Source organism: Manis javanica, chromosome 12 (genome assembly GCF_040802235.1).
Source record: "Manis javanica isolate MJ-LG chromosome 12, MJ_LKY, whole genome shotgun sequence".
NCBI classification, from domain to species: Eukaryota; Metazoa; Chordata; class Mammalia; order Pholidota; family Manidae; genus Manis; species Manis javanica.
Genome location: NC_133167.1, coordinates 92,736,027 through 93,024,384, shown reverse-complemented (window position 1 = coordinate 93,024,384; position 288,358 = coordinate 92,736,027). Strand labels below are relative to the sequence as shown.

The 288,358-nt window shown below is 39.7% G+C and overlaps 2 protein-coding genes and 1 long non-coding RNA gene across 6 annotated transcripts; 2 read left to right on the top strand and 1 right to left on the bottom strand.

Moving 5' to 3' along the window:
- The first annotated feature begins 69,078 nt into the window (after window positions 1–69,078).
- On the top strand, window positions 69,079–237,477 carry TNKS (tankyrase). 3 transcript variants are annotated; one of them, XM_036997568.2, is made up of 27 exons: window positions 69,089–69,856; window positions 85,626–85,850; window positions 110,251–110,346; window positions 158,352–158,388; window positions 159,147–159,222; window positions 179,689–179,783; window positions 181,250–181,316; window positions 181,622–181,808; window positions 185,585–185,706; window positions 187,105–187,196; window positions 187,287–187,365; window positions 193,675–193,846; window positions 198,893–198,972; window positions 201,948–202,093; window positions 203,696–203,861; window positions 205,290–205,509; window positions 205,796–205,905; window positions 212,366–212,554; window positions 214,375–214,612; window positions 215,186–215,268; window positions 222,234–222,354; window positions 223,522–223,619; window positions 225,753–225,827; window positions 226,742–226,847; window positions 227,422–227,608; window positions 230,157–230,313; window positions 235,125–237,477. In XM_036997568.2, the coding sequence occupies exons 1-27, from the start codon at window positions 69,190–69,192 to the stop codon at window positions 235,209–235,211; spliced, it is 3,978 nt and encodes a 1,325-aa protein (XP_036853463.1). In that variant the 5' UTR covers window positions 69,089–69,189; the 3' UTR covers window positions 235,212–237,477. The 3 variants fall into 3 exon arrangements, with proteins under 3 accessions (XP_036853471.1, XP_036853463.1, XP_073075174.1); XM_036997576.2 differs by lacking the exon at window positions 230,157–230,313 and having other exon boundaries at window positions 69,079–69,856; XM_073219073.1 differs by lacking the exons at window positions 69,089–69,856; window positions 85,626–85,850 and adding an exon at window positions 88,073–89,291.
- Window positions 237,478–254,547: 17,070 nt separating this feature from the next.
- Window positions 254,548–271,443, bottom strand: DUSP4 (dual specificity phosphatase 4). The gene is made up of 4 exons (XM_017669100.3): window positions 269,005–271,443; window positions 260,039–260,181; window positions 258,866–259,082; window positions 254,548–258,409 (listed from the first exon to the last, which is right to left on the bottom strand). Exons 1-4 carry the CDS (start codon window positions 269,435–269,437, stop codon window positions 258,024–258,026), a joined length of 1,179 nt encoding a protein of 392 aa, XP_017524589.2. The 5' UTR covers window positions 269,438–271,443; the 3' UTR covers window positions 254,548–258,023.
- Window positions 271,444–276,834: 5,391 nt separating this feature from the next.
- On the top strand, window positions 276,835–287,938 carry LOC118968170 (uncharacterized). Of its 2 annotated transcripts, none has more exons than XR_012123990.1 (4): window positions 276,835–277,054; window positions 277,232–277,275; window positions 277,377–277,495; window positions 287,255–287,938. It is a non-coding gene; the product is annotated as an uncharacterized lncRNA (long non-coding RNA). The 2 variants fall into 2 exon arrangements; XR_012123989.1 differs by lacking the exon at window positions 287,255–287,938 and adding an exon at window positions 279,613–280,822.
- Window positions 287,939–288,358: the final 420 nt, after the last annotated feature.

Genomic DNA, 288,358 nt, shown 5'->3' with positions numbered 1-288,358 from the left:
GGTTTCCTGGCCCTCAGCAGCAGGCGGCTGGCTCCCATCACCATCCACTAGACCCTTGGGGTCACCTTCTTCCAGAAGTTCCCCATGCTTGCAAAGATGCTGCTGAGCTACTCACTCTGGAGGCGGTGAGAGCGGGCTGACTGGAGAGCCTGCATTCTGAAGTCGGTTCTGCCGCTTCGGTGTGTCCCTCAGCAACTGACACATTATTTTTCTCCTCGATTTCCTCATATATAAAGGGAAGATTAAAAGGCACTAACCTCATCAAGTCATTGCAGGATTAAATGTGATAAAGTACGTAATGATTTAGAAAAGTACTTGGCACATAGGAAGCACGCAGTGAATATTAGCTATTTTTTGTTAATATTACACACAACCCCTGGAAAATCCCTTATAGTCTGTAAAAATAAGATTAAATTTATAGTTCCCTGTTTGCTTCATATACTCCTAAGAAAGGTCCGCAGCTTGTTGTATCTGCTGCTTTCAGCCTAATGAGGAACCTCCATGTCCTGGGAGTTAAAGCCTCCCACTGTTACCTTTATTATATGTGACACTTGGTAAAAACAACGTAATACCCTTTTTTTCACCTCAAATAATACCACCATCTTGAGTGTCTGCTTTTGTTGTGTCTACAGATTCTCCACAAGCTTCCTTGCATTTGTGGCTTCCCCAGCAAATAAGTGATTCTCAGTCCACTGGTCTTTGAGAAAGGCATACTCATCCTATTCCGATACTAAAATTCTGAGTTCAATCCCATAGGTTGAAGCAATCAGCTCCCGACATTATATTTGTGTGTTATGTCCACTTAACTCCAGAGCTCTGTGTGTTGGCACGGAGACGTCAGATGCTCCCGGCACTGCCTCTGCCCCTTGCCTCTCCTCCTTGGGTGTTTTCCCACGTAGATTTCCTGACCGTGCCTGCTACTCCTCTGCAATTGGAAACTTTATCTCACCCTCCTTTATATTCTGTTTAAAGTCTTCTTAAAGTAACCGGCTGTTTCCAGGCAAATAAACTCTTCCCTTTCTTTATGCTCTACAACCTGGTGCCTACCCAAAGGATGCTTAATGCATCTTAAGCCAAAATATGAATTTTCACAAGCTTTGCATAGCCAGTCTTCTTCTTGCCTTTGAAGTCCCAATACAAAATTCACCTACAATTCCAAGCCCTTTGCTGTCATCTGATTATAGCAATAATACTGGTAACAGGTAAGGCTGACCAGCCCCCGCTATGTATCAACAACTGAAACGCTTCACAAACACCAGGTCATGTAATATTAACTGGAGTCCTGTGCCATTGGTACTATTATTGTTCTCATTTTACAGATGAAGGACATGGGGCTTGGGGGTCAAGTAATTTTCCTGAGATCACACTGGTAGGAAGTGTCAGAAAAAGGGTTCAAGTCCAAAACTTCCTTAATTCAAGATCTGTGCTATTAATCGTTAAATTCTACTATCTTGCCTAAAGGTGCTTCAGAATGCAAAGTTCTCTGAATCTTAACGTGTGGTAGATTAAATAATCATCCCCACTTTCCCACCTCTCACTTTGTCCCACACCCTTGCCGAGGCCTCCCAGTGGTCCAATTTGATCTTTCTGCCCCTGGAGTCTGTGGTTGGCCAGATGACCTGCTTTGACCAATGAAATTAGGGCAGAAGGAGCAGCCCCGGGCCTCGTGTTAGTTTCCCGGGGCTGCCGTGACAAATTAGTACAAACGTGGTGGCTTAAAGCAATGGCAATGTATTCTTCCACAGTTCTGCAGGCCCGAAGTCCAAAACCCGAGCAGAAACGGTGGGTTCCTTCTTGCCGTGCCAACAGGAGAAAGTGTTCCCGCCTTTCTCCTGGCTTTTGGTGGCTGCCAGCCATCCCTGGAGTTCCCTGGTTGTGTCACCATAACTCTACACTGTCTCCATCATCCCATGGCCGAACTTCTCTGACTTGTAAGGATACCAGTCATTGGAGTAGGGCCCACTGCAGCCCCATATGACCTCATCGGAACTCGAGTATTATCTGCAAGGACGCTATTTTCAGATAAGGTCACATTCTTGGCAGGAGGGGCATTAGAGCTTCAATATAACTAAGCCCACAACAGGCCTTAAGAGGCGCTTGGCTTTTCTGCTTGCCTCCTAGGACTTCCGCCACCTGGGCAAGAGCTCCCAGAGGGCACTGCTGTCCTTCGCCCGGGGTCCAAGACCAACACATGGGGCAGGAGCTGCACAGCCAGATGCGCCCAGAGCTCAAAAGAGCCACTGGGCTGAGCCCAGCCTCTGAGAGCCACTCCCTTCTGAACCACAGCCCATGAGAGAACATGATTGTTGCAGCCCCGTGTGTTTTGAGGTGGTTCGCTATGCAACATTTTAGTGCTAAGGCCTAACTAATGCAGTAAGTTTCCACCCACTAGAAATAACTAATTAAAAGGTACAATGTGAGGAGGGGAAACCCCATTGCCAACAGCAGCAAACGCCATGAAATACTGTGTATATTATCCTGTAGCATATCTTGGGCCTGTGGACTTAAATTTCGTATTATTTATGGAAGACAGACGATTTCCTAATTAAAAACTATTTGGGATGTCCCTGGAGGCTTATTCAGGAAACGATGTGAACCTGTCTGTAGGTCGTAAGGAGGAATGAGGAGAAAAGAGGAGCTAGAGATACAAAATGAAATAGCCCTGCCCTCGTGTTGCTCCTGATCTCCTGAGTGAGTGTAAGAACTTATGTGGGTGAGAGGATGATGCTGCTACAGAACAGTACTGCTACAGTTCCATCTAGGCATTTGTTTCTTGTCCCTCAAAGCCATTTCTGAAAAAGCAGAGCAGCTGCAGAGGAGCCTGGCCATTTCAGGAGGAAGAAAAGCCGGCAAATGTGCCCCTAATTGCCAGACCTAAGAGTCCAGGCTTTCCTTACCCTGGTCTAGGGGAATTCAAGCAGGTTACTATCCCTTCCAAAGTGACTCTCTGACTTTCTCATCTGATTCAGCGCTTTCCTGTCATTCTATGTTTCCCAGTCCTGACTACACTCAAACATCCCAGGGAAGATTTTTCGTACTGATGGAGTTGACATACTTATAGGGGCCTCCATTTTCCTGGCAGATCATCCCATCCAAGGCCAACATTCTTTTGGAAGTCTAAAGAATCTGAAGCTTGGAGTTGCTGAACAGCTCCCAGAGAGCCGAGCCTCAGGGGGTAAAATTTCAGAGTGATCTTAAGGTCATTTAGTGCTCTTGTTCCTCCATATGCACAAAGTATCCCTTTGGAAAACGCTTTGGTGGCAAAAGTCATTCATGCTCACATACAAAACCCCAAATAAACAAAGTCTGAATCCAGTTCTTCAGGAGCTATTTCCCTCTCCATTAGATTTGTGGTTTGCAGAAACTGGGGCTACCCTACCCCATAACAAAAGGTGTCACACTCTACCATGTTGATGTCTAAGCCACCTAAGCTACCTTCTCATTGCATCAGGTTCCTGGGTGACCTTACATGGGTCATCGTTCAACACACAGCATTTCTGAATCAGTCGACATCAAGCAATTAAACATTCATCTTTCATATTCATCGTTTGCTACTAATCACTCAATTTGAAAATGACATACCCACAGTATTCAGTTGACCCATAGCTGGACAAAACCCACCTTAGAACAAGCTGTTCTCTTTTATGAGTAGCTGGAAAAGTTACATTATGACATTATGCCAAGCACAGTCACAGACAGATGCCTAGGAAATGCATTCTGTACTGTTGTTTGTACTTGAGAACTTACCACTGTTAAGAGGACAGGTGCATTTACACTACCACTAGGAATGGATAGAAACAAAGAAGGCATAGAGTGAGTGTGATGATTTTAAGTCATTTATTAAGGCTCTCTAACCTTTGGTTTCTTCATCTTTAAGATAAAGATATTGTTGCCTGCTCATCTTACAAGGTGATTCTGAACATCAGTTCATGTTAATAAATACATGAGCAGTACCTACTATGTCTAACCCTGTAATAGCTACTTTTCTGGAAACATAATGGGAAACAAGTACCACTTCTTGACTCAACGGTCTTTTGATGGAAAAATAAAATAATTTATGTAGATTGTTAAAAATCCCTACAAATACAAAGAGGCAGTAGGGGTCATGGTAATAAGTTCAGAGAGTCAAAATTGAAAGGGAATTTAGAGATTCCATAGTCCAGTTGTCTCATTTTAACCTGAGTTCCAGAGAGATGAATGGCTTATCTGAGGATGTATATCTAGTAGAACCAAATGCCTGTTGTTAAAATACTCCCATTTTTAAGCAGATTCCTGGAAATTCATGCAATAAAATCTAGTATGGTCGGCTAAGTGCAAACAATTCTGTAGGGGGAGTTGAAGATTTTAGAGAGAGCTTTTACATTGCGGGTAAAATAAGGAAGGCTCACAAATCAGACTGACAGGTTTGGATTCCGGAGCTGCCAATTTTATTATTTAGTGACCTTGGGCAAGTTCCTTAACTCCTCTCTCAGTCTCATTTCCTCATCTGTAATATGAAGATAAACTTCACAGGATTGTTGTGAAGGGTAAATGAATTACTAGCAAAAGGGCTTAGAACAGAGTCTGGCACGTGACAAGCTCTCTAACTCTTCTCTATGTATGGGTTAAGTAAAGCGAAGGCTCACAGGAGTCATTCTGTTTGGGAGAGAGGTCCCCAAGGAAGGGATGATGGGGGAAGATAGGCATTCTAGGTCAAAGGGCAGCTCTCAATGCCAAAAATCTCTCCTTACCCACAAGCTAAACCAGAGCTGTCACCTTTAGGCTATTTCTTTCCTTTTCACCAAGGCGTCAGCTAACAGCCTGAGCATTTCAAATAGCGTGTGTGCGTGCTGACACAGAGAATGAGTCTGTAATTCTAGGAGGGCAGTAGGGAGGGATCTCGTCAGCTCTGCTCCTACCAGCAGCTTCCTGTGGGTTCAATCAAGGTAGCAAATGCTTTGCAGAGAAGTTACAGGCATTGATCACTTACCATTAACAATTCATTAGCCTCCTGGCTGGTGGGATCTGGCCTGAGGGCTGACAGGCAAAGCCTAGAAGGGTTGCTGGGTCTAGACACCGGTCAAGGGTGATTATATGTGGCTTCCTAACCTCAGGAGAACAAGACAGACACTGCAGACTGTGGGTGAGGGTTACTCAAGGATGACTGTCCTTTTCTGAGCCTCACTTGGTAGGCAAGGGTGACAGGAAAGTCAAAGATGAGGAAAAACAGGCCTGTCACCTAATCCATGAAATTGACACAGCCGGAGAAAGGACATGTCAGCACAGCGGGTGGTTGGCATGGAGCAAAGCCAAGTGCAAGACAAGGGGGAACTGTGAATGCCTACGTCTGTGTGCCTGGAGTGGGAGACCTGTCCTGAGAATTCTGCCCATCTGATCTCCTCTAAGTACATCCCTTTGGTGCAGAGGGGAGCATCATTTAATATTCCAGACAGCCGGCTCCTCTTCTCGCTCTGATTCCAGGCTCGCCTGGCTGTCTTCTGATGATAGTTTGACTTCCCACATAGATTTCACCACAGGGAGAGAATGTGCTGGAAACAAAATGTATGTCTGATCTCCCAGCCGATTTTAGTTGTCATTGCAAATTAGTAAAATGGCATTTGGATTTACACGTCTGTCTCCTGTGAACTTGGTTAATATGACTGAGGGCCCAATCAACTGATCTTCCCTTGGTGTGCTGACAAATCCAAGTTTTTTCAGTTTTTGAACCTAAGAAACTAAAGGCCAGCCCCTGGACTGCGGTTAAATCACTGAGGTAAATTCCCCTTTGAAGTATCTGGCAGAGGGACAGCCAGCCTTCTCTCTGCAGCCTACCAAACACATTTCTCTCCTGGATTTTAATCTTTCAAGGTGAACGCTCCGTGGTCAATGCCCACTCAAGTGATTGATTCCTGGTCATAAGCACAGGAAATGGGAAGCTTGCTTCACCTAGAGCTACCCACTCAATGTTTTGACATATCTACAAAAATACCTGATCACATCATAATTCTAATGAGCATGTGATTTTTCACATTTTACACATGTCCCCTATTCAAAACTATGAAGTTATTATTCATTTATAACTTGAGCTTTCCTAAGCTCATGAGGCAGTAACCACATAAGTTATGTTCGCCTCAAACCTATGGCGCTGACTGGGTGGCCTCAGCTGCAGAGAGGCAGGCCCTCAGCCCCTGACCCAAAGTCCCCCTGTCTGTCCTGGAGACCTCTGAGGGATCTCACCCATGCTCACAGTCCTCTCCTCTGGCCTCTTCCTTAATGGTAGCTGCCCACAGGTCGCTCTCAGGAGGGCCTGGCCTTTGCCACCACCCCTGTTTTGGTATTATAGCAATCCATGAGATTTCTTTTTCTAAGGGTATTGTCTCTGGTGTCTACAAAGCTGCTCTTTGGCACCGCATAGGGCAAATGGCATGAAGTTCCCTCAAGTCATTTCTGCACCCCCTAGAGCCACTCATTGGTAGCATTAGAAATGGGTGACATGTTCTTCCCGGTCTGTGCTGCCCACTGCTTTCTGGATCCCAACGTGGCACTGCCTGTGTCCAGAATCTTCCAAAGTTCTCAAGGAAACAACTTTTTCATTTTCATCCTGCAGCTCTTCTCCAAAAAGGGGCCAAGCTTCAGACTAGGAGAACAGAACCCTTACTGTCCTCCCTGTCACCTGTGTCTATGTCTGGTCCAGAGCTTGCTCAGAGATCTTCCTCTAAGATTATACCATTTCATTCATGCAAATAGATGCCCAGGGGTAGTCACAGGGTCAAAAATCTCCATTCAGGCTCAGAAAGGAAATTGTCCTTAAAAAGAGATTGTGTGCCTTTTTACTTACTTGCTAAGATACACATGTGATAGCTGGAGCATAAGTAGCTATTTTGTACCATGAGGTAGTAACTTCATGTTAAGGATGGCAGAACAATAAAATAATAGAGTTCGGGAGCCCCACAATGCTTGTACTGCTTAGTCCTTGGTGTGTATATATGTATGTAATGTGTGTGAGAAAGAAAGTGAGAGACACAGAGAGGGAACACTTCATTGTTATTTTCAGTTTTCAGTCATTTGAAACCACACCTTATCCTAACTGATAGACTATTTATTGTGACAAATTTAGTCATTACATATTTTTATAAAATTGTAATATTAAGACCTTCTAAGTAGTATGTGCTTTTATATAGTATAGCTTTTATTTTAATATCTCTGCATCTGAAAAAAATCTGCATCTGGTATAATATTATATTTATCTTCTTTTGTTCCTTAAGTTTTTCTGAGGTTTATCCATTATATAATTTTTTCAATGACCTAGCATTTCAATGAAAAGTAGTGTTTAATGTATGTTTGTATGAATGCAATATATTAGAGCACATTTCAATGGATGGAATATAGTGGAAATAGGGCAATGTTTTAGAGTTAAACAGACTTGAACTCAAATTCCTTTCACAACTTAAAGACCTATAAAGCCCTAGACAAATTTCTTCAACTTCTGTGATAATTAGTATCCTCATCTAAAATTGAACTAAATAATACCCAACATGTAATCTTACAGAGACTAAAGAATGTATATAAAAGAATGACACATAGTAGCTACTCAATATAAGGCAGATCCTCTTATTTTTCCCCTTAACTTGGTTATTTCCTTCCATATTTTTTCCCCCCAAAAAATGTTAACTTTCTTTTTTAATTAAGCAATTAAGGCTTATGAATTTATTTCTAAATCCTTCTTGGCCTCATTTCATGCTTTGGTCTGTATTCATTATTTCCATTATCTTCTAAATGACATGTTATTATCGATTTCTTCTTCGGTCCAGTGGCTATTAGAAGACTTTTTTTTTTTCAATTCCAAATGGTTATTGGTTTTTTTTGTCATTATAATTTAAATAGATAACTTTAATTTTGTTGCATTGTTATTAGGGAATGTGGCCTACCCAATTTCTACTCTTTTGAATTTATTAAGATTTTCTTTATTTCTGACCATACGGTTAACATTTGACAAACATTCTATGGTCTCTCAAAAATAGGTTTATTTTTTGTAAAAGAGAGTACTATTGAGGTCCAGCTAGGTTAACATTCAGGTTCACCTACGCCAGAGCATGAAGTTGGGCAACATGAATCATATGCTATGTGTGGAAGGAAGCCCTGTGGGCAACTACTTAAATTAAATCCAAACTGGGCTTTGGTTTATGTGCAGGTATATTTGATGGCATGCAGTGCTAGGGTGGAATTAGTCAGTTAAATAAAAGTACCACAAGAAAGGATAGAGTCAGGTATGTGGGCTGGGCTCAGCATCAGCCTCTCTGATCAGGGGACATATTTAGAGAAGGCTGTGCTACCAGGAGCAGGCACCAAAAAGCCCTGGAGTTTAAATAACATTCCTGGGAGCTCCCTCTATATCTCCTATGAAATGCTGCTGTTTTCTTTTCCTCTTTTCTCCACTGAAAGACATCTAAAGGGTGGATCGGTATGATGCAGGCAGACACAGAACTATCAGTGATGTTACAGAACACTGGCCTGAACTGCACACGGAGCAACTCCTCTCCTCTGTCGGAATGGAGGCTGGAGCTCTGGGCATCAGGAGAGGAAGGCGATGCAAGGCTAATAATATTGCAGGTGGTCAGAGCAGATGTGCATTGAGCATCTACACTGGAGCAGATACTGTGCTTAGCACTCTTTGCACTCTGTATGCTTATCACAGTCAGCTATCACCACCATCCCATTTCACAGATGAGGAAACTGAGGCTCAGATAAAGGAAGTATTCCTCCTCTTAAGTGAACTGCAGAACTAAGAATTGAAACCTCTGTTTGATTCCAGAACCTTACCCTTTATGCTAACTGCTTTCTTCCCAAAGACCCAGGGACCAGCTTTTACACTCCCTTACTCATGGGCCACTCAGAGCTGCCAAGGAGACTGGAAAGTATGGTCTGTATTCTCATTGGCCGTATGCCAGACTGAAAGTCAGAAAATCGGCTACCAAGGAGGAAGAGGACCTACATGGGGACCTAGCCACCAGTTTCTGCCATAGACAAACTAAACAGACAACCAACCAAGAGGAGGAGAAGTACTATTCCAGGGCTAGATGCGAAGTGTTATCTCAAGCCACGGTGCTCTTACTATTAAATGCTTTCAGACAGTTAAACCACAAACAAACAAGTCCCTCTGTTATAAAAGAACTCTTCCAAATTATTTATTGCTGATGACATAGCAAATTGGAATCATCCTTTCAGTAAAACAGTTTCTAATATATACTAAGAGCCACGCAGTTTCTGTCCTTTGACTCAGTAATCCCACTTGCAAAAGTGTATCTTGAGGAAACATCTAAAATATTGAGGAATAAAACTGTGCAAAATACTGGGCATTGCAGAAATATCACTAACAGGATAACTTTAAAATCACTAAATATTCATTAATAAATCAGCGAATAAGTAACTCATGTTCCATCTTCTCAATGAAATTATCACAGTCATTAAGAATAATAATTATGAAGACTATTTTGTGGATTAAAAAATACAATACAAAAATGTAAAGGAATGGAAGTAGAATTCAAAAAAATTAAAAGAAAAGAATGAATAGGAATTCAACAGTGACAAAAGTGATCACTTCGGCTAATGGGATTTTTAGATTATTTTCCTTCTGTTTTCCAAATTTTCTCTAATTGTGTAATTAATGAATTAAAAAATGATAAACAATTGTTTTGAATAAAAAATTTGAATAATAATAACAGCTTTGTATATATCCATTGGGCTTCACTATCAGAATACTGAGCACTGTGCGTGAGACCTAACATACGTTGTCTAATTTAACCTTCAAAATAGTCCTATGTAGCCGCTGCCAAGATTATCCTCACTATGCAGTCCAGAAAGTAGAGGCACGAGGAGCATTCAGTGTCCCCTCCCCTCCTGGCATAGCCAGCACATGGCAGCGACGGGATGTAAGTCTGAGCACGTCCGACTGTAGAGCCCAACAATTAAGTCACTGGGCTGAAAGAGCAGAGAATAAGGGAAAGAAATGGAGATAGCAGGTAAAGTTTCAGGAGAGAAATGAGTGGATAAGGCAGCTGCTCAGAAGCCACCTTTGAGGGTGGCAATCAGTACAGCTCCCGAATTCAAAGCCAAGAGTCCACAGCCCTCCGGAGGGTGCAGGCTCTTAGAACCTTTGTTTTAATGCCTTGACATCCAGCATTTCAAGAGCTCACTCGTTTGTGACCAAGCCCCATATCCCTGGGAACAATGAGTTTTACTCATGGGAGCCCTTTGTACCTATGAGCTGTACTGGGAGAAATGACTGGCCTGTGACCTCTGTCTCCTGGTAACAGAAAGGCTCACACGGTCTCCCTCGCTGTCCCAGTGGTTATGTGATAATCCATCACGTCCCACACGCACAACAGTGAGGCACTACTGAGTGACAATTTCAAATCAAAACTGAAGAAATAAGAGCTTTAGAAATCCCTCGGATGAGTCAGACCACAACAGCAAAGACAAAGCAAAGAGGTGCTTCTCTGAGACAACTGAGGTTTCATTTGTGATGATAACTTACTTAGAGTTGCGGACCCCTACATGCAGAAATTTATACAGCTTGTTTGTCTTTTTTTAAAATAATTTTTAACTGCATTACTCACTGCCAACTGGTAAATATGTGGGGAGTGATGGAGTTGAAAACCTCTCTTTTGACCAGATTAGAGTAAAAGATTTTTTTTCAGGCAAAAATCATTAGCAGATGCTAAATCTGAGTGTGAGTGATGGATGAGAAGCAGGATATTTACTTGGTGTTAATGTGTCTCCCCACAGAATAGGGTAAAATAGTAAATACGTAGTGGAAAAACTGGATGACTTCTGGACTGGGTGCTCAAAGTTAGCATGGGTAGTGAGGGGAGTGGCTAAGTCACCTCCAGACACAAAGCCCTGAGGACACAATGTCGGTTCTGCATTTGACAGTGGTGTTCTGGTCTTCAAAGCGTAACCTGAATCCAATTGTGATGAACCATCAGACAAACCCCTATTGAGAGACATTCTATAAAATAACTGTCCTGTTTTCTTAAAAATGCCAATGTCCTGAAAAATAAAGGTTTGAGAAATAATTCCAGATTAAAGGAGAATAAACAGATATGAGAATTTAATATGATACCCGATCCTACACTGTATCCTAAACTGGAGGGAAAAAAAAAAATGGTATAAAGTTCCTTGTTGGAAAAATGGACAAAACTAGAATACGCACTTGATATTAGCCAATGTTAAATTTCTGAATTTTATAATTCTGTGTGGTTACACGAAAAAATAACTTTGTTCTCAGGAAATACACATTGAAATATCAAACACAGTGATACAGTCAACCTGTCAACCTACTTTAAATAATATGTGTGCAGCATGTGGGTGGAGAGAGAGAGAGGACAGGTGTGGCAAAAGGTCACAAAACTGGTGAATTTGGTTATGGGATATATGAGAATTCTCTCATTGATTTGTGAATGTTCTAGTAGGTTTGAAATTATTTCAAAATAGTAAGTTGAATTATACATATATAATACATGTATAAATAGAAAAGATGTAAATTATGTAATATATATATAGCCTTAGTATATAATAATATAGGTGACATATAAACATGTATTAATATAATATGATTAATATAACAGTTATTATATATTATATAATGTTAATATATAATTATATATTGTATAAATAATACATATTTCTGAAAAGATTAAGGGCTTTCGCCTCTTCTCATTCCCATTCATTTTGGGCAATTCTTATAAATGAAAGATGATATTTTACCTTCTTATTCTCATCTTCATCTTTGACTAGATGAATTTCTTCCCTCACAGATACCTTTATGTGTTGCTTTGTCTCACAGCTTTCTTTTGAGACAGATAAGAAATGAGCATTTGGAAGGGCTGGGAGCACAGCCTTGCCAGGAGGTGGGAAGGGGACAGGGCAGGCCCAATCTGGAGTTTGCACTGGGACTTTGTGGCTTCCTGGAGGCTGCAGGGACTTGAGTGGTGGCTTGGCTTGGGGTGTGAGCCCAAGGATGGAGACTCGGGGTCTTTAGGAGCAGAGCAGCCTTGCTGCTGTCCCGGGCTTCCCAGCACCTGGGCAGGCCCCAGGGGACCAGACCTAGGGTCCCACTGAAGAGGCAGGGCCCGGCCCTCAGCCTTTCTGCTATTACTCTGACCCAGAGAACATCCTCCCTCCACTCCCTAACAAGGCCACCCAATGATAATTATAATGATTTTTTTCCCACTCTTCTTAGCCTCATTTCCATTTACTTAAAAATGCAGTTCCCTAATGATTCATTTATCAGCCTGCTCCTGTATTTAATCACGCCTTCCCCATCCCAAACTATTTGAAATTAATTGTCATCCAACAGGGCCCAAATGTGTCCTAGTCCCCATATTAGTGCATGCCACTCCATTTCCTGAAGTTATAGCAATAATTAAAGTATGCTTTAATTAAGTCAGCCCTACCCTCCTCTTCTAACAGTCCCATCCAGGCAGTTTCCTGCACGTACGTACTTTCCTTCATTTCAATATTATTACTCTTACCCCCTGGGATAGAGGGTAGAGGTACAGGCGCAAGATGTGATTTTAGGCTGTCTTTGGTTGTTGATTAACTACCTTGGCAACATTTGTAATTTCTACAACTCTGTAAAGTCTAGATCCTTGTTTTCTCCTTCCCAAATCTCTTCGTCTGAGTAAATCTGAAAGCGAGGCCTTCTGCCGCTTTTCAACGGAAATGCAATCAGCATATAAATCTCCAGACCCAGGGAAGAATTGATATTTATAGCTCTTGCTTTTATCCACAACAAAAAACATGACAGACTGGAGGATACACGTTCTGAGAGCCTCACACAAAGCACCATATTGTGGAATTCCTTGGATCCCTATCAAGTTACAGGAAATAGGAGGCATTCAGTATAATTCTGCTCCATGTCAGCCCTGCAAATAGAAAGTGCTAGTGTTTTCCAGCCCTAAACCAACACAACTGGGGGCTCTTTGGTTTGACCCCCATACCTCTGAAGGTTAGTATGGCTGAGCCCAGGCTCTAGTTAAGCCCCCACCTCACAACTGAAAGTCTAGCTGGACATTTCTACCCAGTCTCCTAGAGACCAAACCCAGTAACTATGGGGCACAGGGGGACCAAACATCCTGGGTTATCCAGGACTGAGGGGTTTCCTGAGATCCAGGACTTTTAGTACTAGAACCAGGACAGTCCAGGGAAAACTGGGACAGTTGGTCACCCCAAGGGCATGCCCCTCAAGGAAATGGCTGTTTTCTAATGTACTGTGTCCAAATGAGCCTAGTAACTCCAGCAAGAATTAAACCATTATCAACACTGAGTTACACTGAATGCCTGGGGACTTCCAGTTCTATAGCTGGGCTTCAGTTGCAAAAAATCCTTTACCCCCATTTAGAGAGTGACCCCTCCTCAAGCCAAGAGCAGCATGCCTGTTCTGTGGCCAGCCCATTCTGACTGAAGGACAGGCAGTAACTACGTGCCCCCGAGAAGGATTAGAAAGGTTTACAAGAGTCCAGAGGGTTTATGTCTGAGGAAAACAGGTTGAGGGGACAATACAGAGCAACCAGCCCACGGCTTAGTAGGGCTGAGCAAGAAGCAGGTATAGAATCCAAGAAGAACATATAGGACCTGTCAACCTCAAACTTGATTTTAAAGAATTACCAAGTGTGCATGTTAATAGTAGTCACTAGCATGGATTAAGCCTGGTCCTGTTCTAGGCACTTGAACTTGATTTACTCATTTAATCGCCTTTATGAGGGGTAATTAAGGTTATTACCGCTACTGGGCTGGAGACCAGTTCTGAGCCCAAGCTGGGCTGCTCATTGCTCAAAAGGCCAAGACTCAAGAGACAGCATTGGTGAAAAGGAAAGGTTACTTTATTCAGGAAACCAGCAACCCAAGAAGATGGTGGATTAATGTCCCAAGGCCAGAGAGAAGAGCCTTCAGAGGGAGGGGGCTTTAAAGAGGAACTTCAGGGAGACAGGAGGGGTCTCTGTGCAGAGTCGGAAGTTAATTGTTCTGCTGGTGGTGGGTGGCCAGAAGATTTGCTGGCCTCAGGGAGGCTGTCTCCCTTATTTTCCGAAATTTCAGTTCCAGGAAGAAATGCCTTATCTCTACTTTCAAGAGGGCCCCAGGCAAAACTCCTGAAACTCAGAAAGGTCTGGTTAATATTTTGCAAGACATCAGAGAGCTATCAATAAGGGGAAGTGGAAGTAGGGGGTTAGAATTAGCTTGTTCCAGAGTGTAATGAGTTAGGCCACATTAGGGTCTCTAACATTATCAGCATCTGACAGATGTGGCAGAGGGGAGGTTAAGCCATTTCCCCCAAGATCACACAAATATTAAGGGAAGGAGCAGGAAATCACCAGAGCTTGTCTTCTTAACCATCAAATTATCCTCCTTCTCATGGGCTATTCTCTTTCTGTTCAAATAAACATTTCCAGACCCATCTTTATATAATAAATTTGGGGTGAGATCCAGGGATCTGCCTTCTAAACAATAGTCTCAATGATTCTGATGCAGGGAGAGGCAATATCTCAAGGCTCAGGGGACATCTTCAACCTGGGGGGCACGCAGGGCCGGGGGATTACACCTGAGATTTGGAGATTCAAGATGGTGAGTGGGTTTTATGGCAGCAGTTCCAATTCCGGGTCCCACCAACTGATCTTCCTACTCTGGCATATGCTCCCTTCTACCCCTGTCAAGACTGACCTGTGGATGGGGCCAGACCGAGAATGAATGGCCCTTACTCAGGCTGGCAGAGGCAGAGGCTAACAGCATCTTCCTTCAGCAAGCCAGGGGATTTGCTTGGTGAGAAGAAACTGTTAGAGGGGAGCGCTGAGGTGCTTTGCTAAGCATGAGCTACTACCCTGAGGTGAGCCGGGACCATGACTTTTATCCCTTGGAGACGGGGTGGTTGTCTGAGCTGCATGGGGGTGGGAGATGCTGTGAATTCTCTGAACACAATAAAGAAATGCTGGTGTGCTTAGCATGATTTTCAGCCAACCACAGAACCAGCCCCAAAGCCAGCTGGTTAGGCCAGACATGTGCTCTGAGCAGTCCCATCCAGAAAGAACAGAAAAATATGGACTGCTCTCTCTAGCTTCCTGGGGAGATGTAGGTTCTCAGAAAAACGGACTCTTCCCCCTGGGTCTTCTCCAGGGTTGGTATTTGCATTGCACCAGGGGCAATAGCTTGTGCCAAGGCTTCCTTTGCTACCGATACTGATGTAAGCATAGCTCGAAACCTGTTTTCTCCCCCACAAGTAATCACAGTCCATGTTTCAGCTTCTTTTTGAAGGGCTTGTGCTGTAGCTCGCTGTCTCCAGATGAGGAGAGCAGAGCCATTATCTTTCCCCAAACTACTGACCAGGTATCGCCTTGAAGAATTGAGGGAAATAATATAGGCTTTTCTGTCTTTCTGCTGCTCTTGTTCATGGAGATTTTTAGGTACTGTGGCCACACCAGACAGACTGCTGTTCGTCATCAAAGCTTCCTGGTTTCTCCGGGCAGATTGTTCACCTGCCCACTAGCCGTTTGTAGAGGGTGAGATAATGAGGCAAAATTAATACCATATCCACCCTCTTTCTTCTTCTAACAGGCTCAGCAGCTGGCTTTTCCTGCTGGGCTTTTTTTCCCCATTTTTCTTTGTGATATGTGAGGGGAAAAAAGTAAAGGGAGAAAAATTAGGAACATCATTTTAAGGTGTGTGCACCTGGTGGGGCCCTTTTAAGTGACATTCAGAAGCATTTGGGTCCCCAGAATTCCTGGTGCCCCAGGCTGGTCTGGCCCAGATTTCCTGTTTCAATGACAGCCATTCTTCTGCTTGGTTGTCCTGTTCTGGTCTCTTCTCGAGTGACAATACCCAGGGGATAAAACATTTCCCTTCTTTTTTCTTTTTTTGTCTTTATTTTAAGGGCAAGTCCCCTAGTGCTTTTATGCAAGTGACGGAAGGAATTCTTGTTCTTATCAATGGCTCGGCTTGCCTAAGACTAACCACGGGTCTATGTATGGACAGATCTTAAAGCTGGTGGCTTTAAACATATTACCCAAAGAAGGTGAGCCCCTGGCTAAAAATACCACTCCGCGGAAACCAGAACTTTCAAACAGACTACAGTAGCATTTAAAGAGATTTCCTTACAAAAAGAATTCTCCAAGATTGATGCCTATAGGTAAATGCTTACAGAGCATTCACTACAATTAAAGATCAGTGGAAAATATATTGGAGAAGAAAAATTAATTTGGAGAGAAGTTTAAAGTCAACCTGTCAGAACAATCAAAAATTAAAATCTCTGAGGAATGGAAATAGGCCCTTGGATTATACTGAAATCCTGTGCTAATAGAGCATTTCAGAATCAAAAATTTATTTTTGGTTTTTCAAAGCTAGATTCTGATGAAATTTGATTAATCAAATGATTAAATCACAGGCTCATCTGTAAATACAAAAAAACTAATGTGACCATCTTATCATTGCTTTCAAATGAAAATGTAAATGCAAATTAGCTCATTATCATAAGGGGAAAAGAATGCTCCTTTCTGATTGGAAAAAGGCAGCCACAGAAAGAACCATGCAAAATTTCCACTTTTTTTTTTACAAATAGGATTCAGAAATGTTGGCTAAGGTTCATTGTTTTTTTCCAGTATGTTTTAAAACCCAGTGATAAAAATGTAAATGATTATCATTGGGAAACACCATTATAACCCTCTTTAGTCACTTGAATAAGATGACATATAAACAACTAACAAGTGTACTCCCATATGTTCAATTCAATTCAATCCAGCAAACGTGTGTTTTCTTCTCCCAGTTGTAACATTTTCTTATGGAAGTGATACCTTGGAGATGTCCAGTCTTGACCTTTTTACATTTCTATCACATGACACTTCACTTGCCTTCTTGAACCTTATCTGAGGCAATGACAGTGCCTACTTAATTCAGATATGCTTCATGCACCCAAATCTCCACTTGCTGGAGAAGGAAAGAATATTTAACATACAATAGCTGTAAACCATTCATGTTAATTTCACTACACCATACAGTGCCAGCAATATTCTCATGCCAGAATTTCCAAGCCCTCTAGAGTCATATCTTCAATTTCACACAAAATGTGATATATTAGTCAGGTTTGTATTTGACTGTAAGTAACAGAAAATTTTACTACAGTGACTTAAGCAAGTAGATGTTGATTTTTTTCACATTCCATGAAGTCCTGAGTTTCCAAGCAGGTCTAGACAGATGCTGAAAGATTCCATCAAGGAACCAGGCTATTTAGATTATTCTGCTCCACCTCCTAGCACAAGATGGCTGCTGCATCTCCAGGCATCATGTCCACACTCTAGGAAAAAAAGGCAAAACATTATCTGTCCTCTTCTTTTGTTTGTTTGTTTGTTTGTTTCAGATAAAGAGAAGCTTTCCTAGAAATCTCTACAAAAGACTTCTCTCTAGGTCTCAAGATCTCATCAGCCAGAACTAGTTTTTGGTTGGGAAGTTGTGGAGCAGGCTCATCATGAGTGATCGTGATCAGTCGCAATCCATCACCTGAGGCTGGACTTCAAACAAAATCTAGGTTTGGTTGTGGTAACAGAGCTGGCCAAGCATGGATCAAACATTATGTGGTAATGCTAATGGATACTCAAGTCCAGCAAAAATGAGGAAATGAGGCCAGGTAGCCTTTAAAAGTAGGGGGAGAAGAAACCCTCGCCTGCTCTCTTAGTCCCACTCCCAGATATGGGGTAAGCAGGTTGCTTTACCTGTTCTTGAACTGAGTGAAATAGAGGAAAGATGTCAAAATTTTGATTTGGTCAGTAACAACATTTTTGTGTATGGCTGTTTTTTAAAAATAGATTTTATTGCCTGTAATAAAAAAAACATTATAATTGCACAAGGCACAGAGGGGCTGGGCCTTTCCAAAGGGGATGCGTTCTGAACAGCAATAGTGATGTCCTGGAATGGCACCACCAGCCAGCATCAGGCTGCTAACAGGCTTATGATGATTCAAATTACTGAAATGTCTGGCAGTCATTTGCATTATCCTTATTGACAGTTAACTCTCATGGCAAAATGAAATAATTAGGCAACAGTAAGTCTGGAGCATATTGCTCTTTTTGTTACAAAAGAAATTAATTTGTATAAAAGCAAGTTCCCCAAGGCTAGGGCCTTCTCATATGAACCACAGTGGTCCAGAACTAAGATTACAGGGAGAAATTAGGGAAAATACAGTCACTGAATTCATTAGCGGCATTAACGTTCCATGTGGCATTCAAGCTATTGCTTTACAAATTATCTGAGATAATAGAAAAGTGCTACAAGGATGAATGGCATTTTAGTCACTTCTTTGCCAGCATGCATTGCAGAGAGCACTAGGATTTAAAACTCCCAATTTTTTGTTTCTGCTTCTTGGAAGGCATTTTGCGAGCGTCTTGCCTGTATTTAAGCCTCCCTTGTTGACATTGTCAGAGTTAACAGAACTGTAATTTGCCTCTCAGTCACTGTCTTAGAATTGGAGAATGCTAAAACGGGAGGGTTTCAAGCTGTGCTTCTCAAGGGGAAACAGTATTGGTTTTTGTGGTCGGGGACTGACCCCTCCCCCCCACCCACTAGATCACATTTATCATCCCTGGTCTCTGAGCACTAAATACAACTAGACCCCCTCAATCATTTTGGTGACCCCCATATACTCCCACACATCCCAAATATCCCCCAAGGACAACCAGGCCACAGACTGAAATCCAGTGAATGTCTTAAATATACTGATGCTCAAGGCAAGATGCTCACTAGCCTGGCTGGATCAAAAGTGATTGGTGGTAGAGGCAGTACTGGAACCCAGGGTTAGAACTCTTGAGTCTGCAGAACTTCATACCACAGAGATTTTCCCTGCTAACGAACAGAAACTTGATAATGTCTGTGTTTTAAAGTCTGACCGGAATTCAAATCCCAACCTTTCTATCGACTAGCAGCAGAACCTTACGATGGTTGTCAAAATCTCTGTATTTCCTCATTTCCAAAGTACATTTCTCACAAGGTTAGTGTGACGATGAAATGAAACACTGTCTGTGGAACTTGTAACATAATTAAGTACCCAGTAAAGATTTGTTCCCATTTCCAAGAGCAGGTTTGCCTCTTGGGTAAGAATGACCATTTCTTCCTTCCTAGTCTGGCTAATTCTTACACATCGTCCAAGACTTTGGCCCCAGGGTACCTTCTCTGGGCACCTCCGACCCCTACGAACCCTCTCACTCATGCCCAGATGGGCTCCACATCTTTTCTGGTTCTGTGTTTACCTATCTCCAACCACCAGCCATCCATCCACATTAGCTGCTACACGTTACCTGTTCACCTCTGCCACTAGACTAGAGGAGCTCAGAAAGGCCCAGGGACCTTTGCTCTACTTCCTTACATGTCATACATGTCAGACATACACTTCACATCTAAAAGGTGAGAGAAATAGACAGCTGCTGAGTTCTATGAACCCACACCCCTGAAAGTGTGCAAATAGTTCTCCTTCCCCGTCTCCTCATTTGCCATGAGAGCTGCAGTCTTATCAGCTAAACACAGAACTTTGAAGTTATTTGATAGTGGTGTCAGCAGTGCCAGAAAGCAAATCAAAAGACTCTCTAAGGGGTTGCTTTTCTCTTGAATTTGAAAGCCAGCATGCATACTCTGAGATCTTGTGGCAAGAGATGATAGTCCCTTTGGGACAAGCAAGAGATCGTGTCCCCCTTTCTGTAGCTCTGTGAGGCCATTCTTCCCCCAAAATAAATGTGGGAGATAAAAGCAATGGTATGATATTTTTATGATCAATATTCATGTGAGAGCCTCGTGGATGGACGTGAGCTACAGAGCATGTCACTTAAACCCGTCTTTGCGCGGTTACCTATCTCCATACTCCTTCTTGGTTTTCTTTCTGCTCAGGGCAGCCGGAGGGGCCTCTGGGGGCAGTCTGTTGTCTTTGTGGAATAGGCGATGAGGGAAAAGGGAAGAGAAAGGGTCTATCACTAACTTATTCTGCCAGCCTTTATGTATTTTGCATACATTATTTTATTTAATCCTCTCAATAGCCCCGTGGAGTAGTCAAGTGGTTCATTATCTCAGTTTTACAGACGTAAACCCAAAGACTCAGACATACCAGGTAACCTGCCCAAGGTCACATGGACTGTAAGAAGTGCCATACAGACCTCCCACACAAGGACATTTCTCTTCAAGAAATCACCAAGCACCTGATTAAAAAATGGGCAGAGGATATGAACAAACAATTCTCCAAAGATGAAATTCAGATGGCCATGAAAAGATGCTCCACATCACTAATTATCAGGGAAAGGCAAATAAAAACCACAATGAGATATCACCTCACACCAGTAAGGATTGCCAGTATCAAAAAGACTACGAACAACAAATGCTGGCAAGGATGCAGAGAAAGGGGAACCCTCCTACACTGCTGGTGGGAATGTAAGCTAGTTCAACCATTGTGGAAAGCAATATGGAGGTTCCTCAAAAAACTAAAAATAGAAATACCATTTGACCTGGGAATCCCACTCCTTGGAATTTACCCAAAGAATGTAATTTCTTAGATTCAAAAAGATATACGCACTCCTATGTTTATTGCAGCACTGTTTACAATAGCCAAGATATGGAAGCAACCTGTGTCCATCATTCGATGAATGGATAAAGAAGATGTGGTACATATACACAATGGAATATTATTCAGCCATAAGAAAGAAACAAATCCTACCATTCGCAATAACATGGATGGAGCTGGAGAATATTATGCTCAGTGAAATAAGCCAGGTGGAAAAAGACACCAAATGATTTCCCTCATTTGTGGAGTATAACAACAAAGCAAAACTGAAGAACAAAACGGCAACAGACTCACAGACTCCAAGAAGGGATTAGTGGCTACCAAAGGGGAAGGAAGGGTGGGGGAGGGCTGGTGGGGAGGGAGGGAGAAGGGGATTGAGGGGTATTATGATTGGCACACATGGTATGGGGGAATCATGGGGAAGACAGTGTAGCACAGAGAAGGCAAATAGTGACTCTGTAGCATCTTACTACACTAATGGACAGTGACTGCAATGGGGTATAGGGGGGACATGATAATACAGGTGAATGTAGTAACCAGATTTTTTTCATGTGAAACCTTCATAAGAGTGTATATCAATAATACCTTAATGAAAAAAAAAAGAAGTAACCAAGCAGCACACGCTTCTCTTTGGACTCACGCAGTGGGACTGAGGCCCCAGCACAGAATACACTGAGTGATGGGCCATCTGTGGGCAAGTTAGTTGCTTGATCTTTTTTTTTTTTGATATCATTAATGTACAGTTACTTGAAGAACATTATGGTTACTAGACTCCCCCTATTTTCAAGTCCCCCCACATACCCCATTACAGTCACTCTCCATCAGCATAGTAAGAAGCTATAGAATCATTACTTGTCTTCTCTGTATATACTGCTTTCCCCGTGACCTCCCCCTACATTATGTGTGCTAATCATAATGCCCCATTTTCCCCCTTATCCCTCCCTTACCACCCATTCTCCCCAGTCCCTTTCCCTTTGGTAACTGTTAGTCCATTCTTGGGTTCTGTGAGTCTGCTGCTGTTTTGTTCCTTCAGTTTTTTCTTTGTTGTTATACTCCACAGATGAGTGAAATCATTTAGTTGCTCGATCTTTGTAAGGCTCCATTTTCTTGTCTGAAAATGAAGATAACAGAAATGCATGCATTACAGGATTCTTTGGAAGATACAGTGAGATAATGTATGTGCTTGCCACAGTGCACCTGTGCCGGCAGAACATGTTTACTATGTTTCCACCAATGAAAGCAGTCCCTACCAGCCAGAGAGCCAGCGTCCTAATCAGCACTCCTAAGCAAGAGTGAGCACTGTTTGCATAGTGATGGAAACTAAGTTCCTAGGAAAACTCATGCGTAAGTGATGGATTCTGCCTAAGAGAGTAGAGAAGACTCCCCAGAGGTGGTGACCTTTGAGCTAAGCCCCCAGGATCTGTCACATTCCCCTGGGCGAGGGTTGAGGAGATGGGAGGTGTTGTATGGCAGGCATGGGGAGCTGTCAACAAGACTTGGGATGTGACGGTACATAGCCAGTCAGGGATCACTTGTGGGGTTCGTGGTGGAGGATGGCGGGAGATCCAGCTGGAACAGCAGGTTAGAGTCAGAGTATGAAGAATCCGCCCTGCCAGGCTCCAGGGTTTGGGCTTCATTTTGTGGGGAGTGGGGGTCACAGGAATTTCCCAAGCAGGGGGGCCACATGTTCTCATTTGCATATTACAAAGAGAATTGGGGAGACCCTCTGGGCCACAGATTAGAAGGGAGGGAGCTGGAGGCAGGAGGATCACAATGACTCCAGGCCTAAGGGATGAATCAAAGCGTGGGAAGGGAATGGCAGGTAGGGCTTCCATGTGGCAGGATGATTCCCAGCTCCAGTAATGCAGGCCTGTTATTCATTTGTCAGGGCCGAGGTGCTTAGAGCTCCATCCTTCTCAGAATCAAACCTTACAAGCTCAAGGCAGTACTTAAGAATGGAAGAAGTGAGAGGTCTTTATCAGAAACAAACAAAAAAGAAAGGGGGTTAGTGGAGTTTGCAACAAGGTAGTGTTACTTGATCTGGAAGGCCCTCTGCTTTACTCTAAAAAAGCCTCCAGTGAGACTGAAATAAAAACAGGAATGGGAGCTGCCCCTCTGTGAATGGACTGGGAATATCCTATCCCCTTTTCCCATGGCTCTGCATTCTAACATCCTTCTGGAGAAAGTGTGTTGGTCAAAATCAAATTATTAGGGAAGAGAATGCTGGCTGAGAGGGTTTTTTTTTTTCTTTAGGGGTTATTTTATGAACTTTGCCCCCAAAACACAAATGGCAGAATTAGCATGAACATCCAGTCCCTGGTCCAAACAAACTCTCCAAGATGCTTAATATTCAAGGGTGCATCTGGATCCTAAAGGTAGAAGACATTTGTTTCCATATTTTTATTACAAGCCAAGCAACAGAAGGCTAAGAGCGCAGAAACTTTAAAAGGCTGTGAACTGAAAATTTTAGTCCAAGGCTTGGTTAGGAGCCAAGAGCGGATGATGGGAATACATAATAATAGGCCATTCAAAGGGCAGCTGAGGGTATTTCACAACTGAAAAGCAATGGACTCTTTGATAAATGGTGTTGGGGCATTAAGCTGACCATGTAGAAAAAATGAAACTCCCGATTCTGACGTACTCATTCATCCAACATAGATTCCCAGGAGAAAATAAAAGCACCAAGACAAAACGTTCGTAAAATTTTCCTAAATAAAGTAGCTATGATTTCAGAATATGAATGACATTCCTAAACATAGAATATGATTTCAAAACATTGGTAAATTACACAATATAAAAACTTCTGTAAATATATATTGACATGTTTATATGTATATTAATAAAATAAAAACCAACCATCTGTGTGAAAAGATATATATTTGACAACATATATGATCAGCCCTCACCTGGCTCCATACCTCTGTCAGTAGGAATTAAAAGCTGCCTTAAAATTCCACATGCTCATGACAAAGTTCCCTTTTCTCTCGATTTCCGTCCCCCCGTCACCTTGCTCCCACCCTCACAGCCCCAACCCCATTAACTGTCTCAGATCATCAGCTCTAATCCCCATCTTGACGGTTGTCTCTGTGCCTGTCAGTCACCTCAAGGAGCCCAGATTTCCTCATTATCTGAACTCCTCCTCTTTCTGGCCATGTATCGCATTTCTCGCCCACTGCCCAGGCATCCCCAATTCCTAAATCCATTCCACTGTGCTGCCATTCAAAAGCAGATCTCCTGTATGCTTCATTTCTTCTCTGAGCATTCCATCAGCTTCCTACTCTCACTGCAACCTGGCTGTCCTGGAGCACAGGGCTTCCTTGCGGCCTTGACCAGGGGCATCTGGAAATCAGGTAGATGTCCTCATGCTTCTCATCACCATGACCAGGGCATTGGTTCTCTCAACCCAACTTCAGATGTCACATCCTAGGACTGGCACTCTTTGTCATAGTCATGCATTGATTGGCCCGACCACCTCTCTCCGTTTCTTGAAGATTTCTGAGGTCCTGGTTTGCGTCCATTCTCTTAAACACTACTCTCGTCATAATTCTTTGTGATTTCAGGATATGCGGAGGTGATCTTTGCAACATCCTGACATCTCAGTTCTTTGACCTCTTTCTCTCCATTAATCTTGTCCCTTTCCTTATCTCAACCACTGACTCTTCCCCCATCAATCATATCATTACCAAGAACTGCAAAAGGTATTCATTATGACCAACATCCAAACAATGAACAGAACAGTCCACAGGATGTTTGTAGTGTATGTGTGTGCATCCACTAAACATCTCTGGAAGGCTATGTAAGAAGCCATAAACAATTATTCTTTTCTGGAAAGTAGTTTCAGTGGGTTAAGGAAAGGGAATTCTTTTGTTGTTTTGTCCTTTTTAAATATTTTTTTCTTTTCATGACATGTATTACTATTTTATTTTTTTTCAAAAAAGAGAGAAGCACCTTAAAAAGCAATGGTCAAGTTCTTTTCCCTTTTATAATTTCAGTATTGTGTATACATGAATATATTCTCTCTCTTTCACTCACACATACACACACACATCACGTTTCATGCAGTGCATGGGGTTAAAGCAATTTCCTATCAGCTAATGGATCCAGTTTTTTTAAATTTAAAAGCTCTGCTTTCAAAAGGCAAAACCAACCTGTCAGAATAGTTGATTGTTTTCCCCTCCCCCCACAAACACATACATAAATTCAATAATGGAAAAAAATCATTCAGACCAGTTGTTTGGCATTTGGAAGACAAAGCAACCAATCAATAAACCACTTCCCCATGATTTTGTGTCATTCTTTAGACAAGTCCTGTTTTAGGATTTAGATAGACAAATCTATTTAATCTACCAGGTACCAGCTAATTGTCCAGCACAGGATTAGATCCTTTAAGTAAACAAACTAAGTCTCCCTCTAGATGCTCACACTCTTTCAAAGGTTGGGGAGAACCATAGAAACACAAAGGAAATTGTCAGGAAAGACTTAATGGAAGAATGGAAACTAGAGAGGCTGCAAACAGAAATCCTGCCGCATAACCAACAATCAATGTCTTTCATCTAAGAGCTGGCCTCTGAAATCATGGTTCGTGTAATCCAGTAAATTATGGCAAATCAGAAATACTGCTATTAAAATGGATCCCTGGAAAAATCTCCTTTGAATTCAGATTGACAGCAGAATACACAAAGAGAGGAAAATAGCTGGTACCATTTCCAACAACGCCTTATTAAGCGAATTACCTTTTATTTATTTGTATATAAGAAGATACTGCTGCGTGGAAAACAGTGACTATTTGGGGATGTCTCCAAAGACGCAAGCCTTCCAAGAGATTCCTTACTCTCAATCCACCCTTCCTGAGTGATTATGCCCATTACCAACACCATGTCTAAATCAGAAAATTACTGAAATGCAAAGTGAACAATTTATCAGTGACTCAAAATATCTCAGAGTTAATAGAGCACCACTGATGAGATCTAAACAAGACCAGGAAATAATGGTACCTAATTTACAATTATGCTGCTATTTAGCAACATAAATTTAACCACAAGCAATGTAGGTTGTGAAAGTCATAGACACCAGAGGAAAATGGAGGAAAAGTGGGCAGTTACACAGAATGTGCTTTGTTAAAGGAGAAAGGGGTCACAGGATCATTGCATTAGTGTTTGATACACAGTCAAATTTCAAATCGGTGAAAATAATTAAGCTAGCTAATTAAAAATCACATTTCCCTTTCTTTCCTTTTTCATTTCCACGTTTCCCCACTCCAGATGTACAAATAAGGAAATTGATCTTTTTTGTGATTTAAGGTCTCTTGAAAGATTTCCACAGAAAAAATATTTCTCCATCAACCTACCATGATACCTGAAATTATCATACTAAAAATACATGGATTTAAAAATCTTTCAGTTGCCAAGACTTCCCTATTAAATCTCAAAGAAAAATGCCTCTTCAGCGGTTAACAGACTAGTAAGAAAGCAGTGTCCTAAAACTACTGAAGTGTGTAGACACCCGAGATCTTAGTAGTGTACCTCCTTTTGCTTCAAATTTATAGGTAGCCAAAGATGTTATCCAGCATCACAAAGCTAACCGTGGGCTGAACTGGAACTAAAATCAGTGTTTTAAATTCCCCGTCTAGGGCCCTTTTTCTACACTGTGCCTTGGGTTCTTTCCAAGGCTCTGTGAGAATGAGACATGGGAGAGAAACCGGGGTGGGGGTGGGGAGAAATAGGAAATGTAAAGTGTGTACTCAGAAAGAAAAAGAGAAGATACCATTGAGTCATTTCACTAACTTCACAATTTTGCCTACCTAGACTCTGTTCAGAACCACTGAGTTAGTTTCCATCAAATTGACAACTGACCCAAGTGGTCTAGAATTGAAACTGGGCTTTGGAGGAGTTATTTAAGACACTGTGTGCAACTTTTAATATTGTTATCAGTTGTAGTTGATGGTCCCTATGGGGTAAATCCAAAATTTAACACTCTTTGTTGTCCTCCAGGCCAAAGTCCCTATTACTCAAATTTCTCATCTCATCACTTGCAAGACTAGATTATCATACAAGGTCTGCATGTGCTTACCTGCTGTGGTGGGGAGGTGTTGGGTTACCTACTGGGCACATATCTAAGCAGTTAGGGAACTGGCGGAGCAGTGGGAGCAAAGAAAATGACAAGAATTTGAAAGTTGATATTTCAAAAAAAAATGAAAGTAGTCTTCATTTAAGAAAATCAGAATGTTGTTAGTGGCTCTATACCTATTTGATAGCTTAGTAGTATTTGCATTTTAAATTCATATGGTTAAGGGGTTCCATCATCTTTAGCACTCAGTGTCACTAACGTTTTTGAACCAATACTTCTGGTCACTGTTTTCAGGCTTTGCTTTATTCCCCACCCAGTGCTCTCAACCCTTGATCAAAACCAACAGTGGTGATAGCTAACCAAATGGGCATAGTCAATATAAAAAACAAAATGAGTATTTCTGTGGACCAGAAGCCAAACAGGACTTCAGAACAGTGAGACAGAAGTCACAGCTCAGCTGGGAGCTGGGTCAGGAAGCCAAGGGTGTTGCCTGAGGGGGTCACCATTTCCAAATGACAGGAATAGCGTTTCCCCGGATGCACCTGGAGCCAGGTGATGGAGAGCCCAGGGACTAGGTTAGGCTGCTCTGTTCTTTTATTTATTTATTTATTTATTTTATTTTGGTATCATTAATCTACAATTACATGAAGATCATTATGTTTACTAGGCTCCCCCCTTCACCAAGTCACCAAGTGCCCTCCACATACCCCTTCACAGTCACTGTCCATCTGCATAGTAAGATGCTATAAAATCACTGCTTGTCTTCTCTGTGTTGCACAGCCCTCCCCATGTGCCCCATGCACTATACATGCTAATCGTAATGCCCTCTTTCTTTTTCCCCGCCCTTATCCCTCCCTTCCCACCCATCCTCCCCAGTCCCTTTCCCTTTGGTAACTGTTAGTCCATTCTTGGGTTCTGTGATTCTGCTGCTGTTTTGTTCCTTCAGTTTTCCTTTGTTCTTATACTCCACATATGAGTGAAATCATTTGGTTAGGCTGCTCTGTTCTTGAAATGATGCCAAACAAAATTGCTGCCCCACCCTCTGCCTGGAGCCCTAGCTCTATGGAAACTCAGAGCCCTGGCAGAAGGGAGAATAAACTAGTCCCTGACTGGGGACTGAATTCACTTTTCCCCTTGGCTCCAAGCACAGAGCTGCAGGTTCCCCCAGGTCTCCACGTACCAGTGTTCCCCGAACTCCATTATGATAAGGTCTGGTTTGCGAGACAGAGAATAGTACACACTTTTTTGTCCAATCAACCAAGCTTCACAAGGAACAAACCAAGCCTGGTTTGTCGGCTGGCTGCTAGGAGTGTGGTGATACTCCCAGAAGAACTGCAGTGTCTCACCAAACAGAGATAAAATTGAATTACTGTAGGTTGGGGGAAGAGTGGAGTTTAGGTGAAATCTAAATGTAGAACGTTTTTTTAAATGATCTTAACCATTTTGAAGTGCACAACTCAGTGGCATTAAGTCTGTTCCCATGCTTTGCTACCATCACTGTCCTCCATCCATAGGACCCTCATTTTGCACCACTGAAAGTCTTCACCTAATAAGCATTAACTCCTCACCCACCCTCCTCCCCCCAATCCCCAGCAACCACTCTTCTATTTTGTCTCTCCATGCAATTGACTTGGGGCCTCATATAAGCAGAAGTATACAGTACCTCTCCTTTTGTGACTGGCTTATTTCACCTACCATAATGTCATTAAGGTTTGTCCACATCATAGCATGAGTAGGGACCGAGGGCAGGCCACCCCAAGATGTGCCATCTTCCATGCAGATTATTTTGAGCTGAATATCATCAAGGCCCAAAAGACTCAGAAGAAACTGACCTCCCAATCCCCAACTGCATAAAAAAGATTTTGATAGAGGCTGTCACCTTAGATAACAATACTATAATGTCAACTAGGAGGGATGTGTAATTCTGTTAAAATTTGTCTCTGTACTCCCTATCTCCCTTTGTTTCTGTGTGGCCCAGCAAACATTTGTTTATCAGACATTTACTTTTCATATTCCTGTGAATTGCTTCCCTTCTCCTTTGGACTCTCACACCCCTACCTGCTTCTCCTTGGGTCAGGATGACATATATACATATACTTCATTCTTTCTCCCTGACTGTCTTTGGAACCCGTGTCTAAGGCTTCCCTGGATGTACATGATTAAGCTTTGTTTTCTTTCTCCTGTTAATCTGCCTTATGTCAATTTGATCTTAGACCAGCTAAAAGAACCTCAAGGGGTAGAGGAAATTTCTTCCTCTCCAACACATATGTCAGAATTTCCTCCCTTTTTTAGACTGAAAAATATTGCACTGTATGTATGTACCACATTTTGTTTTTCCATTTATCAGGAATAGTGTTGCCACGAGCATTAATGTGCATAAATCTATTGGAGTCTCTGCTTTCAATGCTCGTGGGCATATATCCAGAAGTGGAATTGCTGGGCCATGTGGTGATTCTATGTCTCACTTTTTGAGGAACTGCCAAACTGTTTTCCATGGGAGCTGCACCATTTTCCATTCCTAGCAATGTATGAAGGTTATAATTTCACCACATCCATACCAACCTTGTCATTTTCCACTTTTCTGATTATAGCCATCCTAACAGGTATGAAGTGGTGTCTCATCATGGAATGAAGCACTATTTTGATAGACTCAATGCTAAGCAAGACTGTGTATATAAGGGTCAATATCAGATCAGGACTAGGAAGGCAGTCAGGGTCTTATTTCCTTGGGCACTAAAAAGTTAAGTTAATGTGAAAAGTGTTCCAAAACCCCTATCTGAACCTCTGGACATGGATTAGAAATTGGGGCTGCTTCCTTGTTGTGAAGTGACTTACATCTTCTGGGCAAAAGTGGAATGCTCATTCTTGCTTATATGATTTCAAACCACAAAATTGTACGCCATCTATGATTTTAGAAAGCAAAAAGCATTGTCAGTGAGTAAGTAAAGGAAGGACCCCTTAAAAAACCCAGGGGTGGTTGCGACACTACAAGGGCAGAGTGTCCTTGAGAGAAATATCTGTGGCTCTTAACTTTGCATCTGACTTTTTCTGTTTTTCCAGAATAATAAGTAGCATAGCAGATATTTTTCTTTCTTAACCTGAGCTCATTTTTACTTTCTCAGAATCAAGTATACAATAGAAAGAGGGAAAGGAAGGAAGGAGGGAGGGAAGAAGGGAGAGGGAAAGAAAGAAAGTCATAAATAAAAACCTTCTTACTCAAAATGAGCCTTAAAACCGAAATTCCAAATCACTTAAATATAATGCTAAGAAAGACAGCCTCCCGGTCGTGGTCGCTGGCAGGCCAGTGTGATGTTAGAGTCTGCCCACTTTTCCATGAACTGGCAGGGTGGCCTCGCTGAATCACAAGCTTGCCTTGTGTTTTTAATACCATAATGTAAAAAATGGAATTAACATTTATGACTCTCTCAATAATCTTGTCATTAGACCATTCAAGGAGGGAGTATGTGAGAAAGGCTTAAAATTGCATCCTGCCTTTCAAATACATGGTATTACTATTACTGCCATTTATTCTTCTCTGAACAGGAAGAACATTTGGAGACCAGTGGTGTCGCTCCTCTTGCAAGCCGGAGCATCCCTTCCTCCTCCTATGTTAATTGAGACTCAGACACTTCCCTCTGCTACCAAATTAGGGCAGAGTCTGGGTGGGATCCGCCTTGCGTCCTCTCCTCCCCAAAACATCTTCTGCTCTTCCAAAGGGTTATTTCAGGCATTTAGACTTATCCTCATGGACAAAGATGTCGTTGGTAATCTCTTAGTATTTCAGCCTTCCTCCTTTAAGTAGACAGCTTGCTGGTGAGCCCACAGGACCATCTGGGTAATTTACATCCATCACTACAGTAATAGGCAATTAGCTGAGCACAACAAAGGGAGATCCCACCATGAACACCTCTCCACACAATCCAGACACCAAGATCCTGTTTATTCCTTCCTCTGGACGTGCAAATTGGGAGCTATCCAAGTATTTAGCAAGAATAAAGTACAACATTTAAATGAACTGCTTGGAAATGATGATGGGGAGGCTCTATGCAATTTACTCAGGGCTTCTTTGTGGATCTCATCTTCATTGCGATCTAGCTTCCTGAGCCCAGGTCGACTCTCTGAGGAAGGACTGAAGAGATTTTTTAAAATGAAGATGGAGCATTATTTTGGTTAATGACTTCAGACCCTAGGCTGTAGTTAGCAATGGGCGCCAGACTTTCAAGCTGTAAGATAACACCTAAGAGGGGAACCGATTAGCGCTTTTGTACTTTGCTTTTTCAGTACTGAAAGTCGAGTAGAGCAGAAAAGGCCAAGTAGACCAGGACGACCGATGCATCCTTCAGCTTTGCGCCTAAAGCAATAATCACGCCGCTCTCTAATTTTCTTGCCACTGCAGGAACTATAAATAGCATCCTGTGAGGCCACAAATTGCTATGGAACACTTTGTGAAAGAGGCAGATTCTCTCGTTGTGTAAATGGATCTGTTCCCACCCTAAAATTACTGGCCTCTCTCTAACAGAATGATGTGGGAGCCTTGTTATATTGCCTGCTGGGTTGTGTAAAATCCAACTACTTTTACAGGAGAAAGCTTTTTTATCATAAGATCCCTTAAAATGGGGGTTGCCAATTTTTGGTCAGATTAGTGGGCTAGAGGAGTGCTCATTTTCTTCCTTTTACTTTTAGGAGTTGTCGTCATCTCCAGACCTATCATGGTCCAAAAAAGACGCTACGTTCTCCTTGGAGTAATCAGCTGAGAGTACATTTTTGTACTCTCTATTCCACCCCCATCGTGATTCCAGACCTAAACACTCTAAAACGCGCCCAACACCTGCCCCTTACCTACTGTCCTCCAACTCCACCCCATTACCCCCCAAATACACACAGATTCACTGCTAGGAGTCGGCCTCCATCCCCACACCCTCTCTAGGTGGTCTTGGCAGTATTCAGGAGGGGCAAACATGGCCTTCTTCACTCCCACACTGCCTGCCCCTGCTTCCAAAGTAGCTCAGCTCACTTCTCTCTGGCTACTTAAGTCTCCCCACTAAACTGTAACACCCCAGAGGCCAGGAACTGTTTTCCATTCTGCTTTGCATCTCCAGTACAGACCACAGCGCCTGGCACAGAGTCGGTTCTTAATACACGTTTGCAGTTAGATGTATCTTCTAAATGGTAATTTACCTGTTTTTTTTATGAGACAATTTAAGCATAGTTTTAAGGCAACAAATTAACAAAACAAAATTGGGGGGATTGGCTTCATAAGCCTATCTTGCAAGGGCTGGGTGAGTTGGAGCAAAGAGAATGGAGCCTGTGTCCTGAGGAGCTCATGGCCCACTGAGAAGCAGATGGGAAGACGCGTCCTTAAAATGCTGAAGGAGAACTCAGCTGAGCACCATAGAACGTTTATGGGAGCGACCAGCTCTGCCAGGGACAATACAAGAAGGCTCCACAGTGGGGATGACTTTTTCAAGTGCTGTTGAAATATGGTAAAATTTGACAGGTATAGGGGGATAAAAGGCATTCCAGGGGAAAGGAAAACTTTTGAATGAAAAAGTCCCATTCTAAAAGGGCCAAGGCGAATGCACAGTTAGGGCCCTGCCCTCTCTGCTGGCAGCGCTCGCCCTCCTCCCTTCCTCTCGCACAGTGGATACGCTTTCTTTTGCAAGGAATCTCTTCTGTGGGGTGTGGGCAAAATGGGCAAAGGGGGCCAAAAGGTACAATCTTCCAGTGATAAAATAAATAAGTCCTAGGGATGTATTGTACAACATGACAACTATAGTTAATAATACTATATGGCATATGCGAAAGTTGCTGAGAGAGTAGATCTTAAAAGTGCTCCTCAGGGGCAAAGCCAAGATGGCGGCGTGAGTAGAGCAGCAGAAATCTCCTCCCAATACCACATTTATCTATGAAAATATAACAAAGACAACTCTTCTTAAAATAGAGACCAGAGGACACAGGACAACATCCAGACCACATCCACACCTGCGAGATCCCAGCGCCTCTCAAAGGGGGTAAGATACAAGCCCCGGCCCAGCGGGACATGAGCGCCCCTCCCCCCAGATCCCGGGGAGTCAGCAGGGAGGGAGAAGGAGCGAGGGACTGCTGAACACCCAGCCCCAGCCATCCAGACGAGAGCGCAGACACAGTGCATGTGTGGGGTCCTGGATACTAAGGAAACAGGGCGGCAGGACCAGTGAGCAGGTGCCTGAGGCCAACGCCAGAGAACAAAGAAACGGGAGCGGCATTTTTTTTTTTTTTTTTTTTGGTGAGTGCTTTTGGAAGTCTTAAAGGGACAGGGACCCTAATACTAGGGAAACAGGGCAGCAAGACTGGTGAGCAGGTGCCTGAGACTGGCGCCTGAGGACAAAGAAAATCGTGCGTTTTTCTATTTTTTTTTTTAGCTATTTATTTAATTTTTTTTTCTTTTGTTGTTGCCGTTGTTGTTTTGGTTTGGAGAGTGCTTTTTGGAAGTCTTAAAGGGGCAGGGCAGGACACTTAGTCCAGAGGCAGGGAATCTGGGGATCTCTGGGCACTCTAACCCCCTGGGCAGCAGGGAACACAGAGGCCCCTTACGGAGATAAATAGCCTCCCACCAGCTCCCCCTCCAATGGGGCTCCACAATTTTGGAGCAGCAGCCTGAGCCAGGCCACGCCCACAGCAACAGCGGAGATAAACTCCATAGCACCCGGGCAGGAAGCAGAAGCCCTGTCTGCGCACAGCTGCCCAGCACAAGCCGCTAGAGGTCGCTATTCTCTCAGGAGAGGAAGACCACAAACCAACAAGAAGGAAAGCTCTTCCAGCGGTCACCTGTACCAGCTCTGCAAACTATCTCTACCACCATGAAAAGGCAAAACTACAGGCAGACAAAGATCACAGAGACAACACCTAAGAAGGAGAGAGACCTAACCAGTGTTCCTGAAAAAGAATTCAAAATAAAAATCATGAACATGCTGATGGTGATGCAGAGAAAAATGCAATAGCAATGGGATGAAGTCCAGAGGGAGATCACAGATGTCAGGAAGGAGATCACAGAAGTGAAACAAACCCTGGAAGGATTTATAAGCAGAATGGATAAGATGCAAGAGGCCATTGAAGGAATAGAAATCAGAGAACAGGAACATATAGAAGCTGACATAGAGAGAGATAAAAGGATCTTCAGGAACGAAACAATACTAAGAGAACTATGTGACCAATCCAAAAGGAACAATATACATATTATAGGGGTACCAGAAGAAGAAGAGAGAGGAAAAGGGATAGAAAGTCTCTTTGAAGAAATAATTGCTGAAAACTTCCCCAAACTGGGGGAGGAAATAATCGAACAGACAATGGAAATACACAGAACTCCCAACAGAAAGGATCCAAGGAGGACAACACCAAGACACATAATAATTAAAATGGCAAAGATCAAGGAAAAGGACACAGTTTTAAAGGCAGCTAGAGAGAAAAAGGTCACCTATAAAGGAAAACCCATCAGGCTAACATCAGACTTCTCGACAGAAACCCTACAGGCCAGAAGAGAATGGGATGATACATTTAATGCAATTAAACAGAAGGGCCTTGAACCAAGGATACTGTATCCAGCATGACTATCATTTAAATATGATGGCAGGATTAAACAATTCCCAGACAAGCAAAAGCTGAGGGAATTTGCTTCCCACAAACCACCTCTACAGGGCATCTTACAGGGACTGCTGTAGATGGGAGCACTCCTAAAAAGAGCACAGAGCAAAACACACAACATATGAAGAATGGAGGAGGAGGAAAAGGAGGGAGAGAAGAAAAGAATCTCCAGACAGTGTATATAACAGCTCAATAAGTGAGCTAAGTTAGGCAGTAAGATACTAAAGAGGCTAACCTTGAACCTTTGGTAACCACAAATCTAAAGCCTGCAATGGCAATAAGTACATATCTCTCAATAGTCACCCTAAATGTAAATGGACTTAATGCACCAATCAAAAGACACAGAGTAATAGAATGGATAAAAAAGCAAGACCCATCTATATGCTGCTTATAAGAAACTCACCTCAAATCCAAAGACGTGCACAGACTAAAAGTCCAGGGATGGAAAAACATATTTAAGGCAAACAACAGTGAGAAGAAAGCCGGGGTTGCAGTACTATTATCAGACAAAATAGACTTCAAAACAAAGAAAGTAACAAGAGATAAAGAAGGACACTACATAATAATAAAGGGCTCAATCCAACAAGAGGATATAACCATTCTAAATATATATATGCACCCAACACAGGAGCATCAGCATATGTGAAACAAATACTAACAGAACTAAAGAGGGAAATAGACTGCAATGCATTCATTTTAGGAGACTTCAACACACCACTCACCCCAAAGGATAGATCCACTGGGCAGAAAATAAGTAAGGACACACAGGCACTGAGCAACACACTAGAACAGATGGACCCAATAGACATCTATAGAACTCAACATCCAAAAGCAACAGGATATACATTCTTCTCAAGTGCACATGGAACATTCTCCAGAATAGACCACATACTAGCTCACAAAAAGAGCCTCAGTAAATTCCAAAATATTGAAAATCTACCAACCAATTTTTCAGACCACAAAGGTATAAAACTAGAAATAAATTCTACAAAGAAAACAAAAAGGCTCACAAACACATGGAGGCTTAGCAACATGCTTCTAAATAATCAATGGATCAATGAACAAATCAAAATAGAGATCAAGGAATATATAGAAACAAATGACAACAACAACACGAAGCCCCAACTTCTGTGGGACACAGTGAAAGCAGTCTTAAGAGAAAAGTATATAGCGATTCAGGCACACTTGAAGGAAGAACAATCCCAAATGAATAGTCTAACATCACAATTATCAAAACTGGAAAAAGAAGAACAAATGAGGCCTAAAGTCAGCAGTAGGGACATAATAAAGATCAGAGAAGAAATAAACAAAATTGAGAAGAATAAAACAATAGCAAAAATAAACAAAACCAAGAGCTGCTTCTTTGAGAAAATAAAATAGATAAGCCTCTAGCAAAACTTATTAAAAGAAAAAGAGAATCAACACAAATCAACAGAATCAGAAATGAGAATGGAAAAATCATGACAGTCTCCACAGAAATACAAAGAATTATTAAAGACTACTATGAAAATCTATATGCCAACAAGCTGAAAAACCTAGAAGAAATGGACAACTTCCTACAAAAATACAACCTCCCAAGACTGACCAAGGAAGAAACACAAAAGTTACAGAAACCAATTACGAGCAAAGAAATTGAAACGGTAATCAAAAAACTACCCAAGAACAAAACCCCGGGGCCAGACGGATTTACCTCGGAATTTTATCAGACACACAGAGAAGACATAATACCCATTCTCCTTAACGTGTTCCAAAAAATAGAAGAGGAGGGAATACTCCCAAACTCATTCTATGAAGCCAACATCACCCTAATACCAAAACCAGGCAAAGACCTCACCAAAAAAGAAAATTACAGACCAATATCCCTGATGAATGTAGATGCAAAAATACTCAAGAAAATATTAGCAAACAGAATTCAACAGTATATCAAAAGGATCATACACCATGACCAAGTGGGATCCATCCCAGGGATGCAAGGATGGTACAACATTCGAAAATCCATCAACATCATCCACCACATCAACAAAAAGAAAGACAAAAACCACATGATCATCTCCATAGATGCTGAAAAAGCATTTGACAAAATCCAACATCCATTCATGATAAAAACTCTCAGCAAAATGGACATAGATGGCAAGTACCTCAACATAATAAAGGCCATATATGATAAACCCACAGCCAACATTATACTGAACAGCGAGAAGCTGAAAGCATTTCCTCTGAGATCGGGAACTAGACAGGGATGCCCACTCTCCCCACTGTTATTTAACATAGTACTAGAGGTCCTAGTCACGGCAATCAGACAAAAGAAAGAAATACAAGGAATCCAGATTGGTAAAGAAGAAGTTAAACTGTCACTATTTGCCGATGATATGATATTGTACATAAAAATCCCTAAAGACTCCACTCCAAAACTCCTAGAACTGATATTGGAATACAGCAAAGTTGCAGGATACAAAATTAACACACAGAAATCTGTAGCTTTCCTATGCACTAACAATGAACCAATAGAAAGAGAAATCAGGAAAACAATTCCATTCACAATTGCATCAAAAAGAATAAAATACCTAGGAATAAACCTAACCAAGGAAGTGAAAGACCTATACCCTGAAAACTACAAGTCACTCTTAAGAGAAATTAAAGGGGACACTAACAAATGGAAACTCATCCCATGCTCACGGCTAGGAAGAATCAATATTGTCAAAATGGCCATCCTGCCCAAAGCAATATACAGATTTGATGCAATCCCTCTCAAATTACCAGCAACATTCTTCAATGAACTGGAGCAAATAATTCAAAAATTCATATGGAAACACCAAAGACCCCAAATAGCCAAAGCAATCCTGAAAAAGAAGAATAAAAGTAGGGGGGATCTCACTCCCCAACTTCAAGCTCTACTACAAAGCCATAGTAATCAAGACAATTTGGTACTGGCACAAGAACAGAGCCACAGACCAGTGGAACAGATTAGAGACTCCAGAAATTAACCCAAACATATATGGTCAATTAATATTTGATAAAGGAGCCATGGACATACAATGAGGAAATGACAGTCTCTTCAACAGACGGTGCTGGCAAAACTGGACAGCTACATGTAGGAGAATGAAACTGGAACATTGTCTAACCCCATACACAAGAGTAAATTCAAAATGGATCAAAGATCTGAAGGTAAGTCATGAAACCATAAAACTCTTAGAAAAAAACATAGGCAAAAACCTTTTAGACATAAATATGAGTGGCCTCTTCTTGAACATATCTCCCCAGGCAAGGAAAACAATAGCAAAAATGAAAAAGTGGGACTATATTAAGCTGAAAAGCTTCTGTACAGCAAAAGACACCATCAATAGAACAAAAGGAACCCTACAGTATGGAAGAATATATTTGTAAATGACAGATCCGATAAAGGCTTGACATCCAAAATATATAAAGAGCTCACATGCCTCAACAAACAAAAAACAAATAATCCAATTAAAAAACGGGCAGAGGAACTGAACAGACAGTTCTCCAAAAAAGAAATACACATGGCCAACAGACACATGAAAAGATGCTCCACATCGCTAATTATCAGAGAAATGCAAACTAAAACTACAATGAGGTATCCCCTCACACCAGTAAGGATGGCTGCCATCCAAAAGACAAACAACAACAAATGTTGGCGAGGCTGTGGAGAAAGGGGAACCCTCCTACACTGCTGGTGGGAATGTAAATTAGTTCAACCATTGTGGAAAGCAGTATGGAGGTTCATCAAAATGCTCAAAACAGACCTACCATTTGACCCAGGAATTCCACTCCTAGGAATTTACCCTAAGAACGCAGCAATCAAGTTTGAGAAAGACAGATGCACCCCTATGTTTATCGCAGCACTATTTACAATAGCCAAGAATTGGAAGCAACCTAAATGTCCATCGGTAGATGAATGGATAAAGAAGATGTGGTACATATACACAATGGAATACTACTCAGCCATAAGAAGAGGGCAAATCCTACCATTTGCAGCAACATGGATGGACCTGGAGGGTATTATGCTCAGTGAAATAAGCCAAGCGGAGAAAGAGAAATACCAAATGATTTCACTCATCTGAGGAGTATAAGAACAAAGGAAAAACTGAAGGAACAAAACAGCAGCGGAACTACAGAACCCAAAAATGGACTAACAGGTACCAAAGGGAAAGGGACTGGGGAGGATGGGTGGGCAGGGAGACATAAGGAGGGGGAAGAAGAAAGGAGGTATTAAGATTAGCATGCATAGAGGGGGTGGGAGAAAGGGGAGGGCTGTACAACACAGAGAAGACAAGTAGTGATTCTACAACATTTTGCTATGCTGATGGACAGTGACTGTAAAGTGGTTTATAGGGGGGATTTGGTATAGGGGAGAGCCTAGTAAACATAATATTCTTCATGTAAGTGTAGATTAAAGAATAAAATTTAAAAAAATGAAAGAAAGAAAGAAAAGGGGGATTACTCCTTCATAGGATAAAACTAATGCTAAATCAACGATTAACGCATGCTTTAAATATCCTTAATTTTGATCATGTAAAGATGATCGGCTATGGAGGTACACTTTTCTGATAATATTCCTTTCTCAAAAAAAAAAAAAGCAGTTCCTGTGTGGTGACCTCCAATGAGTTCTACACAATGGTATAAAGGGCATATCAAAGTGTGGGCAAGGGGTCTGTTTATGTTTATACAGAAGATCAAAGCCTAATTTGGCTACCCAGAAAATGAACTAAGATACAATATCAAGAAGAACTTCCAACATCAGCAGCACTCTCTAGAAGACTCATACCAGAAAATGATCATCAAAAAACCTCCACAAAGATCCAGGCGATGCTGCAGTTGTAGCTGCATCCATCCCACCATTTCCTGGACTTGCCATTGGAATGAAGAAGGAGATATCTAAGCTGGCCTGTGCATACAGTAAAACAACAAATTTGACTGGATCTATACTGTTGGAACTCAACCAAGAATGAGGAGAAGTGCAAGTTGTAGCACTCCAAAATCTTACGACTACAGACTATCTACGGTTAAAAGAACATATGGGATGTGAACAGTTCCCAGGAATGGGTTGTTTTAATTTGTCTGATTTCTCTCAGACTGTTAAGTACAGTTGGACAATATCCATCATATCATAGACAAATGTTCTCAAATACCTATGGTGCCTAACTGGTTTTCTTGGCTTCACTGGAGATGGCTGGTAATTATAGATCTGCTTTGGTTATGTAACTGTGTTCCTATTATGTTAATGTGTGTGTGCAATTTAGTTAGTAGTTTAAAACCTATACATGCTTAAGTTACTCTACAAGAAGATATGTCAAAGAAATAATCAATCCTCCCATGTTTTCTTCCATCTGCTACCTGTATAGCTTTTCTTCTTCCTTCCTAATTACAATCCTTAAATAGAATTCGTGCCTCATATCGAATTTACCGAGTACCATAATTCCTCCAAGTGGTAAAGATACCTCAAGACAAATGCTGGGCATAGAAGCCACAGGGCATACATCTGCAAAGAAGTAAAAAGCTAACCTTTTCAAACAATATGGCTTCTCTCTCACTTACCAACTTTACATCTCCCTGTATGGCCCCAGAAGATGACTGGTTAGCCAGAGACGGGTAAGATTCCTCAAGGGAGGAACAACCTAAGACAGGCACAGTCACAGGGGGGCCATCAGGTGAGAAATTGGGGATCAACAGTGGTGAAGCTTAGGACCTCACCACCCGTTTTGAGAGAAATCTTCTGCATCTGCAGGTGTTTTAATGCCCTTGTTTAGCTTGGATTAACACATAGTCTACAGGCACACACCTGATCATCTACAATTGCTCTCTTACAACACTACACTATGTTTACTACCTTTATCTTGCATCTGCCTACCACTTCAGCATTTTATTAAAAATAAAAATAATGATAATAATAAAGGTAGAAATGTGGGATCCACATATAAATCAAGTATAAACATCAAACGAATATTCATATTTGACCTGTTTATAGTTCATAATGCGTGATCAAAACCAAAAGTTTCTGTGATGATTGCCCTTGTACTGTTCACCATGTAAGAACTTATTCACTATGTAAGAATTTGTTCATCATGTAAGAACTTGTTCGTTATGCTTCAGAAGATTGGAGACTGACGAGAATTAGGCTTGAGATGGATTAATGATTGTGCATTGAGCATTGACTCCCCTATACAGAATTTTATTGTTGTTAACAACCATTTGATCAATAAATATGAGAGATGCCCTCTCAAAAAAAAAATAATAATTTTAAAAAAAGTGCTCATCACACAAAAGAATGTAGTAACTGTGTGCTGATGGATATGTTAACTAGATTATTGTGGTGATCATTTTTGCAATATACACAAATATTGAACTATTATGTTGCAATCCTGAAACTAACATATGTCAATTATACTTCCCCCTGCCAAAAAAAAGTGGAATCCCTCCACAGCTATTTCAGGGTGTCATTTGTCTTTCCTGTCCTGTATTTGGGAACATCCAGCCCCAGGAGGCAGGGGCAGGGACTCTTCTAGAGAGTCAGCTCACATAAGGCACTGTTCTCAAAAGGAAAGGAAAAGCCTCTCCCCTCAGCTTTAAGTGAGATCCCTGAGTGACTCATTCTTGTTGCTGTTTGTAGAATCAGAGATTCTTCTGACCAAAGAAGCCTTGAGAGGTCACCACCTCACCCCCATCAGGAACGTCCTAACGCAGCCTGTCCACACTCCTCTCCTTTGTGTGCAGCTGAGCACTGGAGGTCCTGGAAAAAAGTCCAGAGCATCACTAGGGAATGTGCTAGAACCTCGCATGAGAATGAGAATGTAGCCTAAATTCCTAGCAATGGGAACCAAGGCTTATCTTTTGTCCTATTTTTCTTCCTTGCTGCCATTTTATCATTCCCTCCAGTATTTGAAATGACCTCCTGCAAGGCCCCAGGCTGGGACCACGTACAGGACCACTGTGTGGTGGCATCCCACATTTGAGAAGTCTGGCTAGGTTATGCTTTTCAACCAGGGCCAACTTCAAATTTGTCTCTGAATTGCACCTTTTAACTGTAGTCACCTGGTTTATGTGATCTGGAGGGAATATATTAAGCTGACTTCCATAGTCAACAGAGATAGAAGGGTTAGTATACATCAACTTTGAGAGATTTGGCCTATGAAAGTCCTCAGTCAACTCTTGTATTTTGTGTCTCTTACGCCTTGGGGTTCCCTCTTGTCATTTTTTCAGGGCTCTCACCCATACCCTTTACTCTCTCCAAGGTCTCTACAGGGGCACCTCACCTGGAACTGACCTCCTTGCCCTCTATACCAGTGATTTTCCAACCTGAATGTCCAGTAGAATCACCTGGGAAGTTTGTTTTTATTTGTCTGTTTTTAGTTCATTCCAGGGCAGAATGCTGGTATGTTTTTTAGAAGGTCCCAGAGAATTCTATTGTGCAGTTAGGGCTGAGAATCACCCCTGTAGATGGTGATTTGTGTGGTTCTCACTTTTAAAAGCCATAGAACTCTATTCAAATGACCACTTATGCAGAAACGCAACATGCAAAAAAAAAATAATAATAATGAAAGAGTATTTCTTTGGTTGGTAAAATGTGAATGTGGAAATAAAACATACATGTGCAGAGAACTCCATGGGACTGTCTATACAGAGCCAGAGCTCTACTTCACAGTCACCTCCCTACTCCATCAAAATGCACCTTCCCTGAGAGCCACTCCATGAAGTCCAGAGCTCCACAAACTTGTTCTGTAAAGGGCCAGGGAATAAATATTTTAGGCTTTGCAAACCGTATGGTCCCTCTTGCAGCTCCTCAACACTGTTTTTGAGCATGAAAGCAACCAGAGACAAAACCTAAACTGGTGAGCATGACTGTGTTCCATTAAAACTTTATTTACAAATGCAGGCTGTGGACCAGATTTGATATGCCAACCATAGTTTGCTGACCCCTATTTTAAAGCATTGCTCCCTTCTGCATGATTGATTGCTTATCATACAAACTAAATATATTTATGTTTTACTTCCAATTTACATCTGTGCTCATTAAGTTACATGGGTATTAACTGGAGCCCTCTGACAATAGCTCGTAATATCAAGAATTGGTTTTCCTACACTTGTTTGATTTTGTTATACTTGACTTAATTTTATTACAATGTGAATTAATTGCACTGCTAAGTAGGAAGATGTGTCACTTTTATTTGTAGCTATTTATATTTGAGTTTTTTTCTATATGGGCAATATTGCATTGGCACCTCTTACAAATCTTTTTCTTTTTTTACATTCTCTTTCATGGTTTCTTTTATTTTTATTTGTTTTTAATTTTTTCTATCATTAATCTACAGTTACATGAAGAATGCTATGTTTACCAGGCTCCACCCCTCACCAAGTCCCCCGCCACACACCCCACTACAGTCACTGTCCATCAGTGTAGCAAGGTGCTGTATAATCACCACCTGTCTTCTCTGTGTTGTACAGCCCTCCCCATGCCCCCCCCACAACACTATACATGCTAATCATAATGCCCCCTTTCTTTTTCCCCACCCTTATCCCTCCCTTCCCACCCATCATCCCCAGTCCCTTTCCCTTTGGTAACTGTTAGTCCATTCTTGGGTTCTGTGATTCTGCTGCTGTTTTGTTCCTTCAGTTTTTCTTTGTTCTTATACTCCACATATGAGTGAAATCATTTGGTACTTGTCTTTCTTCACCTGGCTTATTTCACTGAGCATAATACCCTCTGGCTCCATCCATGTTGTTGCAAATGGTAGGATTTGTTTTCTTCTTATGGCTGAATAATATTCCATTGTGTATGTGTACCACATCTTCTTTATCCATTCATCTACTGATGGACACTTAGGTTGCTTCCATTTCTTGGCTATTGTAAATAGTGCTACGATAAACATAGGGGTGCATCTGTCTTTTCCAAACTGGGCTCCTGCATTCTTAGAGTAAATTCCTAGAAGTGGAATTCCTGAGTCAAATGGTATTTCTATTTTGAGCATTTTGATGAACTTCCATACTGCTTTCCACAATGGTTGAACTAGTTTACATTCCCACCAGCAGTGTAGGAGGGTTCCCCTTTCTCCACAACCTCGCCAATATTTGTTGTTGTTTGTCTTTTGGATGTTAGCCATTGTTACTGGTGTGAGGTGATATCTCATTGTGGTTTTAATTTGCATTTTTCTGATAACTAGCAATGTGGAGCATCTTTTCATGTGTCTGTTGGCCATCTGAATTTCTTCTTTAGAGAACTGTCTATTCAGCTCCTCTACCCATTTTTTAACTGGATTATTTGCTTTTTGTTTGTTGAGGTACAAATCTTAATGTAGCTTTTTCCATAAAAATAAAATGGTTTTCCTAAAAAAAAAAAAAAAAAGTTGGTTTCCCTAGATGGCTCTTGATAAAACCAATCTGGGGAGTAGTTATTTAGAGAGAGATAGAGGGTCAATGTAATGTGCTAAACTGGGACGACAGTAACTCTGTCAATAGTTTCTTGTTCTGAATTGGAGTTTCATGAGTATGGAAGTGTCCTCCAGGCAACTAGAAGTCCTTGGCAGGACTGCTCTGGGAGAGTAGCTGTAATAACCTTGTCCCCTTGGTCAGATAGTCATGATGTAGTGTTGGGCTAAAACATGCCTTGCCAAAGTTTGTTGACATGTAAGAGTCTGTGTGGTGGAGATGCTCCAACCTAAAGGATCATAATCAGTTCAGCTCTGGACAGAAGCTGAGCCTCAGTCTCTAGGAAGGAAGTGAGCACCCCTATGTCCAACCCGCAGAAACAGACATGGGGCCTGTCCAAAATTTGGGGATATGATTTTGCCCCCCAACAGTTCCCTAGATGCATTTATTTTGACCCTGCTTGTCTCTGGATTGTGTTTCTCTTGGGCCATGTTAGGATCGACTTGTTCTCCCTGCTGAGGGAATGGTACTCTGTTCCCTGGTTATGCTACCCCTGAGATACTGGGGCTCACTTATTTAAGAGCATTTTTGAAAAACCACATTCTTTTTATTGCTTTCTGTTTCAGATCTACTTGAGACTCACTTTTCTTCCTCACTCAAGAAATGCCTTGATTTTTTTTCATCAGTAGCCCCCTGTAAATTGGAAATGAAAATAAATGTTGGAATGAAAGATATGAATGCTGAAGTAGTTGCAGAGATGTGTACTGATATCTTCAATTTATTTTGAAGTACAACAAAAAACTGAGGTAGATAGATAAAATGATGATGTGTGATAAAATAAGTAAAGTAAAATATTAATGTTAGACTGTCAGTGGTGAGTATATGAATGTTCATTGTAAAATTCTTTCCACGTTGCCGGTATGTTTGACAATTTCATAATAAAATGTTGAAAAAATAAGTGTCGGAATATTCAGAAAAAATGTAATGTTTTCCTAAGAACTATGTCAGTGCTCGATTGAAGGCTCTATAACTTGGCCCAGCCTATGAGAGCCACTCCGTTTGCAGTGCTAATGGTAACTAACGTTATTGCCAAGGAGCCTGATTAGATTCAAGTATTTTATTCCATCTTCATGGCTATGAAATCCTGTTAAACACTAAGTACTTAATGAAGTGCTCTGGATCAGCATGATTTATTCTTTTCTTTCTTTCCCCCCCTTCCTCTTTGGCCCTCCGGTGGCCAGGATTAGATTCATCATAATAAAACTTGGTCACACTCTCATCATTGGCCATGCTTGGCCCACTTCTATTTATTATTTAGTCATGTGTAATAAGCACCTACAAACCCACCAACCCACATCCAACCATGTGGTCTCCCCAGCCCATCCCAAACCATCCTGAATTCTATGGTCATCTTTCCCATGCTTTCGTGTGTGCATGTGTGTGTGTTCTTTGTATATCTATGTAGTCCCTCAAAAGTACATACAGTTGACCCTTGGACAATGTGGAGATTAGGAGTGCTGACTCCCCTCAGTCGAAAATTTGTATAAAACTTTTGACTCCCCCCGGAATGTAACTCCTAATAGCCTTCTGTTGACCAGAAGCCTTACTGGTAATATAGATAGTCGATTAACACATCTTTTGTATGTTATAGGTATTATATGCTGTATTCTTACAAAAAAAGTAAGCTAGAGAAAAGAAAATGTTTTTTCAAATTATCCCAAATCTCTAAAGAATTTTCTAATATGTTTATTGAGAAAAATCTGCCTAAGAGTGGACCTGCACAGGTAAAATCTGTGTTGTCCAAGGGCCAACTGTACTTTTGTTTTTAACTTTCTAGCAAGGGTATATTCATTTCGACTGGTCCTTTGTGCACTTGAGTATTATATTGCTGAAACTGACCCATACATTGCAATATCACTGCGGTTCATTTGTTTGATTCCTGTATAATTTTCCACTATGTGAATAACATTTATTTGTTCTCTTCAGCTATAGATATTTGTTCCCAGGTTTTAGTATTAGGAACATCCTTATGTATATCCTGTACTGTATATGTGCAAGAATGCACCTTGGCTATGAGGCTGGGGGTGGAATTTCTAGGTATTAGGACATATTAAGGTTCTGCTTTAAGAGATAATGCCAAACTGTTTTCCAAAGTGGTTGCGCCAATTTGTATTCCTCAGTAACATGATCTCTATCCTTAGATAATATTCAATCCAGTGGAATATAAGAAAAACTAGTGAAATTATTTAATATTACACATATGTAAATCAGGTGAATAATGGCACAGAATGCCTCTTAGCAATGAGGAGGAAGTGGTAAATGGATTTGTTTCCCCCTCTCAATTGTTATTTACTGGAGTTAGGTCTAAATAAGATGTTTATGTTTCTCTCCTTGCATTCCTGTTTTCTTAGTTTTGAGATTGTTTTATGTGACTCTCTTGAGTTCCTCTCCATCTTGGAGGAGGTGGCAATGTCTTAGCCTTTCCTTCCTTGGCAAAACTGGAAGCTCCCTACAGTTCTGTTCTTCTGCACAAAAATGCCTTAGCCCCCTACACACCTTTTCCAACAGTTGTTTGCTCTTCCCTCTCTGTCCCTTTTCTTCTGTCCTATGAGCAGCTTTTGGTGGTCAGAGGTGTCCAATCAATTTGTCATTCAGCATCTGGAAATCTTACTTGGGCCTCTGGGCCTGTTCAAAACACTCCCTTTCAGAAACAAATTGGTGTGATTCATTTTACAGCTAATCCAAGTACAGCCAGGCCGTTGGCATCCTATTTGTGTCCGGGGCGTCTAAGATCTGGATGGCCAACCCTGAGAATGGATGGCCTCAAGCAGCACAACCTATAGGCCGTGACCCCCACCCCCGCACTCCTCAACACATTTATTCTTCATACCAGACAGGAGAGAGATGGGCCACCTCTGCTGCAGGTGTGAGGGGCCCCTCGGTTCCCCACAGCCCAGTGGGTGTTCAGAATGCTGCTCCTGACTGCCATGCATCTCCTATGCCAAGGAGGCCTGATCAGATACCGAGTTTCATTATGTGCTGCCCTCTGGGGACTCTACTAAAAGCAATAAATTCATTTCACTGAGCTAGTCTCTCGGCTATTAAAGCATTTTAGTCCCATTTCTCCTTTAACCTCCCATGAGCCAAACATTCACTCTGACAAAATGCTATTCATTACAAAGTTAAGATGACTTTGACGCTGTTTCTTTCCCACATACTACAGTGAAGATACTTTGTCCTGGATTCATCTACAGGCTGACAGTATTATGGAGAAAACATGCCAAGACAGGCAGTCTTTTCTCCAAAATGGATTGGAATTACTTCCAGCTAGCTATGCCTTGTTTAGATAAAGAGTAGCTGGAGAAAAAATGGTTTTCTGCTCATTTTTAATATCCTGACCAATAAATTGCTTAAGGGAGGATGATCAGGAAAAAAAAAGGAATTAAGTAAAAAAATGAAACATCCCTGGTATGTGGAAAAAATCAAATCTCTGTCACTCCACTATTAACCATGGATGTGTTCCCTTGCCCTTCTGCCACATGCTGAGGGTTAGTAAATAGATGGGGAGCCTGGTGGTGTTATGGGACACTGGCTCTGGCACAAGGTAGATCTTAGAAAGATTCTGCTGATTGATTGACTTAAGCAGAAATTCTAGCTATATTTGATTTATCATCTAAGCCATCTTCAGGTCAAAACCCTGCCTCTGACACATATCAGCATTGGGTACATTTATTAACCTCTGGGAGTCTCTTTCTTCATCTATAAAATGGAGAAGATAGTACCATTCTTGTAGGTTTATTGTGAGGACTAAATGAAACAATATTTGCAAAATGCCAAGCCCAACACCTCACAGGCAGTTAGAAAAAAATGAATATTTGTTTCCTTTTCTTTGCCCTCTTTCTTGCTCAGAGCTACAGAGAGAAGCAGGTAAGAAGAGCAGGGAGACAGAGCTGATCATTGTGAGTCTGAGAGAGAGAGAACACTGTCACACCTATTCGGGGAACGTGATCTCTCCTCTGCCCCTGTTGAAGGAATCAAACCAAATAACCACAGAAAATCTGATCACTGTGTTTGATGTAGGGATGAGGTTGCAGATACTCCAGATAAAAAGTGCAGGAGGAATGTCTTTGTGGCCCAAAGGTGGAGGACAGCAGTCTTCCTGTGAGACCAGGCTGTTCTGATCTGAAGTGGAACTGGTCATCCTGCCCTCTTCGTGCGTCCTGGGACTTATCCCTGATTTTGGTGCCAGATTCACCCCAGTTTCATTTGAATCCTTCTCGTTGCTTCCTTTCCCCCCTCACCTATCACCCTTCTAGATCTCCTTCCTTATTTTCCATATTGTTGTACGCCTTGTGCCTTTGAGAGCCACTTTCTAATTATTTTGTGGATTAATTAAAGCTTAGCTCTCCTGCTCTTCTGCCCAGGGCTCTGCCCAAGGCTTTTCCTTGTCATGCCTGATGGGAATGCTGGAGGCTTGTCGGCTCTCCCAGCTGGAGTCCTGCCTCAGGAACCAAGGGAGGCTCTGGTGCTTCCATGACTGTGGCCAGCCCAACCCAGAACAAAGAGCGATCTGTGCGGAACTTTCCAGAACACTGGCAAAAACTCCTTATCTTCTGAGATTATAGATTATAGATGGCAGGTCATTCATTCTTTCACTTGTAGTCTAATTAGACAGACTAATAATTTTTCTATCTGTTTAATTATATCTGTCTAATTATTTTTATAAAAATGTTGCCATCCCCTTTGTTGTAAGTAGATTATCTTTAAAATGCCTGGTATCATCGACCCTGAGGAGCTCTTTGGCAAGTGTGTGGTATCCATTAAAGACATAAAAATGATCTTTTAACGTCATCTTAGAATTACTTCTGGAATTACTTTTGAAGGATACCATTGGGATAATTGTGGAGGAATGGGGGTGCATAAGGACAAATAAGAGTATTTCCACTTAAAGTTGTATATTTGTGCCTCAATATGTTCAAATAGCCCATCAATTACTAACTGACTGGGAAAATTTCCAAGTACTGCATCAAAACACACAACACCAGAAGGCATTCACCAAAACAGGTTCTATTTATTGAATGTTGTTTACTATCTCTTGGCAGCTTTGTAGTTTGAGATGCTGTCTGGAGGCCTCCCTAATGTATATATACACTGTCAAGTGGGGTGATCTCTGCTTAGATTTCTCAAATAAAAGACTGGTAGAAACTAACTTCAGACTCTTAGAGAGATCAAAGAAATCAGTTCATTAGCAAATCCAGCTGTGTTGAGTCCCTTCAATGTGTTGAACTAGCTCAGGACTATGATTTGGTGTTAAGGATTAGACCTGTAATACTGTGGTATATGATATGATGAAATTCGGAGTTTAAAATACTGTGAATACAAATAGAAGAATGGTGGAGAAGAAAATTCATGGTATTTAAGATGTGAGTTGGTGTTGTCTATTCTTGGCTGCCCTGTAAACTCCTTTTTATCCTCAAATCCTTTGTTTTGTTATTCTAAAAGGCAGGAGGGGTTGAGAAAGAATGGGAAAGATAGGAGATTTTATTCTGCATGCTTGATTTTTTTTATCATGTGCAAATATAAAGATCTGGCTTTCCAAAGCACACACAATTGATTAGCTTTTAGGGTATAAAATTGTGAACTTCTTAGGTGTGTTCATTGATTACTTTTTGAGGTTAGCATTTTGTTGAAGCCTCACTTTCAAAGGAATCAAGAATGAAACTACAGAATGAAGGAAGGAGGTTAGGAAAATAGATCTATCAAGACCTCATGAGTGACTAGCCTTTGCCCTGAATTTGCAACACAGCCTCACACATGGCCACAAAGCTCGCTGTGTTAAAGACAGAGCAACAGAGCCATTCCAGTGAATGTCATGGACACCTGCACAGGGCGTAACAACTTAGTGCATGCCCAGGTCTACAGGGCGCTGCTTCAGTAGCGATTGCTGCCAATGTAACTGAGAACCCCAGATGTCTCCTCCTGTGGCAGGCTAGAGGCATGTGGGGAGGTATGGGGTACCCTCTGTGCAGGTACAAAGCAAGATGGGCAGATTCTTGGGGGGGTATCCACCAGCATCTTTTGCATTCCCTCATCACCACCACCTCACAACCCAAGAGGAGGCCCGTGTATAACTTCCAGGGCCCTGGATACCACATTGCACAGATAACAGTGCTTGCCAAGCAACTGGATGGCTTTTTCTGCATTAATTCTCATTTCTAAAGAGACAGAGAAAGCCCAGGGAGATGAAAGTACTTGCTAAATCCGCCTGAAGAAAAGAGTGGCTGGGAGTTTACTAAAACCTATGAATTACAGATTCTAGGCCCTGGCTAAGCATTCAAAAGGTCTGTCCTTCTCCCCAGAGGAGTACTTCGGAGTGAATCATCCCATAACATAGGATCAATAAACTCCAAACACTTTTTATTCGAACATAGAGAGACATACACATAAAATATTTCAGGTTTTCTTAGAAGGAGACAAAACACACAAAAACATCTTAAACTATTTAAAATAGAAGTATTTCACAAATCCACAGTACAATTATTGTTTTACTACAATATTTCATTACTTACATATCCACAGAATATCTTACTACTTGACCTCAAGGGTGTTTGAAAGGAGCACAAAGTTCTGGCTCTCTCTACAACAGTTGGGGAATTAGGGTTTTATCTTCCTTTGGTGACAATTCAAAAGGAGCTCACCCTATCCTTGCTATGTCATCTGAAGATGTATATTCCAAAAATAACCATTGCAATGACCTTGATTAATAGCAAAGGTGTTCTACCGCGACACTCAGATGCACCTGCCCTATGCTGTCCTTAGCACAGAATGACAACATGGAGATAAATACCTGTGATACAAGCATTATGTTCTCCTACCTTATTCCTCATCATAGGAAAGCCATGCCATTTTTCTCCATGTTGCAGACCTAAGATTTTTCTTTTGCAGACATTTTTCTTTTACATTTCCCCTGAGGAGCAAATTTCAAAAGAAACAGTCATATCAACCAAAAGCAATTTGTGTACCTGAAGTGCTCAGAAATGCCCAGCCCGCAGAACCATAATTAGCATCTCATTGCACACATTGGCCCTAACAAGCACTCCTCGGCCCCACAAAGGTAATAATTGTAATTCTTCTTCACTCCCTTTAAATTAATTTGTCCTTGGGGGGGTCACAGGACTGCCCGGTTAGCAGCCCTGGCATCTAACCTCATAATTGCACTAAACTATAGCCAAGCAAGCCTCCCTTAGCAATCACTTTTTTAAAAAATATGTTTTTATTCAAATCCTGGTGTTTAGAAAATAGGCAGTGAGGGACACAGCTGACCTAGACCTTGAGGTGATTTCCACACTGTACGAGTAATGCATCAGAGCATTCTACTCTGCTGGGGATTAACAGGTATTTATTTATAAAGCACTATTTGGTGACATTGTTCTAAGTGATATGAATTGGAGAAAATACACAGCCATACCTTTCCCTTGAATTTGCTAATCTTGGTTGATTTTAACCCAGTCTCTTCCTTCATTTAGTTCATAAACATATTTAATAATGATAAAACAAGGTTCAACTGAAGTAAACAAAGTACAAAACTTATGGAGATTTGGGAAATCAAGTTGATGCCATAGATTTAAAGTGGCAACTCTAAACATTACAAATAAACAAACATTTTTTGAGTTCCTACTGTTGGACAGGCTTTGTGCTGGTATTTTACACTTACTATCTTATTTCATATTCACAACAACCTGCTGAAATAGATTTCATCTGTCTTAATTACAGAGTAGAATATCAAGTTCATTGATAGTGTCGATTGCCCAAGATCATGTAACTAACTCATAGATGGAGAAGCCAGATTCCAAACTGATATCCCAGATCATTTCCACTATTTCGTGCAACTCATAAACAAGCAATCATTGCATTCTTTCCCTCTGCTAAAACCATGCTCTCCTGGGAACAGGAGGATGCATCTGCTGGGAAAGCAGGTGAGGAGTCCAGGCAGTCAGATCTGGCAGCACCCAGTGGGTGCTGGGATCCACATGCTAGACAAAGCTCCTAAAACTCTGACCCAACAGGTCAAATGGAAATTGCATAGTAAAGTACTTTCCTCTGGGGCCTTGGGAAAGCCAAACCCAGAACTATTCGTGGTTACAGTCAAAACCTATTACAGAGTCCAGGAATAATTACAGGAATTACAGGATGTGTTGAGCAGAAAGAACAGCCATTCCTTGGGTCAGACTGTGCTCATAGGAGACGATCGCTGAGTCAAGCTGGGAGGAAGCTCAGAGTCGGGTGGAGAACAGAGAGATCCCAGCTGGCTGGAGTCAGTGGTCAGCTACTCTGGTAACTGCCCAGGAGGCAGTCACGTTTTGAAGTGACAGCTTCAAACCCTGGCCCTACCTGACCTTATTTTTAAACGAGTTTCACTCATGTAGGTTGAGAAGCTGTGTGGGTCCCCCCTAGGGACCCAGCCAGTGTTTGGTGATTTTAGAGAAAGCTGGATAGGGAAGTCTGACTGTTAGTTTAAACCTTTGTGTCCCCAGGATCAAGCACTGTGCTGAGATCAAAGAAGGGGCCCCAAACTATTGTGGGAAGCAGGAAGGAAAGGAAGAAATGAATAGGCCAGATTCAAGTACCATTAACACACCATTTAAAACAAGTCTGGGGGCCAGGGTTGTGTGTTAGGAAGGGACAGAAAACACTGGAACCAAACTCCCAGCTGTGGAATGGCAACTGTCAGGAAAGGGTTATGGCTGAGGACCCCCATCCTTGGAAAGGGCACAAGGAACACATCCTGTCTCCAAGTAACTGGGAAGGTCATTGTGGGGCTGTAATCACCAAGACACATGAAGGAGGTGAACCTCAGGTACAGGACACGGAGGCATCCACGACAGTGGACCGTTAGTCAAACCTGTGACTAGGTTAGTCCCCTTCCTAGGCCTGTCATCGGGCCTAGGAAGAGGTGCTCCACACTCTTCATGGAGAATGTTCAAGGTCCAGGAGGCATGGAACCTTTCTGGTGGCTGGGGACCAGTTCCCTCCTTCTGCACCCTGGATGGCTGAGGGTAAGTTATGTCCTCCTTGGTTGGGTAAAAGATCTGCCTCTCCTGTTCAGTTTTTTAAAGAGAGGAAGGACAAAGGACATGGATGAATTGAACCACTACAGAGAGAAATGAGGCAGTGGGACAGATTATCCACAAGCAGAGGCCTTTCGGGAACATATGAGAGAAGGGAGCAGGGTGACCCGGAAGGGAGAGGCATGAACTTCCAGCTTAGCAAACCCTGTCATCGCAGTCCCTGGCCGTACACCCATGCTCCTGGGGGGAGGTAGCGGGGGTCATTGGCCCCTTCCTAGTATCTTCCACTACTGCCCTCTCAGTATACTTTGTACATTGTTTACAATTGCTGGACTATTCTATTCTTATCTCTAGAAACTATAAACTCCAAGAGAATAGGTAGCATGTCTATTTTTTCCTCTTTGCATCTCCAGACCCCAAGTCTGCACCCATGATGTTCAATAATTAACAGTCGGATGAACGAATATCAAGAATTTATCTCCAGCTTCAACTACAGGAAAGAAAGAGAGCATTTTAAAGGCAAAAGATAATAGAGACAGCGTCGTCCTAAGTTTCTGCTTAAAAGGCTCCTGGGGACAGCTGCATAGCAACATATAATCTCTCTCAACCCAGAGTCTGGGGCTGGAAGTCATAAAATTACAAGTAGAGAATGGATTATGAGATCATGTTGTGACTTAACAGTAATTTCTAGGTCACTTGCCTTTGATCACTGTTAATGATTATGAGCTTTTATGGAGCCCTTTCTATTTTCAGAGTTTTTTACAATCATTAATTTGTTATTTCTCACAATGTCACTACAAAGTAGATCATCATTATTACAGCATTACAGAGGCACTAGGGTGTCACGTTGGATTTCATTGACCTAGGAACGTAGCTATACTTAGTAGCTCATGTGCGCCTCTGGTTTCTGGTCTTAACACTCTATTGATGCTGCCTAGAGAGTGATACGGCTAAAGAGCAATTTTGAGAGAAACATTATAGACAGTCACAGAGAATCTCAGGAGCAGCATAGGCACTAAATTTCCAAAAGGTAAGAGATACCAGAGGGACACCTCGATGTATTCCAGAAGTGCTTGCATTAGCTTTCTGTCCATTTTCTAAAAAAAAATGACATCTCTCCTAAGGCAATGTCACCTTGAAAATATGGATTTGTTTAATATGCATAAGTCTGAAAGCAATGTGTGTAATGTGGCTTCACAATGCTGAGCCAGGTGTTTCACTAGTGATATATCTGAATCCACAACCAAATTACATTGTTCATATGGGAGTTAACCTATGGTTAGATATTCACTTCAAGGACTGAAACAAAGGTGATCACATGCTGGAAACAGTATTGCTCCAGAAGACTGGTGAATTTGTGGAGCAGCACTTCAATCATTGGGGCAGTATGTCTCCATATGCAAGGGGAGTGTTTCCACTGCCTGTCTACAGGGTGTTTTTGTCCCCTTCTCCATCATCTGACTTTCCATTTGTCCACCTGTGGAGCCTTCTCAACCAGCACTGAGATTGTCCTTGTTATGGGTTGAAATGTGTCCCTCACAAAAGATAAATTGGACTCCTAACCCCCAGTATATCAGAATATAACCTTGGTTGGAAACAGGGTCTTTGCAGAGGTCATCAAGTTAATATGAGGTCATCAGGATGGGCTCTACTCCAGTATGACTGGCGTCCTTACAAAAAGGGGAAACTTGAATACATAGACAAGCACAGAGAGGAGATGGTCATGCGAAGACAGAAGATGTGAGCGATGCCATCTACCAGCCAAGGAGCCACCGGAAGCTGGGAAGAGGTGAGCAAGAATCCTTCCCCTGCAGGTTTCAGAGGGAGCATGGCCCTGCCGACCCCTTGATGTCAGACTTCTAGCCTCCAGAAACACGAGACCAGAAATTTCTGTTTCTCTAAGCCACCCAGTTTGTGGTACGTGGTCCCTGCAGGCCCAGGAAACTAACACAGTGCTATTAATAGGTTAATCTCAAAAGGAGATGAGAAATGACATACTGTCCAAGGCCACTGCCCACTATTCAATTCTTCCCAGGGTGAAGTCACTTCCTACTCTATAATAATGTGGGTGTGGAAAGAAGAGCCCCATCATCCAGGGCGCTGGGCAATGTTTTGCATTGTTACATTAACAATCACAAGTATGGCCACAGCTCTACACTATGGAAGCAACCCTCTAAAAACAAAACAAAAAAACAAGCTTTTCATATAAAGAAACTATGTTTCTAGTTAGGGAACCCTCACTTGAAAACACATGCTTTTGGTCACATGAAGGAAAAAAGGTGTATAGAATGATCAACCTATCACCAGTATAGAGAAAGTATTTTAAATGCGTATCTTACTAGCATCCATCCACAAGCAATTTTTTAAGACATAGTAAATTAAATCAAATAATGTAGAAGAAAGGAAATAACAAAGAGGGGAGATTAATGGAATAGAAAACATGAAACAAAACCAACAAACCAAAATCAAAAGTTACTTCTTTGAAAAGACAATTAAAGGTGATAGATATTTAGCAAAACTGACAAGAACAACAGCAATAAGACACAAATTGTGAATATCAGAAATAAAAAAGGGACATCACTATAGATTATCCGGACGTTAAAAAGCTGGTAATATTTTATGAACATTATGCCCACAGATTGACAATTTAATACAATTTAATAAATATAATTAATACAATTTAATAAACTCCCAGAAAAATTAATTTAAAATTTCAAGCATACATCTATTAAAGAAACTGAATCTGCAATTTAAAACTTTCGAAGAGAAACCTCAGGGTTAGAAGGCCTTGAGTAATTCATCCAAGCATACTTAAGAATGGAGTAACACCAGTGTCAACAAATTCTTCCACAGAATACAAGAACAGAAACACTTCCCAACTCATTTTATTAGGTCAGCATAACCTAACAATGACATTACAAGAAAGGAGAATTACAGCCTGATATCTCTCATGAGCACAGATGCTAGAATCCTACACAATGTTAGTTAGCCAAGACCTCTTCACAGAAAACTAGAAGCATTTTTCAAAAACTAAAACATTCTTAAATACATGAATAAACTATAGGCAGCAACATGAAACTTTGACTTAGAAAAATGTAAATTCTCCAGCAAAGAGACATATAGACACAAAGAAATACCAGTCAAAATCTCAGAAGGTTTGTTTTTGTGAAAACTGACAAAATGACTCTAAAGTTTACATAAAAATTCAAATAATATGGTATAGGCGAGACAACCTTGAAGAACAGAGCTGGATGACTTAACACTGAAAAATACCAATGAAGACCATGTGGCTGGGCACAAGGAGAGATGAACAGACTGATGGCACTGAATGGAGAATCCAGAAATAGACTACCAAGAAATACAGATACTTGATTTGTGATAAAGGTGACATTCCAGTGCAATGGGGGGAAGTGGTGGGTTTTTCAATAAATTGGGTCAACTGGATATTCATATGGAAAAAACCATACTATGAAGTCTACAGCATTTCAGATTTAAATGTAAAAGGGAAAACAATAATGCTTCTAGACGGGAGAATATCTTCATAAACTTGGAGCAAACAGATGTCTCAACAGGACAAAAAACATTGACTGTAAAGAAAAAAATGAACATACTGGATTTCATTAAAATTAAAAATTTGTATCCATCAAAAAATAACATTGAGAGTGAAAAGGCAAGACACAGAATGGGATAAATATACATGTGTATGTGTATAAAATCTCTTGTATCTAGGATATGTAAATAATTTCTAAAATCAATAGAAAAAAAATGAGCAAAGGACTTGAATAAACATTTCAAAATAGAAAAAAAGCCAAAATAGCCATGTGAGAAGATTCTCAACATCCATAGTCACCAGGGAACACAAATTAAAAACCACAATGAGATATCGCTACCCATCATTTAAATGTTTAATGTGAAAAAGAACTACAATACCCAGTGTTGGTGAAGATGTGGAGAAATACTCATTCTTTGCTGTTGGGAATGTAAATTGGCACAACCTCTTTAGTATACTGTTTGGCAGTATCTACTAAAGCAAAGGAGATACACACCCGATGGTCCAGTAATTTCACTCCTAGGTATATATTCAACAGTAATACAATACATGCAATTACCCAAATGCATATAAGAACATTTGTAGCAGCACTATTTCTAATCACCAAAATATGAAAACCACCGAATGCTCATCAAATAAAATGGATATACCAGAACACAATACAGTAATGAGAATAAACCAACTACTGTTACACACATACAAACTGTTACACCTTACAAACATATTGAGCAAAGAAAGCAAGACACAAAAGAGGTCACACTATGATTCCATTTATAGAGGGTTGAAATAGGAAAAAACAGTGAAGATGGGGTGCCAGAAGTGAGTGGGAGAGGGTCCGAAGAAACATATAGGGGTGCTGGCAGTGGTCCTTTTTTTTTTTATTTAAGTATCACTGATACAATCTTATGTTGGCTTCAAATGTACAACACAGTGGTTCAACAGTTACCCACATTATCAAATCCTCACCCCCTCTAGTGTGGTCACTACCTGTCAATGGAGAAAGATGTTACAGAATCACACACTATATTCTCCGTGCTGTACTACTATCCCTGTGGGCAATGGTCTAGTTCTTGATTTGGGTGATGGTTACACCAGTCTGTTTGTTAGGGAAATCAACAAGCTATACACTTAAGGTTTGTATACATATTTGTTTATATATTTCAACACAGAGCTTAATTGAAAAAAATGCATATCCTACTGAGAGTGGGTCTGACAAAACCAGGGATTTGGGGGTCAAAGTGGAATGACCGATTCATCTTTGATAGGGAGGTGACTAGAAATATAGATGGGAGGATAAATTGAGGCCACACTGTGACATTCTCTCAACACAATACCAAAGACTTGAGCATTTATTCAGTAGACCACAGAGAGTTGATGAGGGTTGAGTGAGGCAATACCACCAGATTTATGTTTATAGAAAAATTTTTAGAGAAGTATATAGAAAAAAATTGAAAATGAGAAGAGAAGACACAAGGAGACTACTTTAAAAATCATCGAAATAATGAGAAAACAATGACAGTGTGAGATGGCAAAAAATTAAAATGTGTTTTCCATGTGCCCACCCATGCCTCCGCCTTTATCTGGACCTGTTGAGTAAAGAAGTATGGATTCCCAAAACACTGGTATGCCTGGGAAGTTGCCATGTCTTCATTCAGGAGCATCTTCTCTGTTGATGACTTGAGGGAGAGCAGTGAGCCCCTGGAGAAACTGCTGTCAAACCATTTTTATTCTGACAAGTACTGGGGTGCAAGTTATTTGTCATGCTTCATATTTCAGGGCACGTTCAAGCATGGAATTCCCTATGAAGTTAAAAGAAAAGTTATGTTTTCCGTTGAAACAGCAAAACAGCACAGGACAAACTGCAGGCAGCACAGATCTGAGGACTATAAAGGTGGGCCAACATTTTTTGACACTGACTTCTACACTTGGATAAGGGAGTCTGATGTTAAGATGGGTTGGAAATACTAAACAGTAACAAGGAAAAAATGTACAGGGAACGCCTTAGCTGGTTTGTGGCTTTACATGTAACAAAAATGCTTCTCCAGCCCTGTGGACACAAGAAACCCCCCTGGTTGGTGAACAAGTGGTACATGCCCAAGATGTACATCTGGCAAAGAGGCAAGAAAACCCCCCTGCCTCTTTTTCCTTTTGTCTCTTTCTATATATAGGCTATGAGATGGGCAGATATGTGGAAAAGAGTCAGCCCTGCAGGCCAGAACTGCTATCCTTGGAAAGGCCTGCTGCTAGGCTGGCCCTGGGCTGGCATCTTGGAATTTAGATTCCCAGAGTGTTCCCCCCATTAACTGACTAGAGTGGCTTACTGTGCCTCAACTGTACAAGCAAGCAATACAGTTTATGCTTGTATTAGAGTAACAGAAGTAATAAGATACAGCTATGGATTCTTTTACACACTTTATACTCTATATCTACCTACCTACCTATCTATTGAGAGAATGATAGAGAAAAGAAAAAGATTTATTTTAAGGAATTGGCTCACACTGTTATGAAAGGTGGCAAGTCCAAAATTTGCAGGGTAGGCCAGCAGGCTTGAGATACAGGAAGAGTCAATGTTGCATTTCAAGTTCAAAGGCTATCTTCTGGCAGATTTTTCTTGCTTGGGAGAGGTCGGTCTTTTGTTCTAGTAGGGCCTTCAACTGATTGGACAAGGCCCACCCACAGTCCAGAGCATAATTTGCTTCATTCAAAGTCTACCAATTTAAATGTAAATCTCATCCAAAAATATCCTTACAGAATCATGAGAATAATGTTTGGTTAAATATCCGGGCACTGTGGCCCAGTCAAGTTGACACATAAAATTAACGACCACAGTGCTAACCACCTGCTTTCCTTCTAGAAGTCTGGATGAATGGTACATGCCAGGCAGAGGTTGCCTCTGTGATTGGCTCCCAGCAAAAACCTTGCACACTGAGTCTCTAAGGAGCTTCCAGGGTAGACAACATTTCCTAAGCGTTGTTACAACTTGTTGTTGGGGGAATTGAGTGCATCCTGTGGTGCTCCACTGGGAGACAGCCCTGGGAAGCGTCCATCTGGTTTCCCCCAGATGTGGACCGTGTGCCTTTTCCCTCTGCTGACTGTGATTTGCAGCCTTTTGCTGTAATAAATCATAGTTGTGAGCATGACTGGATACAGAGTCCTGCGAGGCTTCCCCATGAGCTATCAGACCTGGGGGGGATCTTAGGGGCTCCCAACACATGGCATTACAAGAGCTCATCTTATTCACTTGTTCCCTTGAAATATATTGAAAGACGTAACACAAGTCATCACATACTTTATCAGAAGGACATATGAATAACATAAAAACAGCTCAAGAGGAACTATGATTATATAGCACTTTGAGACAGGAAGGCTACACACATACTAAGTAACCAATAATAAGACAAATTATACTATTCTATTAATTCCAAAGGACATTTCCACAGATTTTTCACAGAAAACAAACCTAATTATGCACATCCAGAAAAAATGTTATAAACCTTTTAAGTAGACCTAGAATATTTTTAGTGGGAAGGGTAAGTACAGAGATCCATTAACTGAAGGGAAAAATATTTGGGGACTACTGAGTGAAATTTCACTGGAAATCAGTTTACTGGAATTATAAGGAAATATTTCATGTATAATGATGTCTGGATTTTGCTTAATAGTCTTACGAATTAACTTCTCAAATTCAATAAAAGTGTAGGAAATTTGCCTATGTTCACAGTACTTGAAAAATGGTAATTACATCTTCACATGGCCAGTGATAATTCTACTGTGGTCTATGTGCAAGAGTTTTTTAAGATAATTATTCTTTTTTTAAAAAAGCCACATGTATAAGAAGACTTACTGGTCTGGAATTTTGAGGATCCATGATGATGTGTAAACAAGAGTTTCCTAAATCTTCAGGTCAGTCTTAAGATCCTTTATGGTCCAGCTTTAGTAAGATGTGTATTCCCAGGGCATTAAAACATTCCCAGGTACAATCTCTGGTTTGAAGGTGTTGTGTGACATAGTTCTGGGGTCATCCAATATCAGGGCTGCCTTGACTTTCTCTGTTGCTGCATGGGGAACAGAGTAATATGTAAAACTCCAGAAAAGTCACAGAAGATGAGTAACCAAAAGCCTGATACCTGCAGAGTGATTAAAACCATATGCCTAGCAAATTTTATCCAATTTGTGTATCACGAATGAGGCTGACATTAGATCACTTGACACATATAATCTAAAGCAGTGGTTCTCAAATTGTGATTCTCAAATCATCATCACCTGGGAATTTGCTAAGAATGCAAATTATTCAACCACAATAAAAAAACAACCCAATTCAAAAATGGCCAAAGGACTTGAATAGACATTTCTAAAAAAAAATACATATATATATATATACACACACACATACATACATATATACACAAATGTGCAATAAGCCCATGAAAAGATATTTGACATCACCAGCTGTAGTTTAAGGGCCTGACACTAAGCTTTTTGACTGTAATGTAAGCACCTGACATTAAGGTTTTGATTGCTGAGGCACCCATTTCAAAGAAATCCATTTCAAATAAACATATTGCCAGGAGTACAAGATAGCTCCTAGCAAACCAACCAGATACGAAACCAGGACACCCTCAACCATGAAGGTCCCCTTTTAGAAAGCCCTGGGTGACCTAGACAGCTGACTTCTTGAGTGACCCTGCTTCTCCCTTCCAGCACCCTAATTCCCACTCTTAGGCTTTACATTCACCAATAGAGTGAGCCCAAAAAACCCTTGCACCCCACCCTCACCCCTGATAAAGGCAGAGCTCCATGTCCGATCTTGCTCTCTCTCATTCTATTGAACCTTGTGGTGGCCCCCGGATATGCCGTGTACCCTCCCAGGACATATGAGCAGTAAACACTGTTCCTCAAAGTCCCCTGATGGTTTTTGCTGAAGTGTGTCCTGTGATCATAATAAGAACCAGGAGAGCCCACCCAGCTTTATATAAGGGTCCCCGTGGGGGGAATGTGTGTGTAGTGATTGTGTTGTGTGCCTGGTGAGAGCCGCAGGCATTCCTAACCTGAGGGCACTACCATCAATAGACTTTAGACCCAGGAACACTAGCCATTAGGGAAATGCAAATCAAAACCACAAAGACGTACCACCTCACACATATTAGAATGAAATTTTTTTTAAATAAAAAATTGCAAGTATTGGTGAGGATGTGGAGAAATTGGAATGTAATGTGGGGCAGCACTTGGGAAAATGATATGGCAGTTCCTCAAAAAGTTACACAGAATTACCATAAAACCCAGCAATTCCACTTCCAGGTACATATCCAAAAGAACTGAATTCAGGAAATCAAATAGATACTTGTACACCTGTGTTCACTTGTACACAATAGCCAAAAGGTGGAAATGACCCGAAAGGTTCATCACTTATTTACAAATAAATAAAATGTTAATTTTTTCCAAGGAAAGTAAAATAGGAAGAACACAGACTCTGAGTTGCACAAAGTGTGGATAGTGGGTTCTAACAGGGTTCCATGGCAGCTCCACAGGGTAAGTTTGTTAGGGACACTTTGAGAAACACTGTGGTATGTACTTGATAAACAGATGCTATTGATATCATTCCTATTATATTCCTGCAGTGTACCTCTGAAAGAAATTCTTTTAGTGAACTCTTACTTTCTGATTGTTTATATCTGCTTTGATTCCGCATGATCAGTAAGCACCCTGACTGCTCTCAATAGCTACCAAGAGCCAGTGGGTTCCCTATTTTAATCCACGTCTTTGTCTCTCTGGAATGTCCTTCTTCTGGAACGATGGCCACCCTTGGTAGCTGGCCTCTTTGGGTCTCCTCCACCTCTTCACGTCTGAAGAGGGATTATTATAAATTTCCAATGCTAATGAAGACTTAAGATACTAAGTCAGGCAAACCGATAAAAGCTCAGTATAACTAAAGCCAAGCACCTTTTTTTGTGCTTGAGAAAAGCCAGAATGTTGCTCTGGTTCTTTAGAAAGGTTGGCTGAAGTCTAAAGATTTTCATTAAGTTCAGATTTGTTCCTCAAAGGGTCAAGAGAAATGATAAAAAGAATTTGAGAGTACTGTACTGGCGAGAATTGTAAACATAATTACCCACATTAGTCACATTCTATCCATTTTCTTTCTCTGAAAAACTGGAAAGGGAATCCAATAAAAATCTCTGTGATAATGGAACAGATCCCTGTATGAAGTGTAAGTACACTTGAGATGTGAGCCCAAATGACAACTGCACCTGGTGTTCGAATACTCTTTCCAGGTTAGGTGCTGAGATGACACTCTATCTAGAGATACGGATCACTGGTGTTCCTAAGAATTTCTCCTTGGGTGCCTTTGGATTGGCAGGAGCTCTCTCAAGGGAGATTGTGGCATGATTCTGGCCACTGCTTACAGAGTGCAACCAATTCCATCTGCCTGTAGAAGCACATGGTCCCTGGGCACCCAGGGGGCAGATCCACAGTCATTTCAGATTGACTATAAGGCCATTGATACCACTTGTCATTTGTAATGAGACAGTGGTGGTCAATGAGGGTACTTCTTGAATAACACTGCACCTAACTGGCTGATTAGTATTTATTGGACATCTGTGGTGTTCTCAGTGTTGTTCAAAATAACACAATTATTATTATTGAAGGTGTGATTCCATGAAGCTTTCAGCATAGGAGAGTGTATATATTTGCAACCTCTGCATGTGAGTTCTCATATGCAGGGGTGGCATTCAAAATATTTAACAACCTGTATGGCCCAGCCACCAGCCAGTCAGATAGATGTCAGCCAATAACAATCAATGCAGCCCTACTTCTGCTTTTAACAGCTGAACATCAGCCCTGCTTATGTTGGACTGTTTCAGATCTACCATAAACTGATTGCCAACCCCAGCACACAAATGAGAAGACCAAATCATCGTGAGGTCCTAAGTCCCTTGAAAGAATGAGTGGACTACTCATCCATTGTGGAATGCCATCCAGCACAAAGGCTTACCTAGACAAATCGGAAAAGCCTAGAATGAGCAGTGTATCAGAGGTGGTGCTAAGAGGTCCAACTGGATAAGACTTAGGTCCCACCTTCTCAAAAATGCAAGGATAGATCAGATTAAATAGCCCCTCCTCGCCACAGATTATAGGGGTACAAATGTGTAACAGGGATAATATGCAAGGACCTTTCCTCTTTTTATTTCTTAAAATGATGCTATTAATAAACTGATGTCTTTTTAGAGTATTATTAAAATAAGAATAGTTTCCTTTTCATAGTGCACATGAACAGAACAGTAAAATAATTGATTGAACTTGTTGGAAAGTTAAAACTGCCCCCTCCCCAGCTTGAGACTGCTTTCGAAGACTTTCAGCTGATGGGATGTAACCTGCATTATAGAAGAAAATCTCCTCCTTTACTTAAAGTCAGCTGAGGGTAGATGTTAAAAACGTTTACAAAGTATCTTCATAGCCACACTAGAAGACTGTTTGACCAAATAACTGGGTAGCCTAGCCAAGTTGACACATAAAACTAACCATCATGGTCTACCTCATCGACTTGGCACCTATACATCTCCTCAAACCATACTTAATCTCCAAATACAGACTAAGAAGTCATTTGTCAGCCTACACTGTGTACAGCTGAACATGTGCTAACGCTTTCCTCGGAAGAGGATGCAAAGTCCTTAGATAAAAGCAGAGTGTACTGAATTATCTTAGATAATTTATCCTTCTCCTTAATAACTTCAAGTGTAACTTAAATACTGTAATATAATTTACTATTATTAATAAATCCTGTTATATGATAAGAGCATAAAAGAGGGAAGAAAAAATATTTATCTAAGACAAATATATATATATATATATATACACATGTATGACAAAATATGGAAGAATATTCTTAACATTTACAGTTCTAGTTTCTACAACTGGCCAAGTGGTTATAGTTGGTATATTTACCTTCTTCTGTCATCTACTCTATAGTTCCATTACTTACAGCAAGCACCTGAGCTGGTCATGGTTCTTTGCCTGGTAGGGTGACCCAAATTTTATTCATAAAAGGTCTGGGCCATTTGTAGTCTTGCATACATTGGGTTGTTGTATTTTTTCCACTGACTTTAACCACAGGTAGTACTAAGAGATTCTCTAATGGATCTTTTGTACTCAAGGCAAGCTCTTCCTTATCTCCATTTTGTAGAAGCAGCCCAATTTCCTTTCGGTAATCAGGATCCACCACTCCAATACAGCAACCCCCTTCTTTGCCACTGGAGCCCAAAGTGGCAGATGGCAGTCTTAACTTCCAGTTCAGTGAAGTCACTAATGCGGCATCTTCCCGTGGAAGCATGCCTTGCCTTGGAACTAAGACTTGTAGACTAGCAGAGCATGGAGTTCTCCTGGCAGCAGGAATTATTTTAGAAACAGGCATGTGCCCCCGCTTGGGAATGAGAGGCAGGGAGAAACAGTCTTTTTCCACTTTCTATTTCACTGAGAAAGCAGAGGCAATCAAGTCTTTCTTACATCTCCCACCACCACACACAGCCATTTATCGTATCAGTGCCCATACCACTGTGCCTTCTCCCTTGGCAGAAACATCGCCCAGGAATTATCCAATCTTCTGCATCACAAATTTTCCCGTCTACCAGATTCTCCTCAGCAGCATAGAATTGTTTTCTTTCCCCCATCTTAAAACCCCTTCTCTTAAGTGACTGCTAATGGTTATGAGATTTTTTTTTTTTTGGAGTGCTGGTGAGGTCTTCGCGCCAACATTCACCAGAGGTAACCGCAATCACCTCCCACCTCTGAGTAGGGGGGCTGAGCACGCCTGGTGTGCCTCACCACCTATTGTTCAGCCAGTGCATCAGCTCCATTCTGATTGGCTACACACACAGTTATGTAAGTCATTACATCATTACATATGATTGTTGGCTAGTTGAGCTGCTCCTTAGCGATACATTCCAGAACTTCTGTAAACTTTTCTAAACTTGTTTATGACTTTAGGGGATAGCAGATGTTCATTTGTTTTGCGTTAGGAAGCCATGTGCTAATATTAACGGAATATATCTGTATGATTTAAATTCTTTCTGGAGAAAGTGCTTAGAAGGAAAAAAAACGTTTTTGGTAGGAAAGCCTGCTTGCCATTTTTTATGCACAGAAAATAGATTTTTATCTCTGTCAAAAGGTAGGATATGTTATCCTTTAATCACACACTACTGGTTAGTGACAAAGCTAATATTCATATCCAAGTGGTCTAAATGCAGAATCTACATTCTTAACGACTGTATTATATCGCCTCTCTGACTAGAGCTAATGCTTCAGGTGGGACTACCCTGAAGGGTACAGGCCCTACCAGAAGAAGATTCGAGTCAGCAGAGGGCGGACTAACATGTCTTGGGAGTGCACCCGGAGGACCTTGCTATGTAAGAGCGACCTTATAAACAACTGAAAATGTCAATGGGGGGATGATGATAAAACTAATATATAGGGGATTATTTCTGTGATTTTCCTGTTTTGGAATAAGTTACTTTGCTTTTTCTTTTAATAAAACTTCCTCCGGTACAATGCGATCAGCATTCCAACGATTGGAATTGTTGCCCACCTATGACTTATAAGAAAAGTTTCTCCTGCGTTTCAATATTTCTCGTAGTTTAGTAATACCTTCATAGAGAAATCTGGATCCTTGGAACCATGGGCATTTCTGACATAAGAATCACTTATTATCTCCTGTGGCCAAAGTGAGGAAATGGCACTGCCTCAGCCAAGACCGAGCTCTGCCTTGTGATCTTGTGCTTATGAATTTTCAGAGGAGGCACTGCAGGAGTGTTGAAGACTAAGGGGACTTAATTGATAAGAGGTACTACCCATGGACTTGGATCTGAGGCAGGATAATGATAAGTATAGCAATGGTATATTGAAGTATGTTGAAATATGAAGGCTGTGTGATTTGATGATTGTGTAACTTACACAGCATGTCCATGTGACCCCCCTGGGGGGAAAAACAAACATCACAACAGAGGCTGGAAGGTGAGTGCCCTTTGAATTGGTGGCTCACTCTTTGTGTCAACTAAGAGAGTGGCCTATGAGAATGTTCTGTGCTCTAACATTTTTGTTTTGTTTTGATTTGTTAAGGCATCATTGATATACACTCTTAGGAAGGTTTTCCATGAAAAACACTGTGGTTACTACATTCACCCATATTATCAAGTCCCCCCCGTACCCCACTGCAGTCACTGTCCATCAGTGCAGTAAGATGCCACAGAGTCATTACTTGTCTTTTCTGTACTACACTATCTTCCTTGTGACCCCCACACACACCATGTGTACTAATCATAATGCCCCTCAATCCCCTTCTCCCTCCCTCCCCCACCCCTCCTCTTTGGTAACTGCTAGTCCCTTCCTGGAGTCTGTGAGTCTGCTGCTGTTCCTACAGTTTTGCTTGGTTGTTACACTCCACAAATGAGGGAAATCATTTGGTACTTGTTTCTCCGCCTGGCTTATTTCACTGTGTGCTCACATTTTTATACCACTTGACCATGATTTTTTTGAAAACACCTTTGAAAATGATAAGATCCTACAAAACAATGATCTTTAACGATTCTTGGAGATAGTATAGAATCTTGAATTTTCAGATGAGGAAACAAACCTGATCTTTCTTTGCTTAATATTCTTGTTATATGTAGAATGTTGGTACTTATTTCCAGTCACTATCTTTGTCATAAAGGACATTGTGAGGAGATAGCATCAATAATCGCTATGAGTTCTTATGCCACAAAAGAGAACGAACCTAACACTCAAAGAGTGCTTAAGAAGACACCTAGATCTTTTAATCCTCATGACAATGCAACACTGAAATGAGAATTGTAGTATGACAGAGCTGAGGCACATCTACAAAAATAAGCCAACTGCTAAGCCTCAGAAGTAATTCAAGCCCAGATTTAACTCCTTTCACCAGGGCATAGTGCATCCCTCATGGAATTGTGTTTAACTGTAAAAGATTAGGTCATGACATCTGCCCTTTCATGTTTAGAGCCAACATTAGTCCATATTAACCTAAACCTTATAAATATTTAATGTTAAGTACTTTTACTACTTTGTACTGCAGGAGAGAAAAGCAATTTCCAATAGTGTAGTTTCAGGCAATTTAGCCTTGTTGTTGCTATCCAGAAAAAATTTTCTCACTTTTTTTGTACGGATAAGCAGACACACTTGCATTTTGAATTAGGGTGAACATTACTACTACTCACGATCTATGAATAATTGATCATCAGGGGATCAGATGAGATACTCTCTACGCCTCCTATTCAGGGAGAAGGCCATAATCATGGGGGTGCAAAGTGAGTTATGGAAATCTAATGTATTCTGCTGATTTACCTCTGCTCCTTAATGCTGCCCTGTGCTCTGCATTAATTTAAGATTCAAAACCAAGAGAATGTGTGTTGCAGGAAGACCTCAGTTGTGCTGATGGGGTTTTCCTATCTAGCCACTCACTTGTCAATTTGTGAACAATGGCATGCATTTATAAAACTGTGGATACTGTTAAGAGTTATGGTCTGTAACCCCAAAGTAGATGGTAATAAATGTCACTCATAATATAAATTATGTTCCTGACCTTGTTTTAGATTGTGGTCCTAAGTAAATATACCTCTTTATTTAGGTGGGAATATTAACATTACACTAATCATATTTAATAATGAACATGTGAAACATCACTTTATCACCTGGTTTAGTATTCTGTAATGCTAAATTTCTATTTAACCAATCTAAATCTTGTTTTTTCCTAAGATACAATCTCTATCTATGTCCACTCTATTGGGATAATGCTCTTTGTGTAAACTTCCACAATGCCTAGTTTACTATTGAACAGAGGTCAGGAAGTGGAGACTTCACTGAGATTATCTCATGCACTATGTTTCTTTTGACGGCAGACATAAAAAGTAGGTATAGGCAGAGGAAAGAGAGAAAAAGTAGTTACTGAAGAATGGCATCTGATGGGTGAGTGATGGAAACAAGTTAGGTTATCTTGGTTTGGGAGGAGAAGTGAGGGGTAATAAGAATGGAGGAGAAGGGAGGTTCAGCTAAAAAGAATTTAAAAGAAAGGAACGCCATCATAATTATCTGAATCAGCCTTAAGGTAAGAAATAAAAGGACAGGGATAATAGAATAGAGAAAATAATTTTAATAGTTAACAATTATTGAACTATTTACTCGATTTTGCCGAAGGGAAGCTGAGACATAAAAATGGTTAAATAATTTGCCCAAATTTACACAGCTAGCAAATGGCACAGAGCTTGAACTCCAGTCCTGGCAATCTGAACCACTATTTTAAAATAGATTAACAAAGTACATAGAGTGAGAAAACTTATAAGGGGACATAAAGACCAAGAGAATAACTGGGGTAGAGGGGAGGCGAGGACTGCATTTAAAAAATTATCAATAGGCTAAATATAGCTATGTTTTATTAACAGTCAGAAAGTGCTTTATATATATATCAGCTCATTTAATTCCGCTAACAGTTCTGTAGGGTAAGTACTATTAGTTGCATTTTGAGGAGGCCATCTGATAGATGATAAATGACACATACTCGTCTTGCCCTGAGTTACGCCTCAGTAGCAAGCTGTGGAGCCAGATAAGGAAAACTGAAAGAGACTTAGCAAGAGAACGGAGCAGGGAAAGGTAAGCAAACTGAAAGCCAGAAACGCAGGAAAAGTTTCCCATTTAGGCAGAGGCTGGCTCTTAGTTTCAAACCTCCGCAGCCGGCCCGCCACGCGTCACAAAGCCCGCCCCTCAGCCACAAGGCCACGCCCCCTCCAGCGACCGTCTCGGAGCTCCCAATACCTCCCTCCTTCTCTTGGACTCCTCCCACTCCTCCCAGCATCATTTCCTGTGCGCTGGATGCTAAGTGGCCCAGAAGTCGGAAGTGAGGGCGGGCGGTGGGGCCGTTGCCGCAGTGACAGAGCTGGGGGAGTCCGAAGATGGCGGCGTCGCGTCGCTCTCAGCATCATCACCACCATCATCAACAACAGCTCCAGCCCGCCCCAGGGGCTTCGGCGCCGCCGCCACCTCCTCCCCCTCCACTCAGCCCCGGCCTGGCCCCGGGGACCACCCCAGCTTCCCCCACGGCGGCCGGCCTGGCCCCCTTCGCCTCGCCGCGGCACGGCCTAGCGCTGCCGGAGGGGGATGGCAGTAGGGAGCCGCCCGACAGGCCCCGATCCCCGGACCCGGCTGACAGTCCCAGCTGTGGCAACACCACCAGCACAGTCTGCGCCGTCCCCACCGCCCCCGTGGTTCCGGCGGTTTCCGCTGCTTCTGCCGTCGGGGTCGCTCCCAGCACAGCCGGCGGCGGCAGTAACAACTCACCGTCGTCCTCTTCTTCCCCGACGTCGTCGTCGTCTTCTCCATCCTCCCCGGGATCGAGCTTGGCGGAGAGCCCCGAGGCGCCCGGAGTTGGCACCGCGGCATTAGGGCCCGGGGCAGCGGGACCCGGGCCGGGGGTCCCGGCCGTGAGCGGCGCCCTACGGGAGCTGCTGGAGGCCTGTCGCAATGGGGACGTGTCCCGGGTGAAGAGGTTGGTGGACGCGGCCAATGTGAACGCTAAGGACATGGCCGGCCGGAAGTCGTCTCCCCTACACTTCGCTGCAGGTCAGAGGCTCTTGTTTATTAAGGGTTTTGGTCTTGGGGACAGGGGTCCGGGGTGGGAAAGAAAACAAGTTATTGTGATGGAACAAAATGGGGCGTGGCTATGGTTCTTCAACACCTCACCGGAACGCCGGAGGTTCGTCTGTTAGGTAGCACCTGGGTGACGGGGGCGTGGTAGGGAAGGTGCGAATCCATTCTTTCTCTTGTTTGCACAGTGATACTTGGACTCATTCCTAAGCTCTCTAGTGGTGGTCGCTGGATAAGGGTATATTTAAACTTCTTCAGTTCCAAGTGTGTATAAATATAATTTGTTCGATTTGGGTAATCTTAGAGTAGTTTTGTTGTTTGCTAGTTAATTTCGGTTTTACAACAGGTATGTCCCGTGAGGACAGCTTCAACCAAAAGAATTTTAATGTAGCTCGGCAAGTGTTTAAAGATAAGATCGAAAAGTCTTAGTAAGCCATGAAAGACGTAAGTGAAGTTTATGAAACTTGTCCCCCTTTTTCAAGGAGTTTACAGTCGTAATTTGGATAGATCAAAATACGGCTGTATGAAAAAACTGGAGAAGATTGGTTGTATAATGTGATGGTAGAAGGAATATGGACTTTAAAGTTGTGAACGTTGCTAGTTGTCTAACGGTTTATCTTACTTATGTCTGTTGCCTCAGATTTTCCACGGGCAGAGATATACTAAGGTTGTCTGAGGATTTAGTGGGAAGCATCTGGTACATAAGTTCTCCAAAAAATGTTCTAATTCCTGAACTCTTGTCCACACACTTTGTTTTTCTTTTTCTTTTCGAGCAAGTACTGGACTATTTTATTTTAGAAACACCTAATCTATTTTTATAAAATACAGAGAAATTTAAAACAAAAACAGGACCATTATGTCAGTGCCCATGTACCCGATGTTTTTAAAAACAAAGGTGATATTGTTATATACATCAGAAACGTGTAATATATATATCATAAAATTCATATAGGACGGAAATATACAAAATGGAAAAGCACCCTCCCCCTAAGACACAAACATCAAAGGTAACATGCTGAAGATATGCCGTTAAGTTTCTTGCTAAATTTCCAATATGTAATCACTCTTTAAATTTGTTCTCTTAATGATAAAGCATATGGTAAGAACTTATATATGTATTAGTTCATTTTGCCACAACTTGGAGGATATTATTATACCCATTTTACAGTTGACGAAAGTGAAGCACATGCTGTTTAAGTCAGTCCGAATTCACACAGGTGGTAATGGAACCTGGATTTGAGTAAGTTTGATTTTAGAGCTTGTGAAACAAAGCTTAAACTATTACAACCTATACATGGGCTAAGGTCACTTTTAATGTTTATAAGTAATTATGATGGAGAGTTTCTATTTTGCAGTATTGGGAGGAAGAAGTAATCGGCATATACACCAACAGTAGCATTCACACATTTTTTTTATTGCAGCCCATACTTAGAAATATATTTTGCACTGTCACACACACAAACTGAATCAAAAGTTTCAGGATACAGTACTTTTCCTTACTACATGTGCTGTACTCTGATAGTGTATATCCTATTCCATTTAATTTTTTTACAAATGCTGTTTGTGATCTATGAGAATCACAGATAATCATTATAGATCTCTGGATCCATTCTTGATATATAGGCCCTACTATTAGGAGTCTAGTGGTTTGAATCATAAACAGGCTTCCATCTAACTAGATATTTGCTCATGAGTGTTGCTTATCTTAGGTGAAATAGTGTTTCTTTTTCCTTAGGCTAAATGAAATAATGAGTATAATGAATATTCTGATACAGTGAATCAACTGAGGTTGTTTACTTCTGCATACCTCATTCCAAATTTGTCTGTTTTAACATACTGCTTCACAGATCTTGTTCTTCACCTTAGTACATTATAAGTAGTCACTAACAGATGATAGTTATATTTATTTGTGTAATAAATGTACTTACTTAGGGTTGATCACCCATAAAATAGTGTTTGTCTCATAAATCAACCTCTTCTGTTTGCCAGAACAGTTACTTTTTATTCTGTTTTAGAGTTTTATGTGTACCCAGATAAGCTGGAAAACAAATAGCGAAACAGTACAATGACTATATTACAGTTATGAGGTGCTAACCTGGAACTGGCTTTTTAGGAAAAAAAAATTTTTTTAGTTCCTTTGTGGAAAACAGACAAACCTAAGAAAGAAAAAAAAAACCAGCAAAACCCTTAGGTATAAAATCATAACAGCCTGTAGTCAATTTGTCATATTTTCATATTTGTGTGCACAGCATTAAGAGTTTGTTAAATCTAGTAGTTAAAAGTAATTCTCAGTTGACTATTGGTTGAGATGCTAGTGATTGAATTGTTACGGAATAACTTTTAAAGTAGGTAATTGGTACAGTCCCTTGATGGGAAAGTTTAAAAACTGTAGTTCATTTGTCCCACAGATGTTTTATTACTTATCATAAGTCAGGTGTTAAATAGCTATGCAGCTTTGCAGTGGCAAATAGTCCTTACCCCTATGGAGCTCACAGTCTAGTGGAGAACACTAAACAAAACAACAGCAATAACAAAACCCTAGGAAGTGTGTAACCTGGAGTGACAAGAAGGTTTATTGGAAAAGGCACTGGGAACTCTTGTACTGGTTTTAGAGCTTTTAAGGAGGTCTTTCTAGGATAAAGAGATTTTTTAGGTGGGACTTTAAAGGATCAGTCCAGGCTAGCCAAGCAAAGATGGGGAGCGAGAATATTAATTCATGCCTTTATTTCCATTTAGGGATGAGTTTATAGGATGGAATGAAACCATTTTTGAAGATCTCAAGAATGGTATTAAGTCATATTTAAATCCTTTTGACTTTTTGAATATTACCATATTCAAATTGGTAATTTGAATTCCATAATTCCAGCAGCAGAATTAAGAAATGCTTTCTATCCCATTTTTGGACTGTGATCATTTATTTGTTTAAAATATGGCTTAGAGACAATATTAATAATGGAATCATTCTATCCACAATTAGAAACATAATCTCCAGTTACCATTGTTGATACAGGTTCTCAAAATACTATTTCTAAGTCCTTAAGATGGCCATATCAAAATGATCCAGTCTTTTTTTGTTGACTAGAGTTTATATAAGACTCTCACAGAGATAAGATCCATGACCCTGGTTTTCTATTGTTCAAAGGACAACAGTCAAAGCTCTATAAATAGTATCAATTTAGAGTGATATTATCTCCTAGTTCAGTTCTTAGTGCTAACATTTTTGTTAAAGGACCAGAATATTCTCATGACGTCTCTTTTTTAAAGAAAAGGTCAGATGAGGTCTTTTTAAAAAAGCTTTAAGAAAGGATTGAATTCTGAGATTTCACAGTATTTACTTCCAATTACAGAAATTTTGGAATAAGCTTTCTGGTAGTTAATTGACATATGACTTGAATTAGGATATGTAATGTAAGGTACTTAAGTATCAAAGCCAGCAAACTTTTATGCTTTCTTTTGATCTAGATAGTGTCTACAACACACATATAACGATATAGAGGCTGCCTGACTCCTTCCTGACTAATCCTATTTTTCCGCATGACCATGCTTGCCTTCTTTTCCCTCACCACTGTACAGATGTAGTTCCTAGTACAAAAACACTGTATCCTCTATAAAGCGTTGCCACAGCAGGTAAGAAAATGAGTAAGAATGCTTCAGTCCCCGTGTGGGACTGTATTTGTACTTTTCATTGTCTGGCATGCTCCTAGATTATACTTTCAAGCAATTGTCCTGCCTCAGGGTTTAAAAAGGATATAATTTGGTAATAGAAGAAAATGAATTAGTTTTATAAGTATCTTCCTAGACTTAAATTTGTTGGCTACAAGCTGGATTATCTGTTACTTACAGTTTTCTTAAAACCATGTGCTTTGCCTGAGGCACCATTTAAAAAATAAAAGTTCACAGAGAACTTTTATTTATTTTTATTAGTATTATGGTATCATTAATATACAGTCACATGAGCAACATTGTGGTTACTAGATTCCCCCCATTATCAAGTCCCCACCACATACCCTATTACAGTCACTGTCCATCAACATAGTAAGATGCTATAGAATCAATACTTGTCTTCTTTGTGTTGTACTGCCTTCCCCGTGCCCCCTCTACATGTTATGTGTGCTAATCGTAATGCCCCTTTTTCCCCCTTATCCCTCCCTTCGCCCCCACCCTCCCCAGTCCCTTTCCCTTTGGTAACTGTTAGTCCATTCTTAGGTTTTGTGAGTCTGCTGCAGTTTTGTTTAGTTGTTAAACCCTGCAAATGAAGGAAATCATTTGGTACTTGTTTTTCTCCACCTGGCTTATTTCACTGAGCATAATACCCTCTAGCTCCATCCATGTTGTTGCAAATGGTAGGATCTGTTTTCTTTTTATGGCTGAATAATATTTCATTGTGTATATGTACCACATCTTCTTTATCCGTTCATCTATTGATGGACACTTAGGTTGCTTCCATATCTTGGCTACTGTTAATAGTGCTGCAATAAACATAGAGGTGCATATGTCTTTTTGAATCTGGGATCTTGTTTTCTTTGCGTAAATTCCTAAGAGTGGAATTCCTGTGTCAAATGGTATTTCTATTTTTAGTTTTTTGAGGAACCTCCATACTGCTTTCCACAATAGTTGAACTAATTTACATTCCCACCAGCAGTGTAGTAGGGTTCCCCTTTCTTCACATCTCTGCAGCATTTGTTGTTTCTTGTCGTTTGGATGTTAGCCATCCTAATTGGTGTGAGGTGATATCTCATTGTGGTTTTAATATGCATTCCCCAGATGATTAGTGATGTGGAGCATCTTTTCATGTGCCTGTTGGCCATCTGAATTTCTTCTTTGGAGAATTGTCTGTTCAAATCCTCTGCCCATTTTTTAATTGGTTTGTTTTTTGGGTGTTGAAGCATGTGAGTTCTTCATATATTTTGGATGGTCACCCCTTGTTGGATAAGTCATTTATGAATATATTCTCCTATACTGTAGGATGCCTTTTTGTTCTGCTGATGGTGTCTTTTGCTGTATGGTAGTGATTTTTTTTTTAACTGTAGAAAAAGGGGAAATAAAGTGATGTCAAGTTTTCTCTTCCTTTTTCCTTTTTAGTATAATACAACCTAAATTAATGGTTGGTGGCAGCTGTTTTTTTGTTTGGACTTGTTTGGATTTTTCTTCTGAGGTAGATTAAAGAAAAAAAGGTGAAGAAGCATTTGATAGCAGATGATTTTTATTAATTACAAACTGAAAAAAAGTCATTCTGAATTTTCTGATTGACCAAAAATCCTTGAAGTACCTGGATTATCAATGGTAGTTTAAAAGTAACCTAAACCTCCTCATGCCCAGTTAATGCCCAATTACAATTTTGAAAAGCTAGGGTATATATCTGTATAACTAGACACTGAAAAGATAACATGCCTCATTCTGATACATTCAACTGTCATGGAAACCATTTGGCATTCTTATCCATCTTCTTACTAAGATGTGTAGTTCTGTATTTCCCAAAGCTCAGGTTGTTCTCACGTTGGCTACGGAAATGTGAACTTTCAGAGAGAAATGACATGGGATTACAGTTAATGAATACATTTTTGCTAATTTTTTGTCTTAAGGACAGAAGCCAAGCTATGCTTTTCTGCTTTGCAGAAAAAGGTTCTCAACTGGGAAAAAAAAACTTTTAGACTAATATAAAAACTGAGCATAATACCCTCTAGCTCCATCCATGTTGTTGCAAATGGTAGGATCTGTTTTCTTTTTATGGCTGAATAATATTTCATTGTGTATATGTACCACATCTTCTTTATCCGTTCATCTATTGATAGACACTTAGGTTGCTTCCATATCTTGGCTACTGTTAATAGTGCTGCAATAAACATAGAGGTGCATATGTCTTTTTGAATCTGGGATCTTGTTTTCTTTGCATAAATTCCTAAGAGTGGAATTCCTGTGTCAAATGGTATTTCTATTTTTAGTTTTTTGAGGAACCTCCATACTGCTTTCCACAATAGTTGAACTAATTTACATTCCCACCAGCAGTGTAGTAGGGTTGTGAGCTATTGAAAACTTGATTGCCCTTTCCCTCACCCCCCAGATAATCCACAGTGATTTTACAGCAGGTAAGTAACCATTGCCCTATTGGAATTTAGTAAAAGCAGATAAATTTGGATATTTAGTAAGAGAAATTCAGTATCAAATTCAGTGAATAGCTCATAGTATATGCTCTATAAATATTTGGGCAAGTGAACTTTGTAAGCTAGCACTTGTGATTTTTTATTTTCTGATCTTCTTAAATGTATAAATAACCATTCTTACATATTAATCCAGTCCTTTGTCATCAGAATACTCTCAGTGCTCTGTTGGCATATATAGAGTGAACAATAACACAGCAATATAGTGTTGATATTGTTACTAAGTAATAGTATAAAAACTAATAAAAATAGCAATAACTACCTTAGAGTGGTTTTTGTGCTTTTCCAGTGTAACTTTATTAATCCTTACAGCAACCATATGAGGTAGGTTTTAACTCTATTTTACAAATGAAGAAACAGATTCAGAGAATAATGTCTCATCCAAGATATCACATACTTGTTAAGTGATGAAGCCAGATTTAAACCCACATCTGGCTGCCCTAAAATCATTTGGCCCATGTTGCTGAAATAGAAAGTTGGTAGCAATAAGAAATAAATCTTTTGAGTCATTTTATAATTTGACAGTTGTTACTACTTTCTTAAATTTGTTTTCTGAAAAGAAAAGTAACTGTACAAATTTTGGAAAGTACAGTAAAAAGTCGTCAACCATGTCACTACCCTAAGGCAGCTAATACGGGCATTTTGGTATGTTTTCATAGGCATTTAAAATAAAGCAAAAACTGCATATAGATGCTTTTGTGAAACATTGTGACTAGGATTTGATTGAGACCATCTTTCAATTTGGTAGGGTATTGGAACATTTGTAATTATTAGAGTGTTGGACTTTCTGATCTTTTGACAGTTGCTTTATGAACATAAAAAGTGGATTGGGTAATCTTTGAGGAAGGATATTTGAGCAGCTCCTTTCTTTAAAAGACTACTTAAAATTGTTGGAAAATCTTGAAAATAAACTGCTGTATGTTTTGATTCATGGAAGCAGTCAAGAAAAACAACATTTTGAACAGTAAATAAAACATTTGAGAGTCACAATCTGAAAGTTCTTAATGCCCCTGAACTGTGGGAAAGATGGTAAGTCTTATGTTGTAGGTATTTTATCTCAATTTAAAAATTTTTAATGGTATGTCCACCATAGTGGGCATTTTGATTTCTCTGTTGTCACAGAGAGAACTCGTTTCCCAATGTTACCAACATGAAATCTGGGAAATAGCATATTCAGTAGTGTGAATCTTGAGAGAGATGCTGAGGACAGACACCCTCTTTATCTCTTCTGTTAATTCACATTTCTGAGAGTGACTGTAGTCCTTCTCTGAGAGAGTGAACTCGGTATTAATGAAGTGTTTATGGAAATTTAAAAGATCTTCATGCAACTTGTTTAATTAGCAGTCCCTGGGACAATTTCATAGTGTGTTTTTGCCCTTGGGTCTGTTTCTCAGGAATCTGATGCGAGCTCTCAGTCTGTATAGTAAGTAGTTCAGTAACAACTCCATAAATATAAGTGCTATAAGGAGCAAGAGGATTTAGATTTATCATTATTAGGAACTAAAACTGGGAAATTAATAACAATAAACTCTATTACATGTTAGTAAGTATCACTTTTAATGAAATGTAACTTTTCCAAAACAAAGATTTGTTTTGGAATCAATGAGAAGAGAAGTACTATTCTGCACTTTGCAACTCATTTTAATGTCTGACTTAATAGAAGACAGGTGGATTTTCATCTGCTTCTGCATGCCATTTGTTGTGTTATATTATTTGGATTGAAGTATATGAAGAAAGATATGTGATTTTTAAAGAAAGGACTATTTTAATAGCCTCTTCAGATAATCATAGATTTTTTTTCTTCAAAACTACACGCAAATGTAATAAATAATAGTTTCCTAAAGGTTAGTTGCAATGTGGAATCTGAAACTCTTATCAGTGAGTTTTTCATACTCTTGTTATGTTAAATTCCATTGGTTTACCTTGCATGAATCTTACATCTTATACGTTTGGTCATTTAGAAAATACTAGTTCACTGAGATATGCAGATCTCCCAAATATTGACACATTTCACTGTAAAAATAAACACATTTGTTATTACTACCACCAATCTCATCAGAAAGGTATTTAAATCTTAGGAAGTTGTTAAGTTCATGGTGGCAGATGCAAGTTTTACAAAATTCTCATTATTGCTTGAAAGCTCAGATTTTATTATTGGATCAAATACTGTTGGTTGTGTCTGTGAAATGAACTAAAAGTGTAATTGCTGAGAGTTTCTAAGATGGTGCAGTACATTTATTCCTAGAAAGTTTTGTATGTTAGATATATGTGTTACTAAACTTGCTTTGTTAGAAGGTTCTACTAAATTACCTTACCACGTCCTCGGCAGCACCAGCTATTACCATACTTTCTTGTTTGAAATACAACATACAGCCGAAGCATGCACAAATCGCAAGTGTATAATAGCAAGGTGAATGTTCATGAAGTGAATACATCTAACGAGTGCCCAGATTGAGTCAGACCATTATCAGTGAACCAGAAACCCATCTTGTGTCATTTGAGTCACTACGCCTCTATATCCATAGATTATAGTTGTGTCTGTTCTTGAACTTGTTATAAATCATATTATGTATAGTGTGTTCTATTTTGGGTGTGATTCATTTTATCTTGTATAGCTGTAGTCAGTTCCTTTTCATTACTATATGTAATTACATTGTGTGACTATACCACTACTTACCCATTCCACTGTTAATGAATGTTTGGATAGTATCCCTATGTTGGCTATTACAAATAGTGCTTGTGTGAGCACAGTTATACATGTCTCCAAACGTCATCATTTAAAACATATTTTTTAACTTTTTCATTAAAAAACATTCAGTATTCATGTTTTAATACGCATTTCTTTGGTCATATCTGGAAAAACTGATTTCACTCTTTAAAATAATTGGTATTAACTTTTTTGTGAATTTTTTTTCAATATACATTTTTTCTTTTGCCTTCTGATGTTTTTCTTGTTCATCATTGGAAATGTTTTCCCTGGTTTGATTTTTTAATTTCATCTATAAACTTTTCAAATCTGTTGCCTTTAAAGTTTTTCTCCTTATTTTCTTCTATTTATGTTTAGAAAGTTTTGTCTACCCTGAGGTCATGCAAATACCCACCTACAATTTTTTTATGGTTTCATTTTGACATTTTGTATCTTAATCTATTTTGGATTAATTTTGCTATATACTGAGAACTAAGGATTTAAAAATTGTTTTTTTCCTAAACAGGCATCCAGTTTCCTCAAACAATTTATTGAATAATAAATACAAACATTAAAAATGAAGATGGAATATTTTTTAAAATTATTATAGCTGAAAACAACAGTATTTATTAGGGAACATTTTGTTTCTTTTTCTTTTGACTTCTAGTTGTGTATTATGATTAATTCATTACACTGTTTAACCTTCTCTCTATGTCTGAAGTAAAAGTAACTTCTAAAAGAAATTATCTATTGAACTGTAAAGGGAGGTGGACTGAAAACTGTCAGTAGAATTTTGAGGGTCTTTTTAGCTTTTTTTCCGGCTTCTAATATTGGTATCTATACAATGTTTTATCTGTATAGATATCTGTGTTTTGCAGTCTTCTCTACTGATAACTGAGTTCACTTGAATTATGCCACTTTGGTAAGAAACAGTTGTAGTCTTCCCACTGCATAGTAATTTAAAGGAGTTTTAGTTCTGATATATTGGTTTTGAAGCATGATCTTGCTTCTCTTCATGATTTGACAGATCAGCCAAGTTTGCATTGCTCTATAAACCTTATAACCTGCACAGCGTAATTGTTTGTTAGAATGTTTTTTGTTCAATGTTTCTCGAGATGGCAACAGACTTTATGAGTTAATTCTTGATAGAGAGATACACATGCAGCAGCAAACCACCCAGCCCAGTTTTCATCATGCTGAAGTCTTCTTACCAGAAAGAGTACTTAAAACTGGGATCTTTCTGTGTTCAGCTTTGAGATTTTACATATTTAGGATTATTTTATTTTTTTCTCCTACATGTACATTAAAAGGTAGTAGACATGAAATTAAGCACCAAAATGCTTTTCCTTAAAATTGAGAAGGTTGGCTTTAGTCTGAAGTCAAATGATTGCTGGGTTTTTTTTGGTGATCTGTGTTTTCTTTCTGAAGGACTTAGAAATTTCATAACCTTATTATTGTTAGGCTTCTCTAATGCATCTGTCCATTCTGTTTGATGCTTCATGAACTCTTAATAATCTGAAACTTTATATTGTCCTTTAACTATAGAAGTTCTGTCATAATTTCTACATATATTTCCTGTCTTCCCATCCGCTGTTTCTCCTCTCTCTGTCGTTCTTTCCTTCTGTTTACCCCTTCTGGTACTTCCCTCAGGTACACTTCTTCAACTTGGTTTTTTCAGGAGTTTATTCTTTGTTTCCATTACTACTCAATCAATTCATTGTATTTTCTATTTCCCTTACTGTATTTTTCATGACAATATTTCCAGTTGCTTTTACTTGATAGATTTTTGCTCTCATGTCATGTTTTCAGTATTCTCTTATTTCTTCGCTGCCAACTTTTAATTTGCCAATTTTGAATGTCTTTTTTTATGGTCTGTTAATTCTGCTTTCATTTTACTCTCCATTCATGGTGCTTGCACTCCTTTGACATCTTGTTATTTCTGTTGTGAGCTTATATTCGTTGAAACTAACAGCTATTTGGGCTTCTATTGTGTGTGTGGGGGTGGATGGGTGTTGATAAGGGTCTGGTGTAGGGGTGGTAAAAGCTTGTGTTCTAGATTTTGCGTCCTGCAGGTGGTTCGAGGCACATAGAGACATTACTCAAGGTAGAGAGGTTCTGGATGGTGATTTTTGCTCACTTTTACTCTGGTCGCTCAGAATTTCTCTGACCATTCTCTTCTCTAAGTGCTGTCGCCTTCGTTGTAGTGCCTAATTTGGAGTCTCCCTGTACATGACTTCGCAGCCCAGCCAAATTCCGATGTTTTCCCTGATGTTACACCTCTTCTTTTTGGCTGGAGCTGGGCTGGATATACTGCTTTCTTATTCCACAGTTGCATTAGGGGACAATGTGACAGTGTTGAGTGAAAAGCACACAGTTAGAACACACTTTCCTTGGGCCTCTCCTCTGTCCAGGATACCTGACTGCCAGCTCATAAACTGATGTTTCTTCTCACAATGGAACCCAGTCTTTTTTTTCCTTCCCTTTTGCAGGAACAATTTCTTACAGTGTGTTGTTGTGGTTGTTTTTGTAGTGTGGTTTTGTCTTGTTTTGTATTTTTAAGCTGGAATCTGGGATTCGTTTCTTATGCTTTTGCTTCTGGTGATTTCTTGATTGGGTTTGGAAAGGGCGCTCATTCTTGATTATACTTGTTAATTAAATATTTTATCTAAGCATAAATGTTCTCCTCTCTAAATAAGATTCTATAAAATTGACAAATTAATTGGTCAAAGTCTGCCTCTGACAAATGAAAAAGATACAGCTTCATTGACATAGAAGTCACTTTTGTAGTTTGTTTCTTAAATTTTTATTTTGGAAACAACAGGGAATATACTCCCTGTTGCTTAGCAGTGACATCTAATCTAATGAAATGTAAAATAGTTCTTTATTTAAAGACTGATATCATTAGAGTTTAAATTAGAAGAAGCAGCAATAGTGACTTGAAAATTAAATATAAAATGTGTGTCTTTGTCATAGAATTTATTATAAAATAAGCAGGAATCTATTACTAGGTATCTATGGTCCTGTGTATAAACTTAACAAAGGATATAGAAAACCCTTGACTTTCTTTTTTTTAATTTTGGTATCATTAATCTACAATTACATGAAGAACATTATGTTTACTAGGCTCTCCCCTTCACCAAGTCCCCCCCACAAACCCCATTACAACATTATACATGCTAATCATAATGCTCCATTTCTTTTTCCCCACCCTAATTCCTCCCTTCCCACCCATCCTCCCTAGTGTCTTTCCCTCTGGTAACTGTTAGTCCATTCTTGGGTTCTGTGATTCTGCTGCTGTTTTGTTCCTTCAATTTTTCTTTGTTCTTATACTCCACATATGAGTGAAATCATTTGGTACTTGTCTTTCTCTGCCTGGCTTATTTCACTGAGCATAATACCCTCTAGCTCCATCCATGTTGTTGCCAATGGTAGGATTTGTTTTCTTCTTATGGCTGAATAATATTCCATTGTGTATATGTACCACATCTTCTTTATCCATTCATCTATTGATGGACACTTAGGTTGCTTCCATTTCTTGGCTATTGTAAATAGTGCTGCAATAAACATAGGGGTGCATCTGTCTTTTTCAAACTGGAGTGCTGCATTCTTAGGGTAAATTCCTAGAAGTGGAATTCCTGGGTCAAATGGTATTTCTATTTGGAGCATTTTGAAGAATCTCCATACTGCTTTCCACAATGGTTGAACTAATTTACATTCCCACCAGCAGTGTAGGAGGGTTCCCCTTTCTCCACAACCTCGCCAATATTTGTTGTTGTTTGTCTTTTGAATGGTGGTGATCCTTACTGGTGTGAGGTGATATCTCATTGTGGTTTTAATTTGCATTTCTCTGATGACTAGTGATGTGGAGCATCTTTTCATGTGTTTGTTGGCCATCTGAATTTCTTCTTTAGGGAACTGTCTATTCAGCTCCTCTGCCCATTTTTTAATTGGATTATTTGCTTTTTGTTTGTTGAGGTGTGTAAGCTCTTTATATATTTTGGATGTCAATCCTTTATCGGATCTGTCATTTATGAATATATTCTCCCATACTGTAGGGTACCTTTTTGTTCTATTGATGGTGTCCTTTGCTGTACAGAAGCTTTTCAGCTTGATATAGTCCCACTTGTTCATTTTTGCTGTTGTTTTCCTTGCCCAGGGAGATATGTTCAAGAAGAGGTCACTCATGTTTATGTCTAAAAGGTTTTTGCCTATGTTTTTTTCTAAGAGTTTTATGGTTTCATGACTTACATTCAGGTGTTTGATCCATTTTGAGTTTACTTTTGTGTACGGGGTACGGGGGAGGGCTGTTCAACACAGAGAAGACAAGTAGTGATTTTACAGCATCTTACTATGCAGATGGACAGCGACTGTGAAGGGGTATGTGGGGGGGACTTGGTGAAGGGGGGAACCTAGTAAACATAATGTTCTTTCTGTTATTGTAGATTAATGATACCAAAATTAAAGAAAAAGAAAACAGAGTGAACAAGAAAAGAAAATTCTGTAATCCTATTGGTTTAATTTTTTTTCTATCCACCTGTATTTTAAACATATATATTCTCCTGTATTTTGTTTTCTGTATTTTTTATCTATAGGTCAACTATCTATAACACCTTTCCATGTTGAATTTTTAAATTATAGCCTGTTTTTCTTGTATATATGGTTTATGCTTTCTTTGGTAATGTCTTATGTGTGGTAAAATATACAAATTTAACATTTTTTAAATTTATTTAAGTTGTTGAAAAATTATTTAAAATTGTGTAAAATTTTAAAATGTGTTTAAAAGTAAGCAAAATTTACTATTTTAGCCTTTTTTTAGTGTATAATTCAGTAGTGTAAAGTACATTCATAATATTCTATAACATCCTTTTAATGCAGGGTGGTGTTATATTAAAAACCATCATATATTTAACAGAATCTTTATTGTTGGACATCTAAATTGCATCTATGATTTTCTATAAATAATGCTATGATAAACATGCTTGATGGAAAAATCTCTGTTTAAATAATACTACCTTTGTTTCTAAAATGTGGTGCCAGTTTATACTCAGATTATCAATGTGTGAGCATGATTCTATTTCACCACATTCTCCCTGATAGCAAGCATTCTTTTTTATGTTATATTTTAGATCTAAAAGTGTTAGTAAAGAGTGAACACGCACTTTGCTATTTTGCTTCAAAGTTAAAATGAGTATTTTTTAGAAATTCCAAGTATGTTAAAAAGTATTTTATTTTAACTGTTTATTAGTGAAGAAAGGAAATTAGTTCTCAAATATTGTTAATGCGTTGATTAGGGAAATGTGAGTTTGCATTCAGACTTTAGTCAAATCTAGAGAGCAGGAAAACCATTAAATCTTCATGGGTAAGGAAAGCCCTATGGCCCAGTTGAAGGAAAAATAGGGCTGTGATAGGAGGAAGAAGAAGGACACTGAAGTTTAGAGAATTAAATGGACCCTAACATCTATAACGTTCTGCAAATACTAAACAAACAACAAGGTAGTGATAATAACCTTTGTAAATAACCTGTACTTTTGGTGTTCCATTTAGTAACACAGAATTGACCTCTATTCACCCCAGATTTTCAGCTTTATGTAAAGGATATTTTCTGTTGGAACCAAATCTGACTTTGTGACACATATCTGGAAAAATGTCTTTTACTTGGGAGAGTTCTTCTTAGACCCTCCTTACCTTGAATTAGTGGATTTCTACAAATATTGTGGAGGACATATCTTGAAGTCTTTTTTCTATTTTCTATATACTCCTCATGTATTTAGTTTATATATGCGTGATTGGGGGAAGATATGACTCTTTCAGTTGCCTTTTAGTTTTATTTAAGATACCATTTTTTAACATTACATAGTAAGTACTAAGGAGGTAGAGATACCTAGCCAAGAAGACCTGATACAGTTTAAGGTAGGAAAGGAAAAACCGTGAATAAAGGTATTGGCTTGTAAAGATAAAAATGGTAATATTTGCAGGTTCCTTTTTCTGTTGTTGTTACTCCATTGCAATGTAGCTTGTAATTTCATCACTGCTGTAATTACTTTAAAATTACCAGTGGCTTTTTTCCCTTCTCCATTGATCTTGGTAAGTCCTTTCTGTGCCAGACTTTGCCTACTATGACTGCCCTTTGACTCCCAAGATGTTCTTTTTGGTAATTCTTACCTTTCTTGGTGTTTGCCTAGTCCTTAGACTGCTTTAGATCCTTTCTCCACCCCTCCCCCATCTGAAAATTGTGAAACTTCTCACCGGTCTCTGGTTCTCTATATAGTCCCACTTGTTTGCAATATCATTTCCTCAGACTCAATAAATCCCAACTTGAATGGTTTCACTTCAATACCCATTTCATTTACTTTGGCCGCCAGTCTCAAGAGTAGGTATTTTGGCATTACTTTTAGTTCTTTTAGTTGTTTTAGTTTTAGTTCTTCCCTTTCAAACTCTTGTTACCAAACTGTCACCACATATTTCTGGTATCCAGATATTCCTCTTCAATTTCCCTAGTGTAAAGTTGAGGGCTGTGACTTTTCTTAGGTTTGGTTGTTAGTGTATTTAAATATTCTTTATTAAAATTTGTATATATTTTGTCTTCTGAAGCATGAGGGGAAAGTGAATGCCTTGGACAGGCATCTTCTCTCGTTCATTTTTCGAGCAGTTACCTAGCACAAAATGGGTGTTGAAGAAACGTTTTTTGAATGACTTGCCCAAAGAACAAAAGAAGAACTTTCTTGGTTCTGAGTCTCGTGAGAAGAGAGAATCCATTTAATGGCAGCCAACTTTTTATCCTTTTTGCTATAAGACACAGTAGTGCAGTTGTTCGTATTTGTTGATAATGTTAAAGGAATTCTAATGGTTTGTGTTACAGAATTGTTTGATTGTATAAAATCTTTTCCCTGCTTTGTTTTAGGTTTTGGAAGGAAGGATGTCGTAGAGCACTTACTGCAGATGGGTGCTAATGTCCATGCTCGCGATGACGGAGGTCTCATCCCGCTTCATAACGCCTGTTCTTTCGGCCATGCGGAGGTTGTGAGCCTCTTACTGTGCCAGGGAGCTGACCCAAATGCTCGGGATAACTGGAACTACACCCCTCTGCATGAAGCTGCTATTAAAGGGAAAATCGATGTGTGCATTGGTGAGTATTATTTGATGATCTTTAAATTGTAACATCAACCTGACAGTTATACAACTGTAAGGAAAAGTTTACTATTCTCTCTTGTTTTTTATTGTGGTGGAAATTGTGTTCCCTTAGAGTAAGAAAACAAGGCTTTATTACTTATCTCTGACTCAGTTCTTTTCCTTCAAAAGGCAAGTGGAGTGATGGTATTAAAGTTGGTGAAGAACAAGATTCACGACATTAACTCTCAAAATGCAAGTCAAATGCCAACTGATGTGGAACTAAATTTTGATGGATTACCATTATCAAATATAGTTAATTTACAGTCTCTTTAAAAGACTGCAAACTTTCCATCTTAGCATCTAATGAGAGCTGTTGTAAAGTACAGATTCTTACTGAGTTGGATGACATATTTGGATGCTCTGGGTTGATTCAAGGAAGGTCACCTAGTACTAAAGCAAAGCCTTTTTTCTTTATGTTACTAAAATTGAACCCCAGCCATTTTATTAGGCCTGGGAAGTTTTGAGTGAGTGGTTTGAGTACAGTAAAGTTTTAATATTTTCAACATGTGCCATAGTCTGGAGAAAAAAGCCATTTCTAACAAAATAGAACTTTTCAACCATTTTAAATATTGAGATTATATGAAATTGAATTCAATCAGCATTTCTTTCTCTTTTATATATATATATATATACACACACACACACACAAACACATACACATTTTAGATTTTGTTTTATTATGTGAAAAAACATTTCGTCTTGAAATCTAAAACAAGCTTCTGGAGGATATAGTTTCTCTTAAGCATAGTTTCTTGATACTCAATATGGTGGATGTTTGTTTAGCCCGTGGCAGGTTGGTTTGCTTAACTGCTACCTTCCTGGATGACATCCATTTCAGTTTTATGATAAACTGATTATCTTTATGATAAAACTCAAATATATATGTCATTTTAAAAGATAGAATGGCAGTGCCATTATTAAGATTTTCTCCCTCTTTGTAGCCATCTACTTAGGCCTCCAACATGTTTTTCAGTTTTCCTCAAATCATTGCAATCCCTGATATCACTTCTTCAGCACATTCTCTGTCATTATCCTTTGTTACTTCAACATCCATTGCCATGACCTTTTGAGTACCCTTTTTTTCATCTATTTTCCGTTGATTCCCCCATTTTCTCCTAAGTAAGCATTACCTCCCAAGTCTCTCACTAAAACAGCCACATTCTGGACCAAGTCGGTATGTAAAACAACCCTCAAAAGCTTGAATTTATAACATTATCTCTGACCACAGAACCAGTTAAGTTACTTGTGATTGGCTACTGTGTGACAACTATTATTGAACTTGGTATATATAATATACTCTGACTTTCAGTTTCCCTAACTTGATCCCCCTTTGCTTCACCTTCTTTTCATATTCATTGGACTTGTCTGTCATTAGTCATAGAATTTTATATAGTTGTCACCTTCTTGAAATACTATCCTTTTTAGGCGTCAGTGTTCTGTTTTCCTACCTGTACCTCTGAATTTTTCATTCTATCAGTGCTTTTAATATCTTATTGAAATTAAAATTCTTTTCCTCCTCCTCTGAATCCCTATCCGGAAAGTACTTAATGAGCATGCTTCTTTTCTCTAGGTTCTTTTGAAATAAAGGACTTGATATAGGACTTTATCATTATCAGTGATATTTTTTATCTAACCTCATTTTAAAGACTATGAAGAATTATATAAAAACAATCATTACTTTTTAAATGAGTGACGTATATTAGGTAGGTCATTTAGAATATCTCTGATTTTTTCACTATTGTTTTATAAACAGTATTATAGAGAATATCCTCATTAAATATATATGTAAACTTTAATTACATTAGGATAAATTGCTGGAAACTCACAGCTTCTTAATAAGAACCAAAGAAACTGTAGCTGCTAGAGAACTCCACTAGGACTCTTGATGTAGTCTCTCACATTATCTTAACTGTAAGTCCTCCATAAATGAGCGAGGTTAAGAAAAGTCATTTCTCACACCTTCCTTACTCTCTGTAAAAATTCACTGAAAATTCAGTGAGAATTTGATTTCAGTTGGTTTTGTTTCATTATTGTCTCTTTTGCTTTCAGTATCTTCCTTTGGCATTTTTAACATCAGTTTTCCATATAAAAACTGAATTGGGATTTTTCTAAACAAGTCCCTATGTAGCATTTTCATAAAAAGTTAAAGTTAGCAAAATTCCATTCTTGTATCCTTAAAAAGGAGAAGAACTAAGAATGATAGTAGTTTTTCCTTCTAAAATAATCCCTACTGACAAAGAGCACCGCTCTCTTGATGACTTGCCTGCTTACATTCAACTGCTTTCAAGAGGGTTAGAGTATTTATACATTTACCTGATAAATTTGGGACTACTTTAGTAGGCATTCTGGCTAATGGTGGTAAATACATATATTTATATATTTGTTCATTGCTTTCTATTAGAATTCTCAGAATAAATGCCTTCATTCTGTTAAGGACTCAAAAAATATATCAAAGATATTTAAATTAGAAGAAAAAAGTTAAAAACACAAGGACAACAAAAACCCTCCTACTTTTAAAAAATGATACAAGCCTTTGCTTATTACTCTGTTAAATGAGTTAATGATACATCTGCATTTACTTTTAGATGAACCATGATGGTCCAAAACAATCTGTGGATTTCAGTGAGATGCATGGCTTAAGTATGGGGTTGTACGAAAATGGAATTTGAGGCAAATGGCTCCTGTCATCAGTCAGCCTCTTGCCTTACATAGTTATCGTGTCATCTGACACATGCAGATTAGAACTGTGTCCTTGTGTGGCGCAGTTGTGCAGTAACTGAGATTTCAGAGGCAAGTCCATGTGGGAGAAAAAGATTTATGCAGTCCTTCGCACTCCTCATTTTCAACTGACCAAACTAGAAAGTTGTTAAATATGATAATTGCAGTTTCAGGCTTCAAAAAATGTTATGTACTCTGATTGTTTTAGTTCTTGAATCATTGGAATCTGTTAATTCTCTTTGTAAAATGGAGTGGGTGTTAAATCTTTCATCTTTAAACAGAATCCAGGGTTAAAAATGCAAATCTTAGTTGTTTCATATTCTGCTCTCACATGTGACAGTAAAAATCAGACATTAAAAAAATCCAGCAATGTGTCCAAATACATGTTATTTTATATCAAGCCTGAAAATTTCTAGATTTGCTGCGCTACAAATAATCATGGTTAGAAATAGAGGGCATATATTTTATTTAGCCTTTTGGGGCACAGTATTGAGTGTTGATCTTTTGAAAGAATATGCTTGACCAATGAGGACTGAGAGAACAAGAGCAGGAAATATTCTAGTGGTTCTCTTAGAATGGAACCCTATCTGTCATACATATTATTTCAGAGTTATGGTTTCATGCTTTCTCATAGGGAAATTGTTTGATGGGATTCAGAAGAGGACATTGCCTGTGGGAGGTAAGGTATTTAGGACAAATGTGTAGATGTGCCTTTCAGATTCACCTAAGGGAAAGCAAGCCTGAGTTAAGATATATTAAAAAAGCTCTGGGGTGATCTTGGTTTCTACTTGTACAAGTAGAATGATAAGGTAAAAATGAATGCCTGGCTTTAGAATTAGGGAAGGATTCCACTTTCCCACTGAAAAACTGATCTTGTACAAATAATTTAGTTGCTTTGAGCGTCAATTTCTCATTTATAAAATGGGCATCATTCCTACTGCAGCAGGTTGTTATGGGAAGTTAAATGAAATAATAATGCAGGTCCAGCCTCATAAAATGCTTTTCTTTCCATTTTCTTTTCCCTGGAGTGGCAATGGTAAGGTGTTCTCATAGGTCATTTTTATTCTGACACTCAGTAAAAGCTTAATGGTGGACTGGGTGGTAATTACCATATGCTACTCTTTATAGTCATCAATATGAATTAGTTTATGTCCTTTGTTTCATATCATTTGTCATTTTGTATACTTGAATTATGATTTGATAAGACATGAAATCAGTTTTATTTTTCCATTGCACTTTAGGTTTTTTAACCTAGTCAGTTGGAGACATTGCACATAGGATAATGGAAAATTATTAATGTAACTTAAACATTTTTCCTACAAATGTTTCAGTAGCAAGAGTATAAAGTTTTAGTGATGCTCTGACTAAATATAAAGTATATGAAAGCTTAACAAGTGAAGAGGTGTGAACAATGATAGTATTTCTTAAGGCAAATTAATTATGAGTAAATACTTCCTCAAGCTGCCAGAGGGCATCGTAGTTGCTGTTTCTGAAAATTGCAACCCACTAGGAATTGAGAAGGGAAAGGGCAAGGAAGAATTATGTTGAAAGAAAAGGCACTTTTCCTCCTCAACATGGGGGAAGGGAGCTTAGTTGGGATGTGAAAATATGATCGAATACCATCAGTAAGAATATTGTCAATAGGATATTTATTGAAACCAAGAGAAAAACAAAAACTTAGTTTTAAAAAATTATTTGATATATTTTCCAAAGAATTCAAACTTGAGTTGTATTCTTTGTCTCCTTCAGATTGAAAGTACAACAATATATTGAGGTTTTAGTCTGTGGAATCAATTCTCAGAGGTACAGGAAAATAATAGTAGTGATAAAATTTCTAAAGAAACTGAAGTTCAAAACAGAGCCGGAATATAGAGGTCCAATCCTGTGTTCCTTGTGGAAAATGACTATAAATAAGTAACTTCAAACCTTTTATCTAATAACACTAAAACAGATTTCATTGGGTCTTCATGTTTTATCCTAATGAGGAGTTCACCTGGAATTCTTGTAAGTCCTTGAGGCCTTGAGAGAAGGAATGTGGGGTGCACAATTTAGGGAAGGGTTCAGAAAGACAGGCAAAGGGTCTGCTCTTCTCTTCCAGAGGCAGATTGGGAAGCACCTTTTGCGTGTGGTCATTGTCCTTTAGAACTGTAAAAATTCTCTGATCCTGTTATAAACTTACATAGTTAGACTGTAAAGTCATCTTCTTTATTCCTTATTAGTGTTTCTTTTAGCTGAGTCTAGTCAAGTTTTGGAAAAAGTAATCTTCCCCAAATAAAAGGAAGGCTAAAACAATAATTGATTTGGCACAAATGAATTCATTGCTCCTAGGGCTGTTACTAGCTTGCCTCTATTTAGTCCAATGTACAGGTTTTAGCACTTTCTGTGTACATAATTCTGTTTTTGAAAGGCAAGACATAAGATGCTGATTGAAGGGACAGGGCATTATTAAGTCCTGCTATGTGCTGAGAACCAAGCTAGGTTTTATACATACTGTCTTACTCATTTTTAACTGCAATCCTCTTAGGAAGGTAGTGTTTTATGAAAGAGGAAATTGAGATTGACAAAGGTGAAGGGACTTGACGAAGGTCAGAGCAGTATTCTAAAACTCACTGTACAGAGCAGTATTCTAAAACCCAGATTGGTCTGACTCCTGGACAGAGCTTTTTCTTAGACTTGATTTTCTGGAATTTCTAGGTAGAAAGAGATATGCTTTGCTGTAATCATTCTTATATTTACTCCTATGCCTGCCATATCGTATAATAAGGTTGTGGTTTGTGGAAGCAGATAGTGCTGATTTCCCAAATGTGTTGTGGCCTGGCTTAACTCTTTATTGCAAAAAGGATGTAATTGATGTAGATATAAAAATCTGCTTACATATATATACAGAACAATCCATTTCTAAGTTATTCCAGATGTAATGGGCATTTAAAACATTCTTGATTTTCTGTATTTATAGGAGAACTTCATAATAGAAGCAAAACCTAATTGAAGGATTCTTTTATTATTATAAAATTTCGTGCCCAAAGTTGAATCACAAAGAACTGCTCTCCTATGTAAATTAGTAAAAATTATTTACTTTGGTTAATTTTTTGAATGAGCAATTAAATATTTTCTAAGTTCTTCTTTTAAAAAATTGAAGTATAAGTGAAATAAAGTGTCTTGTTAATTTCAGGTATACATCATAGTGATTTGATATTTTTATACATTTTGAAATGAACCCCATGATAAGTCTGGTTACCATATGTCACATATAAACCTATTACACTATTATCTATATTCCCTATGCTGTACATCCCCATGACTTAATTATTTTCTAATTTGAGGTTTATACCTCTAAATCCCCTTTACTTTTTTATGCACATGCTTACTATATGCTGGGCACTCTTCTAAGAGCTCCTCAGATACTTGTTTTGTCCTCCTAATAACCCCATGAGGTAGGTACTGTTATTATCTCCTGACTTACAGATGAGGAAGCGGAAGGGCAGAGGTGAAGTAGCTTCCTAGGGTCCCAGAACTAGGAGGTGGTGGAACTGGATTCTAACCGATGCAGTCTGTTTCGACAGGACCAGCTCTTGACCAGAGCTGTGTTCTTAACCTTGCCTGTGATATTTTGCCACAAGGAAGTGAAGCAGACTTAGAAGAGAATTCGGGTTTTTTTGAACTTTAAAAAAAGAAATGCATTCTGATTTTTTCCAGTGAAGTACATGGAAAAAAGTTATAAATTGGTATCTATCTAATGAGGCACATGAAGGCAGGTAGTTCACTGAGGTGAAACTAAGTAACATGTCACAAGTATGACAGTCCCTCATGTTGACAGAATTCTGAATTTTTGGCGACTTTTGTATGAAAGGCGAAGATTAAAGAAAGTATGATTAAATGTGGACTTATACATGATAGAAAATGACTTCTTGACTTTTACTTAGAACTTACTTCTATAGTCTCAGCATTAGCACAGATTCTAAATTAATGTATTTATTTTATATTGCCCTTATTTATGAAATGCTTTCACCGTATTTAATGTCCACCTGACAAGAATAAGCATCTACATTACAAAAAAAGTAATTACAAATTAATTACTTTAAACAGCTCTAAGAGAAGTATTATTTTGGCAAACATAAGCATGCATAAAGATAACTTTTGTCTGAGAAATATCTCACATTATTAAATCATACATATTTATAATAAACAATAAAGCAATATAGAAATGTGTAAAATAGAAGGTGGAAGTCTCTATTATTTCATTCTCTTAGAGATATATTTTTTGTAAGCTTAGTCATTTGCCTTGTATAAATATATCTACATAATCTTTTAAATTTTAGATCTGTTACTGTGATAGGTGCCCTTGAGGTATCTGCCTAAGTACTCTTCTCTCGAAACTAATACCTTTTCCTCATCACCATTGTTTATTGCTGCTTCCTGCTTCTCTGTCCAAACTTAGGAAGCCCCGAACCAAATATTGAGATGAGTTGGACTAACTCTCTTTAGTGAGAATTTGGAATTAAGATTCAGACAGTACAGGTGTATGTATTGTCTGTATCTGAGGATAATAGTGGTAGTGCTGGAAGATAGTAATAGGTGGCAGCAAGATAAATTTTTAGACATGTTACTGCCTTTGCTTTTAATGAAATACCTCTGTTCTTTAATAATTTTTCCTGTTTAAGCTAGTAAAGTAGTTTTTTTCCCCTTATTTTTAAAAAACCTACTCATGGATTAAGTCAGTACTTAAAGATATATTCATAGATAGATCATAGAGCATCTTAAACTTAAATCCTTAGAGGTCATTTTTATTTTTTACTCTTTACTACTATTTATGATTACATTTGTTTTAATTGCTAGTTACTATTTTACTGATTTACAATTTACTTATTTCCTATTATGTTTTTAAGCCATAGAAATCTTTCTTCAAATGAAATCATCTGCAGCAACTCAGTATGTGAACGTGTTGAGAGAGAGGGAAGCAGCAGGAACCTTTGTGTGTCCCATCTTCCATAAATATATATGGTTGGGGGGAGTGGTTGTGAGTCCCTGTGAACCTAAGGAGCACTGATTTCAACCAGGAGCAATTTCACCCATTGAGGAGATACTTAGCAATGTCTAGAGACATTTTTGGTTGTCACCAAGGGGGAGTGCTATTAGTGCTATTGACATCTAGTGGGTGGAGGTCAGGGGAGCTGTTAAACATCTCAGCAGTGCACAAGGCGGCTCCCCACTGGTTGAGTACACAGTACATGCCAAGCTAAGGCCAAATGCGGGGCCTGACCTACTTGACTAGTCAAGATGCAGCAAGGTACTATTAGATCTAGGGTAGTTTATTACTTAAACTGAGTGAAAAGAAGGGTAAACCAAGGGTGCCAGCTCCTTGAGGTCCTTATTCTATACACCGAAAAGGATGTCATGGAAAGAAAAAGGACCAAGTGAACGCAACACGAGTTTTAGTAGTACTTGTTCCTGTTTTATAAGTGTAATACTTTTTTTTCTGCATTACTGAGTTTATCCTGTTTGGGCTTCTTAAATCTGTAGATTGGTGTCTTTTATTAGTTCTGGGTAAATCTTAGGCATTATCTTTTCAAATATATATGTATTTTTTTTTCTTTTAAGACTGATTACAGTATGTTAGACCTTCTTACTCTGTCCTGTGTTCATGATTATCTCTCCATGCAGCATTCTTTGAAACATCTATTGAGTATATTGTAGTTCAATAGTTTTCTCTTTGGGTGTTTGTAATCTGCAGTTAAACACCTCAGTTGAGCTTTTAAAAAATCAACTTTATTGAATTGTAATATAAAATGTGTTTGAAATAATGAAATAAAGTGCATACACTTTAAGCGTACTTACTGGTGAGTTCTGACAAATGTAATTGCTACAGCAATCAATTTAATAGAACATTCCAATCACTCTAATGTTCTCTGGTGCCCATTTTTTAAAAAATTTTTTTGGTATCATTAATCTACAATTACATGAAGGACATTATGTTTACTAGGCTCCCCCTTCACCAAGTCCCCCCCACATACCCCTTCACAGTCACTGTCCATCAGCGTAGGAAGATGCTGTAAAATCACTACTTGTCTTCTCTGTGTTGCACGGCCCTCCCCGTGCCCCCACACACACTATACATGCTAATCGTATTGCCCCCTTTCTTTTTCCCCGCCTTTATCCCTCCCTTCCCACCCATCCTCCCCAGTCCCTTTCCCTTTGGTAACTGTTAATCCATTCTTGGGTTCTGTGATTCTGCTGCTGTTTTGTTCCTTCAGTTTTCGTTGGTTCTTATACTCCACATATGAGTGAAATCATTTGGTACTTGTCTTTCTCGGCCTGGCTTATTTCACTGAGCATAATACCCTCTGGCTCCATCCATGTTGTTGCAAATGGTAGGATCTGTTTTTTTCTTATGGCTGAGTAATATTCCATTGTGTATATGTACCACATCTTCTTTATCCATTCATCTACTGATGAACATTTAGGTTGCTTCCATCTCTTGGCTATTGTAAATAGTGCAGTGATAAACATAGGGGTGCATCTGTGTTTTTCAAACTGGAGTGCTGCATGCTTATGGTAAATTCCTAGAAGTGGAATTCCTGGGACAATTGGTTTTTCTATTTTGAGCATTCTGAGGAACCTCCATACTGCTTTCCACAATGGCTGAACTAATTTACATTCCCACCAGCAGTGTAGGAGGGTTCCCCGTTCTCCACAACCTCGCCAACATTTGTTGTTGTTTGTCTTTTTGATGATGGCGATCCTTACTGGTGTGAGGTGATATCTCATTGTGGTTTTAATTTGCATTTCTCTGATGACAAGTGATATGGAGCATCTTTTCATGTGTCTGTTGGCCATCTGAATTTCTCCTTTAGGGAACTGTCTATTCAGCTCCTCTGCCCATTTTTTAATTGGATTATTTGCTTTTTGTTTGTTGAGGTGTGTGAGCTCTTTATATATTTTGGATGTCGACCCTTTATCGGATCTGTCATTTATGAATATATTCTCCCATACTGTAGGATACCTGTTTGTTCTATTGATGGTGTCTTTTGCTGTACAGAAGCTTTTTAGCTTGATATAGTCCCACTTGTTCATTTTTGCTTTTGTTTCCCTTGCCCGGGGAGATATGTTCATGAAGAAGTCACTCATATTTATGTCCATGAGATTTTTGCCTATGTTTTTTTCTAAGAGTTTTATGGTTTCATGATTTACAGTGAGGTCTTTGATCCATTTGGAGTTTACTTTTGTGTATGGGGTTAGACAGTGATCCAGTTTCATTCTCTTACATGTAGCTGTCCAGTTTTGCCAGCACCATCTGTTGAAGAGACTGTCATTTCCCCATTGTATGTCCATGGCTCCTTTATCATATATTAATTGGCCATATATGTTTGGGTTAATGTTTGGAGTCTCTATTCTGTCCCACTGGTCTGTGGTTCTGTTCTTGTGCCAGTACCAAATTGTCTTGATTACTGTGGCTTTGTAGTAGAGCTTGAAGTCGGGGAGCAAGAATCCCCCCCCCACTTTATTCTTCCTTTTCAGGATTGCTTTGGCCATTTGGGGTCTTTGGTGGTTCCATATGAATTTTTGAACTATTTGTTCCAATTCATTGAAGAATGCTGTTGGAAATTTGATAGGGATTGCATCGAATCTGTATATTGCTTTGGGCAGGATGGTCATTTTGACGATATTGATTCTTCCCAGCCAGGAGCATGGGATGAGTTTCCATTTGTTAGTGACCTCTTTAATTTCTCTTAAGAGTGTCTTGTAGTTTTCAGGGTATAGGTCTTTCACGGTCTTAGTTAGGTTTATTCCTAGGTATTTTATTCTTTTTGATGCTATTGTGAATGGAATTGTTTTCCTGATTTCTCTTTCTATTAGTTCATTGTTAGTGTATAAGAAAGCCACAGATTTCTGTGTGTTAATTTTGTATCCTGCAACTTTGCTGAATTCCGATATTAATTCTAGTAGTTTTGGAGTGGAGTCTTTAGGGTTTTTTATGTGCAATATCATGTCATCTGCAAATAGTGACAGTTTGACTTCTTCTTTACCAATCTGGATTCCTTGTATTTCTTTGCTTTCTCTAATTGCCATGGCTAGGACCTCCAGTACTATGTTGAATTACAGTGGGGAGAGTGGGCATTCCTGTCTTGTTCCCTATCTCAGAGGAAAAGCTTTCAGCTTCTCGCTGTTCAGTATAATGATAGTGTGGGTTTACCATATATGGCCTTTATTATGTTGAGGTACTTGCCCTCTATGCCCATTTTGTTGAGAGTCTTTATCATGTACGGATGTTGAATTTTGTCGAATGCTTTTTGAGCATCTATGGAGATGATCATGTGGTTTTTGTCCTTTTTGTTGATGTGGTGGATGATGTTGATGGATTTTCAAATGTTGTACCATCCTTGCATCCCTGGGATGAGTCCCACTTGGTCATGGTTTATGATCCTCGATGTATTTTTGAATTCAGTTTGCTAATATTTTGTTGAGTATTTTTGCATCTCCGTTCATCAGGGATATTGGTCTATAGTTTTCTTTTTTGGTGGAGTCTTTGCCTGGTTTTGGTATTAGGGTGATGTTGGCTTCATAGAATGAGTTTGGGAGTATTCCCTCCTCTTCTATTTTTTGGGAAACTTTAAGGAGAATGGGTATTATATCTTCTCTGTATGTCTGATAAAATTCCAAGATAAATCCATCTGGCCCGGGGGTTTTGTTCTTGGGTAGTTTTTTGATTACCCCTTCAATTTCTTTGCTGGTAATTGGTTTGTTTAGATTTTGTGTTTCTTCCTTAGTCAGTCTTGGAAGGTTGTATTTTTCTAGGAAGTTGTCCATTTCTCCTAGCTTTTCCAGCTTGTTAGCATATAGGTTTTCATAGTATTCTCTAATAATTCTTTGTATTTCTGTGGAGTCTGTTGTGATTTTTCCTTTCTTGTTTCTGATTCTGTTGATGTGTGTTGACTCTCTTTTTCTCTTAATAAGTCTGGCTAGAGGCTTATCTTTTTGTTTATTTTCTCAAAGAACCAGCTCTTGGTTTCATTGATTTTTTCTATTGTTTTATTCTTCTCTATTTTATTTATTTCTTCTCTGATCTTTATTATGTCCCTCCTTCTGCTGACTTTAGGCCTCATTTGTTCTTCTTTTTTCCAATTTTGATAATTGTGACATTAGACTATTCATTTGGGTTTGTTCTTCCTTCTTTAAATATGCCTGGAGTGCTATATACTTTCCTCTTAAGACTGCTTTTGCTGCGTCCCACAGAAGTTGGGGCTTTGTGGTGTTGTTGTCATTTATTTCAATATATTGCTGGATCTCCATTTTAATTTGGTCATTGATCCATTGATTATTTAGGAGTGTGTTGTTAAGCCTCCATGTGTTTGTGAGCCTTTTTGTTTTCTTTGTACAATTTATTTCTAGTTTTATACCTTTGTGGTCTGAAAAGTTGGTTGGTAGGATTTCAATCTTTTGGAATTTACTGAGGCTCTTTTTGTGGCCTAATATGTGGTCTATTCTGGAGAATGTTCCATGTGCACTTGAGAAGAATGTGTATCCTGTTGCTTTTGGGTGTAGAGTTCTATAGATGTCTATTAGGTCCATATGTTCTAGTGTGTTGTTCAGTGCCTCTGTGTCCTTATTTATTTTCTGTCTGGTGGATCTGTCCTTTGGAGTGAATGGTGTGTTGAAGTCTCCTAAAATGAATGCATTACATTCTGTTTCCTCCTTTAGTTCTGTTATTATTTGTTTCACATATGCTGGTGCTCCTGTGTTGGGTGCATATATATTTAGAATGGCTATATCCTCTTGTTGGACTGAGCCCTTTATCATTATGTAATGTCCTTCTTTATCTCCTGTTACTTTCTTTGTTTTGAAGTCTATTTTGTCTCATACTAGTACTACTACACCTGCTTTTTTCTCCCTGTTGTTTGCATGGATATCTTTTTCCGTCCCTTGACTTTTAGTCTGTGCATGTCTTTGGGTTTGAGGTGAGTCTCTTGTAAGCAGCATATAGATGGGTCTTGTTTTTTTATCCATTCAGTGACTTTATGTCTTTTGATTGGTGCATTCAGTCCATTTACATTTAGGGTGATTATCGATAGGTATGTACTTATTGCCATTTCATGCTTTAGATTCGTGGTTACCAAAGGTTCCAGGTTACTTTCCTTACTATCTAAGAGTCCAACTTAACTTACTTAGTATGCTGTTACAAACACAATCTAAAGGTTCTTTTCTATTTCTCCTCCTTTTTCTTCCTCCTCCATTCTTTATATATTAGGTATCAAATTCTGTACTTTTTGTCTATCCCTTGATTGACTTTGGGGATAGTCAATTTAATTTTGCATTTGCCTCACAATCAGCTGCTCCACCCTACCTACCGTGGTTTTACTACCTCTGGTGACAGACAGCTATCCAACCCTAGGAACACTCCGAAATAGACTGCAGAGATGGTTTGTGGGAGGTAAACTCTCTCAGCTTTTGCTTATCTGGAAATTGTTTAATCCCTCCTTCAAATTTAAATGATAATCTTGCCGGATAAAGTAATCTTGGTTCCAGGCCCTGCTTCATGGCATTAAATACATCATGCCACTCCCTTCTGGCCTGTAAGGTTTCTGCTGAGAAGTCTGATGTTAGCCTGATGGGCTTTCCTTTGTATGTGATCTTATTTCTGTCTCTGGCTGCTTTTAACAGTCTGTCCTTATCCTTGACCTTTCCCATTTTAATTACTATGTGTCTTGATGCTGTCTTCCTTGGGTCCCTTGTGTTGGGAGATCTGTGGATCTCCATAGCCTGAGAGACTATGTCCTTCCCCATATTGGGGAAGTTTTCAGCAACTACCTCCTCAAAGACACTTTCTATCCCTTTCTCTCTCTCTTCTTCATATATAAAATGCAAATATTGTTCCGCTTGGATTGGTCACACAGTTCTCTCAATATTCTTTAATTTTTAGAGATCCTTTTTTCTCTCTGTGCCTCAGCTTCTTTGTATTCCTCTTCTCTAGTTTCTATTTCATTTATTGTCTCCTCCACTGTATCCAACCTGCTTTTAATACCCTCCATCGTGTTCTTCAACAATTGGATCTCCGACCTGAATTCATTCCTGTGTTCTTGGATGTCTTTCCGTACCTCCATTAGAATGTTGATTATTTTTATTTTGAACTCCCTTTCAAGAAGAGTCACGAGATCCATATCATTTAAATCTTTCTCAGGAGTTGTATTTACAATTTTTCTCTGGACAAGGTTCCTTTGGCGTTTCATGTTTGTATATGGCGCCCTCTAGTGTCCAGAAGCTCTATTCTGGAGCTGCTCAGCCCCTGAAGAAATGTTGGGGGTCACAGGGGAGCAGTACTGGTGCCTGGGGGGAGGAAAGAGGTGTTCCCCGCCTACCGGCTGCTGTGCCTGTCTCCACTGTTTGAGCCAGTGGGCTGGTCACACATGTATAAGTTTTTGTCCCAGAGTAGCCGGATATGGATCCCTGCTTTCCACAAGTGGCTGGAATCCCAGTCTCCCCAGGAACTCTGCCTGTATTAACTTTCCAACCCGGTAGTCATGCGAGTCTCATCAAAGTACAATGAAATGTAAGTTTGTGCTCCCAGAGCAGATCTCCGGAGCTAGGTATTCAGTAGTCCCAAGCCTTCCACTCCCTCCCTGCTCCGTTTCTCTTCCTCCTGCCAGTGAGCTGGGGTGGGGGAAGGACTCGGGTCCCGCGGAGCCACAGCTCTGGTACGTTACCCCGTTCGGTGAGGTCTGCTCTTTTCTCCAGGTGTATGCAGTCTGGCACTGCCCTCTTTCCTGTTGCTCTCTCAGGATTAGTTGCACCAATTAAATTTTCTAATTGTAACCAGTTTTAGGAGGAAGCCTCTGTCTCTCCTCTCACTCTGCCATCTTTAATGCAACCTGCATTATTTTTTTTGACAGTGCTTTTGGAAAATAGTCCACATAGTGGAGAGTAGGCTGAGGTCCCGGGTCCAGGAAGGAGGGGGTGGGGCCACCCACCGATGGCCAGTCGGGGCCCCGCACTCACACTCCTTCCGGGAATTTTGGCACCAAATGTAAGATAAATTTTAGCTGAAATAAGCAGGCGAAGAGAGGCAACAAAGGGCCAGGCAGTTTATTTGAATGCCCCTGGGCGAGGTTCCCTAGTCTACGGAAATAGAGGCTGGGCAAGTCGCCTTCTGGTGCCCATTTATAGTCAGTTTTCTCTTCCCCTCTATCCTCAGGCAATAATTAATCAGTTTCTGTCACTTCCAGAAATGTTCTTTGCTGACTGGTTTCTTTTGCTCACCATAATGTTTTAGGTATTTCATCTGTCTTCTCTAAGTCAGTAGTTCATTTTTTTTTAATGTTGAGTAGTTTTCTGTTGTATGGATATACCACAATTTGCTTATTCTTTTGCCTGTTTATGGATATTGAGATCATTCTTAATTTTTATTCTTATAAGAAAAATATGAATATCCATGTACAAGTCTTTTGTGTGAATGCATTTCTTTTCCTCTTGGATTATTACCTAAAAATAGAATAGGACATATCATAGTGTATATTTATTTTTATAAAAGCCTGCCAAACTGATTTCCAAAATGGTAACACCATTTTCTGTGCCCCCAGCAATACGTAAAAGTTCCAGTTGAGTATATCCTCATTAACACTTTATATTTCCTGTCTTTTAAATGCCAATTTATATGTTGACTAATGATATTGAGCATCTTTTCATGTATTAGTAACTTGTATATCTTTTGTGAAGTGTCTTAGTTTTTTTGCCCATTTTCCAAATTGGGTTGTTGATTTGTAGGAGTTCATTATACATATAATCTGGATCTCAAGACCTTACCACACATATTTGTTGCTAACATTTTGTTCTGGTCTGTGGTTTGCCTTTTCATGTTCTTAAATGGTGTCTTTTGAAGAGCAGAAAGTCTTAATGTTGATGAAGTACAGTTTGTCAATCATTTCTCTTATGGCTTAAGCTCCTTTTATTCTAAGAAATCTTTTCTATATCAAATTCATGAAGATGTTCTTCCATGTTTGTTCCACAGATTTTATTGCTTTAACTTTTACATTTATGTCTCATTTGCCACTAATTTGTTTGTACAGTGTGAGGTAATAGTCAAGTTTTGTGGTTTTGTGTTCTAGTATGATTTGTCAAAAAGGCTGCTGTATTTTCCTCATTGAATTACTTTGTCTTCTTTGTAGAAAAATCCATTCATGTGCTGGTCTGTTCTCTGTTCCATTGATCTAAATATCTATTCTTACTCTAATAGTACACTGTCTTAATTACTATAGCTCTTTAAAATAGATCTTGAAATTAGGTGGTGTGATTCCTTCAACTTTTCAGGTCTAGAATTTTCTGCTGGTTCTTAAAGAATCTCTGTTTACTTCTTCAAGCCATATTTTCCTTTAATTCTTCAAATTTATTTGTAATAGTTGCTTCAAAGTCTTTATCTACTAATTCCAACATCTGCGCCATCTCAGAAGTGATTTTTTTTAAAGCTTTTTGTTGTGGTTCGTGGCTGTGGATCACATTTTCCTTTTTTAAAATATGTCTAATAATCTTTGATTCAATAGCAAACATTCTAAGGACTCTGCAGTGTTGTTATCACTTATCTTTCTCTGAAAATGTTTAATTCTTGTTTTAGCAGAGAACTCAGTTGCTGGTAGATCACCCTGAACTACTAGAAAACTTTGGTTTTATGGTTTGTAGTGCATTTCTGTGGAAAGCCCAAAGTGTTTTCCAAATTTCTTTATTGTGGTAGGACTCAATTTCCAGAATGTCCCCTCTGCAGATCTTGTTTGGTTTTAGAGTTTATTTGGGTGTATCTAGACTAGGGCTTATCCTAGGACACAAGTTTTCAAATATTTTGGTCTCTGCATTCTTCAGTATCATTGAGCATTTTGCAGAGCTTTGTTTATGTGGGTTGCATATAACATTAGAAATCAAAACTATAAACTTAAAAAGTTACTAATTTATTTAGTAAATTCTATGTTAATAGAAATAACATTTTTATGAAAAGTAACTATACTTTCCAAAACAGAGAAGTTAGAGAGAATATTGTCCTTCTTTACACTAATGCAAGTATCTTCACTATCTGTTTTAATCAAAGCCAGCTGGATCCTCATCTGCTTCTGTGTGTGGTCTGATAAGATCTAAATTTAAAGTTGGAAGAGGGAAGTATATTTACTAACATTTTCAAGTAATTATGGATATTCTCTTTTGATATCCCATCCACACTTGACAAGTGGGAGTTTCTTAATGGTTAATTGCAATGTGGAAACTGAAACCCTATTAGAAAACTTTGTACTCCTGAGCAACACAATCCATTGGTCTGCCTTTTACTTTAAAAGGATCATGTATGTACCCAAACATGATGTTGTAATGGTTTCCTTTGGTCATTTTGAAAATACTGGTTCACTGAGATAGTCAGATATTTCAAAATATTGACACTATTTTTATATTATATCAAAAAATTACATGTTATGATTTGTTATAATTACACTGATAACAGTAGAAAAGTCTAGTCAGAAGTTCAAGCTCATGAAGGCAGATAAAAAATTTTCCAAAATTCTATTTTCTGCCTGAAAGCTTAAATATTATCATTAACAGTTTGAAATCACATCTCCTTCCAACATCTGAATAACCATGGTATTTCTGTCAGTTTTTCTTTTAATTAAAAATGATGCTTTATGACAAAAAGTAGCTAGTTCAGCTTGCAACTCTAATAATCACACATCTTTTCCCAGTGGAGACAACCATTGTTATTTGATCTGTAGCAGAAGCTCTTTATGCATTCTTTCTAATTCTTCACAGATAATAAAAAGATGTTTGCAAGGGTCATGATTTAATAAAATTAATAATTGCACTGTGTCATCAAGGACATTCTAAGATGAAGCTGCCTTTTTATTTGTCTTCTGCTACAGATGCACAGTGGTGAAGAATGTCGTGATAGTGAGGATGGTGTGGTGCCACTGCCTTGACTTGCGCTAAATCACTAGCGGTTTTATTTTCATTGCTGTTGCACCACCAGTGCAAACAAATGTTAATACAGTGAAACAAATTATGTTGTCATGTTACTGTGAAAATAGTTTTACATTGTAGACCCCAACTCTTTGCTCCAGGGCATGGTGCTTATTCATAACTAGATGCTTTTCTGTTTTCTCAGCTCTACACCAAGTGTGTTAATGAGGTGGTTTTTTTTAGGATTTCTTTACTCGCTTAAGGCCAGAATTCCAGTTTTCTCTCAGCTCTACTCCCTCCCCTAGCAATTCTTGAACTCTCCTGTGTTAATGCTCTCAACCCATAGCAGCTACTACGTGTTAATAAGCCTCAGGTGGTCTCGCCTCACACATACATAGGGCAGCCCACAGCGTGTTATCACAGACAACTCCGATGCAGACATCTGAGGCCTGCTTTCTGCACAGGTTCCTCCTTTCCAGTTTCCCACCCTGCAGAATCCAGCCAGCTCATCTACTCTGAATTCACATGTCTTCTTGGCTCACCATGACCACTTTGTTCGGCTCCGATTCCAGTAGTGTGCACAAGGTTGGCACATTGTCTCAGGCAGAGTTGAGTGATTATGGTATCTATCTTTTGAATCTCCTTTCTTTAAAAGATCTCAGTTTTGCCCTACTATTGACTACTGCCTTCAATTGATTGCTTTATGTGTTTTGTCCACTTTTATAATTGTTTATATCAAAGAGGAAGGGCTAGCTTAATACTAGTTACTCCATCAAGTTGGAAACTGAAGCCCTCATTTTTTATTTCAGTTATTGTATTTTTGTTTCCAGAGGTTCTTTTTAGCTCTTTACAAATTTGCCTTACCACTTTTTATAGTTTCCTCAAACTTAGATCTTTCAGCTTGCCTTTTATTTCATGAAACACAAGAACATGGTTCTCTTTATTATCTGTGTCTGCTAATTCTGGTAGCTGATTTTCTTCAGTCTGTTTTTGTGCCTCTTGATGCCAGTTGTTGCTTCTGCATTTTATATTACCTGTGTGCCTGGTGATCTTGGCTCTCTGCTGGACATTCTACTATATATTTATTTATAGGAATAATTTTTTGGCCTTTGGTAAGGGTACCTTCCCCTGAGAAGATGCGCATAGGAGTCTGCCAGTTACGCTGGTGTTACTGCCTGATGGGACCACCTTAAATCAAGTTCAAGGCTTCAGATAGCCCGGACACCCACAGGTTTCCAACTGGAGTTAACCGGTCTGTACTAGGGCTGGTTCACATCCACTTTTTCCTTCCCTGAAGGTACAGCCCTTTTTGTTTGGGGAGAGTTTTTGTTAAAATCCTTACTTTTAAGGGGCTCTGAGCATTGATTACTATTCCTTTGACCCATGAAGCACTGAGAGGGCAGTTTATATTTTTCTCAATCAGTAATTGCTTTCGGAACAAAGGCAGCTTCCATACATGGTTACCCTCTGGATTGCATTTGCTCCAAATTTTGGGCTGGTAATTCTTTAGTTATCTTGTTGGCTCTTGGATGATTTTAAGATGTTATGTTTTTGTTTTAAATCTAGTTCTGTTCATTATTTACAGCCTTAGGGGTAGTACAAATAAGCTAGTCTGTCAATACTGAAAACATGAAATTGTGTCATTTAAATTCTAAATCAAATTCAGTAAGCCATAATGCTATGTAGGGTAGAACTGGTAACTTGAATTTCCATGTTTACTGTTTGGTACATCAACTCTTTATGATTTAAAAAAATAAAATAACGTCAGTTAGTTTACTTCTATGCCATAGTAAGTAAAGCGTATCTTATGTGAAAAGATAAATGGCTTCTCAAAAAATACATACAGTATATAAATATGTACAGTGTTATAGGGGTATACTATTATGTCATTAAATAGTATTATACTATCTATTATCATGCTGTACATATTTCTATGGAAGAAGTGGTCTATGTATTAACCACAGAATATATCATGTACATCACTTAAAAAATAACCTGTCCCTTAAAATCTCTGTGTGTTGGTGAGAGTCCTATACATTGAAGATTGTAGCTAGTTAAAGTTTGGTCCCTTGCTATTTTGCTCTAAAATTAAAATATTTATTTGCTAATAAATCTAATGAATTTAGTCCTTTGTGTGATTCATTTTTGGAAACTCAGTCAAATAAATGTCTCTGCTCTTAAAAAGTAAGATGATTATGAAATAATTTGGAAAACATTTTCACACATACATAACTTCTTTTAAAATTGAGTGTCAGTTCATTGTGAGAAACAGTTTTAGGCTCTTACTGTAGCTCCAAAATTTACATAGCAAATAAATTACAATATTTTTAATAGGGGAGTTTCTACCATTTATACTAAGATACTTTTTGATAATTTACCTTAAAGTTTTGCTACATTTTTAGGTTGGAAAATTCACATTGCTTCTGTTCCTGTCTTCTCAAGTCAGTTAATAATGCCTGTCCTTAAGTATAATTTATCAAAGGAGCACTTTGTATTTTTCTAGGAAAATGCTCTAGGATTTGCATACATGTACAGCTATTTTCTTTTGGAAGAATTAAAATGATATGAATGCTTAAATTGAGTGGTTTTGAGAAATTAATTGAAATAGTTTCCATCTCTGCTGCATTGGTTACAGGCTGAAGGCATGCTGTCTGCCCCTGGCTCACTGTAGCTGAATGCCTGCACCAAAAATGAGAAAATCACATGTCCTTGCCATAAGCTCTTTTCAAAGTGGTGGCTTGAATATTGTGATCCTACCTTAGTTTTAACTGTCTGTCGTTATGCCAGCTGCTATATTCTCTCCCTCCTTCTAACTTCAAAAGGAAATAGATGAATTTGAGATGCATCAGTTGAATGGTTGGATACAGCCAAGAAGTCATTTGGGCTTTGAGGTTTGCTAATGCCTTAATTGGTTAAAGATAGTACAAGGAGAGTGAATGGCCGTAATAGCTCTTGGATTATGTATTGAATGTTTCATGTTTTGTTTTCTTGTTTTTCTTTTAAACCTTACTTTGCTTCAGACATTGTGCTAATTTTAAAAAAGGATCTGTTTTATGTCAGTGTGCTGTCAGTGAATGTTGATGTTACAAGATGAATTTCTAATTGTATTACATATTAGTAGTCACATTTTATTATTTCCTTTGGTAGCTCAGAACTTTGAAGGCAAATTTTAAAGCATCAGGAAAGGCCTACATGTCACCACTTCACATACAGACTGACATTGCTAAAAGCTGTTGTTACCTTTGCCTCATGTATTTGCTTTTTTTCTGGTATTAGAAAATAGTTCCACACAGCTCTCCATGGAGAATAGTGGGAAACAAGTTCAACTTGAGGAAGGTTTGGGGAGATTTGTGATGTTACAGTATGTACCCTACAACTCATTGATTATTGTCTCAACCTCTAGTTTTGTTTTTCTTATATAAAATATTGGGATAGATGAAAAATTTTTTTTCTTTTCCCATTTTGGTTTGGAGGGTGGGGAAAGAAAAGGTTCTACTTGAAACAACTCTTTTTTTAAAAGATGTTAATGCTTCAGGTCTTTGATTTTAAAAGCATTATCAGAGATTTGAGGACTACCCTAAATATATCGAAATCGTCTGTCTAGTCCCACTCCCCATGTTACAGACCTGGGAACTGAGGCCCAGACAATTTTATTTGGGCCTTGGCCCAGTGCTTCTCAAACTATGGTAGAAGACCAGTTTTTTCCTCCCCAGTGCATGCCAGGCCAATAATTTTATAAACTGTAATAAAAATGAAGTACTGGGAAAAATAATCTTAAAATGACATACACAGTTTTAAGTGTTTCCTCATTATTTCTGTGCTTATCAATGCTAGATGGATTACAAAGAGTTCTTGGGCTAGAAGAGTCCATGGACAATACTTTGTGTATCACTGCCCAATGTTGGGGTTGGCAAAATATGACTCACGGGCCAAATCCAGCCCCGCCCCCCTTGTTTTTTGTAAGTCCTGTAAGCTAAGAATTGTTTCTACATTTTTAAATGATTAAAAATAAATCACAGGAATAATAATTTGTGACACATGAATTCAAATTTCAAGGTCCTTAAATAAAATTTTATTGGAATGCAGCCACACACATTCTTTTAAGTATTATTTGTGGCTGTTCTTCCTCTGTAATGGTGGGGTTGAGGCAGGGATGCGTAGTTGAGACAGAAACCATATGGACTATAAGGCCTAATATATTTGCTATCTGGTTCTTTCCAGAAAAAGATGTGAAGATTTGGCTCTAAGACAAAGCATTAAAGTAGTAGTTAGTTGTAGAGCTGAGAGTACAAACGATCTACATTGTAAGATATGCTTTATCATGTTAGCTGATGTGTATTACCAGGCTCTGTGCTTAGTACTTTTGTATGCCACTTTTTGTTCTCATTTAATCCTCCCAGCACTGCCCTTTTGTAAAAGTTAGACAAGTTTGGATCCCTTTTGGTCTAGTTATAAATACCTTTATTGCTCTTAAAACTCTTAACTCTACTGAGTTTTTTTTTTAAACTCATATCTGGTAAATTAAAAATGGTTGAATATTTTCTAATGTGGATTTTGTTACCAGCATCTGGTTCAGAAAATGCAGCTGCTGCTTCCCTATTGCTATCGTACTCCTACAGTGATGTTTCTGTGTGTTCTGGTTCAGTGAAAGAGGTACATATGACTCAGAAGTATTCAGAGAACAGATATTCCTAGTAAAAAGATTACTCCTTTAAAAGTAATCTAAACTGAAGCAAAACTGAAGCTGAACTGTAATGGCAGATTTCTATCGCAAAGTTGCAAAGACATGATAGATAAAATACTGGCTACAACAAAAAGGCTTGAAATTTCAGGTGACTTTTGGAGGAACAATAAGGCTTTCAGTTGTTTTGCATCTATTACTCAGTAAGCTGGAGCATAAAAGCTCCTGTGATATTGTCAAGGCTTGTTAAATTAATATATTGCCTTTTAAGGCAGGTTCTGAAGTTCTTGAAGTATGCAATAAAAAAATCTGCATTTCATGGTAGCTGTTATTTCTTTGTTTTTCTATCCTTTGTATGTGATCAGTCACCAACTAAATATAGTGATAGCTGTCAGCTTCACATTTGATACATGATAACATTTTATTACATTTGGCTTCATGATAAAAACCCTTCACAAGCCGATCTTCATATTGGGATTTCTTCCTAGAATAAAAAAAAATATTGCTGTGAAAAGCTTATTCATTATGATGAAAGAGTAGGTATAGTTATGTATTATACTGGCTCTTTTATTCTACTTACTCTTGAGTCAGTTTATGAATATCTGGAAAAAAATAATTATGTTCATTGCTTACATTTAAGAATGAAACAATTTAGAAAGTCTTGGCAAAGTCTCACTTTATCTTCTCAAGCCATCGCTAGTTTTTATTATCCAAAGTCTGAAAGTACCAAAGATTTAATGTAAGGGATGCCAGTGCATATTGTCCCAGCAGCTGTGTCCTAGTTCTTAGATAAGCCTTTTGCCTTGTACATCATAGCAGAGCCACTGGCTAGATGGCTTATGCCATCTATGCTTAAAGGAAGAGCTTTATAAACAGCAGGACTTACTACCTAGTAATATCTGAGGATTGCCTTCCAAATATTCCCAAAGAACATTATGTACTTCAGCGTGAAACTGTTAGTGAATGGAAATTTTGGACTCATCAACAGTAGTGGCTCAGGTGTTTTTGGACATTATATAACATATCTTTGAACACTTATTTGAATCTACTACTTATGTTACGGTATCGTGGTAAACGGTAATAACTCCCGTTCTCTCTAGGAGTACACAAAATCTTAACTCTCTGAACTGTTAGAATAACTTTCAATCAGAGTAATTGAATCTTGCTTATTTGGACTAGTTATTAATGTATTAATTAGTTTTACCATTGGCTGAGTAGTATTTCATCAGTAGTCACCCTCCCCTCCCCGCCCCTACCCCCACATACACACTCATTTAGTTGAGAAATGTTTTGGATTAATAAATGATTACATATGGATTTTCCTTAACAAGTTCTTCTCTCTTTGGGAAGTCTCTATGTCTGAGATTGTCTGTAACTACTTTCTACCCAATGTAGCATGTGCAACATCCATTCCTCAGCATATATTATAGTGATTGAATTTCTGTTTCTAAGAATTTTTTATGGAAAGACGTTATTCTGTTTTGCAGCTTGAGTGCAGGGGACCAGAGCTGCATGCATCTCTCTGTTAAAGTTCTTGGAAGCAGGCCAGTATGTATGGCGAGTATCAGATGTAGCAGTGAGCCCCTAAAAGGCTTGCACAGTATTACAGCTATTCTGAGAGGAAGCGTTAGGAAATTGGGCTGTAAGGGAGCACCAGCAACAAGCAGCCACAGTGGTAGTAAAGACAGGGAGGAGGGTCACAGCGCGCTTCACAGGAAGGCAGTGGGCACGCAGCCTCCCATCCTGCTGCTCGAAGGAGGCAAACCAAAACTGCCATTGCAAGATTTTTCTCGTTTTGTGTTTGCGATGTTAAGTCATGTGATAAGACTGTACCCTAAGTTGCCAACTTTGCTTTACTCTAGAGAGGCTCCTTTGCTGCAGTGCCTTTTCCCCCTTTCTTTTTGTTTCTTTTTCTTTGTTTTTTCTTGAAAGAGAAAAAACTGTGCAATGTATGTTTATGCCTACACCATGCCGAGGCGACACTTAGCAGTAAATAATCTTTGTATCCCTGAGGTAAGATACTGTCTCTGCTTTCCCTGCACAGTGCTGCTGCAGCACGGAGCCGATCCAAACATTCGGAACACGGACGGCAAGTCAGCCCTGGACCTGGCCGATTCTTCAGCAAAAGCCGTCCTTACAGGTAAGGAAACAGACAGCCCATGGAACCACTAGCTTAATTTGATAAAATCTTTATGCACTAATTTTATCTTTTTTTCTACTGATTAATCTCAGCAAATATATATGCCATTATCTCTGTTTTATTATTAAGTTGATGTATTAACTCGTTAATTGCTGTGTAGTCATAAGCAGAAGCAAAAAGAGAGTTTCTGAGAATTGCAGCACTGAATGATAACCTACATAGTTCACTCGTATTTTAGTCATGTTTTATGGGTTAGACCGTGAGTCTCCTGCACCTCATCCTCTCAGTTGATTCTTTCGGAGACCTTCACTGTAGAGCAAGCAAGGGCGTTTGTGTTACTTTATAGGAGTCATGCTGATAAGGAAGGCAACCTGCTGCCTTATTACTTAGATCAACAGTTACATAAAAAATATGATGCTGCTCCTTCCTGCCACCAGGTTTTTATTTTTACCATATCTTCTCACTTCTATCAAGATGGTGATACTTTTATCTTACTGATACTTTTAACTGAGGCAATGTATTAATCTTTTTACTTTAGATAATGGCAATTTTTGGCTTGACTGTTGGTTTTTATTAAGGCGAATGTTGAGAACCGGCCAAGAGGAAAGGCCAGAATAGAAGGATAGCTCATAACAATATAGAAAATCATACTGTAAGTGGTATGATACTGAGCAACTGTTTTCATTGATCTTCATTCTCAAAATGCTGCATTGGATCTATTTTGGTTTTTCTTCTCAGCATCTGAGTTCTGCAGCCTTTGCCTTCTTTTACTAAACTGACCTTTGTAATTTGCAGCCTCCTGTCACTGCAGTGCTAATAGTATTGTTTTAGGTGTGTGAAAGTAAATGACTTTTACTTTCCTTTTAAATCTTTCGTTCACTTTTAAGTGTAGAGTACATGCTGTGCATTTTAAAGAAAGATTCTGAGGTGAATGGAAGATGTTTACATCAGAAAGCTTTGAAAATATATGAAATTTTGCTGAATTTCTCTGCTTAGATAACTTCCCACCATGTTAAAATTAATACAGTCTCTGCTAAATCAGAGTGATATGATTTTTCTCAATTAGTACAAGGGTAAGTGATTTGGTTGCTGAATCCAGATAACACACACTAGAGGAATGAACTATTTTGAACTAGTGTAGATAAGGAGAAATTGGAATGTAATTATGAAATTAAAAATTTTGAAATTAAAATCTGTAGTCTCAGGTCTCTGCAGCCGTTCAGTCTCCTCTTTTACAAAGTGCTGGCAGCACCGGCCTTGCAGTGGCTTCTGGGCAGAAGAGAAACAGCATTCCTAGGACTACAGGGAGAGTGTAAGTGCTGACCGAAACTGTCTCTGTAGCCAAGTGTCCTCACTCCGACCTTTCCTTCTCTTCAGCCCTCCAACACTCCTTGTCCATTTGCTAGGTTCATTTAATGCAACACTGCCTTTACATCCACTTTGAGTTTTTTAAAAGACAAACTTTAAATATAAGTAGCAACAAGAAGCTTTCTCCTAATATGAAATGAATATCAGGGGACATTGTGTTGACTGTTGTTTTTTGGGAAAAAGCTTTGGCATAATAGCTCATGGAGACTAGATTCCTGGAGGACAGATATCGTACCTGTCAAAACTTGATTTGAAAAGCATCTAGCGTTGTACTTTGCTTAGATAGGAAGATACTAATTTTTTTGGTTAGAATACTTAATTAATTAATAGTTCTTTTCAAGCGTATTTACTTTTTTGGAAATGACATACAACTTTTCAGAGACGATTTAAAAGAGAAACATCCTAGTAATAGTAGTATATTCTGTGAAAAATATAAGCTAGTAATATTGACACATTCATGTTATATAATGCAGTGAATTAACACTTAAATGAAATGTATTCCAAGGTGTTCTCTTTTAAGCAATTCTTCCCAGTGGGATTATAGCTGAAGTATTATTTCCAAAGCTAAATTAAAAGGATTATGCATAGATAAAAAGAGAATCTTTTGAAAGGAATGCCTTAATTTAGAACTATTAAGAGATTATTCTGGGTGATAGACATTCTTTATTTTTATGCCAGATGCATTTGGAGTACCATTACTTACTTAAGACTGAAGTTTCTGTTCTTAATTTTTTTTACCTTCTTTGGGAATTTAGTAGCTAAAGATGACTTTCTTATCTCTTTTACATTACTAATGTGGTGTAATAGCCAAAACTGTATACAGGTATATATATATTTATATTCCTTAAAGGAAATTAACAAAATGAAAATCTCTCTTTACAGAATATTTTTGAATATGTAAATGACTAATACCCTCTTCTGCATAAAGAGTACATGGATTTTTACAAAGCTATATAAAATAACAACATACTCTTAGTTTTAGAGTTAAGGGACCCTAGCATATAGCTATTTGCTTTTAATAGTTTATTTAGGGTATTTTTAAGAGAATAATTAATTGTAGGGACTCATCAAACTCTGCTGAATTGTTGTGTAGGTCAATGATATGCTAAGAAGCAATCTTGAGCATTTTTTTGTTTTGTTATTTGTTAACAACTCTAAAGTTCTGGGTGGTCATTTGAGGATAACTTGGAGGTGATTTTGTTTGTTTTTTTGGGAATAAGTAAAGTCTAAAATAGGTTATATAAATTTTATTGAGCAGTTTGGGTATGTTATGATTATGGATTTTTAAAAATATATTTATTTTGGCCTTTTTTCTTACTCATAAAAAATGTATTCACTGTGGAAATAAAGCAAAGTTGGAAAAGTATGAAAAAAAATCATAATTTTCCCACCTGGAGAGAACATTTTGGTATACTTCATTATAACCATTTTTTCTAAGCACATACATCCCACATTCTTCTTTCTCTTTAATCAGATCAGCCCTCTGTGTTTACATATTACTGTATAATTTTTTTTTTTTTAGTTACATGACTATTCCCAGAGGGCATTAAGTTTTCTTCTGCAACATGAATTTATAATGACTTCATAGTATCCTTCTTTTTGGGGGGCGAATCCTCCAGTGTTTATCATTTGGGCAGGTGTGTTTTCATTCTTTCTTCTTCCTTGTGAATTTAGAATCATTTTATCAGTTCCACTGAAATTGTACTTATATTCAGTGTTAAGCATCCACAAACTTGTTATATTTCTCCATTCCTGATTGAAGTATGTGAGCATTTAGAGAATGAGGAGCTCCCCCTCTGAAGGACTGCACTGCATGGGCTGTTATTTTGGGAGTGCTGCAGGTAAGTTACAGGCAGCTGACACAGGGATTGTTCATTGAAGAGAGTGAGGATGTAGGGGTGTGATCATGAAAAGGGGATTCTGTGAGGCACCGCAGGAAGTTGGGTAAGGAGAAGAGGTAACAGCAGGTTGAGGCTGAGAATTTGGGAAAGGGCAGATGATCAAAGGAGTGTTTATCATTGGCAGAACAAGAATGATGGGGTGGAAAGAGGGTGAGTTTAGATGGTCACAGGGTTGCCAAGACAACTGGCCCCAGCAGTTTCTTTGTAGATTTAGATGTAGGGGAGTAGGGAAGAAAGATAAATTTACACAAAGGTGTCTCAGCAATCAGCTGTAATCTGGATTCACTGCACTTTGGAGGAATCCTAGTCTGTGATTGATGGGCAGGCTCCCAGACTTTCCAGAAGGAATCAGCTGTGGCTCCAGCTAGAGGCACTGGTGAAGGGTCTGGAGTGTGCTTGCTGAGCCTGGCATGTTAAATCAAAATATGTCTGGAATCCTCCTTCCTTTTTCTACTCCACTGCTGCCTGCTGCTTTTCAGATAAAAGCAAAACCTTCACCACGGTGAGTGAGGACTTCAGTGAGCTAGCCGCTGCCTGTATCAGTTTGCTAGGTTTTGCTCAGGCCAAAATTTAGGATTCCTGTGTTCTTCTCAGACTTTGCATCCACCCTGTCAGTAATTCAGGTCTACCGTGCTTTCAAAGCCCCATCCCACCCTTTCTCCCCAGCTTCACGGGTTCAGCACTAGCACATCTTCATCATCTCTCTTTCATGACAGCAATAGCTTCGTAATGAGTCTCTCATACTCATAATACCTCCACTTACACTTCACTCAGTTCTCACTGTACTACAGTGGTCTTTCTAAAGCATAAATTAGCCCTATGATTAGAAAATTCTTTAATATATTCTCACTATCCCTGAATAAAATCCAGACTCTTGAATCATAACATATCAGGATCTGGCCCCTGCCTCGCATATCTCTGATCTTGTCTTCTACTGTATTTTCTCTTCATCTTTTCACTTCAGATACAGCTAGGTGCTTGCTGTTTCTCCAACAGATGAAGCCCTTTTCTGTGTCTGGACTAGCACAGACTAAAACACTCTGTTTGTTTGCCTCAATAGAATGCTATTTACCAAAACTGGATCACTGCCTCAGAACTTCACATGGTTCGTGAGTCAAATCTCTGCTCAAATGTTTACTCCTCAAAGAAGCCTTCTTGTCCTCCATTCCATTAGCTTACTTAATTTTCTTCATGGATTTATTGATATCTGAGATTGCATTATTTTGTGTTCTTGTTTGTTTGACTCAACAGAATGAAAGCTTCACAGGGATTTGGATTTTTGTCTGTCTTGCTCACTTCATTGTGCCCAGAACTTAGATAAGTACATTAAAAAATTAAACAAATACGTCTAGGATCTGATTACTGGTAATTAAGGGTAGCTTATTTTCCAGGTCCTACAAATATTCATTGACCAATATAATTATGTGCTATCTCAAGCCATATTGTAATAGTCTTATTATATTTTCTACTTCCTAAAAACTGTTTTGAATTGCTATAGTCATGTACATCTTATGAAACACAGTGCATTTAAAAAATTTGAATATGATGGGTGAGGTATATGCTGAGCCTTCTATCAACAGATTTCTTGGATAGTTACTTGGAGAACATTCCAGTTCTGGAGATACCAAACTCCCCCTGCAGCTGTCACATAAGGTTTTAAGATGTCAAAGCAGGACCTAAATTTTACTCTTTTCTTTTGGTCACTGCTCTATTAATGTGCATTTTTGCACATTAACTATACTACAGTGTGGTATATTGCATATCATGTGCAGTACATTTTTACTATCGGCCTACATGATTCAAGACTGATTTCTCATGCCTTTAACTTGAGGAATTATTTTTATCAGTTTGTGGGTTACTTTAACAAGTTCACACAGTCATTAAGGGAAATTATTGGGATTTGAACTCAAGCAGTTTGGCTCCAGAATCAGGGCTCTTATGTATGCAGAATCAGATTTTTTTTTGCCTACTCATTCATTAAGGATGTAGTTTAAAACATGTTTGAAAAATTGAACTGACCCAAAAATTCAGGACTCAAATTCAATGTTTCTCAGCTTTCTCAGCTGAAAGATTGCTCCTGTCAAAAAAAGAAAATTTGCCTGATTAATATTATCTGCAAGATTCATCATCATACTATTATAATAAAATGAATTAATTGGGCAATACATTGATTTATCTAACTTGATAAACTGTTAATTCTTAAGTTTTTGCTCTCTAGTCAGTACACTTCAATAACATTTGGTATATTAAACAAACAATATTTAGAATATAAGGAAAGATACAATATTTAAAATGTTTAAGCTATTCATAGATAAGAGGCAGCCCAGATAATTTAAGCAAGCCTTACCTGAGTTACAGGCAGTTATCTGTATGGAGTGGGAGGGGATTAAAGTATCTTTCTGTTTAGATGACCCAGTATTCTAATACCTCAAGCTCCTCCCATCAACCTTTCTGGGTTATTAAAGCCAGCAGGCTTACATCATTAAAACCAGCATGATCTTTCAACTCATCAAAAATGATGTATTTGTGAAGCATACTCCCTTGTTCGTGTATACCCTGAGAACAGCTGTCACTTTTCCTCAGTACACTGTATCAATTGTATAGCATAGTCCTTGAGATTTGAATCAGAGCTTCAGCTACAACCAAACTGCTGATATTTTAAATGGATTTTTAAAATTTTCTTATAATAAAATAATTCCTGGTAACATTTACTTTCTTAAAATAGCTCATGACATTAGAATTCACAAATGCTTTAGTATTATAAGGATTAATAACTGTTTGAAACTTTCATTAAACTTTTGACATAATTGTGGATTTACATGAGGTTATAAGAAATAACAGAGAGGTATACCCTGTACCTTCTGTATTATTTTCCCCTAGTAATAGGTTATAAAACTAGTATGGTATCACAACTGGATTATTGACGGTGATACAGTCAAGATACAGAGCATTTCCATCACAGGAGATACTGTTCTGTAGTTTCCCTGAATTGTAATGTCTATTTTGGTATTAGAGCAATGTTGGCTTCTTAGAGTGAGTTAGAAGTGTTCTTTAGGAAGTCTTGAATGTTTTTATTTTCTGGAAATGATTTGTTTCTGAAAGAAATAATTTCTTAAATGTTTAGTAGAATTCACTGGTGAACTTTAGTGCTATTAATTTTCCTCTGATTACCACTTTAGCTATATCCCACAAATTGTGATGTGTTCTATTTTCATTTTCATTCAGTTCAGTGTATTCTTTTTTTAATTCTCTTGAAAATTCCTCTTAACCCATGGATTTTTTAGTACAAGTGAGTTAGGTTCTAAATGTTTGAAGATTTTTCTTTTACCTTTCTGATATTGCTTCCTAGTTTGATTCCATTGTGATTGAACTGTTTGTTTTCAATTCTTTTCATTTTTAGAATTTTGTTTGTATGTCCCAAAATGTGCTCTATTTTGGTATATGTTTCACGGGCCTGTGAAAAGAATGTGTTTTTGTTTGTCATTGGATGGAATGTTCTATAAACGTCTGTTAGTGTGGGACCACAGTTTTTTTGTTTTCGTTTTCATTTTCATTTTTGTTTCTGTTGGTTTGTTACAGAATTTAGCTGAAATAGTCTGGTTATTGTCTAAAGCTTTTCTTGCTTGGCTAACCGTTTACTGTTCCCTTGAACAGAGAGAATAGGCTTTTTTTGTATGCACATACTGGCATTTCTGGATTGCCAGCTTCTTCAGCTCTTGAGTCTGTATATATGGTGCAAAAAGAAATTGGGAGCTCCCCACTATGTCGTTCCTACATCCCTCAGTGGTCTGCCTTCATCTTTCTACCTTTGAGAGTGTTTTTATGTTTATTTTATATATAAGGCCCAGGGTTTTTAAATTTACTTAGTGGAAAGAATAGGGAAAAATACATCTACTCCATTTTATTGGAAATAGAGTCTTAAAATTATTTTTAATCAGTCATTATATTGAGTGAGTCATCACTCATATGGATACTCTGAGGATTTAAGCACTGAGTAAAATTGCATGAACAGTAGGACTTCTTGAGGCCCATCTGTTTTTCTAAACCTACTTGCTGATCAGAAACATAGATTTTAAATAACTGAATTACAAGGAAAGTATTGGACCCTCAAAACTAGTCACAAAGTACAGCACAGAACACATTGTTTGATGTGTTAGTTTCTTTTTTAACAGAGTAACAAACAAAATTAGGATTTTAGTATTTACAGTTGATTTAATTGTGACTAAAACTAAAAGTTATCAGTAGCCTTTGCTTTATCAGTCAGTAACTGGTGGAGAAAACCAGAGTCCCATCTTTTGTGATCTCCTCTCTAGGCTGTTCATTAATCCCATTTACTCTTTGGCTCAGTCCTAGAGTTGCACTAGCCGAAAAGCTAGTAATTTCCTAGTTTGTCTGATTTAGAAGAATTGTTTTTCTGAAACTTTAAAAAGTCACTGAACATATGGCATGCGGTTTTTATTATTTAAAAAAATAAGGTGGCAATGAGTGGTGAAATAAAGTCATAGAGACTCCATGATTAAAATAACTAGCTTAGTGTTAGAAAATTTACTGTAATTTTTATAGAATACCATCTTTTTCTGGTGTACACCAGCTTTAATGTACACAGTGTAAGTGTCCCTGTCTTACATCACTAGGAAGAAGTATGAATTGATTCAAAAAGGAGAAAGCCATACATGGTCAAGCCATAAATAACAGTATACAGCTGGGTAAGGAGGGCCATTTAAGCCTTCTCACATCTTAGGAATTTCCTTTAGCAGTAGGTTTTTGAGACCACATGAGCATCGATCTGCATCAGTATGATTGATTAGAAAGTTGGAGTAGAATTCTTTTCCTCTAAAATTTGTTGATCCCTCCACCTCCCACTCCCTAAGATCTTCACATGCCTAATTTAAATTGATGAAGAAAAGAGGGAAGAGTTATTCTGTTTGGTGGAACAGAAGATGCTTGATAACAGGGACAGGCATGGTGCCATATGAGGAGTCATGGAGTCCTAAGTTTGGATAAGGAAGGTAAGACCAATGAAGTTCTCGTATTTGTTTCCTGTGGAGCTATTTTTGGTTTCCAAATGGGAGACTTGCTTATAGAGTGTTTTATTTCAGGAGTATGAATTAGGCATACATGCATTAAGTATAATAATATAAGGAAAGATGGGAAGTAAGGAAACTGCTTTGGAGAAGATTGTAATTCAGGCTTGAGGTGATAAGGATATGGAACTGAGTAATTAGACTGCAGAATGAAGAGGAACGGATGAGTCCAAAACACAGGAAAATCACTGATTTAGCACAGCAGCAGTACATGTGTATTTATTTAACTCTTAACATTATTTAGGAATTAATGGACTAGCTTGTTATTCAGAGATTTGTGAGCCAAAGTGGTATGTTTAAAAAGAGCTTTACATTTGGCAAGAGGAGATGCCAGCTGCAATTTTGTTTGCCTCTTTCTAGTTTTGTGGCCTTTATAAGTCATTTAGCCTCTATTTCTTTTTCTATAAAGTAAGAATGGAAGTGATGATCTCTTTAAATTATTTGACTTCTGATGTTATAAGTTGTATGATGACCCATTAATCACAGTGGCATAAAACATTACTTACTGTAGTACTATATTTCTGGCAAATCTACATTTTTGTTTACATAATTGGATAATAAATTGATCTGAGGTCGTTTTATGTATTTAGAGTATCTTGGTGAGTTCCTTTCATGCTGTTCTACAGCAGATTCAACTGAAAAGCAGGGGGTCTGGAGGGAACTGAGATATTATGCCCTTATAATAGGTTGCATCCCAAGATTCCTTGGAAACCTCCTAAAAACAGAGAGTAGATTATGTGCAATGATATGATATGGTAATTCAGAAACTATTTTATGTATATTGTTAGTTTGAGTAAATATGTTGGAAGCCAAGTCTCTTACTACGGAATGAGAAATATATAAATGTGGACTGTAGGAAGACAAAGGAGAACCTTGTGGAGTTGGATTGAAGTTGTAGTTATCAGAATCATGGAGGGGAGGGAATCTTCTAGGTGCTGCAAAAAAGACCTAGAAGCAGTCTGTCACCACCAGTGGCAACGGAACACACCTACTTACCATATCTTGGTTTCTATGTGCCATTCCCTATGTGCTTTTAAAAGAGCTCTTTGGAGAAAAAGACCCATTCAGAATTAGGACTAGGAAGGTATAAGATGAGCCTGAAATATCTTACAGTGCTAGAAAGTAAGGTAGTACTCAAAAAAATTATGGGGGCATTTCAGAGGGACACAAGACCCACCTTGAAGGGACTTCCAATAACCAAATCTGGGACAATTTGACCATCAAAATAAGTGTTGATAGTGATGGATTATAACCAGTTAAATAACATAGGAATAGATATGTTCATACAGTGATGATAAGTGAGCGAATGAATGAATGGTGGAGAGAAGTTCTTCCTTACTATTAGAATGCCCATTCATAAATGTGGAGGGACTGTTGGAGTTTGAAAATCACCATTTGTGATTTTCAGTAAAGACTGGTTAGGACAGGACTCATTGGAGTGGTTACTGAAATTAGTATATGCTAAATTAGTAGATTTGATGAGGAGCAGTGTATTTGCATGGTTCCAGCGTATCTGTCCATATAGATTGATGATTCCTTGGCAAAAACTGTAACTGTACAAAGGAGAAATCTGACAGTACCTCTAATGTTGGTGAGCGTGGGCAAACCTTGTGGGCTTGCAGAGTGAATACCTGGAAGTGACACATCTCTTATGTTGTATTCTAGCCAGAGGTGTATAACTAAATCTCATGGGGAGACATAGACAAACACAAACTGAGGCACATTTTATAAAACTATTGGCCTGTAATTTTTAAAAATGTTAATGTTTTGAAAGACAAAAGTTGAGGAATTATTCCAAATTAAGATAAGTTAGACATGACACCTTGATGCAAAATACTTGATACTGGGCTGGAGGGATAAATTCTATAAAGGATATTATTGGAACAATAACAAAATTGGAGTATTTATTCTTTATTAGATAAAAATACTGTACCAATGTTAAATTTCCTAAATTTAATTACAACAGAGTGCTTACATAAGAAAACATCTTTGTTTTAGGAGAACAGACACTGAAGTAATAAAAGGCAGAGACATGATGTATTGCAACTTTCTGATATGGTTTAAAAAGGTTATTTATTACTTATACATAAATACATAGAGATAGGAGAATGAGGATATAAAGCACATGGGCAAAATATTAGAAATTGGTCTAGGCAAAGGATATACAGGAGTCCTCTGTACTAATTTTGTGGTTTTTCTATATTTTTGAAATTATTTCAAATGAATAGATGTTAAAAGTTATCACTCAGTAAAAAGAAAACAGTGTCAGAGTTTGGTCAGTAAATGACATTGTCACTCTTCATTTTCTACTTTTCAGCCTCAGATGGTCATTTTTTAAAAAAATTATTGGTGTTTAGGAAAAACTCAGTTTTTTTCTTTTTCTTTACTTTTTTGAACTGCATTTGTGTTCTTTTCTATTTATTATTGCCTCAAAATTAAATACTTGCTTCTTTTTTTTATGACTAAAGGTCCACGTTCCCTTGCTTTGTTTCAGATCAGAGCACCATCTTATGGGCATTGTTATAATTGTAAACTCTCTTTGTTTTCTATCTTGCTCTTCATGAAGATAACTCTTGGGCATTAAATTTATTGAGATTCTTTTGAAACAAATAATATCTGTACCTTTTTATCTTCCTTGAGAACACAACAAACTTAGTGTTCCTGTTTGGGTGAAAATATATTCAGTTCTTGAGGATATATTACCTTAGAGGGCACTAACTAGGCGAGTGCTAACTAGTTACTGGGAAGCTTTTTAACCAAATAAGCCTTCTTAGCTTTGTGCATCTGACTGATGGGTAGGTCAGCAGTATTTTCTCTTCTCATGGGAAGGATCAGGGTGACTTGGATTGTCAGTCATTTAGAGTATCTTAAAATTTTATATTTGATCATCAGCCTCTGACTGTCTTAGAAACGCTAGGCTTTTTTTGGTGTGGACATTGAAAGTCATCTGAATTGACAGCCGGACTGGGCATGAAGAGGAATACAGTGTGTCATATGCTTAAGTCTTTTTGAATGAAAGTGGAAAATGTGTAAATATCTGAAATGACCGAGTATTGTTGTATATATTGAAATTTCTTTTAAAAGAAGTAGATTTTAGGAGATTAGACAGGAAATCAGTGCTAGATCAGGAATGCTGTACAAATAGGCTGTCTGTTGATTTGTAGATCATCAGAACTTCGTCATCTCCAGTTTGTATCGTATTTCTTTTTTTTCTGAGGAGTAGTAACATGCTGTGTATCAGTTATTTATGTCCTTTACCTCCAGTTTTTTCTTTGTGGAGAAAAATTCATTGCTCTTATAATTCTAGTTATATGTATTTGGCTTCAGTGTTTGAAAATAGGCCCCAGGAGAGTAAAAGAGAATCTTTTTTCTCTATTGATGTTCTAATCTTTCCATATGTTGTTTTTCTATTATTCTATTACCCTCCATGGCGCTGAAAGTCAGTGATATATTGCTTATGACAGGACATAAAAATGACTCTTGTTTTTAAGAAGTTATTAGAATGCCAGTGGCAATAACAGACAAGACCATGGGAAAGTAACCTTTTTTCCAGAAGAACAAATTTTGTGAACTTGCTTGCAAAATAAGTCTTCTTTCATTTTTAAAACCTAGTAAGGGAAAATAACTCCTTGCTTATACTCTTTGTAAAACAAAAACAAAAACATGCCAAGTAGAAATATTAATGATGATTTATAGAGAAGACTAGCCAAGAATACAGAAGGGAAAGAAACTCAATTGAGAATGGAAGCAGTATTTAAGAGCTTTATCCTTACTCACCATACCAAAAATTTGAGATTTTACTCATTTCTTTAATGATACATTTTTATACATACCCTTCTCGATACTTTAATTCTCACAGAAAACATTTGATAGTTGAAAAGACTAGGGCTTCATAGAAGGTCCTTGGATCCTTTTACCTTTCCTTGTATTTACCTTAATCATGGCTCTCGTGTCAGTGTTACCTACTGTCTCTGTAATTAAAGTATACTTTTGGGCCAGATGTCATTCTTAACTGTTATGGATGATTCTTTGAATTATAGCAAGTTTTAAACTTAAAGATCTTCTAATCTGGAGAAGAATGTTGGTACAGTCATATAGCCACATTTGTGTATACACACATACACATTTTACATGATTTCTTTCTTCAGAACAAAGGAGATAATGTTATTGAATGATAGTTTATATATTTTGTTTCTGAAGGAAAAGAGAATGGAACTGATTACTCCAAATATTTTTCACTTTAGATTCTTACATGAAACTTTGTAGAGAAAAATGGTTAGACCAGAGTTAAGGTGATATTTTTAAACATGAATAACCAAAGAATGAAGGTAAAGATAATCACCCTAAGAAGTATTAGATAATGTGAAGTCAAAAAAATTTTTAAATGTGTTAAAAGCTGTAAGAGCAGAAAGGTGAATGGCATATTTTTGGGGATAGAAAAAAGTAAGATGATGATGTACAAGCCCTACCAGAGAAACGAATATACATACATTGTAAAATTTTTACCCAGATCACAGCCGAAGAGCACTTAAAGGAACAGATGACTGCAAAACTTCCTATAAACTTAAATGATGTGGAAATAGGGTGGGAATATCCTGAAAATTTTACTCAATAGGTAACAAAGTAAGCGAAGTCCTTAGGAAGCTACATTTGATTACAAAAAGACATATTTACAAAATAGCTGCCTTCCAACAGGGTTTTCCCTCAAAACAAATGGTTGTCTTACTCCTATTATTAACTTATTTTTTTTCCCTATGTACCTAACTTGTAAAGTATTGTTAGACTTAGATCATCACCCTTTGCCAGTAGGTCTGCCATTGTCCAGTAGTGGGATATGGTCGAGGGTGAGTGTTCTCAATGTTGTTCAAAACAAATCTTTCTAAAGCGAATAGATTTTTTTAAGGTTAAAATTAAGGAACACTAATTAATTTTTTTAAATAGACCTATCTTTAATTGGTCAGAAAGCCAACCAAGCTTTCAAGTTACCTATATTTACAAACTATAAGCTGTTTAAACAGAAGGAGAGCAGCTTTCTTTGGATTTTGACCAATCATTTTTCTGTGGACTAAAACAAGTGAAATTTATTTTTAACTTGAAGTGATAGAAATATATAATCATGTTACATGTTAGTTGATTTTTTTCTTTCTACTCTATAATATTGTTCATCTAATTAATCCTTATTTCTTTGACTATCTGGATTTTCTTAAGTATTTTTCAATGAAAGACCTTTTCATCGTATAGAATAATATAACGTGTATTTACTATGTTTTATGTTCTTTAATGCAGTTCAGTAACTTCCGTGTTAATTTCTGATTTAATTAAATTGGCTTAATCAACTATTGGAGGTGTTCCTCAGAAACCACGATACATTCTCAGTGTCACAGTTAGGGGGTTTTGGTTTGCGTTGTGAGTATTGCCATGAGGAGGTGAATTGAAGAGTGTGGAGGATCAAAAGGACTTCTCTGAGCACTTGTATTTAGTCATTTGTATTTAGTCTAAATACAATGACTCTGAGTCATTGTATTTAGAATCTTCCCTTTCCCCTTAAGACACTCATTTATACATGTGTCATCCAGTAATTGTATATGGCTCGATGTCCCAACACTACTTAGGAAAGTTCAAAAGCAATGGGAGATGTGCTTTTATTTCCTTAACAAAGGATCATTGCAGAAAAGCATCATGGACTTCTGTAAATCTTTCTCACTTTATCTGAACTCTTTAGCTGAAAAGTACTTATACAGGGAATATATCAAAAGGCCTCAGGTTATTTTGATATTCTTACATCTTGGTGATGCCAAAGTTAGGTTTATAAATACCAGACTGAGGCCAGGGGACCCTCAAGGTGGGGGAGTAGGAAGGCAAGGCAGGAACCTCCTCCCACACACACACAAAGGAAGCAACTACAGCAAATACAACTAAACCTGAAAATGAACTGAAGACTGCAGAACAGACATCTGGGGAAGAAGAGAAACCCACACAGAGAAGGGTGAAGTGGCAGAGCCATGACCAAGTGAGACCCCAGCCCTTATCCCATTCTAGCCCACACGTGGGAAGGTGAGGAGTGGGGAGGGCATATAGGTACCCAGGAACTCTGCACACCCGGCCCTGGAGATCTGTGCCAGGAACCCGAGTCCACGTTGCATTGGGTCCTGATGACTAGTGGGACTGGACACCAGGGACAGTTGGAACACTCTGGAAATCTGATACACCAGCCACCTGTGGAGGACAGGTATGCTCTGCTGGTCCCACTGAGTCCCAACTGGTCCCACTGGTCCCAACACACAGGCAGCAGTTTGAAAGACTTGCCAGCAGTGATAGAGGAGCCGAGGGGCTATCTCTGCAAGACAGAGGGCAAGTAGACAATACCTCTCCAGCCTTCCCTCTGCCCAGCAGGTCGGGCACTCTAAGGAGCCCTAGACGCTCTTCCCCCTCGCTGGTGGCTCAGCCCTGAGGTGCCTCCCTACGTGCTACCAATGCGCCAGCCCTTCAGCTCAGCAGTGTCTGACTTTGCTGCCTGGCAGGCACAGGGAGACCCACCCAGCTTTCATGGTTGTATTTCATCCCAGCTGGGGAGACACCTGCATGCCACTGGGAACCTGCAGACGCTTCTCAGTGCCTAACTGTGCCTGTGCCCTCCCCACATGTGATTTGCTACCACTGCTGCGTGCCCACATGCCCTCCCACCATGCAGCTCACCACCACTACCAAGCACCCAAGGGCTCTGCACCTGGGTGACTTGCCACCACCACAAGCCCATGTTCCCTGCCATTGTGCAACTCACCCTGCAACCACCCCACCCACTGTTAACCCATCAGCCCCACCATCACTGCAGTGCAGGCAGAGTGTGGCCTGTCCACAATCTCAGCAGAAACCACTGCTCTGATCATAAAGGCCCAGCTGGGGCAAACCACCAGGCTTAGCAGACAGATAAACCACTGCCAGCAGACAGGCAGAAAGACAACCCTGCACATTGCCCACCAACAGCAACTGGGGTTCCAGAGCAAAGGAGAAGCAGGCACTGGAGAGGAAAGAGTCCTGAGTTTCTGGGCACCTGTAGGACACCTTTTTTATAAAGCCGTTACACTCTAGATCAGGAAGTACAGCAGATCCACCTAATACAAAGGAAGAAACAGACACCCTGGCAAAATGAGGAGGCAGAGAGGAGGCAGAGGAAATGTTACAAACAAAACTACAGGGTAAGATACCAGAAAGAGGACTAAATGAAATGTAGATCACCAATCTTCTTGATAAAGATTTCAAAGTAGAAGTCATAAATACTGCTCACTGATCTGCAGAAATATATTAGAGATCTCAGGGAGGAATCAACAAAGAGATACAAGAGCTGAAGAATATAGTAACTGAAAATGAAACAAAAAATGGAGAGAATGAATAATTGCTGCTAGTAAAGGAGATAGTAAATGAGATAGAAATTAGAGAACAGAAACACAGAGAAGCTGAGGAGCAAAGAGAAAAAAGGATCTCTAGGAATGAAAGAATGATAAGAGAGCTGTATGACCAATCCAAACAAAACAATATTCACATAATAGGAGTACCAGAAGAAGAAGAAAGAGAAAAAGGGATAAAAAGTCTCTCTGAGGAACTAATTGTTGAAAAGTTCCCCATTCTGGGGAAGGAAATAGACACAAATCATGGAAGCTCAGGAAACTCCTAGCAAAAGGAGGCCCAGGAATACAACACCAAGACATATAATAATTAAAATGGCAGAGATTAAGGATAAGGAGAGAGTATTGAAAGCAACCAGAAGAGAACAAAGATTACTTATAAGGGAAAGCCCATCAGGCTATCAGCAGACTTCTCAGCAGAAATTTTACAGGCCAGAAGGCAGTGGCATGAAATATTTAATGTCTTGAAACAGAACAACCTTAAACCAAGAATCCTCTACCCAGCAAGATTATCATTTAAATTTGAAGCAGGGATTAAACAATTTCCAGAAGGCTCAAAGAATTTATAACAACAAAACCAGCCTTACAAGATATATTAAAGAGATGCTGTAGATGGAAATGTTCCTAAGGCTAAATAGTTTTGAGTATGACATCTGATACATAAACTGTGAAGGAGGAAGAAGAAGAAAAAAAAAGAACTTTAATACTATGTTTGAAAAAGCAATCAGCAACATAATATAGACTGTTAAATAGTCAGGAAGCTATCCATGAACCTTTGGTAACCACAAACCTAAGGTCTATACTAGATACACAGAAAGTCAGAACAGAAATCCAATCACAACGTTAAGGAAAACCATCAAATAACAAGAGAAGAGTGGAAGACAGGAAAAAAGGAATAGAAAGGAGCTATAAAAACAAATAGAAAACAATAAAATGACAATACATAAATACCTATCAATAATTACCTTAAATGTAAATGGACTGAATGCACCATTCAAAAGACATAGAGTGGCAGATTGGATAAAGGAACAAGACCCATTTATACACTGCCTACAGGAGACTCATTTCAGACCCAAAGACATATACAGGCTAAAAGTGAAAGGATGGAAGAAGGTATTTCATGCACTCAATAGGGGAAAAAAAGCAGGAGTTGGCAGTACTTATATCAGACAAAATAGATTTCAAAACAAAGTAATGAGACGAGAAAGGACATTACATAATTATAAACAAGGGATCAGTCCAACAAGAGGATATAACCATTATAAATATCTAAACCCAACATAGGAACACTTAAATATGTAAAACAAATACTAATAGAATTAGAGGGGAAGTAGATTAACAGCACTCCCTTTTTAGGAGACTTTTAACAAAGCACACCACTCACATCAATAGCCATATCAACCAGACAGAAAATAAACAGAGGCACTGAACAATACTTTAGACCAGATGGACTTAACAGACATCTACAGAGCATTCCACAAAAGCAACAGGATACACATTTTTCTCAAATGTGCATGGAACATTTTCCAGAGTAGATTCCATACTAGGCCATAAAAAGAGCCTCAATAAATTCTAAAAGATTGAAATTGTATCCAGCAGCTTCTCAGACCACAGTGGTATGAAATTAGAAATAAATTACACAAAACAAAAAAAGCCTACAAACATGTGGAGGCTAAACAACATGTTTCTAGCTAATCAATGGATCAATGAACAAATGAAAACAAAAATACATCAGTCCAGTATTTATGAGATGCTGCAAAGGCTGTTCTAAGAGGGAAATACATAGCAATACAAGAACAAAACAAGAACAATCACAAATAGTCTAAACTCACAATTAAAGAAACTAGAAAAAAAAGAACAAATAAAACCAAAAGTTAGTAGAAAGAGGGACATAGTAAAGATCAGAGCAGAAATAAATAATATAGAGAAGAATAAAACAATAGAAAAAAATCAGTGAAACTAAGAGCTGGTTCTTTGAGAAAATAAATAAAATAGATAAACCCCTAGCCAGACTTGCCAAGAAAAAGAGAGAGAGTACACAAATAAAATCAGAAATGAAGGAGTAGGCACAATGGATACAACAGTAATACAAAGAATTATTAGAGAATACTATGAAAAATTATGCCAATAAATTGGACAACCTAGAAGGAATAAACAACCTCTAGAAAAGTACAGCCTTCCAAGAAAGAAACAGAAAATATGAACAAACCAGTTACCAGCAATGAAATTAAATTGGTCATCAAAAAAATACCTAAAAACAAAAGGTCAGGTTCCAGATGGCTTCACAGTGAATTCTACCAAACATTTAAACAAGAGCTAATAACCCATCCTTCTTAAGGTGTTCCAGAAAGTGGAAGAGGAGGGAATACTTCCAAACTCATTCTATGAGGCCAGCGTCACTCTAATACCAACGCCAGGCAAAGACCCTAAAAAAAAAAATTTGTAGACCAATGTCCTTGATGAACATAAATGCAAAAATCCTCAACAAAATATTTGCAGACTGAATTCAAAAATACATTGAAGGGACCATTCATCACGTCCGAGTGGGATTTGTTCCAGGGATGCGATGATGGTATAATATTTGTGAATCAATCAGTATCATACACCACATTAACAAAAAGAAGGATAAAAAACACGTGATCATCTTAATAGATGCTGATCTGAAAAGATATATGCAGTAGACTCATTGACACTGAGAATTGACTAGTGGTTACCAAGGGTGTGGTTGGGGCAGTTGAAGGGTGAGGGTGAGGGGGATAGAGGGGCACAGTAATTTGCAATCACAATAGAAGTTAGTCATGGGGACAGGAGTACAGCATGGAGAATATAGTCAGTGAGTCTGAAACATCTTTCTATGTTGATAGGTAGTAAGTAATCACACTAGAGGGGGGTGAGGATTTAGTAATATGGGTAACTGTTGAGCCATTTTGTTGTACATATGAAACCAATATAAGATTGTGTATCAAGAATACTTCAATAAAAGAAATAAAATACACACAAACACACACACATACATACATATCAGGCTATACTATTTGAGTTATTTATTGGAGAATTGTTCACCCCTAAACATTTTTAGTTAGACTATAATATTGGAAAATAAATCATTTTATTCAAAAATCTGTGTTTGGTTATATGGATGACAATGCTTGAAAATTTAATTTGGCATAATAAGAGTGCTGCAAAGATAAGTTCATTTTTAATTTGTAAATCTGTTCACAGCCGAATACAGTTAAAGTATTCTTTTGAGAAAGAAAATCACACTTTATAAATGGGAACTGTTGTACAAAAGACACATCGACCACAGACACAAACAAGGTTATTGTGTACCCACAGCATACAAACATCCTCCTCACCTGACCAATAGAATGACAGCTGCTTTTCCCAGCCATAGAATTGCTCCCATTTTCTAATAACTTCCAATCTAGAACAAACCTTGGCTTCCTTAGATTCTCTCCACAAATCTCCCAGCAAAGCTCAAATGCTATAATAGATTCTTTCTGGCACCCTCTTACTGAGATGCCCACTGTTCCCATGGTATGTGTTCATTACATGAGATCAGGTAATAAACCCAGGTTGTTCAAGTATAGCTGCCTGCCTGGTGGTCTTTGGCTGCAGGCCACTGACTCTTTCCTTAAAGGTACTTCTAATAATACAAATTATTTCCCCAACATCTAGGAGTTGGCTACTTTGTTAGTTTTTTTGTATATATGTGTTCATTTCACATGTTAACACATAGCAGACATTTTGCTAGTTGTTAACTAATAAAATGTACTATTATTATTATTATTATATTAATGATAAATAAGGCACTGCTTTTGCCCTCTGGGAAATTTCAGACTGATCAGTTTATTTATTTTCATGTAATCACCGAGTCTGATTTCTTTATAAATCTCTTCCCTTTATAATTTGTACTCATTTTTACCATATTTCAAATGACAGCAAAAAAAAAAATGCTTGTAAGTTCATTAATTTTGTATAGGGTATGGAATTCTGGTTACCTTTGCGTAAAACCTTGGTAAGGCAGTAGGAATAATTTTGGCTAAATTTTTGAAATTTATTCACAAAAACTCAACATTACATGAGAGAGGGAGGGAGGGAGAAAGGGACGGGGAGAAACTGAGACATTTACTTTGTACCTCAGTCGTAATAATATGCACAGAACCACCTGATGGCCAGTTGTGATGATATATTATGTGCCTTTCCTAAAAGAACTTCTGGAATTACTGTTAGTTCTAGCATAAGCCCCAGGATATATCTATTTCCACAAGTCATATTCTGTAAGATGTGGAAGTTACTCAATTCAGTCTGTGTCATGAAAACTACAGGTCTTCATTTCACACAAAGCAGAGAATGAATCTTAAAAAAAATGTCTCTTCGTTTTGCTGTTCTTTCATATCCTCAGCAAATCTTATATTACAAGACAAATCAGTGGACCCTTAGGACTTAAAACTTTTACACTTCCAAATAGCTGTAGGTAATTCTTTACAAGCTTCATGCAAAAGTGTCTGCCTTACATTGTTCAAGGGTATCAAGATGAGAAAACCTTAGGCTGTCAAGAATCTGAAGATAGCTTGCTGAAATGTTATACTTATTCACTCTTAGGTACTCTTTGTCACCAGCCCTAGGTAATTATTTGCAGAAGCCATTGTACAACTTGCTGGTTCTGACAATTAAGCCACATGTTCTCAAAATGAATGTATAGTATTTTTTGTTAGCACAGAATGAGAGATTATGTATAAAGAATCATTTTCAGGATTTGAATAGTGCCAGTCGTTCTTAACTGCAGCTTTCTCTAAAATGTATTACTGTTATTACATAATCAAAAATTAGAAATGTGAGTATATTTGAAACAGTTACCTACTTTTGTCAGACAAAGATTTTCACAAACATAATTTAAATTTTGTTTGTGTCTATATACTATTTGGGCTGGGGATAAATAATTTGAGATGGTAACACATGGCCCAGAATAATACCATCCTTCATAAACATGACCAGCCGGGAACTTTCTAGATGTAATTTGTCAGACTGTTCTTTTTATGTGTAAAAGCAATCTTTTAATGTTATCTTGAAATAAGACTTAGTTTACTTTAGAACATTAAACACTGTTCCTTTTTTTAAGCTCTAATTTCACAAGTCTTTTTTAGAGATTTTAATTCTCTAAAATGAATAATAGTAGCTTTAGTAAAAATGTGTTAACAATTTCTTAGCATATAAACCTTGACTTATACCTACAAAGAAAATATTACTTAATAAAGATACATAATTTAATGTCATAAAAATTCATGTAAACTCAAATTGAAACAAAATTCATAATTTTACCTCTTTTCAAAGACTACTGTCATGACAGCCTGACTCAAAATATATAAGTACTATGCTTCTTTATAGCCCATTGCCATATAGTAGCTGATTATACTATAGTCTCATAATTATAAGCAGATGAATATTTTGTCTTAATTTATTTATATAAATTGTAAGTCAGTGAAAGAAAAACAGATCAAGTAATAACCAAAATATGCTTCATTAAACATATATAATATTCTTAAATTATAAAAATATAAATTAAAATATCTGATATTATTCAGATAGGTTTGCTTTTTACCCATATTTTGAAGTCATTTATAGAATCTTGGAAAATCAGTCTTCATTAAAAATTTATTCACTAAACATAGTCTTGACAAGAAACATAAAAGAAATTAGAGGTGATAACACTTCACACCAAATAGGATGGCCACTATTTAAAAAAGAAAAGAACAAATATTGGTGAGGATGAAGAGAAACTGAAATGCTTGTGTACTAGGGTGGGATTGTATAATGATGCAGCCGCTGTGGAAGAAGTGTGGAGGGTCCTCACAAATAAAAATAGATTACTGAATAGGTATTCAAACAAATTGAAAGCAGAGACTTAAAGAGATACTTGTATGCTCATGTTCATTGTATCGTCACTCACAAGAGCCAAAAGATGGAAGCAGCTCAAGTGTCCATTGAGAGGTGACAGGATAAGCAAAATGGAATTTCATTAAGCCTTATAAAGATGCATCACTTAAAGAACAGAGCCACAGACCAGTGGAACAGATTAGAGACTCCAGACATTAACCCAAATATATATGGTCAATTAATATATGATAAAGGAGCCATGGACATACAATGGGGAAATGACAGTCTCTTCAACAGATGGCACTGGCAAAACTGGACAGCTTCATGTAAGAGAATGAAACTGGATCACTGTCTAACCCCATACATAAAAGTAAATTCAAAATGGATCAAAGACCTGAATGTAAGTCATGAAACCATAAAACTCATAGAGAAAAACATAGGAAAAGTCTCTTGGACATAAACATTAGTGACTTCTTCATGAATATATCTCCCTGGGCAAGGAAAAAAAAGCCAAAAAATGAAGAAGTAGGACTACATCAAGCTGAAAAGCTTCTGTACAGCAAACGACACCATCAGTAGAACAAAAAGGTACCCTATAGTGTGGGAGAATATATTCATAAATGACAGATCCAATAAAGACTTGACATCCAAAATATATGAAGAGCTCACTCACCTCAACAAACAAAAATCAAATAATCCAATTAAAAAATGGGCAGAGGAGCTGAACAGAAATTCAGATGGCCAACAGACACATGAAAAGATGCTTCACATTGCTAGTTATCAGAGAAATGCAAATTAAAACCACAATGAGATATCACCTCACACCAGTAAGGATGGCTACCATCCAAAAGACAAACAACAAATGTTGGAGAGGTTGTGGAGAAAGGAGAACCCTCCTACACTGCTGGTGGGAATGTAAATTAGTTCAACCATTGTGGAAAGCAGTATGGAGGTTCCTCAAAATGCTCAAAATAGACATACCATTTGACCCAGGAATTCCACTTCTAGGAATTTACCTTAAGAATGCAGCAGCCCAGTTTGAAAAAGACAAATGCACCCCTATGTTTATTGCAGCACTATTTACAATAGCCAAGAGACGGAAGCAACCTAAATGTCCATCAGTTGATGAATGGATAAAGAAGATGTGGTACATATACACAATGGAATATTATTCAGCCATAAGAAGAAAAAAAAATCCTACAATTTGCAACAACATGGGTGGAGCTAGAGGGTATTATGCTCAGTGAAATAGGCCAAGTGGAGAAAGACAAATACCAGATGATTTCACTCATATGTGGAGTATAAGAACAAAAAAAAACTGAAGGAACAAAACAGCAGCAGAATCACAGAACCCAAGAATGGACTAACAGTTACCAAAGGAAAAGGGACTGGGGAGAATGGGAGGGTAGGGAGGGATAAGGGCGGGGAAGAAGAAAGGGGGTATTATGATTAGCATGTGTAATTGGGGTATTGGGGAAATGGGAGGGCTGTGCAACACAGAGAAGACAAGTCGTGATTCTACAACATCTTACTATGCTGATGGACAGTGATTATAATGGGGTTTGTGGGGGGGACTTGGTGAAGGGGAGAGCCTAGTAAACATAATGTTCTTCATGTAATTGTAGATTAATGATAACAAAATAAAAATAATTTTTTAGTTAAAAAAAATATGCAGCACTTATAATTAGCCCAGTATTCTCCTCGAGAAAGAGGAAAATAACAAGTACTTTGCATAACATAAATGGCTATATGTATGTATGATAGTTCATTGATTGCTGTTAAACTTTAATTCCTCCCACAGTAATTCAAACAGCTCTCTCAAAACTATTTGCCTTGTGTCAGGGGTCAGAGATGTGTTCTAAAAAGCCAACAAGTTACAGCAATCTGAACTGGAAAGTACATTTATAGATATATATAGTCACACTTTTTTTTTATTGAATTAAAAGCATAACTTATTCAGCAGTTTCAAATTGCCACATTAGATTTTATGTTTATCCCCATTTATTTATAATGCAGTATTCTAAATCTGAATCCTAAGTCTATCCTGTTAGTTTTTTCAGAAGTTCCCTCAGCAACCTTGTGATACTTGGATTCTTAATTCTGAGCCTAGATACAGTAGATTCCGCTTTTGTGTCAGTGGAGCTTCCTGTAGATAAGACACTCAAAAAGAAACATAGGCAATTCCAGGGATGGAAAAAGTTTTTTCTCTTCTTTTTAGTAAAAGCATTGAGCATTTCTGAAGATATAAGAATAAATATAGACTATGGTCCCTGACTTCAAGGAGCTCAAGGTAAGCAAGGAAGAAAGACCCACAAATGATTTTTTCATTTTTTAGTATAGATACTGATTTTATAGTATAGGGTGTTACAAAGCACAGAGAGAGGAGCAGTTGGTGCTCTACAGAAATTATTAAAGCCAATAATTCAGCATTTACTGCACAATCCTGGGGTGTTCTCTATCCATTTTGAGGCTTAATATTTTCTGTCTAACATTTTTGTGTCTTTTTCCATTTAGAATATTTTGTTTTTCCATACTTTTTCTCAGCAGTGTCAAAGTAATATGGTCTAGACTAAACAAATGATCTTATTCAGTTTCACTCTCCAGTTACTTCTGGGTCATCTAAAAGCTTGGCACAAAATAAATGCTGTAAACAAACTAAGCAAAAGGAAAAACAATACAATTATTTTCTAGCTGGTTCTCAGCAACAGCAGTATCATTCTTCCAAACAGACAGCACTTTCTTCTTTATCTGTCAGGAGGCATCAAATAAAATCAGTCATTATGTAGCTTGCAGACATAGGAAATTACTGTTTAGAATATGGGTAAAAGTGTATTTGTCTGTGTGAGGGTGCTGGTTTGCTTTTTTTTTTTTTTAACGAAATAGAGTTGACATATAGTATTATATTGGTTTCAAAAGTATAGCATAATAATTTGACAGTTACATACATTACAAAATGTATATTACAAAATGCTCACTGTGGTAAACTCATTTCCCACCTTTCGCCACACAAAATTATTACAGTTATTGACCGTGTTCTATATGCCGTACTTTTCATCTCTGTGACTTATTTATCTTATAATGCTTGTTGTTTCCAAAGTTAAAGCTTGGATAATCTTGGAATGTTTTCCTGAAGATGATGTAGGTAATAACTTACTTAACTTGAGCTCTGAAGGTGCCTGTTATTTAATTTTCCTACGATATTAACACCTTGCTAAGAAAGGAAAAGGAACTAGATATCTCCAATCTGCACGTCATTGATTTCTCTGCTTTCTTTAGTGTTCCCTCTGGCTGGTAGACTACAGGCACGTACACCTGCACATCCACATGTCCCACACAGAGGCCTGGGTTATCAGGGACTAGCGGAACCTATCCTGCAGCCTGACTAGTGATGTCTATTAGGAAGCAACAGTAACTTGCAATAAAAGGTGGTAGGTATGGCCTTGTAGAGCAACATTGTTTTATGTGGCCTTGTCCATGTCCTTTTGTAAGCTGTCATTATCAGCAGGGCCAACTTGTAATGCTTCAGTATTTAATATAGTACTAATCCTAGATTAATTTTATTTTTAATTTATCTCAAACCTCATGCTTTAAAATACTATTTCTGTGCATATTCACCTTTAGTCAAATTTCATAAGGATTACTGCATTGTAGGGTTGGTATATTTCTTTGGTAGATGGATAAAAATATGCCACAATCAACATTCATTTCATGAAAAGATTATATGTAGTTTAAAGGAAATGTTAAGTTCAGAGTTAACAAAAAATAAAACATGTATGAAGTGTTGTGTAACAAATGCGTATTTTTCATTATGGCTTATGATCCACACATGGATATACTTAAGGCTGCTAGAATTCAGTAGGTCACCAACTAACATACTAAGAAATGTCAAATATCTGTATAATAGGAACTTAATAATCAATACATACATTTTTCTTTTGGAATGAGTTTTTCTCTCTAATGAGAAAATAAGAGACTTACTCCTTGTAAGGTTCATTAATCTCAATAAGGGTCTATATTTTCTGCTATGAAGGAGAAAGGAAGGTTCATCTGCATGGTTTTTCTAATTATCTTCCTTTGAATAGCTTTCACTTTTTCTTGGAAATTATTTAAAACCCTGTATTTGTCTACTATTTTATTAATGTGGTGTATCAGTTTCTATAGCTTTCTTCTCATAGTGTGATTACAACTTTCTGGGGACCCAGCAGAATTACTAGGACAGTAAAGTAAAATGTTTTTCATTATATAAAAGCCATTTTTATAGAGGAAGTTAGTCGTGATGGAGAAAGCTGTTTTCTCAGATTCCTTAAATGTTACTCTTTTTAATCAAAATTCTTTCACTGATGTTAATGAAAAAGAGGTCCTATCTCACTGGTGGTATACAGGGAGAAATAGTAAACAGTTGTTAGTAAATCAAATGCTTTAAAATTTGAAAAACATCATCATGATCTTTTGTTGGATGTTTATTATGAATCAACCATTGCTGGGTGTTTGTTTATATTATCCCTGGCCCTCAGAGCAACCCATAAGGTGAGCATTATCTTTCTTGTTTTACAGTGAGAAACATGAAGCCCAGAGGAAGGGTAAATGAATTGTTCAAACTCACATGGCTGAATAGTAGTAGACCTAGGATTCACTGAAAATGTCTGACACGAAAGGTGTTGCGCCTTGTTATTGACTTACTAGATTCCCAAGCCCAACCCAGGCCGTGCTCCAGAACGACAAGTGTATGTCCCATACCCATCTTTAAGATGGAAGTCATGAAGTTAGAGGAGGAAGAAAGATTAAAGACAGCAGTAATACGGCGTCCTGACTCCAGTTAGAGCTTTTTAGCTTCTGCTCTTATGTCTGTTTATTAACATTACTGTTATCAATAGCAGAATCACTATTAAACCCTCATCTAATATCAAAGATGACTTTAAAAATCTCAGACACAAATGTGTTGCCAGAAAGACTTTGTTCTTGGGACAGAGAAAAAATAAATGCACACACACACACACACACACACACACACACACACAGCCCCTTTCTAGAAAATTATTTCTGAGATACTTAAAGGACCTTGTGAATTACATAAAATAAATATGAACTTCATTTTTAAAAAATGATATGAAGCACATAAACTTCAATTAAATCATATTAGTGTTAAATTATTTGGATTTCCTAAGACTATGTTTTTTTAAAAGTAGGTTGTAGACATCAACTGTAAAAGATTGAATTTGACAGGTTTTTTTTTAAGTGAAATGGGAGGAAGTTCGGAGAAGAGAATATAGCACATTGGAAAACTCATGGATCAAATTACTATTATTTAACTGACAAAGTTTGTTGGTTAAGAATACCAACCACATGAAGGCAAAGATATATTTGACATCAGGTTCTGCTTGATCCAGGGTCTCGAGCTGTATTGTGTATTTGACTGTGAGGGATTCTCTTACCCACCCACCTTCTTTCTGCCCCACACTGTGCTCTCCTCTCCTTGCTCTGTACCCTGTCCCTCCTGCCCCCTTCCCCCTTCTCTGTTCTTTTTGTCCCCTCCCTCAGTGCCCAGTGACTCCAGCCCCTCTATCCCCTTTTCTGTATGTGTGTTGTTTCTTAGGCTCTTTTTGTGTTGAGGAACATGGCCATTGGCAGCTGTGGGGCTACAACCCTGTAGCTCTTACTATTTTTCTAATATAAAAGAGGGCTGTTTCCCAGTTGTGTAGTGAGAAGTCTCAAGGAAGAGCTTTTGAGTCAAAAACTATCTGGATCAATTACTGTTCTGTGGCTGGAGTGTGGTGATTGACAGGGGTAGAGTGGGGCTCTGTGACTGGGAATGCATCCAGAATCACATAATCATAGGAAAAGGAGGGACAGAGCACTTACCAGAAGAATGTAACAGTCCTTTGGGCAGACAGAAGTTACATGTGTACTGTGCTTTTCTGTTTGGATTTATATTTTCACTAGTGTATTCCTAACCAGTATTAATAGCAAAAAATGAAATATCCCTTATATAAAAAAAATGCTTCTACAAAAAAATTAAATTTTAATTCCTTTGCAGTTAAAAGGAGGTATGAATGTGGTTACTCAGAATTTCACTGGACTCTTTTTTTCAGAATACACAAGCATGTTTTTATTGATAATGTTTTTTATAATTTGCAAACTTAACCAAAAATTAGAGTAGTCATTTTCTTTAGATGTTCACTTTATATATTTTTTAAAAGCTTATTCTCCAAGAAAAGGTCATGCCAACTAGAATTCAATTTGTCACCTTATAGTTTGTAATCCTAGGTGTTAAATTTTACATACCTTATTGAAGAAAATTCTTCAATCCTAACAGCTTATAGGGAATACCTAGAAAGTATAGTCTGCTTTCCATTTATAGAAGACTGGTTTTTGAGAGGCAGCATTTGTGTGGTTAAATATTGTCCATCTGCTATATACTGTTACAGACACAATAGTGGTCCCCAGAGATGTCTACCAGACATGTGAAGTTTCCCTTACCAGGTAAAAGGGACTTTGCGATGTGATTAAATTAAGGATCTTGAGTACAGAGATGATTTTCAGTTTTATCTGGGCTCCCTCAATATAATCACAAGGATCCTTATAGCCAGGAGAAAAGAGAGTCAGTTAGAAAAAGGTGTGACCTGGGAGGATTAAAGATGGTGGCATGAGAGGTGAGACAGAGGTTTCCTCTGAAAATATAATTAATACAACTAATCCTCAAAGAGCACCAGGAAAGAGGACTGCGCCAGACTGCATACACCTGGAGAAAAGAGCAGACCTCATGGAACAGGGTAACATACCAAACCTGTGGCCCAGCGGGACCCAAGCTGTTCCCCCACCCCAGCTCAGCGGCTAGAGGAAGAGAAACAGAGCGGGGAGGGAGTGGAGGCCTGGGACTGCTAAATACCTAACTCCGGAGATCTGCTCTGGGAGCACAAACCTACATTTCATGGTGCTTTCATGAGATTCTCGTGATTAGGGGATTGGAAAGCTAAGACAGGCAGAATTCCTGGAGAGACTGAGATTCCAGCCACTTGTGGAAAGCAGGGATCCATATCCAGCTGCTCTGGGACAAAAGAAAGGCAGGCAGTCTGAGAGACTTCCTAACAAGGAAGCCCTTAGCAAGAGGGCTACTAAAGGGGTAAGGATTGCACAGAGCTTACTGCACAGGAGAGGACAGGTAGACAAAATTGTCTGGGTGCACTCTACCCAGCAGGTTGGGAGCTTTCACGATTTCCAGATGCTCCAGCTCCCTGGCTGGCTACACAGCTCCAAGGATCCCCTCCATGATAGGCAGCCTACTGCGCCTTTCTCCCAGCCAGCCCCACCTGGCTTGCAAACTGGCAAACCCTACCCTGGCGTTAGGCCAGCCAGAGGGAAGATCTGTCTACAGCAACTGCAAATGCAAAACATAGAGGCTTATACCTGTGTGCTTGGCCCACTGGTTCAGGCAGTGGAGACAGGCATAGTGGCCGGGAAGCAGGAAACAGCTATTTCCTTCCCCCAGGCACCAATACCACTCCCCTGCAACCCCCAACATTGCTTCAGGGGCTGAGCAGCTCCAGAGAGTAGAGATTCTGGACACTAGAGGGTGCCATTTACAAATATGAAATGCCAAAGGAACCTGGTTCAGAGTAAAATTAATATAACTCCTGAAAAAGATTTAAGTGACATGGACCTCATGACTCTTCCTGAAAGGAAGTTCAAAATAAAAATCATTAACATGGTCATGGACGTACGGAAAGATATTCAAGAACTCAGGAATGAATTCCGATCAGAGATCCAATCATTGAAGAGTACAATGGAGGGTATTAAAAGCAGTTTGGATACGGTGGAGGAGACGATAAATGAAACGGAAACCAGAGAAAAGGAATACAAAGAAGCTGAGGCACAGAGAGAAAAAAGGATCTCTAAGAATGAAAGAATATTGGGAGAACTGTGTGACCAATCCAAATGGAACAATATTCGCATTATGGGGATACCAGAAGAAGAAGAGAGAGAGAAAGGGATAGAAAGTGTCTTTGAGGAGCTACTTGCTGAAAATTTCCCCAATCTGGGGAAGGAGATAGTCTCTCAGGCTATGGAGATCCACAGATCTCCCAACACAACGGATCCAAGGAAGACAACACCAAGACATACAGTAATTAAAATGGCAAAGATCAAGGATAGTGACAGACTATTAAAAGCACCAGAGAGAGAAATAACATCACATACAAAGGAAAGCCCATCAGGCTAACATCAGACTTCTCAGCAGAAATCTTACAGGCGAAAAGGGAGTGGCATGATGTATTTAATGCATTGAAGCAGAAGGGCCTGGAAACCAAGATCACTTTATCCAGCAAGATTATCATTTAAATTTGAAGGAGGGATTAAACAATTTCCAAATAAGCAAAAGCTGAGAGAATTTACCTCCCACAAACCATCTCTACAGTCTATTTTGGAGGGACTGCTATAGATGGGACCTTATAAATCTATAAGGTTTAATAGCTGTCACAAGAGGTAATAAAACCACAGTAAAGAAAGTAGAACAGCTAATTACTAAGCAAATGCAAAATTAAATTAACTATCCCCAAAGTCAATCAAGGGACAGACAAAGAGTACAGAATATGATACCAAGATTTAAAGAATGGGGGAATAAGAAAAAGGAGGAGAAAAAGAAAAGAACCTATAGATTGTATTTGTAATAGCATATTAAGTGAGTTAAGTTAGAATCTTAGATAGTAAGGAAGTTAACCTTGAACCTTTGGTAACCCCGAATCTAAAGTCTGCAATGGCAATAAGTACATACCTATCAATAATCACCCTAAATGTAAAAAAGACATAGAATCACTAAATGGATAAAAAAAACAAGACCCATCTATATGCTGCCTACAAGAGACTCACTTTAAACCCAAAGAAATACACAGACTAAAAGTGAATGGACGGAAAAAGATACTTCATGCAAATAATAGAGAGAAAAAAGCAGGATTTGCAGTACTTGTATCAGACAAAATAGACATCAAAGGAAGTTACAAGAGACAAAGAAGGACATTACATAATGATAAAATAGTCAATCCTACAAGAAGATATAACCATTATAAATATCTGTGCACCCAACACAGGAGCACCTACATATGTGAAACAAATGCTAACTGAATTAAAAGGGGAAGTAGAATGCAATGCATTCATTCTAGGAGACTTCAACACTCCACTCACTCTGAAGGACAGACAAACCATACAGAAAATAAGTAAGGGCAGAGAGGCACTGAATAACACATTAGAACAGATACACCTAACAGACATCTACAGAACTCTACACCCAAAAGCAGCAGAATACACCCAAAAGCAGCAGAATACACATTTTTCTCAAGTGCACATGGAACATTTTCAAGAATAGATCATATACTAGGCCACAAAAAGAGCCTCAGTAAATTCAAAAACATTGAAATTATACTAACCAGTTTCTCAGACCACAAAGGTATGAAACTAGAAATACATTACTCAAAGAACATGAAAAATCCCACAAACACATGGAGGCTTCACAACAAGCTCCTAAAGAACCAATGGATCAATGACCAAATAAAAACAGAGATCAAGCAATATATGGAGACAAATGACAACAATAATTCAATACCACAAAATCTGTGGGATGCAGCGAAGGCCGTGCTAAGATGGAAGTATATTACAATACGGGCCTACCTCAGGAAAGAAGAACAATCCCATATAAGCAGTCTAAACTCACAATTAATGAAACTAGAAAAATAACAACAAATGAGGCCCAAAGTCAGTAGAAGGAGGGACATAATAAAGATTAGAGCAGAAATAAAATCAAGAAGAATAAAACAATAGAAACAATCAATGAAGGCAAGAGCTGGTTCTTCGAGAAAATAAACAAAAAGATAAGCCTCTAGCCAGACTTATTAAGAGAAAAAGAGAGTCAACACACATCAACAGAATCAGAAGCAAGAAAGGAAAAATCACAATGGACCCCACAGAAATACAAAGAATTATTAGAGAATACTATGAAAAATTATATGCTAACAAACTGGATAACCTAGAAGCAATGGACAACTTTCTAGAAAAATACAACCTTCCAAGGCTGACCCAGGAAGAAACAGAAAATCTGATCAGACCAATTACCAGCAACGAAATTGAACTGGTAATCAAAAAACTACCTAAGAACAAAATCCCTGGACCAGATGGCTTCACCGCTGAATTTTATCAAACATTTAGTGAAGACTTAATACCCATTCTCCTTAAAGGTTTCCAAAAAATAGAAGAGAAGGGAATACTTCCAAACTCATTCTATGAGGCCAGCATCACTCTAATACCAAAACCAGACAATACACCATAAAAAAAGAAAATTACAGACCAATATCCCTGATGAACATAAATGCAAAAATACTCAACAAAATATTAGCAAACCGAATTCAAAAATACATCAAAAAGATCATACATCATGCAATCTCTATCAAAATACCAAGAGCATTCTTCAATGAACTAGAGCAAATAGATCTAAAATTCATATGGAATCAGAAAAGACCCCAAATAGCCAAAGCAATCCTGAGAAGGAAGAATAAAGCAGGGAAGATTATGCTCTCCGACTTCTAACTCTACTAAAAAGCCACAGTAATCAAGACAATTTGATACTGGCACAAGAATAGAACCATAGACCAATGGAACAGACTAGAGAGCCCTGATAAAACCCAACCATATATGGTCAATTAATATATGATGAAGGAGCCATGGACATACAGTGGGGAAATGACAGCCTCTTCAACAGCTGGTATTGGCAAAACTGGACAGCTACATGCAAGAGAATGAAACTGGATTATTGTTTAACCCCATACACAAAAGTAAACTCAAAATGGATTAAAGACTTGAATGTAAGTCATGAAACCATAAAACTCTTAGAAGACAACATAGGCAAACATCTCCTGAATATAAGCATGAGCAACTTCTTCCTAAACGCATCTCCTCGAGCAAGGGAAACAAAAGCAAAAATGAACTCATGGGACTACATAAAACTAAAAAGTTTCTGTACGGCACAGGGCACTATCAAACAGAACAAAAAGGCATCCTACAGTATGGGAGAATATATTTCTAAATGACATATTCAACAAGGGGTTAATATCCAAAATATATGAAGAACTCACATGCCTCAACACCCAAAAAGCAAATAACCCGATTAACAAATAGGCAGAGGATATGAAGAGACAGTTCTCCAAAGAAGACATTCAAATGGCCAACAGACACATGAAAAGATGCTCTGCATCACTAATCATCAGGGAAATGCAAATTAAAACCACAATGAGATATCACCTCACACCAGTAAGGATGGCTAGCATCGAAAAGACTAAGAACAATAAATGCTGGCGAGAATGCAGAGAAAGGGGAACCCTCCTACACTGCTGGTGGGAATGTAAGCTAGTTCAACCATTCTGGAAAGCAATATGGAGGTTCTTCAAAAAACTAAAAATAGAAATACCATTTGACCTGGGAATCCCACTCCTTGGAATTTACCCAAAGAATACAACTTCTCATATTCAAGAAGACCTGCACCCCTATGTTTATCGCAGCACTTTTTACAATAGCCAAGGTATGGAAGCAACCTCAGAGAAATCAATAGATGAATGGGTAAAGAAGAGGTGGTACATATACACAATGGAATACTATTCAGCCATAAGAAAGAAAGAAATCCTACCATTTGCAACAACATGGATGGAGTTGGAGGACATTATGCTCAGTGAAATAAGCCAGGCAGAGAAAGACAAATGCCAAATGATTTCCCTCATTTGTGGGAAATCAAAACAGTGAAGCAAAACTGAAGGAACAAAACGGCAGCAGACTCAGAGACTCCAAGAATGAACTAGTGGTTACCAAAGGGGAGGGGTGTTGGGAGTGTGGGGGGTGGAGGGAGAAGGGGATTGAGGGGTATTATATTTAGTTCACATGGTGTGGGGGATCACGGGGAAAACAGTGTAGCACAGAGAAGACACATAGTGAATCTGACATCTTGCTGCACAGATGGACAGTGACTGCATTTGGGTATGGGTGGGGACTTGATAATATTGGTAAATGGAGTAACCACATTGTTTTTTCATGTGAAACCTTCATAAAAGTGTATATCAGTCATACCTTAATGAGAAAATGAAAAAAAAAAAGGGTGTGACCTGAAAGTGGGGGTGGTGTGGGGCTGGGCCACAAGACAAGGAAGGTAGACACCCTTTAGAAACTAAAAAAGTGAAGAAATGGATTCTATCCTAGAGCCTCCAGAAGGAACACAGCCCTGCTGATCCACTTAGGCTTCTGACCTCCGTAATAGTAAGAGAATAAATGGGTATTTTAAACCATTACTTTTCTAGTAATTTGTTACAACAACAAAAGGAAGTTAATACATAAGCTCTGTTGTCTTTTATTGCTCAGTTTTCTCATCTGTAACATGGAAGTAATAATAGAACCAAAGCATTATTTCAAGATTAAATGAATTCATTGAAGTAAAGTATCTATCAAATAAAATTTTATATATGGACTTGTAACTCCAGGGAGAAGAAATTCCAGGGCAAAATACCTCTAAAACCAAAATCAGTTAAAGGGAGAAATAAAGTTTAAAACCCGTTTATTGCTTACAAACTGCAGTCCAGGGCCATCTCTTTCCTGCTCAGGCAGAAGCAAGCAAGCCCTCCCCATAACTTCTCAGGTTCAGATAAGCCCTCTGTTACCCAGGTAATTACCCATTGATATGAAGATGAACCACTCTCCACCCCTGAGGAATGCCTGTTCATATGCAGATGCACTAAAGCCAGGCGAGATATTCTGGAAATATTACAATTTTACCCACAGAACTGAATTTAGAGACTCATAGATGGATCTAGTGAAGAGCAGACCGTAAAGAATGCATGCATGTGTAATTTAAATCCTAATTTGTTATAATTAACAAATATGCAACTGTAAGTATTTGTGGATCTGAAAGAGACCTTAGATTAGAGGTTAGCTAATCTAATCCATTATCTCATCAGGATTCTACACTGTGTTCCTCTGTGGCATTTCTATACTATATCCCTATGAGCTCTCTGTCATAATTAATCCATTGTTGAATAATTTAAATGGCCAGAAATATTTCTCCCATTTATTAGGCCAAATACAATATTTTCTTTTTGGAACTACATTGTATATGAGTCAGCACTTTTCTTTTTGAGAGCCTCCTCTGAAATACCATCAGTGGTATTCAGGAGCCTTCCTATAACAACACCTTTACCACCTCAGTCTTTTATACTATAGGCTAAATATTTCCTACTTTTTTATTTTCAGTTCTACTGGTAGAACGTAACGTTTTCATTTGCTTTTTTGTAAATTGGTTACATTGATTCATTGAGCTTGCTGTCAAAGAAGCTGCAGAACAGTTTAGGCTAGTCTTAAGTCAACTTTTAGTCTTTCCTGATTTAAATATTTGAACAGTTGACTTTTTTTTTTTTTACCTTAATAACAGAACATTTATCCTCATTCTTCGTGTTCTTGTAATACTTGCCTGCTTGCCATCAGTTGCCTCCATTCTGTTTACTAAGCTCAGGTTCCTCAAGACTATATTAGTTCTTTCATGTTATCTAGAAAGTCAGCTGTTCCTCCCCCTACCCCACAATTTCCATTTCTTTTAAGGAAAGAAAGACATGATGTATTTACCAAGTCCTTTGGTCCCTTGTCCAGAACTTCAGAGTCACTAAAATGGTCTGTGTTTCTTTTGGTAAAATTGTTCATCTCTACAGAATTCAGTAAGTGTGGTTAGTGGTATGTTTGACACATTATCTAAGCATACTCTCAGCCACTTCCCAGCATGAGCATTTGAGTGAGGTAGACTTACAACGAGTTTGTACTGCCTCTGAGAGTCATCATTAACCCATCACTGGCATCTTTCTCTGGATGCTGTAGCATGTACAAGAAGTCCTTCAGTCCTGAATAGCTGTGACTTCTCATCATTTTTGCATGCATCTTTAAAAGCCCTAGATAACTGACCTACCAAGGAAAGTCCCATTTTTATATTATTTTAGTCATTATTGCTCATTTTGTTTTATGTTTTCTTCACTTCTTATGTTTTAGTCACCTCTGAGTCTCTAGCCTTCTCAGAGACTACCTCACAAACTTTGTTAGTGGATTCTTTTCCCCTCCTTAACCTCATTCCTGCCTCCACTTTACTACTCTTCTTCTCTCCAGTTTCTCCCATTTTTCACTTCCCCTTCCACTTTCTCCTTTCTTCCATCCATCCTTCCATCTTTATCAACTAATGCCCGGAAGTCATGCTGTGAATCAGAAATTTCTTACACCTTGGAGAACCCTCCTTGCCTTCCTCAGAGAGAATTTGCTCCCACATTAGTAAGAGTATTTACTAAGTTTATAATCTTCCAGCTCGTGATAGTATCAGGTGTGCACTGTCCGTACAGTGTGAAATAGGCCTCATGCCACATATTGAAATGGTAATATTTTTGATATATTGGGTGAAATAAATGTATTATTAAAACTATTGTCTTCTGTTTACTTTTTTTAAACAAGGCTACTACAAAATGTAAAATTATAAATGTGCCTTGACATATTTCTATGACAGTATTTTTAGACACACTAAAATAAAAGGAATTGCATAAAGAGATTAACACAAAGGAAAAGAGAAAAATTATACATTAAAAATAATGATAAAATGCACGACATTCTGGAACCATTTTGAGCAGATCCAGTTCTCTCTGCACATCCCAGTAGGCCCAGAGCGCATTGCTGTATTTTTGGACAAACTGGTTGAGGTTCATAATAATTGACCTTGATTTATCAAGAAAGGCTGAATTATGTTTGGAATGATCCGTTTTTGAATGCATTAGAAGTGTGTGATATATTTAGAAATAAATTCCATCAAGAGCAAAAGAATTAAAACTCTAAATTAGCAGTATTGTTGAAAACTTGGCTATGTCTAGTGATTTAGCCCATAAGAGTTCCAAAAGAATTAATTTTTATGGCAGAAGCTTTTTATTAAGACTAAGTAATAATTTTTATATGAACATAGTTGATAAACTCATGGGAAGAAAATAAGCCCATCAAAGAGTAGAAATACCGAATACTGAAAAAAACTTTTTCCCTTCAGAAATGTTTCGTATTATTTTATTTGAAATATCGCATTTTTATTAAAATCATTATTTTAAAAAGAATTGTTGTTTTTGAACCAGTATACAAATTTTATCTCTTCATTCAAGAAACTTTTGTTTGTAGTATAGGCTGTCTCTTGTGTTCAGTCATCTGTGTTTAGAAATGGTGGTAAACATTCCTTACAGGCAAATAGTACAAAAAAGTTATGGATAGTGCAAAATTAAAACATGACCCTGGAAAGCAAACTAACGTTACCTTCAGGGTCTGAACATCAAGGCAGGGTTAGTGTGCATGACATGATGTATATCACATGTTAAATCTAAACGGCTTTCTAAAAAATAACAGGAAGTTCTGAATAATCATCTACCAAAAAGATAATATCAAGCCCTGAAAATGACATGTCTAATTCCTGCCATCAAAGAAATAATGACTAGGCAGACAAATTTGTATCAGCACACACAAAAAACAGGAAGTATTGAATCAAATCTCATTATTAATATAAGATTGTTTTCCACATGTTTCTGGTAGAATGTTGTTGGCCTATTTTGCTAGGTATTTAAAAAAAGGAACTAGACAGTAAAACAGATATTAAGGGATGGGGCTAAGTATATTCCATATAAGAAAATTAAAATGCTAGTTGACGTGTGGCTTTGTGCCCTCTCTACATAGGAGAATGTATCCCAATAAGACAACCTTATCAGAAATTGAACATCTCCTACTTCCATTTCTCCCGCTTCCTACTCAAATAAAAATGTTTTCCTGAATTATATTTGAACAGGCTTAAAACAATTTCCCAAAGCAAAATACTAAAAAATAATTTTTTTGAATGCAAATGTCTTCATTTCCTCAACTTTAAATCTTTCCTTCATATTTGTCTGAAATAATAAACTTCCTTATATATCTCCTCAACCAAACAAAATAATGTAGATAAAAGTATAAGAAAAAAGTTAAGACCAAAAATAGTTGTGACAGTACAGTAGCCCTTTGTATTAACCTATTAAGAAAATGGTTAAGTAAATTAACTAAGTGGATGTTCGAACAGCTGTGTTGGGTTTTTTTTTTGCTTGGGAGATACTGTCCTCAGGAAAGGAGCAGATTGGTTTTCCAAGCATTATTTATACCTCAGAAGCTTTCTTTATAGTCTTTTAGATATAGTATTTTCTAAAACTACTCTTGAAAAGCATTTTCTTTAATTTGTCTGACATGCCTGCTAGCTGAACTGTGAACTCTCAGTACCTGTTTTGAAATTGGCTGTACAAGAATCAAAGCCTATTCAATTTTAACAGTGAAATGAATAAATTAACTAGCTATATTATTTAAACAGATTATTCTAACTTAATGGGCCTTTTTCCTGATATATGTATCTGTGGTAATGTATATATCCATTAAGTACAAACTGAATCAGCAGAGTATTGCCACCGTGATTATGTTTAGAAAGATTATTGGGCCAAGTGTTATTCAAAGGGTGACATATCAAAATTTTCAATGTTACCATTAATTTATGACTATGTAACATGATATCTCTAGTCACACATGAAGCTTTCGCATCAAATTACAAGCTTGGCAGTTGTGATCCATTCAGTGCCTTCTCTCTACTTGACATCCTTTCCATTCTTACTGCCACTGTTTATGTCCTTCTGCTCACCATCTTCCTACAGTAGCCCTGAAACTAAGCCCCAGTATCCCCAGGTCTTAATTCATTTAGTTACCATTGTAAGTGCAGCTGTAATTAGTTTACCCCCCTGCTCAAATAAAAGAATGAATCCCTGTTCCTGTGCCTTCAAAATAATGTTCAGCTCTACAACCTAACATTCAAGATCCCTTAAAATAAAGACCAAATTTTTTTTAAGAATTATTATTCCCCCATTCCACTTCACTGTCCCAACATATTATGTTATCAGTCACTTTACCCCAAATGCACCTTGTGTCTTCTTAAACTTCTTTGCTCATGTTGATAATTACCCAACCTCCAAACCATCTCCACATGTTAAACTCTATATATAAAGCTTATATGAAATCACCCCATATTCCAACTAAAAGTACTGTCAAAGGGCATAGATTCCACTCCTAGCTTTGACACTACATCGTTTTTAAATTCTGGGTCTTAACTGAATCATGTGTAAATAAAGGATTATATTTAGAATCAATGAGTTGGAGGTTCTTTTTTTTTTTTAGCAGAGGTTCTTAATCTGTGGTAACTTAATAGAATGCAACAAGTCTGTAAAAATTCTAAAACTGTAGACAAAAACTTGAGTTTAAATTCAAATGTGCCAAGTATTTTGTCCATAGGGAGAGGGTGTAAACTGCTTTCATTAGCTCCCCCTTAAAGTGATCCATGATCCAAAAAAGGGTTAGAGTGTAATTTCCCTGATCTGTCTTTTATTTACACAGACACACATAAATACACACAGTGTTTCTCTGTCTCAGTGGTAATAGAAAGCTTTAAGAATATAGTGTTTAGCTCTGTTACCTCCTAAAAGTGGCTCTTAACCACTCCCTCAACCCACCTAACAGTTTTGTTCATATGAGTGATAGATTTCCATCAGCTACAGCTGTGCACCACAGCCTACCAACTGAATAAGGTAATCTGTGGGTTTTGTGCCATTCCTGGTGTGTTAGCTCTGTATTGCATCACTTTCTCCTACTGATTCAAAATTCAGTACATGGTGCAGTAGCAGCTGTATTATGCTTGGCCTTGTAGGTAGTGAATATATATTAAGTGAATAAATGATATTCAAAGGAGAACTAAGAAATCAATTTTTTAAGAAAAAGTACAAGAGCATGAATGAGAAAGATTATGCCTGGGATATACCATTATTAGACTTCACTAAAGTTAATTAGCCTCAAACCCTGAATAAGAGATTTAGTGATACGTTGGGGAAAATGTAAGAAAAAATAAGCATTTGCTGGTGAAGAAGTAAATCACAATTAGTGCTTCTTGATCAGACCAAAACTGCAGTTACTACAGCTTTTAGAGACTTGGTAATCCAATGACAAAATATATAGATAGACTGTAAATGCACTTGTGCACAATAGTCACAATGAAGATAAGACACGTGTGCTTCTCCATTAGCCTTTCTTTCTTTAGTTCCTTATACTTGTTACATGAATCAGAGGTCTGACAGCCTCAGGTAGGTGTCTCACAAAACTCCAGGCTCTGCATGGAGACTGATACAGTGAGGGGCCAAGTATCCCAATAAGGGCAAGGACTGCAGGAAAATAATTTTCTTTGCACAGATAACAGTATGGTTCCTATAAATCAAAACATGCTTTGTTCATATAGTCTCATAGCTCCGAGTTTGCATGGAATTACATACAAAATTGTTCCTCGAATGAAGAGATCAAATTTGTATATTCTCCATGTTTAAAAATAAAATAGAAAAGATGGGACAAGTAGGAAATGAAGAACTTTAAAGATATGCACATCAGTCCAGTTTAGGTGAATTGCCCCTGGAGAAGGCAAGGTTGGGATTTCTAGCTGTGAGGCTGTGGCGGTACTGTTAGATTCTCATTAGTCAGTTTTTTCTCTTGTTCTCATTCCTTCAGTAGGCAACATGTCCATATTCCAGAAATAAGAATTTTTCAAACTTTTAAGAAGACGTGATTTGGCAGTTTAAACTTACTGTGCTCCAGCTCAGCACTCGTGCTGAGGCGAGGGATCTACCCAGGGGAAATGAAGCCATACATGCGGACCCAGTTCTGTCTGCATTGTAGGCGCTTTAGGCATGACCCCCAAAAGCTGGCAGCAGCCCAATGGTCTGTCAGCTAGTGAATGGATAGGCAACTTCAGGTGCTTTCACATGGTGGAATACTACTTAATCAAAAGGAACAAAAACGGATATGTCCAACAAAATGAATCTCAAAAGCATTTATACTGAATTAAAAAAAGTCGTACTCAAAAGTTTACATTTTCTGTGATTCCATTTATATGACATTCTATACAAAGTAACATATAGGGACAGAAATCAGACAAGTCATTGTGTGGAATGGGTTTGGGATAGGAGGTTGATTAGAGAGGGGCCTAATGAAACTTAGGGTCCTGGACATGTTCTGTACCTTGAGGTAGTGGCCATACAGCTGTATACATCATTTGTCAGAATTCACAGAACTGTAAATTTGAAAATGGTGAATTTTACCACATGTGAATTATACTTCAGTAAGTAAATAAGAAAAAGTAAAGTACATCTACTGTATCTTATAAAATATCCCAGTGGAGTCTGGCTGTAAACCCTGTAATCAAACATTAATATTTGGCAATGAAATACTTGACAGCTGTATATATTAAGTGGGTCCAGTTTTGCTGCCAAATGGGATTTTAAAGTTTTCCAGCTCTTGGATTTGCAAATAAGAAATTGTGGATTCGTGACTATTCAAAAAGGACCACTGGTGTAGAACAAAGAATATGAAACTACTGGCCTGTTTTGGATCAAATACAGATTTTGCTTTTCCAAAACACTTTTTTTGGAACAAACATTGTGATAGTAAAAAACCGATGTCTCACTTCTCCCAGCCTTGGCCAGCCATTGGCACAGATAGTTGATGGCTTGAGTAGTGGTGGGCGTGCCAAGCCCCATGGCAAAAATACATGGCATCACAACCTGCCTTACTTAGAACTAATTCATCCTTCCCTCCCTCCCTTTTGTCTTCTTTTTGGTGTATTAAAATGTCTTTTATTCTACAGCATACTCTAAAAGGCCTTTTTCTTTTAAAGTACAGGCAAACTTTACACAGTGTTTCATTGGTCAACAGTGTCCTATCAGAACACCTCTCCTTGGGTTTTAATATCCAACTTTGGAGAATGTATAAATCTGTGATATAACATTTTTTTGGCCAGTGTGTGTATGTCTCAAATTTTTATAATTTTTTCACAACGAAAGAATGTCACTGAAAAGCCTTGAGTTACATTCCAAGTAAAACTGACAGAATTTCAGAAGTGGGTATAAATTATTTGAAACCCTGCAGTGTCCATAAATGGGCTGTGTATCTTAGATGTTGCTGGGGCTAAATGAGGTCATATTACTGCACAAAAAGAAACTGGTTAAGAATAGTATTATTCGTTGATTGCATTCTGTTTTTTGAGAAGATTTTGTTATATTTGAATGTTACATTGTGTTTCTGAAATGTTTTAGGGCATTTTGGTTAGGTTTTTGTGTTGATGTAATACATTTTTTATTGTTTTAATATTGTGATATAGGATAATACAGTTGTACTTGGAGTTTTTCTGTCTTTGAAAATTGACCTCCAGCTGTCCATTTTCCTAAAGAATTGGAAAGTTCTTCTCAAATGATGATCCTCTTTGTTTATGTCTGGTTCCATACTCAGTCAACTTTTTTCTTTAAAAAAAGATCTTACCATCAAAATAGAAATATCTATAATCAAAGATCAGAATTATACAAATTGCCACTTTCTTCTGAAAGAGGTGTTTTCATTTAGCTTCTAGTTAGAATGTTGCCAAAAAATTAGAATTGCTAAATAAGTAAATAGTACAGTTTGGGTAAAATTGCTTTACTGCTTACTCTATAATTCATAGGTACTACTTTTTATAATAATTTACTAGAGATTTTTTTCCCTTGGATTTTATGTTTTTCCTTCAAGTCTGAGGAAGCAACATTAAAATTGTCTTAGCAAAAGATCTGAGCAGTATTGAGAATCAAATACAGGATGAGAACTTTAGAACTGAAATTTCAATGCTCGTTTAACTCTTCATCCTCATTTTCCAGATGACAAAAATGTGGAGGCTTCCTGGAAGATAAGTGATCACACAACTAAATCGATGGCAGAACTAGAACTCATTCCAGATCTTTTATCAGATAGTCCAGTGTTTTCATCTGTATTTCATGATGTTGAAGAAGCTATTTTGTACTTAATAGGGGGGAAAAAGTTCATAGAGTTTTGGCAGTGACCATTTTAAGAGTAAGAATAATATGGAAAGTAGTTTATTAAAATAAAAGATGCCTTCTTAGGTAGTCATTGAAAATGCTCTAGCATGGTCCAAAAAGAGTTTCAACTACTCCATCTAACATTCTGTCTGTACTGTCAACTGTAGTTAAAATACAGCTAGTGCAACTGAGGGACATAATTTTAATTTATTTTTTATCTTTTTAATTCACTTAAAAGTATGTAGCCACATGGGAGCGGTGGATATTGCATTAGCACAGCTTAGAGACTATGTGGTATTATATAACACAGCTGATGTTTAACGTTAGCCAATGTTGATAAATAAAAAGGACAACATTGTAAGAGGCAAAAGAAGGAAAGATCTCCACCAGGAGAATTCTCTGTCCAAGCCTGGAATTTGAAGCCCCGAGTTACTTTGTGTTTAGAATGGATGTGGAGCATTTAGTTCGACTGTGACTTTAGACTTAACTAGTGGTATGGACTTTGAAGCTAGTATCAGAATGAGTGGGAAGATGGACAGGATTCAAAAGTAGAAAGAAGGCATTGAGAGCTCTGGTCACTTTGCAGTTTTCCCCCAAATGTCCTGAAAATATTCATGAAAGATTTCAGAAACAAAAAATAACTTGAGAATTCCTGGGGCTACTTTTTATATATAGTGAATGTTAGTCTGTCTGAAAATTATTTTTGGTAGAAGACATAGTTTAACTTCCTGAGATTAGTTTATTTCCTGGTGCTTAGTGAAATTTCTTCCACAAATATGTAGCTGGTTCTAAATTTTCAGATCTGTTAGTGAAAACACATATGTCACCTACATTAATATTTTATTCCTCATATAGGCCTTCAGTTTAGTAACAATCAGTTCATGTCTTGTATTTGCTGGTACCTTGACGAAAAAATATATACATGAGAATTGTCGATCCATGTACTACTCAGCACTGAGCAACATAAGGGTTTGTAAACCTGATAACTGAGATTCTTGATTGAGTCTTTACATAGCTCTTCCTTGAGATACCTAAGAGAGTTAAAGGGGAATGCAGAATGCATTGATCATTTGAATAGACCCAGAATGAATTTTCCTATTTCCTTGGTCCAGAATGTTAAAACAAACTAAAAGGTAAACCCCTGTATATGGTTTTTTTTTTTTTTGGCCCATGTTTACAGGCTCATATGAAAGTTCAAATGCTTTAAAATAGTCTTGATGGAAATACTTGGTTTGTGTTATATAAATATGTTTAACCTGTTTAAAGCTAGTGATTTTCATTGTTTTAAAAATTGTGGGTTTTGGGGTTTTTTTTTTGCTGTTAGTCTTTTGTTACTCTTTTCCTTTTGTTTACATGCTTCCTCCAAAGATCAGATTTGGTTAGTTTATGCTCACATGTTAGCCTTGTTCTGGGCCTGCCGGATAGTGCATAATACTCAGTAAAATCTTAAGCAATTCATTTAAACTTCCTAGGTGTCAGTTTCATTAACTGTAAATGGATAAGTTGCAGATGGTCCCTTAGGAGAGTGGTTCTGAAATTGGGGGTGAGGTGACAGCAGAAAGGTGACTTTGACATTACATCTCTCTAACTGCATGTAACAAGAGATGTTACCAACAGGCATGTTTATGCATGGTTTCAAAGTAGAGAAAAGAAAGATCATATTTCTTTTTTAGTCCCTTACTGCTTTCTTTAAGATTTGTGATTCTGTGTTCATGAACTTTCCATGCTATGTATGCCATCTCAACAAAACCAAATGACTCATTTTTACAAAATTAAGTCTACTTTGATCCTGTCAGCTGTTAAAGAAAGGGTCAAAGCCCCTTAAAATGTTGAAATTGAGATAGGTCAGTAATTGTGCCTTCTATTTTATTGGTGTAGGTTTTCTTTATTTTTATCCAAAAAGTCAGTTTGCCTTTACAGTGAGTAAAAGAGAAATTATTTCTAACTATCTCAGAGAACTAGAAAGGAGAATTTTATAGTTTTATTTTTAACCTTTTTTAATTAACCATTATCTTTATCATTCTTTCTGATCACATACCTCCTTAATACATTAACTCCTCCCCTTAATACATTAACTCCTCCCCTCTGTGTGTCTACAGTATGTGTACCTGTGTGTCTATGAGTATTTTATATGTATCTAATTATTCTCTAATAAGAAAAATTCAGACTTTGGAAAGTAAACTTTGTGGCTTGCTTATTATTTTTTTATCCCACTTATTTTATCTAATCAAGAAAAACATTTTCAGCCATCTATTTTCCCCATTCCTGCTATTATCTTGACTATAATTACCTAGTTTCCTTTCTGGCTGATCTATTGCTAGCCTTTATCTGGATTTCATTAAAGAATATAAATGCTCCATAGAGCGCCATAGGCTCAGCCAGAATATTTTCAGATTCTCAGATAAAATGAAATAGAACTGGTGGTTTGGCTGTTAAGTAAGAAGCTCAGATTTGTTGTCAAGAGTGTGCAAGGGATTCTTAATTCATTATGTTACTGTTCCTGCGATGTAGCATTTGAAAAATAGCTTCAACTGTTTATGGATTGTGGTCCTTGGGCACCAGATAGTGGCTGTTGGAATGTACTGCACAAAAGCTGATAAAAATACTAGGGTCTCTGATAGTAAAAGTAGAAAGTCATTTGTAATACTTGTGTCTGTCTCTGCCAGGTGCAGTTACATGTTTCCTTTTGAGATCTGCTTTATTATTATCCACAAAGGAATAACATTTTTGCAAAAATGTGCCTTTTGGAGAAAACATCAATCAGGTTTACTTGATGCCAAGTTTATATAGGTAGACTGATTGGAACTTTGAAGATTGCAGATACTTTACAGTTTTATTACCTAGCTTATTAGAGTCATGCTTCACTGTGACTTAGACCTCAATAGTAGCTTCTTTCAGTTCCCAATTTTAATGTGTTTTTATTGCACATCAGGGAATTTATACTTAATCCAAAATATAAACTATGTTAGAATTCATTGTCTCTAAACCCCCGGCCCCCAACTTAGGTCATTTTCTCCCCAACAAAAGGTCACTGGAGTAGAGTATGGGAACATTTTTATATAATCACAAAACTTACAGCTCTTTAAATATACTTTGCATTCCCCTTGTTAAAATATTTAAATATTTCCTCATTGTTTTCAAAATAAAGTTGAAACTTTGTAGGCATTCGTGATCAGTTTCTTCTCTGCCTCATCTTCACCCATTTTCCCTCAAGTGTCCTTTGTTTCAAGTCTTCAGAGGGACCATTTCCTTTCTCATTTCTTTTACTTTGGTTACTTCCTTCTCCCACACCCTTCTTCACCCGAGGATCACCTGTTTTACCTTTGAAATTCTGTGCAAGTTTGTCCGTCTTCCAGGAAACCTACCTTGAACCACAGTTACCCCTGCTTCTTATTAATCCCATTTTGACTAGCCTTTAAACTCTTAATAGCATTTCATAAAATTCTTTTCATACTCTGCTGTAGTCATCTCTTTACTTGTCTGTCTCATTTAATAGACTAATACTCCTTGAATTCAGAGATGACTGTACCAACTCTTTTGGTTTTAAATCTGGCATATAGGCCTCTTAAATAAAAGTTTGTTGACTTAACTGAATGAATGACTTTTGTAGATAATTCCATAACTGTACTTCCTTTGCTCTTGATTGTTAAGGCACTTGAGGGTATGTATTATGCCATTTTGCCTCACAAGGAGCTTTTAAAATTGACTCAGTAACTTCCATACAGCCACCTAAAATGTTGAATAAAAGTAGGTCTTTAGCTTTGGGAAGGAAAGAACCTTATTGGCTAGGGGATATTAATATATAAATCTTAAACGGCCGATCATTTAAAGAATCTGGAATATAATATATGGGAAATTGTAAAGACCAATGCATATGATCATGTGTTCTAGTTTCTCCATGTATGTTGTTGAACCTGCGACTTCATTAGTATATAAAATTCCCTTAGAAGAGAACAGACATTCAATGATTTTTCCTTTGTTGAAAATAACATTTACAGTTTCTAGATTTTAATGTTACCTTAATCCAAGAAGCAAGACAAAGTTTAAACTAAAAGAATACTTGTTAATGATGAGTAATAGAATGTAAACATGTGCTTGGTGGTCCAGAGGTGTCTTTATAGTTTTTTGCATCAATATTCTGCATTCTGTAGCAAAACAGAAACAAAATGCAAAGAAATATCCACATTTACAAATGCTAAGATTTTAAAAAATGAGCTTATTTCTTAATAGAATTGTAACATTTTTTTATTTGATCTTAAATTTTATTGCTTCATGTGTGTGAATCTGTGTATATGTGTGTTATATATACATACACACACATACTAACACGCACTTAATATTTGCTTTCACTGAATTATTTGCTTAGGCATTTTGTATAATTATTTTTTTAATGATTAGCAAATTGAGTCAGCATATTATAGCTGAATCAGTCCCAGCTGTTCTTTATATTTACTGAATGAACACACACTATATTATTCAAAGTCCTTGTTCTTCAAATGAGCTTGCAAAAGAAACTGTTAGATATTAAATGCCCTAAGAATTTTGTATTGAAGGTTTTAAATTATTTGTCTCTTCTGTCCCTGATGTATTACAAGATAGAATGGCGAAAAATTATCCACATCTCAATAGTTGGATATCTGCACATTTTCAGAGCTCCCAGCCTCTGTTTAAAAAAATATTTTAAAGATTCATCGTTGGTTAAAATTTGGTATTGGTTTTGTATAAAGTGTAGCGATGTGCAGCACATTCGAATATCATTGTCGTATAAGAATGTATTCACTGTTTTGATTTTTGGAGCGCTGCCTCCAGGAGGTTTATAACATTTGGTACAGAGTTCACGTATTTCTAGTCTACAAACCCACCCTGTCGCGGCAAAGGCTTCGTGATTCTGATTTTTTTTTCCCTACTGCTATAAAGCACAGCAATGGCGATTATTGTATTTTTTTTTAACTTTCCACTTCATTACAAATAAAACCGAGTTTTTTCTTTAATACCCATCATTTGTACCTTTTAAAGAGCCACATTATTTTGCTTTTGTCTCAGAATGTATTCTGCTTCACAAGTATACTGTGTGACAGCCTGAACAGAAGAGGGGGGAAGGGGGCATTGTCTTCAGCTGGCATGCTGTTATCAGAGGGAATGTGTTTCTGGACATAAGATTTAGCATTCATTGGTTGTCTGAAGAAAGCTGTTTCATCTGAGGATTGGCCCAGAAGCTGCGTCCCTTTGCTGCCCGTCTCCAAGGCTCTGGTGATGCTGCGCTCACAAGCTGGCTAACGTCACGGCTCCATCACCCAGCGGGGTGTGGACTCTTTCTGTTCTTCTCTAGTTAATTCTCTATTTGCTGCCGGCTGCCTTTCTTCATCTGTCTTCTGCCAAATGCTAACAGCATGATATTTTGCAATCATCTAGGTGAATACAAGAAAGACGAACTCCTGGAAGCTGCTAGGTAAGTGACTCCATTCATTTTAAGTAAGTATAATGCCTTTAAGAGAGAAAAGGGGGAGGGCCGGTAGAGGACTAAAAATTATAGCATGTTATTGTCTTGCCTGGATTTTAGGTGATAATATGGGGAAAATCTTCTCCTAAATCTTTTTATAGTTTATTTTGCATGGTTAGTGTGTTAAGTAATAGTCTTTCAATATGGTGATGATTATAAGGTTAATTTTATTTGTAACATTTCTTAAGGTACCTGCAAACCTTAGTTGCCCAGTTTTTTTGAATGATATTGGTGGAGTATTTAAATACCTGAACCTTCATTTTTCTCTGAGAATTTTTCTAGCAAAGCTTGAATGAATGGCATAAAGTAAATGTTAAAATTCTCATCCATTTTCTTTTGTTCTTGATTATTTATAATTTAATTCACTGGCTTTTTACAGCATTTTGTATGTATTTTTGACTCCAGTGTTTTAGATCACTTGTCAGAATAAAGTTTGTTTGTAGTTAAGAAGGTGACTTTATGTAGATAAATAAAACAAATAAAGATGTAGAAAGCTACATTATTCAGGATGTACTACTGTATTTATGGTGATTAACAGGAATTAATTAGGAACATATTAATTGAATACAGCAAAAGAGATTCACTGAGAACCATATAAAGGAAATCAACACTAACCCATATTATTTTCCATTATTTTGTGAAAAATACCCATGAATATTTAAGAAGCTCCATAATTTTATAGGAATTGACTTGCTACCTTCTTATAGGAGTGGTAATGAAGAAAAACTAATGGCTTTACTGACTCCTCTGAATGTGAATTGCCACGCAAGTGATGGGCGAAAGGTAAGGTGTTTAAAATATAATATCCCCCTCAGTAGTTTTTTTTACTTTACAGTTAGAATTTCTGAAGTTGTTATCATATATATGTATACATATGTATGACTGTTTTTGCTGGCATCTTTTCACTGTAATATGAAACGCTGCTGCATCTGTTACTGGCAGTTATGACATAGTCATAGAGCTGGTGAGGCATGGGTCTTAAGTCTTTTCTCTTCAACGTCAGACACTGAAAGTTGTGTGTTAAATGGAACTGCAGCTTTGTCGGTGATTAAAATTAGAGCGTATATTGTTTTCTGTAAATGGTCGTGGAAATTGGAAATATTTATTTAAGTCCTATTTGCCCATCTTTGTTAGGATATTTGTATTTCTGCTTTCGTATTTGGCAGAGGAAGATCTGTGTTAGATACCAGCACTTTTTCCATTTAAAGCTGAAAAAATGCTGCTAATGATTTCTTGAGAGATGTAACAACCCTGTCTTATTATTTATTTATTTGTTGGCTAAGTTTTGTCATGATTTAAAAGAAAATAGATTAAAGCAGAGAGAAATGTTCTATATTAATACTCAGTTGTCATAAATGTAAGGTAATATGTAAAATTGTACAGCTGGCATCCTCATCTGCTTCATATTCTTACTGAATACAGGCTGAAGTGTAACCCTTTACAGCCTTTGGTAATTGACTGCAAAGTTTTGCAGTAATTTGCCTAATAGATACTGAGAAACAAAGCACTCCATACTGTAGTCTTTTTTTAAATGACAGTTAATTTTTTAGTGTGAAAGGATAGGTTTTGTATTTTAAAAACCTTTTAAAATAATTCTAAAGTTACACTGCAAATACTGAGAAAATCATCTTGTGCCTAATATTTAATTAATTTCTTTGAAATTGTTTATGGTGAAAATATGCTGTGAAAACCATCAGGATGGATGGTATCCTTTAGAAATAATAACCTATTTTGCTTTTAAAAAATCACTTTTCTGTGAGTGATAATTTTATAGATCAAAATTACTCAGTTTTCCTTGGCTGCCTCCACATTTTTTCCCCATTCTGGTGAAACCCATATAATAGTGGCAAGGAACTAAATCCCTTAGAATATATGTTATTTTTTTATTGCAGATAATCCTTGTATTATTTCAGATGGCCTAATGAATGTTCATTTACTTTCAATAATTTGGGGACTTTTATGGAAGGTTAAATTATGTTTATACCAAGCTATAAAATAGCAAAGATTTGCTCAGTATTATTAATGACTTCTTGGAAATGTTTTAAAATGATGACTGCTCATTTTCCCTTCAATTTTGAAGTTGCTTTGGGGATTTTAACATTCTTGAGTTACTTTGAACTCCAGATTTTGTTTGGATCCTCTCAGTAGATGAAGTGACTTTAATCCTTATGCAGAAAAGAGTCTTCTTATCTGTGGTAAGTGCAGCTACATCTTTAGACAGAGCTGTTTGAGAGCCCAGCCTAGGTCAGTTCTCCATAGCCTCTTTACTCTTCCCAAACTGATGTGAGATCACTGCAGCAGGAGTCATTTTCCACCCCAGCCTCATTCTCCACTCCTCAGCCTTACGCCTCGACAGCCCCATCTCTAGCTCCGTAAATCTTAATAATTAAGGAGCATGAACACTGTTAACTAACAAATTACCTCTTCTCCCTCCCTCACCCCTACAGAAATATATAGAACTCCTGTATTTTTCCTTCACCCCCAAAGAGGATACACCTCCCTCATTCCTTGAGCTGGAATCCCTTTATTCCGCATCCAAATTCCTAGGGCTCCTTTTCTGTATTACTATATGGCATTTACCACAGAGTTCTTGAATTATATTTGTTCATACATGTCTTCTACTCATCTGTTAGCCTTTTGTATTCTGCTCCAGACCAAGCTTGGCACTTTGCATGTAGCAGGAGCTCAGGATACAAATATACTCCCTAATAAATGTGATTTTACCCTGTAAAATGAGTGAAAAAAATCATCTGTACGCTTTGCCATTTTGAAAATTAACTCAGAGTATGTAAATGGGGGGTTTTATATTTTAAATTTTATGTATGATTACTAGTATTACTTTATTAATTTAATTTTGAGTAATTATACCATGTTTATTTTAATGTGTAAAACATTTGTAAGGCCATGTCTCAAATACTCTTATTATACTGAAGGATCCATAAAATATAAATAATACAATAATTTTCCAAAATGTGCTCCTCTACTTTTTTACATGAATGATTTTTGAAAATCAGGTGGAAAGAAAAAATTAGATTTAAGATTTATTAGGTTTGGTGCTATGCATGGAACATAAAAAAATCATCCAAAATTTTTCCATTGGTATGCAAAACACAAGTTTCATTAGTAAAATTGAATAATGTTCATATGTAAATACTACCCTTGTTTATGGCACAAAGTAATTCTTATTAATTGTACCAGTTGCAGTAAAGCCGTGACATGGTAAATATTCTGGATGCTAATGGAGATTGGGCTAAGATCCCTGAGTTATGACAGTATTTTTTGTTTTCTTGCTGTTGATGTCAAGAAAATGTGTAAGCAAATCTAGCTGCTATGTTACAAGTCTGTCATGTATTTTTAGTATTTGTTTGGGCTATTGCCATGTTCAGGTGTTTGCCTAGAATTAGAAACTCAGATTTTGTATTCACAAGAGGATAAAGGTACTTATATAGTAAGATATATAAAGTTATATTTTGTTAATTTGCAGTTTAGAGCATAGTACAGAGTCAAATAAATTTTTGGAAGGTTTCTAAATGACTGTATTAATGTTTAACTGAGTCCTTGGCTATCTCTGATTCCTGGTCTATAAATTTAAAAAGTCCAGACAAATGTCAACTTTGTATCGTTTTTAGAAAAGAAATCTTCCTATCCATTAACTGCAGAGATTTTGCCTAGGTATATGTGGGGGTTTTAGACATCAGCATTCTTTTTTAATGTAATACATGGGTTAATACAGTGACAGTATAAATTTTAAACAATCTGTAATTAATACTGTGACTTGATGATTATCCAATTAGGTAATATGTGAGTGATTAATATTGTTATTTCCCACAGATACTTTTTTTTAACCTATAGAATTCTGAAAATAGTGAAATACCAATAAGGTTTCAAGTTATATATATTGTTATTTATGCTTTTTTATTACATATAAACCAAAGTGGAACTTGGCTACTCTACAAATTTCCAGTTCTTCTCCCCCCCCCCTAAAAAGCAAAGGCAGAACATCTTTTTGGTAATGTTTTGTTCTAAAATGCCACTTTGAAACATTTTTATATACATGTTTTAAAAATGGCCACTTCGGAAATGTAGGGGCATGGATACAATTTATTCTTCAATCTCCTGCACATTATGATTAGGAAGGACCTTCTGCATTTCCTTATTCTAATTGCAGTGAACGGCAACCAGATCCGTAAAACAGATTGTTCCCCTTTCAGAATTTTTTGTCCCTTTATTTTTAAAAATAGAGTTTTTATCTTTTAATGTCCCTTTAGAGTATTTTTCTATTGAGATCAAATATTATTAGCAATTATCTCAATATTCTGGCTTTGTTTGAAGTGTGAATTTAAGATGGTGGTGGTCTCTTGTTTTTCAGTACAACTTCACAAACATACCTTTTTATGATGAATGAAAGTAAATACTTGAATACATCTCAAATTATCCTAACACACAACCCTCTTCAGAGTTCATTTTGGTTCCCCTTGCTTTTGGAATGTTACTTCCCTTTCCTGGCTGCCTTTATCCCCTTCCAAAATAAACATCCCCAATATTTCCCTTCTAATAATAAGGAATAGGTTGGAATTGGGCATCACTGTATGTATTCCTACTTAGAAATATGTATCTTTGCTTGCATGTACTATGCCTACTATTGCTATGATTGTAAGTCACCAGATATTGAAAATAACTGATATTTGGTTGTTACTACTGAATGTAGTTTCTGACATTTCAGGTTTCTTTCTGCTCCTTACATTCATTCAACCAAACTCAATAATTACTATGCGTAGGTCATTGTGCTAAATGTCATGGGAGATAAATATGTGTTTAGTGGTACTGGTTCACAAAGAGCTCAAAATAGGATAGAATGATTGGCATTATCCAGTACATTGAAGCTAATGCTTTTTAAATTTGTGGTTTCTTTTTCTGTGATACAGTTATAAAGTGTAGATTTAGTGTGAGATTTTTTTCTGGCTTTTTTATTTTTTAAGCATTAATGTTTAGGCATGGATGCTCTTTTAAGAAACCACAGGTTTAGATGAACAGGCAATTGGAGGAGCATGATTTAAATTCAGAAATATTACCTGAAGGGTTTCTTTAAATATCAGATTTCTACTGTGTAAATGTTTGCTTCCATAAAATAGTTAATAATCAATAAGACTCTGGAAACAGAGAAAAGTAAAGTGTTGGAAAATCTTTCTTAATAGAGATCCATCAGAAATAAAGTAAAATTTAGTTTTATCCCTTAAAGATACCATAAAAAACTAGTTTAGTTGAAAGAGGAAATAGGCTGAGGTCAGACAGCTTGGGTTTGAGTCTCTGCTCTTCAGCTGTCCTGGTGTGCAACCTATGGCTCTACAGTTTGCAATATAGCCATTCATAAATGAAAAGGGAGACTCATTCCCATTTCACAAGGTGTTCAGGAGGATTAAGTGAGATAACATGACCAGTGTATATAGTTTGTTGCACATAGAACCTCAATAAAATAGATCCCTACTCCTTGGATATGTATTTAGGATGGACGCACACATATTTTGAGTACTCCAGCATTCCCCATTTCCCCAGTGATAGTTATTAATCCAAGCTCCATCCCAGGTGGCATTTGGTTAAAATGTAAGTTATTAGGTAATCTACAAAGCATGTAATTGAATTAATTCTTTTGGAGCTCTTCATATGGTAGATTGTTACTTTGAAGACGTGTTAGTGAACTGTGCCCCTCATTTACGCCCATGTCTAGTCCCTTCCCACACTGACTCTTGAGTAAAGCCCGGGACTGCTTTGATGAATAAAAACGGAAGAGATGGTATGCCAGTTTCAGACTAGTCCCTGAATTGTCCTGGCAACTGACAGTTTCTTGCTTTTGGAATGTTCCATCGTGGAACCCAGCTGCCATACTATGAGGCAGCCCAAGCAGCCTTGTGGAAAGGTCCATATGGAGAACTGAGGCCTCAAGCCAAAGACCTACTTGAGCTCAGTTAAGCCTCTAAGTGACTCTGCCCTGGTGACCTAGACATTCTAGCCTAAGTTGAGCTCCCAGCCCAGCGTCCAGGTGACAACAGACATCCTAGCACCATATCTCATAACCACATAAAGCAGAACTACCCAGGTAGCTCACCATTTGGGGGGTGGTTTGTTATCTAATAATAGATAACTGAAATACCCCCACTATAAGAAAATGTAAATCATTGCTTATTATCTATTGGGCAAGGAAGATTGCATCTTTTCTCAGATGGATTACTGAAAATGGTTTTCTCATAGCTCCTTAAAATAAGTGAAGATTTTAAAATACGTACCCAAATACATTTATCTCTTTATATATGTTGAACTGTTTTGAATTTATATCCTAAAATTTAAGATTTTTTTCCCCCTCAGAATGCAAAAAATAATTTCATGGGCATCTTTTGGGGTCATTATATTTTGGGAAAAAGCAGGAACTTGGAGCTCAACACCCTAGTTTTAAGTTAAAATTACTAGCTATGTGATCATGGCAAGTGTTCTGAATTCTCAGTCTTTTATCTGAAAAAATGAAGGGCTTGGGCCACATGAGCTCTAAAATACCTTTCAGCTCTAACATGATAAGATTGTAATGTATTTTGTCATTTATTTTTCATCAGAGTTAGTAGTTATGACCACAGAAATGGATTACATGAGAGTCTGTAGAGTCACACTAGATAAAACAGTCCTGGTATCTGGAATAAAGTAGATATAGGGCCTTTTTCCCCTTTAAGAAAGTGTTGCATTACCTTAGGGCTCATGCCTGGGTCCCTGTGGACTTTGGTGGCCTTTACAGTCCTCCTCTGCTCTTGCCAAATCTTGCAGATGAAAGGTCATACCATTTTTTAATTTCCAGTTTTTATGGATCATGCTTAAGATGTTATTTGGGATTACAAGAAGGTCAAAATGCAGTGAGTCTGCATCAGGGAACTCTTCAAGTCCTTTAGATTTAATTATATATCTAATCAAGTCACTTCTTTAAATTACATCTTGCTGAGCAGTGCATGTCTTACTGTAATGCAGAAATCCCTTAGAGCAAGTTTTCTTGCCTACTTATGTTGGGATATATTGTATAAAATCTTTATGCTTGTGTATGTTCATTCTGTAACAATAAGGGCTCGAAAATGTCTTTTTTATTTTTCATTGGGGAATCTCTTCTACTAAAACAGTCTCTATTTTGTCAAGCATGACATTTCTACTGGTGAGGGTAATTAGTACCCATGCCAACTGGGCTCTGTTTCTCTCTTTGAGAAAAGAATTTTTAGTAGAAAGGGACCTGTGTTAAAAAGCAGGTGGTAAAACTTAGGAGTTCATTTTAGCTCTGCTTAACCAACGTCCTCCTAACTTTGGTTTCTCCTACATGCATATCCAAAAAGCACATGTTTCCTGCAGTTTTCAACATTACTAGGATAGAAAAGATGAGTACTAAATCGTTTTGTTATGGGCATGATTCATTATGAAAATTTGATTTAGAAGCCAGCCTACAAAAGTGACACTTAAGTGTAAGTGTAAAGTGACCTTTACAATCATGAGGATCTAAGTTTAAAATACTTTTTTTGCCTCTACAAGTAAACCAAACATTATCAGGTAGAGTTGATTATAACTGCAGCAATAGCTTGAAAAATATCCATCTGGCAGACAGCAAAGGAATAGGATCAGGAAAAGACACACAAGGTGCTTCAGTGGTATTGCTGATGCCCCAATTCTTCAGTTGAGTGGGAGGGTGTAATTACATATTTTTATGTCTCACTTATTACATGATAGATATTTTTAAATAACTCTAAAATGATTGTGATTTGATTATGATCTTTTTGGCTTAAACTGTTCAGTTAATATCAGTACAGTAGACTACTTTGCAACAAGTTCTTTAACCCTTTTAGTAAAGGGTGAACTTTAGGGTGCCAAAGGGCTTTAGGTGCAAAGAGAAGTCTGATTTCAGAAACTTCTGGCCCAATGAGAAGCTGCAAAAAATGAAGTGTTAATTATGCATTTAAGAACTTTGAAATTAGCTTTGAATTAGCATTATTAGAAAATAGTTTGGTCACAATACAAAACCAATATAAACTGTTAATTTCTTAGCTCATTGTGTACCAGTTACCTGGTATTGTATTAGCTCAGGCTACCAATTCATAGACTGGGTGGCTTAAACAACAGAAATTTATTTCTCACAATTCTGGAGGCTAGGAAGTCCAAGATTGAGGTGTCAGCATGGCCAGGTTCTGGTGAGGGGCTCTCTTCCTGACTTGTAGAGGGTGGTTTTCTTGCTGAGGGAGAATGAACTCTTGGGTGCCTTTGGCACTAATCCCATCATGAGAGCCCCACCCTCCTGACCTCATCTAACCCGTCTACCATATAAGGCCTGATTTCCAAATACTATCACACTGAGAGTTAGGGCTTCAACATATGAGTTTGGGGAGGTGGGTGTGGTGAGGGGACACAAGCATTCAATCTTAATACTTGGTTATTTTTGTATCATTACCTTTAAATTTTAAAAAAGTATAAAAAATGTTCAGAAAGCCTACGTCCTGCACCCCATGCATATTCATCCCTTCACTCACTTGCTCAATTAAATTAGAATTATAAAAAGAAATTTCTGAAGGTATCAAGATAGTTTCATCTTCATAATAGTCTTTTTAAAAGAAGACTGTTTCCAATGATTAATAAGAAAACGTCTTTATCTAGTAAGAATAGCCTCAGCGGTAAACTTTAAAAACACAGTGAATACCATGCATAATTATTTGAAGTGCATATTGGGGTAGCCAAATTAGTAAATTTGGAAATAGTGTAACTGAGTATAAAATGCTTCTTATATTGGTTATCCTTTTATAAAGATGCTTTAATTTTTAAATAATAAACATCTCATACCCTACTCCAAGTACCATAAAAATGCCCATTCATCTCCTAGGTTCAGAGAGGGTTCAGTACCTATTAGAACTGGGGAAGGAAAAAAAACCCAAAAAACAAATGAACTTCCCATCTCAAGGTCCTTACCTTAAAAAAAAAAAAAGAATTGGGGAAGGAGTGGTTGGAAGGGCGGAGAATTAGAGGTCTCTGCTCTTGGCTCCATTTGACTGCAGACTTGGAAACAAGGACTTTATCACTGAGATAACTTTGAGGTGAGAGCATATCACCCAAGTCCTAGAGCTCTTAACCACATTACAGAGAGCTAAAGGAACTTCTCCCAGTTCACACAGTTCAAGTGACTTGCTAAAGATCTATGGGGAATGAGTCCCTCATAAATAATCTTTAAATGCCAATCAGTTTAACTTCTTTCCTGTTTAAAGAATAAGTCATCTGTCTGTTGAACTTTAGAATCTTTGATGTTCAGATTTGAAAACCTAAGATTGTAAATATTAATTATAAAAAGGAACTCATGTGAAATTTGGGTAGTATGAAAACTTTTCTCCTTCAAAGTATAAAGCATCAGGTTTACTGTCAAACCAAAAAACCTGGTTTCCATAAAGTCAGCCAGCTGTTTCTCATTAAACAATGTAAAATTAATGTTTCACCTTCTAAGAGAGCTAAGCATTTTTTTCCCCCGTACAAACCCTATGAGAGAATTTTAAAAACTAATTTTTATGAATATATTTCAATTATTCTGCTGATTCTGAAGCTGGAAAAGAGAAACACAAATTTCTGGCTGTTGAAGAATCCCCTTGGAGTTTCCGCTATGAGAACGTTAAGTTAAAATTAAATTAAGTCGGCATTCAGAGATTTATTCTCACAAAGATTACCCTATGGGTTTCCTGTTTTTTTTCTTATCTGTTCATTTCCTTTCTCCTCTCCTCTTCCCAATATGTACACATACATTAAAGATAGTCCTTTATATTGTCACTTTAAAAATAGATTTTTAATATAAGGTAGTTGAAATACGAAAACTTTGTTTTATATGATATTTTATAAATAGATTTTCAAATGCCTTAGGTCCCCTCCCAAAGATGACTACATATGTTACTCTGGAAGAACACCCTCTTTGAGGCTATAAAATACCATTGTTCTACGCCTGTTCATGTAGTCTGATTAGAAGTCATAGGGTCTTACTTGGAAGAGGGCTTGAGTGACAACTGGTCCAGCCTCCCAGTACAGTGTTGGCACCTTCACTGTGGTAACTGACAGGTTGTCATCTGGCTCTGCTTGAATACATTATTTTAAAATGAGAGCTTACTGGATTTAGTGCCGAATTTAGGGTTCCACCCTTTGAGGCAATACTGACCAGCGAGAGGTGACCAGGAAGTTATTCTGGAAGAAGCAGTGGAGGCGACTGGAGGGTTTAGTTCAAGAAGAGGTGAAATGGCTGTCTATTCGAGATATGTAGAAAAATTGTATGCTAGGGAAGAGGCAGATAAATTATCATCTCCAACTTCAATATTCTGTTTTTCTTCCTTGTCCTCTAATACTTAATAGTTTAGAAAACTTCTGTTGTTAAGAAGTCCTGCAGTTCTGGGGCACTCATCCAGGGGAGTGGCCACACTCTCGCTCCTGATAGGGTTGGCTGTGTGGCTCCCTCCGGATCAGCGGTAGTCAGAGGTGGTCAGAGCTGCCACCGCGATCCCTGCCCGCTAAGCCAAACCCTTCTGCCCCCTAGTCCTGCCAGTCCATTTCTGAACATCTCATCCAGAAGCTGAGCACCTGGCTCAAGGAGGGCTGAGGAAGGGCTGAAGTCAGACGGTCTGGGTTTGATCTCTGACTCTGCTATTAACTTGCTGTGTTAATCCCCCTTTCCTCAGTGTCCTCATTTGTTATAGGAAAATAATAATAGTTTCTAGCTCTGGTAGTTGTGTAAACAAGTTAATACATAACACATTTTGGCACATAGAAAGAACCTAGTCGATTTTAGCTATTTTCAATAGAATACTTTGTTATCTTCGAAATGTTTTCTATCTTCTATGTCATTTTAGTCTGAAAATAACTCAGTGAGGAAGCCGAAACTATTGTCACCCAACTCCCCTACTACAGAGATTATGACTTGGAAATATTAGTATGTTAAACACTCTTAGTTATAGGAATAGTATCTTGTCTTTTAATGAAGAGTCACAATCCTGATCTAGTCATCTAGTCCCCTGTGATGAGACTGCATCTGTGGGTAAGTGTGCTTAGCTCTAGGTACTATGCTTCAGAGAACTGTTGACCAAGATCCAGGACCAGAGGAAAAGACTCATAATGGGAAAGAAAACATTACCGTAAGAGGATCAGTAATGTGTAATCTGTAGAACAGACAGGTTAAAACAGTTTTTGAGAAAGATGTAAATAAAATATCTTTCTAAAATCTTATTTCTCCTTTGGCTCATAATTTTCATTCTTCAGGTGTCTTCTCTTTAAAATTCTGTTTATAACAGCCCAAGAGTTGAGAAATTTCAAGGAGACTGTCTATCCTCATTATGATACTACTTAAGATACCCCTTCAAAAGACAGGCATTAGTGATGAGATATATTACTTCCATGGACTCATGCCCATATTGATTCTCTAGCTTTTAATTTGTTGTGATTCTCATTGAAATACCAGTGTCTCAAAGAACTTATTAGCTCTACCTTGCAAACAGATTAATCATGTCTGTGTGCCTGAAAGACATTTCATAAGCTCTGATTATGTGGTTATCATATTTTCATGGGAATTTTATATTAATGGCTTAAATAGTATTTTATTTGTAGAAGGGGAATACTGATCTTCATCTTAACCAAATGATAAGTTTGAGTGAGATGTGTTTTGTTAAGATAGCCAGATCAGAGATGGAACAACCTCAGTGTCCACGTAAAGGCGATGAGTAACTAATTTAATGTACTGCTACATTATACAAGGAATGTTGTACAAAGAATATGGTAGACCTATTTGTTCTATTTTAAAGAGAAAAAAATTGCAGAAAAATATAATATCCATTTGTGTGACAAAAGCAACAGCAAAAAGAAGTTGGAGAAAAACACATTCATATACATAGAAAAATATCTCAAATTATACTGTGTTAACTAAATAGTGATTACGTTTGGGAAAGGGGCTTGTTGGGCTAGAGAGAGAAATAGGACATTTTACTTTATTTTATTTTGGAGGGAATGTATTATTTTTATAACTTGAAAGGAATTCTGTTGGGTAAGGAATGGTGAGTGAATGAAAAGTAACTGATAACTGAGACATACATAGTACCTCATTTTTGAAACCAGATCTGAAAAGGTATATATATACTTGTATATGTCCAAAAAAGTGGAAATAAGTATTGGGATTTTTAAGTATAATGATTTTATGTTTATATATATTATAAAAAGATGGCAGGAAGTTAAAAAAATTACTCAAGATGAAATCTAGGATTCATGACTTCCAAAAACTGAAGGTGGGTTGAGTGGTCTTATCACTGCAAGTAGAAGGTCCAGACATCATGTGGCAGTTGATGTGGTACTGTAAGGGAGTACTGTCTATCAAGTACTCTTGCCAAAAAAAAAAGTTTCATTTGAAGGAGGAAAGTTAACTTCCAATATGTATGACATACGGAAAATTCAGGCACAAGTTCAATAATCACACAAGGAAGGGAACAAACTAGCAAGGTTTCTTCAAGTCAGCATTGTGACAAAAGAAAAACAGGAGGGACAAAGACTTGTGTAGACATAGGGAGACTTCAAGGCACAATAATCAAATGTTTTGTTCTGACATCTAACAAACCCACCTTAAAAGGCCTTTGAAACAATCAGGAAATGTGAATATTGACATGGGCATTAGATGATACCAGGAATTTACCACTGTTTTGTTAGATGTAATAATAACATTGCAGCTTTGAAAGAAAATGCCCATAATTCTTAGAGACACTTACAGAAGTATGTAGGGGCGAAATGTTACAGTGTCTTGAATTTACTTCAGAATATGTCAGTGGGGAAAGTAAAAGATAAAGAGAAGCCACTGTAACATAGACTTAATAATTAATGATTGCTGACTATGGGTGATAGGAGTGTATGAGTGTTTAAGTACTGAAAAAAATCATTTTATCTTATGCAACCAGTTTGTAATTGTAACTAAAGCAAGAGTCTGGGGGAGGAATTTGAACAGTGTATTGTTGAGCTTGTGTGGAACTGAGAGACTACACTTGAGTCTTTTAAAGAAATGAATTGTTAAATGTAAAGAGAAGTGCCTTATGTTATCTCTGGAGCCTTCTCAGTTTAGGATCTTTTCCCTAATTTGGTAAAGCAATTGTCTTGCTTTATTCAGAATGTACATGTGCCCTTGCATGTGGGCACACACCCATGGACAGCACACACAGTTTTCTGACTTGGGACAGCTCCAGAAACTACAAAACTCATTCAGCATCAAGTGTGGTTGGAGTTGGGTTAGCAGCCATCAAGCTGGCGTGGGATGAGCAGATTTTCTGGGACCAGCAGAGTCCTGGGCATTCCAGTATGAGTTGGTCACCCTCATCTAGAAAATCCCACACTTGATGTAGGTCAAACTGGACTTTCATCTTAAAGAAAACCAAAATACACTATACATCGTGTAGACTACTCTTGAATGACTTACACATTGTGGCTTCACAGTGGTGGTTTTGTTCTTTCCTAGGGAATGCATCAGACATCACCTGGGCCTGGATTGAAATGTAGATATAAATCTTCCACACAAACTTAAAGTCAAATTTACCAAGCTGAATTCTTTTTGTCTTCTGTTCCCTTTTAGTAATGTAAATCCAAAGCTGACAATAGCTTTCATTTTTTTATATACCCTACTATATATGCGAGGTACTTTGTTAAAGTCTTTGAAACAAAAAATTAAAATACACTCCTTATTCTCAATGAGCTCACAATCAGAGGAAACAGACACTTAAATAAATAACTTACTTTGTGACAAGTGTTACAGTAAAATATTGTGGCGAATAGTTTTAGATTGTGGCAAACAGTCTTGTAGTTTCGTGGCAAAAGTATTGTCTAAAAACAGAATAAGAGGAAAGCAGATAATTATTTGGCTTATTGGTATTTTGGAATCTCATCTCAAAATCTTGTTTAAGGAATGCCCCAAACTTTGTGCCCTATAAAAATAGAATAATGGTCTTAGAAATTAATAATTAACTTTAGTAATATTTTATGCTTCTTAGATGAAAAGCGTTACAAAGGTTGGGATATTCTGCCTATATGGTAATTGTTAACTTCAAAAGCTTCCTCAGCACTATTAGATCAATAAACGCTTCCCCCTGTACCCAACAGTCATTTGTGAGATAGCAATGAGTGTTTTCTTTAAAATGTAGATGTCAAAATTCCCTTGGAATTGAATATGTAATAATATGTTTAAATCTTGAGACATAGTTGTCATGATTTCTTTGCTCAGTAGATAAGAAAAAGATCTAGGAATTAAATTTGATATTCTAGGCACATAATATATAGGTCTTGCAAAGCTGACAGCTGCACTGTGTAGCCATAAGTTGTGGGGTTTTTTGACACAATCTACTCAGGAATATTTTGTCTTCCATTGTTACTTGGATTTATGAAGAAGTCATGTGTGAAATTAAGAGGGGAAGTATTTTGTTACTGGTAGGCCTTTAATTTTTTTTAGAAGGTATTTCACTTACAAGTACAATCTAATTCCCAGTGATTTCAGCTAAGTCATACTTAGAGCAGTTGAGCTCTGTGGAATGAACCAAGGGGAGCAGAGCAGAAGATGAGGGCAGAAAGTTGGAGGGTAGTTATGGCAGAGATCATTTACGGCCTTCTGGATCACTAGGAAGACTTGCCACTGGAAGATTTTGAGCAAAGGACTGAGTTACCTAACATATTTTTAATAGGATCCCTCTGCTGCTGCTGTATTGTGTAGACTCTTAAGGGGATTATGCTGGAAGCAAAAAGGCCACATCGAAGGCTGTTGCAGCCAGCCAGCAGAGAGAAAATTATGGCTTAGACCAGGGTGGTGACAGCAGATGTGATGAGAAGTGGTTGGCTTATGGACATATTTGGGAGGTAAGCCAACAGAAACAGTCCCGATTCAGTGAACACAGTGTGTGAGGGAAAGATGGCAAGCAAGAAAGACTCTCAAAGTTTTTGACCCGAGTAAGTACAAGGATGGAGTTGCCATGAACAGCGATAGGAAATTCTGCAGGGTAAGTTTTGCGGGGAATACTAGGAGCTCAGTTTGGGACAAGATAAATAAGGGATATTTCCTGTACACCCATATGGTGGTGTCATGTAAGAAGTTAGATTATGAGAGTCTGGAGTTCAACAAAGGGGACAGTTGAGGAGTTGTAGTGAATGAATGCTGTTTAAGCCAAAAGATTGATTGCATGAGATCCCCAAAGGAATGAGTATAGATAGTGAAGAGATCTAAGGACACAGTCCTGGAAGGCTCCAATGTCAAGAAAATGCAAAGCAACCAGAAAAGAAAATGCAGAACAACCAGAAAAGAAAAAAAAAAAAAGACCTAGTGAGGTTAATAGCTAGGTGTCCTAGATACCATGGGAAAGACATTTTAAGGAGGAAGATGTGTTCAGCTAAGTGAGTAATGCTGCCTGGTAAAGCAAGATGAGGACTGATAGATGACCATTAAGAAATAACTTCTAAGGGTGTAAGATAATAAGGTGGTAAGGAATAATAACTATTTGTTGAGTTTTTTCTATGTGGTTCTGTTAGGTGCTTCATAGAGTTATCTTTAATTCATAAAATAGCCTTGTATAGTAGGAATTGTAGTTCTCATTTTACAGATATTGGAAGCCAAGGCTCAGAGACATTTAAGAAATTAGTTCAAAGCCACTTACCTTGTAAACTTTACAGAGCAAGAGTGCAAACCCAAGACTTAAAAAGCCTTTACTCATTTCCTTCTGTCATGTTGTCTGATTTACATTAAAGTCGTGTCCACAGTCTTATGAGAGGATTGTCAATTGTCACTATTTTAGCTATGCATGTATGTGTAGGATAAATTAAAGCTATCTTAAATCCTTTATTCTGTGCTGCAAATCTGTGTCATAAAAGGCAAAGATATATATATGTTTATTGTTTCTTATGGCCTGATTCTAAGAAAAATCTTTGAATTAAGGGATTTCTTTAAGTAAGGATTCTTTATCCTATAAGTATTTTACAATATGAGAATATTAGTAATAATGTTTCTCTTACAGCAGAGCAATATTTTCATAGATTTTAGAGTTTTTATATTCTCAGTTCCGTACTTTATCACTGTACCCATTTGACTTTTAAAATATTCCCATCAAAAAAATGTTTTAAGGATAAATGTGAGGTTCCAAATTGGCAGGGATTGCTGTCCTGTGTATAATGATGTCTTAAATGTTTGATTCTTGTATTTACTGGTTTATAACCACCACAAAATTATCAAGTAACATGTATGACTGTTTTACACATCAGTCTGTTTTATTTTTTCACAACCAAAATTACACTCTGTTAATTATCCTAGCATTTAGAAAATAACTTTTATCATTGCTTTGCCATTTGGCAGTTGAGGTGTAAAGTTGGCATTGTGTAGTAACCATTCACTAAATTTAGTTTAGGCCACATGATTTTAATTGCTTTGCATTAGAAGATGTGTAGTTGTAAATGTTTTCCAAGAGAAAAAACTGTTGGGCTCTTAGTGGAAAGCTTGTTCAAATCATCCTTTATTCTCAATTTGTGCGTTTTCTTTTTGCTTTCTACCATTTCCTCAAATTTACTGCATAAATTTTACAGATTTTTATGTGCCTTCTAGTGATTCTATCTAGTTTGCATAATTAGCACCCACGTTAAAACGACTTGGAGAGTTTCATCCCAGTTCAGCACACACTCTCCCTGTAAAGTCAGCCCCTCCCGCAGCTCGGCTTCATCCGCGGTGCTCCTCCTGCTTTGCTCACTCACGCTGTCATCGTCCCTCTCCTAGGCTAGCTCTGCGTCTTCTACACAAGGCTTCCTGCCATCAAGTTGACTCTCCCTCTCCAGTTTACTCTCCATGAAACAACTAGAGTGATCCTTCCAAAGCTCCAGTCTCGCGTGATTTCCTGCCGGAAGTTCTCCAGGGATTTCCCATGGTCCTTAGAGTCTCCCCCAGTCACACACTGCACGGAATACTTTTTAGGCCCTCCAGTATTAAATTCCTACCAGGTGCTAGTACGTGCTCTTCACACTGTGTAGAACGAAGCTCCCCATCCTTCTGCCTCAGTGACTCCTGTTTGTCCTCAAGTCTCCCCTCGGAAGCAGTTCTGAGGCGCGTCTCTGACCCCGCTCCCTTCTCCTGGCCTCTCAAGTGGCCTTGGCATGTGGCCTCCAGCCTCCCGTGGCATCTTGAATTCCCTTACTACAGTATTTGTCACGTTTAGTTGTATTTGTCTGCTTTTTAGTGGACTCCTCAGAAACTATTCTTTTGTTTCCTCATCTTTTTGTCCTCCTGAATAAAAAATTAATTTATAGGTACTTAATTTTGGGACTCAATGCTTTTGAGGAATAAGACGACCCATAGGGCCAAGTGTTGAGCCTTTCTTGTTTGCCATGCTATCCCTTGCACCTAACATGCTGCCAGATACATGGCAGGTGCCAAAATATTTTAAATGAATGCCAGTGATGACTGAATTTACATTCAGCCTTCACCTCTCGTGAGTTCTAGTCCCGTTACCACTAGGGTATCAGATAAGCACTTCAAATCCAGTAAACCCAAACCACAAACTCTCTGAGTTCTGGGCTCCTCCCCTCGCCTTTGCTATGCTCTGCTCTTCTTCTCCTTCCTTCCCTTGTTCCCTTCCTTTTTTCTCATGTCACTGGCAGTCCAACTGGAGCTGCTCTGTCCCTCACTACCTATATCAGTCGGTTATCAGATTCTCTCCATTCTGCCTTTTCAGTTTTTGAGGCTCACTCCTCAGCTCCATTTTTCACAGCTGCTCTGTCTCAGGCCTCCTATCACTTTCTACCTTGTCAGTTACAGAGCCTTCTCATTCATTTAAGTTCTTTAAATTTTAACAGTTTAAAAACTAAATATATTACTGTTTTCAAAGCACTGTAAATAATTTTTAGTCTCAAAATGATTTTTAAAATCCCAAAACTAGATATTTTTTCTCAACGTTTTGTCCTTCTAAATAAACAATATGTGTCTATATGTATTCATTCATTTAGGGACTTGGTTCATTTTCAGGAATAAGAAATAAAAACTATTATCAAATCAACTATATACAAATGAAATTTTGTAAAAAAGATAACTAATATGAAAAAGGAAAATCTTTTTGTGCCTCAGGAATGCAGATGTCACTCTTTCCATATAATACTAAATGTCATCTATGTCCTGTAAAAGAGGTAACTGACTCATTGACAGTGTCCAAAGCAGGTATTGTGTCTGGAGGAAGCTTCCCAACCACGGGATAAGTTCAGTTCAGTCCTGAAAGTAGACCAAGATGAAGTTACCTGGTTTCACCTTCCTTCCTGAAACAATAAGAAAACTAAGATAAAATATATGAAACACTGGTTTTTCAGGAATTGGACTTACAAGACAATACATGTCAGTGATCCCTGAGAAATAGGAATTAAATAAACTGAGTCATGTGATTGCTCCAGTTTACCGCCTAGAAAGCATATCTATACCTTTATTCTGGGAGGGGAAACCCAGGAGGAGCCCATTGGGCTCCCAGAGTTGAGAAGATAGAATTAGGTGTTTGAAGAGACTGAGGTGATGAGAGCTAGCTGGGTGGAGGACCAGGGAAGGGAGAGCTGCGCAGATGATAAGGCTTCAGAGATCTGCAAAGACCCTACTATCTTTGGCTGAGTGCTGATTAACATGGGCACGGGAAACTACCTGAGATTTTTGGGTAAAAGAACCACCCAAAAAAGGATTAGAGGTAACAGTCCTAGCAACTCAGTCTGTGATCGTTTCTCTTGCCTCCAGCCAGAGTGGAAAAACCTCATGATTCATTAGACATCACAGAGTACTCAGAAGGGTACTACCTCACCGGAAGGGGAAATTAGTCCTAACTGAAAGGCTGCTCTGGTCCTGCTTAATAAAGCTTAAAAGCAGGCTTTGAAAGCAACCTAAAATATGGACCCCTGGAGACCCTGAAAGAGAGAACGGTAGGAGAGAGGGCAGAAAACATATCTGAAGAAATTGTAGCTGAAAGTTTTCCAAAACAGATTCAAGAAGCTCAGCAAGCCCCAAGCACAAATAAACAAGTAGGAATAAGATGATAGATAGATAGATAGGTAGGTAGGTAGGTAGGTAGGTAGGTAGGTAGGTAGGTAGGTAGGTAGGTAGGTAGGTAGGTAGATGGATGGATGGATGGATGGATGAGAGAGAGAGAGAGAGAGAGAAAGAGAGAGAGAGAGAGAGAGAGAGACAGAGAGAGGGAGAGAGAGAGAAAGAAAGAAAGAAAGAAAGAAAGAAAGAAAGAAAGAAAGAAAGAAAGAAAGAAAGAAAGAAAGAAAGAAAGAAAGAAAGAAAGAAAGAAAGAAAGAATAGATGGATGGATGATAGAGAGAGAGAAAGAAAGAATAGATGGATGGATGATAGAGAGAGAGAAAGAAAGAATAGATGGATGGATGATAGAGAGAAAGAAAGAGAGAGAAAGAAAGAGAAAGAGAAAGAAAGAGAGAAAGAGAGAGAAAGAAAGAAAGAAAGAAAGGGAAAGAGAAAGAAAGAAAGGAAGGAAGAAAGAAAGAAAGAAAGAAAGGAAGGAAGGAAGGAAGGAAGAAGGAAGGATGATAGAAAGAAAGAAAGAAAGAAACTATACTAAGGAACATCACAAGTTGCTTAAAGCCAGTGATAAAGAGAAACTATTAAAGTATCCAGAGGAAAAACCACGTAGTACAGAGGAACAAAGATGAGGATATTGGCAGATTTCTAGTCTATAACAGTGCAAGCCAGAACATAGTGAAGCAGCATCTTTAAAATATTAAAGGAAAGGGTGAAATACTCCTGAAAATAACTTGATTTTCCCTGGAGGTATCATTTGCAGTTAACATTTGACACGTATCTAAAAGCAGAAACTTGGATGGGAATGTTGTTTAGTGATACAAAAATTTTAACCATTTATTTTTGTAAGACATTTTGCATTTTGAAGTGTTTATATTTGAGAGAGAACTATTTTCACACACTTTTAAGATAGCTATTTTATCTCTATTTTACACACTAAGAAGCTGAGATACATAAGTAATAAGACCTTTACAGTTTCATAAGATCCAGGAATACAATCAGATTTCCTGACTTTCTACCCAGGACTCTCTTGTTATCTACATGATCTCCTCATTATTAACTGTATATTGCTCAGAAATACTTCCTAAACTTAGTGACTATCAGAATATGTAAACTGTATGTAACTTTAAATACAGCATTATTTAAGTGTAACTAAATTCTTTAGTATCTTAACATTTGGAATATGTGGGGAAAATAAAGTGAAAGTCTTATTGAATCCCAAGGCCCAGATAGAAGGCAGGAGAAATGAGAGTACATTAAGTGCTTTGTGAAAAGCTGTTTTAGTCCCTGGATTACCTATATTAGACCCTGTGTGAAAAGCTATTACAGTATTTAAACTTTCAGTAAATGAGCAAAGGTGGAAATTGCTATGTTTGCAGAGAACCTTTTAATTAAATTTTGCTAATTTTTTTTAAATGGTGAGAAGTTTGACTATTTTAATCACCATATTAAATTTGAACAAAGAACCTTTTAGTAGCAGTTCAAATTAAAATGTGGCAGAAATTAGTTGGGAAGAAACTATTTTCCTCTTACAGTTATTTATAGTACATATGTAGGAAATAAAATAGAAGAATCAGGTACTATCTTGGCATATTTCATTGCATCCAATGTAGAATGTTAGTTTTGACCCATTGCTAACAGCTGCATGGAATGAATACAGTCCATTGTCCTTTTTGCTGGCACAAAAGTTTTCTTCAAATAGTTCTTTAGGGAGTTTTTTCAACTTTTCTTATTAAAGAGAAAATATGAAAGCTAGCTCTTTAGGTAGGGCTTTATGATAGAATTGGGCTTTGAAAGAACGGGGGAGGTAGATAGGATTTCAGTAGGATAAAGAAGAATGTTTCTGATTCTGAGGAATATGAGCCCTACGTGTCTTCTCAGAACAGCGAGAGTGGTTCGTGTTGGAAAGAAACAAGAAAGACTGTACAGTAGGTAGGGTAGGGCTTAAGAAAAAAGTAGGAGTAATAGCTGAATGGAGTTGAAGTCAGAATTTGCTCCCGAGGGGAGTAAATGTCTCTCATCCAGTTATGAAATGTTAATTTTTGGCATTTCGACTCATTTTCGGCATATGTAAACATTCGTTGTGTTTAAATCTAAGTAAGTACAGATTAAATGGCAAAGCAAGAATTACTTGCCTGAAGAGGGGTTTCATTTTCCTTCTTTTCTAGTCTACTCCTTTACACCTGGCAGCAGGCTACAACAGGGTTCGGGTAGTTCAGCTGCTGCTTCAGCATGGTGCTGATGTTCACGCAAAAGACAAAGGGTAGGTGTATGCATTTATTTCCATTAATGGCTTTGCTCATGGATTGTTATGCTTTGTTTTCAAGATCTGATATGCTAAAGTTTTTGAGCACAAGACAAAAAAAATCATATTTCTCATTTCTTAAAGCTTATGTGTATTTTAAGAATGCTTGCAACTTTAATTTGACTGTTTTCATGTTCTACTTATTAAGGATGCTTGCTTCTCATAATTTCCTAAATTAGCTTAATTTTATTGCAGTTCTATTATTTGAAATTAAAATTTGTTTCTCTCAGTTGCAATTATTATTTTTCAACTCGAATTGCATCTCAGAAAGATAAAGCAAACTGAAAATTCTGTTAATCCAGTAACATAGCTATCATATTCATCTGGTATGAAGGGATCATCTCTTATTAATAAGGCAAAAATCATAAATATGCAATATTCTAATTTGTTGGGGGTTTTTTTTCCTGATAAAACCTTAGGCATTTGGGCTAAGAAAACCTAGAAGGTCCTTATGAAGGTTGATGTGAGAGGGGTGGATGGGAACCAAGAAAGCAGTTATGTCATTTATTCTATGCATAGGTGAATTTTGGAAAACTTTGTACCAGCTTCCTGTCTAGTCTCCAGGAACATATGAATGGGGTCTGCTGTCCTATTGAGGGGCTAACATTGTTCATTATCCCACCCTCAGTTCTAAAAGATAATTGACCTTACTCCACAGGTAGTAAGTACCCTCTTGTAAATTGGCAGCATAAAGAAGAGAAGCCCTGGAGAAGGGTTTCTTTTCCTTCTGCCCCTCTGCATGTCAGGAAACAAATGAAGAACTCAGTACTTAAGACAGTATCAGATGGGGAATCCATCATTTCCAGTCTGCTTTTTGGTGCTCTAGTGCTGTCTTTCCGGCACCAGGTTTTGTGCCATATGTGAATGGTGTCCCAGTAGTATAGGGGCACAAATGCCTGATGCTGTTGTACATTTCTGTTTCCTTGCACAAGTCTGAAAACAGATGGGTGTACAATAGGTGAGTCATCAGGAGAAGTACACCACAGAAAAGGGGCCTTTGACTCATGTAGAATGGCACTTTGATATGCAAGTTATCAGAGTTTGGATAGTTAATTCTCAGGCTGGAAATTACCCTTAAAGTGAAATGAAATGGAAGGAATATTTCAGTTCACTATCTATAAACATGTATTTTCTGTAATTACTTGATATACAAAGCATGCAGTTGTCAATTAGCATATGTTCTTCCTTTTACCTAAGTGTTTTCCTAGTTGATGTTTTTACCATTGCATTTAAGGATTACATACACAAAATACAAGATAAAAATGAAAGTTTAGACATTAGTTATGCTTTGTATCCTCTTAATACTTGGAAATTTTTTTAGTATAATTGTATTAGGATTTACTAGAATTTTGTTTCTTAGCACTTCTTCGATAAATGTAAGTTGTTTGAAATTTCAGTATCTTAATTTGTCTTTTTTCATTTAGTGGACTTGTGCCTCTTCATAATGCATGTTCATATGGACATTATGAAGTCACAGAACTACTACTAAAGGTAAGAGAAATTAAAAATATTGGTCATCATTTGCTTTTTTTTTTAAACTTGTCATGAGTTTTTAAATGTGTTTTGGGGCCACTAAGATTTTTAAGGAATGAAACACTTTTTAAAAATATTACCTTGCTTAGAACTTTTTAAACATTGAATTTGTTTTAAGCTTTCAAAGCTGAAATGAAAGAAATTAAAACACTTACTGACATTTCAAAGAGTTGTAATGAAAACTACAGTGAAATAAATATCTTGTGAGTTTTATTTGATCCAACGAAATGGTTACTGATCTACAACATTTTTCCTCGATTCAGCATGGAGCTTGTGTTAATGCTATGGATCTCTGGCAGTTCACTCCACTCCATGAGGCTGCTTCCAAGAACCGTGTGGAAGTCTGCTCTTTGTTACTTAGCCATGGAGCTGATCCTACATTAGTCAATTGCCACGGCAAAAGTGCCGTGGATATGGCTCCAACTCCTGAGCTCCGAGAGAGATTGACCTGTATGTATTTATATCCAAAAATCTGTATTGCTTGTTATAAATTAGAATCTCATTTTTATTAGTTATTTATTAGGGCTGGTGTTTTGTCTAACTGATATAATGCCCTGCTGTTATTAGACTAGTTAATAATCCTCATTTCTGATCATATACTTTCTTTCATGAATTCCACAGGAGTAGTCTATTCATGCACTGTACATATTTTGTGTTTCTTCAAACCTAATTCTTATTTATGTGTTAAGGCTCCTTTTTTTTAAAGGCTAGGGGAGGATGAGTCAATCAGTAAGCATTTATTGAATACCTACTGTGTGCCAGTTGCTGGAAATACAGCAGTGTACAAACCAAAAAAAGAATCTCTGAGCTCACAGAGCTACTTACACTTTTGGTAAAAATAGGTGATACCTAACATTACTGACCACACGCTCTTTCCCACACTCTGCAAGGTTGCACAGTCATGTTTTTATTCTTATGTGTGTTACAGCCCAAGTGTAGTCACTTGCTCAAATTTAAATTAGATCATTTTTATGATTTGGTGGAAGTAATCTTCTTAAATACTAATATATATATTATATATATATATATATATATATATGGATACATATGTACATATACACATATATATGTAAACATGTTTTTTTAAATGAATTTTTTGTTTTAGGATAGTTTTAGATTTTTAGAAAAGTTATAAAAATAGAACAGAGTTCTCATATACTCCATACCCAGTTTCCCCTATTATTAACACTTACACTTGTCATAATTAATGAACCAATATTGATACATTATTGATTAAAGACCTCTATTCAGATTTCCTTAGTTTTTACCTAAGTCCTTTTCTGTTGCAAGATCTCATTCAGGATACAACATTACATTAAGTTGTCATATCAAACACTGTGATAAGTTTAGTTCTGCATATGGACATTTCAGGTTTAAATTAAACTAGGTTACCTATCCGATTTTTAGCTAATCCCATGGTTGGTATTCTCTCATACATCTAGGATTCTAAGAATCAGGCAACTAGATTTAAATGCCTGAGAAAACCTTTAAATGCTAACTTAAGAAAAGGGCATAGTCAGAATGATGATGACATCATTTAAGTTTAAGCAGATTTTAAACTAGTTGATGTTAAAACAAGAAGAGTTGCAATTTTGATCTTTTTTAAGGGGAAATTTAAACTTATTTTGGTAGTAGAACAGATGATATATACTAGATTACAGGCCAGCACAAACTAGATTATAAATGGACAGATGTCTTAGCAATGAATCCTTGGAGAAGTACATTTATTCTCTCTCCCACTCTTAAGACTCTTGCCGTATGTTATCTTGCATCAGATAGCTCATTTTCCTATGTGTATTTTCTGTCTTCTCAGTGAAATTTAAATTCTTAGAAAGACCTTTGGTTTTAGTATTCTGTGCTAGCATCTGCACAATTCCTTGTTACCTGAAAGAGAAGTGCTGATGGTGTTTGCATTTGGGCCTGTATGTATACCTAACCCCAACCTAGCACTGCGGTGTGTGCTCAGCAAGTTTATGGGACTGAGTTTTAACTCAAAACTTACTTTCTAATTCCTTCTTTTAGTTCATACCCTGGGCTCAGCTTTAACCCCATGTCATGAATTTTTTTTTTCTTTCAATAATTTTGCAAGTTACAAGTATTATAATGAGTTTTTATATTGTATTTCACTGACCTGATTCCAGTGTAAACATTAAGATTTAACCTAAATTTGTTTTGTTTTGTAAAGGAAGTAGTTTCCCAATTAGAATACTTTGAACCTTCTCAATATCTCCTTTGTTTTATTAAATAAGATTCTACCAAGGAATTATCTGAAGAAAAGGATTTAACAAAATTGGAACTTTTCTAACTGTAATTTTCATCATCATGTCCACTACTTTATACTAGGCATTCGCAATAACAGAATTCTTTTTAAGAAAATTATACAGGATACAAAGAAAAACAATATTTTGATCATAACACATTTTTTCTGCCCCACCCACCCACCCCCTTTTTTTTTTACTTAATTGTTTTCATAAAGCCAAATGAACAAGGTAGTTTGGGTTCTGCACATAATTGGAACTGAAAAATACAGAAAGGGGCTTCCGTTCTTGTTTCGAAATGCATTTTGAGAGAGGTACATTTAAGGCATTGTATAAATACTTCGTTTTCAGGGTTGAGTAATTGGTAGTTTTACTGCCTTCTTTTTAACTACTTAACTTCCTTGAGGTTTTAAAAACAAACCTGTATGTGACCTTTACATTTAGAAGGACAGTTACATAGTGGACAGTTGATAGCTTTTCCATTCTCTGGGTTGTGGTCAAAGAAAAACTATAGTTTTAGCTTGAAAGCAGTTCTCAGTATAGTAACCTTCCTTAGCAGGTCAGGATCCTGCTCCTTGCATAGAGCAGTTTATAATCTCTTAACTTCACTTACCCTTAATTTTATCATTAAAATGAAAATCTGTCATTTCGTTGTTATTTGAAAATACTGGTTTACTTTCACTCATTTGACCCTTTTTGGGTTTCTGAGTTTCAAAGCCCTTTACTTTAAGGACTTTAGCAGTGAGAAAAGTGCTACCAAACATGAGGTCATGTAATTTTTTTTTCTGGAAACTGCCATGACTTTCTTCATAAATATTCAGCATTCGTGCAACAAATATTTTGAGTGCCTGCTATATGCCAAACATTGTGCTATATGCCAAGACAATGTGGGGTATGTCCTGCGATACAGGGCTAAATGCAAATGCAGTGGACTTCATGGGGAGAAATGCTTCCCCAGTAAGGGGAATGGCAGGAAGGCCTAATCAGACTATCTAACCCAAACCTTTGAACAAAGAGTCATAGTTAATAAGGCACGTGTATATGTGCACATATGTGCGCCTCTCTCTCTCTTCTGAGGGAGAAAGGGGAGTGTGGCAGAGCCCTCAGAGGTAAAGAGAGAAAGGAAAAGGAAGAATCACTACCAGGCAGATGCAAATGTGTCAACATGTAAGGGCTGCATTGTTACATATTAGGTCGCATCGTTTGCATCTTCATAGAACAATTTTCATCTTTTTGCTCATAAGCGGTAGTCAAATACAAACCAAACTCGTAAAATAAAAAATAAGACTATATGTTTTTAATAAATAAGAGTATCAGATTCTTATTTACGCAATTACTTTAGAAATGCCTTTTAAATAAACACATTTTATACAAGTAAATGAAATACGAATTGTCCTTTGAAAATTTTCAAATGCTGGTTCTTCCCCCATAATTCAGTTCTTCCCTCCTCTGTGTCAGGACATAATGACTGTTAATATTTTAATGAATATTTCTCAGCGTCTTTTTTATACCATTACTTATATTTAGTTGTGGTGGCAATAGTAGTAGTAGTAACAATGCAAAAAAATGGGGCCAATCTATCCTTCCTCTTTTGCTACTTGAATTTTCATTTCATAATATATGTCAGCATAGATAGAGCTTTCTTTTTTGTTTAAGAGCTATATAGTATTCTAGCATATAAGCATTCACAATTATTTAACTGGTTTCCACTTGGTGGACATTTAAGTTGTTTTAAAACTTTGCTGGAATATCTTTATGTATGTATCTTTATGAACTCTTAATTAAGAGTATAAAACAGTCTTATTAACCTACAACCTCATCCTTTGCACTTTTATCTTCACGTCATGTTACTGCTGATGCTAAAGAGGAATATGTAAAATGAATAATTTTCCTACTTTATTTATAGTCATGCTAATGATGTTCAGAGATTTTAAGTCTTGTTTATGTCAACCATTATTTCATTAACAGATGAATTTAAAGGTCATTCTTTACTACAAGCAGCTAGAGAAGCAGACCTAGCCAAAGTTAAAAAAACACTTGCTTTGGAAATCATTAATTTCAAACAACCACAGTCTCATGAAACTGCACTGGTAAGATTTTATTGCTAATCCATTCCTTGGGTCTGTAATAGTAGTATGAGCACAAAATATGATTTTCATTTCAGAAACCTTAAAATAACTTTAGTACCTGAAGTGCCAGGAATTTGCATTTTAGTGTTGGTTGCATGGATTTTTAAATTTTTTTCGGGAGATGATTGCTTTTATGGGTGAGAGAATAGACATTTGCTCAACCTCGATTTGGGAATTAGTTTTACCTTTGTCTTCACCCAACCGTATTATAACAAATCTACTTCTCTGGCCATTGCTTTCATAAAATATAAGATGTGATTTTCTCTATAGAATCCTCTTTTTCATATGGTTGCCAGTTTTCTCAGTTTTCTGTAGAAGATTAGTGTTTTCAAAGGCACTTGCATCATCCTTGTGAGCAATTGTAATAAAAGAACTATTTCATACATTATAGGAAAAGTGGGGAGATTATGGATTTTTTGTTACAGACTGTACAAATTGGTTTTCAAACTGTGTTTTTTTTTCTTCTAATGCACTTTCAGGAAGAGCAGTTGGTTTTCCTTGTTGACCACATGGAGGTTAAGGTTTAGGGTTAGGTTACTCTCAGTTCAGTGTGAGTAAATGTCGTGCCTTGCACAAGCGTTCTCAGTAGGCTTCAGTTAACTTTCTCTAGGAGCAAACTAGTCAGCACCTGCTGCCACAACATGAGGAGTCACCAGACCACAGTGGACCAGCTGTACCTACACTGATAATGTGGCTCTCAAACTGAGCTTCACATACATTCAGGATACACAGCATTATGCCAGGAAATTCTCAAAGCCACAGAATAAACCTGCTTTTTTAGAATGTACCTTTCATTTAGTAGTAACTCATTTTTTACTTTAAAATTTTAATGCAAACATTAATATAAAATGAAGTTAAATACAAAAGTCATAGAAGTATAGGATAAAACATAGAATTTCTGAGAATACTTCTCTCTCTGAGCTCCTTCAAGTCTATTCCCTTCTTTCCTGTCCCTGGGTGTATAGTGCTAGCCCTGAGTACCTCTGGGAAGGAGCTTGAGAAATACTGATTTATGGGCTGACAGCCTAATGAAGGACTGAGTAATTCCATTACAGATTCTTATAGCTTTGGAGAGGCAGTATTCTGAAGCTTTCAAGTAAATATATAGTGGGTAATTATTTATTAGCTAAAGGAAAAGAAATGAAGTCTCTTAATGCGTAACTAAGAGCATTTTTTCACCTTTGTTGAAAGCCGTATGTTTTGTACTTACAGTGTATTTAGGAAGAATTTTGATCATCTCCATTATGTGAAATCCATGTTTTGAGATAACATTCTAAATAGTCAATACATGCTATTTAATTCAGAAATCTACTTTTAAATGAAGTTGACCTTATTAACTTAGTTTTGTTCACTTTCTAGCACTGTGCTGTAGCCTCCCTGCATCCCAAACGAAAACAAGTGACAGAATTGTTACTTAGAAAAGGAGCAAATGTCAATGAGAAGAATAAAGAGTAAGTGCAATTGCAGGAGTTGTGCAGTTCTCAGAGGGGGAAACGCAGCCAGAGGTAGGAAATTACCTTTTCCTTTTCTCCTTCCCACAGTTTCATGACTCCCCTGCATGTTGCAGCAGAAAGAGCTCACAATGATGTCCTGGAAGTTCTGCATAAGCATGGAGCAAAGGTAAGGAGCGCGCCTGGGATACACTGTCCAACTTGGCAATGAGCAGCTAGCTGCTCTTCAGGCTCTTGTTTTGTCTCGGATTTTCCTGAAGAAATTAATTTGATAAAGGACTATTAGCATGTATTTGAATTCACTGATTCCCCTTTAAAGCTGATTTAAATCTTCTTACTAATCAAATTAATTACCCGCGCTTTATAGTACTTTACTGTCATTCTTCTATAAAGCAATAAAGTGTAGCTATAATCCTACCAGTTTAAGTACGTTTCACCTTTACATTATTTTATGTTAATAGTGGAGTTGATATATTTTGATAATCAACATCATAGATGGTTTATCAGAAAATAATTTACGCAGATGATGATCAAAATTCTGCTACTTATTTTAAAGAACTTTGTATTCCTTCAAACTGGTAATGATCATTTTCTCTACCTAAACACCATCTTTATTGTCATTATCTGAAACTCATATACCTGAGGAAGGAAGGAAAGATACTGGTTGTTTTTCAGAGGTGACTTGAACTTGGAAGTGTTAAAAGGCTCAAGGGTGTATATGTTCAAGCTGTAATCCCCAAAGCAGGGTGCAGACACTCAGTGGAACATACAAGATGAGCCATTGGGTGCAGGTAAAAATATTAGAGTTTTTAACTTACTAAAATAGTAATTTCTTTATTCAGAGTAAAAAAATTAAGGTCTACTAATATTTAATACACAAATTGATGCTGGCACCCTCCTTAGGGCCACGTGTAGCCTGAGTCAGGTAGAGCCCAGGTGTTTCCTAAGCAAGGGTGGGACTTTGAGGATGGCGATGACCATGACACTCACTCACCTGTCCACTGTGAGCCCATTGTGACACCCTGCGCTTTACCTGTGTCCAAATGAGTGCGTGTATGGATAGTGTCCTAAATGGTAGATCCTTTATAAATACCATTGTTGATAACCAGGGATGGCCATGACAGTCTCACAGCATAAAGGGGTTGTCTGGCTATTACATGAATTTGTATTTTCAGGAATTTCATCCTTAGTTGAACTTCCGTTTTTTTAATGCAAATAAGAGGGTTTGGAATTTGCTGATGATTCTGTGGTGACTGTTACTTGTAGGTAGGTACTTTTAAAAAAGAAATCTAATCAGACCCTTAAAGGTAAAACCTACATATTTTAGAGTGATATAACCAAAAAACTTGAAAAGATAATTTTTTAACCTCTTTGGAAGTTTTTCTTAATTTATGTGCAGGTGGTTTTGAACCCATTAAAAACATTTTAATTCAACACCAAATAAGTTTGCAAGAACATTAAGAAAGATACAGTTTTGCTCCAGAATTCTGATGAAAACCTTAGCATAATTAGCAAATTACATTAAAAAGAAGCACTGTGATTTAGTAGGCATTGCTAGCAGTTCACTTTTTCCAGTGGCTCTATACATCTGAGTGAAATCTTTTTAGTATTGCTATGGCCAGTGGGACCAACTACTGAAAATGAACTTAGACTTAGATTCTCAAGTGTATATCACAATGTGATCCTTGCAAGTGATTTTCCTAGGACCCAGAGCAGGGGGAAGAATGGATATGGGTCTGGAGGAGCAAGCAAGCGCTATTCAAAGAGAGGCTAGAAAGGAAATGGCTAGTAAGCAAAGGAGGATTAGAAGAAAATGGGAGTATTGACCAACTCAGTTGAAGACTCCATTTTGACAGGAATTAACTAATATAGCTTTAAAAAATGAATAATTATCTCTCCTAATCCCCTGCTTGGCATCATTATACTATAAAGCCTAAATGGGAGGGACATGAAAATTTTATCCTTGGTGTGGCAGGTTTTTTCTTTATTATTGCTAGCCTACCCTGGCATTCTGTATTCTATCCCTACTGCCTTGTCTGCTATCATCATTATATAGAACTTAAGCCCTCATTGCATATGGTATTATTAATACCTAAAAACAAAAGGTTTAATTTGCAAGTGGTTTCTTTTCATACATAAAGCACTGCTATTTTGTCATTAGTGAACATCTGTTAAGTGTGTGAAACATGAAGAAATTTCTTTGGATTGTTCATGTGTCTTAATTTGACAGATTTATTTATATTCTGTGTAAGAAGAAATTGTGTCAATAGTCACTGGCATTAAATGGACTTATTTCTCACATTGAGAAGTGATCAAGAGTCTTTGCTCACTTTTGGGGAAATGTGTTAGCTCATTGTAAGGATTTGATTAAAGCTACTTTACAGGTGGATCGATAAGCAGATTCTATTAGCCCAAAGGTATCAAAGTGCTTTTTAAGCTATAGATTCAAAGTATCTTTTATAGTTCAAATAATATCTGCAGCTTAATCTTCTCAAAATAAAGACCAAAGGAACCAGTATCTCAAAGACATTCTCCTTATGAGTAGATCAACTGAATCTAGATTAAGCACAAATGGAAATCTGTTTTACACTTCTATAAGTGTATGCTTCTTTCTTTTGTGAGATAATCATATGGTTATCCTGCAGAAATAATCTGCAGGAATTGTAGCTGATATTCACAAAAGACTAGAGCAAGGAATTTGGAAAATTTGGGTACCTTGGCTGCCATTCTGTATCTCTGTTTGTCTGTCTGTCTCTGAGGTTGCATGGATTTCTTTTCTCTGTTGCTCTTTATCTGCTTCATTCAAGACCATTCAAGACTGTATTTTTCTGTTTTACTTCGCTATGTCCTAAATATGATCTTTGCAGCCCTGCTTGATGTGTCTTTGACTTAGGACCATACCACGTGTGGCAGGGATGAGAAAGGGGGACTGAATGAGACTGAGCACAGGCGCTGGGTTGGTCTCTAGTCTGCTACTCAGCTCTGCTCAGGGAGTTATTTCTCAGACGGGTCAGGCATGTGAGAAAGTAAGTACCCCTTTGCCAAAGCAAAAAACAGACATGTATATACCATTACAATTTATATGTGGACTGCTTTTCAAAGAATTTGTTCCTTTTAAAATCCCACATGAATTTTGAAAGTTTGCAAATAATACACTTCAAGTTCAGCTAATAAATATTAATTGAGTTGCATGTCTCTCAAATTTTATTAAAATTTGACTTCTTAGACAACTTCTATCCACTGTAGTGGGTTCACAACACATTAAAAGATTAAAAACTTTTTAAAGAAATACTGATTTCTGTATCAGAATTCTAGTTAAGAAATAAATTGTGGTCAGAAATGAAAAGGATAGAATACACTGGGGCTACACTCAGGACTACCCCTTCCAGAACAGAGAGAGGTTGAGGAACAAGAAAAATTGATTTAAATAATTAGTGAATGGTGGTTTTTACCCAGTATTTCACTTCCCCCTGTGCATGCTCCCGAGGGAATGAGAGCCAGCAGGGAATCTGCTGTCGTCTGTGCTGCGCTCAGTTCCACCATTCATTGCATATTTTTAGAACATCTTCTTGCACATGATGTGCTTTTAATGTTTACAGGTGCTGTAGGTACTTTGGTATTCAGTTGATCTGCTTCAGCAACATTGGAGGTAATACTGGGTAGTGTTGGATTTACTGAAAAACTTCGTCTTTATCATTGCACTGCCAGGGTGTTTTCAAGGATAATCCTGGCCAAAGGTGAAGTTTGCCTTTTGCAGTGACTTTAGAAATTAACACCATCATAAAATTGAGCTCCATTGTACTATACAAGAAGATATGTCAAAGAAATAATCAATCCTCCCAAGTTTCCTTCATATGCTACATCTATAGCTTTTCTTCTTCCTTCCTAATTACAAACTTTAAATAGAATTCGTGCCTCATATCGAATTTACCGAGTATCATAATTCCTCCAGGTGGTAAAGATACCTCGAGACAAGTGCTGGGCATAGAAGCCACAGGGCATAAATCTGCAAAGAAGTAAAAAGCTAACCTTTGCAAACAATATGGCTTCTCTCTCACTTACCAACTTTACATTTCCCTGTATGGCCCCGGAAGATGACTGGTTAGCCAGAGACGGGTAAGATTCCTCAAGGGAGGAACAACCTAAGACAGGCACAGTCGCAGGGGGGCCATCAGGTGAGAATTTGGGGATCAACAGAGGTGAGGCTCAGAACCTCACCCCCCCTGCTTTGAGAGAAATCTTCTGCATCCGTGGATGTTTTGCTGCCCTTGTCTAGCCTGGATTAATACTTAGTCCATAGGCACACACCTGATCATCTGATCATCTACATTTGCCTTCTTACAGCACTAAACTATGTTTTCTACCTTTATCTTGCATCTACCTACCACTTCAGCATTTTATTAAAAATAAAAATAATAATAATAATAGGAGAAATGTGGGATCAACATATAAATCAAGTACAAAAATCAAATGAATATTCATATTTGACCTGATGGTTTATAGGTCATATTGCATGATCAAAACCGAAAGTTTCTGTGATGACTGCCCTTGTACTGTTCACCATGTAAGAATTTATTCACTCTGTAAGAATTCGTTCACCATGTAAGAACTTGTTCGTTATGCTTCAGAAGATTGGAGACTGACGAGAATTAGGCTTGAGATGGATTAATGATTGTACATTGAGCATTGACCCCCCTATACTGAATTTTATTGTTGTTAACAACCATTTGATCAATAAATATGAGAGATGCCCTCTCAAAAAAAAAAAAAAAAAAAAAAAAAAAAAAAAAAAAAAAAAAAATTGAGCTCCATTGTAACCCAGTAAAGCTGGAACATAGCAGGCCTATTGCATTGTGATGGAAGAATAGAGTAGAAAGGAAGGTGAGGTAATAATAGAGATTGTCTTTAATGACATACTGAGGGATTCAAGTGTATTTGAAGGCCTTGAAGAGTCACTAAGTTTGAACTAAGGAATAACTTGGTAAGATCTGTATTTTGGAGTAGTAATCCCAAGCCATGTTCCAGTGATTCAGCACACTGGATTCAGGATTTCTATAACAAAATATGAAAATTTCTTATCCAGTTTCAGAAAAATGTTAATGACAAATAGTCTTAGTTTTAGGCTTTTTTTCTTGTGGTGAAGAAGTAACAAAGAAATATTCATAGAAAATTTTAAGAAGTTGAGTTGGCAGCTTATGCTTTCAATTGGTTCATGCTAATGGCTGTGCTCTTATGTTGCCTATACATACATATAAATGCATTTTTCTGCTGGCAGATATGATCTAATTAATTATATCAGTATTTCATGGTGAATTTTTTTACGAAACACCATTAAGAATTTAGAGGAACTCTTGCCTGAACAAATGTGACAGCCTTACTTGTAACCATGAAAGACTGGAGTCATGGAAATCAATTGTCTTAAATCCTTTCTTTTCTTAATCTTGTATTTGGTAATGTGCCAAATGTTTTGAATAACTAGCCAGCATATATTTGAGAATTTACTGTGTCCCCTTAACACAAGCTTTCTACAAGACCTAGAAAACGTGTATAATACAATCCATATTCTCAATAACCTTAATTTAACTTAAATAAAAACTACCCCAGTACCATAATCAGTAAGACAATGCTAAGTTGACACAGGTGCTCAGGAAGACCGTGATCATTGAGGCTTCAAGTTATCAAAGACTTCTTAGGAGAGGGAGACTTGCACTGGATCTCATAATCCAGAATGGCAGAAAGAAGGGCTTCTCTGCGAGAAGCAGCATATACAGTGAACCTGGGCTTTGTTTGGAATAGACGGTGTTTACTGAGGCATCCTGGAAACTGGGTTAGGACCAGTTAGGCTTGATCAAATTATGAGTGTGTTCCCCAAATTTAACATTGTCTTGTCTTCAAAAATTTTAACACTAGCTGAATTTATTCTTCTTCCCTTATACCTCTTCAGAGTTTAAAAAACGGAACATTTGAATCTTCAGATCACTTATTTGGTTAAATGTAATTCAGTTAGGGCATTCTGTTAATAATTCTTTACTAAAATTAGAAAGGAAATGTAATGAACTGTTTTGATTGTCTTTGCTTACATATTTTGTTGGATTTATATTCTTAGAACAGGTTTGGTAAAATTTATCCAAAAGTATGTAATGTGCATCTTGGATGTGGCAGGCAGCGAACATCAGGTGACACCCCAGCCTCCAGAGGCCTCCCTTCTAGTCATCAAGGGGCGTGGCAGAGAGTGGAGGCAGGACAGGTGGACAGTCATTCAGGGAAGGAATAGCTATGTTGTAATTTTCAATAAGGTGGTCAGAGAAGGGGAACTAAGATGATATTTCTTCAGAACCAGTAAGCACATATTAACAATGAATAGTTTGTGGCATTTTTTTAAAAAGCTCTGACAATTGATTTTTCTCATAAGAACTTAGATTGTAAAAGAAAACCAAGTAGATGCTCAATTCCACATGCCCACCCAATTATTTTTCAGATGAACGCACTGGACACCCTTGGTCAGACTGCCTTGCATCGAGCTGCCCTAGCAGGCCACCTGCAGACCTGCCGCGTCCTGCTGAGCTACGGCTCTGATCCCTCCATCATCTCCTTACAAGGCTTCACAGCAGCCCAGATGGGAAATGAAGCCGTGCAGCAGATTCTGAGCGGTGAGTTGAAACAGATATGCAGCACATTTTGTGCTTCCTTTTCCATGTCCACCGATAGAAGCAAACTTCGCACCACTTGTCTTAGCAGCTCCTTGGAATGTTTTCATGGCTGGGTATTTCTTGCTTTGCTTGCTTGCACTTTGGCTGGTGGCCCTCCCCGTCAGCCTTTTTTGGTGGAGTGAGGCAGGTGTCATGAGGATGGAAATACTGTTTAATTTTTTAGTTTTAAGTCGAAAACCTGACTTGTGAGTGTTATCATCAAAGGTGACTTAGAACTCATATAAATAATGTGGAATTTTAGTAGCTGTAAAATCTGTCATATAGGGAAAATTAAAATCATTCATATGGTGATCTTTAATTAACTGTTCTTACATATGTTATATTCTGACATGCTTTTTGTAAATCTTAACTGCATTGCGCTATTAGGAAATTATCATGTCTTTTCCTAGTTTAAATGTAATTAATAAAAACTTGCTGAATGTTAGTGCCCACCTAGTACAGTATTAGATTATTTTAACTAGTTTATTGAGGGAGATCAAACATAAAACTGGTAAGGAAATAGATATTGGTTTCCCAAGCCCTAAAATTGTAAATAATAGTTTTACTGAAAAATGATGAACTAGATAGAAAATAGGTATAATTGGCTCTTCTTTCTGATCCTTTTAATTTTGTCCATGGATTGTAGCTGCTCTAGAATGACATAACAAACTGGGAAAGTAAATAGAGACGCCTACAGACTAGGAATTGGAAGTCTAGATACTTTTTCTGCTACAGCCCAGCACTTCTTTACTCCATCAAACACAGTTCCCCTTTTTATAGCAGGTATTTTATAACATCCCCTTTCCTTCCCAGCAATGAAAATCGTAGATAACATGACCTAACTATCTAGATACCTTCCAAAAACTCTATTAAATACCCTAAATATAATACAAAGAGAAAATGACAGAAAGTTATGGTAAAATAATTTATAATTATTATAATAGTAATACCTTGGATATGATTTTACTAGAAGACAAAAATTGATCCCATGCATTTCTAAAGGCCCCCCAAAAAGTACAGCCCAGTTGTGAATCACAACTATACACTGAAATAGGAACTTCCCAGGCTTGTGAGATCATACGTGCTGTTAGAGCTGAGTCAGAGCTAACCAGCCCATAAATGAGTATCTGTGCAACATTGTAAATGCTGTTGATGGGACTTCCTTTCCTCACACTAGTTCATTCTTAGCTAATGATTCTGCTTCAATCTTAGATGACTTTAGGTGATCTTTAGACCACTCAAGTAAACTTGTCTAGGGCATCTTTACTATCAGAATGAAAAATAATTATCTAAAGGAATGAGATTTCCTACTATAGAATTTTAAGCTTGAACTATGAAAACATGACTTCATTTAACTTCCTATTTCAGCAAAGCAGTGGAACATTTGTTGAAAGAAGGTAATCACTCCTTTTTTTTAAGTAGGAAATATTTCTGCCTTCTCAAATTATAATAATTTTTAGAAGGTGTGATTTTGCTAAAACTTTATGAATTTTTCTCATTCTTTTTACTAAGAATCATTTAGTACTGAATTTTAAGTTAGTTTCTAGAAGTTGTAACCATAAACCAGGTAAACATAGCTATTACATAAAAATTTCTATTACTATGCATTATTTTTGGACATCATTAACTAAATAAAATAGGAAAAGATTAAATAAGTTAAGCAGATTAGATCCATTAACGCTTTGAAAATATCTTCTAAATGAAGCAGTTAGAATATATGACTTCTGGTAAAAGATAGAAGTAAGTATTGAATCACAGTTGAAGTACTTTTCTTCAGTTATTTTGATAGTTATTAAAAATTGATTTCTTAGATAAAACATTATATAGGTAATTAAGTGCTTAATATAGATGCCAGTTCAATTCTAGTTCAATTCTTCATAATCTTTATTGATCTAGAAAGATAATACAAATAATAGAAGTATATGGTAAAGACTTGCCCTTAGAAAGGTTTTGAAAAATGAGTTGTTTCTTGTTTGGAAAAGGATATAACTTTTGAAAACAAGTATTTCCTTAAGAAACTTGTGTGTCTGTAATCTGCAGACCAAGTACTAGCTGAACTTTTCAATTATGCCTACATTTACTAATACAATTCCAGGTTGTATCTATAGTGACTCCTGAAAGGATGCAGAAGTCATGTAGGATATGTGTAAGCTGTTGGTGCTTTGTTCTGGGTAAGATTTTTAAAAGTCATTTAAATATACCTGTTAAAATTTCTGATCCACTTTTAGAAATATACTTTCAGCTCCCTAGTCTATAGCTGCCAACAGTTTACCTTAATAAAGTTTTATTGTAAACTGCTGCCAATAGTTATGTCAAAAGTAAATAAGATAAGCAGCTTTTTATAAACCAGCAATTTTAAAACATTATTTCAGAAGATTTGATTTTTCCTCTAGCCCTGCTTTCTCTAGACCTGCTCTGTCCAATATGGCAGCCACTAGTACATGTGACTACATTTAAAATAATTAAAATTAAATTAAAATTTTAAATCTGTTCATAAGTTGTACTGGATACATCTCAGGTGCTCAGTAGCCACATACAGATAGTGGCTGCTATTTTAGCACAGATAAAGAATATTTCCAGTATCACAGACAGTTCTTTTAGCAGCACTTTTAGGCTAATCTGTGTATTCCAGTACGGTTATTGCATGACTTTTACCAAGTCACTTATAGAGGAATGGTTTGGGAAGTTTCGAAAGCTAAATTAAACACTGAAATCCCCATTTACATTTGCACCTTGCAGTAAGCTGCTAAGACCTATTGCCTGTCCTGTAGTCTAACACTATCTAAACAGCCAGTTTACAATAGATTTTTTTTTAATAGCATACTGCGTTCCAGCCTTCAAAACTTGAGAGGTTTTTTGTTTTTAATTTTGATGGGCCAGAATAGAATTGTAGAAAAAAAATCTTTAATTTCATACTCTGCAAAAGCAAATGTGCTTAGGAAGAGTTTACTAATACAGTACTTTGCAGAATCAGCTACTCTTCTTTGGCCTGTGTTCCCTTTTAACTTCATTTTTCATATCCCTTCTTTAATCCTTCATCTCTTTATACAGAGTTCCTTGGCTGTATGTATATCCTTTCAGCTAATACTTTGTTCACATTGTTTCTAAAAAAATCTCTTAGAAGCCTGTTGAGGATGTATAATGGATGCAGAGCTCTGTAATCTGTATAGTAATTAATCAGTATCTTTAAATGAACTTCTCTGCCTTCTACTCTTTGACTGGGACTAGAATTTCTCATAGTTCTCAGAAGCAGTCTTACATTCACATAAGAATTTTTGCTTGATTGTAAAATTATACCCTTTTCAAGGCAGTCTGCATCAAGACAGGTGTGCCAATTTTCAGATAGTTCCAAGAATTAAAAAACGCAGCCATGTAATTGTAACCCTCAAATGCTAGAGTCTGAAAATATCCAAGGTTCAAACTCTCTATACATAAACAATTATTTTGTTGAAATGATAAACTAAAAATATTACCTACAGATTTCCAGAGAACGTTTCAGGGAGTTTTACCAATTGCCAGAATCATAGGGAGATATAACATACACAGACTCCTCACCTGTAAATGCAGTAATGGCATGCACGCTGGAATGGAGGCAAAGGAGCCATGAAAGAGCAGAATGAGGGCAACCAGAGAAAGATGTGTTGACATACACATTGACCCCAGCATAAGATAGCATGGAACACAACGCAGCAAATGCCTCTGAATATCCTCTACGTGAAAGGGAGTATAAAGATGAGCAACACTGATTTCTTGCCTTAACAGCTTCACAAACTAACAAATGGAATAAACTCCCTTTTTAAGAGAAGCAATCGTTGATATTTCAAAAATGCTCTCCAGTATATGAAATTGTCTCTGCTTTCCTCTAATCTTCACATTTTATCTGTATTATTATCATTACCACTAAATAAGTTCAGTTTTTCTTCTCATTACTTATTCTGTAAAAGCCACTCTCCTGAATCAAACACTTCAGACCAGAAAGAGCCAAAGTATTTCTTCTGAAATTTAAAACCTTTTTATAACATCATTTGATCTTCTCATTTGGGCAGTAGACTCAAGAAAGGTTCTCTGATCATAAGATAATGCAATCTGAAATCTGAACGAGAATTTAAGGAAACCAGCACTCTGTGGGTGTCAAAACTAAGCTGTTCAGTGATTTGTCCATTGTCACAGTTAATAGAGACCAGTATAAACCCAGGTCTCCTGAACTTAAATCCTTCTCTGTTAACAGAGCCACACACAGTGTCCATGAACATACTCAGAGTGATGTATTATACATTGTTTTCTTGAAAAAGCTTTTTGTTTGGGCCAATCTGTAATGAACTTTTGGTTTGTTTGTATTAGATTAATGAAAATACTTCATTTACTAGCCTCATATTTCTAGACTTAACAGTCGATTTAATTATATTCTATTTAGCATCCCAATTACACAGACATTTTAAATTGCATTTCCCTGAAACCATTCAATAAATACAAATTAAAAACAAATTTCTGTATTTAGTAGGTCTTTTGTGTACACTGATTATGTTTTTGAAGATCACTGATTTGAGGCATAGTACTTCTATTTCATGTTGAAGAGTTGGAGTCCATAAAGAAAGGCTAAACATAAAATGTAAAAGTTGCACAATTTTCCTAGGTTTACGTAACAAAATCTATGCCAAAGCTTTGCTGCAATACCTGTAGAACAAGGTATAATAACGAGGTTCTTGATCTCATGGTCCTATGTTTCTGCATTCCCTTTGCCAAGTTTCTACTGGAAAATTTGAAGTAGAAATGGAGAAGGATTTGTGTCTTAGAGTTTATTTAAATTTGGCTTAGGATGAGGTAGATGTAAATTGAAGTAAGAAACCACTTATTTCTTATCTGAAAAAGATTAAGAAAAAACACTGTATTTAGATCTCAGAAATTTCTTACCCCTTAATCTCTCTTCATTCACCAAATAATTTTCCCTTCTGAACTGTTCTGTAATTCCTTAAAAACCAACAGTAATTTTTCTCTTTTTTTATGCAGAAAGTACACCTATACGCACTTCCGATGTTGACTATCGACTCTTGGAGGCATCTAAAGCTGGAGACTTGGAAACTGTGAAGGTGAGACAGTGCTGTTAATGTCTTGGGAAGCTCTACCTTTACTCACCAATTTATTTTAAGCTTGTAAAATTTGAGTAAAATTACTCAAATCCAGACAATAAAAGAGATGAGCAGCGTGGATCCATAAACAGAAGAGATCTTTAGCCATCAGTATCCTGGTTCCTGCCTTATATCCACTAAACCACTTTTTAGTCACTTTTCTTCTGGTTATATGAATGCTCTTTTATTTCCACTTACATTAATTCAAGTGTTATTTTTGGTCACACTAATGAATTTTTAAGTTAGTTCAAGCCCCAGGTAGTAGTACCATAAAATTTGAAATAAGGTCTCTTGTACTTTTCCAAGAGATTCTTATATTTGCCCTAGGAAAACATTCTTATGATCCTGCAGCAAATGGAATTTTTATATGCAGAAGTTATATTTTCTTTTCTGTGTAACTCTGCTAGCCAGAAAAACTTTATCAGCCTTTATGTGTGGTATAGAAACAACGGCTATGGGATCAATTTTTTTCAAATATAAAATTATATTCTGATATTGAATGGGCTATTTAAAAACATACACACTTCCCATCCATAATGATTAATATAGGAGTATAGATAGCAGGAAAGGAATATGGGTTTTATTTTTGTTTGGGGGTTGGTCTTGTGGTTTTGTTTTTATTTCTTATTTTATTTTTAATTAAAGCTAACTGCCATGGAGAATATAGTCAATGATTCTGTAACATCTTAACTAAATTGACAAATAGTAACTGCACTAGAGGGGGTGTGAGGATTTAATTTAATATGGGTAGCTGTTGAAACACTGTGCTGTTTATTTGAAACCAACGTAAGATTGTATATCAATGATACTTTAATAAAAAAAAAAGAAAAGCAAACTGCAAAATTGGTACTGACAGTCATACCAGTTTATTTTTAACAAACCAAACTTTGTCAATCCTTAGTAAGCAAACTATTTTTGTGACTTTTAGCAGCAAACTAATTTTAGCACTGTTGCTGCTTTATACGGGTTGAAAATGAGAGTGAACACTTTCTAAGCTCTGTTGTCTAGAAATTTTATTTTTTGTTTCAATATGTGGCCACTTCTAACCTTTCTTCTTTCCATCTTATAACATGTGAGGAAAATAGTGAATTTCATTTGTAATAGCCACTAGGAAGAAATTTTAAAGTTCTCTTAGATCTAAATTTATGTATTTTTTTAGAAAGTATTAGAAATTAGAAGGAAAAGATGCTGAGTAAAGTATAGGTAAGAAGGATGTAAAATAGCTGCAGCATTCAAAAAGAGTGAAATGGGATAAAGAATTAAGAACTAAAAAATATTAAAAATAAATATTTAATTTAAAAAATGAGCTTTTATTTTTATAACCTGGCAACATGGATGTGCTTAATTCCTTACTTCATTCCTATTTTGCTAATACGCTCTGAAAAAAAATTAATTTACAATATAAGAGCCAGAAGAAAAAAGCAGCAGCAGGAAGAAGCTTCAGTCATGTAAGACAGGCTTAGAGCTTTTATTACCAATTTTTTGCAGCCTTTCTTTTTAGTTATGTATTAATTTGTCATTTCATTTAATTTTATTTATAAAACTTTCTTTATTAAAGTTCTATAATTTATGTATTGGGCACAGACTCACTTGTCATGAAAAGATAGTGCTTAACCTGGCCAATGACAGTGGCTCTTGACATTTGATCTGGTGTTTTCCATGTGGAGGTGGTAAGACTCTAGGCTCTCCCTTACTGCTCAGCCTCCTTCTGTCATGTGAAAATTGTACCATCTGAAAAGTCCTGTTTTCCCTCTACAGTGAGAAAGCCCCTAGTCGGTATATTAGCAGAAACAAGTACCTTTCAGGTTCTTAGTTTTTATATACTAATGACTCATTACAGTGTCAGGGAACAGCACAAGAGTGTCAAATGCCTGAAAAGCCCTTTGTAGCCTAGGAAATGTCACTGTTTTCTCTGCTTTTTTTACTTCCTTGAATTTGGGTAATTAAGAAAGTAAGAAATAGTGTAGTAAAAAGGTCAAGAGTTTAAAAATCAGGCAAACAGGGTTTGAGTCTTTATTCTGCCCCTTACAACTCTATGGAAAAGGATTGGTCACTTAGCCTTTCTGAGCCTAGGTTTATTTATCTGCAAAATGAAGATAATTAAGAACTTCATAGCTAGATAATAATTCTCTCACTGAAAGAATATGAAATTCTTTCTAAATTGTAAGTTATTCAAATGTTGTTCCTGTAATTCATCTGCCACCAAGAGTGGCACAGCATGTCAGTCCTGACTGTGCCTCCTGCTCTATAAGCAACCAAAACAGAGCTTATGCCAAAATGATACCATTCAGAAGGAGGAAAGAAGACAGATTTCTGGGGGGCCTAGCTGGTGGAGATGGAAGTAAAGACCAAAACCAGGGTATGCATCTGTTAGAATCAGGTTGATTTGTAGAGCTAGATAAACATGTCCCCACAAATCAGGTATGGATCACCAGTCAAGTGGCCCAGGCAGAATTAATATAATTACATTTAATATAATTGTTCCAGAGCTTTTTTAGCTTGTCACGTCAGAGGGAACGAGAACTCTGGGTAGTTCCGCAGTCACCCAGGGTTGGTCCTTTTTGAGAAAAGAATGACTAAGAGCATTGCTAGTATGAGCAGACTCGCTGTGTCAGAGAAAAAAGCCTTAGAAAGGTGGAAAGGAAAGGCATCATTTGCCTTGGAAATGCTCGCTGTATTATGGGTTTTTCTCTTTGATAAGGATTTTGGCCAGGAAATACTGAAAAAAGATTAAACTGCTCTGTAAAATAGTATAAGAATATTTGTAGGCACCATAAAGCCAAGCGTAGTGCTGGCTGATTTTTAAACACACTTACATTATCTAATCTTTGGATATAAATATTCATTAGAAAACTAATTTTTCCAAAATGCCTGCAGTATTTTGGAGCAAAATCAGAGTAAATATTAATGTTCTTTCTGTGTTTGTGCCATTAAAGCAACTTTGCAGCCCTCAAAATGTGAATTGCAGAGATTTGGAGGGCCGCCATTCTACGCCCTTGCACTTTGCAGCAGGCTATAACCGTGTGTCGGTCGTGGAGTACCTTCTGCATCATGGTGCCGATGTCCATGCCAAAGACAAAGGGTATGTGGTACAGTTTAGCTGTTTGGGATTCACTCTCTTGGGACTTAAAGAAATTTTTTAAAAATATTCTTAAAGTCCTGTTTTCCCCTGTTAAAAAGATATTGCATTTTTTTAAAAGTTTAAAGTGTCAATTAAAACACTGTAGAAATATACAGTATGGAAAGTGAAAATTCCCTATGACCCTACATCCTAGACATGACAACATTAAAATTTTGTGTAACATAAATGTGGTGGTGGTGGTGGTTTTCACAGGAATCATGATGCAGTTCCTTACAGTCTTCTTTGCCATTTGCTTTTTTTTCACCCAGTCATATATCTTGAATGTATTTCCATATCAGGACTCATTAGTTCATCTCATCTGTTTAATGCTTGTATATAATACTTCATTGCATTGTATAAATGTGCTTGTATAGCTTGAATATATTATTCATCTCTTTTTTTGCCATTAAAAATGTATAATCTCTTTCAAAAAGAAGAAACCTCTTGCAAAGTCAACAGTTGTAATAGAAATATTCTATTTTTACTAATTCAGATAATCTATGTTTTTATTAGTTCACTAAATTATTTTAATTTATCTAGACAAGAGTTTAAAGCAACCATGCAAAATATTTAGAAATGTAAGAAGGAAGTTTTAATTGAAAGGAGTTTCCATATTCTGAGTTAATTTCTTACCATGTCAGAATATAAATAAGCAAATGTACTGTTGATTTAACATACAACTTAAACTTCAGTTAGCCATTATGGATTTATTTATCTTTTAAAAGGCACACATCAGACATGAATATTCAATAGTGATATCACTAGCCCTTTGAAAAGCTTATAGTGCATTGAGAGCCACCAACATTTGCCCATGTTAGTGCTTAGTATTTTTGAGCTCAGAACATTAGAAAAAAAGCACCGATCTCTCAGAATAAAAAGATACTTGATACCTTGTTTCTGCCATGCCTTAAGTGCAATTAAACTTATCCTTTTGATGCATCTTTTTTTTATGGGTTCATCTTTTTGTCCTTTGAGAATGCCGGCTACCTTCTAATAAGAACTAAGAGTTATCTCAGAACAGTTTGTACATAAGTTGAGGCAGCTAGATTTTCTCATCAGATTTAGAACTTATAATTGACATTGCTCTTTTCCTCAATATCACTTGGATTGTGAGTTTTCATTGCATGGCACCTGAATATTTGAACCTATGCACAAAAACCACTACTGAATTATTAGGAGTTTCAAAATAAAATCCGAAAGCCAAAGGTAGAACTTGCTTCAATAAATTAGTTAAATTGCATTGTATATTTTATATTTTCTAAGTAAGTGTACAGTTTTCATTAGGAAAACCAAATGGAAGGAAACCTGAGAAATTATAAAAACAGATTATTTTGTTTAATTATTCTTGAAATCACTTTATAGTCTTGCCCTTTACATTGCCAGGATGAAGTTTGAATTAAATGTCTTGGAATGAAACCTTTTTCTATGGGTATATCTATATGTATTCTAAGGTTAAGGATTGCTGCAGAATTTATATCCAACACCAAGAAACCAGGGGAAGTCAAATATCATTTTAATGCAAAGATCTGTTATATGTCTTTAAGATGATTTTCTTTTGTTTAGTGGCTTGGTGCCCCTTCATAACGCTTGTTCATATGGACACTATGAAGTAGCTGAGCTTTTAGTAAGGCATGGGGCTTCTGTCAATGTGGCGGACTTATGGAAATTCACCCCTCTACATGAAGCAGCAGCTAAAGGAAAATATGAAATCTGCAAGCTCCTTTTAAAAGTATGTAATTTTAAAAATTATAAAATATAAAATAATTATATTTATTTTTTGTTGCTACATAAAATCACATCAAAGTAAATTATTCTGTTAACTGTGATAAGTGCTATAGAGACGGCTTCCATTTTCTATTTTAGGGGGATGTTTAAGTGTGGTGTACTTACATAGCTTTGAGTAGTGTCTGAAGTGCCTTTCTGAATTGATTTGATTAAGTTCAGTTCATCACAGTTCATCAGGGTAGGTTTTGGTTTTGGAAAGAGTTGAATTAATTTGCATTGCTTATCTAACTAACACAGTATTAACTTCAGACAACATTTGTACAAGGAGAAACAAGTTTTTCTATCAAGTCTGATTTTTTTTTCCTTGCTGGCCATTTTATTATTGTTAACAAACTCATTCCTCATTATTAAACATTATTTAAACATATATGTCTTGTAAAAACTTTATTTCAATATTAGGTTTTTATTAAGCTATAAGGTAATCTCTAAAAAAAGTTATTCGTATAAATTTGGGGGGATATACATTATATAGTAGAAACTAGTAGTTATATGAAACTAACTTAATAATTTTGTGTTCTTTTTAAATTAAAGGGTGTGAAAAATGACTGGACATGTATTTATGTAGTTCCTTCCTTCTTCCATTCATTCAACCTGAAAATATAAATAAAATTCTTTTCCCACCAGTTTTATGGTATTTACATCCTTATGAGTTTTGAGAATAACACTATAGTTGATACTCGTCTTTATTATTACTGGTTGGTAAGAAATAACTTCCAGGTCACTGTGAATTCATTGTCCAGCTTGGTTTATTCCAGATTTCTCCAGAGGGCCAGTAGCAGTCTATGTGAGGCCTTTGGTAAAGATTCTTGACTTTAATGTACTTCATTACATTAATTGTTAATACATTTCATCTAATTTCATGGTAGGTGTTAGGACTTAAAATGAAAATATTGATTAAATGACTAAAGTTTTTTCTTATTGATTGCTATTAGAAGTAAGTATTTTTCCACCTGTGTGTCTTCATCCTATCACTTGTTTTTCATGATGTATACTGAATATCTTTATGTAATTGAAATCTGGTCAGAATGAACATCTGGGCCATTCTTAAAAGAAAAAAAAGGTTTCCAAAGACAGATTGGAGCCTGAGAAAATACACAATAGGAAAAGTAAAATGTACACTCAAAACCTTTCCCACTGAACCATCACCATCTATCCTGATAGTTGGGGGTTTGGTTGAGAGGTAGTTAGTAAGCTGATCCAAATTTTAAGTAGGATATTTGCAAAATAAAACAGGATATTGCCTCTGTTTTTCAAAATGCATATAAGAATAGATATCTTTCCTTGGATGAATGGAGGTGAAGTTAAACCAACCTTTGGAAAGATATTACAGAAAATACAAACCCTCTTGGGGGTGTTTTTGCTTTTTTTGTAGCATGGAGCAGATCCAACTAAAAAGAACAGAGATGGAAATACACCTTTAGATTTGGTAAAAGAAGGAGACACAGATATTCAGGACTTACTGAGAGGAGATGCTGCCCTGTTGGATGCTGCCAAGAAGGGCTGCCTGGCAAGAGTGCAGAAGCTCTGTACCCCAGAGAATATCAACTGCAGAGACACGCAGGGCAGAAACTCCACCCCTCTGCACCTGGCAGGTTAGTGTCACCAGCACTTCCAAGGCCCACGCTCCTTTCTTGGATACCAGATTACCAGAAAATGAAAGAAATGCTGAGCATGAAGAGTGCTTCTTACTTAGCAAAATGCTAAGTATACTGAGAAAATTTTATATAATTTCTTATTGTAAAGGCTCTTAATCATGTGATAATTGCATTAGCTTTTAAAGCAGAAAGTATTAAAACTAACAATTTCCAGTCATTATTATTTATACACACATTTTTTTTTCTTTAAAGCTGACATGTTTGCCTTTTTTCACTCTAATAGCGGGCTACAATAACTTGGAAGTAGCTGAGTATCTTCTAGAACACGGAGCAGATGTTAATGCCCAAGACAAAGGTGGTTTAATTCCTCTCCATAATGCAGCATCCTATGGGGTGAGCATGCTAAAGTTTAAGTCTAGAAAACTTCACCGACATTTGCTACTTTATTAAACACATAGTGTGCATGAAGTAAGTAGATATCTAACCAATCGCACAATTTAGCACAGTTTTAATCTTACTGTTCAGAGTTTCTATTCTTCCCACTTCAGCTTAACTATCTTGGCCAAGAACCACGCTTTTTACAGCTTTTTGGTGTCTTCCCATTACGTAGCACAATAATACATATGTAAGAGCTTCTCAGTTAATATTTATTGCTATAGATAATAAATCTTAACTCTATCTCAGGTAAATTTTAGAAACTATTTAAAAGCCAGGAAGCTCCGTAATAGGAACGGAAACCATGCGTGTTTATGTTTATCAAAATATCCAAGTAAGTGAGCTCTTAGTATATATGATTTGGATAACTAGCTCAGACCCCACAGTGAAGGCCCAGAGTCCTTCTGTCAAGGCCCTCTAACTGTAACTATCTGCTGATGCAGGAAGAGGAACAGGATGTATTGCAGAGCCTTGGTGACATTTGTTGGAACTGACTGCCTGGAAGTCACCAAGGCCCACTTCAGGCCTAATGAATAGGAATAATGGGTGTGCTCATGTGCTTGTCTGTTCATCCACTTAATGCCTCTTGGACTGTAAAAATACAAGATGCCAGACTGTACATGCCAGGTTTTCATAGTTGGAATCACTAGGGATGAGGACAGTTTCTGGGTTTGCAAAAGGCCTGGCAAGGTGTACGGAACAGCTAATCACGTGATTTCTCTGTTCTCTTACTCTCTTCTCCCTTGCCCTTCATAATGAGAATACCCTCCTCTTCTTTTGCCCCTCTGCAAAGACCGTATTTCAGGGAAATGACAAATGTGAAGGAAATATTTGTAAGGAAAGTAAATAACCAGTTTTAAGTTAGACAAACAGAAAAGAAAATTAAACTTCCAAGTGTGACATAATGTAATTGAAAGTTAACAGGTTTAATAAATGTATGACTACTGAAATCCTCTTGAAACTCAGTATCTAAAGTTATCTTTCCAAAGATGATTAATCTTTTATTATAGGTGTTAGAATTTTCTTTTAACCTTTCTTCATATAAGAGTCTCAGTTTCACTGAATGACATACATTTCTGCTGAAACTCCAGCCTACAAAATATTTACTGCCAACATACTACATATATATATTACACATAATCCTTTTACCTTTAAGTTATAACTATAAATACATATAATTTAGAGATGAATGTTCACTTCTTAGCATGATCCTTCTCTCCATATTGCATTTCACCAAGTCCTTTGCTAAGCTGCCATTAAGAGTTTATAAAGCTGAAAGGCTTGGTACAACTTCTGTCAGTCTTTTAACTTCTCTATAAATCTAATAATGAGTAAGGTTAGGTGTGGGCAATAGAATTACAGTTCTTGACCTGATCTCATAAAACTTATGCTAACAACTTTGTAGACTATATGGATATATGTGTTTTTCAATATATCCCATACATTGTTTATGTGGAAAAGTTCTGTCCCATCTGGCTTTTCCTTTCACAGTCTTAGTGGTTGTCACAGAGGGTAAAGGAAGTAAAGTTTAATTTATAAAGTAAGTATTTTACTCTTTAGCCCATTCTCCCGATGGGAACAGTGTTGACATGTTACTTACAATGCATGTATGTCATTTGGTGACCAGTGCAAGAGAAATAAAATGTCTAGTGGTTCTCTTTTGTGGCTAAGTAGTAATGTGGAGTTCAGGTCGACCTTGTCTTATTTCATGTTCCCTTGAAGCTGTCTTTGCCATGAGCTGAAGGGAGGCGTAATACAGTCAGTCTCCTGACCAGGGGCCCACTGCTCCATTTTCATAGGCCTGTTGCACCATTCTGCACAACCCCTGCTCTCCTCTCCTAGCTCCAAGTGAGAAAATCATGAATGTTTTCTGTTTCCTTCTCTCTTTTTATGTTACCTTATTTGTTGTCACATCCTTACTGCTAAGCTCTTTGTGAATGAAGGTAACTAACTGAGGTGAAAGTGGGCAGAAAATTCTTCAGGCTGTGTAGAGGGCATTTGATAGAGGTTTGCTCAAACTGGTTCATCCCATCCTTCTGAGGAAGTGCTAATGAGCTGGATAATGTGTCTGTAGTAGGTATTTTTACCTCATTGTGCAGGTAGATTTTTTTGGTCACTAAAATCCTTGTATGCCGTATAATCTATTATCAGCAACTGTATCAGGTTACTATTTATCTCAGTCTCAGTCAGTACCAGTATTAAAATAAGGGCCAATGTTAACCACAATAAAAAAACTTGTAAAAGCTACTTTGTCTTCCTTTAACTAAAAAGGCAGATATAATTGTATTTTTATTACCTTTTAGATAAATGAATCTCTGTATATTTTGAAAGTACCCTTTTATTTACATTACACATGAGCCTTGGCTGGATAGTTTAATGAAATCTTAGGGCCCTGGTTCACATTTCTCCGCTAGGCGGCGAGACACTGGTTATATTGGTTTCATCCCTGTGCTGCTTCAACTGACCGGACTGCATGGATATACGATGCACTGCTCTCAAGTAGTGGTTTTGTGGAAGAGATTTTTGCAGCACTTCCTGTGGAATCGAGGTTTCTATATTAAAAATGAAGTTCTTTGTAGAGTAGGTTACGGTATAGTGTTACCCAGTGATCTCTACCTAAAGGGATTCTCTCTTTAAATACCATACTGCGCCATTTTCAACTTGTCAGGAAACAACTCTTGTATTTCAGTCTAGCAAGACCCTGCAGGCAGGTGTGGTGTGATGGAAAGAGCTGACTTTGGGATCTCAGCATCGGTCATCTAGTCTTTGGTCTTCCCCATAGCACCCAGTAGTCTTCGGCAAGTGCCTTACTCCTTCTCATCTTCAGTCCTCTCGTTAATGAGACTTGGATGCTCAGACCTTCTTGACAGGGTCATGTGGTAATTAGAGGAGACCATTCATGTGGAAGTGCATTCTCTGTCCTAAGGCACTGTAAAAATCCAAGGTAATACTGTGATTATAAGACCACTCGCTCCCTTCGGCCCTCACTCTGAGCCACTAGAATAAGGGCTATGTGTCCTCTTGCCTCTCACAGCCACGGGGATAATCTGGGCAGTTGATGAGCTCAACATCAGTATGAAATAAACACAGATCGACTCCAGTAGTAGGTTTGCTCAAACTGGTTCATCCCATCTTTAAGAGCCTGGGGATAAAATATCCCATTTTATCCCACCAGCCTGGGGATAAAATAATCATGTGAGATACCTATGAAATTGCCCAAAGTCACCTACATTCTTATTTATTAGTGGTTGTTCTTTGGTGCATGCTTACCTTTTTTCCTCTGAAGAGCTCAGTCTGCTTGTTCTCTGTGGGTCTTTGGGCCTTGCCCCTGTTTTTCCAAATGGAGAAACAAACTCATAGTTCTAGAAGCTTAAATAAAAGATTTTATGGGAGTTTTTGTTAATGGTCATGTGTGTTATCCTATCTGTTGTTTTTGTATTGTAATGCCTTATAATATTTTTTAATATACATTTGCACAAGACAGTTAATTTTCCTGTTACTGAGTAAATATAAGCATTGATATATATTTACCACAAAGCATGTAATTTTCTGTTATCTCATAAGAGTAAATCAATTTGCTGAGTTTCCTCGCAGCTTTTTCATTTTACATGCTTTCTCTAAACTGTATTCACTGGGGGAATTTCATGACATTGTTGTACAATTAAATGCCTCTAACTGGAGCCCAAGCACATTTCTCTCCCCCCTACTCCCAGCTTTCTAAAATGAAATTAAGGCCCTTGCGGCCTTTTTTATGTTGTATATGTCACAAAGCATTTTGTGTTGCAACTGAATTCTGAAACCATGTTAAACAGACTCTTTCTCCTGGAAACATTCCAGCAGCATTCAGTTCCTTTCCTAGACCCTCCGGTTAATACCTGCCCTCGTGTATTGTATAGAACTGAGCTGTAGTTTACTCCGTGCATTTGTCAGCCTGAAATTTCACTTACTATTTTTTGCCCCAGTGGTGCAGCTATTTTAAAAAGATTTAAGGATTGTTTTTTATTCTCCTTGGTAGTAATATATTCCTTCCTGTTTATTGCTCTTTCACATGCTTGTCAGCAAATTTAACGCACGTTTTTGGTTTCACCGAGTATAAACTATAAATTCAGTAATAAAAATTTAATAGTACATATCATATGTGCAATTCATTTTACATACACATACACGCACAGTTTTCCTTGGACTATGTATTTTTGAAAGCCTATGCAAATAAGACTACCAAATTATATTACTCTTCCAATACATATAGGAAGAGAATAAAATTAATCGTCAGAAACATAGTTAAAACACCCTGTAATCTCACAGGGGAGACAAAAACAGCCATCCTTTTCAGCATATATCCTTTGAATTAGGTAGATAAATTACTGGGTCTTGTTTTGTTTTAAGCGATTTTGACAGTACCACAGATGGTAACTATTTGTATCTTTTGTGTTAGAATAAATTCTATAATGCTGATATATCATTCATAATCCAAAAAGATCAGAAAACACAGCCTATTCTCAGGAGCCCTGGTTGGGTTACATTCCTTTTTTATATTTTTGTCTTTATATTTATATTATATTTTGTCAGAGCAAATCTGAAGCTTCCTTACAAGTTGTCTGATTTGTATTTCCCTCATTAATTTTCTTCTCTTTGTCTTCCGAAATTCTAAAATCAACAAATATTTGTATTACATTAAAAAAAACTTTAATACTACCTCAGAAAAAGTGCCTGTTCGTTTTGAAGTGAATGTCTTCATGGCAGCAAAGGCCATCTTAAGGAAAATATGAAGAAACATGCCCAAATCCCATCTTGGGGTACTTTATCTTTCCTTCCCCATCTTCCCATTCTCACAAAAGTCAGCTTCAAATAACTTAGTATATTGCAGTTGGGCAACAGCTTGAGTTAGAAATCTGTTCTCAACAGATAATGTGCTTCTGAGTTAATTCTCAAAATGATCAAGTTATTCCAAGGAAATATATCGATTAAGAACACAAATGTATCAATTGCACAAAATTATAAAATACTGGAGTCAAAACGGATTTCAGAAATACTTTAGTGGTAACCAAACTAGCATCCTGAAGTGTCTTTATAAGATGAAAATTATTTTTGTTATTCCTAAAAATCTAGTCATTGAATCCTTATTACCTGTGTATAATTGATGGTCCTGAACTTATTTTTATAAGGACTTTGGGGATGAAGCTGAAACCTTTTGCTATATAAAGACCCTGCTCTCTTTGAACTCTCCTACCTTGTCTTTCACCTTCAAAGCCCTGCTGCTTCCCGTTTCTCCTACAGTTCCTAGTGCTCCTTTGTCTCTTCCGAGGGCCCTTCTGCTCTCCTTCCTCAAATATGGTCGTTCTCAAGGCTGTATGCCCCTTGTGATTATCTCTCTGTGTTCCTTACTTAGTGAGCTCATTTGTCAAGTAGCTACAGCTGGCAGCTCAGTATTCTACTTTGTAATCCCCCTAAAGCTCCTTCCCCAGTGCCAGGCACTTAGGTAGGTGTCCAGCAAAGGTGTGCTTGGTGGGGAGTGGGTAAGAGAAAGTGAGTGAGTATACGTAAACAATGTCCTCTTATCCGTGCTCCACCCTTGTGAGTCAGACCATTTATAGAGCATCATTACTTTGATATTTTACCTAAAAACTATGTACCCAGTGAACCATATCTTACAGTTTCATTCCTACTTAAACTTCGCCACTCAGCTTCTGTTAATGCTCCCACCTATGTTTTCTAATCTTCTAGACCAAATTAAAAAGAATAAAAGATAGTCTCTTTGACTTTTCTCTCTTCCTCTGTGGCTAATTTACTTTCTAAAATTCAGTCTTTTTTCCTTCAAAATCTCTCAGAGTCAGCTCTTCTTTTTCATTCTTCTCTGACCACAGTTGAGGATCTCATCACTTTATGCCTGGTTATTAGTGAATGTGTGTGCTGCTGACTTTTCCTCTCCATGGCAGACTGAGTTTTGTAAAATGTTGTCTTGTTAAGTTATGTTACTTTCCACGGGCTGAAGAAAGAAAATTGAGAATCTTTGAGATGGGTGTTTCAATAAGTGGATCGGATAAGAGAAGCAGTGGGTGTAGAATGCTTGTTTGAAAAGTTTGGCAGATTAGACCATTATTAGGAGACTTGGAGTCAGCTAACAGTTTGACTTTATGTGTTCATGTTTAAGATAGTCCTGAGGTTAGAAGGCTGAATAAAAAATTTTAAAAGTGCCCTTGAAGGGCTAAAGAATAACTGTGGAATTGAGATTTTGGAGGAAGCAAGAAAAGATGGTAGAGGGGTAGGATAAATATTCTTTTTTTATGGAAGACATTTCTGTTAAGGATGAGAATAGAGGTACAGAGAGAATGAAATGTTAAATGAAAACAAGTGTTCTTGATGAGCGTTGCCAGGCAATCTCATTCTTCACTCTTTGCATCCTTTTGTTTTTCTTTAGCATGTGGACATAGCAGCATTATTGATAAAATATAACACATGTGTGAATGCAACAGATAAGTGGGCATTTACCCCTCTTCATGAAGCAGCCCAAAAAGGAAGGACACAGTTATGTGCTCTACTCCTGGCACATGGTGCAGACCCAACCATGAAGAACCAAGAGGGTCAGACACCTTTAGATCTGGCAACAGTAAGTCAGCCTTTCAAAATATTTTTTACTGCTTTTAAACATCAAGATGATGGGAAATTCCAGGGCTCAGCAGGGTGCCTTCAGTGGTGTGAATTGCACTTAGACTAAGAACATATCTTTCTGAAATTGTTTTAAGTTTGCATATTTTATGTAATTTAAAATCTTTTAGGGCAAACTAAGCAGAAAGTTAACTAATTCTTTTTGCCATACTTAACTTGGAGGGAAAACATTAATCGGGAAAACACATTTAGAGTTTATCCTCAGAGAATTATGTTCAGTAAAATATCTTACACCTACATTTGGCATATTCTAGAGCAACAGATGTTCATAATAATTTACTTGAGGCTGCAAGATAATCAGAAGAAAATTAACTTATAGGTAGTACATTATTCTTCTGAAAATAGAATAGTAAATTGATATACTACAGAAGTATTTTCAAAACCCAGAATTAAACTTCTGTGGCTAAATATTCAACTGCAAAATTAAACAGTATCATCTTCCCTGAACTTTCTAGAAATTGGAGAGTTATATGGTCACAACAATTTACAATTTTTTAATCAGAAATATTTTTTCAAGCCACAGTCTCTTTCATATGTTTAGTCTAAGTCACAATTTCAAAACAGTAGCTTAACCAAAACCAAGTGAGTGGCTTTAATATAATACAATGATTAATTATTTCCCACAGTTCTGTGGGCTGGCTGGTTTTGGCAGGACACTGCTGCTGTTTTTGTGGCAACCTCTGCTGGGAGCTCAGCTAAGGCGGCAACGTCCAGGATGGCTGTTCAGCCTGCAGGGCCTCTCCGTGAAGTGTCATCACTCAGACGTCTAGCCCAAACTTCTTTATTTCTTTATTCTAAAAAAGAAGTAGAAGCCGCCAGCCCTTTAACAGCCTGGCTTAAAAGCCTCGGAACATCACTTCCTAATTGTCACATTCTGTGGTCACAGTGACTCAGACAGAGGGCAACCCAGATTCAAGGGAAGGGAAACAGATGCCACCTCTTTACTGGGAGGAGCAGCATGCATGTACAAGAGGAAGGAATCAATGGCTGGCTGTTCTTTGGAGGTGATCTCTCCATGCTCCATTAGGCCTCATGAGCTGTACACTTCATGAATAAGCTAGCCAAAATTTCACCAGATTTTAACTATATGTTAAATTGTTGAGTGCACACTAAATAACTGAACAATTATTGTAACTGTTTAAGCAGAAACAAAACTTGGTAAATATGGAAACTCCTTGGAAGGAAGTGATTGACAACCAGCACTCTGACATGTGCTCTTCCTTTAAATGAAAGATGAATATTTTTTAAAACCCTATTCAGGTCTTTATTAACTTACATATCTTTTAAATACATGTGTCATTAGTATGAACAATTGTGTACATCGTACACAATTGTTCATGCTAATTAATTCAGTGTAAACATAGTCCACATTCTTAGGCTATTGGGGTTTTTTTTTCATGGTTAACTTTTCTGTGTGTGTACGTATATGTGTGGCAAGAACACTTAAGATCAACTGTCAGCAAATTTTAAGCATATAATAGAGTATTATTAACTAGAGTCGCCAAGCTGTACATTAGGTCTTCAAAAGAGGAAATGTTTTTTTAAAAATTGCATAGTTTCTCCAATTCTACCTTCTGAAACTACTGGGACTTTGGTAGGTACAGATTAGAGAGGGAAGGAGGGATGAATAATGATCAACCCAATGGAGAATTATGGAGCATCCATTACAGAACATCTTCACGAAGTACTTGGTCCTCAGTGAAAAGCTTAACTATTTTAAAACATAATATTCTTGTTGTGTTTTTGTGTTACTATTTTCAGGCTGATGATATCAGAGCTTTGCTGATAGATGCCATGCCTCCAGAGGCCTTACCTACCTGTTTTAAGCCTCAGGCCACTGTAGTGAGTGCCTCTCTGATCTCACCAGCATCCACCCCATCCTGCCTGTCCGCCGCGAGCAGCATAGATAACCTCACGGGCCCGTTAGCGGATTTGGCGGTAGGAGGAGCGTCCAACACGGGGGATGGCGCAGCGGGTGCAGAAAGGAAGGAAGGAGAAGGCGAGTATACTTGTGAATGTTTATTTGGTTTTTGGCTTTTGAATGAACAAATTCACTTTATTCTATTGGTGATTATTAGACACCTCACTTGAAAACATCCAGTCTGTAGGTTTTCATATACACAACAGTTTATAAGAAATACATCTTCATAGAATAAATTCTTTGGCATCTATGTTCTTCTTACACGTATTCCAGTGTGTCAACTTCCAACTATAGTATCTTAGTGAAGTACTGAGTGAGTCGTATTACTGAAATTACATTTTTTTAAAAACTTATTTAAGGAATGAAAACTGAAAGAATAGGTGGAAGTTTGGATTTAAATCCAACTTAAATATTTCATTAAAGGCATTAGATTATGCCTTATCATGTTAAAATTATATACATAAATACTCCTGATGAAAAAAAGATAAACTCTGCCTTCACTTCTCCACCAAATCCAGACATAACTTGAAAAGTCTGTAAAATCATCTGTACAGCCAGAGGTATCAGAGAGCCATAGCTTTAAATAAATACTGTTATTTCCTTTAGATAGGTCAACTTCTCTCTGAGAACTTTAAAATATGTCTGTTTTAGTTACGGGTCTTGACATGAATATCAGCCAGTTCCTAAAAAGCCTTGGTCTTGAACACCTTCGGGACATCTTTGAAACAGAACAGGTAAGCTCTCGTATATAGTTGACTTTTTATTAAATATTAAGAATCATTAATTGCCACTCATTTCTTTTTTGCTTAATGATCATTTTAAAACTCACAACAAATTTCTAAAGAAGACAGGGAAATCTAGTATTTTGTATTTCTCCCCAAATTGTCTAACAGATGATGGGAATCTTTGTTATATTGTTAGATCTTTCTAAGCAATCTTGCTTTCTATGTTTTATTACATGTCAAAATTCAGGCCACAAAACCACCTCAAAAAAATGTTTCCAAAATCCTCCTTCATTATTTGTTTCCAAAAAGTGTTGGCAACTTATCTCATTTAATAACTGATGTAACTAGTCTCCACTTAAAACCAATGAGAAATTTTTATAGTAACTTAGCAAAATCTTCACAAAACATTTGTCCATTAAATAGGAAAGCAAAGTAATTCTTGGACAAGTGTACCTTATTTAAATTGCCGCTTTGTCAAGCTTCCATTGTCAAGTTGGAGTCTAAAATAATATTGAACCAAAACTTGGTGAGACACTTATAGATCCATTCTATTTTTAGATATATCATAAATGTCTGTAAAGATGTATTAGGGTATTTACGAATTAAGATCCTTGCGATTTTCATTATATGAAATATATGAGTTCTTATATGGAATAATGAGTTTTGAATTTATTAGTGTATGATTTTATTGCTATGGTCTGTGTTAAATACTGAATAACTTCCTGAGTGTGTACTGACTGTTATTGCTATACATATACTCTTAGAATGGGAAGATCTTTAGAGATTATTGAGTCACTCCCCCAAATGTAGGAATTATCCTTTTAACATGCATGTGGGAAGATAACTTGTTTCAGTTTGGGCAAATAAATTAAAATGCTTATACTTTGAAGCATGCCCAAATATGTTCTCTTGTATATTTCACAAATCTTATGTTTACATTTACCCTGTTTTGCACAGAAATATCTCTAGTTTACATATGTATTTATTTCATAGGGCTTCCACAAGTTAACACAAACTTGGTGGCTTAATAAACAACAGAAATTTATTCCCTGACAGTTCTGGAGGCCTAAACAGAGGCTGTAGGGGAGAATCTGTTCCGTGCCTTTGTTGGCTTCTAGGCCCTTTTGTCTTGTGGCCACATCCCTCCAGTCTCTGCTTCCATCTTGACCTTCTCTGTATATCCTCTCTTCTGTTGTGCCTTTTATAGACACTTGGCATTGAATTTAAGGCTTACCCTTATAATCCTAGGTGATCTCCTCATCTCAGATGCTTCACATAATTACATATGCAAAGATAATTTTTTAAAAAGGTTTTCAAATAAGGTGCTTCACAAGTTTTGGGGATTAGAACATGGACATATGTTTCTGAGGGCCACCATTCGACTCACTGTAACATAATACAGCCCTTCATACATTTCTAAAACCTGGTCAGCTTAGCATGGACTTACCTTCCAACCACCCACCCCTACAAAGTTTCTCCTATTTTGTAGGAAAAAGGATAAAGATACCTTTTTTCAATTATTCTTTACATAGACATAGTTTCCAAATTCTTCACTGGCCTCTTTGCCCCATTCTGGTTTCTTCATAGACTTATTAGTCAATGTGGAGTGAATTAAAAACACTTGGTCTTTTTCATATCAATTATAACTGTTAAGATTTTCAGATGTCTTTCTTGTTTTTTTAATCTATTACTTATTGTAGTTTAATGCTCTTAATGACCAAGCAATTGAGTAGAAATAACACTGAACTAAAAAAAGACCTTGATTCTGATTACTTTTTCCCTCTTACTAGCTGTTTAATATTGGGTAAGGCATTTAACCTGTCACTTCCCTTACCTGAAAATACAGTAATACCTTCAAATGTCCAGATAGTTGTAATTCCCAGTCACACTGTGCTTCTGTGCCAGTTTTTAAAATACACTTTAATGAAGCTTCAGCTGTGTCCTCTGCCTGATGGTAACGACTTGATAGACTACTATAATGTCCTTTTCCTTTAAGCTTCGCCTACCATTGATTCATCCTCTAGTTTGGACCTTTCTTACAAGAATATCCTAAACAGTTAAATCTTTTCCCCATGTGTCTCCCTGAAGGTGTTAAAGGTTTTAAAAGCATTACCCTCTGCTAAAGCCATATTCCTTTCTTCCCAAATCATATCCACAATAATTAAAATTTCACACATTTTGCTTAATAAACCGAAGACCCTAATTCAAAGAAAAAACTCCAACTAATGAAAGTTTCTTAAAGGACTTCAGTTTCTATTCTTTAAGTCACTTTGCCTCATAAATTTATGTTTTATTTTTTTCTCTTTCTATGTTCTCTTTTTCAGTGACTGATGCCCTGTGGCATGGTTTTCTCATTTTATTGATTTTAGTAGTTTAATAGTTCAGTCTCACAGTCAGTCCTTTTGACAGCTTATTCTGCTTCCATCAGGTTCACTGTTATTTTTTTCACTGCAGTCCTGTTCTGCGTAAATGGTTCCATTGATTTTCTTTTTTGCCAGAATAATTTCTATATCCTTTTCTTTGATCAATATGTTGATTATTCCATTTAATGTATATTTCCTAGCACAGTTTCTTTCCTCCAGACAAATCATATTACCTTTCTTAGTATTGAATTGTGTTTGACTTTACTAGCCCATTTGTCAAACGATAAATTAGTCTTTTTTTTTTAACTGCAAGTGTTACTTGACTAGCCTGTAGTTATATAGAATAATAAATTCTGTAACCCTTTTCATAAGTTACCCGTGGAATTTTCTCCCATTACCATTCTGTATCGGGCTAGTGATATGTGAGGATGGTCAAGATATTTGTAGTGAGGGAGGGGGTGAGGCAGTCTACTACATTCCCATTTAATTCATGTCTATTCAGCTTACGCCAGAGTCATTGTTCTCTTAGATGCTTTGACATGTAATATCTTACTGCTTCTGTCCCTACTCATCGATGCTTCTCTCCCAGTGGAGTGGAGAATATACAGCTAACTTTGAACAACATGGGTTTAAACTAAACTGTTCAGGTCCACTTATACATTGATTTTTTTCAATAAATATATTGGAAAAATTCTTGGAGATCTGTGAGAATTTGAAAAAATTTTATTTTCTCTAGCTTACTTTATTGTATGAATACAGTTATAATACAGATAACATACAAAATATGTGTTACTTTGCTAGTTATGGTCTTAGTAAGGCTTCCAGTCAACAGTAGGCTATTAGTAAAAAGTTATACCCAGCTTTGCAACTGTGCAGAGGGTCAGCACCCCAACCCCTGTGTTGTTCAAGGGTCAACTGTATTTTTTTTTCTGGTCTTAGGAGAACTTCTTTTAGAGCATCAAAACCTCATCTCCTGTCTCCACAGTTATTCTCTGAGAAGTTTCTTAACTAACTTGACTTGTTTGACATATGTACTCTGCCAAGTTCTATGTTAGGTAGCATGTGCCTCCATCCCTTACAATGAATTAAATACTTTAGAACAGCCTCCTGACTAGGACACCTCTTCTGTGGGAAAGACTGATTTGACTTACACTGCAATTCCTGGAACATAAGTGCTATACTTGGGAGACTTCCTGTGGACATATTTATAGTCAGTCTATATATATTTAATGAAAAATGGCCATATAAACTTTTATTTCAAAATCTAAAAACAAAGACACGGACTCAAATAAATTCATTGTGAACATGATTGTGAAGTTAATTCTAGTGTCTGTTACTCCGGCCTGCAACCTTTTAGGCCCCAGGGAAAAAAAGACTTTTTTCATCAAAACTCTAATTTTTCTCTCTCCACCCCAAGTAAAATGAACAAATCTTAGAAACAAGAGGCAGTGTAACATTTGCAGTATGTGCAAAATGTTAGCTGATACATGGGTAATCTTTATTTTAAGGATTACAATATGATTTTAATGTGTCTAGGTATAAATAGTAGCCCAATAAACTTGTCATTTTCTGGATACAACTAAGTTAAAGTTTTTTAAAAAAGTGAGATAAAGATAATTTTTAGAAAAATATTTCTAGCAGTATAAAAGCCTTGAATCTTGAAGCAACATATCTAAAATCCAACTAACCTGCTTTATTGCAGGTGTTTCCATTTCTTTTATTGACATGATAATCTTGTATTCACCCAACTTCAGAATTTTGGAGTAATCTTTATTCCCATTCCTTTTTTTGCCCCTTAACCATTTCTGTTCTAGCAGGCCCTGTCATCTCTCCCTTTGAAATTGTTCTGTGATTCATCCCTTCCACGCCACTCCTTCATCCTCTTGTTCACAGAAGCTTTCCCTTCCGGATCTGCCCCTCATAATGCTGTCGTTCTCCTAAAGTACACATTTAATTTGTTAGGTTGAAAAGGCATCCTAGGACCTTTTGGATATTCTCTAACTTGATAGGTAAAGTCCATTAAGATAGGTAAAGCCCTATTTCGAGCCCACTGCTCTGTCTATCCCTTCGTATATTCTAATACATACATGACACTTTAACCATTTTGAACTTTTACACTTTGAGTCTCTCAGATACCTCTGTATTTGTGTTCACATTGGTCATTATGAGGATTAAATGAAGTATTCTGTATTCTCGTACTTGATTTTCCTTTTACACATGCTGTTCCCTTTGTCATAAACACTCTTCCATCCTTCCTCTGCCAGATTAACTCCTGCTCCTTAGCTGAAGTATTACCTTCTTCTAAGAACTTTTCCTGACCCATTCCTCTTTATTCCTTCCTTCCCAGCCCTACTTACAGCCTTGACCAAGTAGGTAACCTTTCTAAGAGTTCCTGTGAGCCTCCTCCAAACACTTACCAACCTTTAGCATATTTTGTGTTTACTTTTTATCTCTTTGATAAAGGAAATCGCATGAGTTTTGGTGAAAGGACTCCATTTGTTTCCTGGCCCCACTGGTACCAATTTGGACCAATTTATTTACCTTACTAAGCTGCAGTGGGTTGTTTCAAAGTAAAATGAAATGTTTAATTAGTTACTATTTTTAGAAATATCTAGCATATAAAAGGTACTCATTAAATATATTATGTATGAATGAATGAACAAGTGAACATAAATCTAAATTCCTTAGCTTGTCATTTAAGATTTTCTAGTGGCCACTGCTTGACAAATAGGGACAAATTGGGTACCATTTTGGTATCAAAGCAACTAAATTTAATGTGTAGTTATTTTAGCTTTCTAGTCATCCCTTTTAAGAAATATAAGCAAGAGAAAGACAGATACGGCATTACAGCTCAGCTTTTCTGTATACTATTTTTATGGCTTCTGTAAGCCTCAATTTCCTCGTAAGGATATTAATAGTACTTCATAGGCTGTGGTAAGGATTAAATAAAGTATTCATTTTATGATTGGAGCTGTATAAGGAGCAAATATATCAGACACTTTCCATTTCTTCTCTGGAACCTTATAGAGAATATTTTGTTCTGCTGGCCTGATTTCTGCAGCTTCTAAATATATGCTGTGTGTATCAATTCAGAAAACCTTAAGGATTCTTAGGATTGAAGCTACTACAGAGATACGAGACCCTGTTTTCATTGGCAACCTTATTTGAACTAAAATTTAAGAAGAAAAAAATGGGTTATCAATAATGTGTAAACTCTTCATGGTTTCCAATTACATTAAAAACACATCTAGCTAAAAGCATAAGCCTCTATTATGTTGCAAACTATTCTGTCTCAAGATGTATATTTCAGAACTGTTGCTTTTTAAAAGCTGTGCTGAAAACTACCTTCGGGTGATTTGAAGTGAATTGTCCATTTTGTGCAATGGAGCAGTTACTTCTTAAATGGCCAGTTAGGAGCAATAAATTATATCCAGAGAATGAGTGATGTGTACTTGATGCTCTGAGAAGATGAGACTCATTGTATAATATTTCATTCTGACAGTAGAAGTCACCAGAGCTCCGGGTCTAATCTGTCATTTTTTCAGATGCTATGTGCAAGTATGAAGGTAGAGAAAACTATGGGTAGATAAAAAAATCTCAATTTTGAGCTCGAAAAAGGGTGTATATAAAATAATTTCTCAGTTTTCCAAGGAAAGAGACAATCAAGGGCAAATCTTGTGAAATAGTTTTTGAGTTGTCACCCTGCCAGCGTCTTCTGAGCTGGAAAATTCCATGTTCAGCCCTCAAGAAAGTGGCTGCCCAAGATTTCATGCTGTGCTTTCAGAACACTTCCACTAGGTGGTGATAGAGTCACCGTTACTTTTGATCAACAAAGGAATTAGTTAATTTTTTGAGTCATGGTGGTAGCTAACCATCTCCATGTACAGGGATGCATAACCCAAAATCAAAAACCACTGTTTTCTACAAAAATGGAATGTATGTTAGCCTTCAGGGATTTTTAAACCTGAGAATTTGTGAGCAACTTTCAAAACCACCTGCTCTCTTTTCTTCTCCAAGTTGAAATTCTTTATATAGCTTTTATGTAAAATGGTCTGTAATATAACTAAATACTTGTAATCTTAATCTCACTACTTTCTAAGGCAGGCCTTAACATGCTTGAATATTTGTTAGCGCTGGGAACTGCTTCCTTACCTTTATATGAACCCTACTTACCTAACACTGCACACGTCTTTTGCCACGTTCTGTTTCATTGCGCTAAACCCCTCTCCCTTTCCACACACTAATCTCTGCCACCTGCTGGATATTGGGGTTTCCCACTGGCTGTTCTCTCGTATATCTTGAAGCAAACAAAAGGTGGTAGAATTAAATAATCAAAAGGAAATTAGCCACAATCATTTTTTATTTCTATAGCATTGTTTCTCCCATTTAAATTATCCATTCACTAAAAGCAATTTATGGAGTATTTCACATGAGCAAAAAGCTGATAAAATTATCTCAACAGCTTTAAGAAGATTGTAAGTTCATGTTTATAAAGGACACAAAAGAATTTTCTTAATTTGAATGGATATTATACATTGAAGCCAGGTAGAAGAGCTTTCATCATCCAAGGAACTTTTAAATATTAACAATTAACTGTGTTCCATTTTTCAGATTACACTAGATGTGCTTGCTGATATGGGTCATGAAGAGTTGAAAGAAATTGGCATCAATGCGTATGGACACCGCCATAAATTAATCAAAGGGGTAGAGAGACTCTTAGGTGGACAGCAAGGTAAGATATTCAGAAAAAAACTGTTCAGAGATTAGTGGAACAGGGTAAGTGTCGGGACTGGTATTTGAACTCAGGCGGTCTGACTCCAGAGCTCGTCTGGCACCTCCTGCCTTCCGCATCTCAGTTATTGGCACACTCTCCCTCGAGTTGCTCTACAAGAAACTGAGTCATTCTTCCCTCTCTCCCCTCATTTTATAATCTCAATATCTCTGGAATCTATACTTCTGTCCTTACCCGCTGCTGTCACCTAATCCAGGTCACTGTTATCTCCCTCCTGGACTGTCACAGACAGCTCCCAGCTTATCTCCAATCTTTACCTTTGCCTCCCCTCCTACACCTTCCCTATACTATAATTAGAAGACTTCTCAAAATGATTATATGATCATATCATCCCATTACTTAAAACCCTTCACTAGAATCCTGGTGCCTTTAGGATAAAATCAGACATGTGTAGCGTACTGTTTATAACCTGCCATTCTCTCTCACCTCACCTTGGCCCTTCTCCCATAATCACATCTGTTGCTCAGTCTTCTTCCACTGAACTTTCTGTTACAAGCCACCTGTCTTTCTCCTTTGTATGCCTCCATCTTTATCATTTCTGATTGTTAGAAATGCTTTCACTATAAAAAATCAAAGGGAGAGAAAGAAAGTAAGTTGAATTAGTCTTACAGAGCTGATTAAATTGTAAGAAAGACATGTAAGTAAATGTTAGGAAGCTTTGAGCTTGAGTCTTGCTTATTTATGTTAAATTAACAAAAGCAATGTATTTTAAACATTACAAGTGACCATTTCAAGCTACCTACAGAGTTTTAGAGGATAATACTTGTATTTTAGACCTGACTACATTGTAATTACAGATGTGAGTTTCTTTTTTATCAGACATAGCTTCATGTACATGATTGAGTTCAGTCCAACACATAACTACTGAGCCCCTTCGTATACTAGGAACTCTGTAAGAACAGATAAAGTTGATTCCCAAACACATCTCCATGATGTCTCTCATCTTTGGATATGTTTATTTAATATAACTTTATGTGTCAGGTTTGAATTACAAATAGTTTAGCCTTGTTCTAGACTGATATCAATTATTTATGACAAGGTTGTTTCTGAAATGGAGCCTGCGTAGTATGGGCTTTTGTTTAATTTGTTGATTTGTGTTTCCTACAGGCACCAACCCTTATTTGACGTTTCACTGTGTTAATCAGGGAACTGTTTTGTTGGATCTTGCCCCAGAAGATAAGGAGCATCAGTCAGTAGAAGAGGAGGTAATATACGTCAAAATGTTTATGTTTTCCTGATTTCTGTGGCTAAACCTATTTTTTCCAGGGGAGGTAAGTTTGTCTTATATTGACTGTGGTCACTTGCCTGTCATGTAGCTCCTTAGCCATTGTGGTGGAATGTTGCCAAAATTAAAATGGGACTAGAGACTAGAACTAGGCCACGTTGCTTTCATGCCCTAAGCCCAGGGTTTCCAGTGGGCGGGCCAGAGGTGTCTTTTCATTCTGGAGACTTTCTTGCAACTCATGCAGATAAAGACCCTATTGAAACTATTTTCTTATATTGTTAAAATGCTAAGAATGATATGGACTGAGAATCTTTCCTCACAACAACTATCTTTTCATCTCCATTTTTATGCAGTTATAAAATGTGATTATAAAATCATATGCCTAATTTGTGTATATGCTTACACACGCCTCCTAACTCTCTCCTGACTCGGGTCACCTTTCATTTCTCCATTCACAAGTATTTTGAAATGCCATAGTAAGGCTATTTATAAGAACCTCCCGGTAGACAGGTGCCACAGGGATTCCCTTCCTGCTGGTGGCTTATGCCTCACTTCTTAGGCCTAACAAGCAAAGTGCCTGGCAGCATTATCATGATACATAAGCTGCCTAACTAATTCCATTATTCTACAGAGATAACATTTTTGTTTGTTTGTCTTCTGACTTGTGATTAGTGCTCATATTCTTCCCATTCCAGGAACTCAGGACCATTACCTCAGTGTAGCATTTCAGCTCAAACTTAGCCACTTTATCAGGAAAGCAGTTTGTCCTCTAGTGTCTTGCTCCCTGATCATTCTCAAAGTTAGTAAATTCTGAGTAATGTCAGAAGTGTGGTGAATGGTTTCACAGATGGAGAAATAACTGAATCAATTCTAAGAGAAACTAAGGTCTCGAACACATTTCACCTTTTCATAATAGTTCTTTGTAATTTGGAGAGTAGAGCAGGAGCGTTCAAAGGCAGGTTATTCCACTGAGTTCTGTGTCACAGCTACTGCCACCGCTCTGCATAGCTGTATTTTGAAATTCCCAAATTAAAGAGGTGATGTGGAATACTTCATCTAGGGAGGATTTGTTGATTTTTAAAAATTCTTTGTGTTTATTTTAGCATTTGTCCACTGGGGTGTTGATTGGATATGGGGGTTTTAGTTTAACTTAATCACCACATTGTTTCTCATCTCAGAAACATAAAATAGTAGTGTGGACAACTTAATGTGATGCTTTATTTATATGTTTCCCCATAGTGTTTACAGAAAAATTCTTCAAAGCTTTTATTAGAATGTAAATAGAAAATGCAGGAGTTTAATATTTATATACCTTTGACTATTTTTTCACCCGAAATACTTACCCACTAAATGTGATCAATTTATAGTGAACTCCTCTTTATTTATTAGTGCTGAGTCTTAGACTCATCGGTGTGCCTGTTACCGGGCAGTGGATGGTGGAATTCCTGTTCTTATCTTCTCGAAGGAAAGAATTGAGTCAAGAGACCCCTTGAAAGTTAAAGCCTCAAAGAGTTTTTTATTTAGCAATAGCAAAAGAAAAGTACAGTCCAGAGACACAGGAGCAGGCTGACCGTGAGGGTGGGTAGCGTCAGCTGGGTTTTGCACTGTATCTTTTTGGGGGGGTTTTGTTTTCTTCCTCCCGTTTTGCCATTCTTTACATCAACCTTTGGCTGTGCCTTGGTTCCTCCCTTTCAGCCTCTTTACACGAGCTTGTGTTCATCATTTTTTCCATGGCATCTAAGTGAAACCTGCAGTGGGCCAAAACCACAGTGTAAATGATATTCCCATGGCCTCGGGGTTATTAGTGGACAAGATTTTCCTTAAGTGCACGTGCTCCAAAATTGGGAAGGTCCCAGTGACCCACATCTTTTGCTTATCCGTTTGTGCGGAACCACAGAAGGGGTTGGTCTTAGGGAGCTGGGTGGTCTGCATGGAGACTGGTGGGGGCTGCGTGGTCTGCTGCCCATCTCGGTCCACTCCTGCTCATGTCTGTCTAACTGCCTGCTCTAAGGTAACAATAGAATAGAATTGAAATGTTGAAAACAATGAAAGGAATGTCTTTAGAATTACACACTGGCAAATTTTCACCAAGTTATTTTATTTTGTTTGATAGATGCAGAGTACAATTAGAGAACACAGAGATGGTGGTAATGCTGGTGGCATCTTCAACAGATATAATGTCATTCGAGTAAGTGTTTAAAATTTCAGGGTGAAAACTGGATTGCAAGGCTTGCCTGGAAATCAAGTATAGACAATGTAAAAATGTTTTAAGGTGTCGTAGTTCCAAACTATCCAGGATAATCAGTCACCTGTTGCCCTGCCATAAAGAAATAAATCTGTAACCCCTTAAGACCATACTTCACTTCACTAAAAAAACAGATATCTGGAACACAGCAAAGCTGTAAACAGAAGGCCAGATCCACTGGTATTGGTGATACAAATACGGTAATGAGACTCCCAGCTCACCCTCAAAGTTGGAGCAGAGCTGACCGTATTTTTTGTTATCACCATTTCAGAGTAACTTGAAAGGCCTGGATTTTTAATCTGACTGAGTCAGTGATTATAACAATGCATGTATCTCTCAATCTCAGTATCTTAATTTAGAATATGGGATAGATGACTGCTATGTGCATTTTTCAAAGGGATACCATGAAGATGAAAAACATCTGTTGAGAACTGGTTTAACCCTTTGGGTTAATCTGTGGAATTTACATTAGTGCATATCAGAATTATCTTGGGAGCTTTTAGAAAAATACAGATTTACAGGCGCCTATATTCTAAAATTTAATAAGTCTGGGGAAGAGTCTAGGAATACCTTTCTTTTTTCTTTAACTCCTCAGGCGATTTTGATGTGTAGCCAGGTCTGATGCAGAATAACACACAAAAACCACAACTGAAAAGTGTGTCACTAAAACCAGAGTATTAACTGAATCACACTGGTCCTGGCAACTTTATCATTTTTAACTAATTTTCTAAGCAAACAAAACAAAAAACTAAAAGGTAAACACATTCCTAAAGGGAAACATACTTTTCATCTTAAATCATAAACTGCCAATTCACATATATTTCAGTAATTCATTTCTTTCTTCCACATCTTTAAAGATTCAAAAAGTTGTCAACAAGAAATTGAGGGAACGATTCTGCCACAGACAGAAGGAAGTGTCTGAGGAGAATCACAACCATCACAATGAGCGCATGTTATTCCACGGTGCGTATCAGGGCGGCTGTCATCTTGCTGGGCTTTTGCAAATTCTAACAAAGCAAACAGGTTGTGTTACTGACTGTGCTAGAATTGTGTAAAAGAAGGCTTCTTCTGATTTTTTTTCAGTTGCCTGTTGGTACCAGCTTTCTAATGCATTTACATGTTAGTACAGGTTTTCCAAGGCATGTTTGATGAAAATAATTTATCTGACATTGTTTCAGAACTTAAACTGTAAGTTGAGCCATCTAAATAGTGAAATATTTTTATTATAATTTAGCATAATTGTTATAGTTTGTCAGGTTACCTATTACTGCTTAAAGGAAGACCGGGTGTCAAATAACCCATTGTGCTTTGATATCTAAAATCTCATGCCATCTGCAAAATCCATATAACACCCTTGCTTGGTGAACACTTTGGCTTCCTCATAAGATTCTAGTATGTAATAATAATTTATGTATAGCAGCTTTTCATTTATGCATTATTAATAAAGTCATATTAACCTTCCAAGTGCAGATAGTATTCAGCTAATAGACTCTAGAAAAATACTCCAAAACTAATCTTTCTATCTTTGTATTTTTAGGTTCTCCTTTCATTAATGCCATTATTCATAAAGGATTTGATGAACGACATGCATACATAGGAGGAATGTTTGGTGCTGGGATTTATTTTGCTGAAAACTCCTCTAAAAGCAACCAGTATGTTTACGGCATTGGAGGAGGAACAGGCTGCCCCACACACAAAGATCGGTCCTGTTATATATGTCACAGGTGAGCATCCGGCCTTTTGTAATGTAATGGTTGTGTGCTCAGAGACAGGTTTAGGGTCAGATGGGAGCAACTGATCAGCCTCTGCTCTAACAGGGGCGGTAACAGTGGCAGTACAAACAGATGCATGCCATCCAGGCATAGGTCACAGTGGAACTCCCTCCATCCTGGTTTTCTCCCTGGGCTTCTCTTTACTTGCTTCAGATTTAGAATTTTAGAAGCTGAGAATTACTTCTGTACAGCCAGACCCTCTAGCTGTAGTCACATTTGAAGTGAGATACACCACTTCTATAAACAAGTAGAAGCTTTCATTTGCTTCTGATGTTCCTACTGACGTTTTTAAGTCAGGATATTTAATTAGCCTTTTAAAGTCCCACTTTGAATATTAACTTTGGAATTTACAGTAAACAAATGAAATAGGTTTTTAAAATCCTTTTCAAATAGGATTTTAAACTCAGAAATTAAAGAGATACTAGTATACTCCTCTGAAGTCAGGGGAAAAAATACTATTCCCTTTTTTGCCATTGGAAAAAATAGAAAAGAATTGTACTTTACAAAGATTGCAATTTATTTCATTTCTCTTTAACCAGATGCATTATTTTTGTGAAGTTGGCTAATAAGACATCTTACAATTCAGTCGAAACCTCAAAAAACCCATATAACCTTGGAATTCACTATAGTTGTTTACCTTAAAACCTATCACTGCCCATTACATTATGAAAAGAATTGTAGCTGTCAGCAGTTCTAGGATGGATGTGATATGTCCAAAAGGAAATGTCTTTCTATTAAGGTTGCTGTAGTTAATAAGACAGAGAAATTCCCAAGGATATGTAACATACAAAAATTTCTCTGTTGCTTCAAACCTAACTCCTAAATAAGCAATGAAAGTTAACCTACATGAGGATTAACAGTTGCTCATTAAAATTAGACACAAGTTTGTGTCTTAGCCAGGATTTCCTAGAACGCAGAGCCTGAAGCAAAAGCTTATGCACTAGCACTTCCTTGGCAAATGCAGGAGCAGGGAAGCAGGAGTGAAGGCCCAAGAAGAAGCGAGGTGGAGGAGGAGGCAGAGCAGACAGTGAGGTGCATCCGTGAGCTGGCCTGGGTTCATAGCAATTAAGTTGGGTGCTCTGTCTGTGAGACATCGTCAGAGAAGCTGTGTGACCTACTGCATCTCACAACAGTGCATCATGGGAGAATTTATCTGCTGGCCCCTCTCCTGCACTGGTCAGGATTTACCCGACAGGGCAGTAGTAGCCCCACAGTTTGGGATTCTGCATCTGTAGATTGCACCACAGTGCACAAGGCAGGCCAGTGGGCAGGCGGGAGCCTGTTCACTTCAGCTGCCTGGCAGTTGCCTGCAGCGTCATTGGCCAGCCCTGCACCTTCTCCTGCCTGCACAGCACAGGGAAGCCTGGGGCAGGAAGCAGGAGGCAAGAGGCCATGCCTGTCAGGTCCAGCTCTGTGCGGTGTACGGACTGAGAGTAGCCCTAGGAGAGGGTGCGGGGGGCTGAGCGGGCATACCTGAGGACACCTGAGTGCTGCCGCAGGGTGGAGCCTCCCTTCTCCAAGAGTATACATTTGATACCCAAGCCAGCGTCCCAGGGAACCATCAGCAGGATCACACTAAAAAAGCCAGTCCAGGCAGGACCCAGTTATACTGGGTCTGGCAAAATTTTGACTTAAAATAATATCTGATTAGTTAAATGTGAAGATCATACTCTGTTACAAAACAAACTGATTGAATAACTACATATAACAGTATAACCAACCAGTCTTACTAATTAGTTAAACTGTTTATAATTTATGTAAAGTGTTTGCAAACTTTTATTTTAAAAGGTCCCATAATAACTATCTAAGGCTTTGCAGGCCATATGACTCACCCCTACCTTTGTACTGCAGAAACAGCCACAGATGACATGTGAATGAATGTGGCTGTGTCCAATCAATTTTTATTCACAAAAACAGGTGGCAGACTAGATTTGAGCCATGGGCCATAATTTGCCAACCCCTAGTTTATGTAATACACTTTCTTCCTGGTCTTTCTTCTCCTCTATAATATTTAACATATGCCCTAATTCACATTTCACCCAGGTAATATAATTTCTAGCTGTACATTTAGCTAAGTGTTTTTGTATATGATCCCCTTTTATATTTTTTATCTCGTCCCAGTTTTTACATCTTCATAATGAGTAAACCCTGTCCTAATTTCCGATGCTGCTGCCAGCTGATAATTCTTCACTTTCCTCCTGTCCATCCATACAGGAACTCAATTTCCACGGGTATTTCTCTCTTTCCACTAGTTGAGACTTGCCAGGTGTTTTCTGTGACTGATTCCTAAACCTCACCTCCAAAACCATTAACTATTGAGCCTGCTGTTTATAGTAAGTCAGCGAATCAACTGCTGTCCCATTCCTACTCATAAATTTGAAATTAACATTTAAGTTACCTTGCCATGTGTGAGGTATATTTTTAAAAATCGACAAATCTAGCAGTTATCATCCTAAGATTTAAAGCTTCCTTCAAAGCATTGCTTTCCTTTTTTCTTTAGACAAATGCTTTTCTGTAGGGTGACCCTTGGAAAATCCTTTCTGCAGTTCAGCACCATGAAAATGGCTCATGCCCCTCCAGGCCATCACTCGGTTATTGGGAGACCAAGTGTGAATGGGCTGGCATATGCGGAATATGTCATCTACAGAGGAGAACAGGTATGCTACTCACCAGATAAGCATAACCCAGCTACTAAACATGTCAACACAGCATTTGGAGGCTACACAAGAAAACCATTTAATGAAATATCCACCACATAGTCGATAGCTTTAGTTGCCTCAGGTCAAAATAAAGATATCAGAATTCTTTGATACCATCTTGACCCACAGAATCCATCTGTCGCCTGTCAGCCAAGTACCACAGTGTGAACAAGTGTCAGGCTGAGAAATAAAGGCCTGGGATGTCATGCTGTCCTGCGGCCTGCTGTTTTCAATTCGTGCTCTGTGACTTTCATCTCCCAACATGGCAGTGGAAAGCTAAGAGCAGTTGCCATTTAATGGGTCTCCTCCCTGGATGCTCTTGCCACAGGCTGGTCACATGAGTTGAATCTCTGTACTCCTGATCGTTGTACCTAGACCGAAGGATAGCTTTCTGAGTCATAAAGCTAAAATGCTGCTAACTGCTTGAAGCTTCAAAATAAAATTGTCAACAAGCTGGAAAACTTTCTGTCATTTTCAGCCCAGCCCCAAACTCTCACAATACTGCTAAATGCCTACTGATGTATCTTTTAAAAAGTCAGTTTGAACTTAACTGCACTGATAGAGAAGAGAAAAAAGGAGAAACAAGAAATTAAGTACAAGTAACCTATGAAAATAATAGTTATTATATGCTATCAGTTTTGGGCTGGGTAGTGTGTGGAGTAGGGGGACAAATGGCAGATAAATCCTAAACCCCAGGGGCTGTGTTGATGGTAATGGTGTGGGTAAAGCAGTGGGACTCTTTTCAGTATGTTCTAGGGTTGAGCAAATGTGTATGTTGTTGTATTGATTTTGGGAGCTGGGATTCTCACTGTAGAAGAAAGGAAATGATTGTGGAATGGGGGAAGGTAAGGAGGACTCTGTAGGGATGGACAGAAATTGGAGGTATTGATGTGAACTCATGGTTTCTAATGTATGTATGTATACTGGTTCATACATGTATGTATAGGTATATGTGTAAGCCTGCATGAAAGCATGTGTATATATATGGATATATATGTGCATATAGTTCTTAACACTATCTGCTGAAAGCAAAGAAACCCCAATAGCAGTGAGCACACCTAGAGCCCACATCTTGGTCTCTAATACCATTGCCCATAAAAGAAAGCTGGGCCTTTTGGAGAAACAGCTAATTCCAAGGCTGGAGCAGAAGTGGGAAAAGATAAGCCTGGAACATCTTGTTATACAAGAAAGTAATGAAGTGCTCAAAAAAATGGTGGGGACATATCATAAGGACACAGGCAGCATGAAGGGGCTTCCACTTGCCAAATCTGGGACAGTTTGAACACCAAAATAAATCCAGTAACAAATACTGTACTTAAATAAGAAATAAGACTTTCCAGAGTAAATGAAACCCAAGACACAGGACAGCTAATTTAGGGTCTTGTTCCCAAATTAGATCTGGTACTGGAAGGAAAAGGATATTATTAGATCAACTGATAATACTGGTGACAAATGGTAGGTAGATAAAAGTATTATATCAATATAAAATTATAAGGCTGATTTGGTGCATATCCCTATTCCTAGGAAATAAATACTGGCATATTTAGGGATAAAGAACCATGACAGTATATATAACTTACTCCCAAATAGGTTCAGGAAAAAATATGTCTATCTGTCTGTCTCCCTAGTATACCTAAAGGCAGGGAAAAGTACAGGTGATAAAGCAAATGAAATGAATAAAACTTTGACTATAGGTACACGTGGGTACAGAATATGCAGGTGTCTGGGGTACTCTTTTAATTTTTGCAGCTTTATTTGGAGTGATTTCCAAATAAAATACTTAAAAACTACCACAGAATACATTTGTCAGATAATTCTGTTTAAATCAGAAACTCCAGAGAAACTCTAGGGAAATGCTTTCTCTTTGACCCAGTAATTCCACTTTTAGATATTTGCATTAGAAATAATCAGTGATGAGCACAACAAAAGCTCTAAGGATGTTCATCACTGTCTTGATGATCATAATGAAAAATTTAAACAACCTAAATGTTCAGCAAAAAGAGAATGATTAAATGTCAGTATATTTATATGCCTATATATTAAATTTATATTAAATAAATATGTATATGTATAACATTTATATTAAATATATATTAGTTTATATATCTAAAAATGCATTTACATGATATGTTAAACACAGAATCAACTACAACATAAGAACAGTTATCTCTGGGTTACCTATGGTAAGTAAATTATTTTTATATTTGGGTGGAAAGAAATAAAGTAGACTTCAAAAATAATAATAGGTTTGTTCCTAATATTTCCTAGTTCAGCCATTTCCAAAGTAATTTGGCTTCTTAACTTGTTTAGAGTCTCTTGCTAAAATAATTTTAGAGAATGATGTGGTCCAAATCTTCTGAGAGGAAAAAGTACCTTGAAAATGAAATGCATGTACTTGTGTGTTTCATTTTGGGGGCGCATACTTGTGCTTCCATGTCCACGTGCCCACACGGATAGTTTATGTTGTGTACAAACAGTGTAGTGGATTGTAATGACAGCATAGTAGAAATAGTGTACTGTAATAGTATACTGTAAAGCCTGCTACTTGAGTCATTTTCTGTCAGCAGTTTCCCTTGATTTACAGTGAGGTTTTCTTTTGCTAACTTCTATTTCATTCCCCGTAGTTATCTTAAATCATCCTTCACCTTTAGTATTAACACTTCTTAGAACACACAAATATTTTCTTCAAAGAGTTCATTTGAGTATTACTCATGGGATTGTTTCTTTCTGTAGAATTGAAAAAATGTATTAACAGTTAACTGTGCTATCCTTGAGAAAAAAGTGTTTCTGATTCTAGTATGTGACTGGACTTAAAAATCAGGAATATTTTTGTCTGTTGTAGTTGAAGCTTCACATTAAATTAGACATAAAGGAGAGGTTTCCCCAGGCATTAGTTGCCACAGAGATTTAGCCTATTTTACTGAAATGTTGTGAACAATGCAGTTATTTAACCTGTGAATAGATGACTATACAGTGATTTTAGGGTGATTTTCAAATAGACACAATTATTCAAAAGAGTATGATTAGTCATCTCTCTGAAGAATAAACTGAAAGCATTTGAGATTAAATTGTAGCATTTGGAGATCTGGGTTAAGAAGAGTTGGAAGGGCGAAAGGCAATTGCCAAAAGTGGTAATTGAATTATTTCTTCTAGGAACTAAAAAAAAAAAAAATCAATGGATTTAAAGTGACTTGATAGGAAATCATGTTTATTGGTCTGTCTTGGGCCCTTCTGTTCCTGTAGTTAATAATTCCCTTGCCTTAAATCCCTCTGGGCTTTGATGTGACTAATTAGTATCTCAAACTGGATACAGAAACAATTCATAGCCTAATCAGTGGGCGGCAGGAGCACTCAGATAAGGGCCTTTAAGTAACTGATACCGTTGGAATATACCGTTGGAATCTTAGAATTGGCCTAAAATTTACATATGTCAGGGATCCCCTGAAGTAGTGCATGCCAAAATTCAAATACTGGCATGACTGACTCCTTTGCTTAAGGAACTTTTCTGCAAGCAAAAAAAATGCGTCATACCAAGGATCATTACATTGCACTGGGTAAAAGGAAGTTGGGTGTGCTTCACACTCGTTTTTGACACTTAGCACATGCTAGCTTGGGTTATTTTGGAATTCCTCTTTTTCTGTTTCTGGCTTAACCTCCCAAACAAGGTGAGAAACTGCATGACAGCAGGGTCCATGTCTCTAGCCAAAGGGCTTTGTACACAATAGATGCTCAATAGATGTGTACTGGTGATAAGTAACATCCATCATGTGTATTTTTGCATTTCAAATATTGAACAGTCTAGGTTTTTGTTATCCTTCATTCTTTTTATTATCTTACTTCATATCCGTATATAAGGAAATTGTAGATCAGTATTCAAAAAGTTATTTGGGGGCCCCCAAAGAATGCTATTTGGGAAAAGATGTACTATTTTTCAGCCACAGACCATTCTGAAATACTGAGTCTAGTCTTACCGTTATGTTATGTTATATATAGGACTGGAGAATCCTTATGGTTTCAGGGGGTCCCCCCCACATCCCGCAGTTGTCTTTGTAGTGTTTCCTGATTAAGGTTTATAACAACCTCCTGTGGTCAGCCTTCCTCTCCCTGCTCCTGTCAGGAGGTTCTCTGTCCATTCCAGGCACTGAACCCTTGGTTTACATACTGCAGGAAAGCAGAGACAGAAGAGAAAGAGAATAGAAGGGGCGAAGGGTCCAAATCTGAGCCATTTTCTTACCTATAAAAGTTCCCTTTAGTTAGTCACCTTTTAAAAATTATCTCCAGACTGTTGTCTCTGAGTTATCTGTGACTCAGCGCACCTCACCCTTCCTCCTTCTGGCTCAGGGGTTATAGTTACTCGATGAGTAACTTGAAATCAGTTCCGCAGAACCATTCTTTCCTTTAACACACCTTCATTGAACACGTGTTGTGCGACAGCACTTGGCGAGGTGAAAAGCAGAGACTTTCTCCTGCTTTGGTTTTCCTGTTCACAGCACGGGGCTCTAAGGAGGGACCAGCGCAGTGTGACTAGTTTACAGTCCTCAAAGTGGGAATAGCATTAGAACAGTTCTCCAGATTGTAGGATGTGTGCATGTTCACGTACTGCTGTGTATGGCCGTCCTCACTGTTCAGATGCCTGTTGTTATTGGCTGGTCCCCGTAGGCTCTTGTGTGAGCGTAGAATGTTGGTGAGGATCGACAGCCTCTTAGGCTTCCACATTTAATATTGTACCTGCCAGAAGGGTGATGTGTTTTTCTTCCGTTCCTTCTCAGGCATACCCAGAGTATCTCATCACCTACCAGATCATGAAGCCGGAAGCTCCTTCACAGACCACAACAGCCGCAGAGCAGAAGACCTAGTGAAGGCCCACTGGTAAAGGCCAGATCGGATTTAAATGTGGGACTGGATTACAGTGGATTGTTTCCAACAAAAATCAATAGTCTAGAAACCCCTGACAGCCTAGAAATAAGCTGTTTGTCTTTATAAAGCATTGCTATCGTGATGAATATAGTATGAGTACCTGATACATACTCAACTGCTACTATTCCCTTTGAGGAAATGTTTACAGGGGCGGCCTTTGAACATATCTCAGGCTCATTTTCATGGCAGTTACCCATTTCTGAAACAAGATTGATCGAGACTTGGAAATGGAAAAAAAGAAAACAACCAATATTTTCTCAAATGTTCACATTTCAACACACTACATTGGCTTTTTTATATATGGCATGTGTATATAATAAATATACACATATTCAGTTTTAATTTTTTCCAAACATGCATCGTGGCTTTTTTGTTTTGTTTTGTTTTTGCTTACTTTGAGCCAGAATCTCCTTGAGGATATTTTGCACAGAGTCACACTGACCAAAACCATTAGCAATGCAACCCAAGCTTCTGGCCGAGCAAGACTTAGTTTCCATATTTTTTTCCTCACTTTGATTTCTTTTGTATCTGCGCTTGTCAATGTAAACTGAGATGGAAAAGAAAAACATCAAGTTTCAGTTTCCTTTTATTAACTGGCCAGTCTTCCAAGGGACAGGCGCAGGCGTCCCCCTGACTCGGAGCTCCCCAGTTCAGGACCGTCAAGGAGGGCCACTTGCTCCTTCGGTGCAGGCCTGCTCCAGAGGCGTGGGGACAGTGCGGGAGGCCCGCGAAGAGCGCAGGCTGCGTGATGCTGGGCAGGCGCTCCGGGGTGAGCCTCTAGGGAGGGCTGCACAGAAGCAGCAGGAAGCAGGGCGAGCAGCCCGTGGTTCTGTGATACCGCGGGAAAAGGATTGCACGGACGCCAAAGGAAAAATGACTTCTCAACCTGCTCCACCAGAATTGTCGCCCCCAAAATTAGTTGCCTTATTTCCAAATCAGTGGGATTGCTGTACTTCATCAGAGTAAAAAAATAATTGCTTTCTTGTTTTTCTAGTTTAGAAAGCTAGGATTCAAATCCTGTTCAGTAGGTAGATATGCACAAATGCAAGGACTTTTTCGTTTACTCCAGGTTTGGGGTCTATTTTGAGTGAGGGGCTTCAAATAGTTTCTGTAGGTCCCTGCACTAAATTTTTGAACCATTTCTTCAAAAGAACAAAACTGAAACCAAAGCTCTTTCAGTTACTTTTTTGGACAAAGGTGGAGAGACACCGTATTGTGTCTTCATGAAATTACTACTTTGTTTCACTTGTTCTTATCAACATTTGCCAAGTGCACACCAACACTTACAAAAGATTGCCCATTAGCCCTTACCCTTCTCCCCTTAACTGAGCAGCACTTTGAGTGCATCAGCTGGTTTATGTTCACGTGCTGTGCATCTACTCAGCTAAGATGCATCAAAGCTAAGAGGAACATAGTGGAAAAAGAGGAAAATCAGTGTGACACAAACCTGCCATTTCAACTTAAAGCCCTGCAAATGAATTGTTTCTTTATTAATGCAGGCTCATTAAACTGTGACCTCATTTAGTCTCCATAAGAAAAATAAAATGGTTACATGCAAAAATTCTAGAATAGGCTCTTAGAGAACACGTTTTGCTTTCCTTCTGGCTTGAGTCCAACTCTAGAACTAGGCATCGGGATCTAGTTTGAGTTTTATAGCAGAATCTTGCATGGGTCCTCAGAATCAAATCAGGAATTAGCCTCAGTTATTGCTTCTATTGAAGTTTCAGTGACCCAGTCTGGGCCCTCGTGTCTTGGCTGCTTGTTGAATAGCACTAGAATTCCATATGAAGCTTGATACGGAAGTTTGATAGTCATTAAGAGGGCTTTTTTCCTCCTTTCCTTCTTTTCTGCTGTAACAGTGGGTTGAAGAAAGAATCATTATAGCTTCCAGTAGCTGTGAAAGTGACTGTTACTTGCCTCCTAACTTAGAGTTTAAAATGGTAAACACAGCTGTGACTTTTAGTTGACAAGTAAAAGGGTTAATATGGTATAGATATCGAAAGCTGTACAGCTTCATTAAAAAGATAAGCCACTACCCACCTGTGGTTCTATGTTGTTTCCATCATACTAACTAGATAGTGAATGTGCCGGTTTTAAACTTCAGCCTTACACTCAAGAAGTTAAACTGTGGTTCCGTATTGAAACTGCCAATGTTCTGTCTCTGATGTTCTGTGTGAGAGTAAAGGTACCATGTTAAGAAAGACATTTCCATGCTGTTTGTCTTGTAATCATTCGAGCACATTGTCCTTGAAAGAATGTGTATATATTATTCATCTGCTAAAGAGAATGGGATGAGGGTTGACTGACATCTCACAGGAGTCAAATACATTTTTTCGAACCTTGAAAACCAAGGGTCATCATGAGGGCACTCAAGTTAGCGAGAGTTTATTACTTTGGGAATTTCCATCCGTAGCAATGTGCAAAACTCTTTGGAGTTGAATTAGGCCAGAATCCATATACTTTCCTGTACATGCACTACACAGAAACACTAGCAAAGTGAGGGCTTCCCACGTGGCTCTGTGGAAGAGCCCTGTTTCCTAAGCCACGTGGAAGAGCATCTGGATGCCTCCACCAGTTTTACCGCGGCTCTAGAATCCAAGGGCTTCTCGACCTGAGGCTCCAGTTTACTAGGTACCGGCCAGCTCGATGCTTGACTCAGGCATAAGTTAAGTGCTCTGGACTGGCCCATCTCTGGGTATTTGGCCTCCTCCCCTTTTCCCCAGATTGCTAGTCTGGCTGGAATTACTGCCATTCACGCCAGCAGTGACCTCCCTTCTTCTTCTTGAGTCCTACAGAAGGAGACAATGTACCTCTCTGTTTCTGTATCACAGCCGGAACCAGGTGTTGGGCTTCAAGTGCTCTACTCAGAAGATTCTGCCACTTTGTTAACAAGGACACCATGGGACCCAGAGGTTTAATTGTATGCAAAATAATAGCAGTACAACCAGGATTCTTATTTACTTTTTACTTGGAATTTGGAATTTCAATAATAGGATGCTTTCATGAAATAGCATCCTTGTGCTCATTTGAGTTTGATGTCAGTGGCCTGACTAATCTCCCTTTGCTCTCAGAGTAGCAAAGTATATCGATACGTACAAATTCCTGACTATGGCAAGTAAAGTAGTGTGGATTATTAGTATTATTATAGTCTTTATACAAAAAAACAAAATTTTTGTGTGCCCTGGACGAACAGCGTTAGAACACACTAAGCTGTCTAGGTTTTTCTCTATTTCAGTACATCTCCCAATTGCACAAGGGTCATTGGACATTGCTCACCCTCCCTATTCAAAAGTGCACTTTCTGGATTCCCAAAAAGGGCCTTTCAAAAAGAAATGCTGTGTAATTTTAAGTACCTTTCCGCCAGTGTGTCCCGCTCCCACTTGTGTCTGTGACAAACAGCCTCCTTACTGTGTTTTCTTTTGGGAAGTTATCTTGCACAGAGCTATAGATTCTAGCCATTCAGGGAGAACTCAAAACTGACATCAAGGTAGGGTTTCGTTTGTCAGAAATGTATTTAAAGACCAAAGTTAAAACTTGTTCAACGTCAAATCAGCAACAGAGAAATGAAAGCATTGTGACGATAATGCTGGAGCTTTGGTCAGACATACTTAGTGTATGAAAAGGAAATGCACTGTTTAAAGAAACCACCCTAAAAAGTGAGGCTTCTTCAGACACCTGGTACATTTTGGAACAAATAGACAATTAAATTTGTTCTCAAGAAAGCCTTAACTGTGGCAGAAACTTTTAACCTTTCCTATCCTATGAGCAAAAAGTCATAATTGCATTTCCCAGTGTTTGAAAGGTGTCAGGGAGTTGGTGTGTCCCCGTGTATTTCACATCTGCTACTGTTAATTTGATGAGGGTTTATTTCATTAGAAATGCTCCTCCCCCGTGCAAAGGAGCCGATACTATGAATTCATTCCACTTTCCCCGTCTGAAATTCCTCAGCTACCACATCTCCTGTTTTGGAGAAATGCTAGAAAGATTTTGAAACCTATCAAGTTGTGTGTATGTGGGGATAACCGACCACACTTAAAGTGGTACCATGTAGAATTTGAGTGTTACACAAGCTGTTTTTAAATCATTTTAAAATACAAGCTATGGTGATAAGTGAGAAGCAGTAGAAAGCTGAAGATTTAATGTTCCCTGTAAGACCAAATGTGTTCACGGGGTGACCAGTTTTATTCATCTGCCCGAGGGGTCAACCTCCTTCAAAACAACGTTCACTCCATAGAGGTGATCACATTTTGATCTTTCATTCTTTCGCATTTTCTTTTCCGCTTTTATACTCCCACGTCTCCACAGCCCCCCTAGCAACCATCTTTTCAGATGCCTGCTTCTGCTTCCAGTCGTTTAACGCTCATCTTTCTTTGTGGCAGTAGGACTTGTCTTTGATACCTACAAACTAAAAAGGTACTTTTAGCCACAGGGTTTCTCAAAAGCATCTACAAAGTAAGCGCTGAGGAAATCTAGATGTTTCCTGGCAACAGCCCTGGGAGTGGCAGTTGCCTCTTCTCACTGTGACATTGGTCTGTGTGAGGAACCCCTGTAGTGGCCCGGGCGCATCCTGGGTGGAGGTTTTATTTCCACCTCCATGTCACCCACCAGTGCAGGGGCTCCAGTCCCTGCCGCCTCTTTTGCATTTGTCTATTTGCAGGATTGCCAGATAAAATACAAGACACCCAGTTACATTTGAATTTCAGATAAACAATTTTCTAGCTTGAGCATGTTTCATGCATTATTTGGCATATATTTATAGTAAAAAAAACAAAGTATTCGTTATTTGAGATTCAAATTTACTGAGCATCCCGGTGTTTTCTCTTGCTAATGCTGGCAGCCCTGTCAACTTGATCACCGAAATCGCTTCCAGCATGTAAATTCTCCTAGTCTTCACTACCTTCCACGTGGAATGAAGACCTATTATCCCTCACCCTCTACTTTCCAAAAGAGGGCATCAAAGAACTTAACTGCCTACATGGTGGGTTTCTATTTAAGACATCTTTATGACTATATATTTACCTGTAATTGTGCTTTGGCTAAATGTCTAACTCACAGTACTTGTAATTGTTTAATATTCAATAAAAACATTTTAAAGTATGATGCAGATGGATAGCAGTTAGCCTGAAGCGTTTCCATCTCCCTGTTTGTTCATTTCAGCCGGACTAGCCTTAACACAACTGACCTAAAACTGTCAGAACCCACACGGCTGCCTGCCTGTCCTCCCTCAGCCTCCAGGGAGAGGTGTGCTGATAGTGCCCTGGGCTCGCCTCTCAGCCCATGTGGGTGTTACTTATGTACATCAGCAAGGGAATCACAGCTTCTTTGGAGAAATGCCTCTGAAACAGAGGGGTGTGGGCTTTGGAGGAGACGTTGTGCCGGTTCCCAGGCAGCGCACAGGCCCTGCACCACGCCTGTCACTCAGAGACCCCCGCTTCCTCCTGCTGTTCTGGGGTGACTCCCTGCCTTGTGCGATGGTGATCAGTAGGTGCTTAGCACGGTGCCCACTGATGGCCAGCACATGGGGCTAAGGACACAGTTCCCTTTTCTTCCCCACACCTTTCTCCCTGCCTAGAGATTCATTAGATAGCAAATTAGAAAGTAGGATTTTATCTGTTATTTCTCTGCCAGAAGGATTGTCAGAGTCATAAGGACACATAAATTCCGTACTTAGAGGTGCTGTCATAACCCCGCAAGTCCCCGAAACCGGCACTGAGCCCATCTGTGATGACCCAGGTACTTGGTATGCACTGTCACTAAGAAACCCCACAACCGGGCACGACAGATTTCATCTCCATTTTACAGATGATGAAATTGAGGCTCCAAGTGGTGAAATAATTTATATCTCAGAACTCTTTTCACTATAGACTGGTACCTATTGATGTGCACTGGCCCCTGACTATTGAGTTGCAGTGTTTCAGCAGGAATGAAAACATGCTTTTACATCATCGGTATCTCCTGAGATCAGTAGTCTAAGTGCCGTTAGACTCGGGTGCTCCCCTTTGGTTACTACTGTTAGAAAATAGAAATCATCTGAATTCACACTAGAGGCAAGGGGAATATAAAACAAACAATTTAAAATTAAGCAGCTTGGTTTGGTTAATGATACGGAAGTATTCCAAGGACATGCTTTTTATAGCTTGAACCACTGTGGGTCAGGGGGCTAGAAGTACATGCAGAAGGCTTAAATTACTTGCCAGACTGATTCTCTGCAGAAAATTACTTGCTGGAAAACTAAATCCTATTAATCTGAAGGAGTGGTGCTTTCTGGGCAGCAAATGTTGAAGAGCTGGTTTGGAACTACATTGTCTCCATTGAATGTCTTGGTGGTGGTGACCCAGTGTCTCAAGTTAGAGGTGGGCACACCCTGTGGCGAACACTTGGAACTTATGACAGATCACTTAAACTCATGATTCTATAGTCCTAAGAATAGGCCTCCACGCTGAAGAAGCACCTGGCACGATGCTGGGAATAATAGAAGGTCACCTGTTCCCATTACGTTGGGGCCTACCTGCCAGCCTTCCCAGTTGGCATCCACTCTAAAGATCTGGACCTATGAACAGCAGCAGTGAAGGGGTGGTGCATATGTCTCCATGGTGACCGATTCCTGCCTTCCCTCCAGTGCTGATAAAACAGCTTTGCATATGTCAGAATATGTAAGTAAGGTTCGTTTTGTTGAATGATTATTGGCATACTTTATCTGGCCAAGGACCTGATTTGTAAAATAAGTCTATTCATCTTTCATAATTCTCCTTACAAATCAGGGGTATATAAGAATAACAAGGGAGCCACGATGGTGGCGTGAGTAGAGCAGTGGAAATCTCCCAAAAACACATAGAGCTATGAAAATATAACAAAGAAAAATCTTCCTAAAATAAAGACCACAGGACACAGGACAACATCCAGACCACATCCACACCTGCAAGAACCCAGCGCCTTGCGAAGGGGGTAAGATACAAGCCCTGGCCCGGTGGGACCCAAGTGCCCCTCCCCCCCGGCTCCCGGCGGAGGAAAGAAACCAGAGCGGTTTTTTTTTTTTTTTGGCGAGTTCTTTTTGGAAGCCTAAAAGGGACAGGGACCCCGTTGCTAGGGAGGCAGAGTGGCAGGACCGGTGAGCAGGTACCTGGGACCGGCATCTGAGGACAAAGAATATCATGCATTTTTCCCTACGGGACTGGTGGGCGGGTGCCTGAGAACAGCACCTGAGGACGGAGGAAATCGCACATTTTTCCCCTTTTTTTTTTTCTCTTTTTGGCGAGTGCTTTTTGGAAGCCTTAAAGGGACAGGGCCCCCGTTGCTAGGGAGGCAGAGCAGCAGGACGGGTGAGCGGGTGCCTGGGACCGGCGCCTGAGGACAAAGAATATCCCGCGTTTTTCCCTGCGGGACCGGAGGGCAGGTGCCTGAGACCGGCGCCTGAGGACGGAGGAAATTGCGCGTTTTTCCCCTTTTTTTTCTCTTTTTGGCGAGTGCTTTTTGGAAGCCTTAAAGGGACAGGGACCCTGGTGCTAGGAAGGCAGAGCAGCAGGACCGGTGAGCGGGTGCCTGGGACCGGCGCCTGAGGACAAAGAATATCACGCATTTTTCCCTGTGGGACCAGTGGGCGGGTGCCGGAGGACGGAGGAAATCGTGCGTTTTTCCCCTTTTTTTGTCTCTTTTTGGGGAGTGCTTTTCGAAAGCCTTAAAGGGACAGGGACCCCGGTACTAGGGAGGCAGGGTGGCGGGACTGGTGAGCGGGTGCCTGGGACCGGTGCCTGAGGACAAAGAATATCGCGTTTTTCCCTGCGGGACCGGAGGGCAGGTGCCTGAGACCAGCGCCTGAGGACGGAGGAAATCGCACGTTTCCCACCCCCCCTTTTTTTTTTCTCTTTTGGTGAGTGCTTTTTGGAAGCCTTAAAGGGACAGGGACCCCATTGCTAGGGAGGCAAGGCAGCGGGACTGGTGAGCGGGTGCCTGGGACCGGTACCTGAGGACAAAGAATATCGCACATTTTTCCCTGCGGGACCGGTGGGTGGGTGCTATTTGGAAGCCTTGAAGGGACAGGGACCCTGGTGCTAGGGAGGCAGGGCAGCAGGACCAGTGAGCGGGTGCCTGGGACCGGCGCCTGAGGACTAAAAAAAAAAAAAATCGCGTGTTTTTTCCTTTTTTTTTTTTTTTTTTTTTCTGTTCCCTCTCTCATTGTTGCTGTTGTTGTTTTGGTTTGGAGAGTGCTTTTTGGAAGTCTTAAAGGGGCAGGACAGGTCACTTAGACCAGAGGCAGGGAATCTGGGGATCTCTGGGCACTCTAACCCCCTGGGCAGCAGGGAGCACAGAGGCCCCTTACGGAGATAAATAGCCTCCCGGCCGCTCCCCCTCCAACGGGGCTCCACCATTTTGGAGGAGCAGCCCCAGCCAGGCCACGCCCACAGCAACAGCGGAGATAAACCCCATAGCAACTGGGCAGGAAGAAGAAGCCCTGTCTGCACACAGCTGCACAGCACAAGCCACTAGAGGTCGCTATTCTCCCAGGAGAGGAAGGCCACAAACCAACAAGAAGGGAAGCTCTTCCAATGGTCACTTGTACCAGCTCTGCAAACTATCTCTATCACCATGAAAAGGCAAAACTACAGGCAGACAAAGATCACAGAGACAACACCTGAGAAGGAGACAGACCTAACCAGTCCTCCTGAAAAAGAATTCAAAATAAAAATCATGAACATGCTGACAGAGATGCAGAGAAAAATGCAAGAACAATGGGATGAAGTCTGAAGGGAGATCACAGATGTCAGGAAGGAGATCACAGAAGTGAAACAATCCCTGGAAGGATTTATAAGCAGAATGGATAAGATGCAAGAGGCCATTGAAGGAATAGAAGCCAGAGAACAGGAACGTATAGAAGCTGACATAGAGATAAAAGGATCTCAAGGAATGAAACAACACTAAGAGAACTATGTGACCAAGCCAAAAGGAATAATATTCGTATTATAGGGATACCAGAAGAAGAAGAAAGAGGAAAAGGGATAGAAAGTCTCTTTGAAGAAATAATTGCTGAAAACTTCCCCAAAGTGGGGGAGGAAATAATCGAACAGACGATGGAATTACACAGAACCCCCAACAGAAAGGATCCAAGGAGGACAACACCAAGACACATAGTAATTAAAATGGCAAGGATCAAGGACAAGGAAAGAGTTTTAAAGGCAGCTAGAGAGAAAAAGGTCACCTATAAAGGAAAACCCATCAGGCTAACATCAGACTTCTTGACAGAAATCCTACAGGCCAGAAGAGAATGGCATGATATACTTAATGCAATGAAACAGAAGGGTCTTGAACCAAGGATAATGTATCCAGCACGACTATCATTTAAATATGATGGCGGGATTAAACAATTCTCAGACAAGCAAAAGCTGAGGGAATTTGCTTCCCACAAACCACCTCTGCAGGGCATCTTACAGGGACTGCTCTAGATGAGAGCACTCCTAAAAAGAGCACAGAACAAAACACACAACATATGAAGAATGGAGGTGGAGGAATAAGAAGGGAGAGAAGAAAAGAATCTCCAGACAGTGTATATAACAGCTCAATAAGAGAGCTAAGTTAGGCAGTAAGATACTAAAGAAGCTAACCTTGAACCTTTGGTAACCACGAATCTAAAGCCTGCAATGGCAATAAGTACATATCTCTCAATAGTCACCCTAAATGTAAATGGACTTAATGCACCAATCAAAAGACACAGAGTAATAGAATGGATAAAAAAGCAAGACCCATCTATATGCTGCTTACAAGAAACTCACCTTAAACCCAAAGATAAGCATAGACTAAAAGTCAAGGGATGGAAAAACATTTCAGGCAAACAACAGTGAGAAGAAAGCTGGGGTTGCAGTACTAATATCAGACAAAATAGACTTCAAAACAAAGAAAGTAACAAGAGATAAAGAAGGCCACTACATAATGATAAAGGGCTCAGTCCAACAAGAGGATATAACCATTCTAAATATATATGCACCCAATACAGGAGCACCAGCATATGTGAAGCAAATACTAACAGAACTAAAGAGGGAAATAGACTGCAATGCATTCATTTTAGGAGACTTCAACACACCACTCACCCCAAAGGATAGAAATAAGTAAGGACACACAGGCACTGAACAACACACTAGAACAGATGGACCTAATAGACATCTATAGAACTCTACATCCAAAAGCAACAGGATATACATTCTTCTCAAGTGCACATGGAGCATTCCCCAGAATAGACCACATACTAGCTCACAAAAAGAGCCTCAGTAAACTCCAAAATATTGAAATTCTACCAACCAATTTTTCAGACCACAAAGGTATAAAAGTAGAAAAAAATTCTACAAAGAAAAAAAAAGGCTCACAAACATATGGAGGCTTAACAACATGCTACTAAATAATCAATGGATCAATGAACAAATCAAAATAGAGATCAAGGAATATATAGAAACAAATAACAACAACAACACAAAGCCCCAACTTCTGTGGGAAACAGCGAAAGCAGTCTTAAGAGGAAAGTATATAGCAATCCAGGCACACTTGAAGAAGGAAGAACAATCCCAAATGAATAGTCTAACATCACAATTATCAAAACTGGAAAAAGAAGAACAAATGAGGCCTAAAGTCAGCAGAAGGAGGGACATAATAAAGATCAGAGAAGAAATAAACAAAATTGAGAAGAATAAAACAATAGCACAAATCAACGAAACCAAGAGCTGGTTCTTTGAGAAAATAAACAAAATAGATAAGCCTCTAGCCAAACTTATTAAGAGAAAAAGAGAATCAACACAAATCAACATAATCAGAAATGAGAATGGAAAAATCACGACACACTCCACAGAAATACAAAGAATTATTAAAGACTACTATGAAAACCTATATGCCAACAAGCTGGAAAACCTAGAAGAAATGGACAACTTCCTAGAAAAATACAACCTCCCAAGACTGACCAAGGAAGAAACACAAAAGTTACAGAAACCAATTACGAGCAAAGAAATTGAAACGGTAATCAAAAAACTACCCAAGAACAAAACCCCGGGGCCAGACGGATTTACCTCGGAATTTTATCAGACGCACAGAGAAGACATAATACCCATTCTCCTTAAAGTGTTCCAAAAAATAGAAGAAGAGGGAATACTCCCAAACTCATTCTATGAAGCCAACATCACCCTAATACCAAAACCAGACAAAGACCCCACCAAAAAAGAAAATTACAGACCAATATCCCTGATGAATGTAGATGCAAAAATACTCAAGAAAATATAAGCAAACAGAATTCAACAGTATATCAAAAGGATCATACACCATGACCAAGTGGGATTCATCCCAGGGATGCAAGGATGGTACAACATTCGAAAATCCATCAACATAATCCACCACATCAACAAAAAGAAAGACAAAAACCACATGATCATCTCCATAGATGCTGAAAAAGCATTTGACAAAATTCAACATCCATTCATGATAAAAACTCTCAGCAAAATGGGAACAGAGGGCAAGTACCTCAACATAATAAAGGCCATATATGATAAACCCACAGCCAGCATTATACTGAACAGCGAGAAGCTGAAAGCATTTCCTCTGAGATCGGGAACCAGACAGGGATGCCCACTCTCCCCACTGTTATTTAACATAGTACTGGAGGTCCTAGCCACGGCAATCAGACAAAACAAAGAAATACAAGGAATCCAGATTGGCAAAGAAGAAGTTAAACTGTCACTATTTGCAGATGATATGATACTGTACATAAAAAAACCCTAAAGACTCCACTCCAAAACTACTAGAACTGATATCGGAATACAGCAAAGTTGCAGGATACAAAATTAACACACAGAAATCTGTAGCTTTCCTATACACTAACAATGAATCAATAGAAAGAGAAATCAGGAAAACAATTCCATTCACCATTGCATCAAAAAGAATAAAATACCTAGGAATAAACCTAACCAAAGAAGTGAAAGACTTATACTCTGAAAACTACAAGTCACTCTTAAGAGAAATTAAAGGGGACACTAATAAATGGAAACTCATCCCATGCTCATGGCTAGGAAGAATTAATATCGTCAAAATGGCCATCCTGTCCAAAGCAATATACAGATTTGATGCAATCCCTCTCAAATTACCAGCAACATTCTTCAATGAATTGGAACAAATAATTCAAAAATTCATATGGAAACACCAAAGACCCCGAATAGCCAAAGCAATCCTGAAAAAGAAGAATAAAGTAGGGGGGATATCACTCCCCAACTTCAAGCTCTACTACAAAGCCATAGTAATCAAGACAATTTGGTACTGGCACAAGAACAGAGCCACAGACCAGTGGAACAGATTAGAGACTCCAGAAATTAACCCAAACATATATGGTCAATTAATATTTGATAAAGGAGCCATGGACATACAATGGCAAAATGACAGTCTCTTCAACAGATGGTGCTGGCAAAACTGGACAGCTACATGTAGGAGAATGAAACTGGACCATTGTCTAACCCCATATACAAAGGTAAACTCAAAATGGATCAAAGACCTGAATCTAAGTCATGAAACCATTAAACTCTTGGAAAAAAACATAGGCAAAAACCTCTTAGACATAAACATGAGTGACCTCTTCTTGAACATATCTCCCTGGGCAAGGAAAACAACAGCAAAAATGAGCAAGTGGGACTACATTGAGCTGAAAAGCTTCTGTACAGCGAAAGACACCATCAATAGAACAAAAAGGAACCCTACAGTATGGGAGAATATATTTGAAAATGACAGATCCGATAAAGGCTTGACGTCCAGAATATATAAAGAGCTCACACGCCTCAACAAACAAAAGACAAATAACCCAACTAAAAAATGGGCATAGGAACCGAACAGTTAGTTCTCTAAAAAAGAAATACAGATGGCCAAGAGACACATGAAAAGATGCTCCACATCGCTAATTATCAGAGAAATACAAATTAAAACTACAATGAGGTATCACCTCACACCAGTAAGGATAGCTGCCATCCAAAAGACAAACAACAACAAATGTTGGCGAGGGTGTGAAGAAAGGGGAACCCTCCTACACTGCTGGTGGGAATGTAAATTAGTTCAACCATTGTGGAAAGCAGTATGGAGGTTCATCAAAATGCTCAAAACAGACCTACCATTTGACCCAGGAATTCCACTCCTAGGAATTTACCCTAAGAACGCAGCAATCAAGTTTGAGAAAGACAGATGCACCCCTATGTTTATCGCAGCACTATTTACAATAGCCAAGAATTGGAAGCAACCTAAATGTCCATCGGTAGATGAATGGATAAAGAAGATGTGGTACATATACACAATGGAATACTATTCAGCCATAAGAAGTGGAAAAATCCAACCATTTGCAGCAACATGGATGGAGCTGGAGAGTATTATGCTCAGTGAAATAAGCCAAGCGGAGAAAGAGAAATACCAAATGATTTCACTCATCTGTGGAGTATAAGAACAAAGGAAAAACTGAAGGAACAAAACAGCAGCGGAATTACAGAACCCAAAAATGGACTAATAGGTACCAAAGGGAAAGGAACTGGGGAGGATGGGTGTGCAGGGAGGGATAAGGGGGGGCAAAAAGAAGGGGGGTATTAAGATTAGCATACATGGGGGGGAGGGAGAAAGGGGAGGGTGGGCTGCACAACACAGAGAGGACAAGTAGTGATTCTGCAACATTTTGCTAAGCTGATGGACAGTAACCGTAATGTGTTTTTTAGGGGAGACCTGATATAGGGGAGAGCATAGTAAACATAGTATTCTTCATGTAAGTGTAGATTAAAAATTAAAAAAAAAAGAGAAAGAAAGAAAAGGGGGATTACTCCTTGATAGGATAAAACTATTGGTAAATCAAAGATCAACGCATGCTTTAAATATCCTTAATGTTGATCACTTAAAGGGTGTCAGATGATCAGCTATGGAGGTACTCTTTTCTGATAATATTCCTTTCTCTTAATAAAAAAAAAAAAAAAGCAGTTACTGTGTGCTGACCTCCAAAGAGTTCTGCACAGTGGTATAGAGGGCATGTCAAAGTGTGGGCAAAGGGTCTGTTTGTTTCTACGCAGAAGATCAAGGCCTAGCTCGGATACCCAGAAAATGAACTAAGATACGATATGAGGAGGAGCTTCCGGCATCAGCACTCTCTGGAGGACTCGTGCCGGGGGATGATCATCAAAAAGCCTCCACAGGGATCCGGACGATGCTGCGGTTGTGGCTGCATCCAGCCCACCGTCTCCTGGACTTGCCATAAGAAGGAGGAGGGAGATGTCTAGGCTGGCATGTGCATACAGTGAGACAACGAATTTGACCGGATCTGTACTGTTGGAACTCAACCAGGAGTTGGGAGGGGTGCAAGTTGTAGCACTCCAAAATCTCATGACTATAGACTATATATGGTTAAAAGAACATATGGGATGTGAACAGATCCCAGAAATGGGCTGCTTTAATTTGTCTGATTTCTCTCAGACTGATCAAGTACAGTTGGACAATATCCATCATATCATAGACAAATTTTCACAAATGCCTAGGGTGCCTAAATGGTTTTCTTGGCTTCACTGGAGATGGATGGTAATTATAGATTTGCTTTGTTTATGTCACCGTATTCCTATTATGTTAATATGTGAGCGCAAATTAGTTGGTAGTTTAAAACCTATACATGCTTAAGGTACTCTACAAGAAGATATGTCAAAGAAATAATCAATCCTCCCATGTTTCCTTCCATATGCTACCTCTCTAGCTTTTCTTCTTCCTTCCTAATTACAACCCTTAGATAGAATTCGTGCCTCATATCGAATTTACCGAGTATCATAATTCCTCCAGGTGGTAAAGATACCTCGAGACAAGTGCTGGGCATAGAAGCCACAGGGCATAAATGTGCAAAGAAGTAAAAAGCTAACCTTTTCAAACAATATGGCTTCTCTGTCACTTACCAACTTTACATTTCCCTGTATGGCCCCGGAAGATGACTGGTTAGCCAGAGACGGGTAAGATTCCTCAAGGGAGGAACAACCTAAGACAGGCACAGTCGCAGGGGGGCCATCAGGTGAGAAATTGGGGATCAACAGAGGTGAGGCTCAGAACCTCACACCCCCTGCTTTGAGAGAAATCTTCTGCATCCGTGGATGTTTTGCTGCCCTTGCCTAGCTTGGATTAATACTTAGTCCATAGGCACAGACCTGATCATCTACATTTGCCCTCTTACAGCACTGAACTATGTTTTCTACCTTTATCTTGCATCTACCTACCACTTCAGCATTTTATTAAAAATAAAAATAATAATAAAGGGAGAAATGTGGGATCAACATATAAATCAAGTACAAAAATCAAATGAATATTCATATTTGACCTGATTGTTTATAGTTCATAATGCGTGATCAAAACCGAAAGTTTCTGTGATGACTGCCCTTGTACTGTTCACCATGTAAGAATTTATTCACTATGTAAGAATTCGTTCACCATGTAAGAACTTGTTCGTTATGCTTCAGAAGATTGGAGACTGACGAGAATTAGGCTTGAGATGGATTAATGATTGTACATTGAGCATTGACCCCCCCCATACTGAATTTTATTGTTGTTAACAACCATTTGATCAATAAATATGAGAGATGCCCTCTCAAAAAAAAAAAAAAAGGAAGATGAATCTCTGGGAGCTAAATCCCAGAAAATTTTTATAGTTACATTGTTTAGGTATTCTAAGAAGCTGTGGTCTCATCTTTTCTCTGGTTAACAAATTTCATTTACAAAAAAAAAAAGAGTAACAAAACGTAAAGTTTACAATAACCACAGATGACCGTGAGTCACTGGGGGTCAGGAGAGGCTGAAACTAGGAGACCATGCCCGTGATACACCACTAAATTGCTTCACAGCTCCAAGGAAATTCTCAGGGGGCCATTTGTCTGTACTTCTCTATCTACAAATAGGAATAGTGTCTGCCAAAATATTTGTTAAATAAGACTATACAGAAGATGATACAAACCAAATGCTTTGGGGTCCCAGGAGAAAATGGGAATAGAACCACAAGATTAGGGGATGAGACTGTCTGCTGGTGCAGCAGGTTTGCTGAGAGACTGTGTGGTGTTAGGGCCACCTGTCTCTGCCACATGCACCCCGTGACCTTGGGAAGTCCCCTTTCCTCCCTGTGCCTCAGTTACCATCTCCTTAAAATTGAGTATCCTTTCTGCTGTCTCATAGCTGAGAGAACTACAGAGCTGTCCACTGGATCGGTGGATTGTCCAGGGTGTAGGACCTGGACCTCCCGGACCCAGAAGAGCAGCTGCCGACTTGGGCTCCGCTTATGTAGTTTCCCAGAGGGCAGCAGTTAAGAACGGAGCACTGATGTTTATTTCCAGGTGGTGCCTTTCTTCCCCTGCTGGAACCAAGAGGAACTTTCCAGTATTTACTGTAAGAACGTGTTTGAGCTCCGGAAATAAATGTCACCAGATGGCAGTGGCCGCTCCGACTGGGTCCCCCTGGGGTCTCTAACTCCCCAGCACTTCCTCCTCCACAGCTCCTGTTGTCCTGCCCGGCCCTGGTCTCCACAGCAGGATCCACACAGGAGTCTCTGCTCCAGTAAATTGTTATCTGTGTTCATGTGTCAGCTTGTCACCCTCCCCAGTCTCGGGGACAGCCATTTTCCTGTGTCCTCACCTTTCTTACATACCCCAGAAGAGTCGGTTTTTCAAACTGTTTAGCTTTTCACATGTTTTTAGGGTGGAGTGGCTGCTGCCAAGCTCCTTCCATGCAGAACTGGAAACTCCATCCCACAGTGACTTTAAACTGAACACCAAACATATGCTCCATGAAACTGAAAACCTGTGTTCTGCAAAAGACACTGTGGAGATAAGAAGACACAACACACACTGAGGGAAAATATTTGCAAAAGACATCTGATAAGTACTGCTATTCAAAATACACATATACAAAGAATTCCTCCAACTCAGTATTAAGAAAATAAACAACCCAAGTAAAAAGTAGGCCAAAGACCTGAACAGACACCTCACCAAAGATAGACAGATGGCAAATCAGCATATGGAAAGATGCTTAACATGTCACTCAGTAAGTGCAAATTAAAATACTGAGAAACCACTACATCCCTGTCAGAATGGCTGAGGTCTGTTAGGCAGGCTGACACCAACGGCTGGTGAGGCTCTGTTGGTGAGGCTCTGGAAGCGCAGCAGCGCCCACTGCTGGTGGGAATGCAAACGATGTGGACAGTGGGCCGTGTCCTGTAGAACTACTTGTAGGCCTCCCACTGCAATCCAGCAATGGCTCTCCTTGCTATGTACCGAAAGAAGTTGAAAACTTAGGTTCACACCCAAACCCGCACACAGTGTTCATAGAAACTTTATTCCTAGTTGCCGAAAGTTAGAAGCAACTAAGATGTCCTGCCATAGGTGCCCTGGTAAGTAAACTGCCGCACATGCAGACAATGGAGTATATTATTCAATGCTAGAAAGAAATGAGCCATCAAGCCACAAAAAGGCATGAAGGAAACTTGAATGCATATCACTAAATGAGAGGCCAATCTGAAAGAGCCACACACCGATTCCAACTACATATATTACAGAAAAGGTAAAACTACAGAGTAAAATCTGGCTGCCAGGGGTTAGGGGGGAAGAGAGGAATTAATGGGAGGAGCACAGGATTTTTGCAGCGATGAAAATCCTCTGCATGAGACTGATGGAGGATATATGTCATTGTACAGTTGTCCAAACCCCTAGAATGTAAAACACCAAGCGTGACCCCTAAATAAACTGTGCACTTGGGGGTGATTATGTGTCAGTACAGGCTCATCTACATAACAAATGCCCTACCCGGTGGGCATGTTGTTAATGGGAGGGGCTGGGTGAGGGTAGAGAGGATGTGGGAAATCTCTACCTTCCAGTTTTGTTGTGAACTTAAAACTAATAAATTCAGTCTGTTGTTAAAGATACAAGGATAGAAAAGTATATACAAGCAAAGTGTATGTGTATATTCTCCTTTAGTTGAGAATGGAGACAGATATGCTCATAAAAAAATAAATACTAAATAAAAAGTTAATTTTGACTTAACTCCTCCACTGACTTCAAGGAAGTGAATATTGTGTCAACATGTATTAAAGAGTCCTGGTATTTTTAACTAGTTTGCAACTGGGGAGAATAGGGCAGGAGCAAATATTGTTCCCTCCACTTGGCACTCGGAGCCTAATTTGACAGAGCCGAGCTCCAAAGTTTAGACCCTGGGGAATCATGAGGACAAGAGAACAGTTACCCAGAGTTGCTCCTCCCCGTGCACTCCACGTCCTGCACCAGAATAGGCCTGACGTTCTCCTGCACAGCAATGGTGGCCGATCTGCAGCACTGGCAGCTTTGTTCTCCGTCTAAATATTCTTTAAAATAAATCAGGACGGTATACATCCAAAAGAATTGAAAGCAGGGATGTAAACTGATATTTTAGTGGGAAAATTTGTATAAGCAAAATCCAAAGACAAAATACCTGGGGGAAATGTTAGCCATGCATACTATAGCCAAAAGTGTCTGAAGATTGTAGGAAAAAGAAAATCAAGTAAGAGGTATGATGAACACAGTTCACAGAAAAAGTACAAATGGTTCCTGAACACATAAAAAAACACTTGATCTCATAATGAAGAGATGCAGGTTAAAATACATTAATGCAAGATTGACAAAAGCCAGATCTTATAACAAAGTTCCAGTGTGTCTGGGTAAAAAAAAACCGGGTCAGGGGAGAGGTCACATAAAATATATGCACACATACAACTTTAACTCACTTGTAAGTGCGACAATTATATTTTGGATAAGTACGTAGAAACCTGGGCACACCGAGTGACAAAAGGCAGCAGAGCTGGGAAGGGTGTGTCCTATTCTATACACTACAGTATTAAAAATTTTTGTATGTATGTGAGTAAATTATATATAGAACTAAAAATTAGGAATGGATTAGATCCTTTATCATTTTGACTTGGAGGGGTTTCTGCAATCCACAGGGGAGCAACCCTTATGGCCGCATCACGCTTGGTGCAAAGTAGCATCTCAAGGAAAGGCACTCCTAATCTCATGCAGTTCTTGCTGCTGGAATGTCTGCCTGGAAAGCCAGCCCCCTGGGGACTCTGGTCGGCCTTCTGTCACCGACCTGGAGTGGTGTTCAGGGAGCGAAAGTGGACTCACAGGTTTTACCGGCCCACCTCCCCTGGTCCCTAAGTGCACAAGGTTGGTGAGGACACAGATCGGCCTCCCACACCTTGCAACTCATCCAACTGCAAGTTTTCAAGGAAAGGATAAACCAAGCCAGAGGTGGCTGAAAACGTGTTTATTTCTCTTCAAATGATCTTTTTCAAGCAATAAATAAAAACAGACGTTGACTTTTCTAAAAAACAGAACCAAACAAAATGCCCTAAACTATATACATCCTACAGAGATACAGGCATATCAAATGTAGAAATGACATCACTGAAAGATGGGGCTATTTACACAAGTTACAAGTATTGCATCGCTATCTTCCTTGGGTGACACATCAACTCTAAAGGAGGGCAGGGGGCTCTGAGAAGGGGGGAGTACCTCCAAAGGAATGACTCTCCATCATTCTTGACAAGGAAGCTTCCAGGGAAAAACATCAACACCGAGACATCATTTACTTCCCTAATAATGTGCCACAGATCCCGTCTTCCAAGAAGCATGAAAGGCTGCCCCCTGCAGGACACCACGTGCTCCTTCAGCTCCAGGGAGAAATCATCCTGGTCCCTTAGCCGGGCCGGGACTGGCAGGAGACCAGACTAAGCCAGTGACCACCCTTGGCCGTGGTTCTGGGAGGCGAGCTAGCTTTGTGCCACCAAGACCTAGCCTCCAGCGGCACCTTGCCATCCAGAACACAAGGCAGTTTACCAAACTTGGCTGCACATTGAAAGCCCTGGATGCTTCCCGGTGCCTGGCTCCCAGCCGCAGAAATCCTGCTTTAATTTAATTGGTCTAGGATGGCCTGGTAGCAGTTTTCGAAACTCCCCCGCTGACGCAATGGGCAGCCAAGGCAGAATCCCGCTTTGGCACTTAGGGCTTGGTGGCCGACCCTTCACGTCTGAATCAACTGCCCTCCCTCCTCCCTCTGTGCACTTTGCCAAGGATTTAAACCTTTTTTCTCATGGCTTCCCAACCTTATTGAAAACTCTGGGACCAGCTGGAATAAGCACCTCAGCAAAATGGCCTCCAGAGGGAATGACCAAAGCTAGGAAGTGCCCAGCCGCCAGCTCACAAGGCTTCAGCCTAATACTGCTCCCCGGGAAAGCCGAGTCCATTTCCCTTAGAGCTCCGCAAACACCCTTGGGTTACCCAAGATTCCGGGAGGGAGCTGGCAGCACTCCTCAGCTGCACGGAAGATCGGAAGAGCTTGCTGCCTTTTGCAGCCAACACGGCTGATGAGCAGTGGAAGCTGCCATGTTTTCTGGCCCGCACAGAAGTTTCACATCACCCGAAACCCCTTTGTGGTGGGGATGCCTCTTGAAACCCACTGAACACTTGGACCGACCCTAAGGTGGTGTCTCCCTTAGAGCTATCCCAAGGCATCAAAGAGGCTTCTCATAGGAGAATACCAACCAAAAATCCCCTATTCCAGTCAAGCCACTTTCCTGTTTTATTCTGAGTTTGGGGCCTCATGCTGTTATCAAGTACAAAGAAGTGGCTTTATATAAATAGCAGTTTGACACGTGACAGAAGGCCTGAATTGGAAAGCAAGCAAAGACACATCTTGGGCTGGTCCTGAGCTCTGATTGTCCGTGTGGCTGGAATCCAGTCTGGGAAAGCAGGATACATAGGGTTTGCCAAATGTACACTGCTTCCCTAAAAAGTGAATCTGTTGTGGGCCACTTACCCTCCCTGCACAAGCAGCCCCTCCTCCCAGGCCTATCAACTGTTGGGACCTATAACTTTTCCAGCTGCTGAGCTCAACCTTGTTCATCACAAAACACAAAGCAACTTTCAGGGAATGAATGTCCAACTGTGCTGTCTCTACATGGGTCCACTGTCTGGGCATCGAACCCCTCCGTACTTCACCCTAGCTATTCAGCCAAGCAGCTCACAGGGAGGAGTGGGGTTGGGGCTCTTCTAGAAACAGGAAGCAGGAACTCTGGCCCCAGCCAAATACAGGGCATGACAGGCAGGATGAACGAGGCCACCGCAGACTCATGTTTATGCAAAGAAATGTAAGGAACCTGGTTCTGTTTGGGATGCCAGGATGAGAAAGAGCATTCCAACACTATTTCGATATTGAGGCTTGAAGCTACCTTAGCTGAGCAAGAAGAATGTTCATTTAGATCTGGACTCTCAAAGGGCTGAGACACCAAAACAGGAACAAAAACCATGCCTTCACCTCTAGACAAGTTTGCAATTACTTCTAACCTGGCACTCTAACAGCACTGCTCCACAACACTACAAACGGAGTAACACGTAGCTTGCCCCTCCGCCCTCCCCCCAAGCCCAAAGGAAGGAAGTGCCCTTCTCCTCCAAAAGCCATTCCTCCGTTTGGAAAGCGCCCTTAGAGTGGCATTATCCCAAGAAAGGACTCAGCGCCCAGCCACCAGCTCCCGAAAGCAAAGCGTCTACCGGCTGATCCTCACTCTCACCATTCTAGACTTCAGTGCGACCTGAACGTGGTGTCCACTTCCCTTTTATTAAAGGGAAAGCCTTTAAAAACATTCACATACACCAGGAATTTTAAGAATGCAAGAATTTGTTGGTACACCTCATTCTAAGTAATCCTCCCCCACAAATTAGAAACTCCAATTAATGCGAGAGAGGAAAGATGGTGCTTCCTCAACACAAAAAGATGCATTCCATGTCTCTCTCTAGTTGGTTTCCCAAAGGCCTTCCCCAAGGACTCACTGAAGGAAGATCTCAATTGCACCCAATTTTCCAGGAGCACCTTTCATGATACGGCTTTTATCATGGATGACATGCAAGTCCTCAGGCAGGTCTGTGAGGAAAACGCTCCCACCGCCAAAATGAACTATCGATCACCAAACAGAAAAGGTTGTATTGTGGGTTAAAACCAATTTAGTGGTCCATGTGCCCAGGATTCATCTCCAAAGTAATTAAAAAGTAGTCCCGTCCTTTCTTCCTCCCCCCACCCCTCCCTGCCTGCTTCTCAGCAGCAACAAGCTGATCATCACGCTCACCTGTCCCTACCTGCGAGGTGGCATTTCCTTCCTGTTTGACGTCTGCGTGCTACCGTGCCCTGCTGTTGGACACAACATATATTCTAAATTCACTGTCACTGGACTCTTCGAACGTACGTACTGATGCAATTCTTAATAAATACCTTTATTATTATGCATAATGAATCGTTCACCAGGTGCCAACCTAGACGTCCTAAAGATTTCTTAAAAAAAAAAAATCCTAAACCACAAGGAGGACAGAGCACACAGAACCAGGCACTTCCGGCAAACTTGTTTTCCTGACCCTCTCCCTCCCCTCCCTCCTCCCTGATAAACCTAGGTGGGTGCATGTGCCAGGATCTGTGGGGCTCCTAACTTCAAGCCTTAAACTGCTTTAAAAAAATGAGGTAAAAAATTCCTATCTGACAAGTAAAACACAAACCACCCCCATGTCTCCCTGCCTGCGGAGACGGCTGTTATTGCTCTAAGTTGAAGTGTTTTGTTTTTCGTTTGTATTCAGAGTTCTTATTGCCATTCTGGCCCGCGTGGGCCCGGAGGACTGGGTGTGGAGGAGCCGGCGCCCCCTGCCGGCCAGCCCGCGCAGTCCATGCCACCGGCGCCCGGGCGCCTAGCCGCTGGGGGAGGTGGTGATGGGGCTGTGCAGGTAGGGCAGACCGCTGGGGGCGGCATGCACGCCCACCGACACAGGGAAGCTGAAGACGAACTGCGAGGTGGGCGTGGGCGTGGCCTTGCCCCGCTCGCGCAGCGGCCCCGAGGGGCTGGCAGCCTCCGCGGCACACGTCGTGGCCAGCACCTGCGACTCGAACTGCAGCAGCTGCCCCATGAAGCTGAAGTTGGGAGAGATGACGCTGCGCCGCTGCTTGACGAACTCAAAGGCCTCCTCCAGCCGCACGCGCTTCTTCATCATCAGGTAGGCCAGGCAGATGGTGGCCGAGCGCGAGATGCCCGCCTGGCAGTGCACCAGCACACGCCCGCGGCACTCCTTCACCGCATCTGGGGCAAAGAGGGGACGGGGGGTCGGCGGCGGCCTGCAGCCTCACCCATGTGGGGCTCTGGCTCTGCCCTCTGCTAAGGGATTTCTGAGACTTAGCCAAATAAATGCGCTCGGCTGGGGGAAACAGGCTAAGGCGGGTTCCATCCCAACGTACCTGCAAGGATTTCCAGTGGCAGAAACAAAAGCCACGACCCAACGCTCCCTTTCTCTGTCCTCCTCCCCGTCCCCAAAGCCTTAGCAGCATCTAGACATCTGGAGGCCCGCAAGGGAAGGATCACGGCTCCATAAACTAACAGTGGCGCAGCTGGCTTCCTACGCCTGCCCAACACAACATCCAGAGGGCAAGCCCTCCTCCAGAGGAGAGGGGCCGTGGGTCCCCTGCGCGCGGTGTCCCTGAGTCCCCGTGGCAGGGCCCCTCTCGACCTCCCGCCCCACCCCGGCCGCGGCCAGCCTACCGATGTACTCAATGGCCTCCATGAACCAGGAGCTGATGTCGGCCTTGTGGTTGTCCTCCACCGGGATGCACTTGTACTGGTAGAGCCCTTCGAAGTGGTTGGGGCAGTCAGAGACGTTCAGCAGGGCGGTGATGCCCAGGGCGTCCAGCATGTCTCTGCGGGCAGCATGGTAGGCGCTGCCGAGGTAGAGGAAGGGAAGGATCTCCACGGGACCCCCCTGCACCGGGAAGGGTGACAAAGCCAGACATCGTGAGCGTCCGGCAGCCGGGAAGGGCACTTGGGGCGGGAGCCCGAGCCGGTCGGGGGCGGCTCGCACAAGCCCCTGGGACAGCGTCTATGGTTACAGCGCTGCCAGGCTCACCCAGATCTCTGCGGCCCCTGGAGGGAGCGACGGGTTCGGGGGACTTTCATAGCCTTTCCTCCGCTCCGCATGGGCGGGGAGGCCAGGACGGTGAGAGCCTTGCAGCCCCACCTCCCCCACTTCCAGCGGTGGGCACAGGGCTGGCCTGGCCACACGGTCACATTTAGAGATTAGCCTGTTAATCGCCAGGCTGTGTACTTGTTTGGTTGGGTATGTCAAAAGCAATGCCATGCCAGCCTCGGACAAGAGGAGGAATTCTGGCACAATGAGGTAATGGTGGCTTGACGTAATGACAATCATCCGAGTCAGAGCAACTCAAGCGATCTGGGATTTGGGGAGCAGGGTTGCTGGGCCCCACAAACTCCTTCTCCCTCTAAATGAAAGTGCTAGAAGGAGCAGGCTTGTAAGAGAGGCAGGGGCTTAAGCTCGTTTCCTTAGGAGTAGGTGGATTGACCATCCATGTCCATTTGGCATTTACAGCCAGAATATGGCCTGGCTGCTGTGGACCAGGCTGGGGTTCATTTCTTCAAAGAACGGACTACAAAGCAGGTCACCCGCACCCAGCTTCAGCGGGCCTCCCTGCCTGTCGACAGCACCCAGCTGTAGAGGCTCATCGGGTATTATGTCTTTATTATATATTTAAGTGAAGCAAGGAAGAGAGGGTAGGTACAATTTCAGAGAACAAAGGGAAGCTCCCTAACATCCACTACACATTCAGGGTTCACCACATTCACCAAATTGAGGCCCCGCCTGCAAAGAACTCTGGAAAGGAGTCCCCGGCGCCCCACGCTGCACCCGGCCTCCGTGTCTACCTGGTCATGCAGCGGTGTTCCACAGCTGCTACAGCCCAGGTCCGGGGGCTCCGCGGCGCTCGGCACAGCAGGCGGGATGGTTGCCAAGGCCTTGGTTTTAGTACAGAATTCTGGGTACTCGGAGGAAAACCTCTCATAGCCGCCTGTAAAGGAGAAAGATGTTCAGGTTAAGGGAGTCAGCAACCAGCAAGAACCCAAAAAGACCTTGAATGCCGCCCCCTGGCGGAAGAGGGCTGCTGTGAAGCTGGGGCCCGCCGGATAGACACTGGCCACTGGGTGGCGCTGTGGGCCCAGACATAACGGCTACGGCACCTTTTCCAAAGATTCAGAGTCCACCTGTGGGCAGTTCTGCATCCTGAAGGCTGGAAAGAAAGGTTCCGGACAAGACTTCCATCTGGGAGGCAGAGAGGAGGACATGCAGAGGGTATGAAGAGGGACACTCTCCAGGGGAGCTCCCTTGCTGGTGACAAAGCATGAGAGGGAATGGCCACTGGGTTTCCATGGGCACTAAGCAGAATGCAACCAGTCCCTGGGACCTGCAAGGATGTCTGTCACCCCCCAACTCCAGCCCTTCCTTCGCAGAGGTTGCCCAAGGTGGGACAGAAGGAAACTTCCCAGGCACCAGCCTTTCTGGATCTCTGCAATGGAACAGATGCCACTTGCACGGCCTCATAAACAGCTGTTCCATCAAGGGGCCAAAACGAGAGGAAACAAGCTTAAATCTAAATAAATCCCTCTTTCCACATACAGGTTTGGGGCAAGAGAGGATTTCCTGACCTGTGAGTTGCTAAGCCCTGGAATGGTTTTCTGCGGGATCATCCACCTGGGAAGGAGGGTCTTTTAAGTAAAAAGAGATAAACGGCCAACTTCTCCGGAATAGCTCAGTGGCAAACAGAAAGTGCAGGCTGGGCAGGGGTGGGCAGAGGTGGGCAGGGAACCACTCCGAGAAGAGACACACAGCCCGTATCTCAGATTTTCATGTTATGTCTGGGATTTTGCGGATAATTTGCCATTAAGGTTTGGCCCCTGCTGTATTTCTTGTTTTGCAATTTCTGTAGGACCAAAAATGGATTCTATATTAATCAAGTAAAGCCTGCAGGTTGTGGTACAGCCACACCAACAGACCACTCAGCTGACGTTTGTAGCCAGCACCGTTAAATCTGAATGACTCAGCAGTATGGTTCCCTGTACGGCTCATGGTGATATCCCAACATGCAGGCATGTGACAGTATCAGTTACTCGCCCCAAACCCCGGCCCTAGGAACTACTGCACTGAGAGCAGAGGAAATGATTCTTGGCCACATCACGGGGCTTACATAGACAGGGCATACATTTTTTTCCCCTCTCTGACCAGTCTTCTCTTGTGCCTTTCCTCCCTCAGGATATAAACGGCTCTCTCTCTGGGCGCAGGCAGTGCACCTGCTGAGTCATGATGACCAGCCTCCCTGGATGGAAAACGTGCTATAGAAGGGCCAGGACTGGGGGTTTCTGGAATGCTGGTGGCCTCTGGGGTCATCTCTCACCACAGGGACAACCTTCCCTCCCAATAACACCCCCGCCACCCCAACCACCACGGTCCTCTTTCCTTATAAACATTTCCTGCAAACAGCGCTGCTCCAAAGCAGTGGATAGAGGTGAGGGAAGAAAAGCCAGCAAATAGCTTTGGCTGAAGTCCCTGCAATGAAATGGGCCTCTGGGCAGCTTCGGGACGTGCTCCTCCTTGGAAAAGGTGGAAGAGGAAATGGATCAGTCAGTAAACGGTTGTTGGGCACCTATATAAAAAGTCATTACATTTGAAATTTTTTAAAGTAAGCCGATTTTTGTGTTTATTACATTAATTTAGCTATTAAAACATGGTTTTGGGGTGGCATTGGGGAGGTTTCTTGTTTTGGGGGGTTTTTTTTTCAAAGAAATGTAAGGCGTGGGTGGTGCCCTGCAAAGAGCTCATCACCTAGGCAGGCGGACAAGTGGCTCCCACCCAGAAGTGAATGGTAGAGTCACAGCAATGCCAAGGCCATGCTCCATGGTCACAGAGGAAGCAGAAGCCAGAGGAGCCCCAGGGGGGTTGAGAAGGTACAGAGCAGACTAGGCTGAAGCACAGCATGGCCTCTGCAGTCAAACGCGGAGGTTTGGGTTGAATCCTAACAGCGTGGGTGATCAGCTGTGCAGCCTGGGGCCATCACCGAACCTCTCTGAGCCTCTTCCCAATCTGTAAAATGTGATGAAGCGTCCATACCTGAGCCCTTAAGTGACAGAGTGGAAGAGCCAGTGTGCTCTGTGCCCGGCCTTGTGGAGGCACATACTGAAGGTTCTTTTTTTGGCACTTCCAAGGGGACCCCCAGACTCAGGAAAGCCTTACCCTCCTGGACTTTGCTTACTTTTTTCAGCTGGAGGTTTGAGACCTGGTGGTTAGACAGCGGAAGGGCAGGTACCATACTTCCTAAGCTCCGTGTCCCCTTTCCAGTTGGGGATGTCCACTACCTCCAGATAAATCATCAGTCCATCTTGGGGGCAGAGCAGAACGGTGGGGAGGCGCCCTGACGCAGTGTGAGGGGCAGGGGCAGGCAGCCAGGCCACTGGGGCGGGATGGAGGTGACCCAGAGGCCAGACCAGGCCCGAGGAGGCCCCTGTGTTGTCGCCCCCAAACTGCTCGTAAGTGGACAGAGAGACAGCAAAGGCTGGGGAAAGACACAGGGCTGAAAAATTATGACTGAGGAGTCAAGCTCCCTCTGGCGGATCTTTAACGAACAAGCAGAAAGAAAGTGAAGCAGCAGGTTAGCTCAGGGGACGGGGGCCTGGAGGGGTTGCCTCTCCAATGCCAGATGCAGTCAGAGGGCTTCCCTCCTGAGCTGTCACGAGCTTCAGCGGCTCTGTGGCTCGCTGTGACAGATACAGCACCAGCGGAGCTCCTTCTGCCCGGCCAACGAGCTGCACTGGGGCCAGGGCCCCAGAGGGGTGAAGTGTGCCGTGAGGGCTGGCAGCGCGCAGAAAGGTGGGGCACAGCGAAGGGTACACGTCAGGAGCCACTCCAGGGCACAGCCCAGAAAGTCATCTCTGGGTATCACACCCACGTGAGTGACAATTATAAGCTACTGTTGAGAGGAATGCTCACCATGAGCCAGGCGCTTTCCATGTATGTGTCCAAGTAGCAGCCCTTGAGGACAGCATGACCAGCCCACTTTACAGAAGAGGAGACTGAGTGCAAGGCAGCCCCCAGGTGAGAGCAGGGCCAACGTCCAGCCCAGTGGCCTCAAAGCCAACTTCTGACCTGACCTGGCCGTAGGAGCCCACCCCTCCCTGCCATCCCGGCGGCCCTCCGTCGGGTGCACGCCGGCTGGTTGCACTGCATGCAGACACAGGACTTCCATGCAAAACCGGAAGGGCTCTGAACGGGGCACTGCTGATGTTTCACTGAACTCTTCTTGCTGGTTCTTTTCTAACCTCAGGTTATCATTAAGGAGTTGTGACCAGCATTTTTTTGATGAAACAGGATAGAAACTTCTAAAATAATAATAATTTCTTGGCACTCTGGTTTCAGGTGTGTCTGTATCCCTGTTCTGGGTCATGATAGAAATTAAAATGAATTCTTACTGCAGGACGGGTGGAAAAAGACTGCACCCAGACTTCTCAATCCCTTCTAGCCCAGATCTGTGCCAGTACTGTAGCCACAGCCCTGTTGGTAAGGGCCAGAGTTAGAGCACCAAGTTAAATAGGAAACACATGAGGGACAGCTTGTTCCCACTGTATCCACTGGGTTGGGCTCTGTCCGTGGCTCCTGCAGGTATGCAAGGAGCACAAAGGGAGACAGATGTGGGTGCGAGTCCCGGCTCCACAGGGGCGAGCCTGGCCAAGCACTAGCTCCCTCCTAACCCTGCTTCCCACTCTCAAAATGGAAAGATTTCAGTCTACATCATCTCTAACGGCTCTAGTATTCTCCGATCCTAAGTGATCTACTTGTTTGGGAACTACACTGACAGCAGGTGCCTACGATCTGTACTTCTATCGTCTGAACACAATTTCATAACAGATACGCCGATGAACTGCCACGTTTGTCTCTGTGTCCCAATAAATGTAATTCCCTAACATATTCTAAACTTGACCTGTTTTCCTCATGTTCTCACTTAGTAACATGAGAACTTATTTAAGGAGACCATTGTGTCATCTTAATTTTAAAACTTAAAAAGCCCAGGGGGGAACAGATACCATTTTCCCTCAACTTTCTTGAGGAATAACTACCTCTGCAGTTCAGCACCATGCTCTTTATTCTTGCACACACTCACACAGCAAGGCAATTGCAGAAGTTTACTGAAAATGACCCACTGGCCAGTCATTTTGAGGCCTGTGCAGAGGTGGGAGTGAGACAGTCCTTAGAAAGGGCAGACTGGTGCAGTGCTGATGGTGTCCCAGAAGGACCCTTAATGGACCTTTGGTGTAGGAAGATTGTCCTTTGGAGGGACTGTGGCTATGGAATTTTCGGGAGCTGCTCTTTTCCTCATTACGCTGTCATCACTCAGATCAGGGCCGATTCACAGGCAGGGCTCGCAGCCTGGCTGTCCAGGGACATCTTATCAACACAAAACACTGCTGCCTGGCAAGAAAGTCTGGGCTCCTTGCCGTGGGTGCTAAGTGTTGAGCAGCACCTAAAATCTCCCTCCGTGAGCTTCTCATCTTGAGACTCCAGGAACAGGCCTGGGCCAGCTGGCTGACACCTGATGCTACACGCAGGCTGCATCTCATCTGCAACCCCTCCCAGCCCTGTGTTATCTGCTCCATTCAGCAAGCTGGCTTCCGTTGGAAAGTAAACTTTTCTTCCTGTCAAACTTCCTTTTTGGTAGGCGGGACCTGCCTCCCAAATCTGGCTTCAGATGTTCTGATTTTTTAAAGCAATGTCTTGGCTCCTGAACAGGCTAGCCTTTCCCCTCTCCCAGCTCCCTGCGCAACCCTGTCTCTGGAGGGTGAGGAATTGTAATTCTTAAATGAATTACAGCAGGGTTAGACATTTAAGGCCTACCACTGTCTGGCTGGTGTGGGCATCATGTCTTATTTGTAAGGAGAAAAGCCAGGAGTAAAGACCCTCTAGGTAGAAGAGGTATACAACACCCTGGGATAGTGCCATTTGATGGCACTGACCCTTTGGGGAACTGGGATGAGCTGGGCGAATGGGGATAGAGAAGAAAAGACAGAGTCACGGGAGTTACTAGGGCTGCTAGATGAGCAACCTCCCCCACCATTCATTACTGGCTGTTTTGCACAGAAAGTGTAATGTCAGATGTCTGCGTAGTCAGGCCTATGGGGTACTTGAGTTCCAACCCAGAAGGAGAAGCTGGAATATTAAATCGATCCTCCCGATTTCTCAGAGCAGCTCCAGAACAACTTTTAAATAACAACCTGAATAAAGACTGACAAAGATAATGAGCTGAGATGAATTTTAGGCAGGAGAAAGTACGATAACGTTTTTACATCTGAAATCTTCTGTGTAACATGTTGATTCATTATTTGGAGCAGCTGGGAGGCCCAAATGACAAAGAGAATGACTTCTTATTTATTGCAAATTTTTAAAAATCTAAAGAGTGACTTCTATTAAGATAAGAAAACGATGCACTTTTTCTCTTTAATAACCCGGATCTAAAACCCAAATCCAAAGATTTATGGAAGAAAGCGAAAGGGTTTTCAAAGGAGATGTGTATTATACTAAAATGTGAAAAGCTTAAATTTCTAAACTGTCCCTAAAAATGTCTCACAGGATCTTAAATGAGCCTTAAAAAAAATTACCCCAATAGGAATCTTTTATTAGCAGAAAGGCCAGAAAATGTAGTGGTTTGGGCTACTGCTTTTAGCAAAACTTAATCGTAGGGAATGCAAAGCTGAACAGCATCTTATTAATATTTAGTCAACTTTACTCTTGATCATAAATTCTTGCGTTTGGTATTAGTAACTACCTAATGACTAAACAACTGCCTTTCAAAGTGGTAGAAACAGAAAAATCAGATTTTTAAATGCAATTAGTTGATAGAATTAGATAGCCTTTGGCTGGGAAGGATTAAACAACTTGTGAAAATACTCCACTGTTTTTCTGTTCCCTCAGGACTGCAGACACCTCCAAAAGGTCCTCCCCTGACGACAGGTCCCACCAGTTTTACTCCACATCCACCCCACGCACCAGGTGAGAGCCACAGAAAGGCCCATAAAGCTGCAAACTAAAACGAACAAATCCACTGGGAACCAACCCCAAACCAGCTCAGGCATTTCCTAAAGATAATCTAAGGGGCTTTTCTTCCCGGGTTTCCCTTTAGTTCTCTGCCCCCGAGTCCCCTCCAATGAACCTACACTCGCTCCAGTCCGCAGGCTTCTCCACCGGAACTGGGGAGGCACCCTTTCCTCCCGGAGCCCCCGCCGTGGGAGCCGGACCCCGCGCGTTTCCTTGTGCTCTCTCACTGGGGATGCCTTCTCATTACAGGCCAAAGAGAAGGAAGAGTAAGGTGTCCTCTGCTCAGCATGTATGTATGAAAACATGCTTCATTGAAAAGAATGCGACCCACTACACCTCGCAGATGCCCCCCCATCTCTGCAGAACAAGGCTGGAAGGGCTTCACCCCCCTCCACCACCACGCACACACATACCCATGAATTTTGGGCAGGTGCTGCCAAAGGCAGGCTCCCTTTGCTTGGAAGAGCCAGCTCAATCTCCCGGCGACACCCGGGCCCTGTTCCTGACGAGACAGAAGTTCACCCTGCGGCCAGGCCCACCCACTCTCCATCTCAGAGGATGTCCACTCTGAGAGGCACAGGGCTGCCGCCCTGCCCGCACCAGGTCAGACAAGAGGAGGCAGTGCAGGCCTCGGGAGGAAACAGCCCTGAGGACACTCCTTTTCCGCTGGCAGGGCACCTCGCCACCGCCAGGGGACTGTCACCTCGCCCAAGGCCCCGGTCCTAGCCAGTCTTCACAGGAGCATTTGCCTAGTGCCCAACGGCTCGCCCACGGGTTTGTTCTCGGAATCGATCTGGCCCCGGGCTGTCCCGGCGGGACTGGGGGAGCCAAGGGAGTGCCACGAGCCGGAGGAGAAAACCTTAATAATATGCCTTCCTCCCCGGGGCCTGAGTATCTGCGCGCCCGGAAGCCCAGGGGCCAAGGTCCCCGGACTGCCACTACAGGGCGGTCCCCTCCGGATCTCTTACAGGAAGCCAAGCAAAACAAAACGAACCCACACTCCACGTGGGTCTGTCCTGGGCCCGGAGCCCCGCGAAGGAAGGCGCCCTTGGACTCTAAATCAGGAGGCACTCGAGGTCAGAGCAGCACGGACACCCCGCCGGACCCGTCCACTCGAGGGGGCTTCGTCCTAGAGAAATTCCTCCTCGTTCCACGAGCGCCAGCACCAGGCGAGGGAGGGCAGGCGTGCTCACCAGCCTAGACCGGCTCGCTGGCTGCCTACCCAGCCGGTGGCCGCGGGGGTGTGCTGGAAGTGCCCGGGGCGCCCTGGCAGGCGAGGCCGGCGGGTCACCGGCGGCCTGCTCGCCGCGCTCGGCGGCCCGTCCTGCCGGTGCAAGCCCCTTCCTGGCTCTTTCTCTTAAAGCGCTTTGGGGACAAGGGAGAAGGACTGGGCTCAATCCGAATCATCAGCAAAATCGCCTTCGTAGTTCAACCTGAGGTCAACAGCAGCGTCCCCCCAGCAGCTGACAGGTCAAATGGCCAGGAAACAACTGCGGAGAACAAAGCCCCCCGCTGTTCGCCAGGGGCAAACCCGGCTCGTCGGCACTGAGCAGTTCTGTTGTGCTTTTTGGAAGGGGCGGTGGGGAGAGATTTCCGCCCCCCTCCCAGCCCCTCGCCATCTCCCTTCCTCTTGGGTGAGCAGGTCCGGAGAGAAAAGGAAAGGAGAGAGGAAGCGAGGGGCGCCAGCAAGGAAAGGGGCGGCTCTGTCCGTGGCCAGGGTCTGAAACGCCTCTCGGGATGGGATCGGAGGCGAGGACCGGACGAGGGCGAAAGAATGCGCGGAATGCGGCTGTAGGAGGAAGGGGCGCAGCGCGCCTGGGGGCGCCCCACGCTACCCGCCCTGAGCTCCCGCCCCCGCGCCAGGTCCGCGGAGGTCTGCGGCCGGACACGGCCCGGCAGGTGCGACCGGCGCACCGACCCTCCAGTTGCGTGGATAGCACACGGTCCCTTGGGGGTTTCTGACTTCCAGTTTGACAAGAACTCCCCTCCCCGAAGAGTTTCGCCAGGGTTCACTTAAATCAGGCACGCGCCGCCATCAGTCAAGACTCCGGTCAGAACAAAAGGTCGTACTTGTCCTCTGCCTGAATTTAAGGGGCGCCGTCCGGTCTCGCGTTCCCCAGATACTCAGTCCTCCCGCTCCCACTCGCGTAGCCGCGTCTAGCCGGGGGCGGGAGGAGTTGGGCACCTTTCAGACGGAGCCCGGAGTTGGGCGGCAGGAGACAAGATATAGATCGCTCCACACAACGTCCACAACCCGCTTCTTCCTTCCTGAATTTACGTAAGGAGGGCTGGTTTCCAATCGAACCCAAGGGGTCCATCCCTCCTTTTCCCTCTTCCCCACCTCTCGGGTTCCCGCGGTCGGACTCAGTGCAGGATCCGGGCACGCCAGGCCAACAGGCCTAACCTGTCCCCACCCGCACAGGGATACTTGTGAGCAATACCCTGGACTCGCATGAAGGCAACGCGGACGGGTCGCTTAGCCTGCGAGGGCAGACCGTTAGAAAGTGTAAATAAATGCGGGAATCTCAAAGAAAGATACCGAAATTGCAGGTGACAGAGGAAACGCACCCTCGCGACCTCTGAGGGCTTCAGGAACTCGCACTTGCACACAAACGTACAGAAACCTTGCAAACCAGTGCACACCAACACATAAAAAGGAGTGCGCGAGGATCCCGCAGCCACGAGACCCTCCGGGGGCGCAGGCCGCCGAGCCCCGCTACACCTACCCTCCAACTGGTGCCCCGGCGCCCGTGTGTACCTTTGAGCAGGCAGATTTCAGTGCGCTCGGCGTTTCGGCGCAGCGCCTGCACTACCAAGGACACGGTGCTATCCTCGCGGAGGCTCTCGGCGCGCAGGCTGCGCTCGTCGTAGACGATGACCGCGGAGTAGAGGCCGGAGCGCAGGCGGGCGCGCACCTCCTCCTCGGCGGGCAGGATCTGCTCCAGGCTCACTGAGCCCTTGGCCCGCCGCCGCACAATGGTGTTGCAGCGCACATTGACCGAGCCTCGGATGTAGCCCGCGCTGTGCGCCAGGAACGGTCTGCAGTCCAGTAGCAGGCACTTGCCGCCGCTCAGCAGCCCCAGGGCGCCGTGGCCGCCGCTGCCGCCCGCGCCGCCGCCGCTCTCGTCCCGGTTCATCAGCCTTTTGAGCACGCTGCAGTCCATCTCCCGCAGTTCCTCCACCGTCACCATGGTCGCCGGGTACTGCGGCTGCTGGGCACGCGAGGAGGCGAAAAGCACCCGGGCCGGCTGGGCTGCAGGAAGGGGCGGCCGGGAGCTGAGGGAACGCGTGCAGAAGTGGCCGCAAACTTGGCCCCCAGGGGCTGCCGCGGGCGAGCCTCTTCTCCCCGGTCCCCTAATTCCCGCAGTCTCGAGGTCCCATAGCAGCCCCAGGGGCAGCCGGCGCCAGACAGCACCGCGCGCGGTGCCCAGGGGAGGTGGCAGTGGAGGGGAGTGTGTTTACGGGAGAGGACCAAAGGCTCCCTTCAGTTGTTGCCTCTATTGTATTTGGCCAGCGGCGCAGCTCCTGCCGCCGCCGCGCGGGCGCTGCCGTTCCGGCCGCCGTTCCCAGTAACAGCCGGAGCTCCGCGCACTGCCCCAGCCTGAGTTTCCTCCGCGGCTTAGAGATGTTTTAAGGTTCTGTTCTCCCGCGGGAGGGGGCAGATTCATTACTACCTCGCGAAGCCCCGCCTCTCGCCGCCCCGCCCCCGCGCCTGCTCCCCGCCCCGTCCCGCGCCGCCCGCCCCGGCGCGTGAATGGAGTGCCGGCCGCTCGCGCCCAGTCATGGGAACGCGACGTCACAAAGAGCGGAGTAAACAGGGCGCTGCGCGCTTGTCGCCGGGCCCATTCATAAAACCGAGATCTAGAGGAAGAGGGAGGCGGCCTCCGACCTGCAGGCGAGCTGCGGCGCTCGGACTTTGTGAATGGAGCGCAGGGAGGCGCCGCTCGCTGTCCGTCCGCCCGCCCGCCCGGCCTCCGCAGCGCGCGCCCCGCACGACACGAGTCGCTGCCCCCCGCCGCGGCGTCGCAGGGCTCCGCGTGAGGAAAATCGCCAGGCAAGCAGCTGGCCTGACGGAGGCCGGGGCTCGGGTGCAGCCCTCTTTACCGCCGTGCTTCCCCACGAAGCCTTGCAGGCCTCCCCCTCCCCGAAGCGGGGAGGGGAACCTGGCGCCGCCCGGCCGGCAGGGCCTGGGGCCTCCGCCCCCCAGGCTTGTGGAGCGAGTTCACCCGGCCATTTTTTTCAAATGCGATTCCGCAGACGTTAGCTTGTGCATTAGTGTGATCAATTTTCATCTTAAGCCATTAAATCAGCTTTATAGCTTCCCCAGGAACGTGGGCAGGCCCTAACTTGGAGGATGAAAGAGAAACCGGCCGCCCCGAAGCCCGGTAATAGGAGTGAGGTGTTGGATTTGTTGCTTTACGGCCCGGAGGGAGGCATTAATTGCCCGAATGCGGTTCGTACAGAGGAAGGCAGGGGTGCCACTCCGGTCCACACTTCTAACGACGTTTATTGAACCCTGGTGGGGAAAAACAGCCCACGTTCTCGGCTTTTGGAAAATCCCTCAGCCCTTCTTGCGCACGTGTGAATTGTCTTCTCGGGAAATGGTAATTAGGGTCCCCATTTGGTGCTCAGCTAGACCTTGAGAAATCTATGCTTACAGGATTTAATAAGCTCTGGGGCCGATTCCGGTTTCTCTGCATCCCTCTTTCCAGGTCATGGAGCATTTTTCCCGCCCCCAGTTTTACTTATGCATTTAATTTCCCACAGGCCGCTGTTGGCGGGGGGTTTGTGTGCGCCGCGGTGGGGACACGACAGAAGCCAAAAATCATTCGCCCGACATCTTGCCAAGTCTTGTTAGGGAGAATTAACCACCGAGCGCGGGGATCACAGGACTCGCTCGCGGCCTCGGCAGCAGCCGGGTCAAGTGTTCAGTCCAGGCCGCGCGTGGCAGCTCGAACCCGCGCGGTCACCCCCGCCCGCCGCTCGGCCTTCCGCTGCTGCTTTGTTCCCGGCCGAGCGGCTCCCCGAAGCTCTCACCTCCGGCACAGGGCCGCCTCTCCACAACCCCACCCGGGCCTTGGAGGGGGCCTCTGCTTCCGAGGCCGCGACCCGCCTCCCCTCCCACTGCGCCCCAAATGCCCCCGACACCCCGGCTCAGGTCCAGCAGGCTGTGAGGAGTGTCGCTCGCCCGAAGGGATCGTCCTTTTACCTCGGGCTACAAAGGGGCTCGGCACGGCACTGTACTGCTCGTAGCTCACTTAGAATTTAATATTTTGTTCATCGTGGGTAGGGTTTTTATTTTGCAATAATTTTCATTGTTTAAAAAAGCATCGCATTAAGAGATTATTTATTTTAACCTCTGACTTTTTGATGTCCCCGATATTTTGCTCCCGGGACTCATTTCTTCCAGTCTGAGCCCTGGAAGAGGCGACAACCCCGAACCTAAGCCTCTTGAGTGGCGGGACCTCGGGCACCGGGCACTCCGGGTGGGAGACTCACTACTTGCTTGGCCTCTCCGGTGGGCACGGGTCTGCACTTCCTCCCGAGAGCAGGAGGGGCCTCTGTCGGGGTTCTCATATGCTGAGGTGGCTGTGAGTCTCTAAAAACTCATTCTCCCGGGTACACCAGGAGTGTGCAGGGACCTGTGCACGGAGCCCCACGCCCCGACCGTCCCGGGCTCGCTGGCTCTCCGGGGCGGCGGTCACGCAGTCCGCGAACCCGGCCCCGGCCAGGCTCTCGGGCCGGGACCTCTCCGGGCCCAGGGAAACGCCGACACCTTTACAAGGGCTCGGGCAGGACTTCTCCGGAGCAGCTGCTCGGTCGGAGGCAGGTCCGGGCCCACCTCACACGTGTCGCCGGGGCTGGGGAGGCGTCCCTGGGCCGCCCTGGCCGCGCTCAGCGAGCCTTTGTCTCCCTGGCGCGGAGCGCCCCCCGGCCCAGCGCTCACGTGGCCTGTACATAACAGTCAAATGCGGAGGGAGGAAAATGCCCACGGAACAAAGGCTTGCTTTCTGCACCTGACAGTTATCCATGCCCGCGAAGCCCGAAAACCCCTCAGGCGATTCACACGCAAGGCGGTGTGGGCGGGCGCGTGTGGGTGTGTGTCCACGCGTGCGTGCCTGTGCCTGCGCCCGCGCGCTGCAGGGCAGCCGCCGCTCCAGACCTCCCGTATCTAAGCCCTGGACCTCTTTACTAACGCAAAAGCCTGATTTTTGAAAGATAATTAAAAAAAAAAAAAATCTCTCCAACTCAGCAATTAATCTTTAGTTGATGAGATTTCAATTTTGTGTTTATCTGGATCCTATGTAAGCGCCATCAGTAATTTTTTTTCTTTTAGTTTGATATTGTAAATGTAGGGTCTGTTTGGTATACAGTTAAGTGAGTACAAAGTGAGCGCTACGATCCTGGCTGGCTTTAAAGAAGATAAAACGTGTCTCCAATTAGTATGCAGACCGCGGGTGGGAAACAATCGGTTTACACAGGAACCTTAAGAAACAGCTTGGTCGATAAGTAAATCTTGGAGAAAACAAAGGCATTTGGAAGGAAGGCATTGTTTGGATGTCATTTCAAAGTTAATTTAATTAAGGAAGGCATATCTGCAGGGGTTAGGATGGGATCGCCCAAAGAGAGAGATTACTTATATTCAGCAGTAAACCTCAGGGTGAAATACTTTTAAAATTCACTATGACATGTAAATCCAACTTGTCTTTCATCAGACAGTCCTTAGACCGACCTTATTAGTCACTGTCAGGCCTGGCAAAGCCCCTGCTCTTGTTTAAGAACATTTTTTTCCAATTAGGAAGTTATGTGATCTGGGAATTTAAAGCCCTGGGTAGGATCCCCAGAGAGGGCTATGGCTTCTATTCTGGTTTTGATGCCAACTTCTGACTCACTGCCCTGTCCCAAAGTGCCTGAATAAAACTTGCCTGAAAAATCATTAATGAATTAATCAAGGTGGTGATGGAAAGAAAGGGCCTGTGCATTCCCCTTTCCTGGGCACAATAAATTGCTTATTACAGTCTCAAGGGCAATAGAATGATCTGTTTGCCAGGACCTGTTGGCCCGGAGTTAGATCAGCTGACTGGGAGACTCACCTCCGGTGGTGGGAATGCTCAGACAAGTGGAAGGCTGGCTCATGCTCAAAGCCCAGAAGTTTGTGTCTGCTGTGTGTTCTTAGACAACATGTATGACTGGAACTGAGGAATGCCTGTCCTTCCCTGCCACTTCTGCCCATCAAGTCAGGACCGAAAAACAATGGAAAGTCTTCAATGTTCAGACTGAACATCACCAAACAACCTAGAAAACACAGCCTGAAATATTTTAATCCTTTGTCATAGATCTTTTCTGTAGCCTCCGTTTATTTTCTATGCATGATACTACAGCATTTGCTAATTATTTTAAATGCTAGGTTTCTAACCTAGGGGCTCTGCAGAAAGTTCTTTTTCCATTGCTTCACTTACTACTTTATTTGAAAACAATTCAATCTAGGCTGTGCCACCACCCAGCAGCCAGCTCCTGTCCCTCCCCAAAGCCAAGCAAACTAGAATGCCACGAGGCAAAGAAAAGTCTCTAGCTCCTTTCTGTCCTTTGCTCATGGAGAGCAGAGCTGGTAGTTTTTATTTAAATGTTTAGTCACGCACTAATGTCCCGAGCATCTTAATAAAACTTCTTCAGCTTTTCAAAATCAAATGTTAGAAACAAACACTTCTTCAAATAGGAGATTTAAAAATAGACTCAGCCTTCTCCTTTTTTTTTTCAGGCTGTAAATATTTTCTTATTCATTTATTCAACAAACATGTTAAAACTTGATGAGGGAAAAAAAAAAGGGGGGGTGCATTACTATTAGCAGATATAATGTGGTGGGGGGGCACGGGGAGGGCTGTACAACACAGAGAAGACAAGTAGTGATTCTATAGCATCTTACTACGCTGATGGACAGTGACTGTAATGGGGTATGTGAGGTGGACTTGGTGATGGGGGGAGTCTAGTAACCATAATGTTCCTCATGTAATTGTAGATCAATGATACCAAAAAAAAAAAAAACACTTGATGAGGGAAACAAATTGCTTCAGAAAACTGACAGTGCCTTCGAAGAGTTTCTAATCTAGTAGGCCTCACCGGGTCCATAAGTGTGCATTACTGTAACTGTGTGTTACTGCAGGGTGGAAGGGTGGAAGCTTCCCTCATTAGGGAAGAACAAGCAAAATGCCAGGGGGATTCAGATGAGAGAAGGTTTGAACTGTGTTGTGGGTTTGGGAATGGGGGAGTGGGGGGAGGCCATCGTGAATAAAATGCACTTCATCTACTTAAAGGTTACCCTTGGGTCCCTTTTTCTTTTCTTTTTTAACTTTTATTCCACCTCTGGCATTCACCCTGTCTTTGTGCCTTTTATCTTTTCCTTTCATTTGTTAACTTCGCTCTTCCCCAGTGGGTTTGCCTGCTAAAAATAGATGAGCTGTTGGTCTGAAGCTACCTGGGAGCTAAGATGGTGCAGAAGTTCTATAGAAAATCTATGCCACGGACAGAGGGCCGACCTACATGGGAAATGACCTAAGTGTGGGCCTGGCTCAACTTTCAATGTCATCCCAAGCAAGTCAGTTGTTCTATATCCTAATTTCACTATCTGCATGACTACAAAAAAATCAGTGTGATTATTAAATATTTTTCTCAGGACAACAAAATAACTAAGCCACCTTTCCAAGGATCCAGCCTTGGTGAACATATTTTCCAGACTTGTGGAATTATTTACATAAAAATTATCGTGAAAAAGTAAACATAAAATCACATTTATGTATGTGCTTTCTAAATCTTTTATTGACAGCAAAAAAACATCCCCAAATTAAGACTATCACAGAAGACCTGAGACTTTGGGCCCTTGTTTCTTCACTGGTGAAACACTGACAACTTAAGATTATAGAGGACCCCTCCATGCCCCCTATTTACTCCCACATCCCCAGGGCACCATTATCACTGATATCGCCACATTCATTGTCTGCAGAGCCCTGGACACAGTCCTGCCTGCCCAGCAAGTGTGAGAAATTTGTGTCCTGCCCTTTAGATGTTTTAGCTATTCTTTGCTTCCACATCTTGGCCTCATTGAGGCCTTTATATTTAATGGTTGGTTAATTCCCATCATAACTGTAGGGGAGGAAAAAAACTTTTCTCCCCCCTCTTTGGTTGCTACCTGGGGCATGCAAATTAAAACAACAAAGATCAGTTAAAGAAAAAGCACACAATCTTAACTGACATTCATATAGGTAGTTTTTACATGCACGAGGGCTTCCCAGGAAAGAAATGAAAACCCAAAGAAGTGGTTAGACCTGGGGGCTTATATGCCATTTTAACCAAGAGTAATAAATTGTAGAGAAGTGACTAGACAAAGGAAAAGGGGTCTGGGCTCTTGGGGCTGATAAATTATTGAAAAGCAGCTAGGAACTATAGGCGAAACTAATAGTAGATGAAGGATACGGGGTTGGGTTTAGTTGCGCAGTCATCGTTCTGCCATCTCTGTGAGAAAGGCTGTCCTCGGCTTCCCGTGCAGGAGAAGATCCTTACCCAAGGGAAATGTTTGCTTTTAGGCAGATGGGAAGGGAAGCAGAGAGCTCTTCTTTTGTCTGCTGTTTCTCCGTTGCCTTCAGCTCAAAATAATCCTTATGCCGAAGTGGCATATTTGGGGATGGTACATCTGATCCCCTTCATAACCACACCGCAGCTTGACCAGGTGCTGGGCAGGTGCAACTAGAGGTGTCAGAACTTCCGCTTGAGCTTTTATTGAGCGATGAGTAGGTCCCATTCAGACAACCAGTGTGTTCAGAAACCCTGAAATCCCTACTTCTGAATTTTCAGGTGGCTGAGAGGAAGGGGCCAAAAACCAGTAATTCCTAAATGATAAATGTCCACCTTTAATGAAATATTTTAGCAAAAAAGCAAAAGGCCTTTGACACTTCCATTTTCATTTCATCGGAAAAAATGGTTTTCTGAAGTCCTGGCATGAAAAGCCTCTCCCAGCTGGATAGGATGCTCAGATTCCCAGTGGAGGGCAGGGATGAAGGACAGGCAGTGAACAGCAAGGGGCCCCACCCTCCACCTCCCACTCCTGCGGGGGCTGCCCTTCTGAGATGACAGCTACACAAGAACAGCCCCAGCCGCTCAGCCACCGGGTCCCAGCTCTGTCTCCACCGTTCCTCACTGAGAAGCTGCCCCTCTGGTAGTGGGAATTGTCTTCTAGGTAATCTCATTTTCCATCTAATCCAGTTTTTGTCTTTAAAAAAATAATTATTTGGGCTATCTGGAATCACCATGGCAAAACGTGCCCGGTTCTTTCCCAGAGGAGTCTGTCTACCTTTTCCGTTGGAATTAGCATAACAATCCACAAGGGTTTACCCGCTGAGGGCAATGCCTAGGGTTCTCTTTCAGCCATGGTTAATTACATCCTGCTATTTATCCCGTGTAGAAGAGGTTAACTAATTAACACCCAGCCAACTCCATTTTTAATCTAATGTATTTCTTTCTCCTCCTACTGCCAGTTGTCCGGTGTCCCCTCTATGTCCCACAGTCTTGACCTGTGTCCCCTCTTGTCCCACAGTCTTGACCCTCCCCATCAAGTAACAAGGTAAGAAGCTCTGTCTTCTCTTGTAGGTGATCAAAGCCCCATTTTCGAGGCCCGTTTAGATGCCTTGCCTTGAGTCTGAGCTCTGTCCTCTAAGACCTGGTTTCATCAGAGGCAGTGAAAAAGATCACAAGCTTGGGAGCCAGACAGATGTGGGTTTCCATGCTTGCTTGGCCATTGAGCAGCTGGGGAACTTTGTGTAAGTTCTGACCCTCACTTACCACATCTTTTCAATGGAAATGTTACTAACACCTACACTAATTACTGGGAGTGTTATTCATTGAATCTTACTCCCTTTTTCTTGTAGAACTGTCTTAAAGAAGCTCAGAGATGTCTATAAGGCAGCATTTTTTTATTTATACATGATTCTTTCCAGGCAGGTGCGATTGGCAAAACGCCAGGAGGTGTTGGAAACCCCAGGTAGGTTCTGTGCCATCCCATCAGGCTGCTCAGTCGGCCCAGCTGTTAGCCCAGATGTTTAACCCAATGGAACGCGACAGGCTCCTGGATTCTTTCTGCAGCTCCCACTGTCCAGGGCTGCTCCATGCCCCCTCCTCCCAGCCCCTTGTCCAGAGAACCGCCATTTGTCCAGGCACGAAGCTGACCGTATTCATGAAGCCTTCTGTGACCACCTCCGCAGGTCTGTGACCACTTCCCTCTTCTCCACTTCTCCAGCCTTTCTGCCTTTCATTCATTTACTTCCTGCTGTTTCCCGCAGAGTACTTGTCTTTTCACCAAAGTTATGTGTGGAATTTCCTTGATACAATGGTAGCCTCCAATTCCAATACTGAGCAAACTGTGTCTTAGTCCACTCAGGTTGCTATGAAAAAACACCACGCTTAAACAACTGACATTGATTTCTCACTGTTTTGGAGGCCGGCGATTCCATCCAAAATCAAGGTGCCGGCAGATCAAGTGTCTAGTGAGGACACGCTTCCTGTTTTGTAGATGCCCACCTTTTCATTACATCACCGCATGGCACAGAGGGAGCAAGCTGTCTCTTGTCTCTTCCTAAAGGGCACTAATCCCATTCATAAGGGATCTATCCTCACGACCTAATCACCTCCCCAAAGCCCCGCCTTCTAATACCATCCCATTGGGGGTCAGGATTCCAACCTACCAGTGTTGAGGGGACGTGAGCATCAGTCTGTAGTAAGCTACGTGCTTGTAGACTTAGTTTTCCTTATTTTCAGGGGCAGAATTCAGCAAATTCACAGTGCAAGCCCAGTCCATATTGTCTGCTTACCAACAAGATAAAGTCTGTTCTTGGACCTTAACAAAACCCCGGCAATCCTCAGGAGAGAGCTGTGCACAGAAGATCCACAACAGGGATCCACTCACTTGTTAATTACTGTGACTTATTCAGAAACAATGCCAGGAGCCTTTCCATTTCCCCAGGTCGCACCCAGTAGTCCCTTTGCTCCATTTGTGCACCTATATCCTTCAAACACTCCATAGGATTCAGCTGTGCCCCTACGCCATCAACGTCGCTGGCTTCTCTGGCCACCATCTCCTGCTCCTTTTATGGGGTTTTGATGTTTGCTGCAGGGGTGCCCAGGGCCATGGCTCCCTTTTCTGGAGAGACCCAACCAGAACTCAGCCTCTGGCTAGTCCACCTGGCCAACTACCCTTGGGGTCTGTTGGCTTGATCAACAGTCTAAGAGGTTCAGGCATATTCCAGCCCCAGATAGGCAGGTTTAATCCTCTCCTGAACTTTGCAGGAACTTCTAGCTGCTTCAGCTCCACCGAGGCACACAAAGGCAGTCACAGTGAAATGTGCTTATGCGTGTGGGTGGCTGTTCAGAGCAGAGCCCAAGCTAAGGGGGATACGTCTTGACCTGTGGCATGAACACTACATACAATTTTTTCCCTTTCGGAAGGAATATTTTTCATGCTTGTAATGAAGTGTGGTCAGAACATATTGTCTTCTAGAATATTAGGTCAGGCAGAGTTTTTTTTTTTCCCTTCTTCTGTTTTATACATGTGAATACAAGTGGGGCAAACATGCCCTTAAATATTATACACACCCTTCAGTAGATGCAATTCTAGAGCAGACTATTTTCTGGGGGTATTTGCTGTTGGTTTAAAGGGGGAAATGATAGATTAGTGTCTTTAGCAGTATGTTCACAGTCTTTCGGTTGGGAGCCCATAGGAATAGTTTCTAACAATGATCAGGATTTCCACTTACAAGTTATCAAGTTTGAGGAATACCAAACTGCAGAATGCTAAAAATACAAATTTCTTTTCTTTTCTTTTTGGTATGAGGGGTCCTATTTTTGTGCCTTCTCATCCACCGACGGAAGAATCAGGAAAAATGTTGGAGATGGGCTTGAACTTTCCCTCTAGGGCAGCTCTGGCAGAGGCCTTTTCCGTGAATGAAGTGCAGAAGACGAAGTGTGTGTGTATCTGTGGGTGTGCACAAAGACATATACACACACAGACATACATGTATTCATACGCATACATGCATATACTCATACGTGTGTACATATGCACGCACATGTAAATTGAAGCACCCATTTCCACCTCCCCCTTTAGACATGAGCTCATTTTTGTAAAACCCCCTTATTCCGACCTCACCCCTTGCAATTCAAAAGGGCTCTCTTCTTCCCCCGCTGTGTGTGTTAATTCCTGTTCACTAATGACAGGATGTATTCAAATGAAATGCTCAAAAAAATTCAGAGGCCGATTTCTTCCACCTCCAGTCTGGGTTTTCCCACTTGTCCACGCATCTTACAGTCAGTTATCGCCCTGCAGGGTCAGCGGCGATCCCTGGATGATGAGTGACAGGCAGTGACGAGGAAGATCAAGGAGCACCCAGGAGCAAGGCGGGTTGTGTTTCACTGTGATTATTACAGAGAGGAAAAGCTCAAATTAGGCCACAGGAAGAAGTGCCTGGTGTCCCACCTGGTCAGAGCCTCAAGATCACCTTGTGCCTACAGTTTGCAGGAAGTCACTGTGTCTGCCTGACTCCCTCCTAGATGTCTGGAGGCAGAGGTGTTTGTTTCCAGGATAATTAAAAGGAAAGACAGTTGACAGAGCATATACCCCGTGCTGAGTTTTGTAGCCAAAGTGTCATTAGTCACAGGGTTCTGTGGACACCTGTGATTCCTTGGTCCCCCTGCCTGCCTCTGAGATAGGACCCCATTCTGAACATGACTCAGCGTAGAATGCCCTGCCCAGGGGCTTAGAAAACAATGCGCCCTCAGTAAGCGGGGACGTGTCTTCGTTTGCTGGGGCGGTGCACAGACGGAGTGGCGTCAACAACAGGAATTTATTTCTTCACAGTTTCGGAGGCTGGGAGTCTGAGACCAAGAGGTTGGCAGGGTGATTTCTTCTGAGGCCTCCCACCTTGGTTCCTAGATGGCCTTCTGCTCCCTGTATCCTCACAATGGCCTTTCCTCTGAGCATCTATGTTTCTTCTTCTCACAAGAGCACCAGTCATTGGATTAGAGCCCACCCTAATGACCTCATGTTAACTAATTACCTCTTTAAAGACTGTCTCCAAATGTATCACATTCTGGGGTCCTGGGGGTTAGGACTTTGACATTGAATTCTGGTGACATAAGAGAACTGTTACAAACTTTTCCCAGAAAGAGGCCCAAACCCCCAACATTGTTCTTCTTGACACTTTCTCGCAGGACGTAGGTCCACGGATGGAAAGACCTTGGTTCTAGAGTCAGCTGAAGCTGTGTTTGGACCTCAGCTTGGCCTTTGTAGCTGTGTGACCTTAGGGCGGTTACTTAGTGTCTCTGAGCTACTGTTTCCTCTGAGGTGAAACTGGGAGAAAATAAACACCCAGCAGGACTCAATGTGGTGACATAAAGCCCTGGCATGCAACCTGGTTCAATACCCAGCCCCCATCCCTTGCCTCTTGACCCATTCGTTCCTCTGAGATGCCAGGACAGGCCCAACCAGAGATCAGACAGCAGCATTTATTTCTGAGCAGGTGAGCAATCAGGTCATTCACTTCTGTCCACCTCATGACCTCTGGGGACCTCCAGGGGTGGAGCTTGCTCTCCTGGGGCCCTCTCCGCCACCTGGTCCCCGTGTGCACAGCGGAACCCGCTTTGTGCTCCTGGGCCTTTCCTGCAGCAGCTGTTTCCCCTGCAGCTGGAGGTGCGGGAGACCTGGGGGCCTGTCTCCAAGGCCATGTGCCCCAAGACAAGCAAGACGAGGGGCGGAGGTCTCCTGGGGCTGTGCCGTGGGGCTGCAGACTGAAATCAGAACTCTGCAGCCTCAGCTGGGGGCCACGGCCACAGCCATTTGCTTGAGTTGTCAGATTCCAGTGACTGGCATTTGCTGGGCAGGGAAGCTGACCTATGGTTTGTCAGGAGGGTCAGAGCAACTGCTCAGAGCAGTTGAGGAGAGAGAAGGAGCCGGGGAGGGTGCTGGGTTCTCTGGAGAGCTTGGCTCCCCTTGCTCCAGAAGGCTGGGTGTGGAGTTCATCCTTGAGGACAGGGAAGGCCGTTCTCAATCAGGAGCATGGCAGGGCCGCTGAATCAGCCCCTTCCAAGCACCTCACACCCCGGCAGAGCAGCAAGAGGCGAGCTCAGCTCCACAGGGGGCTTTGCACAGGGACAGTGGGGGCCTTGCTCTCCCCTGCCTCCCTGTTGCCTTCCCCTGCTGGTTCCCATCTTCCCCAGAGGGTGCAGTGGGGAAGAGGTGATGGAGAAGCACGTCTGTTTCATGGGGGAGGTGGGCTGTGGTAGAGTTAGCCTGGGACTTGTGTACTCAGACACACCTCTTTCTTCCCAGTGCAACCCCAAAATAGACAAAGACAAGACAAGTACTGGCCATTCCAGAGCCCAGGGGGAGGGAATGTTGGCTGAGAAGGGGGCTTCCCAGCCTCCCCCAGCATATCTGTTAAGACACAGATGTCTCTTCACCCCCTGCCCCTCAGCTAGGCTGGGCTGTGTGGCTAGAGCCGTTTCCCCACCAGCTGGCAGGCCCTGTGGTGTTATTTTACCCTAATTTCCCAATATCTGCTCCAAATCTCTCCTGGGCCTTGGCTCATGCTACCTGGGTCTTAGTTTCCCTTGGCTGGGTCTGGAGGTGAGGCCTTTCCCAGTTGTGGCCAGCTGCTTCTCCTTGCCCCCCACATCCCAGATGGGGGGCTGCTCCATCTGGTTAGCTGAGAGGGGATGTTGGACAAGCCACATGGTCCCCTGACCACTGCAGCTGGCACTTGCCTTTCCTTCCACCTCTACCCAGTGGCCAGCCAAACCAAACTGGCTCACTCCCTCTGGGCCCCAGCCTGCCACGTGGAGTTAGGCAGGCCTCCTGGCTGAGCCCATAAGCCTTGGCATCTGAGAGAGTGTCAGCAAGGGCGGGCACACACAGCAGCTGGCTCTAGACCAACGTGGCAACGTGGCCTCTCCCAGAGCCAGCTATGGCCTCTCCCAGCCTGGCCTTGACCACCCCCTGGTACCTTACTCGCTGCCTCACTATCTCAGCATCTTTTGGCTTTTGCTATCCCTTACTGGGGTGTTTCACCAGCCCCCTAACTTGTCTCCCTTGAATTCTGCCCACTGCCCACTGGATTAATCTTCTTAAACAGCTCTGACCATCCTTCCTGTTTACATACGTTTGATGAGGCCACACGTGAGCATCGAGAGGTGAGCCTCTATCTCCTCTCCTAACATCCCTGACCCTTCGTCAGGAATCACCCTTGGCTCCATGTCTTCCTTGGACCTTCTCTTTATTCTCAATCCTGAGGGCTGGGCTTTGGCTCACGCTGTTCCTTCTGCCCCAGATGCCCTTCTCCTGGTTCTCTGAGACAGTTTAAGAAAGATCTCACCGAGCTTTGACAGGCACGTTCGAATTTGCCCTCGTATGAGCCCCGACTCCCCAGGGCCTTATGCAGCCCACCCTGGGCCTGAGAATCACCCCATGCCTGAGTGAGTGATGCAAAACCAGAGAAATGACCCATCTCAAGAGAGGCTGCAAACTTCACCTTTGAATCAGTTGGAAATTTGCACAAAACTTCTTTTCCACATTTTATGTCCTTTCACTTTCAGTTAAGGGTGACTCACTGACCTTTCTGAAAGGACGTGATCTCCTTGTCTGGCAAGCAACAAAATCATGTCATGTATTTAAACAACACGGGTTGTCTTTGTTCCATGACACAACCAAATTCTATGCTGCCTTGACTTTTCAGCCAAAAGTAATCCTCTTTTCTTTCAAAATCCTTCAGCATTTTGCCTGTTCCCTTGAGGCACTCTCTTATCTCGCTTACTGAAAGAGTGCAGAGGAGCCTGGCCAGAGCAGTGGGGAGTGGTCGGGTTCTGCATGCACATCCAAGGCAGAGAGCAGCAGGATTTGGGGATGGACTGGAGGTGGGGTGGGAGGGGCAGAGAGAACTGGAAGTTGGCTCAGGATGTTTAGGCTGAGTACCCAGAAGCTGGGAAGACGGGAAGACTTCAGGGAAAGGTACTAAGGGCTGGGCAGGGCAGAATTCCGGCTTAAGTTTGAAAGGGCGAGTGGTGATGTGGGTGTGTACTTGGGTGTTGGAGCCTCCTGTTCAAGAGGGAAGGATAGGCAGGAGTTACACATTTGGGAGCAATCAACATAGAGATACTCCTTAAAGTCGTGACTGTGGATGGAGTCACCCACAGAGAGAGAGAGAATGTAGATAGAAAAGGTCTGAGGACCAAGCTCTAAGACTCTCCAGCAGTGAGAGGTCAGGGAGATGGGGAAGAACCAGCAAAGACATCTGAGATGAGATGGAAGGGCCCCAGGGGATTGTGGGTCACAGGAACTAGAAAGTGGAGGAATCAACTGGGAAGGTGAGGGCAGAGGCCTGACCTCTGGGTCACGGAGGCCACAGGCGCCCTGGACAAGAAGTAGTGCCGGCAAGAGCTGGGGTGGAATTCAAGACCAGAATCGAAGGCAGTGAGGATAAACCCCGTTTCCAAGCAGTATGGCTGGAACAGGTAAGAAGAACGGGAGGTAAGGCCCTTGAGAGTGCTGTTCACATCGGGTCAGCCCTGTGGACCATCCAGGGCTGGGTGCCAAGTGCGTAAGGCTGGAGCCACCGCCCAGCAGAGGAAACTGCCTGCCAGGGACAGGTATTCTGAGAACAAATTGTACCAGGTTTTATGGGAGTGACAAGAGGCAGTGACTAGCTCTGGGAAAGTTCAGGGAAGTTGCCCCTGATCTGGTCTTGAAGGAAGGGTAGTGGCTGCCAGGCAGAGCCAGGAAAGAAAGTTGTTCTCAGCAGGAGGAGGCATGAGCTTGAGGGGCCCAGAATGTGTGCGGTGAGGATGGTGGGCGCTGGGTCCGTTAGGGTTGTAGACCACATTGATAAAGGCCTTGCATGGAATTTGACTTGTATTCCGTAGACAATAGGAAAGAAACACTGACAATCTTTAACCCTTGGAGTGACAGGATCTAATTTCTATTTTGGGAGAAACAGGTTTTAGGGTTTTAGGAGCAGGGACCAATGGGGGCGTTTTGCAATAGTCTAGGCAAGGAACCGTGGGGGGGGGCCGGTAGGGGGGCCCAGGGCTGGGAGGAAGCTCAGGAGGGAAGGATGCCGTCAGAGCCTCAGGACCTAGTGACTGGCGGAGGCGGGGACAGCAGGAGGAAGCCGGGTTCCTGGCTCAAACTGAGCAGATGGGTTGATTAATCTTTTTGTCTCCATAGTATTAAACACATAATAGCTTCGTGAAAAATATTCCTTGATTGTTTAAACTTAAATATGAAAAAGCTGCAAGAGTTTTGAAAAACATTTGTAAAAAAGCAGGGGCCACACACACACATCATGTCCCGTTCCTGGAGACTTGGCGGGCCTCAGGCCCGACCCTGAGGGGGGCCCTCACCCTCTCCCTGAGGAGCAACTCTTGACACTATTGACAGTCTGAGACATGGAGCACTGACTTGTGTGATTCAGATGAGACCAACTCTGGGAGTTCAGAGGAGACACCCTGAGGGACTTCCAGTTAGGCTCTGCAGGGTGCGTGGGGTTAGGAGAGACGTGGTAAGGATTATAAATATTTATCAACCACTTGCTGTTGGTTGCTCCAGGAGCTATTCTGGGTGCCACAATCAATCCTCAGAACAGGCCGTGAGGTGGGTCCTGCAATTATGCCCAAGGCACAGATGAGGCCGGTGAGGCCCGCTGAGCTTCGGGAGCGTCTCAAAGGTTCCCTGGTACCCCGGCAAACTGCAGACCAGGACCGTGACTTAGGCATCCAGCCGGAGTCCTGCTCCTGACCCCTCTCCCCTCTGCTCCCATGTGTACAGATAGGGGGGAAAAGGCATCGAGCACTTCAATGGGCTCAGGAGTGAGTGGGGGCAGAGCTCCTCCTCCGCTGCCCCGGAAGAGCCTTGCTGGGCAAAGCCAGCGCAAAGCTTCCCAGGCTGCTGCAGAGCAGCTTGACAGGCAGCTCTCCCTGCCCTGGGCAGTTGGTTGCCACGGGGTCCTCCCTGACCCCAGAAACCACAGGCAGAAACAAACGCGAAAGAACTGAGAGGGGGCTGCAGAGGGACCACAACCACCGACCCCCTCCACACCAGGTGAGGAGCTGAGAAAGGGCGGAACTGATCAGAGGCTCTGCAAACAGGGCAGTGGCCAGGGAGCTGTGGATGTGGCCCTCCAAGGACAGCAAGGGGCTCCAGGGCCCCGCTAGCCCTGCTGGGTGCGGATGGGGCTCCCCTTCCAACCCTGAGCAGCTGAGCTAAGAGAGGAGCTCGTCTCCCGTGCTGCATGCATGGCGCTCCCATCAACAGCCCGTCGCCCTCCTTGTCATCACATCCTGTGGGGTTGAAGGACGAACAGAAGCCCAAGAGTAGTGCGATCCCACTTCTGCCTCTAACCTGACGCCCCGGCCTCTGGCTCTTCAGCAGAAGGCCCTGTGTCTGTGAGTGTGTTTCTGCTGCGGGCGACCGCCCAGAGGCGCCACCAGGCCCTCTTGGGCCCCCATCCCAGCCCTGAGCACTGCACTGCAGCTGGTGCCCTGCCTGCACCCCGGCCCCAACCGAATGGCAGAAGCCCTTTCTAGCTCCCTCCACTGGCAAGCCCAGCCTCTGGGGGACAGGATCTCCAACTAGTTTTGCAAAGAAGGCAGCACAGTGTTACCCATTCATGCCCCAAATACCTCGGGACCCCCAAGTGCACCAGGTGCTGCTCCAGGCAGCAGGGGTGCAGAGCTGTCAACAAAACAAATGGGAAACTGCACACCAGGAGGCCACATTCCAGGATGAGTGAGTGATGTTAACCAGGTTCTTAAGAATCCGAGCCTTAAACTGATGTCTCCTCGTCTGGCTTTCGGTCACCCTGGGCCCTGCAGTCCCCACCTCTGTCTGCTGCCCCGACCTCATCCTGCTGCCTGGTCCTGGTCACCTTGGGAGTCGGCACAGACTTCAGGGCAAGGCTAAGGATAGATTCAGACAGAGGTAGCCCAGAGAGATGGCCCCAGCGGGTGCTCAGGGACAACGCCCGCTTCCTCCTAGCTGAGTTTGGTCCGAACTGGGGTCCTGGGAAACTCACATCTGTAAGTCTAACTTTGCTGGTGGGTTTGGAGAAAAGTACATCCACCCTGCATGTTCTCTGCTGCCTCTGCTTCCTATCTGAGATCCCAGCAGGGAGCTGCAGGGGAGTTCTGGGGGGAGCTGGGGGTGGCTGCGGCATCGCCCTGAGGAGCCGTATGGCACACGAGGACGCACACCGGCTCTGAGGGCCCTGGACTGGGCCAGGCATTTTGCCTGCTCAGGGTTCCTTCTTCGGGCCACAGCGCCATGATTCTGCTTCGGGGAAGTACACTTTCCCCCAGTCGTAGTGGGATTGTCGGTCTGGCTGCCTGCCTGCAATGGGCACAGCCGCCAGGGTGGCCTATCAGATTTTCTCTTGCACAGACATGAGGTCAGCTGGACAGATTTGTCCCAGTGGGCCTGTCAGTGTTATTCTGCTACTCAGATCCCAGATGGCCCTGGTCCCTGTCCTTTTAAAGTGTGATCATTCAATTCTCTCTTCTGTTCTGGGAACTACCCATTTCTGTCCAATATATCTGTTGTCTTGCCTAGATTATCCAGACTAGTTTTCTGTTGCTGGCAAGCTTAGGGCCCTAAGTGTTGAAGAAGCTAATCTGCTTGTCCCTGGTCCTGACCCTGCACCAGGAAAGGCTGACGTAGAACCAGTCAGGGTTACAGGGGCCTCGGAGCCCTGCTCTCCTTGGGACAGTGAAGCCCCCTGCTGTGGGCTCGATGTTGCCATGAAGAAAATTCCTTCATATTTTGGACCATGGTTTCTAGAATGTTCTCTTTACCTTGCCTGAGTCTGGGGTGGGAGGGAGGTCCTGTCAGCATTCGCCCAACGTCCAGCATGGCCCCCCTGTTCTGACTCCCTATTAGGGCCAGGCTCTGAGGTGAGTGTCTCCCTCCTCACCTTCTCTTTCAGACCAACTCACGCAAGAGCCCTGGAGCTCAGGGCTAGGAGACAAGGACAGTGTAAGGCAGAGAGGAAAGAACCAGAACGTTAAGTCTAACACACCTGGCGGCTGCAGCTCTGCAGCTTGCAGGGGGTGGTCAGGTTTTGCGCACTAGTGCACCTCCAGCAACGGCTCCCAGAAGTGCTCGGTGAATGACAGCTCTCAAGTGAACCTGCTTCTAAGGAGGGTGGGACATCTGGAGGTCCCCCTTTTCCCCTCTGAATGAACACCTCCCTGGTTGCTGCACTTCTCAGCTTGGTTTCACAACATGCTGCCCCAGGAGGTGTAAGCACCCTCCTGCATGTGTTCCAGGCGGGAGATCACCGGGCAGGGATGTTTTATGAGGATCGGCACTCAAGATGGGAAGTTGGGCTAAATGAACTCTAAGATCCCTTCAAACCTGGGGGGTTGATTATTCCACTTCTAATTCTTGCTTTTTAACCTTCAAAATATTTTTAACTGTGAAATTTTAAGCATGTGGAAAATGGCACAAACAATACAATAAATAACAAACTCCACTGAACTGTCAAATTTAACTTTTGCCATGTTTGTTCTGGATACAAATGAGCCCTGTGCAGATCTGTGAGTTTTTAAAAGTAAATGTTAATTGAGGTATAATTTACATATAATAAAGTACACAGATTTTGAATGTATGATGTGGTTAATTCTAATATAGACTTTGCTCTCCTAAATCTTCTCTAGCTTATGCCCCCTGCCAGAGGCAACCACTGTCCTGATTTCTCTCATAATCGATCAGTTTTGCCTGTTCTAGAGCTTTATATAAATAGAATAATAAAGAATGAACTCCTTTGTGCTTGGTTCCTTTGTTCATCATATTGTTTTTGGGATTCTTCCATGATACTGAAAGTATCAGCAGGTCATTCCTTTTTACATCTGAGTAATATTCCATTGGGTGACTATACCACATTTAATCTATTCACCCAATAATGGAACTTTTGCTACATACTGACCCACGAGGAATGAAAACATAGATCCATAAAAAGAACTGCACAAGCATATTCACAGAAGCTTTTCTCTTAAGAGCCCCAAGCTGGAAATAACCCAAATGCATA

What these genes read in the sequence shown, in the direction of transcription:
- TNKS (XM_036997568.2), top strand. Translation starts at nt 69,190, where the DNA reads ATGGCGGCGTCGCGTCGCTCTCAGCATCATCACCACCATCATCAACAA. An exon ending in GAAAATCGATGTGTGCATTG is followed by an intron (nt 85,851 to 110,250) that starts GTGAGTATTATT and finishes TTCCCTGCACAG; the next exon opens with TGCTGCTGCAGCACGGAGCC. An exon ending in ATCAGTCAGTAGAAGAGGAG is followed by an intron (nt 223,620 to 225,752) that starts GTAATATACGTC and finishes TTTGTTTGATAG; the next exon opens with ATGCAGAGTACAATTAGAGA.
- DUSP4 (XM_017669100.3), bottom strand. Translation starts at nt 269,437, where the DNA reads ATGGTGACGGTGGAGGAACTGCGGGAGATGGACTGCAGCGTGCTCAAA. An exon ending in GAACACCGCTGCATGACCAG is followed by an intron (nt 259,083 to 260,038) that starts GTAGACACGGAG and finishes TTCCCGGTGCAG; the next exon opens with GGGGGTCCCGTGGAGATCCT. An exon ending in GGAGGCCATTGAGTACATCG is followed by an intron (nt 258,410 to 258,865) that starts GTAGGCTGGCCG and finishes TCTTTGCCCCAG; the next exon opens with ATGCGGTGAAGGAGTGCCGC.